Genomic DNA, 288,358 nt, shown 5'->3' with positions numbered 1-288,358 from the left:
TAGCCCACACGTACATACACTTTCACTAGCTTTACGCAGGACAGCACCAGCGGAACAGCTATAGCTCAGTGGACCTTTGTATCTGAAGTTTTTGCCAACATTCCTGAAGCCCACAAGGCTGGGCTATCACGGCAGTAATCTGCAACACCAGCAGAATCCAAGAAAAGCAATTTTAAGCTAGCTGAGGTTTCTCTAAGCATGCCCCAGTGTAGTTGCCACCTCAGCCTTCATTAAGACGGGAGAATTCAAGTCTCCATCATCATAATATACTTGGAATGTCTGGGGATATGTTCGACTTGTTTGCTTTCAGCAGTTTCTTTAAGACAGAAAGTGTTTCTGGACTAAGGCAGAACTTGTGAAAGAAGACAAAAGACTGCATATTTTCTCAGAGAGTTTTTGTGCATAGTCACGAAGAAAAGGCTCAAGACACGGTATCCTATGAGTCATGAAAGAATCACAGCACTGAGAGACCTCATAGGCAATGGAATTTCCTAAAACCAAAGGTGATTCATTAGTTTTGTATAAACTAGCATTACAGTGTTAACTGCAGTAAAGCTTGGAAAGGAGAACTCATTGACTAGGATACAGTGGGCAGGGTAAGAGCTGTATGTAAAACTATTATTTTTCTTGTTTTAAACTTCCAGTCTGTATCCTTATTTGCTTAGAGCTTTATTTTTTAAAGTGAAGTTCCATTCAAATAAAACAAAATGTTATTGATATTGAAAACTTCCTGGTCTCTTTGGAGAGCTGACTTGGAGCCAGTCTGAGTATACTGACCTCACAGCTGTGGCCTCTTTGGTACCATCGCATCTGTCCAAGTTAAAATGAACAAGTGAAGACTAATGGCCTACCTAGGCAAAAAACACTTCTCTCTAGAGTGTCCAGGAATAGTTATTTCACTAGAGGTTAAAATATTTCTTTCCATCTTTTATTTCTCTTTAGTACTGCACAGTATTTTAAAGCTATGAAAAAAATTGAATATTACAAAACTTTGCAATTTTTATATGCCCTTCACTGTAGTAGAGAGAAATGTACACTTGTTCCTTAAATGCTATTCAAATTGTATATGAGTGGAAGATCTCTTTTATAAATCCACTATTTTGAACAGAAGGACAAATTAATGTTGCCTTATGTCAGGAGGGTCCATGTGGTATATATGTTATACTGTGTCTAGGAGATCTCCTAAAATAGTCCCAAAATAAATTTTCTAGTCGGTTGTCCAAGCACTGTCATATCACACTAGACCTCTGTGAAGCAACAAAATAAGCATGGAAAATAAAGATTTCTCTATTTTTCCACTGTCATAAAAGCAACACAACAATGAGAAACTCTGTTCTTTCTTTGCTTAAATTAAAATTCCTAAAGTGGCTTGGAAACACAAAATAAAGAATCCATTAAGTAGGCTTTTTTTTTTTGTTCTTCACACACACACACACACAAAATCATCAGATATGCTGGCAAGGTAGCTAAGAATAAAATTAAAAAAAAAAAAAAAAGAAAAAAGGAGAAACAAAATGCTAAGCAGGATTCTTCTTTCCCTGTTTAAAATGCACTAATACTCAGATGTTGTGTAAATGGTTCCACACCATCTGGCAGCTATAAGGATAAAAACAAAACATCATTTGCAGGTACTGTACTTCTCACATTTTAAATAATGTACCACAGTGTACTAATTGTCATAACACGCAGCATAATATACAAAGAATTTGAAGTGCAGTATGTTCTCTCTCATTCATATTTATGCTACACAGTTCAGGAATGCACTTACATTGTGTGCAATTACTATTCTGCATATTGCCAGGCTGCATAGATTACATGTGATATAAAAGAGAGAGAGCGAGTAGATCATATAGAAATGACATACTTTCCACAATGCAGCCTTTAATGGCTGGAAGACTACCGTGGATGATAATCACAGCACCTCTTTCTTCCTCCATGCTCATACAGGGAGCCCGTCACCACCTCCTAGCGTGCTCCAGCACTCTCACAGACTGCAGCCTATCCTACAACTGTTTCCACTTAATCTCTGCAGATCTGCACAGACATCAGCAAGAGCAAACTCCCTCAGCACTTGGCCAAAATACAGGTCTGATAAGAATCAACAGATTTAGGATGTCCCATTCTCTTCCCAAGACAATCCTGCACCTATTCACCCACTTTAGTGATGTTGAACATGGCCCCAGGATACCTACACCTATATTTTGCTGCATTCAGACATGGGGTGGTATGTTTCTCTAATTGTTTTCCATTATTATGGTGGTCAGTGGAAGCACTGGTGTCTGTGGGAATCAGCCAGGGAGGAAGACATGACAGTCTTCATAATAGCTCATGCAAGGTCTCATGCTGCACCTCCCTAGGTTGTTATTTTTTAAGCCTGCCAGAATTGTAGCTTAGCCCTCCAGTTCTTTGGAGATACATGCCTGTTCTTATACAGTTCAGCTGACAACAATTTAGAGATGGCACGTAAAGGGCATTGCCCATGATCTAGAAATGGTGACAAGCAGGATCTTTCCAAACCTTAGAATGTAGATGATAGTGAATTATTCCTCACAACCTCTTTAAGAAGCTTTCAGGTTTGTGTAAATTGCAGTCCAGTCTCTGTCAGATGTAGCTAATGTGGGGAGATACTCATGAGGAATTCTGTCTTCCTGGTTGAGTTCCAGTAGACCTCCTTTTCTGTAAGGACGGCATCATTAAAACTTACACAGCCAGACAACTTAGCATGTGTCAGCCAGTCTGGGATAGCTTTCCATACATATCTTCTCAGCCCACACCAAGGCAATTAGTTATTTCAACCTTCTTTATCTGAAAGTTTACATTATGGAAATGTCTTGCTCTATCAGTTGGAGAGATGCATATGGGAGCATCTTCCCTAGCAGACTCTTAATGCCTTCTGTCATCACAGTTTTTCTCTCATCTTTCCACCACATCCAAACTTCATGCCTTCTCCCACCCTTTCCTCATCTGCTATCCATCCCACGCAGCTATGCCTCCTCCTTCAGTTCAGTAGGGTTTTTCCTTCATCAAATGTACATGCTACCAGCCCAACTCAGCCTCAGAGTAAAGCTGGCATCTTACAAGGTCCTGCCTCTGCCTTCTGTATGTCTTCATCATACGGAGAAATAAATTTTCTTGTTAGTTACATTATTACATTTTAAGTTGACAAGTAAATCTTATTATAAAAATGTAATGATACAATAAGATATTTTATTCATGCAATTAGCCCTCTCTCTCTGACAGTTAATTATATCTACTGCTGCATGGTGATCTGAAACATTAATTTGGCAAATCAACTAAAATCCTCCATAACAGACTGATTTCCTGCCCTGCTCTTCAGGTTCTAGTTTACTATCTACTGAAATTACTTTAAACATGTGTCCAGTGAACCTTTGAAGAGCTTGATGGGAAAAAAAAAATACTGTAAAGGGAGTATTTCATTAAGAAATGCAGAGAGAATAGAATCTGAACTTGTGTATAGGATGAGAAAATAAGTTTTGCGAAGACAGAAGTGGGCTCTTCCTTATCACGAGCAACATAGTACCCACCTATCTGCTCAGCCACAGTACAACAACCACATAACCAAAAAGTGCTATGCTACAGCACAGGGCAACCAAGCCTGTTTCTCGGCATTTTATGAAGCTTAGGTCCAGAAGACCTTTCGTCACATGCGGACGTGTGCACTACCATGCACATGCACATTGACCAGGGAAGTTGTGGTGCGAGCTAGATGCTCCACACCATGGAGCCCTGAGAGCTCTCAGTATCTAGTGCGTGACATCCAGATTTTTCCTTTCAGGTAGACAGCATTCAGCCTATTCTCAGGCTCCCTACAACTCCCCATCATCTTAGTGTGCCTAGCACCAGAGCTGTCCTGGGCCTTGAAAGGAAAAGCCATAGGCTATTCTCACTGTTATCTAACTGTACGCCCCTTGTCTCATTGTAGGAGCTGATGGGGGAGCCAGTGACTGCACAGAGAGCCAGGGCCACACATCTTGCAGGCACATCAGGCCTCAGGTCCACCCGGGTAGCAGAAAACCCATATGATGCTCCCCAAGCACTCTACCAGGTTGACTCCATCACAGCCCTGAAGGTATTCCAGCATACACAAATTGACATTTTTATTGAACTACTACCTTAGGGGCCATTCGTCAGACAGCAATGCCAAGGCTTTACATCTTCCAGTAGCAGCCCATAAAATATGGAAAACCTTATTGCACAGCTCCTCTCCCACCTGTGCCCCCGCACAGCTGAACCATCCCAGTCTGCATCCTGAAAGAGCCCAGAAGTACTCGCGGATGTAGGAGTGCTACAGAGATTAGCTTGCATGGAGTTAGAACTTGAAGGGGGAGATAAGTCAATTTGATCTGCAAATCTTAATTTAAAAACCCCTTTGAAATTAGGCAAAAAGAATTATAGTTCCCAAACTACCTATAAATTGTGTTGATGACACTGAGACAATCCCCAAGCAAATAATCTTCTCCCACATAGAAAACAAGCCTGACCCTGGTAATGCACGCTTTCAGTAAGGAGCCCATAGACAATATAACAGGGACATTTTCATTTCTGTAATGTGAAGAAAACAAAGGACACACTTGCATCTCATAAACATTAAAGACATCTGGCCTCTTTAACTAATAAAGCTGACAAATTTTCCAATCTAGTGTAAAGGAAAATGGAAGAAAAAAGGCTGAGCCTTTCCCCGTGGTGATAAATAAGACTAAGAATGTTCCAGTAGAGTTACTGCACAAAATGTATAAGAGACCTTTGGAACTTTGGCACCCAGCTTTTGCTGAACAGCAGCTGGAGGTGGATGACTAACTCCTGCACTCCTTTAAAAATCCTTCATCACCTCAGTAAAATTTTGTCTTCTGCTTTCACATCACATATCCCATCAAACTTGGGCACTGCCACTTTAAACAGAAGACTTACTACTAGCAAATATGTCCTTCCTAGCCTGACTCCAGCATGACTCTATTCATCAGTAATAAACTCTGAGTACAAATCTTTTTTATTGCAGTACTTCTCCATGTGTTAGAAATTCACGTACAGATTTGGTATAAGCAAGTCCAACTTCCTCTGGATGTTTAGGAGGCAAACTCTGAAATGACATAACATTGTAAGTTATACGTGACTATAAAAACATTCAAGTGACAAAATACACCTATTTGTTATTCAGGAAGAGTACCAAGACAGCAGTTCATGCTTTGCTTTTCAGAACGACTAAACCTCCATAGCTAGGACAAAACAGTAAAAAAAATTCAGATCTCACTAAGACACTGAAAGAAGTGACCAGGTTTTAATAGGAAGCCAGTCCATAAGTTGTCTACCAAGAGCTCAACTTTTTCTTGAAGTCCAATTCCGAGTGTGATCAACTCTAATGAAAATTTTAAAATTAGCTCATTAACTCTTTTAAAGGTCTGTTCCTTAAGGACAGTATGATAGGAGGACATAAAGACTTTGAATTATACCTCTATTAGCTGTACTTCACGTCTTCTTTTTTTCCTACTATCACTTCTATCCTTGCAAATTTAAGTCATTTCCTGTCCTCCACAATCACAAGCCTGTAAGCCACAATTCCAGTTTAGTTTCTGTCCAAACTCATTACTTGACCCCTATGTGCATACTGCTTAACCACAAGCTTAAGTGGAAGTTTACCATATGGTACTTAGGTCATCTTCAGAAGATGTGCTTGAAGTCACAACTGTTTCCTTCAGTACCCAATACTTGGTCAAAATGCTCAAAAGTGGTGCTGCAGTGCTATGGATGGCTTAGGTTCCTTTTAAGGATCTAGCTCAGAGGCTCTCTGAAAAATCAGTCACCCAATGGCTGGGAATAAATGTAAAACAGTCTTATCATATGGGAATAAATAAGTGCTTCTTAATACGATCTGCTTCCACTGACCATCCAGTACACAGTGATTCTTTCTTCTTTAATGCTGCTTTAAGAAGTGTCTTCAATTAAGGAGTAAAGGATCCCTTCTGAACTTGATAGTTCAACTTGAGGAAAATATCTAATTCAGTTTCTGATAGTCAGACAATTATTAAGGACCAAGCAGTTCTGAAAGAAGTCCTTAAAAACACATGTATGAATAGAACTTATATTCTACCAGTAATAAGCAGAAAGAATTGTGTACAGTAACCGTTATTCTATTTTTAGAGAATTAGATAAAACAAGCTTGCTCTTGAATCTAACAGGCTTGAACAACATATGTATGAAAAACATGTTTTTGTTTAGTAACCAAGAAACATAATTCAAGAATAATGCAACAACTCAGAAATATACACCGTTATCCTCAGTAATTGGCAAAATCAATACCTTACTGCATGAGCTACAGTATCTGTTCCTGAGGATAAAACAAATTGAATCTACTTGTGAACAGTGGTGAATAGCACCCTAAACTTTCCTAGAACTCCATTTGTCATGTGCGATTTACCACTACTTTTTCATTTCATGATGCAAGTGTCACCTGTTGGCCTCATCTTCCTATAGAAAGCAAATTGTTTTGATGAAGGCCAAGTATATGAGTTGGGAAAAGAAAAGCAGACTGGTCATGATATTTCAATTAAATGGAAAACCATCCCACATGAATGTCATGAACAGTAGCCTCCCTGATTGCACAGCATCTTAATGCAGTGATGCCAGAAGGGAAACACTCTCATGTCTGAGATTTACCTTAGGGATATAGAATGTAAGTCAGAGCGAAGACTGAATACGAAGCATGCTTCAGCCCTCCTCACACAGAGAAATAGACTTTAAAGAAGACAGCTTTTTATTTGTATTGCCAACTATATTATTATGATAACATCTAGAATTTTCCCTTACCCTAAATCCTATCTATACGCCATTAGTGTTAAATATTGGAGAAATCAACAGATAGAAGCCCCTGTGAATTACTGTTCAATTGAAACAAAATGCAAACACTGAGAAAGAGTGGAGTAAGAAGGCTGGAAAAAAAATCCCCTAGTTATTATCTTAGACTACAAACATTACAGAATTTGTTGTTCATAAGCAAGAGATGATGAAAGGGCAATGGATAAATGACATGGAATAAAGAGCACCATTGTCTGCAGAAAGTGCTTACACAAGCAGGAGAAAACTATGCTGTTGTCAACAATGAGAGGCATTCATAAGAGAAAGTATGAAGGAGAAGCTGTGATACTCCTTGAGGACAAGAACCTGTGATGTAACTTCACTGGGGTTTAAGGTTCAGTTTTAAGGATATTGAAATTACAAGCTTCTTTAAAAGAGAACAAGCATACAACCTCCCCCCCAAACCTATAGTTTTTGTAGGTAGGGAAAGAAATGAAATTTTTTCCTAAGAAATTAATGCTGTGGAATCTGCTTGCTTTTGCCTGCAGCTCAAAGAGATTTTAATTCAACCACAAGTATCATACAGTACCTCCAAATCCCATTGGGTAACACCAGCTTTAGTAAATACGGTGTTCTGGGTGAAGCTAGCACAGACCTGTATTATTCACATATGTCTGCTATGGAGAGCTACCACATGTGATGTAAATCATCACATTTAATAAGAAGTCTAACAACCCCTGCTTCCTCTCGGTCTCAAAATTCTCTTGAATGGAAAAATTAGATCTTCTCCAAAATGTCACGCTGTTGTGTTAGTATGGTATTAAATCAATATCTTTCTCTAATGTCTTGTGCTACTCAATTTGGTTTGGGTTTGGGTTTTTTTTTTCCTATTTTCCTATGTAAGTAATTGTTTTATTAAACAGATTTGATCACCACATAGCAATCTCTGGCTGAGGTTGAACCACTGCTAATTCAATCACAGATCTTTAGACCTTTCATGTCCTTTAAAAGTGAACTAAGATGTCTCATCAGAGCAAACAGAATTTGCAAGATGAATTTGAGTGTCCATGTCAAAAAGAGGTAGCAGTAAAATGGAAGACTGATGCATATAAAAAAGACTGAAGCAGCTACTGGTTTATATTTTAGTTCAATACATAAATTTCTTCACTACTGAAAGCTGTTAAATCTTTTCCCTTGATCATGATTTGTGAACATTTCACTTATCAGTTGCACAGATATTCTTCATAATTCCAGAGAAAACAGAATTATCCGTATGCTATGGTCATGCTACAGTCTTCTGAGGTGCAATTTATTATTTTCTTTAATTCAAGATTTCCTTCTGGGTAACTGTCAGGAAGCAGTGAGGGCTGGGGACTCAGTCCTGAGCTGAAATGGGGCTCTGGGCAGGGAGTGCAGGTGGGGTCCCAGGTGAGGTCAGGGGTATGTGGAGCCTTGATACTAATAATTTAAAAGGTTTTTCTTCCATCAGGAGTCGCATGTTATCTGCTACAAGAAAGCCTGTGAAACTTGCTCTGTGTACTTGAGTCATCTTTCATCCTAAAGGACATTGTTTCCTGGTCACTCACTGGGAAAATTAAAATTCATTAAGGCATTCTGTTAATGGATTTGGTCCTTTTTCTTTCTCATTTCTTTCCTCTTGCTTTCCTCCCTACCCCTGCCTCCCAGACATGGAGTATTCTGATGAGCTTGGTAGAAGCTAAAATACTAATTTCACTTTGAACTATTCAAAGAAACAGGAAAGATTAAAGCCACTTCCAGGTCAATTACTCAAATGCTTAACCTGAAATTGTAAAGTGCAGAGACAGTGCTGCGAAAGCCAAAATGGAGCCACGGTGACCCATTTTGGCTCCCAGGCAACCCCTTGGGCCCCAGTTTCAGTGGTGGCTGCAGTGGGAAAGAGAGGAGACTACAAGCACAGCATAAATTGCCAAAGCGATGTGACAAGCCTGTTTGGAAACAAACAGTTAGTGAGCAGCTGGCAGAATTAGCAAGAATCAATCATACAGTAAGTTCATTGGAAAAAGAAAATGAGAGTAACAAGGTGAATTAAACAGTAGCTAAATAAAGTGGAGAGGCAGAGTCTCAACAGTCTGGTGAGAAGCAGTTGATGGAGGGTATTATAGCCACTGAGGCAGAATTTTAGCAAGTGTTTAAGCATAGGCACATCATCAGAAGGTGGGTCTGAGCTAGGAAATCACTGCACCTCAAGTGTGGGAATGGCTTTGGTTAGTGCTTATTCCAGCAGAGCACAGCAAGGCGCTGATCATAGCTCTCTGAATGCAAGAAGAAATCTGATTAACCCACTAGAAGGATAAACTTATATTTTTTAATACTGTGTCATGTATACTCCCACTGCCTTGCAACAGAACATAGGTCAATAGAGCTTATGACCTTAAGGGGCAGAAGGACTTTCATATCTATATTTCTGCACCTTGACACAAAAACATTTTTTTACCTGCCCAATACAACATAATTACATGATCTTATGTCAATGTTTAACACAGTTATTTCATTCACAATAGTCTCACCTGTTCAAGACACAGTAACATAAAACTCTTAAAAGTATATATCCAAATGATAACTTAGCACCTTTATTAATAAGAAAACAAAATGAAAATAGTACATATACCAATGGCAAAAATACAGACTGCAACTTCTGTTTACTTGCATTAAAATGTTTAATTGTTTTAATAACAGGCTCACTGGAAAACTTCTAATTTGGATCTATTATCTTCCTCATTAGAATTCCAGAGACAGGGTGAGTGCACGGGCTGTTTTTTATACAGGAGTTCATTATCAAAATCTGCCATAGATTGATTATCAATAAAGTGTTTTTCATTTCCTTAGAACCCTCTCCACAACACTCTTTTATTTATTATCCTTCCACTCTCTTCTCTTTATCTAATCAGCCTGTGTTGAATCAGCTGCTAAGCATTCAAGAGCAAATGGCTTCTTCAGCCTCGTAACCATTAAAAGTCCATAGGAGCTATCATTCAGACCAAATGTGTTATTGTTCCTCTAAAGATCCAGCGCTCCCTCCATTTTTAAATACCTATGCATCAAGAGTATAATAATACCAAATGATGACCAAATGCCTTTTCAGATAGGTATAGGAAACATGCTCCAAATACAGAGAAGGGTTTACCCTTCTGATCAAGGAAATCAGAACACGTGCATACACATTGGCACCCATCGCCTCCTCCCTAACCCTGGAGAGCAAGTATTGCTCATGCCAAATTGCTGCTGGGAGAGAGCAGGGCCCAAGGAGCAGTCCAGGCAAGCTGCAACACACTAACTAGGTGGCCAAGGTTCAGCTGCATGCAGCTGGTCTCTCTGGGTGCGTCTCTGATTAACAAGGTTGTGATAAAAAAACAACACATGGCATCTGAAGTCCCTGCTCATTTGCAATCAGTGAGACTGAATTACTCACACCTCCTCCGGGGCTGTGATTGGTAGGACACAAGAGAAAAACACGGGTAATGTTTAAGCACCATCTTTTGTACGCAAAAGTTGTCAAAGTTTGTATAAATAAATTGTAGGAAGAGGCAGCTCTGGGCACTCTTTTCAGTGGAAAAGAGGGAAAATAATTCTGGAAGCTTAAAGAAAGACCACAGAGCATTCTGTGCTACCGAACAGAGCAAGCACTACCCTGTTTCCTTGAAAATAAGACCTCTTCCGAAAATAAGCCCTAGCATGGTTTTTCAGGATTTTTGAGGATGCTCAAAATATACGCCCTACTCCAAAAATAAGCCCTAGTTATAGTTCATAAAACAGTCAATTTAAATAGTGTCCAGGCAGCTATAAATGCAAGGAAAGTAACAAGTTTTGGAGCAAAAATTAATATAAGACCCTTTCTTATTTTCAGGGAAACAGGGTACATGCATCACCTATTTAGGCTGAACATACCAGAGGGAACTGAGATGAGTAAAAAATTCGACTAGTTCTAACAAAATTCATTTATCTAACAAGCTAGTTGCATCCTTTGAGTCTTAATACTAGTAGGTGGAGACAAAATATCAGAAAATACCTACGTCCTCTCACAAGCTAAAGGGGAGAAAATCTAATTTCTGAACTATGACTTCCAACCCAGCTATTTTTTTTATCTAAAATGTAACACAATATGCAGCCCAGCATTATTCAGAGCTTTGGTATATTGATCTTACAACTGATCAACTGAGTTTAATGGCTCAAGTGATTTGACTGGTAATGGTCCATAAACTGCACAAAGCACACTGTGGTAAGAGTCATAAACTGGCTGGGGGTCACAGTATCACAGTATCACAGTATGTTTGGGATTGGAAGGGACCTCAAAAGATCATCTAGTCCAATCCCCCTGCTGGAGCAGGAACGCCTAGGTGAGGTTGCACAGGAACATGTCCAGGTGGGTCTTGAATGTCTCCAGAGAAGGAGAAGGGTCCTTGGTCATTTTAAGAAGACTTCAAGGGGCTCTGAGATGAACTCCCTGAAGTTTCCCAGCTGGCCTGTGGGAAGCTGTGATGTCTGGTTTGCTGAGACCCTGCTGTGCTGAGCAGGCTGTCCTTGGCTGGTGGAAACTGATGGCTCTGCTGGCTGGAGACCATGGCACAGGGCACCCATCTCTCAGCAGCTGGTGCAGATGTCACTCATTTTTGACTGGTGAGTGAAGTTTCAAAGTGGCTGAGATGGTGATATCAGAGTACTGGGTCCAAACGGGACAGTCATCTCATAACTGGAACAGCACAGCAGTATGTCTGATGCCTTGCTGGAGTTTTACTGCTCTGTTTGAAAACAACAGTTCATGTGTTTTACCCAAATGAAGGCACCTACATGTCTTCAGCATTTTTTTATGGCTATGTGAAAGAAAAACCTGTAACAACAGGTTATTTCAACATTAATTACCTAAAAAATGTGAGAGAAACATGTTTGGCAGTGGTACTGTATCTATTCAAGGTATTTATTTAAGAAATGCTCCTTGGCAAGTGGCTTCTTGGTGATTTTCTGATCCCAAAGGCAAGAATTTTGAAGCGACAAAACTATTGTCTAACTAAAAGTGATTTAAAGCTTTCTATCTAAAGCTGTATTCTTAACGTTATCTTTCTAAAGAGACCATCTCAATCCCTGCCTCACCATCGAGCTTTACCAGAACTGACCATGTAATACTGTCCTGTGTGTTTTCCTGCTGTAGATCTACAGAAGTAAATTTCCGATCCATCTGTGAAGCTGTTTTTGTTCCTGCTTTGTCTTGGAACACAGAGTGGGTGAGAACCTCAAATTATTTAATATTCTTAAGGAAAAAAAAAGACAAGAGTCATATATAAATATTAAAAAAGAGAGAGGAAGGATCCTGTGTCAGAGAAGGTACATACAAGAAATACTTTTGTTTTTTAGTTGTTTTGTTTATATTTAGGTAAAATGAGGAAGCATTTTGTAAGCAGATGTTTTCTCAGCATTTAAAAAAGCTTCTCACATAATATGCAAATAAGCTACACATTATTTCTTAGCCAAAATGTTGGTAAAATTTAACCGACACTAAATACACCTGCATAAAAAGAGCACAGGTAGTTTATACTAGGTGAAATAAGAACTGTAAACTATAATGTAAAGCCTAAGGGCTCAAAATGATCAATGCTGGAAGCTGAGGAGGATTTATATCCCTCTATATAATATTACATTCCTGTCTAGGTATTCTGTGAGATTTTTCTGCCCTCTTTCACAAGCTAGTTGGCTTGATGAATCATTGTTTATTTTCTGATTTGGCAATTCCTATGTTTTTATAAAAGAAATAGCACATGACAAGTTGAAGAATATGAATGTAAAAGAAGCTTGACAGATCAGATAAAAATTTCTGGGGTATAAAGCAAAAAAAGTAAATACCGAGTTTGAGAATGGACATTAGTGTGGATAGTAGGAATGCAACCAGAAACAGACAGCTCCAGTCCTGGAAAGACACAGAAGTCAGTTATTTGTCAACAACAGAAAAAAAGGGAGGAGGAGTAGGCATTGTTACATGATAGAATCTAAGCCATGAACAGTGAGGCATAAGATCTGGGGGTTTTTTAAAGAAGTCCACATTTAAATGAAAGAAAAAAAAAGAAGAACCAAATTTTGAGCTGGTGTAAATGAAAATAAATTAACATTGATGTTAACCCACCTACATGCTCCCTGGAGGGATCTGGTCTGGATATACCCCAGTGTTTAAAACTAGGTTAAACCAAGGATGCAGGGGTCATCAGGAAGCAAAAGTAGATTCAAAATAGAGAAAAATAACCAGAAACAGCATGTCAAGTTTCTTCTTGAATGAAAAGCAATTTACAAATGAGCAGAAGAAAAAAATAAGATGATCTGAGGAACATTGAGTTTTTGGAACTAGAGAGGAAAAGTTCAGTAAAAATCAAATTCTTTTTTACAGAGAAATGTAAAAGGACTGACGGTGAGAGATGGACATACAGGGACAAGACATAGAAGAAAGAGAAGAGCTGAGGTGGAAAGAGGTGGTATTGCAGTCCAGGTGCTGGGGTGGGACTGTGATGAATAGCATCTGTTTAATTTTCTGGTTTGCAGTTAGTGTGTTTTATGTTTCTTTGAAAAATCAGTGGCTGGGCAGCAGGTAGGATGACTGCTTTGTTTGCCTTGCCTTGAACATGGAACTTTGGCAGAAGAGGCATATTTTACAGATGGGGCAGTTGCAACTGAACTTGCTCAGCAGGAAAAAGGTGCAGGAGAGCAGAGCCAGGCAGCTGGGAAAGGACACACTTGGCAGGCAGGGAGCTGCTAAGGCACAGAAACAGGTGAAGGGGAGCAGAAAACAAACATGTAGTCAGCCCAGAGCTAAAGAAAAGTGAATTTTCCCAGGTGCCTGGTGGGATGGTAGAAGTTGATCCAGACCAGAAAGCTACTGAAATTTGCTACACTGAGAAGAGGACTGGAGAGAAAATCCTGCCTAGTCCAGCACAGAAGGTAGAAAGGTTACAGTCCTTTATTTTCAGCTCCTTTTGAGTTTCTCATTAAAAATTAAATAAATAAAAGGAAATAAAAACAAACAAACGACAACAAAAAAACTTCCTAATGTTTAATCTGTTCTAGTATAAATACTGCTGGAAGTTCAGTACAATCTGGTCTTTTTTGCAGTAACTACTTAAAAAAATAATAATTAAATACGAAAAGGGGGCAGACAATGGCTTCTCTTCTTTCTGGAAGATTCTGGCTGCTACTATCACAGAGTGAAGACTTCTTTCATTCAATTTCTAGTCCCAGCACAGACTTTTTAGGTCATCTTGTGGAATGGCCTTTTCATTTGTGCTTCAGTCCCAATTTTCTGATACTTAGATGATATGTAGTCACTGTGTGACAATAAACCCTCTCCTAATTCTGGAAGTTGTGCATATCTAGGTAAATAATAAGAAACTACACTTGTGATTCCCTTAAGTATTTGTCCAGTTTGTCTCATTTGACACTGCTACAAAAGCTTTTCCTTTAACAAACTACAAAGATGTCCTAGGTTTTAAGTGCAGTATAGTACAATATTAGTACTAGTGTAGGTATGTAAAATAGAAAAGATTACACAAATTTTTAAAAGGAAAGTAGGATACCAATGGTTTAGTAAACCTAACAGTTTAGGCAGTTGTAATTATTTGGTATGTTTGTACCCCACAGTAACACTGTGAGATACAGCAAGTGGCTGTGACTCTTTGGTTGGAGTCACAATTCTGAATTCACTCCAAAACACTGCAATAAGCTTTTGTAACACAACAACACTAGAAACCTGGAAACCTCCAGGAAGGTTTTTAGATCAAACAGAAGACTTAATCCTTGAACAGAACTGGGATCTAACCCTGAACTAGATAATCTACACTAACTCAGTCTTAGCTGCTACAGAGCTGGTTTGCAACATTGCCTTTATCTATGTTTTCTCTAAAGAATAACAGCCTAATTTTCCACAATTTATTCAGATGAGTGCTCCCACTGATTTCAGCAGGAATGCATGGGGAAATGAAGTGTCTGAGAGACCAGGATTAAATTTTAAGAAGGGGAAGAGAGCACTGGAGATGGAGTGGCTTTAGCTATGTTATTTCTGCCAGCTGGAAGTGATGATTCCTGCAGGTACATGATCTTGGCAGCTGTGAAAGTGGGGGGGGCAACAGTATCTGTCATGAGCTAACTGAGGCCTTGTGCCTTTTATGTTCTGAAAATCCAAAGAAAGACCTGCTGCTTTCTTCAGGTCCCTGTATAAGAAGACCACTGAACTTTGCTCTGGGCTGTAAGTTGCCTAGAGATTCCATTCCCGTTAGCAGAAAGAGAGGAAAGAAAAAAAATATATAAATAAATAAAGGTTAATTCCTAATCCCTCTAAAAGAGAGCTACCATCAGTGTGTACGTCCTGGCTTACAGACCTGTTTGCATTGGAAGACACCTGACCCTGAGGATGGAGGTTTGTCTGTAAGAGTGCCTCTCCAGTCAAACACAAAGGGGACATAACTGAGTCATGATGTGGTTTTATTGTTATAGACTGAATTACGAAATCTAAACTTCCTGCATGGGAGCACTAAAAAGTAATGCACTTTCTCAAAAGCCAACATACATGCTCATGAACTAGTAATCACAAGAGCGATACCCACGGTTAAGCTGATAACTGGTACTGAGGAGAGCAAAAAACACAGGATGCTGATACATAATGGTTCGATTCAGACAACCATGGAGGTGAAACAACCAGAGGTTATTCTGTGTGTTGAAACACAGTGTGGACACTTCTTAATCTATATTGTCATAATGGAGTTCAACCTGCTCCGGAACAAAACAATGTAGGAAGGAAAGCTGCTATTTATTTCATGAAATACTCATGTAATGCCATTGCTTGGATGTGTCCAGCTCTGTTTGTTGTGGATGTTCTTTAGGAAAAAATTCTGATAAGTAAGGAAATGCAGCAGATTAGTATGTTAAGAAAAGTGGCATATTAAATTATGTGTACATTGTATTAGTAGCCACTGTCTTCATAGTACCAGGCAGTGCCATGTGTGCTTTGTGATTTTTTTGAGTTGAGCAGTTATAAACACAGGGAGTAAAATTTTTAAAAGGTGCACCTGTATTGCTCCAATAAAACAGGCAATTTTGTGCCTAACAGGCCATACAAATGCACTCTCATGCTCTTGAGGATTTTCTGAGCACAAACATTATTATGGACCTAACTGAGATTGAAGTAACAAATGGTGCAGCCTGAAGCCATGGTTATCTATTTATAATAAAAATAATCTTTCTCCCTTGAAAGCTGTATTCAACCTGTACCATGATTTCAAGGTAAAATTAAAGAAATGTGTTTCTTAAAATGGGGTTTGGGTCGATGCAGTTAGAGTTGGCTGGCTGAAGGCTAGTTTAAATCTTTTACAGCAGTCTGAATTTCAAGGGAAACACCGTACTTTGAACCCAAGACCTGTGCAGCTGGAGAATGGAATAAAGAGGCTATAATTAATTGTGTTACTCTATTAAGAGCTAAAAATCTGTCAAGAAGCTGCAGCGAGTGCCTTACTTTTTAATTATGTAAGATATCATCTTTAAAAATAGAGAAAAACTTTGTTCATTACTTGTACTTCTGCCATAAAAATGTGCCATATTGCTGGAATTCCAAGATACATTATTCTTAATGATCAATTTCAGGCCACAAGTTCACAAGTGCTTTAAGCTGGCATTTGCCAGCGTTGCCACCAAGCAATACTTCCTGCCGGCTCCCCCCACTTCTCCTGCCTTCTGTTGCACTTCTCGACCCCGGCACAAAGCTGGACACAGCTGAGCAGCAGACTGCGACCGGGAGCTGGTACAGCTGAATCTGAACTGGGAGTGCAAGAGGGGGCAAAAGGCTCACTGCACTATTGCAGGAGACATTTTAAGGAGCAGGCTGAAGGCAATGAACTAGCAAGGTGAGTTAGGAGCTGCAGGGGAAGGGTGTACTGCAAGGCTGCTGCTCTGGGCAACAGCACCAGCTCATGGCAATAGCGCATGTAGTTATACTGTTCTTGCCAAGAAACACTGCGGAACCTCCGCCTTTCCTTCAGTCCCAAGAACTCTTCAAAAGCTGAGAGGAGCAGTCTGGACATAGCCCTAACCATGTAAATGTGTGTCTCAAGCATTTCTTAAATCATTTGTGAGTACTCCCAAAACTACAGAGAAATTGTAATATAAATCCTCCAGAGTTATCTTTTGCACACTGAAAATAAGAGTATTTGCTTTAGAGCTGCCCAAGGAAAATATCAGTTGTTTGGTGTTAGAGTCATGTTAACTCTGTTCCAGGAACTTCTTTACTGCTCTCCTGCAGGAGGAATTTGGAAATTATAATACAATTTTGGTCCAGTCTAAGAGTTGTGTGCAGTGTGGGCATGACCTATGTTGCATCCTATGCTTCCATAGTGAAAGCAGTTCTACATCCTGAATTACAATCTGTTCAGAAAAGGTATCACGTGAATGCTCTGTGGGCAATATTCATCACTTTGGCTCCCATCCCAGCACATCAGAGCAACAGCTCTGCTAAGGAATTGTATATCTAAGGAGGCAAAGCAGGATTTCTGATTACTGCTTTGATAAATGTTCTATTTTAAATGATTTTTTAATGGAGTTCAGAAAAGAGCATCTCATTCCTCTATGAGATGAAATAGGAGTGGGAGGAAATATTCATCAAAAAGTGACAGGTAATGACATGCCTGTTTTGGAGTCAGCATTACCTAAGGAGAAAGGCCTTTGTTTCTCTAGGAGAGACAGGAAAAAATGTTCAGTGAAATAGAAAACCCGCATGATGATTTCATTATGTCAGGTCAGTGATCCAGTTAGATGGACTAGGACAGTTAGTGCCAGCAAATCTTCTGGCTAAACATGTAAAGGAGGAGGTTACTCACCCTTCCAGGCCTTTTAAAAATCCCTGCAGGCATCGTGGATCCTTTTAAACACAGTTAAAGAGGGCAGATGTCCTTGCTGGTCACATATAGACAACTTGTTGCCTGGAAACACATCCCGGTGGCTTAAGCACTATAAAGAGTCAATCAAAAAGCTGTCTTTTTTCCAGATTTTAAGTATTTTCTTGTTTTCATCTCTCGCATTTTTTAAAGTAACCATTCTACATTTCACAAATTAGCCATAAATAGACATCAAACTGATGAAACCCCTTAGTGCTTCCCTTAGTAAAAGTAAACAATGGTAAGAATGGGTACCTGAAACAGCACAGCTAACTCAGCAGAGAAGTAAAGGAGTAAGTATCATTTTGTCCATCCCATCTTGATCAAATGAGTAGCACAGAGATGTGGAATAAGGGAAAGATCACTTTAAAGTGCCCAAGAGGTAAAAGTGAGAAAAATAAAATAGTGGTGGAAAGCTATTAAGGGATCTGGATGTGGGCAGCACACTCGTGTTTGCATAAGAGCTGTCCTTCAGACAGCATCATCAGTGTGTTTGGTACTTTATAGAACATCAGAGACTCCAAGGCTCAATTTAAAATAAAACCTGATCAAACACTATATGTAATCTGCCTACCCTGAAGTGAAGGGAAGTACTCCTGAGATATGAGCTATATGCTGCTTCTGAATTACAAACACCTCAGCCCACATCACAAAGAGACAAGGTGCTCAGTCTCACAGCCCTGTTTTTAGGAACCTGGCTCCCTATCTGAAGAGATGCCTCAGGAAAGGATCATAAAATAAACCTGCCGAAGGGGAAGCCGCTTATCTAGCCAAGAGGAGACAGAACAGGTTTTTCCTTTGCTCTCCCTGTTCTCCCTCCTTTCCATCTCCTCCCATCTGGAGGAGCCTGCCTGAGCTACTCACTGCCCAGGGGTAAATCTTTCTTCCCTGAAAGCAGCAGTCTTCATCCAGTCCTTTTGTGGCATTGCTGGCGGTTCAACTTGCCTAGGATGCAAGCCATTTCATTTCCTTCATCTCTGCATATTTTCAAACACTGCAGTTTTAGAACTACCTCCCCGGAGGATGTTACACTGCTGTCCAGGCTGAGGACAGTGTGTCCCACATGTTGTAGATGGGTCACATTGCAGCCATGGTTACAAACCTAACCAAAGCACAAAAAAAGCTCACATCAGTGACCCTGAACTGGAACCTTCACCACAGGGGAACATGTCGGGGAGGAGATGTCCTGCATTTCACATCCCACTGCAAGCGTTTTACAACCCAGTCAGCATTTCACTCAGATACTGCATAATATATCAACAGTCCTCAGAAAAGGACTGAAACTCCGGATTTTCCTTTCCCTTCTTTCAAGTGAGGATCCCGATTTCTGATCCAGGCACTAGGCTGAGAGCATGTCTAATGCACCAAACATCCGTGCTGAGACAGATGGCACAGCAGCCACTTTGTGAAACCTGAAGGCACTCAGGTGTAACACAGATGCCAAAATGCTTGATATTGTCAAATATAAGGCATCTGTGAGCATCCGCAGAGGTTAAGTTTCATGTTCTTACAGCATATAGGGTTATGCAGCAGCTGAGCAAAATGCTTTGGGATTTAGGCATCAAATTGTACTTGCATCCTTTGGAGGGATATAGGATTTGATCTTCAAACCTATGAGTGGGATTATTGTTTGATACTTTGTCTCTGCTCCATCTGGAGCCTGCCATTATGACTCCCTCTGGGAACTCCTGTTTTTAACATGTGGAATCTGCCACTATAAAAGAACTAAGCTCATTTAATTTGCTGGATTAGAAGAGGACAGCAGTTTGTGGAGAATGGGTAGGTGTAGTGCAGGTCTCAAAGTAACACAAAAGCCTGCAAACTTGTTGCAATATAGGGAAATTAATTAGTAGCTATTATCTTTTTATCTGGGTTAGTACACCCTCCAGACTGGAGTCCTGAATGGATTTGGATATTCTCCCACTCAGTGCTGCCACATTTTATGCCCCAGACACAGAATCCCTCTTCTACACAAATGGAGAAATGTGTGACTCGGACTGGGGTTGCTGCAGCAGCACAGGGAGTGGTGGGGACAGCTCAGCTAGTAGGTAAAAAAGAGATGTTAAAGTGAAACCTGTAACTGCAATCTTTCATGCATGGAGGTACAGCTGCCAAAGCGGGGTTTCAGTGCCTGAAAATTTTTCTTAAGGTTAGCTACTTACAGCACTCTTGATACACAGATAATTGTTTTACCTGTGGGTTTTCTGTTTGTGTGTTTGTTTGTATTTAATAGGATAAATTCAGGTGGGAACAGACCTCAGGAGGTCTCTAGACCAACCTCCTGCTCAAAGCATGGTCAGCTCTTAGATCAGACCCGGTTACTCAGGGCTTTATCTAGTTGTATCTTGAAAACCTAGAAGGATGAAGGCTGCACAAAGTCTCTGAGCAACCTACCCCTCTGCTTCATTGTCCTCATGGGGCAAAAGATTTTCCTTATATTCCATCTGAACCTGTCTTGTTTCAGCTTATGCCTGTTGTTTCTCATCATCTTTCCATGCTTCACTGTGCAGGGCCTAGATCCACCTCCTTGATGCCATCCTATAGGCACCCGGGGTGGCTGTTCAGTCTGTCAAAAGCTGTCCCTATCCCATGCTGCACGTCCCCATTCTCCTTTGCTTCTCCTCACAGAGCAAGTACTCCAGTTCCCAAAGTTGTGGTGGCCCTGAACTCACCCCTGATTATGGGTCTTTGCCTGGGAATGAGTACCCAAGACTGCTTCCCCTCTTTTCTGCAATAACCCCCACTGGAAGATGCAAATATCTGGGAAATGGAAAACTCCTCTTCAATGCTGTCTTCCCTTCGGGGACCCAGCTCCTAAGCCACATCTCAGTGCTCCAACAAGGACTTATAGGAAACCAGTGCAGTACAATGGAAAGATGAGAGCTCCACAGTTAAACCTGGCCCATTTATCTAGGGATAGAAGGTTAATTAAGCCTTTGTGTCTGATTTTTATCTCCCAGACAATGGGAAAAGGAGGAAGAAGAGTGAGTTTTTTCCTGCTGCATTTCTTTGTTTTAGCTTGAACAGCTGCTTCATTCAGTTGAGCTTTATCGTTTCTCATTCAGTATGATTTTGAAAGTCACAGCTTCTCCAGCTGTTTTGCATGGCTCTAAGCCTTAAGTTTCCTTGTTAAGATGAATTTCATTTTCCAGCTATTGATCTTACCTTCTAAATTTTTCATTCTCTCTTTGAAGTTGCAGCCAAATAGAAATGTTCCTGCCACTGACTGTGATTTTCTCACATGAAAATTAAGCTCAATGTATACGGCTATGTAAAGGTAATGAAATCAGATCATCATCTGAGAAAAATCAAAGCCTTTACCAGTAACTTTTACAAAAATATTCTCTGTTTTCCTGTACAATGGAGGTCCAAAATCTCTATTTGTGGCCTAGGTGTGGCACTACTCAGATGATAAAGATACTCTGATTCCATATAACTTCTTAATGATTTTGTTTACTCTCATAGATTCACTTTCAGCAGATTAATGATTGTTTTCTTTCTAGAGAAGATGATTCAGTAATAATCCTTTCGGGCCAGAAAGAAAAACTTACTGGATAGAATTGCTAATGTTTAGGTGAAATATTGCACAAGGCAGAATTATAAATTAATGCCACATACACATATCTGAAATGCCTAAAATTCAGCTGAGAGAATTGTTGTATGTTTACTCTGCTGTGAATGAAGGGAGAGTATTTAGAATCAGGTGATGATCATTAGTCAACTATTAGATTAAGAGGTAGGAAATGCTGACTTCACAGGCCCACAGGACTTTGTAATTAAATTTTATTCTATTTTTAATCAGTGTAACCCTAAATAGGCTTACCGACCACTTTACTCCATGCAAATTGTTTCTCTACACAATGCCTCAGTTGTAGGGAAGGTGTTTGTCATAGAACTAAAGGGATTAACAAGAGTAAAAGAATGTTTCTAGAAGTATTTTTTTCAGAGTTCTGTTTTATTGTAGTTCACACAACTCCTGCTTCTTTCAGAAGAGCCATAGTCAGCCAGACTTTCTTGGTATCTAGTTTAAGCTCTGCAACCTGATCCAGTACCCCTGGATCCATCCTGAGGTGGATACTTCAGTGTACCATAGTCAGTGGGAAACTCCAGAGATCCCTGGTCACCCCTGCCACTGGAGAGCAGCTCAGGCCAACAGCAGCCCGATGGTGGCAAAGGCTCTAGGCACAATAAATGGGATGCCACCTGGAGCCTGACAATATCAGAGCATGGGCATTGGTGGTGTCTGAGGAGTCTCTGGCTGCAGGATACAGCCAGCACTTGTAGAGCCTGGTCCACAGTTGTGGATGGATGTGTAGTCACCTCATGTTTCTGGAGCCTGGAAAGAAGGAGCGGTGGCTGCCAGTTCAGTACAATGTCAGAGGGGTGACACTTCTGATCCTGTTTACCTTCTGGGTGTCCCCTCCTGGCCCAGCCACGGGGCAGGGAATGGGCAGGCTCTGCCCTGCAGCAGTGACAGCCTGCAGCTGGGGAGGAGCACCTCAGGGGCCAGAGGTGGAATAAATCACTCTGGTCCCCAAAGTTGGATGGGTGTGGGAGCCATAGGGATGGCACCAGTTAAATATTCTCTGTGTACTCTCAAATAGCAGGACCCTGCAGCAGAAATGCTGGCTACCCTCTAGCACCCGCCAGATTTCAGTTTTCAGCTATCAGTTTTACATAGTAGGCACTCAGATTCCCCAGGGATGGGAAACAGTATAAAACAAGCAAACAAACAATTACACACCATCTTCATCCTCTCCTAGGCATGTTAATCTCTGTCAATGTTAATATAGCTGTTAATCCTCCATTTAATAATGAAAATTCCTGTCTCAAAACCTGACTTTTATCTGCAAGCTATAATACTACAATGCTCTGGCCATCGTTTGATCTTAGACATAATGGGTCTTTGAAAAGCAGTACACTGTCCATTCAAGCCTCAGAAATCACCTCTCTTATCACAGTGTTTCTGTTTGAACAACACTACTTTTATGTTACACTTGCAAACAAAGGTCCTGCCTTCTTCCCTCACCTCTTCACATCTTTTGTGACCTATTTCCCGCCAAAACTTTGTTCTTTTCAGAATGGAAATCAAGAAAAATTTGCAATTTTCCCTCATTTCTTTTTTTTTCCTTTTCCTTTTGATGCCATTGTGGTGATACACTGAACTCAGGACTCTGCTCTCAGCACTCCCTTCCTCCCTCCGGCTCAGTTCGTGCCACCCCTCCCCACCTTTCTGCGTTCCCTCCTTTTTTTGCTATTTGGTTTATGCTGTCAGTGAATGTAACTGTTCTGTTTAGGAAAAAAAAGACCACTTTTTCTTTTGATCCACTTCCAGTGCTCATTGTGCTACATCTTATTTCATTCCTTCTACAAAAGTCATTGTTAAGCCCCTTTTTTCCAAAGTATATACCTTTGTTTGAGTTAAAAATCACTACTTCCATGCCTTTTCTTGAGAAGCCTTTTTATCAGTGCTGGTATCTTTTGTCAACTCCTACTGCATTTTCAACCTCCCTTTCCCTCAGTATGATCCCTGAAGAAGTAGGTTTTATTTTTCTTACCTCTCTTCTTCTCAGTGCTCATTTCAACCAGGTTCTGATGTTATAAACAGTACAGTTACTGTGCTGTTTGTGTATTTTGGACAAACTACATATTTTGCCTTCTGAACATGACTACATTGACATTTGTTTCATGTCTGTCCTTTCAATTCATAAATATCATGATTTTTCACTTTACAGAAACAAGTGGTCCTGCAAGTAGCTACATTCGCCCTCCACTAATCTTTGGACAGAGTTTATGGTTTTCTCCCTTTCAAAAAATGCCCATGTTGTGATTTTCCTCATATTTGCAAAGTGTTTATTCTCCAGACTGAAGATTCAGCATCTTTCTGACCCATAACTTATTTTTGTACCATTATTTCAAGCCGTTTAGAGCTCAGCTTTGCAGGATACTAAACATAATGCTGCACTGGAGCACTTAAGCATCGACTTACTGTTCAGCAGATGTGCAGTCTGTTCCAGCTGTAAGCATCTGTTCACATATTTAGATTGAAGTACAAAATTAAGTTCTCAGGTGGACCAGGGTTCATGGGCTCAGTGGCAGAGCTGAGCCTTATGTTTTCCTCCGGCATCCAGAGGTGCTACTCGACACAGAACCGCGTCCATGCAGAATCAAGCTCTCCAAAGCCAGATCTGAAGCACATTTTTTGTAACACCGGTGTACAGAGAATCTGTGTCCTGAAGTGCTGACATTTACTTTCAGTAAAACCAAAGATAATACTGGCAGAAATACACATCCACCGATCAGCATGTTAAAAAGTAGTTTTCTATAAGTGTATCAAGCTGCCTTACCTGTCTTCTGTTGAATAATTCCCCCATGCTATTCAACCCCCAACCCAAATACTCCCCGAATTAAACCAGATTTCCTACACCACTGTTGCAATAATTTTCACATACATCCTAGATTATTATACTTTTCAGGACAATGGTCTGTTCCTTGTAACACAGGAGGAAATACAGCCTGAAATATAACTTTGGAAATGAATGGAGTCCAAGTAATTATAAAACCTGATATTGGAATATATTATAGTTATGAAAAGCATACCAGAGAAATTGGAATAAATTGAAAACTGGAAGGAGAGGATATTAAAAGGACATAGAAAAGTACAGTGCAGGGATCAAATTTACTAATGTGAATATCTGAACAAACTCAAAAGTCATATTGCGACACATACTGAACAGTTAAGAGAATTTTAACAAGAAATAAAAATAATTGTGTATCTCCCACAACGCTGTCTCATTTTCTGTTTACAAAAGCAGATGATTAGTGTCCCTTGAATACCAACTTTTTGACATGCAAACTTGACAGGGAGTGATTGAGTTTCAGTAAGATATCCCTAAACCAGGTTTTTTCCCATTTATCATCTAATTGCATTTGCTATCTAGACTGTAGCTGCAAATTTCATAAGGACTTTATATTTTTACTCTGGGTCAAGATATTAATTGATGTTTTCTAAAGTATGTTCCCTTACTGAAATTTAAAAATAAAAAAGAGACCCACACCAAGTCTAAAACCAGTTATTCTCTCTACCTTTTAAATAATCCACTATCTTGGAAAGAATAAGTACCAAAAGGTAAATCTAATCTTCAGAAATATGTCCCCAGTTTCACAGCACTTCCAAAACACCAAAGCAACTGAAGATTGAATAATACATTTAAATATAAGCTAATATTCTGGAAAACAATTGCTTAAGAGAAAATTTTTGGCTAGCATTATTTTTAATCCTTTATGTATTTCTAGAAGGAATGGAAGATGAAGCAGATACTGGAGATTTAAATCATTAAGAGACAGATAGACTAAGTGACTGGATTACTAACTAATAGTGGTTGAAACACCCAAGTTAAAGTAACCCCTACAACCACACACAGTTACCCCTGACCCCGGACTTACTAAAGTTTCCACAAGTAAAACGTCCCAAGCATCTGATTGTTTTGTACATCAGGAAGTTAGGAGCCTGACTTCAGAAGAATAAGGAAAAACGTCAGTATTGTGGGAGTCCACGTTGGCTCCCTCTGGGATCAGGTCTCAGGCGGCAGCAGGAGGGGTGGTGGCTGTGAGCTTCTTTAAAGGTTTCTAATAATTCAATTGAGAGCTTGGGCACAGAGCTTGCAGCTGAGTTAGGAGAGATAAGGGTCTGAAACTCTCTTTTGTGGACTTTTAGGACATGCTCCAAATGCACGTGGCTCACAAGTTTAAAGATAAGCAGACGTAGAGAAATCCGTGGGTCCAGGACCTGCAACAATCTTTTGGAAAAAGCTGTGGATGTTCAATCAAATAGCAGCAGTGGCCCTGCCCGCCTGCCCTGCTGCCAAGATTGCAAGGCAAGCTGAAGAATCTTGTTAAGAAACGCTTCAGGCAAAACTAAACAGAGAAAATCATTGTAAGGAGAAAAGGGGAACACTTCAAACACAACCTAAAATGATTATTCTGCAAATAAGTGCTGCCTTCTATCTCAGTAAAAATACCTGTTCGCATAAAGCCAGATGCCAAAAAAAGAGCAGAGTATACTTTAACGTGTATGGCAAGGGGAGAGACCTTTGGAGTCACACATAGGAGAAGCGCAGCACGGCCTGGGAGGACGTTGCTTTCCTGCTCCCTTTACCTTGCACTGTCCTCACAAAAGCCTTTTTCTGCAGCTTCAGGCTGCAGCTCAGCCTCATCAGGACTAGTTGTGGAGAAAAGGGTGTTCAGTCTGTCTCTGGGGGCTTTTCCTTGCCCTCATGTCCAGGAGGTTGCCAGGGTTTGTAGCAGACCTGCCAACCTGGTGAGGCAGCCACTGTCACAGCCACAGTGATGCAAGTGGCACAGGCAGAGGAGCCTGACATCCATCCCTGGCCACGGGCACCTTCCTCAGCATCAAACTTCAGAAATAGAAATGGGGACCAAGTTGTTCACATTTGAAAGTACTTAGGCAATATTTTGCCAAGTTTCTTTGAAAACAGAACTTGGCTGAAATTATGTAAATGGAGACCAGCCAGCCTGGATGACTAATTCCTTCATTGCTTACAGCCACTTTCATTCACAGTTCAGGGTGCATCAGGAATTGAAAACAGACAGGGGTCCTGTGGAGGGAGCAAGGCAATGGGTTTTACAGTCTTGGAACACCATGTTATCTCCAGTTCCTCTCTGCTATCCCCTTTGGAGACCCAGGAGTGGAGGAGGCAACAATGCTTCTCTGGCATGGAGGCGGTGCCAGAGTTGACACACCAAGGGCTGCTGCACAGCTGGAACCCCCCAGGCCTGGGCTCCGTCATCCCAGCCAGTTCTGTCCAAAGGAAGGGGGTTCAGGCTTGGCAGCTGTCTCAGGGGGGCTCTGGTGCTCCACTCCCACCACCATCTGCTCGCTCTTCTCCTGAGCACTGCCGGCCACGGGAAGAGCTTTAGCACATACTTACCACTCTTTCATGAGACTGTGATTGATTGATGTGATTCTTCTCCTTGGATGGTTTAGTTTCTGAAACTGCCAGAAACAGAGGGAGTTCATTAGGAATTGCCAAATCCTGTAGCATGGTAGGGGTGAGGTTGCCACCACTACCTGTTCCTGGGGCCATCTCACCAGGACCTGGAGGTCCATGCTGCCTAGTAGAGACCCATGGGGCTCCAAGGATGAGGTCACCCAGTCCCTCCAGTAGCCACCTCTCAGACCCTCTGGCCTCTCCATTGCCCATCCCAGACTGGGGGCACTGTTTCCCTCACTTGGTTACTGGAGCTTCTGCCTTCTGCCCTCCCTTGTGTCCCCATGTTCTTTCATGAGTGCGTGGAGACAATATTTTATTCCCATAATTTAAAAATTTGAGTTAGTATCTGTACTTCACACTGAAATCAGAATTTTGAGTATGGAAACTATAATATTGGTGGGCATTTAAATTTTACTGGTATTCACGTAATCAAGAAAAATCTGTACCTCTTAGAAATGTCATCACATTTCTGCACTGTAGTTATAATGTGCTCCATATGTGTTGAGATTTATCAGAAAGGATCAAGGAAAAGATCATGCTGTTTCTACAGCTGTTGCCTTATGTCTCTGTTTTCTCAAATACCTGGCCATGTATCCCTAGACTAGAAAGATCTTCTCTTGTAAGCAATTGAAAATCTTGGGAGTGAGATATATAGTCATCGTGCACCTAGTTTCGTATCTGAGGCATTTCCAGCTGATTCTTCTATTTCCATTTAGTAGATCACTTTCAATTAAAAGAATATAAATTATTAATGGAAGACAATAGGGGTTTTGTTGTTTGTTTTGGGTTTTTTTTATCATTCCCATTGGGCTCCAATCAGTGGGGTGACACTGGAGATGAACTGTACCACAAGCAGGTTGGGGTTTTTTTTACAGACTACTGTGTACTAATCTAAATGCATAAGCAAATTGTTAATAAAATTATTTCAGAAGTTGCATCCTAGTGTTCAGTGGTTGTTCTAGCTCATTGCTACAAATTCAGAATCAACTTTCAGACTCTTGTCTTCCTTACCAGTCTGAATGTGTGTGTACTTCTACAACACGGAGAAAAAAAGCAACGTTCGTGTATTCACAGTAAAGATTGTGTGTCATTGAATGTTCATGCTGGTATATGTTATTGTTCTTAAGTAATCATACCTTCAACTTGTAAAAGCATTGCCATAATTATTGGGAAACACTTTCTGGACCTAAAAACCCACTCCAAAATACAAACCTGCCTACTGTAGCTCTCAACTTACTGAACTCAACAGAACTTAACATAGCTCCAGTAAAGCCAGCAACAAAATTCCTGGCAAATTCAGGGGAAGAAGGATCTGTCCCTTTGATCTTACACACCTTCTTTTCCTTCTTATCTATATAGTTGAAAGTACTGATTTCATTTCCAATTATCTTCTATTAAGCTTATATAATAAATTGTTGTTTTGGTTTTTTTTAATTACAGAAATAGAAATATGAAAAGCAATTTGAAACACAGAATGATTCCTTCTGCTAACAGAAGTGGAAGATTAATATTACCAGAGTAAAGTATTATTTGTAAAAGACACCAGGAGAGACAGAGCTTTTCAGAGTCACAAGTGGCAATTACATACTAACCTCTCCAGGAATCTCCATGGCCACTGAATACTATCAAAGCTTGCATGAAAAAAGTACTTCAGCATCTCCTGTTAGCACTAAGGTAGGTTAGAACCTATTTTGCAAAATAAAACACTAGAACACTGGCAAATCTACAGCTGACATCCATGAGTTTGTGAAAGGCTGATGACTAAAACAACCCACTAAGGCTGTTGCCAGGTGAAGAGTGAAGGAAGCATGTCTGCAGACAAGTTTCAGTTGACTGTTATGTGGCCTCTTCTATGGACTTCGCTGCATGCAGAAGCAGATAAAAAACTCTGTGCTTGGAGTTGTGTCTTACAGCACTGCCTTTGGTGGAAGATAATACTGGCAATGGGAAGTGGCAGTAAAAAACACTGGTTTAGACACAGACTTGAGATGTTACTCAGTGGGAAGCCACGTGTGGTTCAGAAGTGCAGCGATATATTAGGCGACAAGAGTTAGTGCAGGCTAAGTAATGAAAAACATGCAGAAGCACATTCTGCAGTTATGAATCATTTTTCTATCACAACTATAATTTTTATTAGCTACAATACTAATTGAGTTTCTTTGCAGTTACTTCAGTTCATCTCATTATTACCAGAAAATATATTAAATTGTGAATCAGAGCCTGTGGTGATCTCATGGAGGTAGGTTCATAATGAAGGACTGAAAGTGCCCATTTCTGCAGCTATCTTTCATGGAGCTGCAGAAAGAATTTACTGGGCTCTCACTAGAGATCTTCAGCTTCTGAAGCTGACAGGTGAATGTTTACATGCTGCAGAGAAATTGGGAAGGGTGGGAAGAAATATGATGTATAAGAAAAAGCGATGATCCCCATACTGCCGTGAGCTTTTTAGAACCTTCTTAGGTGTGAGGCAGTGGACCCCAGGCAGGAACAGTGCCACTCAGCTGCCTGTCCTGATTTAAAGATGGGGTAGCTGGTTGCATCCTCCACCTGCAGGGCTTATGAGCAGAACTCGCTGCAAACCAGACATCACCCCACAAAGATGGCTCAGATACTGAGCTAGTGGGAATAACGGGTCAGCATCAGTTTTCCACGTAGCACAGGGGAATAGTTGGGCATGAATTCTGAGCAAAACTGTCTCCAAATGATTTTTTTCACGTGAAAGACAGTCTGCAAATATGCCTTGTGCCATGTCACACAGTGATTTGATCGTTTTGCAAATAACAACAAATCAGTTGCATCAGTTCAGTGGTAATGATCTGGACAGTTGTTTTTTTTTCTTTTTAGTGTAAAATATTTTGTATGCATTTATGTATATTTGGGACTCTGCTACTTTAAAAACTTAGTCAGGAAGTGCTGTTAGTAATTGATTTTTGGGCCTAGAAAGTGTTTGGAGACATGAAGTGTTAGTACTAGAACGTCCCCTGCTATCTGGAAGGACTTCATGTGCAGCAAACTGTAACATTGGTATGTCTGATCTCCAGCCTCACAGTTACCTGTTTGCAGGTCTGTTCATTGTGGGCACAGTCTGAGTGTTCATAAGCTTGGGTGAGGAGGAAAAGAGACTATAATCTCCAGTAGCGCAAAGTGGTGAAGGGACAAGAGGAGGTGCCTTAGAGCTGGAAAATGTGGCACCAGGTGGGCTGAACTGCAGGGCTGCCACGGAGAGGCTGGGTACCAGCAATTCTGAAAGCAGCAGGGGAGTAAGAGACTGGCAATTAGCTAGTTCAGGGATGGGGCAGTATCTATAGGTGAAGCAAACAGCCAGAATGAATGAATCAAGTGTATTCAGAAGAGGAGGAGAAAGATCATGTGCTTGCCTATAAGCCTTTGGTTTTTTTACCTGCACTTTTCTTCCTGTAGAGCCATGTGTTCTGTGTTCTGTCATATGTTCTTAGACCCCAAAGTCAAAACAGACCTTCTCTCTTTCAGTCTGTGAAATTTCCCTTCACATTCTTTTGCATGGAGCAATAACTGCTTTGGGCTAAAACTATGTCTTCTATATAAGTATTATGAGCTGAACCATTCAGCACTCCAGTTGGTTGTTTACTGTAAGAAACAACCCCACTGTTGAAGATCTGAACTCTGTTTCCTATCTGAAGGCACTGGTTTCTCTGGTCTTCCTGTGTCACGAGAGAGAACTCTTATGTACAAAATGTATTTTTCCTGGGAGGTACTTACACACTGTGAGCAAGCCATCTCTCTGTCCTTTTTGATAAAACTAACCATAGCAATCTCTTTAAACTTGATATTGTTAGGCTTGTTCTCCAGCCCCTAATCATATCTGAAATTCTTTTTGGCAGCCATTTCAATTTTTCAGTGTTTGTTCAGTGCCTGCCCTAGGACTATTCATATGTATTTGATGAATTCAGAGAGAGAAAACCCTTTCTCAGCTTCCCTTCTGCTATATTAAAGAAGCTGAGGTCCTGTCTTCTAAAGAAGACTTTTGGTCTTCCATCTTAGTAGCCTTTTCCTGCATCCAGCCCACACAGAAATCCTCTTTCTTGAACAGGAGTGACCAGAAATACACAGACACATTTTATTCATCATCCTTCCACCGTGACAATGATTTTTCTTACGGCTGCCTCAGAAGTTTCTGGTTGGTTTGGGGTTTTTTTGTTTATTTTTTGTTGTTGTTTGCTTGTTTTCAGATATTAAATACTAACATCTGTGCCTCTGAGACACATAATTTTTTCCCAGTCTGAACTTTATAGTGTTATAGTGTTTGGCAGTAAGTAAGTTCTGGAATATTCAAGGAATGTCTTTTTCAGCCATTCCCTTGTTGTCCATATCTGCTACCTGGTATCCAGTGATAACCAGCAATCCGAGCGTGCTGCCTGTGCCAGCAAGCCCCGCTGGCACTTCAGACAGATGCGCTCAAGAATGAATGGGACAGAACAGCGTCCTGCAGGGACTTCAGAAACCCCACTTCTGTTGTCATTTGTAGCTGAACAGAAACATATCCCTACCTCCAAAAGAATACCTAATAGTCATGTTTATTCTCTCTCTCTTTGAAACAATGAACTAATTCTTGCCATTTAACTCCGGTTATTCACTGAAAGAAGAATCATTTGCTCAAGGACTGAAAACCTTGAGTAACCTCAGAAGTCCGGAGTTCTGAGCCTCGTGCTCTTCACAGATACAAACCTCTCCTAGGGATCAGCAATGGCACCTAATAGCCAAAGAGTCTGGAAAATGCACAGGAGATTTATTTATTGCAGTAGCCTTTTTCCAGCCCTCTGCATTTCAAGGCAGTCAACTTGTTAATCAGGAAGTTAGTAGCATGGGATGTGGCTGTTGGATAGTCAAGGTCATTTTGAAGTGTGTGTGTTTGTCACCAACAGTGGCACACTCAGGTATTTGTGGTACAAAGTTGAGACCATTTAGTGTGGTTTCCCAGAGAGAGCACATTAAGGAATCAATTTAGCTTTTGGCCTCCCTGCATTTAACTGACTGGTAGCTGCTTAAGCAAACAATAAGACCATCAGCCATCAAGACAATAGCTGAGCTCAACTGTATTTCATTGGAGTGAAATTAAAAATTCTGCCAAAGAAAGGGGAGAGACAAGAAGATCTTGTTTTACCATTTCTGTTTACTATCCTCTTCTAAAAAAAGAGAATAAAGTTTAATTAATATAATAAATAATTTTTCAAGTGAACGCCTAAGAATTAACAGTAAACTAATATGTTCTAAAGAACTTCCAGAAGAAAATAATCTTATTAAACAAATAGGAAGATTACAGCTTATATGACTCAAAGTCTCAGACTCCTGTTGCAAATTAAGGTCTAAAGAGTCATGCTCAGCAAGTAAAAGGGCACACTCCTGCAGGTGTATTTTCAAATATCCTATGGTATGACTTTGAAAGAAGCCCTGCTGCGTAAACATTTAGACTCAGTGCAAGACCAGTCACTGAGATCAATACAGACACTCAGAACCCTGCAATACTGATAGGCCATTACAGCAATTCTAAAATCAATGGAGTATTTAACAAGGTGCTAATGTAATTCCATTGAGACCAAGATAGTGAGCTTGTCCTAACATGATTGTGACAGATTTTTGCAGAAGTATTTTCAATTTCTGTGTATTTTTGAGAAAAGCAAGGATACTCTTGATAACTGATAAATAGTAGTTTTCTTCGTGTATGGCATCCTAAACAAAAACCCTCTCCCACCCACAGCGTGTCTTCACTATGCAGCTGATATGGTGTTGGACTAATGCTGTTCTGCTAGTATCAGCCCAATTGCTAAGCTAGTCCTGTCTAGCAGTGGTTCAGCAAGGCAGCTCACTACTTAATAATACATCCAGTATCCAAAGTTGTTCTCATCCTCTGACATGAGATGTACCAGAGCAAAAGAAAGCAATGCTCAGAGTAAACTCTTCAGCTGCAGCCAATTATTTAAACTCGCATAGAGTGAGCTAGATAGGGTATTCCTCAAAGGTCACTTTTAGCCTGATGTAGGCCAGTAAACCACCCCCTCTTAACAGCTAGTACACAGAGCAGATGCCACAGCAGCAATACTGGTGCAAAATTCTTTCTCCACGTGGAAATATGTGACCTGCAACGTTTTGATTCCAAAGGCAGAAAGGGGATGAGGGAACTAGAATGACATTGCTGTAATGATTCACATCAGTCATACAGTCTCAGGCAGTGACTAGATGCCAGTGCTTTACAACAAAGGCAGTATAAGTTCCCATCCTCCCATCACTGCAATTTCTTGCACCTGACAGTTGTGCAAATATCTGATGGTAAAAGTTCTAAACTGGACCAGTAAAATGTCTGGTTTTAAAAACAAGAACAACAACAAACAACTCCCCCACAATTACTAGTATTCGAAAATAATTAAGCTTGATGCGACTGCACGGGTAGTTTAGATCATGGTCATCAGGTAACTGCATTAGTGACACTGAGGGTGACCTAAACTGCAGGCTGGGTGTGAGAAATCTTGCACCCTAAAATAAAATCTACATGGAAATATACCCTGAAAACACATATGATGACCATCCTCTTAGCCTACAGAGCCCTCTCTTCCAGAGGGCTCAGCAATCTGTCCTCTCTTCCACCCTGGTCAGGTCCTATAAGAAGCTGTTGGAGGATGTCAATGCAGTACAAATTAAGATGCCAACAGTATATCAAAGGACGGGGGAGAGGCAGGATCTTCAGTAAGCTGTCTAGCCTATGGAAATTGTTGTTCCAAAGTTTTTCCATGGTGCAGCATTTGCACACAGGAATTACGGACTACAGAGAGAAGAGAGACGAATACAAAAAAAATTAAAAATTAGGAAGTCACTGAAAAAGGTAGACGTAGCTTGCATTGGCTACCTCAGACTTTTTATCTCAAGAAACTGTCAGTAAAGCAGCCAGGTAAAAGGAAAAAGTGCTTAGGCTCCATATCCCCCTTCCAATCAATATTTGAAGTTGTGGAATTGCACACCGCTTGCCAAGAGGGAAATTATTTCCTTCTTTCTCGTCATTCATCTTGCTTTGCTCCTTTCCTTTCACCCTGATCTTAGTCACTTCTACCTGTTCTGTGCATTCTGCTAATTTTCATTTGAGATGTTTTAAATGCCCTAATCCAGTACATTTTTAACATTTTTAAGGTTTAGAGTTCTTCCAGGAACATTTAATTGGATCACAAGGTGGTTTGGTGAATGCTAGATCCAGCACAAAGTAAGCAATGCATAACTAGGAACCACAGAAGAAGTTCTGGTGGATACCATCACATTTAAGTTCTCATATTTTTGGCTCATGATGCTACTAGAAGCCATACACTGGGTACTCAAGTTTTTTTCAGCTGATGTCCTCAAGTTGTTTTCAATAAGATATGATTCTGCAGTCAGTAGTCCTTCAAGGTAATACTCAATTGTGGTCAAATTCTTTGGGTCTTGATTTCAAGAATCTGGACTTACCTACTGCCTAGCAATAACTAGAGACACTTCTGAAAAACAAGCTTCTCTTTCCTGGCTGCTCGTATGAAATATTAGCATATTCTTAAAGCTTGGCATAAAGTATTTCTTTAAGACTGTTTTTAATAAAACATGTCCATCTGCAATTATAAATCAAATAGCTTTATAATTAAAAGACATACTTGGCCTTTTTTTTTATCCTGTGAAGGTTTGTGTGAAATTGGAGCCTTGCTGTGGTGGGTTTTTTTTACATAATTGAACCTTTTCACAAATGACTTCTTCATGCTTCTTAATTAAAATGTATAACAGCTTTTTATGTAAAGAGCACAAATTCATCAAAACAAATAACAGCCCAAATTGTCACTGAATTGTTGCATCTGTGTTTCCTTGTCACCCAGATAGAGATCTGGGAAACAATGCAGAGATATATATGACATTTCACTCTTCTTCACTGGTGTCACTACAGACCCCACTGATTCTCCTTCAGGACAGCAGGAACAGCACTGGTGCCGTTTGCAACTTAATGAATACACTTTCCTACAAAACTATTGTTTTACCTGCTCTTCACCATTAAAAGTGTTCATGCCTACATTAACACACCCCCCCTTCTCTTCTCCAGAGCCCTGAGAATCACCTTTCAAAAGCATTTCTACTCAAATGGAAGAATACCTAATCCTCTCCCTTGGACAACATGCTAGTTTCAGTTATCTTTGTCTCTCCTACCATATTTTAGAGCAGATTCATTTTTATTCTGTCATAGTCTCCAGCTTTCTCATATTATGTCTGCATCATAGTACAGTGCAGTGAGCCTATAACAAAATGTGAATTAATGTTTTATGGCTGCAGGAAAAATCATGTGTTTTGTAGGCTGCAGTAATTGGGTGATCCTACTGGGACACCCTCATTGTCACTGCAGGATTTGAAGTGGCAGGTGTTTAGGTGTGATGCAGATTCATCCTCTCATGCCTGCACTGCCTCACAGCATGAGAGCAAATCCAAAGCTTCCAAAAGCCTGTAAAACTCTGATAATCCTACTAAGATTTACTGCAACTGTTCAAGAAAGAGATTCGAGCGAGTCCTGAGATTAGATAAAAAATAAACTTTTTTTTCTTTTAAAGATAAGCAAGTCCACTCTGAGGAAGAAAGTCTGTCATTCACCTTAAGTACTATCCAAGGAGAAACTAATTCCGTTCAGATGCAGGGTCAGGTTGTATGTGGAGCCATCTTGACCTGTAATCAGTTTGGTTTTGAATAAACATATGTGCTCTGAGAAGCCATGGAGTGGAGATAAAATATGATCACAAACACATCCGGTCCACCTCTCTTGGAGGTCTGTGGAAAGGCTGCCATTGATTTTGATGAGATTTGGATGTAATTCTGTCATTCACCACAGGTGCTTTTATTCAGGACATTTTGGTTCTCTCAGTGTCTGAATAAAAGCAGACCAAATTATCATAAGAAGAAACCAGAAAAGCACGGTACTTATGAAAAATAAACTAGCCTATTTTTTAGAAAGATGTGTTGCCTCCAAATGAGTCCTTCTCTACTGGTGATGAACACCAACTCGAGTGCTAGCTTAAATGGCAAAAGGGTTTTCAGCACAGATGGAACAAGCTGGCAGGGATTTTGCAAAGCTGGAGGTTGCTACTTTTGTCCATTCATGGCAGTATGTGGCACCTTGTTTCACACAGAAATTCTGGGGCACTCATTGATGACACACATCACTAACCAGTAGACCTCTCACTTCCTAAAGTGGAGGGGATAAAATTACAAAATTCTGGTTTCCAATGGTCAGCGCATTAACAAAAGAGTTCGCTATTTCAGTGATTTCTATAACCACCAACATAATGTCACAAATAGCTGTTTCTCAGACACATCAGCTATAAAACTGAATTCATTTCACAGTGCTGAGATCCACGGGCTAAGTTTTTCCTGGTGCATAACAAACAGGGTCATAAAAATTTTTAAATCATGCTTCTGATTGCTAGAGCAATTGAAAGGAAATAAGAAAATATAATGTTTCATTTCTTGAAATATTTGAATTTCAAATTCTGACTGGACCAGAAGTTACAGGGAAGTTGTTGGGTCTTTGAGGTGAGGCTAGAAGCATTTATTTAAAGCAGATCAAATAAGACACTCATGACAATAACACTCTGACAATAGCATAATTGAACAGTAGATCAACGGTTGAGCATAAGTTTGGCACACTATATAGCCTGTTGATAATTTTCTGTTATAAAAAAATTGTTTCAGAAAACATTCAGAAAATGAAAGCATAATTCCTTGTGGAAACACGTCAATATCAATGATTCTTTCCACTGAGCAGAAGTAAGGACCCCATAGGATACTTGCCAGGTAGACTGACTGGAATATTTGTGGTTTTCAGCCAGCTTATCCTCAGCCTCCAGCAGGACAGACTCCCCAGAGGTGATGCACCACAGCCACTGGTCTCTACACACTGTTTGAAGCACATGATCTGGTGAGGCAGGAGTGATGGAAATCCCCTGGCTGAGCAGCCCATGTGCCAGGTCCCACCTGGGCGACCGAGAGCAGTCTGCCAGCTCAGTGCAATGACAGTTCCTAGTGGCACGGACACTCCTTGTTACTTCATCCTTCCTGCTTTCCTGATGCATATCAGATGCTTTTCCTGGCCCGTGTTGTCCACTGAAGGATCATTCTTTCTCTGGGACCTCTGCACTTCACTGCTGGGAAGCATGAGGGTTTAGGTCAGCTGAGACTGCTCTCCTGTCCTTGGGATCACCACACAAAAATGATGGAGCCCTGCAGTTTTGCAGGTTACTCTGAAACTAGTCTTAGCAAACGGCAGAAAAAGCCAAAAGCAAATTCACATATCAAATTCAAGCAGAGTAAGTCCACTGTCTATAGGAACAGTTGGACAGAAATGAAGGGAAACGAAGCATGCCTCACACGTGGCTGCTCTGTCGGCATGCTCCAGCTGAGAAGTTTCCAGCCACTCCCAGCCCTTCTGTTGAGGACACTTTCATCCAGCCTCATGTCCTCTGTTTGTACTTTTGGAGGAGGATGGGAATTTAGAGAGTTCTGGTTTCTTTTACAACCCAGCTCCACCTTTGGGTGTAGCTTAAATTCAGAACTCTCCCTGATTTGCTGTTTATTACCTCAAGCAGAAATGTCTCTTACTCCCTTACACAAAATCATTGTCTGTTAACAACCACTTTGCAAAGGAAAAACCTGGTGTGGCTCTCAGGTGGCCTTTTCTGCCCAGAAGCAACCATGGCTGGCTAAACCGTAATAAAGTGTTCATGTATAATAAGGTCTTTTCCAGGGATATTATGCAAAGGCAGAGATAAACTTTTTCACAAGTAAACTTCAAGCCCTACACATATATCCAGCTTGTTGATTGTATTTAATAGGATGTCACAACGAGACTGATTCATGCAGTTGATTGTCAACGGTCAGTTTGGTCAATTTAGACAGGATGGTAACGATCTCTGAGATGACTATGAATTTTCATATCTTCATATCAACCTCTCTCCTACAAAATAGATTTTAAAGGATGACTTTGAAGACAATCAAGTGGAGCTTTTGTAGATAACCATGGATACTTTGCTTTGAAAACCACATGTTTTCACACTGCTGCAATGAAACATTGCAATATTTCAGCGGCACATTTTTAATATTTTCACTTGAGGCATTTGTCACCATTCTAAAAATAGTTTTTCAAAATATCAAAAGGTGGTAGCAGGATGGCAGTTAAATCTCCCAGACTCTGGAAGAAGACACTCAAAGGCTGGGTTTTCTAGAAAGCACCTCTCAAACCATGCACAGGTATAAGTGATGCAGCTAACTCAAAGGCATGGAAGAAAACAAATCTGTAGCTAAGCTGTCTAAAGTAGCTGAGAGATGAAAAATTTTCAGTCAGACACAGTGGGAAATTATAGTGTTTGGTTTTCACAAGGTACAGAGACATCTGCATTGTTTCCTACTGAAAAACAATTTTTATAGTCTATTTAGGTGAAATAATGTACTTTAATTCATGAAATTTAGACGAGCTGAAGGGTTACTTTTTAAATAGCATTCTCTATTGTCTGAAAGTTTTTACTGCAGAGCATAAGATGCAGAGGTAAATGTAGTCTGTCTCCAGAGCCTGAGAGCTAAAGTGGCAGTGCTGACATATGAAATAGTGAATAATACAATGAAAGTAGTCTGCTCTTCTTCTAATATGAGCTTTGAGATGTCAGTGCTGGTACTCTTCAGAGTAATAACATTGTGCATTATTAAAGACAAGATCTCAACAGCTGCTTAATGTTAATATAAGACCCCTGAACATATTCCGGGAATCTCCATGTCAGTCCAATATAGGTTCTGAAATTTAAACTTACACTATAATTACTACCCTTTCTCATGCTTTGAGAGTTTATTTGCTGTTTTGTTAGGCAATCATTAATCTCTTCTCTTAAAAAAAAATAATAAATAAATAAAAATGGAATGTTCAGAAATAACTTCTAAAAGCTATTCACAGTTCCCCATATCCTTATTTGAAGAAAAATGGAGTTATTTTAGAGTCAGATGAATCTCTGCTCCTTTCCTAGAGTCTCAGCCTGCATGCTCCATCTTCACTTTTCCTTCGGTAGAATTCCACCGTTCCTCTTTTCCAAGACTGAGCACTACTGGCAGCAGCTGGGAGTAAAGAGCCTCATGCAGGATTTGAGTTTAAATTCTAGCTGTTCACACATTATGTGTCAGCATATGTTATAAGCAACTATAAATTGTATACAGATGTGTGCTGGAATTCCAGTGTAGCCAAGCTAACCACACTGAATAACATCTCATGTGCTTTGTAATTATACATAATGAATGTGCTGTCATATAAGAGAGTCCACATTTGTGGCAGGATTTATCCACCGGCTTTGGAAGCAAGGAGTAAGAATTATGGTGTGAATTTTTAAACAAGATTTTTAATACAAGATGTGCAAACCGAAGAGAGGAGACTGATTGCTAGGGAATATTTTATGTAAGAGGCTCAACTTAAATGAGCACACAAGCCAAGTCTTGAAAAAGATTCCTTTAGAGCAGGTTTTGAAAGTCTAAAGACAAGAACATTTACATATAAGTAAAAAGAGGAAGCATGCAAACATTGTCCGAGTTGGAAAAGCAAAGTGCCAACAAATAGCAAATAAAGCACAGAAAAGATATCAGGGGGAGCAGGCAGAGAAAGGCCCCTCTAGAGACACAAAGAGGAGGGTGAGGGGAGATGAGCATCCTCAAAGTACCTTGTACGTAATCTCTGCTACCCACTTGGGCAAAGCTGATGATTTTCATCAAGCGAACATTAGTGTGTTGCTATCTGTAAATTAGAGTTTGAAGAATAAATTCTGGGAATATCAACCATCTTTGCTGTCTGCTGCATGGAGAGGGCAGATCCACCTTGCCCACATACCGGCTGTGCCCTTTCCATGGGTCCAACAGCACAGTAGCACTGCTTTTCTTCTCTTCTGACCAGTGGCAAACACCGAGCAGATAAAGACAGCCTGCCTAGAAGAAATAACACTTTTCTTTAAGCTGTGTGAACAAAGCAGCAGAGGAAGAAGCAAAGAAAAGGCCTGAACACACTCTCAAGATGTGAGTACAGGTTAGCTTGCGGCTGGCAGATCAGACGTTTGTGGCCTCTCCCACTCATAACCCTCAGGAGAGGGCTCTCAGCATTTGTTTATGCTAATCTAAATCAAGGTTGCTCTGGCCCCACTATCCTACCCGTTTCCAGCTTTTTACAGCCTTCTCCTCCGTGACTTTAGCACAGGCACTCATTTGATTGCATAATGAAATGGTTCAGGGAGCTGGAAAAACTGAAAACTTACCATGAAATAAAATAATTAGCTTTCAGGCAGGTCAGTTCCCTGAACGGGATCTGTGTGAAGTCAGAGAGACACCAGGGCTAATGCAAGAGAGGGGATGGAGGTGCGCAGCCTCGGTCCACAGGGAAAGCTCAGGTTACAGCTACCTGGTCCTAGATTACCTTTAGCAGCCACAGGAGCACACCATGGTGCCTCTCAGCAGGTACCACAAGCTGCTTCACAACCCCACAGATACACATTTGTCCCTCTTGGGTAATAGAGAGAGAGATATCTTTTTTTATAAACTAAGATGTTTTTTGTTTCCTCTTCCGCAGGTTGTCACCCTGATCGAAAGAGGACTTGTAGGCTTAATGAGAGTACTCTCCCATAGACAGCAGAAGCAAATCATTAGCAAACAGCATTAGCTCTGGCAGAGCCACAGCTTTCAAGATTCAGCTTGCATTTGAAAGTGATTTGCTACATCAAAGCTGAGAAAATATATTAATAAGAGAAAGGGAAAAAAATCCATTACGGTTTGATTATATCTCGTATTTTTGTTATTCAGCTTACCTTTTGCTATAGATCTTCTTTCTGCTTGTATTACACATTCCAGTGCATTTCTCCATACACATAGTATTTGCATGATTTGGCAGAGAACATGAAAACCTAAATGATGATAAAACTTCCCAGATTGTGCTGGAAAGGGTCTGTTATCAAAAACACATGTAGTTAAATCACATCATATTAAATCAGCAACATTCTTAACTCTGAAGTGTGGCATCTTATTATTTATTGACTGTTTACTCTTGACTCTTTGGACTCCTCATATCTCATGATTAGCTATATATCTGATGGTTATGTTTTCTCTTAACAGCCTTGGCTTAATTTGTGCAGGTCATTTTGCTTGACCCACTTCGTCCAAACTTTTGATACTGCTCGGTACCCTCAGAGTCTACCTTGTAGTGTTCATATAGCTTAACACTGGCTGGTCTCCAGCTTTTCCCTGGTGCAAACAAAAAGCTGAATACTCCCATCCCTTATCTTGGAGGGACAGCTGCAGCTGTACTTCTTAGCTCAATTTTAACTGTATATTTCTGAAAGATTAAGTACTATATACAAATTCATAATGAGTCTTTTGAAAAAATATCTACGGAAAATATGTAAAAGCACAGAAGAACTAACACTAGAAAGGGCTTTGCATCTAAAGTAACATTAGCTTGTCTTCCTACAGATTGTACAGGTCAATGGGCAACATAGTTTTCTGCCTTTTTATTGTCCTGTTGCCTTTTTTTTTGCATTGGATGATATACCGGATGATATATTAGATTATATATATTGGATGATATTTGAGACTTCTCATACACAAGCAATAATTGACCAAGTTATGTAGCATTGTTCCCTGACTTTCTGCAAGCACTGGTCTGTGTTACTTGACATTACACCATGTAATGATGGCAAGAGGTAGTAAACTGCTACCACTTAAGCAGTTTCTAGGCCAGGATAAACTGCATCAGAGGATGATGACTTAGTTACAAGCTATAACTGAAGGAATTTTCGTAAGGGATGGTCTTTCATCTGAGTGCCTTAAATTTCACCTTAATAGAGTGTCATTGTGCTGGGCAATTAAGGACTTCAGCAGCAACATACAGGAATTCACAATGAGTCTATTACCTTTCAGGACAGTCACTATGGTAGACCTGGTATCAAGTGCAGAGTATATAGGGTAACTTGGCAACAAAATAAAATATGAAAGTACAGTATCATACATACAGAATAATCCTGGCCTCAGCAATAACAACAGATCAGCTATTATTACTGGTTTTGGTCATTTTAATATTTTTTTTCAGAGAAAAACAACATAAGAGGAGGTGCTCCATCCCAAAGACTATGTGTTGCTACACCAAAGCACAACTAACTACGTTGTTAGGACTTGAGCTGTAAGACTTACTGTGCTCCACTGCCTTTCCAACTGGCATTCCCTACTTAACAGATAAGGAATTAGTTTGGTGATTAAATTATTTCCATCAAATGCTCTCTTTCAGCTATGCTGGTTGTCCTTTTGTTGTTTTATTGACCTCCATTTTCCAGGCCATTGCATTTCCAAACAGCAGTCTTTAGAAGCATTATCCCATTAAGGAAACAATTAGTTTGCAGATTTTAACATATCTGGGGCCTTACTAGTATCTGGTTGTATTTCTTCACCTGTCAGTTTGTTTCTGGAGGTTTTGCATGCCATTGCTGCCATTTTAATTGTTTGCTCTAGTTTATTAGAAGTTGTGCCATGGTTGCTAGGAGCAATGCCCAAGCAGTAGATCACACTGTGCTGATAGTTGATAATTCAGCTCCAGAGCTCCCCGGAATTCAGAGGCTGAGAGAGAACCACTGGAAAGTTGTGCTATGGGAGCTGATTGTCTTCCAAAGAAAAAGTGAGTTCAAAAGGTGCCGTAAGCCCCATGGTTGAACTTTTAGGGGTTGGTGTGTCTCTGTAAGGATGTTTGCATAATCTCCCCACTGCAGCAGGACACAGTGTTGTCTTCTGCAAAAACAGAGGCAGGAGCATGACTTTGCCCTTCTCCTTCATGACACCATTGGCCAATATCTGTCTTTGTAAGCAAGAAACCAGAGAAACGTTAATTGTGATTCATCCCTATGCTACGCATGTGTTCTTTTTGTCTCCTTCCATTTCAGTATTGAACCAAGTTGCGGAGACGAAATCTGGCCCTGTGGTATTATTCAAGGTGAACAGCTGAAGGATTCAGATAGTCACTTTCTGAATGAGCTTGCAGAGGCTAAGCAGCTAGATTAGGAGAGTACAGGTGGGAAAGCGATAAATCCCATGATCAGAGGCATTTACAACAAGCGATGAGACTCTGCTTTGTGCTGTTTGTTGCTTTAGGCTGGGATTTTTAAATCCCAGTCTTTGTTGTTTTCCCAGCTTTGTTTGCTTAAGGTAAAGTGATTGTCAAATACCTCACACAGAGGCCCCTAATTCTGACAGGGATATCCAGTAATATACAGCTTAAATGAGATACATAACTAGTATGCAGAATTATGTCATTCTGGTTTTACTGCTGCTGTTATTTCACTAATTTTACCATATGGTGGATGTTTTCAGCATGCTATTTTCCCATGCAGAGTTGCAGCCCATATGCAAAAGCAAAGCACGATGCACACTAAAGGTCACATTTTGCCAGCCCTGCTCCCCTGCAATTGTGTCTTGTAAAATCTGATCAGTCCCCAAACAGCAACAGAAACGATGCTAGATTTTCGTGGTTCTGAAAACAGCATCATGGCAGGTTAAGCAAATTTCTTTTGACTGACCCTGATTCTGAAGGAAAGTGAGTAATTTCTGAAGGCTGGCTTGTAATTTAACTCTCCCTGCATGGCACAAGGGTTTGGACTGCGGTTATTTTTACCATCCTCTTGTTATAGCTGGAGACTTATTTGTTAAAGTCTTCTTTTGTATGCTCAGAAATAAAGGGTTACTGCTCAGGAGCTGATTGCTGAGAGTGCGGCTCCCAGCTCTTCGCAATTGTAGGATAGATGCGCCCTCCCGTGTACCAGCTCCGAAGTGTTTTTACAGCCCTGGCATTTGGAGCCCGGAAACATGTCTCCAGAGATTTGGAGATCATTATTTTTAACAAAATTTTGTCAAATAGCAACTCTGCCAAAACTCTGTTTCAATCAGCCAGAATGTATTGATAACATTTTTAATTAGGAAGAAATAGAGAAGCTTAGACTTGCAAAACAGATAGCAATAAAAATAGCGGGGCTGGCTCCTCCTAACTGGCTTTTCTGCTTATGCAGTGAACACAAGTCAGAAGAAACAAAGAAGTACAATCCCCAGGAGGTTTTGCTACTCCCAAGGCTGGTCTGGTAAGATTTTGTACCTCCACCTTTCATAAAATCAGTAAAATTCCTTTCAAGCAGAGCAAGGTAAAGAAAGAAATGTTTCAAGGTAACAGTCATTTCTCATAAAATTATTTGAAGGAGTGTAGCACCAGACGTACATTTTAATTTCAGGGAATCATTAGGGTTTAGCTAGAACCATGGAAAAATCTCTTATTTTTTACATACTTTGATTTTGACACCGTCATACCAGCATGCATTCGCCTCAAAACACTGAATCAAAATAGTGGCCACCACTATCTGTGTCCAACAATGTAAATTACTGCATTTTTCAAAAGTATGTGTTTTTTCCTGAAATATTAGAGCATATTAGTGAATTGTAAGAGCCATAATACAGGAATCCCTAACTGAACAAGAGAGTGGCTTTCTTGATAAGGAAAAGATCCTGTAGACAATACTAATTCAAAAGGCAGAAGAGTTATGCCAGCTGTTCCTTTAAATTTTCCCACAGAAATGGCAGGGAGTGGGAGAGGGGGAGGTGTTCCTGTTGCCCATTTTCATGTAGCTGACGGGTCCATCTCAACTCTTAGCACGTTTCTTCCCCAGGGTGACTGGGAGCAGGACGTAGGTTAGAGGCTGTCAGCTCCCTCTGTATCTTTGCCTCTTCGTGGTCTGTGGAAGCAACCTAAAGAGATCAGCTGAGTAATGTAGGCGGCAAGCTAGCTGCTTAAAATTGGGTAGTGTGAATAATACCCCTTTGAGTGACAACACAGCTGCCTCAAAATATGCTTTGCTTTCTCTCTTCCTTTGTACTGCTATCCAAGGTGGTACAAATGATGCCAGTATCTTTATTTGAGTTAGAGATGTATTGGTCTGCTTTCCTTTCAATGGATTATCCAGTCAGATTAATTTTGTCTTTTCTTAATTTTCTTTTTTCTTCTTCAAAATAGAGTAGTATTTTTGTCTTTGGATGGTTTTCAGGCTATTTCTCTTCATCTCCTGTTGTAGGTTGGGAAATTCCAGATGTATTTTGTTTCCATTGATCTATTTTGCCTAGTCACCATAAATTTCAGTCTTCTTCCTCTGCTGCATTTATTCCATCAGTTGTCTTAACTGGCAGTTTCATTAATAGTCCTTGTTCATGTATGAGATTTTCATAGCTTTGAGCTACTTCATTTCTCTAGAGAGGAATTTAATTTGCACTTTAAACATAAGCAACACTTAGTCTCCACGCAGATACTGGCAGCTCTTACGCCGTGGACTGCTTCAGATGTATCAGCATTGGGGGTTTTTTTTACCTTTTCTTTTTTCTCCTTTTTACCACAGTTTGTTTCTTTTCTTCAATAAAAAGGAATCTCAGTACTGGAACCTGATTTCAGACCCTAAAATTACACTTCCTTTCACTGAGGCAAACCAAGAAAGTAACCTAGCAGTTACTGCTGAAGTTAAAATCACTTGCTTTCAATAAGCCAGCAGCTGAGGCTCCATCACTTCCCCGTTCTGCAGCTCCTGTTCGAATGCCTTAAAAGCCAAAAGGAAAAAAAAAAGCTGCTCTAAAAGTGGAGATTGAAGCTTGTGCTATTACTAAATGCTCAAATATATTTACTGCATACAATATAAAGTGACCACATAATATGACAGACTAGGAAGATGCTTTAACAGTTCTAACACTTAAGGTGCAAAACTGGATTCAACTAAAAAATCCAAAAGTACACACAAATGTTTCCCAGAGGTTTTTCTTTGAATTGAGTTTAAAACATAGCTGGTAGCATTTACTAATCACTGATTGTCCAAGATACATATTCTTAGATATGCTGGGCCTCAGGACCCCAAAATTATATTGCGTGAAACCAAACTTCTATTTATTGTAGCTATATTAATGCATCCTGTATAGATACCAGCTAAGTACCCTAGGTGAGTTCCACAGTATGTTACCAATTATGATGCCTATTCCCTCTAACCATTGTTTTCGTCCAACCATTTCTGGTATCTCCTAGATCAGATGCAAGTTGGGGTTGTCCTGATTGTCAGAAAGGAGTCTAACAGGACCTACATGAAGAGCTCAGAGCAGTCTAATGAACTGAAAGCAATTCAGAATGAAAAGATGCACCTTCACAATATTCTTGCTCAATAAAACTTGATGTATAATAGTTTTCTCTTGATCTACTGGATAATTTGAAGTTAAGAGAGTACCGTTGCTGCCTTAGAGAAACTTTCTACATCAATACTCCACAAGAAAGTTGTATACGATACCATCAGTTTATGCAAGTGGCAAGACAAAAGATTAATGTTATTAATTTACTTGAGGAACAGTGACTTAAAGTGGCTTAGTTGGGCTCTTTGATACAGAGATGGGTCTAGCTAACTAAAGAGAGGATGGCATGGAGACTTGGCATTTCCAAAGCCGCCTGTTCTAAAGCCTTTTCTCCTGACATGGAAAACCAACACAACTGCATTCATAGAGATTAATGTAAAGTTTAAAAAAGCTTTGAGAACTAGTCCAACCTCTGATATGCAAACACTGCATGTCACCCTCTGTCATATGCAAGAACATTTCAAATAGCTGTTGGACTCATGGTAAACTTAAACAAGAGTCTCCGATTTTTAAATTGCTAATACTGTCGCTTGATTCTTCAACACTTTAGTTTCACAACAATGAAGTTATTCTGTTTCTCCTGTGGGTTGATAATACGTTACTGGTGGGTTACTATTTGTTTTTTTTTTTTTTTAAGAACACAGGGCACAATTTTGTTACTGACACACTTTTTCTGTCTTCCAGAGAAATATGCAGGTATATGAAGTGAACACGGTTTCACACTAATTTGTGGTTTGGGAATCTGGTCAGCCAAGCAGGACCTCCTCTGGACTTTTCTCGAGTTCCCACTCCTGTCAGATATTACTGTCCCAGCTGACATTTCCCTGTAGCGTTCAGCACTTTCACCAGGACACCAACAAATACAGGGTCCATTCTGTGAGGCAGGATCTTCATCTTCCTTACTGTCTGGGAAACAGATGATATAGTTTGGATGCTATTTAAGTAGGAAGTGTAAATCCTACCATTACCATTACTTTCGGTGAGACAGAATGGGAAATTGTGTCCCATACATTTTACTTAGCAGCCTATAATATTTATTTACCTAGCAAGCGGTGGGAAGAAGATCCCATTGCAAAGATCCCATTTTAAAATGAAGTAATTTGTCAACATTTCTTTTTCCACTCATTTCAATTTGTATGCAAGGATATTAAGTTTTATCTCTGGCTGTGCTACAGGGCTATAGTTTATTCACAGCAGGAAAGATAGCAAATATAAACAGCAAGCTAATGGGCTGAACCGCTATCTAGCTGGAGCTAAAGCATAGCTAAGTAAGGTTGATGTTACAGTACAGTAGCTGCAACAAACAAGTCAATGTGTCCTTCAGATTACAGCTTATTTGGGCCATGAGTAACATAAAATATGAACCTCAAGTGTGCATTTTAAAATTGCGTCTGAGAGAATTTATGATTCTTTCTAATGTATGTCCAGTAATGCTATTCCAAATTAAAATTGGTAACAGCCACTTCAAAATTTGTAAACGACAACGCTTATATCTAAACTGGGAAGATAATAACTTGCATAAATAAAACAAAGTGACTACTTAACCAATGCTTACTCTCCTGTTGTCCACAGACATCCCCGTCGGATCAGTTATTTTGTACTTACCAATCTTCCTGTGGAACGCTTGTTGGATTTGGGTATCCTTTGCTGGCTACAATTGTTTTTAACTTGAACTGATTTAACAGTGTTTATTAGATGTTATTTTCAGAGCATTTTCGCAATGAATACAAGCTTCCATAAACAAACAGGTGTCCTTGGATAGGTAAAGATGAACTTTTTTCTTCGTATTCTTTTGTGCATAACAGAAATAGTATCAGCCAGCATGATCTGAATTATCACAACTTTTACATCACAGAGAGTGATTGTAAATTCAACAACCGGCTGGTCCTTACCATCAAAACATTCACATAAAGTTTCTCGAGTACCCTCTGTACCGAGAATGTAATAGCTGCTTCACCTGAACAAGAAGATGCCTGCTGCCCAGAATTTTGATGACAGCAATGGAGAGAAATATACTCCTTTTTCAAACTTACATAACATTTCTCACTGATGCAATAATGGTAAAATATCTGGGAAAAAATATTACAACAAAACCTTTTCTTTACTGATGTGTCAACTTTATTCACTCCTGCATGCAAAAGCTGAATTATTTATTTGCATGAGATAATATATTCTGTAAGGTTGCAGCAAATACTCGTTGATGTCCTAGGATAAATTTTAACTTGATCAGGTAGCTATAGTACTAAATTTTTTTCTCCAGATATATAGCCTGCTGTTAACAACAGTCTAAAAGTGCTTCTACAAGCACCACTTTGAGCTGGAGTTACTGACTTATTTTTAGATCAAAAGTGATGAAAAATTGCCAAGACTGTTGAGTTGCCTTAGTTGTCAAAATGACATTTCATGAGTGAGATAGTTATCTAACTATTGATAAGCCTGGGAATCTTGTTACCTCATGTGAGCTCTCATGACAGCTACGTATTCTACATTTCTGCTGCTGCTAAAAGAACGAACAGCACTTATCAAATGGGCTGGTAGCTGGAACTATTCACTGGAAATCTCAGTTATTTCTGTAGGAAGATGGAAATATATTAAAATAATAACCTGAATTTCAAAAGCTCAATGTCAGACTCTGCATCCCGAGCTTGAGGATGAAGTTGACCAAACACTCCGATAAGTGCACTGTCTTCATCCTTTCTGGAAATCAGAAATTAATGGGAGTAATGCTCTCCAATTTCCCCGCTTTGTTTTCATTATTTTTTTCCATAGCTCTGAAATTCAGAATTGTTCTTCTTCCCATGAGAAGGATCTCTGAGTAGGTAGAGGTGAGTGATGGTTGGATAAGAAATTTCCAGACTAAAGTGGATTTGGCCCCAAAATCCAGGTCTCACAGAAATGAAATCTCAGTTGTGAAGGATACATAATAGCAAAATCAAAGCAAATATGTACACTAAATCTTGATTAATCTGACAATGAAGGCAGACCAACACACATTGCAGTAGACTTCTGTTAGAAATCTGGGCTTTTTCTGACTTATCTTTCTAGACAATTCTGTATTAGGAACAAAATGAATACCTGTACTGTAGTTCAGAATTAAGCTTGTGCCGATGTTGAGGAAGCTTGATCATAAGCATAAATATGGAAGTCTAGTTCAAAGAACTGTGCTTTACTGACTGTGCACATTAACTCTGATTTGGATGCTCGTAGGAAATTATTTTGGCCAAAAAAAGTCTAAGTTTCAGAGCACCTGTCTCCGAGAGCCTTCCTGCAGTAACACATCCCAGTCTCATTTCTGGCACAGGTCTTGACACAAATGTGGATGCGTACAGAAGACTTTTAATGTTACAAGGTTCTTCGATATGGTGCCATAGCAATTTAATTATTTACTCCAGTGCTGCCTCAGCTACACTAAGCTTAAGGAATTAGATGGGACGCAAGATTTTAGCTTTAACTTACAAAAATGCAAATGATTTGGAATTGCTCAGAAACTTCCATGCAGTGGTTAGAAGAACTCAATCTGGAGTCCTTGCCCATGGCACAACATCCAGCCTGAGTGACTGTTGGATTTGGGATCTTTTCCAACGCACATCCTTTTCTCAACTCCCAAGAATTTAAAGCACTGCAGAACACTGACCTTTCTATTCACAGTTTTCAAGGAGGATGTGACCTGAAATGCAGATCAGATTTCTGGAAAGTCCTTTCTGTTGCATTTCACATTTTTAAGTGTGGGATAATCTGCCCAGGACATAAGACAAATATCTAGGACTGCTTTTGTCCAAGAAAATCAACAAATGAAGAGCTTACAGCTGTGTCTCCTAGCATATCCCTTGTGAGAGCTCAGGACTCTTACTCCACCTTTTTCATCTCTTCTGCTTTTGACAAAGTCATGTGAAAAATCAGCCCTTGCTGATTTTCTGCAGGATCTATAGCAGATGAAGAAACAGAAATTTCATTAAAGGTGAGAAACCAGCACGATTACAATTCATCATCTCTCAAGCATGTAAGAGAAATATTGCCCACTGCATCACTGTGTCTCTCTTTTCCCTGAATTCTGTGTGCAGTTTTAAACAGAGAAGTTATTAATTTTGCCTTCCACATAACCAGACTTGCACATTTTCTCACCAGACTCACCTGGATTACTGGAAGTCTCCCACTAGCCTTCTTGAACATAAGGGACTTGAACTCTCCATACATACAGAACATCTCTCCTTGCTTGTTAATCCACTTAAATAATCCTTAAGAAGCCAGATCTCATTGATGCTATCACTACCTTGTACTGTTTCCCCCCCCAGAGCTGAATGTTCCTCTCCTTCCTCACCTCCAGAGACACACAGAATTCTGTACCTCCTTTGTTTGCTTTGCCCTGATCTGCTCCACCTGCCCCCCGGGGTTAATTCTCCTGTGGTGCCCAATTTAGCTTCACCTGTTTTTTGCAGAAAACGCTCAGTAATCCTGTACGTATATGAAATATGCAGATACAGTCCTTTGGAAGTTGTCTGTCTTATTAACTTGCAAAATCTATAAGATACAAGGGCAGAGAGTTTCAGAAACGTAACAGAGCGCAGAGGTTTTGCTACTGCATTTGCTCTTGTGATATAGGGGTCTGAGACCAAAAAACATAAACACCAAAACCACACTACGATGTAGTATGCAATGTGCTTGATGAAAAGACAAAATAACACTTTCCACTCTATATAGCACTTCAGAAATATGCATTTATTTCCTCATTTTTCATCACTTTTACAGTTTTAACCAGTGTCTCAGTGTTAATATTTGTCAGAAGCATACAATGGAACTTCAGATACTTCTGTAGTTCTGAAGGAACAAACAAATTATTGGGCCTTCCCATAAGGAACCAAGCCAAAAAATAATGAAACTAATTTCTTATAACATATTACAGAGTCACGTAAGATTTCAAATACATTCCTATCCTATTGCATGTTCTGTATTTACATAGTTAACTATTTGTTTATTATTTACATTTTCCAAATACTGCAGTCATAAATCTTTATTTTATATTGTACATTGTTTAATTTTTTATTACAGAAATTCTTTAACATGTATTTTAGACACTTAATTTTCAATATTTGACATGAGTTCTAGGAAATCACTGCCTAGTTTCACTAGTGATGTGTCAAGATGCCTCCTTCATAAGAAAATACATATTACAAAGGAATTTAATAATATTCAGAACCCTGAATTTAAAAAAACCCAAAAAGTACATGGGATGTAATAATAATGTTATTTCCTTTTCTATGCAATATTTTGTTTGGAATGACATTTCACCTGAGATGTAGAATCGTTAAATGTAAGGTGTTTTTTTAAAAAATAAAATGAAATATTTAATGTCAATTTAAAGTATTGAACATTTGAAATATTACATAAATGTTTTCCTTCTATTTACTGAAAACTATTCCTATCTGTATAGATATATGTTTTTTATATATCTATATCATATTTTCCAGAAAAGTCTACATCTACATAAATAAGCATTGCTATTATATCAGGAAACTTCCCACTATGCTTAAAAAGCAATGTGCTCAAGTACAATATTCAACTTCTGACGCAGACACAATAGTAAATGTGACCTCTCATGGTAATACTTTCTTCCAAAGGAAGTAAGAGGTACCTGTTGAATTTGGAAGACATGGCAGACAACTTCTGTGGACCCGATGGAGGAAACCTTGTATATAATCAGTCCCATAAATGCTATGCAGGAGCATCTGACACAGTAGACAACTTTGGGTCAACCTTCCGTGTTACATGTAACTACCTAAATAACATCTTAATAGAAAAGAGTTAATTATAGAAAACCCTTACAACATTGTGCACTTAATGCTGTGTGTCTTCTCTAGTTACAATAATATGCATTTCTATTAACAAATGATTGTAGATACTAAGTTTAAAGCAAATGGTAATAAATTTCAGGTTTCTTATATTCTGTTATTGGTAGATATTCTGTTAGGCACAATATGACATTCTTTGTAAACATAAAACATAAATTGTGATACATTAGAACATGAACTGAAGTTACAAAACACAGTATAGGGACGTTTAAGAAACACAGACCCACTACACACCCTGGGCACAAACACAGCGATCCAGGAGGCCTGAACTTGTCTCCACCGTCACTGAAAACCCTGGCTGATGCCAGCAGAGCAGAAATGCATCCTAGTCACCAAACACACCTGCTTCCGAATCCAGTCATTTTTTTCTCTTCTACCAAAGATTTCATATAATTTTAAAATACAGATCTCATAATCACATGTTGGCTAAAATGTACTTATTTCTATCAACCCTGAAACACCTAATTATTATAAAGTCGGTGTCAAGAACTAAGGCCCCCGAAACAAGGAATGTAACTAACACAGCTAGAAAAGCTTTCTTCAAAATTCCTATCTGCATATTTTTAAAAACTTGAAAATAATCTTCCAATAACAAGTCATAAGAGAAAACCCCTTGAAGATCTTTTATTTCCCCAACTTAAAAGCGCACTACACTTTTTGTACAATGTGCAACTTGAGAACTGAACTGAGGAATAACAATTTTGAGCTTCCAGTATATTGCTTATTGCAACTCTCACTCTTAATAACCTGTATGTGTAGGGTAGGCACAAATTAGTGTGAGTTATTTACATCCAACAGAGCAACATCAGAATTCTTATCTGAAAAGATTTCTTGAAAATAAATAGTGCACTTAAATTATGTAAGTTTTAAGGAATCATTCAGTATGCCATAATTATATGAAGAAACATTAATTTCATTCTATAAAGTCATAGAGAATTTGTATCCTGTTAATGACATGAGTGATCTGAGTATATAGTTACTGTTATTGTTATTGGGAACTATCTTCTCACTTCCTCTGAATACTCAAAAAAAAAAGTATTAAATTATTTAACAAGCTTCGGAAAGCTTTTTCTTTTTCTAACCTGCTAGACATGGAGAATAAGGCAACAACTGAGATAAAAATATATCTTGCTTTGTAAACCAAGCTTCTTAATACATTTCTTAAAAGTGAACTTTCATGATGACAAATTGAAAGTCCTTGAAAGAAAAGCTTTAATTACTTTGACAGGACCATGCCTTCTATTTCATTTGATATTTTAAAAATGCTTCAAAATACACAGGGAGGGATTTATTTTAGTGTTACAGATGAGTCTTCGGCTTTAAGCAACTCCTTTGTCGGGCTAAAAAGCTTCTGCAGCACTCTGCAAGACTGAGTAACGTTTAGAAAATGTCACAAATTCCATTGCAACTTTCTATATTCTTACGTTACTGAAGTATTCTAACTGAATTCCACCAAAAAACAACAGATGGTGTGCGAACACCAGTGCCTCTGAGTTATAACCAGTCCTCGAAAAGCAGGCCTTGCTGGCTCATATGGTCTTTACAACTATGAGAAGTTCTTTTTCCCACTCGAAGTAAATAACTTTTACTGACCAAAACTGGCTGATACACACATAGCAGGTGACACCGACGTAACAACAAAATCATTCCATAAATAGTTTTAAGTCTTAGGTACATAGAAAAATTGCTCAACCTAAATTAGACAGACTACAGTTCTCCTAATTAGACAAAGGGAAAAAAAAGAAGAAAATTAAGTGATAGACTGCTGAACTCATTTTTCATGCTGAGCAAAAAAGTTCACTTTTAAGTTTATTCAATGCTCGATATCCTGCTTTGTCCATTTCTTTGGTATTCTGTTCTCATTTTGCAAATTCTAACAGAATTTTAACGGTCATCTTAATTCAAATGAAAGATCAATGAGCTGAAAGCAGAATGAGAACAACAGATGCCATAATACTGCAGAACACGTTGGTCTTAATGATTTCTGGCTCTCTGTATTCATTTCTTGTAATGATTGGGAGCATCTGCAAATGCAAACTTCAGTCTGTAGGCCTCTGCTAGGAGTACACTAATTTCTTCATCTCCCCAGTGTACCGTGGGCAAATTTTGTAAAAATATCAGCAATTCCTAGATGAGAGAAAAAGAAAAAAGACTTTCAAATACCAGTGTAATAGCAATAAATTACACAATTAGTATTTATAAGCAATCACTCATGTAGTACGTCAGCATCCCAAACAAACCCGAGATCCCATTAAGTTTAGGGATTTTCCTGTAGCTTTTACAGAAATACTTGCTAGCCAGTCTTCCAGTTCAGAAACGAGCTAGGAATTGTAGTTAACCATGGTTATTTTCTAATGTTGACAAAAATAACATTAAAACAAAAAAAGGGTGTGAATTCACTTGCTCTGTAAATAGTAGGAGTGAAAGCAAGCCATGCTGCCCAAGTGTGTAAATTCTATGTACCCTTACTTGCTCTTGTACGATTGTATCACTACTGGTGCCCCCAATCACGGATAGAGACTCCTTGTCGTACTCAGAAAAACAAGAGCTCACACATAACGTATCAGAACCATCCCATTAGACTTCTAAGAGGTAAACACTGTTAGCATATTCATTTTATAACTGGCAATTGAGATAAAATGCTCATGGGTATTGGAGTCACTAGAGACTACCAGAAATCTAATTCTGAGCTCTGCAAATCCAAAATGGTTTATCACAGGAACCAGACTTCTTTTAGATTGTCCATATTTTCTACATTATTTTAGCACTGGGATACATCTTCCACACTTGTCAATTCCAACCAAGCTCTAGAAGTTTTCACATATAGTTTTGCATACAGTGCTTTAAAAATTCCACAAGTATCCTCCACATTTAAGATCTACAATCTACTTTCAGTTTGTACCTTCTGCTGACCAGATCATTTCAACATCCCTATGTCAGGTGTGAACAAAAGGAATACCTACACTTCCTCTTTAAGGAACTACAAAACATTAACTTCATTTTAATACCTTAAATGTTTTATATAACCTCATTATCAGGTAGGCAAGAGGTAGACAGCTACAGATAAAGCAAAGTTGCTCATTGTATTGCAGAAGTGCTAAAATTCTCTTCCCTAATTAGTCTTTTCACATATAAACATGAAGAATATCTAACTACTTCTGGTCGTGCTGCTTTCTAGGTATGCCTTGTATATAGTATAGCAAGCAATGGTTCAATTTCTTTCAACTTTAATTATATAGCAATACAGATAAAGTTAATCAATAAAAGTAATTTCAAATTATAATTTGAATTTGAAAAGGTCCTAAAATGTGGATTCCTGCTTTTGTAAGGCCTGTGTTTTATTGTAGCAACATGGTATCAGCAAATACACCCAATCTACTGTTGACTAAAACTCAGGATTGTAGCTCTATGCTGAACTGGGATGCACAGGATCAAATCCCACAGATTGCTCTTGGAAGGATCCTTCAAAAGGGTTACTTGAAAAATATTTGCTTCCTAACCCATCACTGAATGGTCAAAATGGTCTGTATGTGGAGTTACCTATCCAAAGCAGTGTTGTGCTGCAGGGTATGGAGCTACACAATTGGATAAATTTTCAAAATCATGGTTGATTGCTAAGTCTGGGACTTTAGACGAAAACTTCCCAGTCACTGATAAATAATAAATTTTGACCCAAAAGGTCACAAACTCTGAACCACGATGCAAAAGTCACCCTAGGCCAAATATGATGCTTTAAACTTTCCAAAGAAAAGATCACCTGGAGATCCTTTGTCTCATGCTTTCAATTGCTTTGACAAAAACACTACTTTAAATTTAAGCTGGTTTTGGATCACAAACTGAATGCAGAATTTCACTATAGGAGTTATGAGGCAATCTTAGAAATGAGTGTTGTTAAGCCTGCTTGTATCTTCTAGGTGCTCTATTTTTGCAGAAAACATGCAAATAGTTTGTGCACATTTATATATGTGCATATACTTGTGAGCATGTATATATGTATATTTTTGCATGAATGTTTGTTAACATTCATTCTAAAGAGCAGAAATTAGTAAGCAGGAGTGCAATTAAAACCACAGTAATTATCCTACTATTTCATAAATGAGAATCCTGCAATATTCGCGTAAGTATACAGCAAAATTCTTCTTCATAGGGGTCTTATCCCCCCCTTTTCCCTCCTCTGCACTCGCTTTGATGGAAGATGGCTGAAGGAGCCCTTAGCAAGGGTTCTGTGATTTCATGAAGCAGCGAGGAGGAAAAATTAACATGAAATATTTTACTTTTTCCATGAGAGAATTATTTTGGCTTCATCTATTTCATGGTCTTGCTATAGTGGCTCTTGTAATATGGAACAAGAAAGGATAGAAGTTGAACAGTACTATATATTTAATTATGCATAAAAAGTAGTAATACAATAGAGTTAGCATGAGAATGTCTCTATTACACTTGAGAGAGCACATTTTTAATAAAGTGTTATACAACTGCCAAAATATCACTTTTAAAAAATTTCTATCAACTTACTTGACAGTTCTGCTGATAACTGTAATTAATAAATCAGCAGTGCACAGTAGGAAGATTATGTGGAGGGATGATAAATGCCTGCTTCCATTCAAGTTTCTTCTTTCCTTTTACAAAATAACTTTCAACCAGCTTTAAGACACAGCAGTTAATGAGTTTTGTGAAATTAGTTCTTTTACTGTTTGCACAGCCAAGACTTTGCTGGGTCAGACTTCAGGTGCAAACTAGTAAAAGTGATTCATATTATTTGAGTAGTGTTTTGGTTTTTCATTTGGCTACTGTTCAAACAAAGTTGGCCTAACCAGTCTTCCAGCCACTGGAGAACCGTGGGCTTTCTGGCAGACCTCAGCACTCGAACAATGGAGAACATCACCTGTGGCAACCAACACCTGCTCATATAGAAGGTACAAGTATGAGTAGCTATTCAACAGCTAGTGAACTACAGCTCAGTTGTTTCAGTGTGAGGTTAGAAAGCAAGAGTCGACACTGGTCACACTGGTCTACTGTTTATGTGGCAACTGTGTGTATTTTTCAAGCTAGAAAATGTTGCTACAGGTTCATGAAACATAGATAATTCTTGCAGATATATGAATTCTGTTTATACATTCAGCTTTAAAAGTAAGGTGATCATACTAGATATGCTTCTCAGAAAATGACTACCAAAAATCACTGAATTTCTTCAAAAGTTCTACACAGCAGTCACTTCTCCAAACATCTGTCTGCTCAGTTATTAAAAAAAGGCAGTAAAATAACAGTCACCCATATCAATTTTGTTACCTTTAAATTTCCAAAGCACTGAAGGTACATTAGCTACATGCTGGAGGGTAGGAAGGTCCTATAGAGGGATCTGGATGAGCTGGATCGCTGGGCTGAGCCCAACTGTATGAGGTTCAACAAGGCCAAGTGCCGGGTCCTGCACTTGGGTCACAACAACCCCAGGCAGCACTACAGACTCGGGGAACAGTGGCTGGAAAGTCCCTTGGGGAAAAAGAGCTGGGGGTGTTGACTGACAGCAGCTGAACATGAGCCAGCAGTGTGCCCAGGTGGCCAAGAAGGCCAACAGCATCCTGGCTTCTATCAGGAATAGTGTGGCCAGCAGGACTATTGCAGTGATCATCCCCCTGCACTTGGCACTGGTGAGGCCGCACCTCGACTCCTGTGTTCTGTTGTGGCCCCTCACAACAAGAAAGACATTGAGGTGCTGGAGAGAGTTGAGAGCAGGGTGACCAAGCTGGTGAGGGGCCTGGAGCTCAAGTGTGATGAGGAGCGGCTGAGGGAACTGGGGCTGTTCAGCCTGGAGAACAGGAGGCTGAGGGGAGACCTTATCGCTGTCTACAACTACCTGAAAGGAGGTTGTAGCATGGAGGGGGTTGGTCTCTTCTCCCAAGTAGCAAGTGATAGGATGAGAGGAAATGGCCTCAAGTTGTGCCAGGGGCGGTTTAGGTTGAATTTTAGGAAAAAATTCTTCATGGAAAGGGCTGTCAGGCATTGGAACAGGCTGCCCAGGGTAGTGGTGGAGTCACCATCCCTGGAGGTGTTTGAAAGATGTGCAGATGTGGTATTTTGGGACATGGTTTAGTGGTGGACTTGGCAGTGTTAGGTTAACAGTTAGACTCGATGATCTTAAAGGTCTTTTCCAACCTAAATAATGCTATGATCTTACAGAACAAACCACAATTTTAAAAATAAACTTACAGTTTTAGAGGTTTGTTTTCAAATAAAGAGAGTGTAGAACCAGACAAAATATATAGCTTTTTCTCCCAGGAGACAAAGCAGAACAGCAGGAGAAATCAAGTGTTCCAAGCTTAAGGCTGGAAAACTCAGATAATTCAACTTCACGACCTTTGTTGAACACAGACTACATCTTCAATACCCATACTTATAAAACTTAACACGCAGCTCAAATCTGATTATAGGACTATTGGTGAAAAACTACTTGAAAACTTGCAGGATTAATTGCAACCTTATCCATAATTTTATTCAGAATCAAATACATAAACAAATGGCAGAGTAATCTCTTGACTGTTCAAGTTCATTTCTGTTTAAGTGGGCATTTTGTCACTGTTACCAAGGGAAAAGCTTCATTCTGTACCTGCTCACACTGACTACTGAGTATGTGTGAGAAATTTAACTGGGCAAATACACACTGCTGGAGTGAGTTTCTTAAGATATGACTTATCTTAAACATAAGACTTATGTTCCTGAGATCTGTTTAAGAGCTTCAAAACTGACTCTGATAGAAATAAATCTTATAACTTGTTAAAAATAAGTAGAACTTGGCACAAAGCCTGATAAAGAAAATTTTATTTTCTTGAACTGCTAAAGAAAACCATGCCACATTCATCGCTGTCTGAATATGGACCATTATTTGGAAACAAACAAACAACCATTCCACTCCCCTCCAAAAAACTCACTGAAAAAAAAAAAGAAACAAGAAAACCTCCAGTATTTGAAGAAATGTACAAACATGTGGTAATTAGTATTTACAAGACCACGTAAGAAGTTTATCTAAAACTGCTCAATTTAGTATCTACATTTAAAAAAGGGGAAAGATGATCAGAACAATAGTGATCCAAGAGCATTCCCTTATTCCGAATCATAACTACTATTTTTTCTCCAACAGATAAAGCAGGAACCACTAGAATCCATGCATAAATAAGGCATTCATGCTAACTGCTTAAATTCATTTTCCTGTCCACATTCAGAACTAAAATATGAGATGCTCTTTGAAATATGACGAATCATGAACTTGAATTTACCATAAAAAAAATCACTGCTGATAAACTGCTTGGTATATTTCAGAAAAACGAGTTCAAAAAGCAATATTTATAAAACATTCTTGCAATAACTGTATTTTCTGCTTAATCTTCTGGCTGAAGAATCAGGGCAGTCAGGAGACCATCAGCAGAGCTGAGGCTTCCAAAATCCAGTCCAATGTGTGTTTATATTTTGGTTGCATCTACAACAAATATACTCAAAACTACACCATTTGCATATGGCGAAGAGAGCGCCCCAGTTTCTTTGGACTCTTCCTGCGCTGAACAGCCTTATCCATCTCCTGAACAGGGCCCAGCTGCACGGCCCAGGCTGCCAGCACAGCTTCAGTTCCATCTATCTGTGGTGTTCACCCCCTCACACCACACTGTGCAAAGGCATTTCCAGCCTCCCTTCCCCTTCGCCATCCAAGCAGTGGATGGGGAAGAGTCACAGGAACTTGAAATATGTACAACCAGCAATTAATTCCTCATCTATGGAATAACTTTGTTAAATTAACCAACCAACCACCTGCCCCCTCCAAAAATAAAAGAAAACAAACCCAAACCACCACAACAACTCCCCACCCACCCAAATTAATCCCTGTTTACTTTCACCTCTGTTTAAAATATAAGAAAAATAAGAGTATTTTGAAAGTGGTAAAAACATTAACACTGTAGGAATGAAATGACAGTGATACTTTTCCTGCCTCAGTCTTGACTGACTAAATCTGCTCCGAAATGACAAGTCTCTGTGCCCAGGAGCAACAGCTGGGGAAAGAGGTACTACCAACAGCAGAGGAAGATCAAGGTACTACTTAGATTTGCTCAATTCTCCCACCATGCACAAAAAAAAAGTGCAGAGATTTTAGCAGGGCACCTCTGACACAGGGAGGGGGCTGTGGCAGATGAGAGTGTGAGAAAACTGTGGGTCTTTTTAGCTGGGAGAAGACGAAGGCAGAGTCTAAGAGCAGTTTGATATTACATACAGTGAGGGTTACAAATAAGAAAGAGGAGCCAAGAGGCAATAGTAACAAGTGGAAGCTAAGTTGTTATCAGAAGAAAGCCCTTTGCAATGAGGGTGCTTGAGCAGCTTGCCAGGGACACTTAGTGCAGCTGTATAGATGTACTGTTAAAGTACCTGTACTTTCAAAATGTCATTTTATTCAGCTACATTAACATGTATTCAAGAACTACCCTATTCACCGTGTAGTCAAGACAAAACAAGTGCTGTGGTACAGAAGTACCTTTAGAAATACAAAAAGCAAAACTATGAGGTCTATGTTTTAAACACCATGTTGACAAGATCTGAGAGTAACACTGCCAGGTAAGCAATGGCTGTTGTCAGAAATAAAATTATTCTTGAGAAACAAAAAGAATCTTACCCTGCAAGATCCAATACTTGTATCTAAGAGAAAATACCAGTCTACAAGACAGATATCTCAAAAAGAAAATTATTTACAAAGCCCTTATTCCTCATTTTCCTCTAAAATCAAAATGGTCAAGCTCTGTTCCTTATAAACTAAATCAAAACTTAATACTGCTAAAACTTCACAAAACACATTTTTAATAATTATTACAAAGCCATCCATATAATTTTCTTCACTGAGATTGTAGCCAATGAAATCTCAGGCCATTAAAACAATCTTAAAAAATGAAAACAAAACAAAACCCAAACAAGCAACACTGAACACAGAAGCAAAAGAAAGCAAATTTTATGATGTTTTAAAATCTGGCAATAATATTGGTTATTTGGTAATTGTTATCTACAGCTTTTATGCTATTTATTGTCATCCCCACTCTGCCTGACTCCATATGTGGATCTTGAAGGAAGGAACATCAAACCCAACTATAGAAGAAACAACATGGTGATAGTTAATAAAACATAAAAATGTTATTCTACTGAGTAGAGCACAAAGGTTTCTTCTGTGATAATCAAAGTAATTTATTTGTTTGAAAACTCTGTTCAGACTTTTTTGTCTGTGTGAATTATAGACCAAGTTCAACTGCAGGTTTTTTTAACAGAATAAACTTAACAGAGCATAAACTCCAGTAACAGAACCGTGTTTTTATTTCTAGCGAATATAAAAATGGCAATAACTAAAGTTAAAATCAGACTTGAACATACTGAGGAAATTAATAGAGTTAGTTTTTAATGTCAAAACTGAGAACCGGTCTATTAATTTAACAAATAAAGGCTGTCCTAAAATACAGTATTTTTCTACTAGAGTTGTTAATCCTTCCTGCTGCTAACTGCAGTGTAATTATGGTCTGAGTACTCCTGGTCTGCCACAGCTCTATTTCGTACCGATAAGCAGAACCTTACAATATTTTATGATCATGAACTTTTCAATACTAATTTAGGACTGCATATAACTAACTGAAAGGTAAATTAACTTTATATATAATCTTCCATTATTTACAAAGGAATTGCTAACAGCTGTATTTTGAGCTGTATCTGTTATATGTTATGTTATGCACAAATATAAAACACCGCAAAATTTATGCTGCCATTTTGATCAAATGGCTTCTTTATGAGAGTTATTTGTACTTTCAAAAGTTGTGCTTGAAATTTTAGAACATAGCACCTACTTTTAAAGAACTAATGAAGTGCAATACCACTAAAATTTATTTAGAGGAATTATTGAGACAAGCTAAGGAGGAAAGCAGTTATTGCCTGAAAAAATGTCCATGTATCTTTTCAGATAATACAAAAGAGAAACAAGCTATATGCACACATTCAAAGAACTATAAATGTTTTTAGGAGAAACTGTATAACGCGGTGTCAGAGACAGCCAGAACTGGACAATGATTCAAAAATTTTTTTCCAACCAGATGTAACTACTATACTGGCAAAAGAAACACTTAACAGAGGAATTATTTAATTCCTATTTCCTTTACAACATCATTTTTCAGTTGCTCACATTTGAGGTTATTGGGTGTGAAGGAAAGGGCAGTATCGCCATTACCAAGCGAGCACCCTGTCCATGTTCTCAGTCCCTCCCCTGCATTGCACAGCAAAGCAGACAGACAGACAGACATGCTGGCGTCTCAGCGACAGCCACAGTGGCCAGGCTGGTGATGTGCTGTGCAGAGCCAACCTCTAATCCTCTTCCCAGACACTCAGGATGAAGGATACCTGCTGCTCTGGGGCTCAGCCAAGCTCAGTCCAAATCCTCCTCCCTCAGCCTGCTATCAAAGCCACAACAAATGCCCTGGCTGGAAGGATGAAAGCCCAGGTCCAGCGCAGACCACAGAGCACAGCTGACCTTGTTCAGATGCCTCAGAGCTTCCTTTCCCTTCTCTCTGCCCCTCACTGTTGATACGTAATGCACCAAATAAGTAGGGCTCTAACTCTGACACAAGTTCTCTTTTCTTTCTTGAGTGCTGTTTTTCCTCTTTCAGTGCACTCAGCAATATTCCCTATGCTGCTGCCACTTCTTATTTCTCCAGCTGTCCTAACCTGCTACACAGAGCTGGAAATAATGAGCTGTGTTTCTGGAGCACTGCGCAACTTATTGACTACCTACGTCTCAGAGCCAGAGAAGACATTTCTTTCCTATTGGGCACAGCTGGAACTGAGATAACTAAGATTTCAAAATATAATATTAAAGAGATAGTAGGAATAGGTCATCCACTGCAGTTCAATAAATATTTGCTGCAGATACAGGTTAAGAGGGGTAAGCGGAGCGGGATCCTCCAGTGGGGGAGATGAGCTCCCTGGCACAGGGCAGGCGGCGCTGGCTGAGGGAGCCCCAGCCAGGCCGGTGCAACACTGGCTGCAATAACGCCCTCCTTGTTCTCATCATTTCAGAGATTATGGGTGAACTTAAGACTTTGATAAGCAGAAGATGGGGAAACACTGGCTTATCTGTGCTAAGTGGCAGGGGCATTTAAGCCTGCACTGGACACAGTCTGAGGGACTTAGGAGAGGTTTGTTCTTGGAAAGTTGTGGATCAGTGTCACTCAAGAACTCCCACCTCGAATGTGAAAGTTCACATCCTGCCCTGTGACAGTTTAGCAGAAGAAAATAACCAACCAACAACAATATTTGCTCAAATAGTGAACACTGAACTTTGTAAATTCAATGCTAATTTTAATTTTTTCTTGTACATTTCATTACACATTACCTAAATTATGTATCTATAATGTCTTGAAAGGGTTATTATTTCAAAGAAATTGCCTAATTTATCTGAATTTTGACCTTTTTTCATATACCATGACATCTTAGACAACAGACCACAGCTCACAGAACTCAGAATAGTATGAAATAACCACAGAAACAAAAAGTCATTCAGAGTTCTAACTAGATTTGCTGCACCTTAAAGTGGCCACTTAAAAAAATCTGAAGAGCTTAAAGGTTAATTTCTCCTGCTGTCAGCTTACTTTCAGCAACTCAGGAGCATAGTGATTTTCAACAAGCATATATTTTTTTATTATTTGATTTAAATACATAATATATACATATTTCTTGATTCAAATATAATTTTTCTTTTTACTCTTCATTTCAATGGAACAATCTCTCATTAATCCTCTGAAAACACACAGAAGTATGCTATTCTTAGAATTAATTTCATATTCTTAATAAGAACTTCATAGAAACACATGTTAACTTTCTGAAAACGAAAGTTTATGACAAGTTGATGGTCTTATCATTTCCCTTTCATGTTTTTCTTTGCATGCCTACTGAAAAAGATTCCTGGACTCAGCATATTAAAACCACTAAACCAGCAATTAAAGTCCTGTTTCATCCAGTATGGATCTCTTACACAAGTCATTAGCAACCTTAATTGCTAATCATAAAATATATGGTTCTAAAGAATAATGTCAGAGAAGTTGTAGTCAGCTGACGAGAAGATTTGCAACTTCACTGACAACGGTATGAAAATATATATATTAATATGGCAAAAAAGTACATTAAAGGATCACAGCTGATATTGTAGGTCCTTGTTCTCAAATGAAAACAAAAAACCCCACAGATAATTACCATCCTTAAATCTTGAAACAGGAAACAAATATGCACGTTAGATCTTTTTATTAAAGCATCTTTCCATCTACATGTTATTATCTACAAGTTTATAAGACAAGGTTAAGGACATAGACATTAAAACAAAGCAAGCATTGCAACTGACCCTAAAAGATGTTCAGCTCCATAAACAAACATTGTATTTCTGTAATACCTTTTTAATTTGAAGTGCCTCAAAATTAAATGCGTACGAAATAGAAGTAGTTCAGGTACTAATACAGAATATTCAGAAGAGGAAGTTATCTTAATCATGTAAAGTCATCTTACTCATCTTACTGATGTAAATTTGTACTTAAATCATACAAACAAATACAGTCTCGGGTTCTTCCTTTTAAGCAAGAGAAGACAGAACTTTCATTTTAAAAATTTCATATGAAAACTGAACATCCCAGGAAACACCCAGGAAGATTTCTCAGTGTTCCAATTGCTAATGCACAGAGCAGAATGGCTCTGAACCACTCTGATTATACTTTTTGACATACTGTTTTACAAAATATTGCTATATTGCTGATATTTCAAGATAAATGTACTTCTTGTGTACCAAAATATAAATCAAGTAAATAAAGTGCCCAAGCATATAATTTGTCACTAGCTCCATGCAAAAGCAGCAAATAAAGAGGTGCAAATATCTGTGGTATAAGGAGTAAAACAAAAACAAAAGGAGTAAAACAAAAACAAAAAGGAGTTAAAAACAAAACAAACCCCAAACTTCAAGCAAACGTAGGACCTGCTGTATCAATCAAGACTGCAGCAATTACTGCAGAATTTCATTTCTGAAACAAACTGCCAATGAGTAAGTTATGACTTTTTTTAGTTTTTTTCTGAGTCAAGGAAGATCAAAATATTTGTTCACCATATTCCAACAGAAGATTTACAATTCTGCCTCTCCATGCTACCCACTCTTCTTGGTTTGGTTTTCCTGACCATAACTTGGCAATGCATTTTAAGTGGAACAGTTTGCATGCACAGTTCCAAATTCACACGTATTCCCCTCTCTGCAAAGTCTTCTAAGTTTTAACACTGTAGTATAAATAGCTAAAAGCTCAAAGAAAATGAAAGAAAATAATAAAATACCAATTAAATACAATGAACTGACTTAAAGCACCTAGTAAATTTTGACAAAAAGGTATTTCACACTAAGTTTCTCTGAGTAAAATCTCATCTTATTCTAAGAGAAAATATGTATTAAGGATTACTGATGCAAAATTGCTTGCATATATAACTTAAGTAGTACTGTCTGTGATATACAATTTTCATATCCAATAAATATGTTGTAATGAGGTTACTTAAACAAGTATCTTTTTAGAACTAAAAAACACCTCCTAAACATAGTTCAAATGGAATATTGTCAGTATTGTAGGGATATAGGACTGACAGAGGCCATTTCCATTATGTTGTTCAATCACCCACACCACCTGAAGTCATATACAGGTGTTTTGTTCTGAATAATAAATAATAGTTTCACACTTGCCATGTCAAAATTCGTGAAACATCTGGGAGTCTCCACCTTAAGGACATTAATACAGATACAGATACAGATAATACAACTTTCATGAAGATATCACAGTTAAAGGAAAGGACAGATAAAGAACCTGCCCAAAGTTCTGTCTCTACATTGGTGAGGAATCTGATAACTGAAGATTTCCAAATTAACTGAGGAAGCCTCACAAACCCAATAACAACTAATGCAAAACCCCCTCAGCTCGGAGGAGAATACCACTGCTCACATCAGGAAATCATTTAAGCTCCCTTGGTGAGTAAAGCACGCAGGCATAAGAGCACAAGCCAGGGATCATCCAAGCTACACATGCTCTCTCAGTGTACAAAAACAAAAACATTCCCCATAGATGTCCTGGATGTCTTAGGAGAGAAATATATGAAAATGCATTTCCTTCGTACCTCTCAGAGGAAAGGATGCATCAGTTGGCGATGCCAGAAGTGCTTTCACAGAAAGACTGAAGCATTAATTCAAATTAACACAATATCATTCAATTGCATATTATAAGCTAAAGAATAAAAATATTCTAAACCAGTATAAATACTATACAAGAATCACGATTAACAACTGTCCTCAAGACATCTTTCAACCTCTGTTTGGGGACAACAAGAATCCCAAGCCAGGATTCATCTTCCTATATCACACAATAACTCACATAAATTTATCAAGCTTTGTCAAAAAATATATACTGCCCTAATATTTTACATAGAAGGTGCTTCACTTTATCTAATGATTTATAAATCAAAATGGAACAATTTATATCCTTTTGGTCTTTTGCCAAAATTACACTATGATTTAAATCTCTACCCTTATTACAAAGTGATCCAAATGCATTCCCTAAGATGATCGTACTCTCTCTCAAGCTTTGTTTTATGAGGTTAAATAAGCCACATTTTTTATATACTCCCTGCTAGGGCAAGTTCTTAATTTCTCAGTCTACTGATGTTGTTATTATACATAATTCTGAAGAGATTACATAAAAAACAAACACATAATTCTCATGCAAATCCCAGAGATATGCAATTTTTCAAAAGAATATAGACAAAGTTTATTACCAGGATCATGGAAAAACATTAATTCTAAATGGAGCACACAAAAGCCCTAAGCTACCTATAAATATCCCAAGGCCTCGGATTCTGAGACAATTAAAATACTAACACATTTTACTTATATAATTTTTCCATGTTATTCTTACATATCACTACACTCATTAAAATAGAAATCTATAACTTCGGCTTTGGCCAACCAGAATTTGAGATCGAATTTCTATATAAGAAAATTAATTCCTCAGCTTTTGTGGAAAATACGAGTTTGCAAACCAGCAGCTAACTGCAGGATTTATTCTTTGCTTATCTACAAAAGAACAGCCTCCAGACACAAACGTGAGAGAAAAACAGAATGGTTTTCCCAGCACAGCGGGTGACGATGGGCTGGGTTAATCTTATCCAACTGCTGATTTTTAAGATTTCCAAGATTAAAGTCCTGAAAATGCTTAGGCCATGAGTCCCCCTTCTTGGTAATTCTAGTCCATACATGTAAGGAAATGATTAATCAAGTTTACACTCCAAAACCTCACAAAAATCTGCCTGTTGAAAGCAGCGCCCCCTCAACAGAAGGGTTTGGCAGAGGCGCACTCTGAAAGCAGCTCCAGGCTGGTCATCAAAGATCAAGTAAGTCGAAATCCTCAATTTTCCATTATGTAAAGACAAATCTTAAAAAAACATGGACAATCAATATGGAGAAATACTGTTTCCCATCATACTAATTTAGCATGTGACAGACACTAGTATTATGTAAACTAAATATTAATAACAGCTTGCAGTATTTCTTCCAGGTGTAGGGTTCTTATACCCTTGTGGTTTCATAAAAACAAAAATTACATTAAGAAATGGTCTGTAGCCTTGTAGCCTTCCCAGATTCAGAGAAAAGCCTAAAAAAAAATCTGAAGCGTTTATCTAAAGACTCAAAGCCACACATAAACCAAATAGGTTTTGAGGAACATTATAACCAAATTGATTTTCTTCGGAGAACTGGGCTTTTGACAACATTCTTTTATAAAACCATACCTTATGAATAAAAATCCACTTTGTTTAAATAAATGAACATGATCAAAAGGTGTTTAAGGGTTGGACCAAGACTGTAATAACATTTCTAATGGAAAAATACTTTAGAGGCGCATTATGTGGTATAGTACAAGCATTTGATGAGCTGGTTTGCCCACAGTAACTACATCTCTCATCTGTTCCTTAGCAGGAGGATGAGAGGAGGAACTCCTGTGTTAATCACACCGATCTCCAAGAGAGCAAATGATAGCACAGCCTGGAAGATGTGCTGCTTTTTTCACAAAGAGAGTAAAGATATCAGCTACATGAAATATAACTTTCAGGGGTAAATTACTGGTGGCAATTTCAGTGCTCTAGAATGGGTTTCCCTGCGAGCTGGCAATTCAGAGGCAGCTCCATGCAACACTCTGTCACTTCTTCTTGGAGTGGCAATCTTTAAGAGAGGATGTGGTAGAGAACAACCGCTATTAAGGATTTCAGATGTCTCTGTTTAACCTGTTGCCCTATGCATATCAGCACCTGAAACTAAGCACATGTATAAGAATTGTGATTAAATAAAAATTAACACCAAGCTTTGGTGAATCCTGAGGACTGGATGCAACCATGGCTATTCACACAGCTCACAGCAAGCAAATGCTACTGTGCAGAAAACAAATTAGGATGGGATAAATGGGAGCTTGTACTATATTTTCAAAGGGATGTCTAATGCAAAAAACACTAGAGAAAGAAAATGAGTTATCATGTGTAAAGATCTTGCTCTTTATGGCATCTGAAAGAGCCAGCTTGGAGGCTATGAGGCAATAGTAAATCTGCTATAATGGCATTTCTGGAAGAACTTTAAATCCGATTTGTTTACAAGTAGATGACAAAACAATGGGCATTTAAACTCTTGTTATTTTTACTGTCTCGCGGTTTCAATGAGACAATTTCATTGGAAGACAGTTAAATCTACATGCACCAGCATTTAGGAAATCATAGGAGAGAACAGAAGACTGAAAGAAAATTAATCCTCCTCCATCTTCTCGTCTCAAAGAAAGGGACATGTCACTTCATTCTATTATTCAGCTCATACTTCAAAAGCTTTTAGTTTCTCTTTGTTATCTCATCAGTAGTTTTGATTGAGTTTGGTAGTCAAGTGTACAGGCTCCTGTGATTTTAGTCTTCTCTAGGGTTACACACTGATAAGGCAAGTAATTGACATTGTTATGCAGCAGTTTCTGCTGAAGAAATAAACATGGAAAGAAAACAGTTTTCTTTGTAGAGAGATGTCTCCAGTGACAGCTGTGAATTACTAACTAAATGGAAGCCCTGCCAGTGCATTTAGTTTAGCAGGTCACTTAAATTGCTCAGGAAGAACAAGAGCTTTTTCTCAGTTCAAGAATATCTTTCATACATTGAAATGGAGAAAACACAGAGATCCCTTTGTGGTATTTACTGAAAATAAATAAAAACATTGGTTGATGTGAGAAAAACACCTTATAGTAATCAGAAAGCGCTTTTTCTGGAACCTTAAGGGACAACAAAATCAGATTTTCAGTGTGTGGAAGATCTGATTTAAAACTTGGATAGTAACACCATCTCTGTAAAATACAAGCGATAAAGCAAGGCTTATATGAAATCTCTCCAGATTACAGACAGCCCGCATCACATCCTGCCCTTACTTTAGCAGGAGCCTGATCGAATTCAACTCTTGCCAACATGTTCAGATGAGAGGGGACCTGGATTTTGCAGAGTGTTCCTCCCAGCTTACAAAACGCCTTGCTGGACCTGTATGGAGTTTGGTCTCAGCATCTCTAGAGCTATACAGCTCTGAACAAAAAACATACATATATTTTCTCTTACTTCATATAGGCTTCCAAGATAAGGAGATAACAAAGGACACAATTTACTGCCAGAACAATACGAACTTGTTTCTAGAGTTCAATTATGCTACTTGACACAATGACAGAAACCAAAAAGAACCAAACAAAAAAAAGCAAAGCAGTGATTACTCAACAACTGCTGAAGTCTTTACAAACAAAATAGTGCTTTACAGTGATGCACAATTACAGACATATTTTACAATGGCAATGTGGTTCTAACACTCTGTGCTTCTTAGTAAGGATAACTAAAAATTACGAAATATCTAAACATCTTAGAGGTGATTGTGTGAAGACAAAATCATTATACTTCTTTTAGAACTGAGGACTGCCATTTCAAAATTGTATTTTAAGGCAAATCCATTCTCCAATTGTTTCAACAACTGTGAGAACGTCAGATGTTTTCTGTTTCTATACATGATAGAGCAACCATATATGGCAGTGGGAGTATGAATTATCAGATCCACAACAGATCTTTTGAGCTCATTCCTGGAGTCATGGATGTGAAAGTCAGGAAAGATCATTACTTATCGTGGTCTGACCTCTTGTGTAGATAACAGGAACTAAACCTAAACCTTTTTTTTTTTCTTTCAGGAAAAAACCATCTATTTGAAATCCGTAAGAGCTGTGGGAATTCATTATGTATTTTATTAGTGACTTAGGATTTTTTCCTATCAAATTTCTCATGCATTAATCAAATTCACCCGTTGGTTTCGTTTTTGACAAATTAGATATTTGGAGCACTTCAATCATCCTCTCTGAGCCCTCTCTATGTCTTTGACTTCAGACATCAGAATTGGATGCAATATTACTAAGAACACCAACAAAAGGTAAAGCAAGCTCTTACGTTCATTAATTTTAGGATCCAATTATCCCCATGTGCCACAGCGTTATTCTGGGAGCTCATTTTGAGGTATCTGTCAGCGATGCCCCCAGGAACTCTTCAGAAGTCACACATCCCAGGATACAGACTCTCACTCCAAAGATGTCACCTATTCTGCTTGCCCTGTATTTGCAAAAATTTTTCATTTGACTATATCACAACACAGCTTGCCTGAAGAGGCCAACTGAACAAGAGATTCAAGACTGGTTTATGTAACTGCTCTGTTCTCCTCATTCTGTCAGAATGGTGAATCTGTGTCATCCACTGAGCTTTATTATCTGCTGTTTTCCTAGTGGAAATGCTGAAAAGCATCATGCCAATTACTGATTCCCACAGCAGCTCACTAGAAAAAACTTCTCTTGAACATAATAACTATTTTTAGTCCCCCTGGTCAGATGTCATATTACATTGTCGTTGATACTGTTAAATACTATCTAAAAGTGGAAAAAAACCCCAACCAACCAAACAATCCCAGTATGAAATCATTATCTTATGTATATACATCTATCAACCAAATACACAATATCACCAAAGAATAAAATCTAGTTTCGCTGTCTGGGCTCTAATGTAGATTCAGTTTTCAGGAATAAAGGTAGAAATGAAGCTCTTAGGAATGACACCACAAAAAAGAAAGAGTTCCATATGTTCTTAACAGATAGTAAGAAAACTAGATATGTAACTAGATAAATAATAATTATTAGAAAAATACTGGCTAAGTAAAGCTGATAAAAATATTTAATATTTATAATTAAAACTATCTCTTTATTATCTTCATTATCATAACAGTAACATTTTCTTCCACCAGAGTCTTCTGAGAGAGATAAGTAAAAATGTCACAGAGACAGGAAGAATTTACATGTTACAAGCTTTCCACTAAAAAATCTGTAAAGGAGACTAAAGATAAAGCTATATTTGCAGACAATATTAATACCTAGTATTATTATTATTGTTAGCTGGACACATTGCGGTCACTAAAAAACTGCAGTCTCTTGACAGTATTATCCTCTCATACCTTGTAGTTTCCCTATTTATAGTCTTCCTGAAAATGAGGAAAAGCCTTTGGATAATACTCTCAAGTGTACATTGATGCCAACCCATGAAGAGAACAAATACGTCACTAAGAAGATTTGTGCTAAGCTGTAAGTGGTAGATACATTAGCAAAAAGTATTCTGGTATTCAAAATCTTCATGGAAGCAAAACCAAATATCTAATACAATCCAAACAGCTAAAAATGTCCAAAATAATTTTAACTGGAGTGAATTTCATTCTGAAAAGTAATAAAAATACAAAAAAGGTGAGAAAATGTCAAATTATTTCATTAGAGTTTCACAATCATGACTTACACAGTATCACTTATAGGTAAGTGATCACGCTGCCACAAGGGAATGACAGGATGCTGAGCCAGACTGAAATCAGAGGAGACAGGAACCTCGCAGCCCCAGCTTACACTGACTGGAACCACTCCAACCATAATGCCGCCTCGTGTACTTTCTAACATTCTGTTGAGATAGCAAAGTCGCAGTACAGATTTGGAAAGCCACAACAGTCCACTGCTGACTGTGCTGCAATCACACCACTTTAGACAGGAGACTTCATTACGGTCAAAGGCAGAGCAGATGATGAACTACATGTCAAGAAGAAACAACACTTGCTTGCCTGCATTAAAATATATAAAGTCTATACATCAGGTGAAATTAATTCTAGTGATAAAGAAGAACTACAAGTTTCAGATACAGTCACATAGAATAGGTATGTTTTGCCAAATGAAAGATTTAGCTGTTAATGACCTGAGGACAACAGTTAAGCTGAGGCTATAACAGAGCTCTTATTTTTCTTTGAACCAAAGAGTCTGTCTTCAGCTGTGTTCTTTATAGCTTCAGGAATTCTTTGGTTTGGACTTTTCTAGTGCTTCTTACAGTGCTTCTTCAGCAACTGTATTTAGCAACTATAATTAAATGATTTGAAAAAGATAGCTAGGAACCCGAACAGCAGGAAAAGATAATTAACTTTTCCCTTCTATAATGTCAGCCTCTGGACTACTGACAAGATTTTACCTGAAAAGGTAAAACTTTGAAGCCTCTAGATTTTAATACCTGATTGGACAGTCAGAGATGCCATCTACATAAGACATTGATGATATATCAAATAACTTGAAAGACAAAAAGAATTGTTAAAAGTGTAAAACATTTTTAAAAGGGTGTGTTTTAATATAGTACGCAAATTTGACTTCCAGCAAAGCATCAAAATCCTTGAGTATGACTATGCTTTTAATTCACAGTGAATGGGCCAAGAAAGATGATGCATTAAAGCTCATCAGAGCATCAGTTACAAACGTGACCCATCCACAGTCTGGACCTAGTGACTGCTAGTCTTAGCTTCTCTTCTAACTGCAGCTGCTCTTTCAATTATTTTAACAATTACACTCCCCCATCTTCCATGTCCCTGCCCTCCATCTGGGGTAAAAATGCTCTTACCACACCCTATGAAAAATTAGTATAAAATTTAGTATTAGCTTCCAGAAATATTACCAATATACAGTAGCAGTAATCTGGAATACTTTATCATAGTTCCACTGCTTTTATACAAAACAGACTGAGACATCATCTTTTAGGTAGATATGTGTGAAAATCATGCAAGTAATGTAAATCTTATTTTTGCTCTAAGCTTTATCATTTCAGTTAAAGGACCGGGCAGTTAGCTGGCAGGAAGCTCTTTGAAACTCACAGCATGAGCAAATTAGTAACAAACAGCAGATTAAAAAATAGCCAAAGAAAGGAAGCCCCAACGCTACAGGTGTGATTTTTAAACCTGTTCTTGCAATTCAGATATCACAGATACAAGCTAATTAAGAGATGGAAGACACGTGTTCCGTGTACAATCCTACTAATGTCTTTGGAATCCCTCATCCTTTATAACAGGTTTTTAATGGATTAAGTGACATCAGTAATAAGAAAGCACAGAACTGAGTTCCTACGTATTTTGAGTTAGAGAGATGAACTTTTAATCTTCTTCCATTAAAATAATGATTGAATATAAATAATCATCTGAATAAAAAGATGTCATTAGTATGTGGTCACCTCTCAAAACAGAATTAAAACTTAGAGGTTGCAAACAAAAATTTCCCGAATTAGAATAAGAATTAAGAGCTCAGATTGCACTTTCAGGTTGATCTTTTTTCCAACCACTAAATAATAGTGTGCATTGATCACTTTCAGAATTCTCCCATCAAAAACTCTGTATTTGAATTTCTAATTTTGATCAAATCTTCAAATAAGTTCAGTCATTTCATTAGAGAGTATAATTTTAGTTACTGAATATCTAGACTTTAGTTGCTGTAGAATAAACTGGGATATTTTCCAATCTGTTTATATTTGTGATATCCATTAAATTAGTTAGCATATTTTTAGATCATGACATTTTTCTTTAAGTTACATCTATATTTATTCTGTGTCTAAGTCTCTCCGCATTAAGTCTGTAGAAATGGTCATTACAAAATAAACGTTAAAACACCTTCCGATTTCATGTTTCCAGCATTAGTCATTTACTCTTGGTCAACTTTCTCAATTCCATTGGTATTCATCACATCACTTTTAGCTGAATTAGTTTCAGTATAATTTGTTGACGCACTGATAGTCTGGCATTGCTTTTCTACAGTAACTGTCCTCTATTATGTAGATATTTTTTTCCTAAGGCTCAAATTGTTAAGACAGGCAACTTTACTGAAGACAAAATAGGATAATTCTGCAATTTAGACAAACTCAATGTTTACTCCGAGAAAATACATAATTTGATGAAACCACTTAAGATACAGCATGATTGTAATGTAGCCAAAATGAAATCTGGACTGCTAAGAACATCCAATGTAATTTGCAAGAATCAAAAATCCCCTCCAGTTCCAAGAAGTGTACTGTTCTGTTAAAAAGTGATAATTCAAATGTCATGGAAATTTCCATATTATGTGCTGTTTCAATGCACAAATTGTATTTGGAAGGTATACAGATGAATACATTAAAAAGCACAGTTTGTTAGTTTGATTTTACGTAACATAGCATAGGTGGCCTTTTCTGCTTTGAAGGTTTTTGGTTGGGTTTTGGTTGTGCCAGTCCTAAAACTTCTGGTTGCAATTTAATTTTCTGTTCCTCCTTAAGATCAGTTAACAGCAGCACACCCAGAATGAAACACCCCTTTTTAAAAGCAGGGATGGTACCAGAATATGGATGTAAGAACCTCAGCTCAGCTTTTTATCCCATTTTCTGCCAGGATCTTATTATGTGATATTAACAATGATATGTATTAGTTTCAACTATAAAACAGAGAGAGTAAAACCTTCACATTTTGGTAAAAATGCTCTGCAAATTATACTTGAATTGCTCTACATATTTGAAAACATTTTTGGTTTTGAAGTCTATTTATTGAACTTATATTGGTTCTTAATGTGCCCAAGTGAATATAGTTTGAAAAGAAGTATGACTGTATTTATGTAACAGCAGCATGGCTCCGGGTCCCTGAGGCTCTACTCAAAGTACTCAAAAGACTATGCATTTTTCTCTCTGTGTGCAATTTAACTCTTCAACAGTTGCATTTACAAAAAAATGGTGAGCTGAATTTGTCAAATAGCTCAACTGAAGTCAAAACTGAATTACGACTCTGGTTCACTTAAAGCCATCCAAAGACCTAAACAGCTATCAAGGAACTACTTTATGGATAAGTGAAGAAAAATCAGTCCTTATCCTTACATCTTTCTCAAAGGCTTATTAGACAAATTATATTATTCATGCCCATTGTATTTTATGTATATCCCTTTAATCTCATTCTTTTTTTCTAGAATAATGAAATAGAATTCTATTTCAATTCTGACATCCAATGTCATTTTCAGATGCTATCAGAACTACTTAACCATTCCAGCTTCTCACTTATATGTAATTACAAAACTGCATGAAGCAATTTTTAAAGTTCAGCAAAAGTGATTTAAACAAACTTATTGACACAATGATCAGTTTTGTTAGAGACTGTCAAGACCCCTCTGACATTGAACAGGTTTTTCCCGCCCTGTCTTTGATTATTTCTTAAAGAGTTGGGGGGTGGGGGGGAAGTTTCTTACCAACTTGATTTTGATTAAGCTACTGATTTACAAATTCTAGGACAATATAATATTTTCATGAATTTGGATTCATTGTGCTGTTCGCACACTTAGAAGCATTTATTATATGTGTTTCTCTGAACACTACAGATTTGCTAAGGCATTTCACCCTGTATGTTCTGTAGATAAACATAACAAAACTGCAGATCCCCTGTATCTTGGAAAGAACTTTTAGTTTGTTGTTGTCTTTAAAAAAAAGAAAACTATCATCACCCTGTGTAATATCTCAATGATGTGGAGTAACATAAAATACATAGGGATGTTATCAGCTGCAACATCTACAGTTCTGTATAAAAAAAGCCAACACACACACACAGACTAAAATAATAAAACATGTAACCTATAATAGAAACAGCACTGTGAAATTATTTTCTGATCTCAGTTAGATGGATGACAATAAGTTACTTGCAACGTCTGCTACACTGTTGTAAAATAACCATTATAGAATTTCATCTTACTTGTTGTAATATCTTCTGAGTCTTTTATTGAGAAGCATAGATTAAAATTAGATATAGTGACCAAGAGAGAAACTTAGAGAGTTTCTATTAAATACTGGTAAAGCGATTGAAGAAGTCGCTTTATTCGGTTGCCATAAGTCCAGTAAGTGACACTTGGATCATTTCTGGTTTGTAGTTTACACCAAGAGCAGCACAATATGCTACAAAATCCAGCATCAGTTAACCACTACCATTTTGACCCTTCTAGACTTTCGGAACATATAGACTTGGAAAAAAAAAAATCCAAGCACTGCTCTTCATTTCAGGAAAATGTTGTTATTTATCATTAAATATCTTATGCGTGAATGCTTTAGGAACTCATCAGAATATATGGACCCAATAACTAGTTTTCTATAACACTGTTCATAAAGATACCTCCTTTAAAACAACAATTACACCACATTCAGTCCAGGTCAGTCTCATTCACTCCAAAAGTTGCATTTTTTATTCATTTTTTTTTGCTACATCTGGGCCTGTTTATTGGGTGTCAGTTCATTCTGCAAGGACAACCTTCAACAAAAACAATCAAGTAAGGGACATAAAGCCACATTAAACATTTTCCTGCAATTAAAATAACATTAATGAAAACAATAGAGAAAAAAAGTACTTCACTTAGCATGAATTTCACTAAGCAATTTCCATTAAAAAATTGAGAATTAATTCCTGGGGCAAATAGGAAAAGCTGACCAATGGCACTGTAAGGTTAATGAGATCAATCTAATCACATTCAAAATACGCAATTTTCAGGGAGCATAATGAATTAAAGATTTTTGGTAGAAACTCTGCAGATATGCAATACTATGTAGTCAGCTTTACAAGATTAAAGTGTTAGGATCCTACAGTTTTTGTGGTACACAGAGTGCGAGAAAGAAATTATACTATGCCATTGTTACTGGAATGATCTCTAAAGTTCTATATTCAGGTAACTCTCCATGCTGTCTGTTTTTTTCTTCAAGAAACTCTGATTCTGAACAGACTATTATGGTGGATAGTCAGGGACCAAGTGATTTGTTGGTAATATTCTTTTTAGGTTGCTCTCTTAATTAGTCACTATACAAAACTGGTAGTAATGGTAAGGTTTAAAACAATTCAATAAAATACATTAAATCAGTTATTGGCAAGAGTATGCAGAACGCATAGTAAGATTTAACAGAATAACTATAAATAGAACAAAAATGCACTCTAGGTTCCCTCAGTTACAGTAAAGGGAAAAATTTCATTACTAAACAAGAGTTAAAATTTAACATGTTCAGAAGTAGAAACTAGGTATCTTATTGTTTGTACATTTGAAAATCATCTTCCTATTACTACCACATGGATGTGTCTTCCATCGAAACCATATTGTATTCAAAGCTATAATACTAAATTCCTTAAACTTAAACAATAATAATGAAAAAACAGAGCTGCACACAAAGCTGGAGAGCTCGGGACTCTCCCATAGCCAAGTAACTCAGCCTTCAAGAAGGGACGTATGCTACAGAAACACACGCCTTCTCCTTCCCATGAAAACATTCGGAATTTAAAGGTATTTTTCAAGCAATACGAGCTGTATAAACACTGTGCTCCACAGTTCTTCTCCATACAACAGCATTTTTACAAGTGGAATTCTGTTCAATGTCCCTCTCCCTCCATTCAGCAGTCCCCACTGGCTTTGCTCCTGGATGTTCAGAGCTTCCCTGCCTCCTCCTGGCTGACCAGGTCTCTGGTAACAGTACAGGGAATGGTATTTGGGTTTGTGAAGAGATATTCAAATCTTCAAGGAAGCCTTCATGGAATCTTCAATATTCAGACCACTAAATGTAGGTATTTAATAGATTAATTCTAATATCTGCCAGTGCCATGATCCTTTGTAATTAATAGAGGTGAAATAAATATTTGCAGTGGGTAGGGTGACATCAGAAGTGACTGATTCACACTCAAGTCGTTCCACTGACTACAAACGTAATTTAAAGTGACTTAATTTCTAATTTAGACCTGGCTTACAGGATTGGCTTTATTTCATTAAACCTTAAGCCTAACTACATAACATAACCCATTTTCAATCTAACTGATCTCCGTAACATGAATCACATCTACATATAATATTTGTACTGAACTATGGATCTAGTTAACATCTTTCTTTTGTTACTTAACAGATTAATATTTGAAAAATAGGGAAAATAAATATTAGCTAATATCGCATATTGATTTAGCAAATACAAATGCCTGCTAATTGTGTCATAGTTGCCTTGTTCTTCTGAAGAACACAGAAAAACAGTAGTTACAACTCAGTCCTACCAATACGTGGTGTTACAACATCAGCTGTTACTTCCACTACATCTGTTATCAAAGATTTTGCTCTGCATGAAAAGAGTAGAAGTTAATGAGTTACAGTATATTGCACATGAAATCCTAGTACGAAACTGCACATTCAGTGCTCACATTCAAACTTTTTAATTTGATGCCTCTACAATTGCAACATATTCCCTGGCTATCACAAAAGCAAACTATTCTAGAAGTAACTTAATTTGGAACTAACTGGAGAAAAACACTGTCTAAATGAAATTTTTCAAAAGGCATGAACATTTACATGGAGAAAAAACAGAGTATTCAGGATTATAAATTACTGTATCTCTTCTTAAGATTTATTTTAATAGTAAGCAAATGTAGAAGTGTTCTACACTCAAGTACAAATTATTTACTTCCCTGTATATTCACATATTAGTTACACTGAAATCTTTACAAATTATTGCATCATCTCAGAGAGGCATTAGCATGTTATACACAGTTTTAAACTTAGCTATTAGTAATAAAAATGTAACAGTCTAATATAGCAAATGAAGAAAAACAGTGGAATCAAAATATGTCTCTACACTGCTCTGATGAGTAACATAAGATTTCTTAAGACCCTTGCTCTTCAGGCACACTTCCTACCTACTTGCAAGAAAAGGCGGCTGTCAGTCACCAAAAACCAATCCTTTGCATCCTCCTACCTCTTACACATTTCCTCTAGAAGTGCCCACTACAGCTTTTACAGTGATGCGCCTTGTTCCCTTCTAGACGTTCTCAACTAACGTGCTGGGGAAAGAGGCACTTGTTATGTCACAGTACCTTGATTTTCAGATTTGCCAAACTGCTGAGTACTAAATGACTTGGTAACAGTCATATGACTTGCAATTACACTTTAAATAGATTAAGGTAAAAAATGAAGAGAAAGTTTCTAAATATCTATGCTCATAATAAACAATGCAGATACAAATACTATAAAAAAAAATTTAAAAATATAAGAAAACATTTATTCTACTTCATATAAAAACCTGAAGAACCCTGTCCTGTTTCTTATCATCAAGGTTTCACCTTTTTACTTCTCATGCTGCATTCTCAAGAGAAGTCCTACTGATATAACTAGCATCCTTGCCCTGTAGACCTAATCTCCTTCAGCAGGGATTTTGAAAGTTTCTGTTTTGTCAATCCTATTTCAGTATAAATGCATGTTTTTAAAAACAATATTCTCTAGAGTAGAAGATGGGTCTATTAAAAACTAGACAGATATCACAAGGTAAGTCATGGTTGCAGTCACTATGTATTTACCTGTTTCCATAAACAGTTATATCTACCACCCAAGGACTCCTATTTTTGCTAAATCACTTTGGAGAGAGCAAAGCTTCGTTTTCACTGGCTCCTACATGACGTGTGCAAAGCATTTGACACTTTTCCATAAATCATCCTTGTCTCCAGATTGGAGAGACATGTATCTGATGGATGGACCACTTGGTGCATAAGGAATTGGCTAGACGGTTGCACTCAAAGAGCTGTAGTCAACAACTCAACGTCCAAGCGGAGACCCGTAACGAGTGGTATTCCTTGGGTTGTTTAACATCTTTGTCAGAGACATGGACAGTGGCACTGAGCGCACCCTCAGCGAGTCTGCCGATGACACCAAGTCGTGTGGTGTGATCGAAACACTGGAGGGAAGGGACGTCATCTGGAGGGACCTTGACAGGCTTGAGAAGTGGGCCTGTGCAAATCTCATGGAGTTCAACAAGGCCAAGTGCAAGGTCCTGCACATTCAATATCAAAGTACTGTAACTTACAATTTGACTATGGACAAGTGTTTCAAATATTTTTGAGAAATAACTGTGACTTCTGGGAGAGGGAGCAAGATGAACAAAGAGCAAAAAAACCAGGTGTGTAGATTTCAAACTCAGATACAAAATCCAAAGCTTGTGCGTACTACTGAAGTTAAATATTATTTTTAAAATGTCAGGCATGAGTAATGTATTATTACTATGAACTTTTCGTCTATAAACTCAAGCAAAAGAAAGAAAAAGAGGTGAATTTAGGTCTAAAAATATGCACATTGCTAGGCGAATAGAGTGTTAATCAAAAGTGCTCTTGTTCTGATTTGTTATGATTTCTCAGCTTTGCACACTTACAGACAAAGTTTTAAGGAAAAACCAAAGTACTGTCCCATCAGTAGTAATATGATCACAAACAGTCACAGTAAAGTTCCAGAGATAAGAAAGGTTTGTATCAAAAGTTTTATTACTTTTTTCATGCTTCTCAACGCATTTTGATTGTACTATAGAAACTGGTCAGAATCTTCCACTAACTTTCTAGACAGAGGGCAACAACTCCTCCTGGTACAAGGAAAGCACCACTGGTTTCTCAAAGTTAATAAAATGATAACATACAGAATCACACAGAATCAGAGAATGTCAGGGATTGGAAGGGACCTTGAAAGATCATCTAGTCCAGTCCCCCTGCTGGAGCAGGAACACCCAGATGAGGTTACACAGGAATGTGTCCAGGCGGGTTTTGAATGTCTCCAGAGTAGAAGACCCCACAAGCCCCCTGGGCAGCCTGTTCCAGTGCTCTGTTACCCTTACTGAGAAGAAGTTTCTTCTCAAATTTAAGTGGAACCTCTTGTGTTCCAGTTTGAACCCATCACCCCTTGTCATATCATTGGTTGTCACCGAGAAGAGCCTGGCACCATTCTTGCAACACTCACCTTTTACATATTCACAGACCTTAATGAGGTCATCCCTCAGTCTCCTCCAAGCTAAAGAGACCCAGCTCTGTCAGCCTTTCCTCATATGGGAGATGTTTCACTCCCTTAATCATCTTTGTTGCCTTGTCCTGGACTCTCTCCAGCAGTTCCCTGTCCTTCTTGAACTGAGGGGCCCAGATCTGGACACGATATTACAGGTGTATACAATTCCATCCATTATATTTTAGTTTAGTATTAAAAATTTGGGATAATAATTCATATGGGACAGAACTTTCATTTCTAAGACTGTATTATAAAATGTCTCTCTGTTTAATTTGCAATATACTTAAATGTGGAGACCAAGTCAATATATTAATTATAATCAAAAGACGCAGATGCTGTTGACTGAGTAGGCTTGTTAGCAGCACAGTTAAATTTGAGACTGTAATAGCTGAAGTCAGGATCAATGGACACCTGATGTTTTTCCTCTATAAAACTGTATTTAGATACAGCTTTCACCAGTCACCTCATTCTTTGTTGATTAAGGTCTTTGCATGCAAAAATGATGTCAGTAACGTTATTATTGTAAGTTGGCTCTTCTGAACAGAAATGACTTAACGGTCCTAACTTCCAGTCATTCACTACCAGTACTCAGAAATTAAGGAACAACCTCTTTAGATTGCTGGCTATGATGTTCAAAGTCTAAAGGAGCAGAGCTTCCAGTTTTTTGCAACACAAGACGATATATTGAATGCCTTCCAAAAGTGCTCACAGCAGGGAATAAAACGACAGCAGTGCTAGTAGTCAGGCTCTTTAGGGTTAGAAAGATTTCCACATTCAGAGTCCTTAACTCTTTACAGGTTCTGGTACGATCACAGAAAAGACATTCTTAGTTTCCATACATGGAAGAGCGATGGTGCAGGATCCAGAACCACAAAACCATCTAATCACAGATCTCACAGAGAAGAGGGGTAGGTAAACCCTCCTCTGTTCAGAAGAATGATCTGTTCAGAATCACTACTTTTCTTTTTCTTTTTTTTTGAGAAACATTTATTTTACTTCAGTAGCAATAGGAACTAAATTTCTACCACAGTATGCACCAAAAAGCTAAATTTAAAACATATTTACTAGTTATGTCTTGTATCATACAAAGTAAGAAGTCCTGTACTTTAATGGAGAATCATGGAATCATAGAATGGTTTGGGTTGGAAGGGACCTTCAAAGTCATCTAGTCCAACCCCCTGCAATGAGCAGGGAAAAAGGAACTATTTAAAAACTCACATCATAAACTAGGAACAAGATCACAAAATATTAAAGGGGACCCATATTACTCTAGTTGAGCATAAACAGGTGGTATATTAATAAAATAATATTTCTGATATATTACATCTTTCTGTAGTAATCACTAGGAAGGTTACTGATATTAAACTTTTTAAACTAAACCCTCTTAGTGCAGACAGCACTCCGAATTAAATTTGTCTTCAAAGCATCTTGTTATTCCATTGCCTCTGTAACATCCTACTAATCTCATTTTTAGGGTGCAAAGTTGCACGATTTAACTTGCGTAGCTGTTGCAAATACACACTATGACAGGTGTATAGAATCAGATTTGTCTTTCTTTGAAACCTACTCTTTCAAGTGATTTTAGCTCAAATACAAGAATCTACTCTAATAGAAATATTACTACATGTGGAAAGTTAAATAAAAAAGTACACCCATAATAAATGCTGACAAAACAAGCTAAAGACCCCTTTGTGAATGTATACAAAGTCTATAATACTGTAATGAAGAAAACTGGCAGACATGTCCAAGAATTAAATAAGGAGACAATACACTCACCACTTACATGTTGTAGAAAGACACTTCTAGGGAAGAAAAACAAGCATTTTCAATAGCTCTATTTTTAAACTGCTCTGATTATTTCATATTTCTTGTTTAATATTAGTATGATTTCATTTAGGTATGAAATTCTCTGCAAGAAAGAGAATCTGGTCTTGGTTTGGGGGGATTTTTTTGTTTCTTTTTTTTGTTGTTGTATGTGTGTGTGGTGGGTTTTTTGTGTTTTGTTGTTTGTGGTTTTATTTGTTTGTTTTGGGGTTTTGTTCCTTTTTGTGTGTGTTTGTATTTTTGTGGGTTTGTTTGTTGTTTGTTTTTATTTTTTTTTGGGGGGGGGGGGGCGGTGGGTGGGTGCATTTGTTTTTAAGTAATACAAGCCAGTAATTTTTAGATGCTAACAGTTCGCTCATAAAAATAGAGCATTATTCCTCTGTTTCAGGGAATAACATAAAGCTTCAGGAACTTTGGAATCTAATAGGCTAGAAGAAAGGACCACAGGATGTAACAACTGCTTTCACACACCAAAAATGCTGATAAATGTGAGGAAAATTACTGTAAGGGCAAGGTCATGTGCTAAATGAGACTTGAAAATATCAGCAGTGTATGCTTACCATAAATCAGAAGATATTAACCTGGGCCTTCTCTACTCTTACGTGAGAGGACGAGACAAAGTATTCAAGTGAGCCGAGATTTAGGAAGAGTGGTAGGTAGCAGGGAACCTTTAAACCCTGCACCGATTCTAATTATGTAATTATTATAGAGGAAAGGAAAGGTAAAACAAACAAAAGCTGTTGACAACGCTCATTCCATCACTAAGCTAAAGGTGCACTTCAAAGTCACCCTGTATCTGACTTTCATTCAAATGTAGGTAATGTGAAATGTTTCACTACGCTCTGAAACAGGCATTCTTCTTAAAATATATATGAAACCTAAGATTTAATCTAAGAGTAAACCTCACAACAACTTCAAAAGGCATGAACATTTACATAAGTAATAACAACCTTGATTCCCTTAGAATTTTATTAATCATATGACGTAAGAAGATGGTGGTTCACTGTATGATTTGAACTAGCATTACCTCATAATACTTCACCATAATGAAACATTTGAAAAAATTAAGCGCTTTTACCTGAATTTTAATAGGACAGACAATTGTGCACACATTTATTTTGGTCATAAGATCAATATGGTTCTCTCACTAGTATTTATATAAAATAATCATTGAAGAATCATTATTTTAAAGATTATATATATCAGAATAAAGGACAGTCATGACTCTGAAGATTTTATAGCTATAAATTCTTGTTTTATAAGTACAAACCAAGATCCAACGAATTCACAGGAAAGTAAAAAGAAGCAACGCAAAATCAGTCAATGTGAATTTTAGTGCTATTAACAGACTCAAACCTACCTGTCAAATCTATTCTGGGTATTGCAGAAAAACAGAACTTACATAAAGATTCAGAGAGAAAGCAACTGAGTATCTGCATGAGGTGCTCCATTTAAATAAGACAGTCAACCTGGGAGCTGGCACAGACACTTCGATGCAAGCACAAGTGCGAGATGAGGCTGTCACCACTGGCTGATAAACTGGCATCTCAACACTGAGTATGAGATGACATGAAAGGTGTCGGGATTAGTCCATTAAAGGCCTCAAAAGAGGAAGCATCTAAGTTTTGCTTGCTGCTATAAAAGAAAGGGAACTAAAGAAGATGCAAAGCAAGAAGAAATGATGGACTGAAAAATGATCTTTACAGCTTCACTGCAGTCTGGGTGAATATAAATGAACCAAAAATGCATTTGTCAAAGCCAAAGAAAAGGATATTGCAGTAATAAAGATGTGGGTTGATGACACATGGGTGAAAATGTCTGTTAGACAGACAGAAAAGCCTGTATCTTAAAATCATGAAAAAGAAAAAAAATTTGCAAGACAGCTTCCTTACCACAACATATTGAATATATTTTTATAGCTCAGCTACGTCAAAGTGGTAACTAACTTAAACTGAAAATTTACACTAAATCTCTAATATCTAGCAGTCAAACCAGTATCAGGCCAACATTAATATTAACTTATATTCTGTTTCACAGCTGAATCTAGTCCCTGAAGTCCTGTTTCTTTGCAAATCTTTCAGATATCCGGTACGCAACACCATTAACTCACACATTTTCCGTTGGTATTTTAATTCTAAAACATGTTTGAATATTTTACTACTGAACAACATCAACCATTCACATCTCCCAAGAATTCAGGAGAAATTTAGAATTATGGCTATAGTTAGGAAAATTAATAACAATAAGTCAAAGTTTAAGACATGCTGATGAATAGAAAGCTCTTCATCACTTGCATCTTTAATTACTTAAGCTTAGACAGAAATTAAATGAATTTCACATTTTGCATTAATATCACAAGTCATACTTTATCATATTAAAAAACCCCACAACATTTTATTTTTACCTATATTAAACTTACTACCTTTTTTTTCAATCTGACAGTAGTATGGAACCCATGAATTAACACAGAACCATCAACAGAAATATAAGCCAAGAAAAATCCATTTGATCCTATAAAACATCACTTTGATTAAAAAGGGAAAACTGAGCCAGGATTAAAAGGTCTTCTATTTACTGTCTACTCATTGAGTTCTCTGTCCCCCAGCGTGTGAAGCAAAAACTGATGATCTGAAGCATGAATAGAGCTACAGAGCTGCCCAAACTAGCTTTCTGTACTTGGATTTGTGCAGCATCCTATGTGGGTAAAGTGGACTCTCTCTCAAGGTGAAAACCATGAGAGAATAACAACCTCTACCTAAAACACTATCATTCTTCTCAGCAAAATTAACCTTCATGTTATACATAGGCATAAAATATTTAAAATGTCTATCTGAAACGATATCAGTAGAGTTTCACTGCTATCAAGAAGTGACCCCGGGAAATTCTAAAATTGCATTTAATAATTTTTGCCCTCATTACATAGCATTGCAAGGCATAGCTCATTGCATTACATAGCAAATTTCAAAAAGGGATCAAAGCTCACTAGAAAGGTTACTCTGCCTTACGAGAAAGGTTATTCTGCCTTAAAAATCCTGTGAGATTTTTAATTCTGTTCAAAGAGGCACGTAAGAGAAAAGCCTGAGTTTTCACAGCTAGTACTAAAGAACCAGACCCTCCAACTGCCAGTTAGGAGCGACTTGCCTCATCTATGTCATATGCAGAAAAACAAAGCACAATATGTGCAAGAGAAGCGACTGAATGCACGTTTTGATGATTCTTGATGTAGTCTACAGAACACAAAATTTCAGTACAAAATGTACTATTACTATGACTTCAAAATAATGTGTATTCAGTGCAATCAGAGCACTTCAACAGCACACACTGAGTCTCCCAATTTTCCAAGGTAGTTTAAATGCCTATTACTTGAGCTACTACTTTGAAGACTAGGCAACTGTCTACAGCTATTATTAACAAAGCGGAAGAATAATGGATTTTATTCTTGCCTGTGGGAGAGAAGTATAATTTGGAAAATTGATAACACTTTATTACAGTCATTTTAAAAGGTCATGTTACACAATAAAGAAGGCCAAGCCTTTTAGTGATAACACATGGTAGTGGTAAAACTACCACTAGTCTACAGAACCTCAAAATTGCTAAATGCATTTCTATATGCTAAGCAATCTAAAGCAGTCTGATAAATGTGTTCCAGCATGTTCCTGATTTATATGTTTTATATAGTCCAGTTTGAATAGCCTATGAAGAAATTAAACCATAAATAAATAATTATTAAATAAGTAAACAAATCTGAACATATGTAAGTGAATCAAATCTTCATAGTACTATACCCTGAGATAATGACTTAAACGTTGTAGTAGTTTCGGTAGAGAGGGGAAAACTGTTATGAACATTGTTGCAGGAAATCAACGGGAAAATTTTAATAGGGAGGATTAACAGTGAACAATCGTAGTTGAGAGGCATGGCTGCCAACATTAAGGTTGTTTTTGACAAAATACTATAAATTGAGAAAATCTGACAGTGTTAGAAGGCAGTATAAATTAGTTATGTTGTGCCCTTAGGCATTTATTTATTGCAAAAATAGGCAACGACAGTTAAAGCGCTCTGGATAAATTGCTTTATGAAGAAAGATAAAACAGATTGAAGTGACACCCAAATTTACACAATGGTTCATTTGTACAGGGCAACAGAGTTCAGTCAGCTGCAGAGAAAACAAGCTGGTAAGGGGCCATTTCCCCCGGGCGAGCACTGGTGCGGCGCTGCAGCGCGGTTTGCTCACAGACAGCCTGTAAACAGGACTTTAAAGCCTCTCAGGCATTGCATGTGCATCACAGGGTAAAATTCAATATAAAATGTTTCTATGAAAGCGAACTGCCACCAATTCACAAATAAAACTGAATTTCTATAGGGGTATGCAATGATTCTCCAATTTACCATATACAAATCCAATTACAAACAATTTCCTGATAAGCTCTTTGCTGGAAAAAGGTTTTGAAATGTAGGGACACCCGAAATAATTACTCTTACAGTCCTTTTATTTCCCACTGAAAACCAGCCTCCTTATTTTAAAAGACTGCTCGCTTAGCTTTTTTTGGAAGAATGAAAAGCCCCTTGTTAGAATGTACTGTTCTATATACAGATGAGAAATTATAAATAAATAATGCCAGTGACGCATTTAAGATTTAAAAAAAACACAGCTACCTTCTCAGAAAATCGTTTTGTGAAATACCAAGGCTTTACTTGTAACAACATCTCCTGAAATCATCTTCTCAAAGTCTGTTTCTGTGAAAACAGCATTTTTTTTTCCCCAGAGTGGACAAAGAAAATACATCTCCTACTGCTTATAGTCCATCACTTCAGATCTAACAGTTCTGGAGCAACTCTAACAGTCAGTCAGACACCATCAGTCTTGCTGCAGCTGCTACTGTTTTGTCATAAACTCATTCCCAAGTAACACTAGGAAGCGTTATTTAATAAATACCACCCTGTGCTTGAAACATATCCCCTTCACTTACTTGAAAATCTTTCTCTTCCAGGATCTCTTTCCTCCACCTGACAAGGAAGGCAGCACAGACGTACAAGTGGAAGTGAGAAAAACCCTCTGGTTCAGACTAGAAAAATAAAAATAAATCATCATTTCAATAGACAAATAATACTTTTGATCACCATACACCCCAAGTGCAATTTTGTGGCATTTGCTACTAACTACAAGTGTCAGCTAAATGTCTGTCCCTTCGTTATCACAAACATGTATGCATTTAAACTATGGCAAACCTATTCATACCCAGTATCCGTAAGAGGAATTAAGGTGTGGTATGCATTTCTCATATTTGAATTCATTCTTTACAGATGCGTTTCCTGCATTTCTGATGTTATCCATTAGCTTATATCTGCAATAAAATACTGTATTGTCTTGCTCAGTACTGTGGCGTGAACACATGCTTCATCTCCAATATTAATAATGGAGATGAAGCATATGTAGTTTTATTTGATACTAGTAGCTTTTTCACTATAAATTCTGCTATAGGAAATGATTAAGAATTTTTAAAATATACAATTTGGTCTATATTTGACTGAATTAATGTTTTTTACTAAAGGAAAAATATTTACTTGTAACACAAACATTTATAACTCAGATTTGTATTCAGATCTGCAGCTTTCTGTTCAAGTCAGCAGATTCAGTCACTTTATAAAAATCCCTCTAGAAATTAAGATTTCACATGCACACCTAAGAGTTCAGAAAAATTCGTGTTCCTACTTTTAAAAGACTTCACTGAGTTTTCCTCTATTACCAAATTAATTTAGATTCTATTTTCTATACCACTGAGAACTGAAAAAATAATTGATATTTAATTATCAATGTGATGGCTGTGAACTAGTTCTATGTAAAATCTCATTAAAATAACATTTAAAAATAATAATAATAATAATAAAATTAAGCTACATAATCTGACAAATGTAGGGATACTCAAAAGCTGATATCTAAATAATTTGTAAGACCTAATTGAACTACTTTAAAAGTATAGGAATTTCTTTTTCATATTCTCTACTGGTCACTTCAAAACTGCAGTTTACTCTTCAAAAAATATAGCGTTTTGCTCAAGGAAAGTGAAATGAAAGAATATCTTATGTAAAACAGAATATAATAAAATGTCTACATCATTGCCATTTAACCCAGAAGAGCACAGTATTTAAAATATTCCACATAACATTTTTAACAGTGCAATCAAGTAACCTCACTGCTTTCACAATTGGAGAAGGAAAACTATTCTGCTTGTCCTACTTTTTCTTCTCTGCTACCTTTGAGTGACAGAAATGCACAGTGTACCAACTACGGCGGTACAAACACCATGTTGGCAACTACCTACTTTACAGATCATCCTGTCCACCAAAACGGGAAGAATCAAGAAAAGAGATAATGCCAGTTATTTGCAGGGTAGTTTTAAGTTTAAAAGTGCAGTTGGAATTGAAAGCAGGAATTAGTTAACTTTGGAATGCGAAAAGGAAGATTCTGCTTCTAAGATCCTGTGATATTTTTCCTTCTGTAGGAAAACACTGCTCTTGAACAACATCACTTGCATAACACTGTAAAATCCCAGGACAGACAAAGCATATGGTAACTTTAACAAGACTTCTCTCTAGAATTCATCTTAATCAGAAAAATTAAAGTCAAGTCCAATTTACAGCATCATGTACTCACTACCATCCTCCTGAAAAATCCAAGCCTTTTACTTTAGTGTTGGCATGTCTCTTGGGATGGCAAGTTAAAATATATAAAAGCATCAAATGGTATCTCAGGAAGACATACTTGTAAGCAAAGTGCTGCTACCACTTATCAGATACGATTGTGGCAGCATTTAAATAATCAAACATAACTCTAGAAAATGCAGAAAGCCAATGCTAAGAAAACAACCCTCTTCCTACTTTATCGTGTAAATAAATTTACAGAACATACAGTATTTTATAAATTCAGCCTTTGATAATCTTCTATAACATTTTCATCCCTAAAATGAGAAAGAAAATATTTAAAATATTTTAAAATTAAGTATAGAAACAGTACTTGTGGTCTACCTTTTCTCAGCACTCATCTGCAAACAATTTCTCACTTTTAACATTAATTTTCAAAATGTCCTTTCAAGTAGCAGCCTTTAACCATACATTAAAAGTTTTTATTGTTTTTGAATACACAACACTATCTCAGAGAAGTGACAACCTTTCTCTAAATCTGAAAGACAAGCAGGGTGGTAAAGCCCAATGAAAACAGATTGTGTCTGAGACTAAGTCAACAGTCCCTACAAGAAAACACCAGCACATTTTCCAGAAGCCCATTCTGAAGTATGTGCTGTCACTGGTGAAGACTTTGTGGCAGAGGATGAACCAGCTCAGGTCACCTTGTGACCTGGTGACCTGCGATCTGGGTTTACATCTACTTCAAAGAACAGGCACCTGAAGAGTATTGGGCCAGCCTGAGCATTTGCAATCAAACATGAAAGGGGAAGAAGGAAAATGATGGTTATAAGATGGAGGCAAATAAAGCTGGATTGAGATGGCTGAACAGATAAAGAAAAGTATAGAAATGCTGCTAAAAGTCGATAAAGAAAGAGGAAGACTATTTTTGCAGAAGTAAGAAGACTGAACAGTCTGTAGACAGGAGAATTTCACTTAAAACAATAGTTTTTAATCAGGATATTTTATGTACTGGATTATTTGGTATCTTACCTGAATATAATAATGTTTACCTTTCTTTAATGACATGACATGAGCAAGAAAGAAGTAACTGAAAGGAACTTGCCATAGTGTTAACATATACTAATCCTCCTTGCATAATATTGAAGGAGTGAGGAGATGAAAGTTCTTGAAAAGCATAGGGGAGAAGGGGGGGGGGGGTTAAAGAAATATGTCTGAAAGCAGCATTTTCAGTTTCAAAGTCAACTTGTAGTAGCTGTTGGCAAAATTGTTCATTTTGCTCTCTCTTACATTGACTCACAAAACAATATTACCTAGGTAGTCAAATTACATCAGAGTACTCTTTTTTTTTCTGATAATAACCGAAGATTCTGATTTTAAGCCCAATAATTCATTCTATTATGCCATAACATAGAAAATCCTTCTGTAACCAGAAAGATAAGTGGCTTAAAAACACAAACAAAAAAACAGAAAAAAAACCCCACAAAAAATACCTCAAACCAAAACAGAACTGCAATATTGAAAATGAAAATGTTTTCAGGAATTGCAGAAAAAAATAAGAACCTGTACTTTTTCTTGAGATTTTTTTGTTAAACCTTTTTTTTCCCCAATACATTTTTTTTCAGCTCTTTTAAATGAAACCAAATAGGTTTAAATATGCAATTCATTAGAGAAAAAATGCATATCCCCCTATAGATTTAAAAATTCATCATGCTTGAGAGATAAGTCTGGGCTACAAAGTATTTCCAATGGATAGTTTTAGACAGTTTTGGAAATTGAGTAAAACAGCTAATGCATAATTCCCTTTTCTAACACCTGCTACCTATTATACTTTTCCATTTGTAGCTTTTGAAGTTACAAACAGTTTGATCTCTAAATGTACAGAAATGCAGGCTACCAGCTAAAAGCTACTTAAAATCAAATATAAACAATGACCTTGATTTAAATATTTTAGCAAAAGATCTCAAGACAGATGTACAACCTTCCAGAAGACTTATTCTGAACATATTACAGACGACTCAGAGCACATTATCTAAGAACCATCTGTCATTATCAATAAAAATCATTTAGATGGTTAACATCGCAAATATCTCATTGCCCTGCAAATGCTGGATCTCGTCTGCAGCTGAAATTAAAGGTGGTTTTGATGCTGCACTCCCCGAACTTCTTGAATTGGACAATCACTGAGAGAATGCAAATTTTGTTGTATGACTACACTGGTTATTGTCTAGTCAATGATTAGTTTAACCTGCCTCCTATACCCCGGATATGTCAACATTTAGGGAGGGTAATATCTCATGGTAATATATTAGTTGATAAAGAGTAAATATAATAAGCTATTATTTTTTTTAAGTACTGAGAATTATTAAAGCTATGAAATGGTGCCAGGCTTAGGTATTAAAACTAGTATTGAAAGAGAGTAAACAATCACCTCCTATTCACTTTCTGCAGTCCCTTCATCTTTCCTTCTCTTTTGCAGACTAAAAATTCTTGATGCCTTCCACCACTCCTCATATACTGATCCCACCATCTTTGCTCAGCCTCCTTAAGCATCCTTGCCTGTACTTTTCTGGTTTTGAAATGGAGTTCAAACCATACACAGCATGCAAGATACTGAGAGAACATAACTCATATAGCTGTATAATGATATTTTGTTCTCCTTTCCTTTCTCAGTAATTCCTAGTCTCTGTTTGTTTTTTTTTCTTTGTCTTTCTCAACTGTTACAGAGCTGATATTCTCCTCTGGTGCTCGAGTGTAGAAAGCTAACTTGAAGCCCACAGTTGCACAGGTAAAGTCAGGATTATTCCAAGCACATGCACAATATCACTTTATATTTGTCCACACGGAATTTCACCTGTTATTTACTGCCTGGTTGTTTACAGCAACATGAAGTTCTGCAACTCCTTGTTGTCAGCTTCTCAGCTTTACTACTCAGAATAACACTGTGCTGGAAGCAAAACTTGTTGTCTCACTACTGTATCCCTTTTCCAATCATATTCTAAGCCCTCATCAACAACAGTGGATAATTTACACTGTTTAGGTTTTAGAAAGTGGTTGATTACTTACAGCTATATTTTCTTTCATTCACCATCATTAATGTAGTAAAGAATAAAGTATTTTGGTTAGAGCCATTAATATGGTACGTAATTATCCTACCAAACCATGTCACAGTGTAATGACTTAGAGCATCTCTATGTACTTAACACTGAGCAACACTGTGTCCTTCACCTCCTCTAACAGCACAAAACACAAGCATACAGTATATTTTGTTTCTTGTATGAGTATCACGCTGACGCATACACTTCCCTACACCCCCAGTCCTGAGTAGTTTCCTCAAGAAAAGGTTTAGGGAGCCTGATCACACAAGCTGTAAGAAGATATGAGAAGATGGCAGTACCAACGCTTTTCAAAAATGTACACACGCTTGAAAAGTCTAAGCCTCTCGCTATTTCCAAGAAAATTCACTTAACATCTTTAATTTACTCAATGTGTCCCCCACCGTAACATGAAATCCCTCTTGCATGAGAGATGTTATGGAAGCAGTGGCTGAGTTGTTATGGAAAGGCTGAAGAGCAGCAAGATAAGAGTAAAACCAGAAGTGAACAACTAGTTGTCCCCAGCACAAGTAAAGTTGATGAAAACATTTTCTATAAACTGTAGGCTGTTTCTTTTTTAACACGTTATATGGCAGTGTTGAGTGAAAAGCTCCAGACAAAATATTTTCAAAGGCATGTACATCTTAGATACCGAAGTTTAAATCCCATCCCATTTCACCTACAATCAATGACAGAAAGACATTATTGCAAAGACTTTTTTTTATTTAAAGCTACTCTTAAAAAGTTGGACTTCAATTATTCAGACATGATTGTCCAGCTGGAAAGAAATTTGTTTTGAAGTTTCCTTCTAATTAAGACTCTATTTATTCTATTTCAAATCGCCAATTTAATTTGAGCTTAAACATTTAAATTCCTCCCCAAGTAGTGACTTGACACCAATTAGTTGGTCAAAAATGCCATGGAAAAAAGCAAAGCTGCGTCACATCAAAACCAAAACTGTTTTTATTCATGGAATTCTACTTAAACGTATGACTTACCTTACAAAGCACACACTAAATCCAAATCATTAGTAAAAATACGCTACAACTGATTTAATTTTGAAGAACTTTGCCTTAAGGCAAAATTTTTAAGCAGACTACTTTAAGTAGACTACTGATTTGAAACACGGACAGGCACCATTGATTAAAGAAGAATATGGAAAATTTTCCACCTGTGAGCAGAACTTCAGAAGATCATGTGAATCAAAACCAAATCATACATCCTCAACCTGCTTTTAAAAGGCACATGAGCACAAATAAGTAGTATGACTAATATTTATCAAACTAATTCCCTATTTCACCTCTTTAATTTCTAAACTATTTACCTCATGCATCCTTTTAATTATTTTTGCAGTTCATTCCCAGAGATCCTTGACGCTGGGAAATTAATTAATGGCCACAATAGAAGAACTGTCAGCATTGTTTAAATACAATTTCAGTACTGGCCTCATTTACATGTATCCCTTTATTCTAAACAATAGGGCTGCTGAATTTTTTGTATGAAATCATTAGTTCATTAAAAAGAGCATAATGATATCCTCTTCTACTGATATTCATCAGTTATCACATTTTGCTGAAATACATAATCCATGCTCAAGATAACCATGAGAGCTTTTAGGACCCAGACTTCAAAGACAGTGAAATAGTTGTATAATAGTTGTATAATCATTTGATTAATTTGCTTTAGCTTTATCATATTATTAGCTTTAATAAAAGTTACCAAATTAATTATTAAAAGTAGACCTACAAAAAGTAAAATGTGTTAACACTTCACAACTGAAAAAAAAAATCATTTGAATGACTGTACAAATACATATCATATGCTTATACTGAAAGACAAAACCAACATCTAAATAACACCGTTAAAACACAATAATTACCTATTCCAAATTCTGAGCAAGTAACAAGAATATGCTTACTGACACACCACCAGCATGTAATTCAAAGACATCCTCTCATCGGGTATGTTTTAGGCCTCACATCAGTTCCAGATAGGGAGACTTACATATGTATCTTTTTGTACAAAAGCTGGTATTCTGATTGGAATAAACACTTAAATGAAATATTACTGGTCATTTGAGTAAACTGTACTAAGTAACCCAGCAAAGATATTACTAAATTCTTTTCCAGTCAACAGAAACTCTACAATCCTCAAATTGCCACATCTGTAAAAAGAAGGGATGATTAAATCAATTTACTACGTAAATATTTTGTGAAGATTTCTTATTAAGACTCTGAACATGACATTTATACCGAAACCTTGTGTAGTCTAAGAAAGACCTATTTTCTTCTTAATAATGATAACAATTTGGCTGCATGTTCAATCTTGCCACATGATGATGATCTACCTGCACCAAGCTTAACAACATTCCTTGGCCTGCATGTTTTAGACTTCATTCAGCTCCTTTTACGACTAACATACTAATAACGCCATAGAAACTAAAGTAGGCAGCTGCTGGATGCAGCAGCATCTTCACTGATTAAAGAGAAAAAGCACAACATCTGAAAACATCATGCAGCTGCTCGTCAGCTACATCCAGCAGACAGGCTCTACAGTAGTGATTCTGCAGGTTTATAAGCTGCAGGTTTATAAAATGGCTGATGTCAAAAGCAACAGAAAAGCTAACACCATTATTCATTCCAAGTATCTGAAAATTGCTAGTTAATATCACAGCTGGAAATGCTAATAATGCATGTATTTTAATTAAATTCATTAGATACTTGATAGCTATCACTAGGTGCCAGATCTTATCTGGATAAATAAGATAAGCTCCTTCTTACCTAAACAGTTAATACAAAAGACTCATCAAGCTGATTAAAAAAACCCACACTCTTCAGACCACTTTTATTCCCATCCACCAGCTGGTTAGTATAGAAACTGAATAATAGTGAAGAGGGGGTGCAGCTTTGCTGATCTCTGATCAGAGTGAGAAACTACTGCTAAATATAATTGACTTTGTTAGCTTCGACAAAAATATTTCTGTGAATAACAATATTGTTCTGAAGATGCAACATGTCTCAATGGATGCCACAACCTGCCCAGTACTCAAGTGTCCCCCAGGACATTGAAACAAGGCAAGCTCTTTGATTCTAAGCTTCTCACAATACTGAAAAACAAAACCTGGTAGGCAGCAAAACAATCAAGTCAAAGTCTGCACTAATAATTAGTCTTCACATCACTGAAGAGAGCAGTATAAAACACAAGACTTACGTGGGAATGGCAATGGCAACACCGGTAGAGTTGTCATGCTGCTTTATCAAGGTTCCCTGGACATTAACTCTGATGCTACTACTCTTATCTCTGAGAACTGAAAGATCTGTCTTGACCCTGAAGAGCCCTGAGCAATTATGAGACAGTAATGCTTTCATACTTTTCTCCAGATCAGGTGTATCATACACTGATCACCAATGTTTTGCCAAGTGTATAGACTGCAACCACTTTGTTGAGAAAAGCTTCTACAAGAATATCCTATATCAGTATAAATAAAGAAAAAAGTGTGAGAAAGTGAGGCAAACTTCACAATATTACCACCTGCATCCAACTTTATTAATTCTAACATTACCAATAACACAGGGGCTTCTTTTCTGGACAACCTTACTCCACCACAGATACAGCACAGTTGAGTAGCTTGAAAAGCCGTGTGCCGTAACAGCTTCTTCCACCCTGACAGCTCAAGGTGACAAGTAGAGCTTCATGTTTTTCACATGCGATGTGACTTCACCAGAGTTTGCAGTTTCAGTTATTCAAATCTCTTATTGCTGTCAATAAACACAGCTTGTTTTCTTCTTTCCACCAGCTTTAGTGAGAGCCTCTCCACTAATCCACATTGACATCTAAAGGGCTGAGTCCTCAGCATCAGTATCTCGAGATGCTTCCAAAAGACGACAAAGCGAGCAAGAGTGTCTTGATCACTGACCTCCATGGCCTTAAGCAGCACAAAATGGGACGTCAGTTTTGATCCAAATAAAAGCTTATTGGCTGATCTTTTTGGCTGATTCTTCAGTTGAAATTTACTGTTAACATCTAGTATAGTACTTCTGCAATTTCTTTAATCAAGAAATACTGACAAAATAATTTAAAAGCACAATACTAGTCTTACTGAAACAATCTGGGCACTGCATACTGCATTAGACTCCTAAATATTGCTCCCAATTTTCAGAAGCTTTTTACAATTTATTTTATTCAAGCTTTTAAAAGAGTACCTACTGAGGCTATAAATTACTCTTACTGGATTTGTTTTTTACTAGTATAAAATAAAATATTCTACCTCAATATAATTATTTTTCAAATCACTTTTTTTTAGTTGCAACAAGCAACAATATGACAAAAATGACAAAAAAAAAAGTCACACCACCAGGCTTAAGGCCAAATTTTATCAACAAAATGAATGTGAAAGGAACAACTATTTAGCAAAATAACAATTCAGACTCCAGAAAATTACAACAGAATCCAAACAAAATATTATCTACCCCTGTTGTGGGCTAAAATAATAGGTTTATCTAGTAATAATTGTATCATCAAAATGTAATTTTTTACTGCATCTGTCTTGCAGCTTTACAATATTTTTAAAATGCATCACACAGATTTTTCCCACATGATTTTGCTTATAGTGATGAAGACTGAAGACTTTGAACTTCTAGGCTTTAAAATCTGACTAGAACATGCCGTAAAATGTTGCAAAGAAGGATGTCAAGCTGTCTGTTCAAACATAAATTTAAGTCAAAGTCAATGTTTTAACATCTCAGATATTGTTTAAGCTGCAATACAGCTTCAATTGGTACATAGCTGCAAGATTTTTGCACAGCCTACTAATCCACCCTTACTTCATGTATATTGGTAATCTGTGACTCTCAAAAATCCTAAATTAATATCAAAATGGCAAAGGTTGTGTAAAATTAAAAAACAACAACAAAACAAACAAAAAAACCCACAAAACCCCCAAAGAAAACAAACAAAACAAACAAAACACAAACAAAACAAAAACCCACAAACAAAAAAAAACCAAACAAACCAACCCCAAACACACTTATTGTAATTAATTTACTGCAACAAAAGAGGCATGGACAGATTTTATGATGGTCAATACTGATCATCTAATACCCTTCTGGAAAACTGTTTTCTGCAGATGTTATTTTTCGGCGTAGCACTAAAAACCAGTACAAAATCTCTGCTGCTATGAAACAGCTCTGTGGAAAGACACAGTTCATCACATACTGACCACATAGCTCATTCCAGTCAAAACGGAGGCAGTACAGTGCCATTAGTTAGAAGAAATGTGCTCTAACTAACCATGGTGCATTGCAAAATGAGCTGCAAAACAAAGAACTCAGTTCACATGAAGTTCTACTGGAGATAGACACACAGAGGAGACCCCCAGCGTCATGCAGAAACTGCTTGTCCATGGGCAGGGATAGAAATACCACTTTCAAACAACTACATTATTCCAGAAGTTTTACAATTCTCAGGACTAGCGATGAGCTACCAAAGATGGATCTTGGACACCTTTCAAGCATCTGCATTTGCCATGTAACTTTCAGACAACAAGGACTCAATGGTGAACATTTCTAGGGTTGTTTATCTTTCGTGTTACTGCAGTCAAGTGTGGCTAGTGAAGTGAAGGCTGTGAAAAGCCTCTACAGCCCTAGGGTCTTAAACTATAAGCCAAATTAATACTCACTTCTGAAAAACTACAAGGTGCCGCTACTATGGAAATAGGTGGGAAGCAAAGGTTGTCACGCACTGGTCAATCAGAGCCTACAGGGAGCCGACCTGCGGAGTTCTGCTTCCATAGAGCGTACAGGATCAGAGACAAAGAGAATTTAAATAAAATGAAAAACAAAACTAATAGCCAAGTTAGAATAGAAGAAATGAAGAATGCCTGTGTAATTAAGTGGGACTCAATACCACAACAAAAGGGAAGCTACAAGTCAGAGAACTGAAAAACTCTTTAACACACCCTTTATTTACCTAGCTGGTATTCAGAGATGATATTAATAATCACACTTAAAAATATACTGCAATCACACAAACATGTAGTCTGCACTTCAATAATTAACTTTAAAAAGTGATCTGAAAACGTGTTACCAATTGTATCTTATCAAAATCTTAACAAAATCAAAGTTTTTAATTATGAAAATGTTTTAATAAAAGCAGGTGTTGGATTATTTAAAACTAAAACAGCAGCGCATAACCCACGTAAAAGCAATTTTACCTGAAATACTAAAGTGAAGTTAAAAAAATACCTAAGAGACAGCTTTCCTCTATCTGCAATCTAAGCTTTGAAAAGTATCATTAAGGAAAGCTGTTTATACCTTTCAGAAAGGACAGATTGATTTGTTTTCCACTAACACACTGCTTTTCCAAACGTTTGATAAATTACTACAAAGAAAGAAAGAATCTAGTTAGAAAGAAGAAAAACCTGTTTATTAACAAACAGGGAGACCATTAGAACTTAAAGACTCAATCATGAAAATGCTACTGTTAATTTTGTGAAAAGTGTTTGAGCAGAATGAAAAAGAACTTTTTTTCAGCTACATGAGAATTCATTAAAGGATAATCAGAAGATATAGTTTTTGTTGAGCTGAGTTGTATTTAATAACTTATACAAAACTTTCAAAAAATCTGTTCTCCATTTATGGAAAGAAAACAGACGGTGGATGTTACCAGGGAATTTTCATCCATATTGACAGTATTTAAATGAAAAGGCAAGAAAGCACAGGCATTTCAAGTGTTCTCTCTATCACCCTCTCTAATAGACTATGTTTTCCCTCCAAAATAAACTATTTATTCCTGCCTAGAATGCAAATAAACCCTGCTGTATAGCTTTTTATATCTATTTAGGTTATTCGAGCTATTATTATTATTTCCTAAGTCACTACATAAAACTTGCATTTTCAATACTATTTATTATGTTTCATAATAGTTTCATTAGAAACAAATTCAGAGCAATGTAAGTTGAAGGCATCATTTCCACTTATTACTTTTCATAATACCTTTTTCATTTATAGGTATCAACACAATCTATGGAAATACTGCCACCGTTCTCAAAGACAGATGAAGGACAAAAAAACTAAATCACAGTATAGTGTCTAATTATTGTCATCTATCAAAAACAATGACATATATATTAAAGTTATATAATACAATGATCATATGGATATTTATGATGATTCAGTTTAAGACTATAGTGAAAGACTGTCAGTTCAACATATAAGATTTCAGTTTATGTGGGTTATATTTGTTCTCAAAAACACACCAGCATGTCAGGACGATGCCTCTGAGGGAAGTGAGATCCCTGAAGAGTTTCCCATCAGAGCAACTGAGGACATCTAGGAAGAAAAGTTCCAGCGACCACAGTAAAGACCAGAAAAAAATCATGGCAAAGAACTGGGGGTATGCAGCAACCAAAGCCAAAGACTGTTCAGAGGCTCAGGAAGCAGAGTTTGACTTAAAGAAACCTTGCAGAGGTCAGAGAGGGCTCCAAGGAGCTTGCTCGGATTCCGAAAGTCATTAAGGGCAGAGCTAATGCAGTGCTTCGGCTTGGATTGCAAACATTCTTTTGAAAAGGACAAGACAGGGCTCTAAGGAGACCTTATAGCAGCCTCCAGGTGGAAGCAACCTGGTCTAGTGAAAGGTGTCCCTGCCCATTTACATTCTCATATACATCCACGTACTGAATCATGGTTTGCATTGTAGAGTTTCTCTCCACAGATCCACTCCTATTGCACCGCACTATTTGCCAATGTAGACACCCAAAGCTAGAAATCAAACCTGGAAGCTAACTTGCCCTACAAAGATGCACCAAATAGACACAGAGGTGCCTACAAGCTCCTTTTACTTTTGTTACTAACAAGGAAACTAATTATTCTAACTTCTACTTAATAAAAACCAGCCTTTAAACAATTCAAAAAGCCTTTCTGGAATGCTTTCAAGTGAAAGAGGAGCTGTGCTAACCCACCTCCAAACTCTGGCCATCCTGGAGTATCGAGGGTCTTGTCAGAGGTAGTGCGGGTAGTTAAGAACTATTAAGACTTTCTGCAAAGTTTTGTATCTTCTATTTCCATCATCACTTAGAAGCACAACAGAAAATATATGAGAATCAGACTGGGAATCTGATGTAATGTTTCCCCATATACTCTCTCTCCTCAAAAAAGACAATCAGACACAAACCATTTTAGTTTCAAAAATGTTCAGTCAACCTAAACTACAGAAGAGTCTGTGATTTTATCTCAGCCATCTGCTTCGTTTATAAGAAAAGAATGTTCACTATCCTGCAATAAATTCAAAGCCTTCAATCTGTCTCCTGTCACAAGAAAAAGGAGAATGTTGCAGTGCAAAAGATGGGAAAAACTGTGAATTTTCATTAATTCCTGAATTGGTCAAACACCTTTTGACTCTAGACTAAAACAGAATATCATGCCCAATTTTCTTTATTCTGATATTCAGAACTAGAGAAATAATGCAGCCACGGTTCCATTTATCATTTAAAAATAAAGATTTCTCAGAACTTGGTAAATATTTATCACATAATTCTTAGCACTCTGACGTCAAATGGACAACACGATCTTCCCTCTAGAAAGGAAAGCGTAGTTAATTCATAATTATTAACACACACTCCTTTCATTATTCACTATAAGAAAGCATGGACATGCACAATTGCTAGCCCAACCTCCAGCAGTAATGGTATTCATCAGTAATCTTCTTGTGAGCCTTTACAATGGCCCTACTACTTGACTTCAATCAGCTGTAAAGCTCCTTTATTCTGTTATCACATCAGTGTGAGGGAATGAATGCCAAGGATTGAATGCCCTCCTCAAGGCGCAGTCACGCTGCTGGAATAGCAATGAGCTTCAACACTGCTCAACACGTTCTTTCACACTCCCTCGCTCTTGCACAGGAATGCATGCATCACAAAAATAAATACCTGTTGAGCACAAACACTAAGAAACATATCTACAGAATAATATACTAAATAGAGCATATAACAGTTTAATAGAACGAGCTGGAAGTTGATAAAAAGGATGCAATTAATAGATTTAACTGGCAGCAGTTGTGTTCCATTTGTCAGAAGAAAGGGATGGGCAGAATAATTATTCAACTATTCAGAAACATATTCAGAATTTCAGTACAGAATATCTCATCTATTAATACTCAGTTCTCCTTAAACTCTTTTTATTTTTGCTGATGCAAGGACCGAAGGACTTTTTCTTGCCCATTATAACAATGAGAAGAAATCAAGAGATCCAGGTCCAAAAATGGATGATTGTAAATATTTTAAGTAGAATCTTTTGGTAGCTCAGCTGTCCCCTCCCTGTACCATTGACTGTTGTGCACAATTGCTTTAGGCGAAATAAGGGGTTTAGCCTGATGTGAAATCTCTACTAGGATGTCCCCAGAATCAAGGCTATCATATCAACAAAGTTCTCAGGGCAGGAAACTGAACTCTCATTCACAATTTAATACAGCTTTTTAGAGCTGACTCCGTTTTTTTGCTTTTATTTTTGTAATTTCAAATCCATCAACACCCCACCATGACAGTAAGCTTCACTTTGGCAGGAAGAATAAACAAAAGCCTGTCTTTCTAGCTCAACTACACTGGTGGATTTTCCATAGTAAATAGATTATAAAATGTTTTACAAAAATTAATATTTCAACAGTCATGATAAACTCTGCTTTCTGACTAGCTATAAAACAGTGTTTTTCCTCTATAAAGGTTATTTCTACTAAATATTTTTAAAATATTTCAGTCAAAACTTATTTTCATAATAGCACTAAAAAATGAGCACAATCTTGCACATACAGGACAGAGTGGCTGAAAAAAAGAAAGCAGAAAGCCTAGCTAATAAAATGCAATAAGTATCCTATGAAAAATGATTCTTTTTTAGGACATTCTCTTTTATACCAATAGGCTGCAAGTCCATTAATTCTGTAAATCTTATACTTTATAATATCAAATACAATGTGTTTGAGCTTTTATTTCCTTACATTCACTAAGGTATCCTGATTTTTTCCTGCTTAGTTACCATTTTTGTATTAAAAAAAAAATCTTCCTTGCATGTGAGCTGATTTGAATTCCTGTGCTGTTCCGTTAAGGATGAAGAGAAAGGGTGGTGCTGTAGACTGTGAAATGCCTTTGTGTTACTCGACCAGAAGCAGATTATTTCAACAGCGCACTACACTCTACAGTCCATTTTAGAGCAAACAGGAATACAGTAAAATCTCTCTGCTGTGAAGTATTTGTTAGCATCTGCTCCTACTTGGAGAAGCAAAGAACAACCCTTGTGCCCCTTCTCAGGAATCAGGCATCGATGAGGGAAGTGAATGGGGCTTCTGAACACTGTTTTGAGAACATGAACTGACATCTCGGCGTACTGAAGATACGTTAAAACTTAATGAGTGACTCAACTGATGACGTTTTCTTGAGGAGCTACAATGGTCCAGTGATATAAACAAAACATTCCTGCTGGGAAAGCTGCTAAGTATTGTCTCCTGCACCTCTCAATCATGCTTGAGAAATCAGGATGGGGCTCTACAAAACACCTTCACCAGTGGAAGTCCATAGCTAAAATTGCACCTTCACTGCTGTAGACTTCAGTGTATAGTGTTTTGGTGACAGCCTTTTCCAGTAACATAAGGAAGAGAAGGAACCCATTCAAGTCACTAAAGAGGCTTTTTTTTTAAAATGTAGGTGAGCAACTACAGCTTATCATAACTGTTATTCTAATTATATCCTAACAAATACTTATTAGCCCATGCAGGCAGCAAAACTGAACCACACCAGATCTGGGAGGGGGCCAGAAATGATTGCTTCAAATGAGGCCAGAGAGCCATCCCGTCTCCTCTCACAACAGCACGATACAGAACTGTCCAGCTCCCTGTGCCTTACTTAAGCTTAATTATGTCTAATAAACAATAAAGCTAATTTAGAACACAATCCTCCTCACAGTCGTGGGCAGAAGGAAGGAAAGGAATGGCAACTGAGATGCCACAAGCCCAAACCCCCCACTGACAGGAGAACAAGAAAGCACTCACATCTCACACTTGGTTTCAGTAAATAAACAGAACTTGGCTGTGCCAAAGGTAGACTGCAAGAAGACACATGTCTGATGAGCTAAAGTCCTGTCAAGGTTGTTAACATGCTGTTTTTACACAGTATTAATGACCTCCCGGGCATCAGTTTCATGATTAAGCATGAGATTACACTCATAGTTAACGCCATGTGCTTTAGTAAAGACTTCTGCAGGAAGCATTCTTCCACAGGTGCTCAACTCCAAACTACTGCAATGGGGATTAAAACATTCAATGAAGATTTAACTCCACAAAGTCTACTTTTCTACTGATAACAAGCAGAATTTTTGGAAATGACACTAGGGAAAAATGTTTATAGCAACAAATTGATCCATCTGGAAAAAGCTAAAGTCATAAAATACATAGAGTAGCTTAAATCATACAAATATAATATCAAACACATCTAAAAGAAAACAGATACCTATTACATTTCAATACTGTAATGAGTAATTGTTAAATTCCTCATTAAAAGGTTCCTTGCAGAGACTAAAACTGTCTACAATAAAAGCACCTGCAACATTACTCTGACTTGGCGTAATTTTCTGTTAATGACCTAGACTTTGCAATATGATGGAACACCCAATAATGCAGTATTTAGTTCTAACATAAAGGAAGAAACTGGAAGAAAACCAAATTCAGAATGGTTTTAAATGACTCAAAAAGATGAAAGAATTTCCTTAGTCTTCCTTGATTTTACAGTCAGTTCTTTACTGTGTTATATTGCCAAGTGCAGAAAAATATTTGGAAAACAAAGGATGGCATATTTCAGAGTATTGTTTTTAAAGCAAAACAAGGTTTATGTGAAAATGTGGGTATCAAGATCTAGCAAATCAACATTTTGCATTTTTCTATTTAAATATGTAAATTAGCAGAAAGCCTTCCTTATCAATATTTGAAGTTAATAAATAATGTGAATGAAAAAGTACTCCTGAACTTTGCATGTCCACTCTGCATTTCTTTGCATAGTTTTAGATGCTAAATGTAACCAGAAACATTCCAAACATGTGGGTATGAAAAAATACAGTGCCTTGCAGAAGAAAGATATCCTATTACACGGAGTTTGTAAAAAAAATGTTAAAAATAATGTATTTTTCAAACTTTTTAACCTTTTATAGAGTTATCTTTCTGCTCTTTAGGAAAACCTATGGAACTCCCATATGATATATCTGAGAAACTTTAAAAGTGTCCAGTTTATTGCAGCTGCAGTGCCCTAGTATGGCCACTCTAAAAGAATCTCTAGGTTGAAAGCCTCGTCTTTGACAGTTGTCATCAGTAAGGGAACATTTAAGAAAGTGCAAACTTTAGCTTTTTTCCCATCCTCCAGCAACTTGGCAAAGAGATTTCTTAAGACGGATGCTGGAATCTGTTTCAATAACGACAGATTTTTATCTCACAAGTTTGCTCTGTCACTTTTTAAATTCCTGTAAAATTCAGGAGCCATAAGAGTCTTGTGGTGAAGTGTTTGACAACTAAACTGTGTGCAGTGTAAAGAAGCATCTTTTCAGGTTTGAACCTGATACCTATTGTAAATGTGACTAAACTTCTCCACATGTCATGCATATTTTGTGTAATACACCTGTACTACATTCCCCCCTCAACCTTTTTTTTTCCCCCCAGGCTAAGGAGTCTTCAGAAGCAACAATTTTTCTTTTTTACTCATTCTTAACTTCTCCTGACCTCAACCCCATTCCATAGGAACACCATGGACTTATAGAACGACAAAATTAGGCTCTCTGTTACTCTCCATTCTAACATTTTCACGGAAGTATTATGACCTCAAGTTCTTGTTCCTAAGTGGCAACATACAGTTAATGGATAATGATTATACAAAAACATAATTTCCTTTTCCTCTCTAAATCTTTACGTGTCACTCTAACTATACATGAATGGGAATTTCAAGTGCCTTTTTATTGCTGTTACTTTGTCTCAGAAGGTCTTTCTGCTTTACTGAATGAGCTGCTATCAACTGCAGGCTTTCTTATCCTGTTATTCACTTTATTTTCCTGATTACTTGTGAAGATACTTAATAATTACATGTTCAAAGCTAAATATGTAACATTTACATAATGTAAACACAGCATATAAAGGAAAAATACACAGATGTCTGCAGTGCTTTCTGTTCATCAACTTAAAAATTACATTTTAATCTAAGAACTTTCTACTTGTGTTACCAGGTAACTCTTTTGCTGAGATATGAAATAAAGGAAAATCTGTTTTTATTTCAGCTTCATCTACTCTGCATTTGAAATAACAAAATGAGGTGGTGTTCTTTTTTTGTTGTTTATTTTTTACATTTATAATCAACAGAGTAAGTTCCTTCACAGTGAAAAAAGGAGAAATACTGCTATGTCAAAATATTTTCCCACAAATATTTCCCATGGGCTTGCATTGTCTCTCTGAATTGATAACTAGTCAACAACTGTACTATATCAACATTAATAATAAGTTCAAAGATACTTTACATGCACACTATCCTGAAATGTTCCGTGGGTTTTTAAAAAAAGCCTCTAGTCTTCTCTCCAACAGTAATATTTCTAAGCAACTTTTCTTCAATTTCATATTTGAATAAATCACCACAATACTAATGTTTCCTCTGCATTCACTGTCGCTGAAGTAACGTAATTGACAAGAAAGGAATGACAAATAGAGTTAAAGTAACCAAGTATATCTAAAGCACACTAGGATAAAATGACACTTAAACACGCCTTTTACCTTTACCTATTTTTTCCTCACCATTAATATTGTCAGTACAGCTGAGGAAATACTTTTAAGAAAAATTTAAATAGATTTTCCAATAAAAATAACGCTACTTACAGTAGACTAAATTTTAATAAAACAAACAATCAACCACCAACAAAAAACTATTGAAAGATGACACCAGACCCGAAGATTATCAAACAAGCAAGACTAAAAAAGGCATTTTCAGGTATTCAGAGATAGTTCCTTTGTAGTTCATCTTTAAACAGAATTAACTCAAATGATGCTACAGGTGTTGTAATTATTTTCTAGTTATTTCTAGTGGGTAAGAAAGTTTTCTGGAATTCTTACTAAACTCCCTCAAAAAAAAAAAATCTGTTATTGTGAGAAGGAAAAACAAACCCAACTCATAGTAAAATTAGAAATCAACCTGTTATAATGAACCTCAGCTTTTAAAATATAATTTGAACTGCAAACTGAAAGATTATCACACAGGGAGAGAATGTGGATGATAACTTTGTATGAATCACTGTTAATCACCTACCCTCAAAAATAAAAGTAGCTTTGATAGAAACGTCTAGAATTGAAAAAGTCCACAAAACACATACCTTAGTTCTTTCTGAAGTATCGGCTATAAGTTTATGAACTGTAATTTACCTATTGTTGATGAGTAACTGGTATGATACAGGGTTTCCTGTTCATTTCTCAGAGCTGCATATCAGCTTGACAGTTAAATCTTTCTGAATGTTCTCATTTCTAAATCCTTTTCACTTCGACTGTGATCCGCACTTACTTTCTGCTGAGGAAAAGGCATAAAAGGCTTACGAGTTCAAATGCTTAATGAGTTTATGAAGAAGAACGTTGTAAGAAGGATTGCTTTGACAGTTTGATAAGATGAACACAATCAGTTTCAACATCATATGCCAACCTTAGAAATACAGGTACTGCAACTTCCCTGAGTGGATGTTACTGCATTTAAACTGAAAACCACCAATATCACATCTTTCCAATGCAAATTTCCATGGAAAATTAACTGAAGCATACTGAACAAGGATGATGGAATTTATAAACACACTCCTCCCACCAAAATAATGAATTAGCAAACATGAAGCGTAACTACCTGCATGCCTGCTTGTGAAGATGCATTTACATTTTAAAAATGTACATGGAATTTGTAACTGGTTTACATATATGGACATGTTAAGTCTTGGATTTTACTTCAGACTAGATTTAGCCTTGAGCCCTCAAATACAACCTTCCCACCATTTACATGGTTCAAAGCTGTCCAACTTATTGCCTTGAGACATGTACGCGCCCTTTAGGGGACATGACATGTTGGAGCTTCTTTGGTGCAGAGCTGAAAAGGAGGTTACTCTTAAATTTCCTCAGAAAGGAATTAACACCAAAATATTAAATTAATCAAACGAATAGAAGGCAGCTGAGGACGAAAGGGGAGTTTGCTTCAGAACTGCACTACTATTCCAAACCCAACTGCAGACTGCATTTGCTGCATGTATACACAGACTTGCATCTAAAACTTGCTTCTAAAGAGAAGAACTTGGAAAAAAGTTCCAAATAAACACAGAATTCAAACAACCTAGATGATGTCGGCATATCAAAATGGGAACTGAAGAATTCATGAGCTGGACATGATAATTTATATAAACAAGGTCACCTCACATAAGTGCAGAGATACTGCCTACAGGAGCAGTGTACCTATTAACACAAGATTGTTCAAAAGAGTTGGAAGTGCTGCAAAAACATGTCTTTTAAACGACATCTTAATCATTCTAGAAAGATAAAACAACTTGAATTTCAAGGGGGGAGGGGAAGGAAGAAAGAAAAATATGAAGGCTACAATTAGAGGACTTGGAAACAAAGTCTGCTGAATCCCCAGTGCTGATTGAGACAGTGGAGAAATAAAAGCTAGCCAGGGCAAAATTAAAGCATTGTGAACCCCTGCAACCAGAATGAAAAGAAATCTCTGTAATGAGTGAATACAAGTATACTTTATGACTCTGCTAAAGTGGGCTGAGGTATCCTTAGCGTAATAATATTCAACCATTCAAAATAATAGTAGCTAAATTCAGCATATAACACACTGTAAATGTTGGAGAAAGCTGCGGGGGGGGGGGGGGGGGGGGGGGGGGGGGGGGGGGGGGAGAGGGAGAAGAAAAAAACCCCCAAAAATATTTTCTTAACTCATTTTGTAAGCTACCTTGAGATGAAGTTCCCAAAGGCATTTTTGGCGACCTGTGTCAGCATACATGAATGACAAACTTATGCCACTGGCAACACAAAATTCAACTTCTGTCTGACTGCATGAAGTCTAAACTCAGTATTTCTCAAACATCATGTTTAACACGAACTGAGAAAGAATTCTGAGAACCAAAGAACACTATTCCTTCTTACAATAAACTCTTTAAATGAATAAAGTCCTATTTTGCCCTCTCTACTGTGGAAAAATAGAGTTTGAGCATTTAACCCAAGCACCTCCAGCTTGAATTGAAATTTATTAAAAAACTGCAACGGCAGAGGTGGAGTCACTGGCTCTGAAAGATGTTTCTCACAAGTGCTGTTTTCATTTTATTTGTAAACTTTCTCATTGTTTACAGAGTCATGACAGTATCACAGCACAGTAATGATGCTCATGTTGTGATTCAGACATTATACTTAGTCTTGAACAAGTGCTTCAGAGAGATTTCTTTTAATTTTTAGCTTCATTGGAAGATATTACTACCCTATGGAACACTATTGATTCAACTGAGTTCCCTGAAATGAATCTTACCCGCTGATTCCCATGTACAAGTTTGTTAGCTGCTTTATTAAACACACACTGAAAATGTATTAGGGTATAGCCAGAAGTATTTAATATAGAAATGAATGTTCTTTCATACATGTATCTTTTCAAATAGGTTAACAGACTAGGCAAAATTAAAAATAAATAAATAAATAAATAGATAGATAAATAGATATCTAGTACTATCAAATGAATACATTAATTTAAAACATGCAGCTATTGTTGGTAATAACTGGTGTGTATTCTTATTCAGAATAAGAGTAATTCTTATTCTTATTCAGAATAGCCACTAAAATAACGTACTATTTCACAAACTGTAGTGCGTGTTCTATGCTCGGTTCAGAGATTTGCATAACCAGAAGGACAACTTACTTTTTAAACCAGCATCAAACCGAAGATTCCTACAATGAAATTCTTTGTTGTTTTGAAACGAATCCTAGCAGCTAAAAGTGGCAAAGATCTAGTGGAATAATGCTTACTAATGACAACCCAGAGGACAGTTTTCATTTGAAAACCACTGTCCGTAACTGACACCATATTAGGCATAATTTTAGAACCTCTTCATATTCAACTCCATCCTGCAGCATATGTAGCATTACTTCATACGCACATTACAAAAATATTAATTCCAGCTAAGAACCGAACAGCCAAAATTTAGCACAAGTTTATATACACTTTGAAATAGTTGGAGTTTTTTTGATCAGTAATTCCTGAACTACTGCTGGGAGAAAAAGCCCTAAATTGGGATAACCAGAAGAATACTTACAGAGAAAAATGGCAAGAAAATGAAGGAATTGAATGACAGAAGAGCCGAGTAATGACAGAAAAAGCAAATTACATATTCTATCTGATTTAAAGAGATTCATATTATTCAAATTAGACAAAAAGTTCAAAACAAGAATAAGAATTGGGCTTTTTGAAATTCTGTGAAGGGAAAGTAGAGTACAGACAGTCTTGAAAATGTAAGAGAAAAATATGTTGAACAAAAAAAATCCTATACAGGATCTGCTACAAAAAGTTACTAAATAAGAGAACCAAGAGCTTTCAGGAGCAAAAAGAAGAATTCTTGGTATCAGTAATTGTCATCAGCTATCTAGGGAGAACTGTCATCCGGATGGTCTGAAATGAAATGCACATCTTAACTAAGGGAGTCAGGTCAGGAAAAAAAAGAAGTAGATATGCAAATCATCAGCATAAGCTGACAGCGAAGTTCCAGGAAAGTCTCAGATCACCCATGAATAGGATGGAGACAGAAAAGTAAAAAAGGACCAAGAACCCCTGTGAGACTGGAAGAAAGGGCAGAATAGCTCTCAAAATAGACAGTCAAGGGCAATGCAAGTGGCAGAGCAAAGCACAAGACTGTCATGTATCAGGAAAACAAGAAAGGCTAGAATATTAAGGAAGAAGTCATCATTACTGGGAGCTAAAGCACTGGAGAAACAAAAGAAGATAAGGTTCTTAATATTTCATGTAGTTCTAATGCTGTTGTGCATTCCAGAAACAAACGGTAATTATATTGATTTCATCATCCCTGTACAAGTATCTATGCTACTATAAATAAGCTATTTTTACTGGACTTTAACTGGATTTGTTGCATACTAGTTTATGCTGCCCCAATAAGTTTGTGTTTGAATTTGGTTACTGTGTCTTACACAGTGGAAAAGAGTTAGAAATTATTTTGAAAGCTCCATAAATTTCCTGTGCAGGCTGTTTAAAAGCTTTGTCACTAAAATAGTCTCCTTTTAAGCCAATCAGGTTCATTTACACACTTCACCCTACTAATCTTCAGCACAGTAGAATGTTTTGCAGTACACAGATGAATTTTGTCATGAATATGTACTAATTATTTTACATAGGCAGTGAATGTTTTGTAAAGTCGTATCAACTGTAAATCTCTGAATGTCAAGACTATTTTATAGTAACTTTATTTTGTTCACATAAACCAGGAATAACTAAACTAAAGCAGGGTACAACATTTAAAATACTGTATGTAGAGAACGACCTACTTTTTGAAACAATTGATATTACTTAAGAACCAGGTTTATCAGAATCCATGTGACTCAGGCTATGAAAATAACAGAAATAAGTTCTGATAGTGTCATATCTGGTAGTGATACTTAGAGAGGTGATCATATAGAGGACTTAAGTTAGGTCTAAGTAAACTGAGTGAACAACTGTTGTATCAAGAGAAACTCTGGAGTTCCACTTCCAGGTAACAGCCATACACTCAACAGCAGCTGAAAGAACATTCAAAGGAGACTAAAATCCGACACACTTAACTAACCTAGCCTACTTTAATGAATATGTGGAATAACAATAAAACATATTAGGGAAAGCAAAAGCGCGCAAGGCTTTTTGAACAAGATTTTAAGTATTTCTTTCTTAAGCCAAGTGTATTTCTTCCTTTATCGATGCCATTTTATTAAAAAAATACCCAGAAGATTAAATCAGTCTATCTAGAAACTGTTGCCCTATTCAAATAAGTAGCACTAGCAAAGGAGCTTCCTCATGGAAGAACCATTAACTCTTCATTTAGAGGAACAGGAAAATAAATTCGTAAGTAGAACCGACTGATGAGTTTAAGGAACACCTACAATAACTTATTTGCTATGCTACGGGAAGTCACTTAATGCCACGCTGAACTCAATAAAATGTCTTGTATGTGAGTGGTGCTTGATAATACTTCACCTCTACACAGGTGTTCCTGTTCTGACAGAGTTGACACAGCAATAGCGTGAGGCAGATGAGCTAAATGGTTTTGCTGACATCTTCACATGAAGAGGAGATACGACTATGAAAATAATCCCCACATATGCAGAGTTCCTACAGAGGTGGGATGGAAAAAAATAATCCATGTGCAAAAACTTTACAGGATAGAGTTCCAGAGCTGCTTTATGACAATACGAGCACCGGTTGCTGCTGAAAAGGTAGTTTTCCCTTGCTCACTGCCTTGCCTGTACTTACGCAATTTTGTTTATGCCAAAATAAAGGGTCATGTAGTCAAATACTTAAAATAATCTAGGTGAAAATTTTCCAAAAAGAGAAGAGTTATATAATCTCAAAGCAACCTTGAAATCCAGGAAAGATGGACAGTTTAGCATCATGGAAACCTCTGACAGCTCAGTTATCAGAAATTCACCTTTCCCACACTAGATGATTCGGCTCATTCTGGGACAGGAAAGCATGGGATCAGTGTAAGAAAAGTTGCAATAATGGATAATGGCATATGTGGAAGCAAAGGCAGAAGTACATGCTAGTGGTTGCTTCATTTAGACATCTCAAGTAGCAAATGTGGACACAGACCTTCCAATCACTTGCAAGAAAACTCCTTTTTGAAAAGCATGTGATAAATTGTCAGTTCCTGACTTCCCAATCTGCATAGACATAATAGATGTGAAGCAGCCACTCTTAATACATACTCACTTAAATTACACCTAATATAAACTACAGAATCATTTAAGTTGGAAAGGACCTCCTGAGATGCAAGACCATTCAATCTAATCACCCTGCCAAAGCAGGATCACCTAAACCAGGTTGCCTAACACCATGTCCAGGTGGCTTCTGAATATCAGCAAGCATGGAAAGCCCATAAATTAGGTAACCTATGCCAATGTTTGATCACCTTCACAGGACAAAACCTTTTCTTGTGTTCAGACAGAATTCCATGTGTTTCAGTTTGTGTCCATTACTTCTTGTCCTGTTACTGGACACTGCTTAGAACTTTTACAAATATAAATATAATCCAGACAATAAGGGAATACATCAGGACTAGAGGTACTAATTTTAAAACTACCTTTGAAATTATGGAAAAGTGTTACGAAAGTCTGATGTATACAGAATCTAAAAGATACATAAAATTAAAGAGCATATAGATGAGAGAAAGACAATTTTCCCTTCTTTCTTTTTGTATAGCAACGGGATTGTCTTTCAGATTTTGGTCTTGCGAACAATATTAGTTTTAATAAAGCCTTCATCTAGAAACACTGACTACCTCAAAGTAGCTAAGAAGTAAAACAAACTATTTTCTAGACTGTATCTAACATTCTATTATCATCCTATAGAGTTATGCATCAAGATCCTGATCAATAAAGCACATTAAAGTACAAGCTTAATTAACTAAATTCATGAGTTGTTCTATTGAAGTCAATGGGATTACTCACATTCTTTAAGTTAGGCATAAGCAAAAGTATTTTATCTCATCCTCTCTGCATTTGCAATCAACTTGATTTAGTGAAAGAAAAAATACCATCTATTTCAATAGTACTGGAAGCTACCTTAAGATCTCGAACCAAGAAAAACCTACAGGCTACGCTATGAATATCAGAGTCTTGATTTTGTAGTTTTTTGCATGTCTAAATACCTTCCTCATAAAATAGCACGGCTACACATCTTTTTCCTTCTTTTATTTTGTACACCAAATCCTTCCCTGATGTAAATAAAAACTATCAAAGAAAAATGGACAAAATTTGGGCAATAGGCAAACAGATTTGCAATCCACACTTATTTACATTGAAAACAGTTGATTTAGTGGCCCAGAATTTCAGGATGAAAAGGGTCCTTTTGAATATTATAAAAGGAATTTTAACTCACTTTTTGCAGAAATTCAGAGAGATTCTATTTTGAGATTAAGATCTCTAAATTTAAGTGTCTACAAGCACGCTGTAGTACTAAAGCTACACAGGTGATGAAGATGTAGTTTTTTTTCTTGGTTCAAGTTCTTGACATTAACCACCAAGACAGACAAGCTGGACTAACTACGAATAGTTACCTGAAAGCACCTATATTCAATAGCAGAAAAGGCATGAGAAATTATAAATAAAGAAACAGAAAACAACATCATGAATCTATGATGCCTCCATCTCTTGAAGATGTTTCCATTTAGTATATGATAGTAATAAATTTTACAGTAAAGCTATAAAGACTACAGAGAAGAAAGAAAAGCACAAAAAGTGCATGGAATGTACACATATTTCCAGTTTGAAAAAGGAGTGATTGCATACAGAAATAGAAAACACTTTTAAAAGATGATAGGGAAAAAGTGAATAAAGAATGATTTGACACAATTTCTCACAATCAAAGAAAGAGGTGGAAGTAAATTCGAAAGAATCGTTCGTTAAATCAAGAGAGCAGAATTTCTTTTCACACGGAATATAGAAATTGCAGAAAATCATTGCCATAGGATGTTTTGAACAGTATATTTTAAAATAATTAGATAAATATTTAATACTACTCAATGGGCATTTTTTAAAAAAGTATAACAGACAAGAGATATAAAGCTTCTGAGTAGTAGAAGACAGGAGGGTATATACCTTCCCCACTCTTGCTCTTACTCTAAATGTTTGTTGTTGTCCACTTCACCTACCCTGGTTCAAGGATCTTTATGGTCCAAACTATGCTTTGTATAAAAAACAGACCAGAGCAGTAGGACAGTGAGCAGTCTTATGTTGCTGCTGAAGAAAAGGATAAGAACAATTGCCCAGTTAGTATCATGGACTCAATATGGAAGAGAGACATTCAAACTCTCACAAAACAAAAAATATTCCTGGCCGTGAAAAATGATATCTGCTGTCAGTAGATGTATTTTTGAGTCTCTGTCTCAGGTGGCTTAAGGCTTTGACCGTGACTAGAGTAGTAACAATATCCTTCTTGTGTAGATTCTCTGCTATCTGTTGAGAAATGAACTCCTGTTTCAACTTAATTGATTTTATTCTTATTTTTAAATAAACACTAATCACAGGAGACAACTCTACCGAAAACCAGACTTCAGTCATTTTCATGGTCAGGGAATTAAAATCTCTGATTCAGTGTATGTAAGAAATGGAAACACAGGAAACAAATCCACCTGCATTTTTGAACATTTCTTAACTTTCAATGACTAATGGCCAGACAAGTAACATTATTACACATAACCCTTGTCCTCTGGTGGAATAATTACTGAGAGGGCAAATATCATCTACCAACTGTCTCAGCACTGGTGAGTGCATCCCATTGGAGCCCATGGATTTGTAGATATGCAGTTTGTCTAAACGATCTCAAACCTGATCCTCCTCAACCAAGGGAAAGTCTTCCTTCTGCCAGACTTTCTCTCCTGTCTTCCATCATGCTCCTATGCTCCCATGAGCAAGCACTGCAAAGTTTTTACCTTAAAAATCGAAGTAAGAATTTTTACACCAATCAATAACAAAGGTATGTATGACTAGAGTCACTCAAGCTCCACCTAAACTTAGAAAATACTATAAAATATGCTAACAATAGAGGAAGGGTAGGGGGAAGACACCATCACTGACAAGTCAAGAAAACAGCATAACATATCTGGGATCAGTTGACTGGTTGGGTAAGATTTGCACAGCTGGTTATACCAAGTGTTCTTCCAGGACACCTAGACTTCAAGCTCATATTTGTAATCACATTAGTAGCACTATTTAGTCATCTTAGAACTTATATATATTTGGTACCAATACGTATTTCTTGCAACAAAAGTGTTGTTTTTGCAGACAGTGTATTTTATCAACAGCAATCTAAAAGAACTTGTACCTGTTGCTTTAATAAACGTCATTATTTCTGGATCTAGTAATGAGAATTTCTCACTGGATCTGCTCAAACTTACAGTATACTTTATACTACTTCTGAATCCGTGTGAGTGCGTAAATTCAATGACCATGACCCGAATCCGCACTATTAGTGAATCCGTAATCGCATGAATTCAACATAACACCAGACTGGTTATCGAGCATGATCTGACTTATAGTGCCGACTTGAGGTTATCTGGCATAATTGGGTATCACTCAGGAGTTCAGCTCAGCCGCCCACAGCCCTCAGTGCAAATACTGAGGACAAGCTGGAATGCAAGGAAGCTTAACTTCTGCTAAATTAACCTCTTAAAAAAAATAACTCCCTCTTTTCTCTCCCCCCCTTTTTTTTTTCTTGTGACCAAACTTTGATTTTAACACACCTCTAGAGTTATTCCATTTGGATAAAAAGAAAAAGAATACTTCTGCAGTATTTCATGAGCTTCAGTAAGATTTTGGGATCTTCAGCACTTCTGGAAAATCATACCAATGTTGTTTATTAAAATATAACATTAGATTTTTTTGTTGTTGTTTTAAACAAAATCCCCTTGATCAAAAGCTAGTGATAAGCTAAATAAATTATACCAACAAATTAATGGGAAACAAAGATGTCTGCTACCACAGCAGTTAATAGGGTATATAAGGTCCAACATGAGATACATGACAGCTAAAATGAACACTAAGTCAAAGAGAAGGAAAATAAGCTTCACCATTCCTTGAAGAAAGGATATAAATGGCTGGTCAAGTATATGTGATAATACTTTGTCTAATGAAGACATGCATTTTCCAGAAAAATGAAATAATGTTTATTTTGAGCAAAGGAAGCATCAGTCTCTCGGATGAAGAAGAAAGATTCTGTTTCAAGGAGGACAAAAACCATATTTCTGGACCCACCTGCAGGACTTTAGGAAGAGAAGCATAAGCCAGGAGTTTCCACCAACAATGGGTGCTCTGTTGAGGTTTGTCTAACAGACGCAACCTGAGAAATGTACTTTCTACTGAGAAAGAAAATCTTCTTAGGAAAAGATGGCAAATAAGCTGGAAAAGGGCATGCAATTGTTCTGATTTAAAACTAGGTTCAAATCACAGCTCTGCACTCTCATCCTCTCTCCCTCGCACCGGCTGTGGTGCTCATCAGCCTCCCCACTGGGCTAATCTGAAGAAAACTAACAGATACTGCCAAGGAGCAGGGGGTAACAGGAACTAGGAGAAAAATCTATTTCAGCAGTGAGACAGTAAATCAACTCATCAGTACTGTCAAATTCTATCAGTGTTGTTATTTGGTTTTTCGTATGCTTTTTGTATAATTTTGTAACTGTTTTGAATTTTACATGGTAGGATTATATGTTTGAATTTGCATTTATTTTCCATGGTTAGCCTCAAGATACCTTGGTAACGCTAAAGTTTTCCTCACAAAAGAAAAGGGTAAAGCTGTAAAGTAGGATGCCAGGGCACTGTAAACAGTACCTGTCTCACCCGCCTGGTCTGCGGTGTATCCAATGAGTCTGAGTGTGTGACTCACTTCAACTACATCAGCCAACTGGTGAGCTGACAAAACAGCAGCCAGTTAAGTGGTAACTAAACAAAAAGGTTTCCTGGCAGGAGAAAATATTAAGCTGTACACTTGAACTGTTAACACCCACATGGCACTTGCCACCACATATTTAAAATCAAAATAATGTACATAGCTGCTACCATGGGCTTTTTTTTGTTTGTTTTGTTTTTTGGTTTTTTTTTCCCTAAACAAGATTTTAGCTATGGAATTTACACCAGTATCTCTTCTGCAAATTATGTACCTCTATAGAGTTACTTACACATAGAAATCACTGCACAAAAGACAGCACAAAAAGGTAATTTATGTAAGATCATCAGCAGGAAAGCACTGTAATGAAAAATGCATGTATTCCATTCTACATGAAAAGTAAATAAAATGAAGTACTTACATGCCAATGAAAATTCTCATCCTGTTTAAAACAACAGTCAATATAACACCATGTTATCTTGTATTAGAATTATTTGATGGCATTGTTAGAAATTCCCTTCCAGCTCCAAACTGCGCAGAAATCAAGTGTCATTTTGAACTCAATATTTAAGCAGTTAAAAAATACAGATAGTTGAAACTAAACTCTGTTTAAGTATTGGTGTACAACAACTGATGTTCAAGACCTGTATTGTCATTTCTAGTCACGGATGAAGAGTACAGACTGGCTACCACCCCTGCACTGGCACTGCTTCTGCCCTCACAACAGAGAAATATGCAGCTGCATTAACAGAGATCTTAAAAGTGCGTCAAGGGCAACACACATTTTAAGAAACAAAATAAACCAAAAGAAAAACTTGATGCAAGCTTCAATAAAATGTCTTAAACTGAAGCAAGGATACTTTCTGAGGTTTTTGATGGTAAACACTTAAAATATTTATCTACAGTAGAACAGTACAGACACGGAGCATGGAGATACCCTCATCATTTCTAACACAATATGTTGAATCTTTTAAGTGAGAGTTCAAAGCCAACAAAAGTCAATTTCAAGCACACAATGGAATCTTTAAATTAGTGTCAAAACGCCTACCTGGCAAGGAATAAATATAAAACTAACTTGAATTTCACAAGTCAATAGAAAAATATTAAACACTTGTATATACTGTATAATTCAGCCATCATGCTATCTCATTTTAACAATCCTTTATGCTAAAAAAAGATCACAAAATGTAAGATAAAAATGCAAGAGATAATAAAAAGATAAAACCGAGGTCTTATGTTCGACTATTTTGGTTTGTGGAATCTTTCATACTGGAAAAAGTCTATGAACATTCATATCAATCAGTTTTACAGTTTTAAAATTCGAGTGTTTGGGGCATAACTTAACAAGCTATTTCTATTTTGAAAGAGTTTGGGGTATTTACAGCATTTATCTTAGGAAAAAAAATAGCAAAGCCCAAACAATGTGAAAAAGAGGGACAACCCACTCTCATTAAAATGCAATTCAGTTTAAAGAATAAACCAAACTAAATATTTATGAATAAGAAGCTTTCATAACATATCCTTCACAAGCAAGAAGCATAATGTCTTCCATTTTTCTACTTTTCAAAGTTCTGCTACAGAAGACAGTGATATATATTTTAGTGGATTTCACTTACAAAATACCAGAGTATCTGCCGAAGTGAGTGTTTGGGAACCTTGCCAAATTTCTCTTCCCCTCAACTCTAACCAGCTCAAGTACAGGTATTTTAGATTCACATATTTACTTCACAGAGCCTAACAAAACAACTGATGAATCCTAAATTAAACCAGATAGAAAATATGACACCAGGCAGAGTACCTCTGCTACCACACAGACCAAGACGGAGGTGGAGAGAGGTGTCCAATCCTATTCTCACTGAAGTCAACGGAAGAACTGCAACAAATTTTGAGAGACAGAATGCGGTTCTAACAGCTCCTGACAACAACAGTTATCTATCATGCTAGGAAATATATAACAGTGGACTATTTAAGTGTGCTGTCATTCACCTGAAAAACCCCTGCTGCAATTCATGAGAAAATGGGGCCTGCTCTAAGAATGACCAATCTGGAATTTAAGATAGCAGCAGCACAATATTTATCTTTCCACTGCAAACAGAGGAAAACACGCAGCTCAGTGAGACAAGCCATTATTTCAGCTTTGATAGGGAGAGGGAAGGAGAAAGGAGATAAAATGCTTTTTTCTGTGAAGACATCATCAGTAGGATCCTCTTGCTCAAGAGAGACCACTTATCTCTAATCCTTGGGAGTGGGGGGAAGCCATCCACCATCACCTTGGATTTCTGCAGGAAAAAGGGGATACAGAAGGCACTGCCGGTGCAGACATGAGGAAATTCAACAGTCCCACCTGCCGAAACTTACCCTCCGCCTCAGCCATTGCTGAGCCCTGCTGTGTCCTGGGACTAGAGCTGCCTGTACCCAGCGGCTTGGAAAATGCCCCATCTCTTCCCAGGAACGCAAGGTAGGTAAAGTCTGAGCAAAACCCTCATGTCAGCAGTGCAGAGGGGGCTGCAGTCCCTGCTCATCTTACATTGCAACAGGGTTAGTTCACCTTCTCTCTGAACTTGTACTGCAGTTAAAGGCATTTCTGTTTACAGTAATTCAAGTTTTCTCAATTTCCTGCATTAGGACACATGAGGTAGCATAACCAAACCAAACAACAGCATCATTGGCCTTCGGCTACAGTGAGGAAAAGCAGTTAAACATCTCCCCAGGTACTTTCTATTATTAGTAGAACTGGTCCTTCCATCTAAAGTTAAATTTCTTTCAAAAGTAAAATTTTCTATTGTATTCCTACCTCTACTAATTTGAAATCTCGCTTTCAAATCCAACATTGCAGGGGCATGCATAGCTAGCCCTTCCAAAAAACTTCTTCACCAATGCATCTCTAAATGACATTTTGGCCTATAGCAGACTTCAGTTAAAAACATGAATCGAAAGATAAAATTAACTGAACAAATTCAAGCTCTGAGTTGCTTTGCATTTGGAAAGCAGCACTGCTGATACGGTTGTAAATGATTGAACTAGAAATTATATGCCATAGAATGGCTTAGTGACAATTTATTCATGTAGGAATCTGTAACATTGCTTAACACTTCAGCAAAAACTTCGCACAAACTTTACCGGCTCTTGTAGGTTCACTGCACTTACTATCCATACTATCAGGCTGCTAAGATCCATATTATAGATTGATATTAAACTGGCTGTAAGTACAAGTGAAATCTGATAAGCAACTCGTGGAATTCCTTGAGGTTGTTTCAAAAAAGGGCTGGCAATATAGGTGACTGTCTACATTAAGATATCCCTACTGGTTTTAAACACACTATTCACCAAGAAGCGCATGTGAAACAGTCTGCTAAACAACACTACCTAGAAAACAGTACAGATCTGCTGCACTTGCTGAGTCAAAACACAGAATTACTCCTTCAGCATGTTTAATACACAAAAATAATCCCACTTACGTATAAGAATCCCATTTAGGTATAAGAATCCTTCACTTAAAACATACACTTGGAAATCCCATGTAAATAGATAAGTATTAAGCTTTTAAATAATATAAAGAAATACTGTAATACAGCAGAATTTGCTCAGAATTGGAATTCGATAATCAGAACCACTTATGGATAAAGATCCCACTGAAGTGTAACCTGACAGGTGCCTATGGACTAACGATAAGAAATGATGTCCTTCCAGCACAGCAACAGGTAATTTGAGAATGTAACCACACATCTGGGCTTCAAAAGAAATTTCTCAACATTATTGTAGGATCAAAGCTCACAGATGAGCCCAAAATATCTATTCCTTGGACACATATGGGTGGTTAACTGCATTAAGGAAGAGCTTTCACATAATTTTAGCACATTGATGAGACTAATCATCAATCACCAAACACAGTGCTAGAGTTTGCATGGTGAAGAAAAAAAAACAAACCTTGAGGAGTTAGAAATGCTGCAGCAATAGCAACAAAAGTTATTCAAATTGAGAGAAATTCATTACAGCGAAACAAGTAAATAGCTCAGTCTTTCAGTTTATCAGAAAGGTCTTATAAAGAATAAATATTTTCCACTGGAAGAAAATACCAGGCAGCAACAGATATTAAAATGAATAACAGATGTTATAATGAGACAAAGGAGGTAAAAGGACCCCACATGGAAACAACAGCTAATTCAAATCAGAAATTTGTTGAAGATTAACAACCAAATAAAACTTGCAAGGATACCCCTCTTAGGGCAGATTAATAGTGGAAGTGATAGATTCCTCATTTCTTAACATTTTCTTATTAGATTTGGATACCATACTACAAAATAAACTTCATTGAAAAAACTTACTGAATTAATTAAACATATAACCAGCAATTATTAACCCTCTAGTAGAGGTCGGGACAGATGGTCCAAGTGGACATTCTGGCATTAAAATGTATGAAACTAACTAAACATTCCTACATAAGCAGATGTAAAGAGACTAACGTTCAAAGATGTTATGTCTCTTTATGATATATAAATTAAGAGTTATTATCATATTTACAAAAGTAATTTAGTTCAAAATTGTTATGGAATTTAGTTTTTTATTTTATTTTTTGTTAACTTCAACAGCAAAGATAGTTATTGGGTATATTGTTTAAATACATAGTTAAAAATTGCAACAAGAAGCTACTGGAATGTCAAGTAACAGAACTAAGACTGGGTAAACAGTTTTTCTCTGATACCAATTCCTTCACTTGACAGTCTGGCAAGGAATTACTGAGGAAAAATTATTACCTCAACTAGAGGTCAGTAACATAAGGAGTGTTGTCTGGACAAACAATAAGACAGAAGGCATGGCAGAAGGATGAATGCTGAGAACAGAAGACTAGAAGCTGATATTGGACTAAGCAGTTAAGCAGACGGGCAGTAAGAAGCCTGGAACTCAGAATCGATGGAGGGTATTGATTAAGCACAATTCAATGTTTTTCTTCTCTGAAGAGACAGAAGGGAGCATTGGCATTAACCCATGCTTTGAGTGACTGTTCATTTTAGTACTAGAAATTATCATGATATCAAGTGCTTGGTTTGGAAGGGCAAGAAGACTGAAGTATTTCTAAGTGTTAATGATGACTGATGGCTTTTTCCCGTATCACAATGATTCTCAGATGATGCTAAAACAACAGGTTCAAGAACAGCCACATGCAGGCAAACAAACTGACATGTCCAAAACACATCAGAGTTATGGAGATTAAAAAACAGTACTTACTTGGTATGTGTCCCATAACCTGATGGTACAATGTAACGGGACTTCTCTCATCAGCAAGTTATTCATCCAACGGAAAGCAAATTGCAGGTATTTCACCTCATGCTGATCCAAGTGCCTATGAACTTGTTCTGCAGACAGAACAAACAGACATTTTACTGCAACTTTTCTGAAGTCCTTAAAAATCAAATGCACTGTCTGAAAAAATAAAATCCTTCTTCGATCCCAAGCCAATAAAATGTGGTGGTACAGGCAAACTCTTACAACTGAATGAAAATCCCCAAAATAGAAATGACTACCTAAACATTACACAGGATTTATTTTTCTGCCTCTAGATGGCTTAAACAACTGGTCTCAGTTATTCTATCTTAAGAAAATATTAAGGTCAGAGCTTTATAATATGCCACAAAAAATATACGAAGTTATAAAGTGAAATGATTAGGTACATATATCCTCACTCATTTCTCAGTCTATACATTATTTGGGGCAATACTACAAGAAGCAAGGTTTGCAAATAACATAATGGCTTCAAAAAATAAAGTGTTGGTAATAAACAGAAGACAACATTAAAAATATGAGGAAAATACATATAAAGGTTGCATTCACTTGCGACAAAAAAGTGAGATTAAAGTCTGGTAAAAAATGAGAACAAATTTCAATAATTTGCAACTTAAATAATTTCATAGTATAACAAAGAAAAAAACAGTAAAAATCAATGGTTTCTACATCAGTACTCGCTTGCACTATGCTTACTGTAGCACATTTCCTATTTGAAAGCTGTGATCATCACTTGCATGGGTTATTGCTAGAGCCAATAGAACTAACCTACTACATTGCTTTTGTATACTATAGCAGAATTTCCTCCAAAAAGGATCAGAGACATTCAGTTAACAGGTTTTAGCTCACAGGCTCAAGTATGACAATGGTATGGTGTAAATGACAGCTACTGCAGAAATGCTAATGTCTTATTTTGGATATTATGTATGACAATAAGTCTTCGTTAAAACCTAAATAAGACACTCTCATTGTCTTTCTTTATACAAATTCATTTCTGAGAAATTTTGCTATCCACTTCATCCTTCATCCACATTCACAGAGGTTTATTATTAGCAAAGACAACGAGTATATGGTGATCTTCCAAACTATCAATAGTGAGCTTTTTTAAAAATTAGACAAGTCACAACACATTACATCAAAGGTCCAAAGGTTATCTCCAATGGTGTCTAAAAAGAAATACCCATGGAAATGCATAAAGCACTGGTATTTCTGCACAGCACTTCTCAGCCTCTGTATATCTGTGGATAAAGCACTTTTCAGCAGACCTGGAATCCATGTTCCTAAAGTCATATACTTCTGTAATATAAATATAGAAAAATATACAAAACTGTTTATGCACATCTTAAAACTATCTGTTACTTTTCCTGGGAACTTTAAAAAGTTGTAGCTATACATAAAGATGTGTGAGTTTTTAAATTATTGATTTCATTTCTATGTATAGGACTAACCAGGTAATTAGACACTTCTGCTATACAATCTATCGAACTGCTACTGTGGGATGTAAAAAGGTAGAGAATGAGGGCGGAGAGGTAATGATCTTGTGCTCTTTTAAGTCACCTCATCATGTCCTGGATAATCCCTCTCCTTCTCTGTCATTAAGTGTAACGGAGAAGTATGACAGCATTACTAATGTATGCCATGCCTACATATTGTCGATATTTCTAACAACACATGAGAACTTTATAATGGATCTTCTACTGCCCATAATAGTTTCAGCCTTCCAGTCCCAAGAGCCTGGGACTAAAACTCTACAAACCCAATATCCTCCCATCACCTTCACCACCTTCTCTCCCAGGCTTTCAGCAAGGCTCATCAGCTGCCTCAGCTGGGGGAGAGATGACGGTCAATCTCCAGGCTTGGGCTGAGATCTGCATAAAGTGAGCAACCTGTACAAGTGTCCAGTCAGCACTCCAAACACAGCAGCTATCTGTTGGGCTTACTCTGCAGCCCTTCCTCAGGGCAAATAATTGAGAAATGTGCTTTATAAAAGTGACGGAATTCTGCACAGTGAAGACCTTTCTCCCTCTCTAAAACGTTGATTAAGCAAGTGCTCACCTTGAAAAGTTTTTGGAAGGAGAAGACAAATATGGTAATCACCTATGTTCTGCAACCTTAGAGAAATAGGCTTAAAAAAGGAAGAGGGCAGCTTATATGTAGAAGTCCACATTTTTAACATAGTGCAAGCTTCAGAAGCCTTTGTATTTTCATTTTCTACACAGAGGCCTTGCAGGCCTCTAAATTCTAAACAGCTGGAATGGAATGGAATAGCATAGAAATTTCAGTTGGAAGCGACCTACAATGATCATCTAGTCCAACTGCCTGACCAATTCAGGACTGTCCAAAAATTAAAGCATTGTCTAAATACCTCCTAGACACTGACAGGCTTGAGGCACTGACCACCTCTCTAGGAAGCCTGTTCTGGTGTTTGATCACCCTCTTGGTAAACAAATGCTTCCTAAATGTCCAGTCTAAACCTCTCATGGAGCAAATTGGAATCATTTCCATATGTCCTATCACTGGATACTAGAGAGAGGAGCTCAGCACCTCCCTCCCCACTTTCCTTACTCAGGATGCTGTAGAGAGCAATGGGGTCACCCCTCAGCCTCCTTTTCTGCAAACTAGGCAAACTTTGCCACTCCTCATAGGACACTTCTTCCAGTCCTTTCACTAGATTTGTTGCCCTCCTCTGGATACCTTTAGGGACCTTCATACCCTTCTTAAATTGTGGGGCCCAACACTGCACACAGTGTTCAAGGTGAGGCTGCACCAATGCCAAATACAGTGAGAAGAACACCTCTTTTGAGCAGCTGGTTGTGCTGTGTTTGATGCACGTCAGGGTGCAGTTTGCCCTCTTGGCTGCCAGGGCACACACCGCTGACTCCTACTGAGCTGCTGCCAACCAGTACCCCCCCCAGACCCTTTTCCGCAGGGCTGCTCTCCAGCCACTCCTCTCCCAAATTATACTTGCACCTGGAGTTACAGATGCAGAATCCAGCACTTGGACTTGTTACATTTTCAAATGTTCAATAAATCACTGATGATTGCCCATGCTCCAATCTATGCAGATCCCTTTGCAAGGCCTCTCATCCCCTAAGAGAGTCAACAGCACCTCCCACTTTGGTATCATCAGCAAACCTGCTAATGCTGCATTTACCTCCTGCACTCAAAACATTGATAAAAGTATTGAACAGAACCAGCTGTAGAACTGTACCCTGAGGAACACTACCGGTGACCAGTCACCAGCCAGATGTGACCAGTGCAGCCAGATGTAGCCTCATTTGCTGCAACGCTCTGAGCCCTGCCCTTCAGCTGGGTCTTCACCTGGCGTTCCATTGTTGGGTAAGTTTTTCAAGACAAGTACAGAATTATTACCATGTATCTGCCTTTGCTCTCAAAAAATTTAGCTGTAAGTTAAATATACTGCAGTGAGATACTACGTTAAATTTATTTTTTAAATATCACATTTAGATACCTATATTGCAGACTATGATAATTAGATAACCCACTACATCAAGCAGGATGGAAAAAAGTCAGTTTTATATCTAACTGAAGTTAGTAACTCACAAACGTTTTTGTTCTTCACACTGCAGAAACAAATTTCATTCGGTTGCTTGCAGCAATTGAAACTATGTAATGAAGAACAATAAATTGTGCTAGTTGTGAAATTTCAACTACAGTTGTTAATAGGCATAATGAATTTTTTGAAACTTGCTTTCCAGTCTAAACCAGGTGAAAAATAGACTAACCTCTGTGCATTATATACAATTGATGCAAGACTAGAATGGAAGATGCATCGACTAAAAAAAGCTAATTCTTCCTACTTTGTAAGTAATCGTGAGTAGAGGCTATTTTGCTGATAAAGGTAATTTGGACAGTCATAATCTAAATTTAAATTTTCCATTTCAGTGAAAATAAGTACATGTGTGCAATGAACAAGCAAGATATATAATTACTGTCAGCTTTCAGAAAGTATTTTCTAAAAAAATAGTTCTACTGAAGTTTCTGATAGTAAAATTATTTTACAGTTTTTAAAAAGGTTCTATTATCAAAATTCAAACGAAAGATGAACTACATTTAATAAGTTTCCCACTACTTTCAATAGATCTATATATAAAGTTTGGGGGAAGCAAGTCTTCTGATTAGAAAATACATTATATAGATGCATTCCAAAGTAGCATACTGCCAATAATATGTACTCTGTATATAAAAAGTATTAATAACTATTTATATTTTTAATAAATACACTTCTTGGATATATTAGTGTGAATGACTGCATTTAGCCACTGTAAACAGATGCTTCTTAGGGCAGAATGACCTAAACATATAAAATATTTACTGGCAATGTTTAACGTCAGCTCCTCATGCTGTGTTATTGATTTCACAATTCAAGTTGTATGTGACTATAGTATCACAAACTAAAGCCACGGCTGAGGACAGAAGTAACTTGTCCTAAAGCACAACTGCACTGCTGTCCTGTCTGGGGATACTGACAAAATGAGTGTTTAGGAAAGTGTACATACAAGTTAAGAGGAACAGCAAAATAATAGTAAAATTATGTGTGAATTGCCAAATTACAGTGGCAGAGCGTGGTTCCATGGTATCCATCTGCATAACTTTTTACTTCAGAATATTAGCCTTTCGGTGTTGACTTAAAGATTCCCACCAAGCCTAGCAATTTTTTCTGACGTTGGACTTTAAATGATTTTCAAAAGTGTCAAAACTGTCTAAAGTTCGGTTTTTACTTGTGTTTCATACCCTGGGCATGTCATTTTTAACTTCATTTTATCAAAACTTTATACATATTCCATTGTAAATATAAAAAGCACTAATTGTAGCTTAACTGCATTTCAGATAATTTTTAACAAATCTCTAATAAACAGGCCTTGTAGTTCAACAAAAGGAAGAAAAGTGTGTATTCTCAAGAAGAGCTGCACAATTCTTCTTGAAATGAGTACAATAGCTACAAGAGTAACTCACTCATCTGGTACCCATCCAAAATGAACAGTAAAATAATGGAGCCAACCTTTGCCACAGAGGCCTATTGGCACTGCCATTTACATGTGGAGTGACGTTTGTACATTGCTGCTTAATGTACAAAAATGTGCTAAAGAAATAAGCTTGCGCTCCTATTTTCCAGTGGCACTACAGCAGGATTTTATTCTTTCTCAACCATGCCTACAAAGGCAAGCATTCCAGACTAATTCAGAGACTAACATAACAGAAGACAAGCTGAAGAAAGCAAACGGGGTGAATCACTGATACACTTCAGAAAACAATTTCCATGTCTACTAGAGGTGAGAATTTCCAATGTCTAATTATCTCAGTTTTTAATTAGTCACCTTGGTATTTTCAAAAACAGCTGACATTGCAAATCAATAAACAAACATTGTAATCGATAAACTTTCTATAAACTTCACAATAATAACACGGGTACACATAATAAGAAGGCAATCTTGCTGTTAAATTCAGGTTAACATCTTTCCAGACACCTTTTAAAAAACTGATTAATAGACCAGTATGATTCAAGTTTCTCCTCCTGTTTTCTCTCCATCAGTAAAAAAGATACAAATCCAGCAAGTTTTCAGATGCAGATTTTTTTTTTCCTTAGGAAGCAGTTTTGAAAATAATTTAACTAGTTGAATTTAGAATCCAGATACCTTTCTTCCCATATTACGTCAAATGTAGTAAGAAATTATTTATTACTTAACTCTCTCAATTTGTCAGTCAATGGTGATAATGAAGCTTCATAATATAGGTTATAGCAAATCCATATTTAAACTTTTAAAATGTCCTCTGACAGTCAAAATGTTACAAAGTTCATTACCTCATGGTTGATCAGATTTCTCCAATACACTACCATGCAATGGTTTAATCTCCATTCACAAGGGATGTGCTTGCAAGCCTGGAATTTGTTGGATCATTCGATTAAAACCAGTAAACTGCACTGTCACAATTTGTGTGATGTTGAGTAGGCAACAACGATGTTTCCCTCCTTGTGCAATCTTACAAATTCTTCACTACAGAAAAGTTTTCATGGCCCAGTCCATTACAAGTATGAGATGTTATGTACAATCTAAGTGAACAGTGTAAAGTAACATATCTTTTCCAGTTTTTTCATAACGCTGTGACCTGATATTTGACTGACAGCTTCCAAGTACCAGTTTCATCTACAAAATTTTAGTACTGTTTCCTTTATTGTGCAAAGCAACCAACCACTAGATTTTCTTCTCTGTAATGCAGTACTACAGTAGGCATTTATTTCGACTTAGCTGAATTTCCTAAAAGTGTGGGTAGCTATTAAAAAAGACAGTACTGTAACACAAAAAAACCCTACATAACCTAGAGGAACACTGCTTACTAGAAACAGTGTTACCCACAAGGGTTGTCCCTGCATCCTGCACTCATGAGACCAGAACCTCCTGAAAAGCTGTGACTGCTAAAGGTTCACAAACATTTGACAGAACTGGGTTTCATAACTATTGCCTGCAAGCTCCCAGATCTCTGTAGAGAACAAGCATCCCTTCGATCGCGTCAGCCCTCGTATGGCTATGGTCACCCATGCTCGTCTTCCATCATCTTGCAGCACTCTTTGCTCCAGTCCAGATTCACAGACTGTTGATTAACATGCAGCAGTTCACGCAGCTGCATTCATTCAGTTAGGGACTCCATAACCAACACATCCACCACCAGTTCATCTGTACTGTCAATTCAGTCAAGACAGTAAAAAAAGTTGAAATCTTTTCTGCTACACCTAGATCCTTTAAACATTGCCATTTCCTTCAAATTATAGCTCTCTCCTACTGAAACTTGCTGTCTAAAAGAAGGAACTTTGTTATCAGTAAATGACTGCTTTCTTTTAAAATACCCTACTTATCAAAAGCAAATCTCTTCCTAGATCATTTCTACATTCTTCAAATCCAGTATGTTTAAGAGAGATAAAGGTAAGAGTTTGGAGTAAAATCTCAACACCACATGGTGCCAGACATAGAGTAAGGTTTACAACCTCCCAATCTGAACTAATGAAAGTCTGAACAAAAGTAACTCTGTCAAGACTACACCTTAGCAATGAGGTATTATTAATTATTTATATTAATTTCTATTAATATACATTAATAACAGAAGTTCCTGATGACTGAAAAAGACATTCAAAAGATCATAAATGTGCACTTGAAGACAAGATGTCATTATGACACACAATTCTGCTTCAAGTAATAGCAAGGATCCGAATAAAAGATTTACATGCTGATTATACCTTGTTCCAGAATTAGTTTGCTTTTTGTACCTGGCTAACATCATCCATTGTGAGAAATATAATAAAAGCATTTTAAAAATATGAAAAAGTATGACTGGCACAAACACAGAAGTATTACCAAATTATACTCTCTTCATGGCGTACAATTTAGAGACAATGATCTATTTGAATTTAGCTCACTAAATGCACAGCTAGTAGCTATAACTGAGAAATAACTTCTTTACACACAAAAGATACAGCTGATACTCCAATACTAAAAAGTCCAAGACATTGATCCCAAAGCAAAATAAGAAAATACTGATGAAGGGAGGGAAGGGGGGAAGACCTGGTTGCCCCAGAGAATCAAACGCACGTAACAACTCTGTGGTACTCAGTGCAAAATGGAGGAAACTATTAGGAATAACAGTCAGCAGCAATCAAGGAAGATCTACCATTCTAGCTAAAAGTTAAAAATATGGCCTGTGTTTCCAGGTGGAATTCTAACTTAATATTCAAAGTACAATAAATGGTGAGAAATACGTTCGATGGGACACTTGTACTGCCAGATAGTATTCACTGGACTTCCACAGCCTCTTTTTCTAAATCATAACTGTGTGCATTCATAACAGGGTTTATGCCTAATATTTTTTTAAATTCACCATCACATGAAACTTCCTTTTTTTTGTTTTTACTTTGCCACAAAAACAGTAAATCTTGGCTATTTAAAAGTTAAAGTGTTTACAGAGGTCAGGAATTTACAAATGATTTTACAGTCAGTCTCAACTCTCACTAAAATTTCTGAACTCTGTAATGGAACACAAATACAACCTCCATGGTAAAACACAAAAACATGATTTAAAAGACATATTAAATAATTATAATGTCCAGTGAACAGCACTTAAGAGTGGATTAAAGTACAATACAGTAATTGCAACCATAAAACCAGATAAAAAATAACTACTGGTGAGCTAATAAAATGGCTTGGTTAAAATGAAAAATAGTTTTATGGCACAAATTAAAACAATTATGAAATGTTTGCGAGATTTTTAATCACTTCAGCATTAAGCTGACATATAAAGATGGACCAACACAGGTGGTCCTTATTAATCACTAATTTTCAACAGCAGCAGTACCATCTAAATAAATTCTATTTCCATTTCCAATTCAAAATGCTTCTGCATGGTTAAATAATACCTTGAACTATTACAATTAGAGTTCTTTTTTCCAGATAATTCAATGCAATCCTAGTTCAAAATTATAGGTGTCAGTAAAATGCTTTACAATATAATTAAACAGGAACATAATTTTGCACATACAATTAAGCATTCTTTAACCATATTTAAAAAAAAAATCATTAGCATGACTGAATACGTAACAAAGATTGATCAAATGTCACCTATTACCACAGTTTCATCTTCAGTCCATTGTACGAATACCCAAGATTCAGATTAAAAACCAAATTACTTAATATTTATCTATTATGTTATATTGAACAAATCACCTTTTCTGTGAGTTCTTATTAAACAACAGTTAGTTGCTTAATAAGAAAACATATCAGCCTTGGTTGATATTTTGCCTTTTTGAGATTCAGATTTTCCTAAGCATAAAAGCAAACCAATTTTTCTCTGCAGGTTAAAAAGTTCAATCAGGACAGAAACTGAATGTCCTTGAGCAACTATGGAAGTATCAAAGCTACTTAACAGTTATCTCTAAGTACTTTTTGGGTTTAACTCATCAAATGAAACTCTGTTCTGAGCATAACCATGAAATATTTGTGTTTGAAGCATTGCACAGTTTTATGGGAATAGGCTTTTTTAACTCTTGGGACAAGAACCTGCTGAATATCACACACCAACTCAACACTCAGAGGAGTAACTGTAGGAATCCCAAGTGGAGTGGGGACATTGAAAAATTCAGCAGCCCAGAAATAAAACAGTCAGGCATTAAAAAGAATCATTCCAGCAGCACTAATCTGATTCTAATGAAGGATGTTTTATAAACATCTCCAATTAAATAAGAAACCACAAGATACATAAATACTAAGAATTATATCAACGAACCTCTTAGACACATCCACAGCAAATATTTCAAAGCATGACAAGTACACAAAATGATTCAATTAAATAAGCTCTTTCACTGTGGATAAACAAAAATACATATAAAACAAAAACAACTTTAAAACTTGATTTCCACATGTATACCCACAACACATAAATACATACAACCAATTAATATTTCAAATTTCTATGTGCATAAATAGCTAAAATACATGCAAACTACAAATTTAAGGCCATAACATGGAAGTACTTTAATGTAAGTCCTTACTTGTGGCATTATTTAAAGAACTGCAGACATTACATTTGTAATCCAAGACAGAAATAAGTAAAGTGTGATTAGTGTAGCCAAGATTAATTTGTTCAGAATACTAAACCAAAACACATTATCTAGTTTGTGTTTTATTTGAAGTGAATGAAACAAACACATTTACAATATGGCAGCAATAAAAAGAAATAGGACTTGCAAAATCCTTAACATAACAGTTTTTTAAAAGGTGAAAGAACATTTTAACCGCACCTAAGCAGAAGTACAAACATCTTCCAAACAATACTATGTAGTATTTAATAAAGCAAACATTCTTTTAAATAATTCAAATATAACAACTTTAATTTTGCACTCAAAATACTTTCCTTTCCTCTTGAAAAATGTAGATTTTTTTTTACCATATTAAACTGGAAATAAACCAGAACTTGTCCTAATTAAAAATATGATGTGTAAGAATATATGTAGTAACCCTCCAAAACAGATGACCAGAAGATGCATTCACAGTGGACACAGCAGAAATACTGAAACATTGTTGTGCCTTTGGAAAATATAGCTGAATTCTAAATAAACTTTCTCATGGAAGTGTCAAAATGCAGCACTCCATGTTCTTCCACATATTTCCACTACTTCAATTTTCAAAAGAAAAGGGGTAAAATATATTTTAGTAATTCTCTGCATTTTTATTTTTCTACTTCTTGTTACTAAAATCCAAAGGCCAATTCTACAATAAGACGGGTGATCACTGGTGCGAGAGTCTGAAACACTAATAACACACAATTTACTTAACTACAAGAAAATATAAGCACAGATCAGGGTGTGCAGAACACTGATGCAAACTTGAGGAGTTTTTCTATAAAAGACATAGAAAAAACCCTCACAGAAGATGCAGAATATTTATATTCAGTTACCAATCTGCTTTTGTAGTTTATTGTAATGCTAATGAGAAGCTCACATTTAAACAAATAAACTTATAATAGGCTTCTAAAACTGCCTTCTTGCTGATTTAGGGAAAATGCCACACATTTTGACATTTTTATCAATGTTTATGGAAACCCAAAACCACTTTTGGCTACAAATGCTCAGCCTTCTCCAAACAGCTAACTCAAACTCTAATGTAACTACCAGATGCCTTACAAAAAACTGAAGAACTTGAGACTCTCTCAAGCATGGAAACCAACCAAGGTAGACATTTGTACATTCTCGAAACACAAATCCTGAATTAATTTTGGTATTCCTACACCATATTGCTTTGCTTTCAAGCCTAAATGAAGCAAAAGTGGAAGACTGTATGCCACATGGACATGACCTTTTACAAACCATGAGAGATGGTTCATAATTTTAGAGCAGAAAAGCTCTACTGACATTACAGGAAACAGCAAAGGTGATTAGTTGTAACAAATTCCTTATATTATTGAGATATCTATTGATCCTCCCTTTCAATATTTTTGTATAATTCCTAGAACAATCTGAATGATGATGATGACAAGGAGATAAATGAGATTGAATAATGCTTTATCTTCAAATTCCATCTGGTCTATAACAACGTTCAATTAACAAACTCAAAAATTCTATTAAATTCATGATTCATCAAAATTATTTTCTGGAGTTCAAGCAGACTGAGATTATGATTAAATTAACAGAGTAACTGCGCTGCTTGAAGTCTACTGCAATGTTCTGCAGCGTAGACACAAGGACAGTTACTTTGAGAAGAGCTGTGATCCATGAGGCTGAGTTACTGAAGGTTGCTTGAATCACTAACACCATCCATTAATGCTTTCCAAAGGGCGAGCATCACTTTTCATACACTGGTAATCCATTACTATTAGCAAACAAGCTGTACAAGCTTCATCTATTCACGCAGCTACTTACGATGTTAAGATTCTCTTCAACATGCAGTTAAGCAGCATCAAGAAAATAATGTGACATAGTAGCAACAGGAATATTATTTCCTTCCACAGTAACCTTAATTAGCACTTAGGATATTTACAGTAAATATAGATTGTGATATTTCCTTTTTATAAACAAAGTTACTGAATTCATATCAACTATACATTTCCCTTTAGCTACAGTATAGCAGACCCAGTATATAGATAAAAACACAAACACAAAAAGAAATGGAGAAGAGTAAGGCACAATAACATAGTTTAATCGGATTATATTGTAATTCCACCAAAAAGCCAATGAGGTCAGGAACCATTAACTGAGACATCCAGAAGTTTATGAAATCATAGGAGTACCCATTCACTATTGCCTATCTAACAACTAAAACTTTATTTTATTCTTATGTGTACTTGGATATATTTTTCTGGCAAAAGAAAGTAATTGAGAGGACAGTCTTCTAGACAAAAAGAGCAGCCTTAAGAATGTTGAAAAATCCAAAACTTTAACTAGACCACTGAATTACAAGGGTTGTGATCAGCAGTATGAAGTCCAATTGACAGCTAATTATTAATGGCATTCCTCAGAGGTCAATACCAGGGCCAGTACTATGCAAGACGTTCATTAACAGTTAATGATGGCATAAAGTGGAATCTGTGTGTGTGGATGATGCCAGATTGGAAGGAGTGATTGACATCCTGAAAGTCCAGGCTACTATTTGGAAGGATCTTGGCAGGCTGAAGTAATGGCTGACAGCAACCTCCTGAAGTTCAGGAGAAGCCAATGTCCTGTATCTGGGATGGATCAGCCTCATTCAACAGCACTGACCAGGCACCAACTGGCTGGAAAGCAGCTCTGCCAAGGAGGACTCGAGGTTCCTGGTGGGCACCAGGCTGTGCCCAAGTCAGCAGCGTGTCTTTGCAGAAAGGCAAGTCAACATTATACTGGGCTTTATAAGCAAGTGAGAAGTCAACAGGCCAGGAGAAGTGATTCTTACTCTGTATTCACAACTTGTGAGACCATGTCTACAGCATTATGTCTGGTTCTGGGACACGGACATAGAAGAGCAAGCCCAGTGGAGGGCACCCAAGGTAGTTAGGCAGCTGGAGCACTTTACACATGAAAGGAGGCTGACAAATGGATTTGTTCAGCCTTGAAAAGTCTATTAACAACTGCAGCTATCTAATGGAAGGGTTTACAGAAGATGGAGTCAGTTTCTTTTTATATGTACAGAGAGATTAAAAAAAAAAAAAAAAAAGGGCAGAGGACATCAGTCCAAGGAAAAATTCTAACTATTTATATAAAAATTTCACAATGACAGTAGTCAAAGCCTTAAACAGCCATACCCAAGGAGGCTGCCGAATCCCCATCCCTGCAGTTACTCAAAGCTCAACAGGGCAAGACTGTGCACAGGCTGATCTAAGTTGGTTCTGTCCCCTTAGACAGAGAGAGGAGAGCAGAGGTTTGGAACGCTGCCTTCCAGCAGCCCCATTCAACATACAAAGTTCTAGTTTTCCACAACGTCAATTACATCAAAATCCTACTGGCTTCCTTTTCAAACAGCAATGACAGCTTTTTAAAACATGTCATACTTTCCACAATGAAACACATGTAATGAGATTTCTCTCACTCTGAAGCATTATAATCCCCATTATTTTTATCACCTTTTCTACATACAGTACAGGTATGTCATATGGACACCACACACTGTAAAATACACCTGCTATAAGATGATCAATTCCTTAACATCAGGATTTTCCTTTGCTTTCTCCAACCACACCGCTCAAAACAAGGAAACCAATTTCTCCTACTCAGCCATGTAAACAATCCAGAGTTAAGATTAATCCAAGATGTTACTTTGGAAGTATTTAGGACAGTCCAAAAAATCAACATTAACCAGCAAACACTCATGATGTCTACTAAAAACCACCAGAAAAAAATTCTAGTGTAGAAAGGTGTTGTGCAGTAACCATCTCAACTTCTTCAAAAACTTGGCAGTTATCTGCAGTCACAGACACTGATACACAATCTGCCACGAAGTAGAGTTCAAAGTAAAATATATATTGTATTGGTTGCCTCCTTTATCAAATACTATACAATTTTGACCAAAAAACATTGAAGGAAAAATTTTATCCACATACAGAAAAACAAATAAACAAATACAGTTTTTGATGCAGGACTACTTCAACAACATCTTATTACATACAGTCCTGTAAAGACCTCACAAAATTATTTTAAATCAGATAAAAATAGGGAACACACACTTTCAGTTACAATGTCTTATAAAGGATAGTTTAAGAAAAGACATTTATTTGCTACAACTGGTTTTTTTTTTTTTTTCAATTTAAGTGTAAATCCTTAAAAATAATGCTTCCCAAACCTAACCACTGAGAAAAGTTATTTAACAATATCCCTAACAAACTGAAGGTACAAATAAGACTTCAGCATTTCTTTCTTAGAATCTAAACAATAATACATTGTATTACAATTAATACTTTAATTAAACAAAACAATAAGGTTGATTATCAATATGGGATTTTTCATTTTTAAAACTTGGTTAAAGAATCTGTTTATACAAATGTTAATTGATCAACTTCAATAAGTCTATTTATAGGCATTACAATTATGCACTTCATTTAGTATACTATCAATTGCTTCTATAAATTATTGAACCACTAATATTGATATAGGCATAAAACGACATAAAAAGTCACACTGCAAGCAGTTAAGATTATTTTCAAAGTAACAATACACTGCTTTAAAATATTTTAATATATATTTTTACTACTATATATACCGAAGTATCCCCTTCTATTTTACATATTCATTTACATTTTAAGCAAAAAAATACATCTACAACAAAAAGTTTTACACACATTCACACCGATAATCTTCCATAAACATTCTTCTCCTGCCCTTAGTTTTTGATCAATAAAAATACTGTAATATTCTAAAAGGGCACAAAGAGCGTTATCTAATACTCCAGATGTAAACGCATGCAGGCCAAACAAAAATCTGCTATAGTAAGCACTGGCACAAGAAAAACTCACAGTACGTGTAATGAAAAGATGGAATTAATCTTTCCAAGAAGATTATCAAATATTAAGCTACTCGAGAAATATTTTTCTGTCTCATCATTGACAGGCTAGTGTCACAAATATATGCCTGGTTCTGCTTGGCAAGATTTTTTTAATGCTCAGTTCATTAATTTAACAAACTATCAGGAGAGTATGTTTAGAATGGGCAAGCATTATCTCTTGCATTTCATTTAATTAAACTCTGCTCTAGCAATCTGACAGTCAGCATTTCATGAAGGGAATTATTTTAAGGATGAAGGTAGAGAATATTTCAAAGTGTCCTGCTAAAACATGAAAGCATAATCTAAAATTACCCCTGCACACACTGTAATTTATCTATAATATTAAAGATGTTATTTCCAGAGTTCATAATTAATTGGATTCCACAGAGAAATTATTCAGGCATTCCAGATAGCAAAATGATGCACAAAGGCACAAAACACAGTGCCGAAGGACAACCATAAACAACCATTGTGACTTGCCCGAATTACAACAATCATCGAGTTTAATGTGAAATGAATACTGGCTGCCTTTTGTACGTGGTCATTACTCTGCTGCAAAGAAATTGCCATTGAATTTTGATTATATTGCCTTAATAAAAAGTAATGAAAGTGGTTCATGCTCTAGTGGCTTTCTTTTAAATGCTACAGGACAGTGATCTAGCAAAGGCCAGTGTGTCACAAGCTGATTGAGTGTGACACCTCATCTGAGGCAGGCGATGTCACCCACCACTGTAGGTAACTACAGCGATGCTGGCTTGACTTCTTCCAAACATTTTAAGTAAACGCTTTCAGTAAAACACTAGTTAGAAATCACGTTAACTTTTAAGACTTACCATCAATCCGACTAACAAGTTCTTCTAACATTTTCACTTTCTTCTGAATTCCTGGCTGTGCAAATGTGTAGTTATCCTGAAGAAGAGACCATATAGAAGTATAAGTTCGTGGGGGAATAAAAAAAAAGTTTATTTTCCGTCAATTACTTATCTCAACCCATGTATTTTTCTGTGTTTTCTTAAGGTGTTTGCATTTTGGTTTTATATTGTCTAGGTCTGCTTCTACAGTTAAGTAGTATATCATCACATTGTGTAGTTCTACTTTGAGTCCGTCTCTCAGTATATATACCCTATTGCTACTACTGCACCGATTGCTCTCTACTTGCTAATCTAATACCCCGAAGTTACATCTTTATTGCAGAAGTCCAAGTAGCTTTAAAAGGCTGTCATCTTAAATGCCAAAATGTGCCACGCTAGAGATTTTTTTAGGATGATTTTTCATTCCTCATAAATTTATAATTTCATCAAAAATGATGTAAGAAATATGACAATTTAGACCCTAATCAGTGACAGGACAAGAATCTGATCTTTAGAAGTTCATAATGATACCTTCCAGCAGCATAAGAAATCAAAAGTCTATTTCAACCGTGTCACGACTGTTCTGAACCCAAGGTTATAGTTAATATCATGAATCAAAATCTAACACACAAATTATATAGATAAAATGCCACGGTATTTGCATGTATTTGTTTGAATGTATTAACTGCATTTTTTATTTTTGGATTGCAGCTCTATATTACAGACTATAGTTTGAAATAATGAGTAAGGTATCTCCACTGTAACCCCAAAGTGATAAACCATTTTAAATAGAGATATTATTTAAATACACAGCAATGTTTCTGATATTTAGTTGACAATCCCTCTACACAGCCTATTTTGTTACCGTTTTCTATATAGACAGATTCAAGAAAAGAAAATTACCAATATATATTTTAAAAGAAAGTTGCTGTGTAAAATTGTTTTCATGTAACCACCACACACACAGAAAATCAGGGTAAAAGATTTTTTGTATCAACTGCTATTGTTTGGATAATTCCTTTATGAGAATCAACTGGAGAGCTGAACAACTGTTCAAAAAAATCATCCTAAAATTTTTCACTGATGTTGGACTATAGTTTTTCTTGATTTTTTATTTTAACACGGCACTAAGGGGATTAATATCAATGCATTTTTATGTATCTTGAGAGATATTTCTTTTTGTAAAAAGGCTATTTTTACTTTCTTGACTATATCTACATTTCTGAAAATTTTTATTTGTTTTATGAAATTTATTCTTCAAGTTGTATAAAACTGCCATAAGGTGTAAAATCTAAAAGTTCACAAGGGAAAATTATGCTCTGATAATTCTTTTTATTATAGTACATAAGCCAACAACACGGATTTACTGTATCAAAAAGTCTATTATGTGGTCTGATCACTTGTAACTGACCACAGTAGTAACTATTTCAAAAATTATTGCAAAGTTCTCTACTGACCTAGCAGTAGCACTTTTACAGTATTCAACATTAGAAATCAATGCATAAACCAAAACAGTGTTGATTAGGAAGCAACAACAATTCTCTGAATTTTGGAGTTTTCCACAGGAATCATCAACTAAAATAGGCAACCATTTCATCTTGCTGGCGTTGTCTCTCAAATAGAACATGAGTATCCTCAGCAGTGCAACAAAGCATCAAAATTAAAAGAATGGAAAGTCTTACATAGAATTCAAATCTACTATAAACTTATTCTGGGGACAGGGGAACTATTCCATGCACTGGGACACTACCTTTTATACCAGTCTGACACACTCTTGTATTAGTCATGAACCATATCCAGGATAAAGCTTCTATAGGAAATAGTATATTCATTTCCTTTACAGAACTTACTCTAACAATGAAAACTGTATTCAATTTTTTCTCAAATCTTTAAATAAATAAATAAAATAGTATATAAAGAAAGTTAACTGGTATTTCTAGAAGTAGTACTGTACTCAAAGTACAGCAATATGGTACACAATTATTTAATCTATAACGGATCCAGTGTAAAAGTATCTTCACGTATTTAACACTGAAAGCCAAGACAGAGCTAAAACACCACTACTTTGATCATTAGTGGTCATTCAGTCCCCAACAGTTATCTATGAATCTGACACTGTCTTCTCTCTCACACCATCATTTACTCCGTACACACCGGGAAATGCAACCCAAAACTGCCATCTTGGATTTGAAAACAGGTAAGTTTGCTCTTCATTATATTTGATCTTTTGCCTATCCATTTATTTTGCTGTTCATTATTTCATCTGCAATGAACACAGCTGGGAGTCACTCTTGTGCTGACTCATCTAACCGGGAAGATCTTTCTTTGTTGGCTCCCCCAGTCCTCTCATTAAACCATGCTGTCCGTGTTCCCTCTTATGACACTTGTAATTGACTTTCCGCAGTTTGTGAAACTGTGAGAAAGACTTTGTAAACATAAAAAGTATTCTGTTATCTACTATTCTTGCTGCTTTTGTGCTTATAGGTGGAGGAAAAAGCTAGTAACACTGTTAAAGAAAAAAACATGCCAATTCATAAATTATTTCTCAATGAAATGTAGAAGTACAGTGGTTAAGATTTTGATTCCTCTATCATGCAATTTATTTGGCAACAGCAGCTTTAAAATCTGACTCAACTTTACTTGCAAGCTCTTCCAGCTCCCCTTCCAAAGTAGATCTGCAAATTTTTGTTGTATTTCCTCATCTACTCCTTGTGTAACTTTGACCACTGAAATTCAGCAAAAGACAAATTCTGAAAAATCTTAAGTAATTGAGAAGAGGACTGTCTTGCCTCAACAGCAAACACTTAACATAAAACACCTTGTACTTCTAACCACTGTTCTTGACACTTTCTAGTAAGTATTCTAGTAAGTAAAGTATGCCTGAATACACTACAGAATCTATGATAAACATAAAAAATTCACGCATTGGCTGCAATATCTAAATTCCTTGACATTCTGCTCAGCTTCCAACATACTTTCAGTGAACTACGCTAACCTACTTCACAGCTGAATGGTTATAATATCTAGTTCAGACTCCAACACGTAATTAGTTTCACCTTACAGAACAGAAGGTTAAGACTTTATAATGTCACAAGGGCTCAAAACTTGCTTCAGTCTTTGTGTTAGTAGTCTGTACTTATTCTGTGGGGGCTAGTAAAACTACCTCACTGCACTGCAACTACAACTACGTCTGGCAAGACTTCTCAAAAAATAATCATTGCAATTGGAAATAAAATATTTCCATTATAGCCCTCACTAAACATGAAAAAAAAAAAAACCCAACACATTAGGTAATTCCTTGCAGTTTTTAAGGGTTAGAGAAATTCTAAGTGGAAGAAACTTGAATAGAAAGTGAAAATAAAGAAAAAAATGCACTGAACAATTAACTGGGACTATCCTCTGATAATGACAAAAAGAAAGGAGGGAAAGGGAAAGGGAAAGGGATTACAGTTTCTAAAAGCATGTTTAGCCACTGGGTATCAACTCCCATCCATTTTGCTAGCTCCATTCTGAATGCTGTCAGTAAAATAAAATTTGGAAATGTATTTACCTTGAAAAGTAAGTCATAAAGTAACATTTTCTGTTATTGAGTGAACTAAAGATGGTTCTACTTGCATTCTTTATATCCTACAAATGTTGGAGTTTCAACACCATACATTGATAGCACTTTTTATTTGTCTATCAGCAACAAAATATCAAAGCAGATTCAAGTATTTTTAACCATATATCACAGAATCACAGAACGGTTTGGGTTGGAAGGGACCTCTGGAGATCATCTACTCCAACCCACCTGCTAAAGCAGGTTCACCCCGAGCAGCTCACATAGGAATGTGTCCAAGTGGGATTTGAATGTCTCCAGAGGAGACTCCACAGCCTCTCTGGGCAGCCTGTTCCAGGGCTCTGGCACCCTCAAAATAAAGACATTTCTCCTCATACTGGGATGGAACCTCCTGTGCTTCAGTCTGCGTCCACTGCCCCTCATCCTATCATTGGGAACCACTGAAAGGAGTCTGGTCCCATCCTCTAGACACCCACTCTTGAGATATACACATTGATGAGATCCCCTCTCAGCCTTCTCTTCTCCACACCGAACAGACCCAGCTCTCTCAGTCTCTCCTCATAAAAAAGATGCTCCAGACCCCTCAGCATCTTCATTGCCCACCACTGTACTCCCTCCAGTAATTCCTTGTCCTTCTTAACCTGCGGAGCCCAGAATGGGACACAGTACTCCAGATGTGGTCTCACCAGGGCAGAGTAGAGGGTGAAGAGAACCTCCCTCGACCTGCTGGCCACACTTTTCCTAATGCACCCCAGGACACCACTGGCCTTCTTGGAGACAAGAGCATATTGTTGACTCATGGTCAACCTGTTGTCAACCAGAACTTTCAAGTCCTTTTCGGCAGCACTGCTTTCCAGCAGGTCCGCCCCTCACCTGAACTAGTGCCTGGTGTTATCCCTCTCCAGGTGCAGGACCCTACACTTGTCCTTGTTGAATTTCATCAGGTTCAAATCCTGACTGAGCACGGCCTTAAGTAGCTTGGCCCAGGTCGCCCTGCTTTGGGCAGGGGTTGGGTTTAGATGGTCTCCAGGTTGAAAAGGACTGGACCTGATACTGAGGAACCCCACTAACTACAGGCCTCCAACCAGACTCTGCACCATTGATCACAACTCTCTGAGCTCTGCCATCCATCCAGTTCATGATCCATCTCACCGTGCATTCATCCAGCCCACACTTTCTGAGCTTCCCTATCAGGATGTTGCGAGAGAAAGTGTCAAAAGCCTTGCTGAAGTCAAGGTAGACAACATCCACTTCTTATATATAATATACATCAATGAGATTGTTATTAGTCACAAATATACTGCATTACTAAACACCATACACACCCACAGTACTGACAGCTATCTATTCAAAATATTACTAACTCACAATGGAGTGCTAAAGAGAACCCAGATGCTTTTTAAGTGCATATTAAATGTACTTGGAAAGCAACTCTTCAGTAAGCTCAACATATCTTCACGTTATTTTAATTTTAAATTTCTTCCAAAAGACTACGGGTACTTTGTAATGATGAGTCCGTAATAAATCTGAAAACCTTACTTTCTGGCTTCTTCAATTATTTCAATTACACATGGGAAAAAAGAACATAAACAGCATTTGTGAATGCCATCTGGTGTATAAGTACAAAGACAGCTTTAAGTACATACAGAAGGAATCAAATACGTACTGAGTATTATATATAAACATAATAACACATGTATTATTAATTACATATACGATAAATTTGTAAGTATAAGCAATATATATACATATATATCCAACTGTGTGTATAAATAAATAAATAAATAAATATATATACACACACACATATATATACACACTTTACATATTTACACACAAATGAAAACATACTATATTACTTTGTCTACTCACTCCTTAGGAAATATTTTCAAGTTTCAAAACACAACGTTACTTATCTACACACGAGGTACTTAAACATTTTAGATGTTTTGCCCTTCCACACTGATTTATATTATTTAAAAATAAACAGAAGGAATTTCAGAATATTAAAAATTGTCTCCCAGGGCCAGAAAATGAAACAAATTTGCAGCACTCTAAGCTAAGAACCTTGGGGAAACAATGCCTTATGAATGATAAAGAACTCTACTGCACTACTTAATACACAATATATATATAATATTAATTGTATCAGGAATATATTTTATTTTGAAAATTCAGACTTGGCAGGACTTAGCTAAACAAAGCCCCGCAACTTTTTTTTTCAATAGGTGATGATGAGGTAACTTCAAGAGAAGAAGAAAATTGAAAAGGGAAATCACCTTTTATACTATGAAGCAGAAACAGAGCCCGCCAAACTTAAAAATAACCCAGTCAATAATTTGACAAGAATGACCGCAGCCAAGCACAAGTATAGGCACAGTGACTCTCATCTTTTCAAGTCACTCAGGCTGTTCACCAACAATGTACCGCTGAAAATATCAGAACCATTTACAGAAACAAACAGAAAGTTTTCACAAGTCGTGTTGCTTGCTTGTTTGTAATAAGGTTTTATCAATCAGATCAGACTTTTTATGTGTAAAGAATTAATAAGTAATCGGTATATAGCCTACCCAGATGATGATTTTCTCTATTGATGTATATTTAAGAATTCCTATACATCAGTTTAGGTCTGTGAAAATACATTATCATATTAACAATAAACAACTGAAAAAAAAAGTTCCCTTAAGTTGTATATTTTTCTCATTATGTCAGAAAGGGACCTTCTCAACTTTATTTTTTTAAACTCATTTAATTACTTCATTCACATGTTTGTGAATACTCTAAGCAAACCCCTATTAAAGATCTTGGTTCACCTTGCTCTCAAAGTTATCAGAACAGGCGAGGGCAGGTGGGAGGAAAGCACAGCACCTAAATGATGAGAGCCAACATGTATATTAATACTAGCAATAATAGGCACAGTTTACCCAAAATGTTTCTTGAAGCCGGAAACCACAATGTAAATTCAGTCTTAAATGCAGTTCTGGAGAGAAAGAGAGCATTCATGCAGCAGAACAAACACATAAGTGTGCCAGAGCATGCTGTTTGCATGTATTCTATAGCATGTTCAAGACATTTCCTTTAAAATAAAAGATCTTTCAACCTTTGTAATTTTTAAGCCTGACTTTTGAAAACTTAAAGTTTCCTAAGCAGTAGGAAAGAGATTTACAGATCATTGCACTCCAAAATTTTCTACATGAAAAGCAGTATCTTACTTTTTTCTATGTAAGATTTTGCTTTTTCCATCCTGTTATCAAAAAGTAGGTAGTCATTCTCCTGTTATAATAGTATCCGTAGTCTCAGAACCAAAGACCAAATCTTCTACTGGGCTATGTAATCAAACCTCAGTTTTACACAATTGGATGTCTCATAAATTACTGATACTGTTAAAGTAGCAATAAAATTGCTAAGAGTATATTTTTGGATTATGGTGTAGGTCAAACAACAGTTCAAACCTGGATAAGAGCTTGAAATCATAAATATAGATACTTAAAAGCCCAAAAGCTGATGCTGTAAATTTTAGGTAGAAGATGAAATACTTTTATTCCGAAACATATACCAATAGCACAGTATATTCCATCTGAAACACAGAATACTATTTTTTAATAAGTATTCAGAAAATTTTTGCTAATTGGGCTGCCAGGTTTTGCCTCATCCATCATATTCACCTGACCTCTTGCCAACCAACTACCATCTCTTCAGGCATCTTGACTACTTATTGCAAGGCAAACACTTCCACAACCAGCAGGATGCAGAAAATGCTTTCCAAGAGTTCATCAAATCCTGAAGCACCAATTTTTATGCTACAGGAATAAACAAACATTTCTTGTTGGCAAAGATGTGTTGATTGTAATGGCTCCTCTTTTGATTGATAAAGACGTGTTTGATCCTAGTTATAATGATTTAAAACTCACCATCCAAAAGTGGAATTACTTTTGCAACAACCTATACCTCAGTGTATTCACAACCTTGAAAATTAACTATCTCCCTTTTCATCTAAAAATTCCCAGGCCCTGATAAATAATGGTTTTAATATTTTATTGCTATTTTTAATACATCTGGTTAGATCATTATGAAGTGCATATATTTCCCCTTTGGTTATTTTATTACCATTATACTTGAAGTTAAAATGAAGAGTTATACTCTATATAGAAACATTACAGTTTCAGGTGGCATAGATCAGCATGAACTTTTTACTTGAATGTTAACAGGACACAGCTGAAGAAAATGTTGTAAAGAATGATTTAATAACAAAAAAAGCTAATTACGACAGATATATGGGAATGTCTACTTAATTAAGTGGAAAAAATACTGTGGGATAAGTTGTAGTTTACCCATGTGCACGGTCATTATTCCTACACGTGAAAATGCAAAAATACTCATCTGTCATCAACAGTTTAGGAGTGTTCTAATGACAACCAGCTTTATCACAAGCACAGTAGACTGACATTGAAACATTTTATCTTTTGATTGTTCTACTTGTAACACAATACAAAATCATTTTGGAAATTAACTAGCAATAAAAAAAAAAACCAAAACCCTAGGAATACGTGATTCTTATTCACAATAGGAATCCACCAAAATACTGTTATATAGATTACAAACGCGAAATTATCCACTAATGTGCTGAAAAGAATCAAAAATGGTGGTCTTATTGAGACGTATTTTGCACGTGGCCACATAAACCCTCAGAAATAGGTTTTTATAAATCAGCAAGAATCCAGGCTGGAGATGCACTGGCTGGGGAGGAGCCATGTGGAAAAGGGCAGGAAAGTCTCCACAACAGTGAGCTCAGCCTGCGCCGGCGGTCTGGCCTGGCCGCAAGGGTGACCAGCCGCCTCTGGGGCCAGGAGGGAAGGGAAGTGATTCTCGCACTCAGCGGGGAATCGCTGAGGTTGGCAGGGACCTCTGGAGACCATCTAAACCCAACCCCTGCCCAAAGCAGGGCGACCTGGGCCAAGCTGCTTCAGGCCATGCTCAGTCGGGATTCCAACTCCAAAGATAAAGACTCTACAACCTCTCTATAATTAGAACCGAAGACATACTTGCATGGAAACCCCCAGATCACCAAAAACCAGCATGAGTGAATCTGTTAAAGCAACAGATAATTTGACCAAGTTTTTTATTTCTTCTCTAGGCTAAAAACTGTAAGCGTGTCAAGAAGCGATAGCCATGCTGCTCAATGCCAACACAGACTTTTTATTCCATAGGTTCCTTTGGTTCAAAGATGTGCTATTATAAAACACACAGAGTAACATTAGACAAAGAAGGGATGGAAGTAACATGAGTGAGGAAGGAAGAAATAATAGATACGATGTGTATCAAAATTCAACCAATAAATAGATATTTCTTAATAACACCTTTGACAATTCTGGAGTCAAGAAAATGAGACAGTCTAGAAAATAAATGAGTTTTCTGTTAAGAATAATAAAGGGATACAAAACCAATCATTTTTCCATTACACTCTCATGTGTTGGAAAATGAAAAACACACACACAAAATGTATCTAGCTCATATTAGTCAAAAAATTCATAACGGGACCATAATTGTTGTACTCGGTCTTCTTGAACTTCATGAGATTTGCATGGGCCCACTCCTTGAGGCTGTCCAGGTTCTTCTGGATGGCATCTCTTCAGTAAAATAATCGTTATTTCTCTAATGTTTGGTCGGTTTTGGTTATTTATTCTCTTATCTTCAATGAGCTAATTTCTTGCTGGGTTAGTTCTCCCAATCAACTCAACCTGCAACTACATCACTCCTCTATCTGACAAGACCGGGGCATCAACACAGAAGTAAACCAAAAAATCAGAAGAGAAGAAAAAAAGCAAGCAAACCCTTTCATTTCAGTAGTGCCCTGCAGTTGCACTGAATTAACTGTAACATCATTAGTCACACCACCAACATAATCTTTCAAGCCTGCTTTTGATAGATGAGTGCATCCTTGAATACATCGAATTGATAACCATTCCATTTATATAAGAGCTTAAATTTTCATTGATGCAGTTTAATTCCACTAGAATTAGTTTGAATATTTTGTTTATCAGTACTTCATGGTTTTGTATGAAAACAGAATTTTAAGGCGAAATGATGTGATCTCTGAAATTCCTTTTCTAGGGAAAAAAAAAAGCAGCAAAACTGAGACAGAAGGTATTCCAGAAAGAGGTTTCTTTACCTGGATTTCTTCCTTTCAAATAGATTTCAAGTTCTCACTTTTTTTTTCCTTTATACGTTCTCACATATTTTTGATATGTGGTCAAACATTTTAAAATATATTAGTTCTGAGAAACTGAAACAAGCAAAGCAGTATTTTTTTATGGGAATCAGCATGACTATGCTTTTCAGCAGTGCTGCACAAAACATAGAGCTTCTAATTTGACTTTTAACCAGTACACTTAAAATACCTTCAAAGAAGTTAAAGACTTATGTCGACATGATTTTATCACAATTTTGTTAAAATTAATTCCATTACAAGATTAAGTTCACAATATGTTTTAGCCAGCATGCCGTAGCCAATGAAACATTCATAGTAAAACATAGATCACAGGCAAGAATATCTCAAGGCACTTTTAATAAGGCCAAGTACCGTAAGGAAAGTAGTATCTATCAAAAAATGCAATCAAAATAAAGAATCTGGAAAACACTGATTTAGTTTCACTGACAATTACAGCTTCAATTCATAGGAATTTTTATGGTTATTCACATTTTATGATGATTTACTAATTAATGGAGAATAGCCCTTTTCCACACACACACAGACATTCAACCTCCAGGGTCTTTGCTACTTTAAAACCACTTAGAGAAACAAAACATCTAATTTTCAAACATTTGTTCAAAGCATTTCAAAACAAATACAGTTACATGGGACTTATCAAACGGCTGAATCTAATAAGTACAGTAGAAGCACTTGTCTATCACCTCATCTTCTCAGAGAATGTTAGAAATAAATCAACCAAAGTCCTGCTGTCCCTGTAACTATTTCTATTGTCACCAAAATAATACTGAAACAATTTCACAGCAAAGATCCTCTAGTGTACACAAGTAGCTCACTTGAAAGCAGGGAATGATCAGAAAGAGGAGGTACAAACATAAAAAAAGCGAAGCAGCAGCAGCAATGTCCTAAATATTTGTAACCGTAATTTATTTTCTAATCAGCTCACTGAAAGCAGCCAATGCACCCTGACCTGACTGCAAACATTTGCATACCAAACATCATTAAAAACAATTCTTTGTTGCCAGTGCAAAATAGAAATCATCACCTTTCTCATGAAGATCAGTTTTGGTCCTATCATAACCCAGGAATTCACAATTACTTTAATGCATATATTCTGAGATTACAAAATCAGATTATTTTTACTTTTTAGCAAGATTCACACTGTTTATCTCAAATTACACAGATGTGAAAAACAGGTATTAAATAGATAGTAATTGATGCCTACTGCAACAGAAAGCCTATAAAATTTAATTCAGGTAACTTTTTCGTAAACTGGGAAATCCAAGGTTTCTACTTCACCATGCGTCAGCATTGCAGCATAAAGTGCTTTAATATGCTAACTATCAAATACAGATGTTTAGACTCCCATTTAATCTATAGCAGATCATATGGATTCCTCTCTCACCCAAATGCAAGATGTTCAGCTACATATTTAATATTTCTTGTAGATCCTTCTAATCTTCATAAGCTTATATACCAACGAATGCAAACATGTACACACAAATGCACCAATCTTAGCCTGTAACTTGCTGCATTTAACAGAAAACGTTCCCGCATCTACAGCTTCTCTACATAGAAAAGGTTTAGACACTCAGTGAAGTAGCGTAAGCATCAAGTGTTAAATGGATGTTTTAAAAATATGAAGATAATTTCAGGAACTATAAAGACAGCAATTGCTTACAGGTTGCTATATTAATGACTTAAAAATGAATAAATATGTCAGCTTTTCATCACTTTGGTGAGAGTATTTTAGTTGGAGACTTGAGCAAACATTCTCCATGCTTGGTGACTCATGCACAACATGCTCTAGAACTGGAGATTTCAACTCTCCTCTAGAATATCATACTACAATGAACCATGCAGCCATCCTGATTAAATGAAGTTGCACATTCTTTTTTCCCTTTCCTTTCTTGATACTGTGCCAAACTTGCAGCAGCTTTCTCCAATGGGAAAATCTACTTCGCCCTCGTTTTTCATAGATGTACTCTTTCTCTTAAAGCAGTTCAAAGCCATGACATTAATCGGTTAACTCCACTACTTCCAGACAAGAAAAATCAATTTACCTGAATGCCATCAAGCAACTTGCTCATGCACCAGTAACTGTCAGCTTCTATGTTCTGCAGCACTTCTTCAGGCAAACTGGAAACATCAAAATTTTCCACTTCTTCTTCTTCTGTTTCAGGAAAAGAGAGAAAAAGACAAGTCAATGAAGTGTACAGAATAAATAAAGCAAGGATGAGGCAAATAATTGAAAACAAAGACTACCACCACTTATCTTCTAGTCAGAAACTTCAACGCACATTTACTTTAACGGGGAGTAAATGAATCATTTATTGCTCAATTGCGTCATCTAATGGCTTCAAATGTTAATGAATACTTAATTTCTTGCAGACTGTGAAACCTCAAATCACGCCTGGTTAACCAGAATTAATATATAATAAATTACTTCGTTCTAAACATTTCACACCTGAAAGAGGATCATCAGAAGCATTTTGAGCCCCCTCAAGTCATATATGAACAATCTCTGCAGAACATGCCTATGCTTGGATTATGCACAGCAAAGCATTTTTCCAGTCTTGGCAGAAGAAAAAGCTCTGAAAAATACTTCTTAGAAAACCAGAGAAATTTACTTAGAAAGATAACTACAGCTTTTCAAGGAGGATTTGTTTTATGTGCAAGCATTTGGAATCAGAAGGAAATCACACAAAAGGAAACAGATTATTCCCACCCCAAAACACCCCATGATCCTCAATACTGGAAAAGCACTGAACCCAAATGATGTCTAATCCAAGGAAACAGAGTCTTCCACACAAGTGTGTTAAAAGATATTCACATTTTGCTATGAGCTGAAATTTTAGCACCTAACCCATGTTGTTTTATTTTTTAAAGCATGGCATCTGAATGAATCCATTTTGAAAAGAACACAGAATGTGCTGCCTTGCCAGACAACTCCCAAAGCTCCCACACAGCCCCACATAGAGTTCAGCGCAAGCTGGGAATGTTCTGAGTAAATGCTGCAGTCTCCCTGTCGCAGCGGCTCACAGTGTCTTACTGTACCAAGATGAGAATCAAAGCAGCATCTTTCCCAGCCCTGGCTCCTGCTCCGTCCCTTCTTGAGAAGAAGAGAGAGGTGTTTGATTCTACTTAAACAAGAGTATGATATACGAAAAGAAGGAATCTCCTCCATTACACAACTGCAACGTGGCATCAAAGGAAAAAAAATCAAGAATATGTAATATCTTAAAACTCTTATTATCTGTCTCATAGCTTTGCAGTATGCCATTACAGAAGCCTAAGTACATCTTTAGGTTGTCACATTTGATTTTGCAACCTTGAAGGGCTCAGTTGGTAATAACCGTGAATACTACACGTTATGAAATAATTTTAACATATGAGTGATTTTACCACTACTAGAACAGTCCGGCAGCAAGGTGTTATCAAAGCATTCTTTTTTGCACTACTGTCTACATATGTGGATGTGCATTTTCTAAGGGATCATTGGTTTTGGATTGTGAAATATTAATAGCTGTAGGACAAGGAGCTTTGGTCATGATAATAAAATATTAGTTAAGATATTGAAAAATCTGGTAAGTAAAACGGGGGATTGCAGCAGAGATGGCATAGAATAAAAGCACTTGCTGATCTCAGAGGTGGCAGGACTGTAAACAATGCACCAGTAGTCACTTACTGGGTATTAAAGGAATGCCACCTTTGCACTGGTTTACAGCTTTAAAAACCCAGTTTCTACAAGAAGATCAACAAACAAGTATCTAATATATTTTAAATACCCCATGTAATAGATATAGCATATGGGTTGGACTAGATGATCTCCAGAGGTCCCTTCCAACCCCAACCATTCTGTGATTCTGTAATACTGCCTTAGAAAACAACGAAGAAAGCACGAGCAGCAGACTGCAACAACAAAACTGTGAATAGCAGATCCTTTTGTGAGGAGGAAAAAACTCCGTACCCAATGTCAGCATCATTTTCTTCCCAGCAAAAAGCAGGATAGAACCCCTCAGAAACCAGTACCATGCTCCTCTCCCAGCAATGGACAGCAAATCCTCTCAATGCTCAGTGGAAAACGGGGGTAGTATCGGCAGTAACTGGGAGGCAACACTCCAACATCTTGATCAGCTCCCATCACTTTCTCTATTAGACTCCCTTCATTAAAGACAGCTTCTAGAACAAACTTGGATTCATTTCAATTATTAAATATAAGCCCTTCAGAGTTAAGAGAAAAGCCAAGAATAACACAAAAGAGAAAAGTTTTTTCATGGTTAAGATGGTTGAATAGAATGGAGATAAGAAGAAAGGATTGAAGGCAAACAGATCAACACCAAGAAAAACCCAAAATATCTTGCAACGAAGAAACCTAAACTCAGATTCAACAAGCAGCTAAAGTGATGTATATTTAGCAAAACGAATCCTAATTGAAATGCCAGGACCACAGCTCAAAAATAAGACAACAGCAAGGTACAAAGTCCAGAAAACATAGCAAATTTTTATTAATGTCAACTTTTCTTTGACTAACTCCACTAACAGAAAAACTACTAAAAGTGCTCACAAGACTTACTCACAGAAAGACTGAAAACCATTAGACTTAACATGGAAAAAAAAGTCAATTTAAGGAGACAAATTTCATATTAACCTGTGAAAACATTATTAAATATTTGCCGATCTACCTCCAACCCGACGGACCTTGAGATTTTAAAGCAAACATGAAAACCCCACAATTTTCAGTAGAGAAGCCCTTCTTAACAGATCAGAAATGAAACTTAAGGCTGAATATTCCTATTAATTTAGAAGAAAAAGACTTTTCCAAACATAAAGATGATGTATCCTCTACAAAAGGAACAAATTCTTTACTATATCCTATACATGTTAACTCATTAAAACGTCTTACAGTTATACAGTTTATGTTTATTATATACTCATAAAGCAGTGCCCCAGTGGGGAAAAAAGTCTAGTTAGTATTTTTAATTTTCATTTTAATATTTAACAGTGAAAACAGGAGTAACCTGTTTCTCTCTGCAGAAAAGAAAAAACAAAGAACCAGAGTTCCTCATATTTATATAAAACACAAACATCTATTATACTTCACTCTCCTTGAAACAAACAGTCTTCAAGCCCTCTTTTGCCAAATACTTGCTGAAAGAACAAGATTGCAACTACTTAGCTACTGTGTTGCTTTGCAAATTTCCTGCCTTTGAGCACCTTTTCTTTCCATGACACCACTATCACATTTCAGAACAAAAAGGAAGTTATAAACTGTAGCACAACACAATAACTCTTCTACAGGTGGGCATGAAAAGATAACAAATGAAATAGACTTTATCTTCTCTTTCCCATCTTTTTTATCTTACCTCTTTTTTCTCCTTCTCTTTCATAATCTACTATTTCGCACTCATACCAGGATTTAAACTAATAAAAAGCTGAAGATACACCCAACTATTGGAGGTGGGTGTCTTCACCTCCCTTCACAGTCAACACAGAAAAACAAGCAGTGACAGAGCATTAGCTATCTTGTTCTAAAGCGTAAACCTAAAATGTATCACATGAGCCACATCCAAAGAAATTCCTGTTTCTCAATATTAGGTTTAACTTGATTTAAAAAGATTAACTCAGAATGCAGACCTCTAAACTGTGCGAGTCTAAACGTAGCTGAAATTAAACGTCCATCAGAAGACTCCCCAGCCTGTGACTGAACAACCAGAGTGAAGCCGCAAGAAAACAGCAGTTCGAGAAAAAAGCCTAAAGTATCTTGGACAGCAAAGACGCTCCAGAATTAAGATTTTGGAAAATCTAGATTCTAATTGTTCTAGTAAGGAAGGACTATTAAATTAGAAAGACAATTTTCTACTTATTTTTTTTTCACAGAAAGTAGAATACAGCTTTTAAAAAACACCTTCCTTCCAATGGTTCCAAATACTTTTCACTACAGGTATGTTCATCAAGCACAAAAATGATGTAAGGACAGGCAAATTCACTGTTCTAAGTAGAATCCTCATTATTCCAAAGGGGAAAAATAGTGTGTATTAGAAATGGAAATGCAACTATTATCAAGTACTTTCTGCTCTAGTTTGGGTTATCCTTTAAATCAAAAGATATAGACAGCATTTAAGAACTACGCAATTCTTCCACTAAAACAATCCATAGTCCCAAATATAATGTCACAGAGGTGCAAGCTCAACCATTACAGAAATAAAAATAGCTCTATTAGGAAGCACTCATACAGCTTTCTTGTTATGTCTTTCCCTTTGGAAGAGACATCCAAGAAAATCATGCTTTTCTGTGGCTTATACTGACTAATCTCTAGCATTTTCATCAGCTTCTTAAACATAGAGGTGTTTTTTAATATATTCTTTAAATATATAAGCTACTTCTAGTTCAATTTTCATTACCATTGTGCTTCTCATGCATCACTAAGTCATCTCTTCTAATGTCCGATAATAAAGTTTTGAAATACAAGAAAAGAAAACCTAATTAAATGCCTAAAGCAACTCAACTGTATTTCAATTATACACTAGTAGTATTTACCCTGTATAAAACAACTCAAACTTCAGCTTAAAACTCTGCAAGCAAATATTTAAAAGAGTACATCTAATTACTTCAAGATATATTAAAATAGATTTTTCATTAGATTAGCTAGGAAGTACTTTTTTGTATATGTTATATTAAATAGTACTTTTTGATTTAAATGAGGTATACATTGAAGGAACTACACTGTGCAAGTCACCCAGACAGTAAATCTAATAAAGAAAGCAAAGCAGTACAAACGCCACCAAACAAGCAAGTGCTCAGCGATGTGCAATGGTTTCCGCTGCATCAATCCACCTAAACTTGCTGCACTTTATTGAAAGCTCCAAATTGACTCTGAATATCCAAATGACCCTTTTCCACACTACAGCTGAAATAACAAAAAGGCCATCCCTTTTCATGACAAGCTCCAATTAAGGAACATTTGATTGGTAGAATAATGTGGCAAATAATAGTTTACTTTTTTACTGTTTATTCATTTATTTGTGTAGGCACATAGTGCAAAGTGCTGCTTATTCCATGCAGAGAAAAAAGAAAAATCAATCAAGTTCTGCGTTACTCTTTTTTGTCTTTTTTTCTTACTTAGATGAAGAAATAAACACACTGGAGATATTTTGAACAGAAAGAGCAGAAGGGAATTCAGGACAAACAACAGAAGAAGCAAAAATAACTGTCTCAAAAGTACATTAGATCTCATTTCAATTTAAGACTTGTGCTTGAAAACAGAATTGCAAATTCTGGTTTTAGATAACTTTAGATTTATTTTCAATGAATGGAATCTGAATGGACAGTGATATAAAGATTAAACAGCACGAATATGGGGGAAAGCAGCAGGCCAGTGTGTACATCTTTCAATATCTGGGGGAAAAAGATCACTGCATAAAATTTCCTGATTACAGAGTCTCACAGCAACGTTTCTCATTTTCTTCAGTTTCCTGCGGAGATCTTTATCGTGTTATCTATGTAATTGTAGAAGACAGCAAAATAGTTGCCTAGAGGAAAACTGCTGTAGCATGGAGTCAATGATTTGATGATCTGAATATGTGCATTGCTGTAAGCAAGGTATGAGCTGCTCTTCGCTCATTCCCAGTGTAGCTGCTGCAGCTTCCCACAGTGCGAAAAGAATGAGCGACTTTAAACAGCTTTAACTGGCTCAACTCCCAAAGGCAAAGACATAAGGATAAAATGAAAAAAAAAAAAAAATATTACTTACAACTACTTACAGATTTATTTTTCAAATGACAGTAGAAAATAAACACGATAAACAGAAGATAACAGCTTGCCTCCATTAAAAACAGCTTTTAATATGAGATTAAGCCTAGTTGATGATATTGGTGGAAGTTGTTCAAAATGTCAAAATTAAGCTTGTATCTGCTCTCTGTCTTTTAGATACATTTGATTTCTTCTAAAAATGCTTGAATTTCACCTTTTCTGTACAGAACATGGGTAAAAACATCTGCCGTTACAGAAAGATGGAATCATTCAATACCATTATTTCATTAAAGAACTGCAAATTTTTTATTTCAGAGACAATTTTCTTTATGAAGAAATCATGTCCTAAAATAAAACTAAAATACTGAAAACATATTACATTATTAAAACAGGTTAATGGTATTGCTACAGTAACTAGCAGCCCTCTCAACGCATCCAAATACCAACCTGCGTGCAACTATGTTTTCAAATGCAAAGAAAAAGGCAAGCTGCCTTCAGAATTTTGCTAAACCTGTTTATTACAACACCACCAATTCTCAGTCTTTATAAAGTGGGAACTAAACTAATAAAAACTCTGATAGTTCTATTACATCACTACACTAAGCAAGCTCATACAAAAATACCTGTTAAATACAGGTTACATTCTTTCAAATAAAACTAATTTTTAAAGAAATAGACATTTAATTGGCTTATTAATGTTTTAATTTTAGCTTTTTTTATCTTGAAATGGTTTCTCAGCACTCAGAATCAGACAAAACTCATACGAATTCACAGGAGTGGGAGGTAGGGGATGAAAGGAATGGTGGTCTAAACAAGATCCAGTGCTGAAGCCCGAAACAGACTGAAAGATCACCTACAAAATATGATTGTTCTTACATACATTCAATATACAAAATAGTACATATAAACATTAGAAAGGTTAATTCTCTGAACATCTTAAAATTGTTCTTATTAGCACTAATTTGTGTAAATGTATTTCTCATCTAAAATATAAAAAGTATTACCACATATTTCAAGTCCAAATTATACTTAGTTCTTGCAGAGGAGCAAGGAAACCATTCTGACTGTATATGCACAGGTACTTGTCTGTATAAAGTTGACTTTGTTATAATCTACTTTAGAAGTTGTATCTTCAGACAGATCTAACCTAAAAGTTACCAGCTGAGTATAGAAACTATGAAACTATAAGCATATGATTGCACACAGAGATGCACAGCAATATCTCCACATCTAGAAGATCTTACATATTTCACTTCAAACTCAGTTTTCAAAGAGCCCTATGAAACAGGTATTCAGTCACTGCTGCACTAAGGCAATGTTTTTCTAGGGGGAATCAGGACATAATAGAGCATTTGAATGTAAATTCTTTCAATAACAAATACCTAATTAAATATGTATATAAACACATCAATATTTCTCAATGAAAGACTCTTAATTAGATATTTATCTGATAGAAATAGCTTTTGAGCTAAGGATTAATCACTGAATTAAAACTACCCTTTCATTGTGATGCTGCAGTCACAAGGGTAAAATTAAAAAACAAAACCAGAACACCCTCTATCATCTCATTAGCCCAGGTTTAGGTAAACATGACCTTATTGCAATTCAAATATTCCCCTATTACCAGTCCTGTTCTCACACACACAATGTATTGTTGACTTGTCTGTTTTAACACTGTTAATAATCTTACACTTGTTTTCAGTTGATCTGCCACAATTTCCTTAAGATGCAATAGGAAGCAAGAAATTTCTTTATACATCAGTATAAGAATGATGTTTTAAACATTATTCATTTTACTTTATTAATACTGATTCTCTACATAATTTTACTGCCTCCTTTGACCTGGAGAACAAGGTAAATGACCATCAACAAAAACAGTGTAAACTTGATTACTTTGACCTAATTTTTATGCTCATCACAATTAATCTATGACCCTGCAAGTACTCTCAATTTGTTCTATCACAAAAGAGTAAAACGTCATATATTTATTCTCTAATTGCAGATTCTGCATAGCTGTAATGAGTAAATCATTGAGAGACTTCCTTTATAAGGCCTACATGCTTGCCAGTAACATTTTCTACTCAGGCTTTTTCTAGACTAGATTTTAATGGCTTTTTTTCTCCCCACACACTAAGTAGTCCAGAACTTGCCCTTAATTCCTAGTAATAACCCACTGCACATATCTACACAGAAACAGGACTGGTTTTAAGAGTGATACATTTACTTGAAAAATAGGCAAATTCTCAGCTCATGTTGTAAATTGAAACAAAAGACATCAGTTCCCCCTGGGCAACAGACAAGTGAGATTTCAGTTCAACAATTCAGATATGATAAAGATGAAAAATATCTTTAATACTTCAACAATTCTACCACCAAAATATGGTAGGAAAGAGAACTAAGTAAACCAGGTGGCACCAACAGGTCTTTGAACCACAGAACTTGCATGATGTCAAACACAAGTCTGGTAAACTCTTACACAGGTGAGAAATCTGGCCAATAAATTCAGCTTATATTTAGAAAAAAAAAAAAAGGGACAAGCCACATATTTGAGTATGACACTACTGTGAAACAGGAGTCTTCAAAGCACATGACAGCTCTTCTTAAAAATGTATTTTAGGAACAATGAAGAACACAACACTCAGCACAAATTCTTCTCACGGTAATCACTTCAATAGGTTTGCTGCTCTCATCCAAAACAGATTGCCAGTGAGGCAGTGCACATGATACCAAATTACAGGACTAGTAATTAGCATCAAATGTGCACGATGAGCACAGGATGCTGATGAGCATTTTCTTAGAATGCCTGATAAGAGAGTTTCCTGAGAAATCCAAAAGGTGCTCAGAGAATAGGAAATGGAAGATTAAAGCTTGAACATGTCTCCCAAACCACATTTTTTAATTATCTAGTTTGTGCTTATCATTTAATTTTTTTAAAGCATCAAGCATGTGCATATACACAAACAAGCAGTGCACGAAGAGCAAGTACGAGGTAAGAACAAGCCACGGGGTGGTCCAACAAGCCTAAAGCAAGTCTCAGGAACACAGGCCTGGCCTGGGTTAAGGTCTGGGATTGAAAACAGGGCTATTATACAGATAGTCGATCTAGCACCGTATGTTTTTTTTAAATGGAAGAGCCTTTAAAATGAATCTATAAATGAATGGAGATTTTGAAAGGAATTATTTATTGGACAGGGAAAAAAATCAGCTGCATTAAAGGCAAAAATGAATTTAAAGAGTTAAAAAAAAGTCTGTGTATCTACAATGGTGAATTTTAAAAGCACTGAAAAGTAATACTACTTACCTGAAACTACAAATAAAAAAAAATGGTCTTGCATGTAATTACTTACTATTAAAAAGCAGGCAAAGAGAACTCATTTGAACAATCCCATAAACAGTAATATGTTTAATATACGTTACATGGCTAAGTTAACCTGGCAAAAGTTTTAATTTTAACTTTGATAAATATAAAAGAAAAAATATCCAGGAAATTGTAGGTAAATAAATGAATTGCAAAAATAAACAAACAAATAAATAAATTCAGAAATTTAACTTTTTCAGTGATGAAAAACTGAAAAATTCACCAGTGTCAAGTGAGCTCAGCAAACATTTACATATGGCAGTAACTGTATAAGCATAACATCATCCACTCATGAAGAAATTTTTATTTGAACCTATTACTGTCATTGAACTGAATAACTAAATACATTCTCAAAGAAAAATGGATGGCGGGGGAAAGAACTGTTCTTCAGGGACATCATACATACAAGCCTGTGATCATGGCAGTTTGATGCAAATCCAAACTATGCAATATTGGTCAAATTTCTTAATCAAAATGACATGCTTCCTTATTTTGTAACCTCCCATGTCATTCACAGCTAATAAGGAAGAAATGCACCTTACAAACTTCTTGCCTTATTTACAACAGAACAAAAGTATCATCCATTCTTTGCACTTTTTGGCTTGAATTGCATATATTGAATTAAAAGAAGCATTTTTGAGGAGAAGGGGCTGTGACTACACAGGTAAGACTACTTATATTGCTCAGCTGCTGAGAGGAATCTTTAACTATCTTAATCTGCTGTGATTTACAATTTCTCAATGAAACAGCTATACATGCATCCATGGCAAATAAAGCTACAAAGCTTGCTTTATTCATAAAATTGTCATATTTTCACATAGTGTATTTATCATTAGGATAAAGAAATAATCATATCACATAGCAGAACAGGAAAAAAAACCTGCTCCATCTGCTCAAAAATGAGAGTATGGTTTCTTTATTTTTCTTCCCTTATGTTACTGTAAGAAAGGTAGTATGTTTAAATTGCAGTTGTACTGTAACAAAGTAAACTCTTGTCTCATAGTAACTAAAGACAGAGCTTGCAAATCAGTTGAGAAATGTCTTTGATGAGAATACAACTCATAAGTCAATACATTTTTTGAAAGTATTGGTTTTTATTAAAACTAATGTGTTATAAAAGCATTAAATATTTTCAATCTCTATGAAATAAGGTAATTAAAATATACCGAAGAAAAACGGTTTGCAAAAAACCTACACATTTTCTTCCTTTTTTTGGTTATCATGCTTAATTTTTTACTTCTGCTTTATAATTAGTTTCCCACAGCTTAACGTTGAAATTTAAAAATTCAGATTTCCAAATAAAATACAAGCAAAATAAATCCCATATTGATGAAAAGGCCCAAATTCTTTATAACTACTATGATTAAAAAAAGGTTTGCATTTACACTACAAGCAAAGCCTATACAAATTTGAGTTTCAGCATTCAAGCTTCTGACAACTGTATCTGAATTGGTTTGAAATCTGTAACTAACCACACATCTCACTGAAAATAAGACAAGAAAAGCTGTTTACAACTATGTTTAGAGTGCTGATACACCTATGTTGAAAACCTCCTCTTAGAGCTTGAGATGCTACTGATCTATACAACAGTATTTGAATGTTACGTCCCTGACATTTGTACAGCATGTTATCATTACTAAAGTAATTTTTTCTCTTTTAGCTTTTCTTCCTGTGAGTTACTTCCTAATAAACACATATAGTCGGGATATTTAGATGCCAAAAGCCATTAAAGTAATTTCCCAGTCTGCTGGAAAGCATGCTCGAGAAGATTTAGATCTAAAAGTACAACCACCTCTGTGCTGCTTCACTATAGAAAGATGAACATTCATTATAACTGTATGGAAACCATGGGGAGAGTAAAACAAACGCACAAGCCAGAACTAAAATATGCAGCTCCCTTTGGAATACTTGTCTCTCCCCTAGTTACATTAATTGTAATTAAGTTTTGCGTTCTTCACAGTTCTTTCATTTTTACACCTGCAGAAATCTTTTGGTTTCTCTTCAATTTAATTTATTGTTCCTACCATAATTCAAGATCTTGTTTTCCAATTATTGCCATGACCCAAGATTTCCAGCTTGTAGTTTCAAATAAAACACCTTTCACTAATCTCTCAAGACTTCCTCACAATGCAAGTCTATTAGTTTAATTGCCTTCAAAACTGAGACAATATAAACCACAAAAGGTATATCAAACTTCACAGAAATATATTATTAAGGTAACATTCATATTATCAAATTCATTTAATTTTTTAAATTATGAGAGTGTGCTTTAAGCATCATGTCTTCTTTAGATAGATGAATTTAAAAAAAATACAAATACACATACAAATGCAAAAACTTTTAAAATAATTAAAATCCACATCAGTAATCATATTTATACACTTAAACACATTGGTCTGTGTATTACAATATGACTTTTGGTAGCAGATTTTTTTTTTGCATACGTGGGGAATAAAAACCCTTTTTCCTGAAGAGCTCTTTAGCACAGCTCAGAGAGAAGAACACAAAACAAAAACACAAACAAAACCACCAAACAAAAACAACAAAAAAAAACACAAACAAAACACCACCAAAAAGAAGAGCTAGATGTAAATACTTGAATAATACAAACATACAGTGATTTAGCAGACAAATCTGAAAGCCTGAAATACTTAGAAATCAACAGGAAGACTAGTTCTGACATATATTCTGACTACAACCAGCAAATTTTTGAGCTTGTTTTTTCTTATGAAAATGTAAAATAATATTTAAGATAGGAGTACAGTTAGACCCATAACTGTAGGCCAGAAAACAAAAAAAATCCATATTAAGCCTCTAAACTACCCAAGGTATTTAAAGCAGAACACAAGCAGAATCACGGATCTCCACCTGAACAACAGTATAGAATCAGAGGATGGTTTGGGTTGAAAGGGATTTTAAATATCATCTAGTTCCAACCCTCTGCAATGACCAGGGACGCCTTCCACTAGACCAGGCTGCTCACAGCCTTATCCAACCTGACCTTGAACACTGTCAGGGATGGGGCATCCACAGCTTCTCTGGGCAGCCTGTTGTAGAGTATCACCAGCTTCACAGAAAACACTGCTTTAAAATAAAAATTGCATGGAAAATAGAGTGATTGTTATGGCCTCACAGACTTTCTTGGAGAGAACAGAAATGCCTGGTAGCAGTAAAATGATGTGGAATAAACTTTCAGGAAGAAGAGAGACAGCAGAAACAACTTGCAGTCTAAGAAGCAATTCTGCTCACCAGTCAGCAGAAATAGAGGTCATAGTAGTATAATTAAGTTAACTCAGCATATTTATAACTCATGTGTTTAAACATGATATAAAATTAAATTAAAGAAAGTTAAGTCTTGAAGACTTCCTCTAGTAAAACACAGAAGGCTGCACACTGAGTAACTCAACCTGGATAAATCTCTCAGTGTGTTTAAAGCAGCAAAGCAGGGTTTGCAGGATGAACAGATATCTTGTCACACAAGCTCTTTTATTAGGGAGAAGAATACAAGACAAGTTTGCAGACACAAAAGCTGCTTTCATGGTCTACAAAGAGATATTACCATATTACAGAAAGATTAATTTTGTTATAAATTTTTTTATTAGTCCCATTTACCTCAGAAATTTCTTATTAATTTAGGGATTTGTTCCATACATCTCTTACAGCAAAACTTAAAAGAATTCCTGTGATTCTGTCCATAAGAGAGGGTCTGGAACATTTCTTCATAGGAAACATCCAAGGAAGAACCCATACAGCTCCCTTGTGCTTCAGGGTGACACATCAGAGCATCCCTTCACACCCCTGTCAGACTTTCTGACTCTGATCGGCTTCCTTGCACCAATATCATTTAAAGTTAGTAATAAACATTTCTTCAAGTCCCTACCTTGCTGTTCCTCTAAAGAGAAAAGCCACAATAGTCATCTGAAACTTCCTGGGCTCATAAATTCCTTTCCATTTTCATATTTTGATTCTGCTTTTCAAAAAAGCCTTTACACTACAGCTTTATTATGAACAATAAATGGAGGTGGGGCCATACATTGTAACGTAACTACACACCACACAACCCAAAACCTCAAACCCCACCTGCAGATACCTCCAGCCACAATAATGCACAGAACAGAAGAACAGATAACAGGAAGATGTTAAAATTAAGGAAACGGAATCTGGTTATTTTTGCGCTAAGAGAAATAAGACTTTTTGTACTACAACAAGATATTATGTTAGGAAGAGTAAGAAAATGAAGGTAATTCTATGCCTGCGGACATAAACGATTCAAAAAAATGAAATGGTAATTGTCATTTTTTCAGTTACTATCTTATGCCAACTAAGATCAAATATTTTCATTTAATTCTCTATTTAACAAGAAAACCAGTTACATACAGCAGCATTTTTAAGATAAAAACAATGAATTCAAGCAGTGGTACCTGGAAGTAATTACTTCCAGCCAACAGAAATTGTTAAGTCTGATAAATCCTCCATCTGACACTTATTTTAATCTTTGAGGTAGTGTTTGTTTCTTCAACAGTTGCTCTTACAGCTTTTATCCATAGTCAATCTTTCTTAATCCCTTCAGATACTTCTTTTTTTTTAAAGCTTGTCACCAGAACACATATCAAAAATACAGAAACTGTCCCTTACTCCACTTTCAATGAAGATACTGTAGTATGATAATTAGATATATCACTGCTTTGAAATACTTATTTAGGTAGGTTAAAGTGACAGCTTTGGGACTCAGAGCACACCAACTTTGTACATTGATGCTACTCCAGAAATAGAAGAGCATTTTCTAATATGACAAGTCTGAACCACTCAGATATTTTCTCTTTAATTACATGAAAGTCCCTTCCTTTTAGGGAAAGGGAAAGGGTGTGGGGATCACAGATTTTTATTCTCTCTTCTCCCAAAGAAAGAAAGAAAAAGCTACATATTAGTGTAAAATTGTTTTCCTGTGAAGGTGTATTTGCAAGAAACCATTTACCTTTTTAAATCTGAAGTACCCAAGTAACCTCAAGCATACTCTTCGTACAAATCTACTACTTACCATTTTGTCTAACTTTTCTCTTGCTCGTATAACCATATTTAATTTGACTCTGAACAACAAAAGTTACTAATAGCTTTCAAAACAGCTGAAAGTATCTTTCTTTTTACTCGTCTATATTTATAAAAATTGGCTCAAATTGCATCAGATAAATCAGGGAGATTATAATGAAGAATGGGTTTTAGACAAATATATTATTTTAGTTTGTTTCAGGACATTGTGAAACTAGTATAATACCAAGGAACAGAGCAAATACTTTCCAAAGTAAAAGGAAAAACAACTTCAGTAAATACATACCTCTCTTATTTATCAAAAGCTCATGAGAAAAAATTTAAACCAAACTCTCATCTTGAATTATATTTTGATAATTTGCCCACAAAAGTATCTTGAATATATAACAGTTCAGAAATATAAAACTCAGAGAAAGCATTACCTGAAAAATTTTTCAATTAGTCAAAAAGTACCATGAATATCTAGATTGCAAATAGTAATGTTCTAAAATGATGCAACAATTGTTTTAAGATTTAGTAGAGTTTACTTTACACTTTGAAAACAGAAAGCAAACTGTTTCAAATTAGATGCAGTGATAGTTAGAGATAAATACAACAGAGAAGTTCATATACTAGTAAAAGTGAAGTATTATTACTTTATTTTCCAACAGGCTCTGGGTTTTGAGCTTTTCCTCCCCTATGTCATAGGACTTAAAACACACCTGGTGCTTTGGCTTTGTGAGCTGAATCCTGACATCTCTAACTCTACTAACATATAAAATTGCAAATATTTTAAGCTTCATATCAACACAAAACAGACTCCCTGTTAATGATTTTCTTCCCCCACAGGCATATAATTCACGTACTGTTTTGGTTTTGCTCTTCCATTTAGCATTAACACGCAAGAATCTATGCTTTAGTTATGTATTGTCCTTTCATTGAGGACTATTTAAAAATTTAAAAACATTTGAAAGTCTAATAGACCTAAAGTTTCAGGGTTTGGGGTTTTTTTAATTTCCTTTTCTTTAAAAAAAACACAAACACATAAGACCCTATGAGCAATTAATACCGTTACTCAAAATACTAATTTTCTCTCAGAGAACTAAAAATAACAGGCAATTAAGCTGTTAGATATACTAACTAGGATAATCTTAATATCTCTTTTTCACTTCTGACAGCAATTGCTAGCGGCAGCCAGAGAAATCTAACTTTAATTAGACATCTTCCACTTCAAATAGATAGAAACCTTTTTAAAAGTATCCACAGAAATATTTTAGTTAAAATAAGTTATCTTTTCCCTAGCAGATAGTAAAGCTGAGGATACATCCTACTTTCTCTACTAACACACATTTATAAGCTAAATGCTCAGGACTATCACTACTCCTGTAATGAAACTAAAGACAACATTTTATCACAGCCCACACTTTATTCAAACATGCAATACATGCCAGTTCATGAGAATAAGAATTTCCATTTTGCAATTTGTGTGGTTACGCTAATGGATTTTCAACAACTTAATTTTGTTTCAATGGGAGTCATGAAGATGTTATTTTCTCCAACCCATCAATATGATACAAATTTGGTTATAAAGGTCTATGAAACTACTTTAAAAAACATTCAGAGTACAGAAAACATGACAGAAGTAACGTTAAAAACAATTACACATATGATAAGCAGAGAAAGGCAACACAGCCTAAAAAAGTTTTTTTTTAATAAGCTAGCATTAAAGTTGAGACTGGTAACTTGATGAAAACTTGTTCAGTCAGTCTCGAATCTTTCTCCAAGAAGTCTATTGGCTGCAACCATGCATCCAACATTTCAGATAATTAGCTTGGAAATTGGATGGTATATTGAAAAGAGTGAAATCAAAACTCAAACACAGAGGTAGCGAAGGACTGATTTTGTAAAATTGTACTATTATAAGAAATCATGGCGATTCAAGACAATATTAGAAAGTAAAAACACTAGAAAAGCAAGTTACCATACCCTACTTCCGTCTGTTGAGATACTTTCATAAGTGTTCCCTAACTTCCAAAGTGAAAAAAAGGTAGAATTCACAAAGACTTATCTCAAGGGTGCAGTTTAATAATACAGCTAAAGCAGTTTAAGAGCTACCTGGTATTAGACTTAAATCTTACTACTCCCTCCCTCCCTCCCACACTCCTATCCCCACACCAGAACTGACATTCATCTCTGATCCCCGAGGTCAGAGCTGAAAATTAAACTTTTTATTTTATTAGGGCACTAATTTCCTGCCAGTTTAGCTGAACTGATCCACTGTGCCAGAGAAAAGCCAATGCTGGCCAAAAAGAGAGGACAAGAACGTGTATTTGGGGTTGGGAATGACAAAGCAAAGCCACCCATGTTTACAGCAGCAAGCCCTGGTTCAGCTGTGCAGTCTAAGCACATGGCAAGCAAACCCTTTTCCGTCCAACTAAAACCAATTTGGAAATACTCAGTTATGCAGCCCCACTGTTAAAGAGCAGTGAAATGAAGCCAGGCCAGGCAGAGTGCATTGACCTCTACAAACAGCAAATAGGATCTGAAAGAAGATGAATTCTACAGCACAGTGTAATCCAGCTCCCACAGTTCCAAGCCCTTGCTGGGAATCAAATACATTAACGACTCAAATATATGCAGCAATATACCATCACCCAATTACACCAAATAGTTACTTGTAGATGTGTGCTCAGCTGCTCATTATTAACACCTTCTGAAGGTTACTTTACTCCAAGAAATGCCAGCAGCACTAATTGGGTTGGTACAATTAGCTAAAAATCCGCTAATTAAATAAGTAAATCACCTCATTTTGACCAAAGCAGGCTAAGAGAGCTTATGCAGACAAATTCACTCATATGTTTGATACCAAATGCTACTACTGACTTCCAGCAGGTTAAGCAACTAGAGAAAAACAGCAGGAAATAAAACTCTACTGCTGGCAAACCACACACAAAGTGCATACCTGGGTAAAGCTCGGCTATAGTCATTAGGGCTTTGACTACTATAACTACATTTCATTAATTGAAATAGTTCTATAACTCTAAGCCAGAACAAAGTATTCACTACAGAATTAACCAAAGTGAAACTAAAAAAAATGATATTTCAACAAGTAATTCTGAAAGATAAGGATGAAATTTGTCCAGGTTAATAATTAAAATGAATATGCAAACACACGCACAAAAATAAAAATATTAAAGGTAATTTATAGTTCACTGGCCCCCATTAATCAATTCTCCCCCATTCCACAAGTCCTGCAGGCATTTGCCCTCCTTCATGCTCTCTCATTGCCTAACCCTTCATAAATGAAGCATGAGATGTCCTCTTAATACTCTCCATGTTTTCCTTATAATTCTGTTTGCAATGCCTCCAAATATACTGCTTTATTAATCAGCCCTAGACACAGGAGTACACTATGGCATGCACTGCTAGCTGACGAACAATTCAAACAATTCACTGCTAGTTATTCTCACATGGATTCTCAGTCTTGATTAAAGTGGATAGAAGGATATAAAATACTAAGATTTCTTTGCCCAATTAGGCCTGAAAAACTACATTATACATTAATAAAGGAAAGTACTCAGACATTGTGAATGGTTCATTTTTCTTAAGTGCGACATATATAAAAGCAAATGAACAATTCAAAAATACAATCTAGTAAAATGCTTCAAAAGAGTGCCAAGAGTTTTTTAAAGCACCAAAATTTAGATCTGTATTTTTATCTCCTTTGATGCAATGTAATTTACCTGGAGCTTTGTCGTTTTAATCAATACAACAATCAAAAAATATTTAAATTAGAAAAAGAAAAAACACTTTCTGAATTACAGAGGGATATGCATGTATTTTAAAGTCATTACAAATTCTCAGAATACACCACTTCTTCACAAATATCACTTATACCAGGGCTATAAACAGAGTCAAAAAATTGCAGTGACTTAAAAATAGGGCAATTAGTACTTTCCGCATGAAATGAATGTTGGAATTCCAACTGAGGAATCTCATAGGTGGTATAAAACAACAGTGTAAGGAGGAAATTAGACCTGTAAGAGGGTCTCAGGGAGCTCCTAAATAACGTACAACAAGGTAAATCATAAGAAACAAACAGCATAAAATTATTTAGTTCAACAGAGTCTATTTACTGATGAGTTCGGAAACACCTTGACAGACCCTCTTTAAGCATCTATCATTTCCAGCTGCTTTCCCACTGCAATTAGAACCAGCACTGTCACCCAGCACACAAGGCTGGTACAGAAGTACCGAGTCCTCAGCACTGCGGATGGGCACAAGACAGCTCCACTTAGTTGTGGACCTTCTTCACCTTTTCCATGGTCTAAAGCAGGAATCCGTGTGTAAAAGTAAATTAAAACACTCTTACTCAGAGTCCTCCCTCTCCTCAGCTACTCTGCACAACTGTCAAAATACTTTCACTAGACAATAGATTGGCGCATCAAAAGGGCGAGAGCAGGGGAACATATTTCTAGAAAATGGAAAAGTGAACAGTGGTTATTTCACAGCAAGGTGAGATCATTCTGAAAAACAGCCGCATCATGATATAGTTTTACATATATGTACATATATACCGTTTCATAGTATGACAAAGCTAGGAGTTCTTTAAAGGCAATTGACAGGTAAGTCAAAAGTTTCAGATCACTGAGCGGCTCATCTCTGTTGCAGAACTTTCACAGAGGAATCCATTTAATGTCTTCTGGACTTATGTAGAAGATGGAATTGGGTCTTCAGTATTTTTAAGACTTTAATTCAAAAGACTTTTGTTTAAGCTTTCTTCATTTCTTGCCCACCCAAATCACATTGATAATAATATTCCAGTTCTCCAAAGAATATTTCATGGACTATTGTTCATGTTTATGAGAATTTTGGTCAACTGCACTGATGGCATGAGTATTACTGTAAAACATCATGGAAATACTGATATACACTTCTGTATGTTAAAACTACATTACTGGTGATTTGCATTGAGGAGAGAAAATTTATTGTGATCAAATGAAACTTGTGACATTGAATTTTCATGTGATAGAAGACTGATTTTAATTATTTTGAATATTTTTTCCATGCAATTTTTACAGTGGTTTTAAAACTGAGAAAATCTTTTCTTCATACTTTTACAACTTGCAAGAAAACGTTAGAATGTCAGTTATGCTTTATGTTGGTGCTTTTATGTGGATTTGATTTGTAGAAGTTTCATAAATCATTTCAAACAAATGTGTAAGTAAAAACATTAATACAATATTGTTCAAAAACATGTATTCATTTGAACAAAAAAGCATTAAAATAAAGTTTTTTACAAAATATAATGCTAAAATTATCAGAGAAGTTCAAAAGCATAAAATCGCAAATAAAATCTTTGTATCTCCCTAACTGAAGAAATCCCTCACATTTCTGGGTATGCTACCCTAGGAGATTTTTCAGTGTTTCTTTCCTGTTAAACCAGAAGACAACAGGGATGATTTTATCAGTCTCCAAACACATAAGGGGCCTGGGAAGCAGAGAAGCATCCAGTTAATCTAGTTATAGCTCCTTGTTCAACTTCCATTTTATCAAAACAATTTGTCACTCCCTCAGTTTCACTCAGTATCTTCTAAGTAGAAGAACTACAGATATATTAAATCTTTTCCACTTTATCTCCTCAAAACCCCAATGCATGACCCCTACTCATAATTTTCCAAATACTCCAACTGAACTGGTGGAACTGAATAAGAAAGGCCTGGGTATTTGACAGCAGGACTAATCTCAAGACTTCACCTTGGTCTTGTAAAGGAAATAATACATGCTAAACAAAATTTTAGCTTCTAACCCTGGAAGTATTGGAAAAGTCTTCAAGCAGCCCTCTGGAGTCAGTGGGTTACTACTCAGTGCTCTCTGGCTTATGCTTCATCATTCTGAAATTCAACTTTAATGAATTTCACAAATTCAGAAAACAAATCTACTTATTGTATATAAACTACAACTCTTTCTGAAAAAGAAACCTCTACTAAATTGATAACTTTTTCATCTTTTATAAACAGTGACGAATTACCTCAGATACAGCCATGACACAATGCTCTGAAACATTACTCCAGCTATACTACGGAAATAATTTTAGATATAGCATTCAACAAACTACAGAGGAAAACAAAAACAAACCAAAAAATAACCTCAAATAGTTTTAAATCGAATTTGCAGAAGATATGCTGAAAAGGAAGAAAAGAAGGCAATAACCAGTATGAAATTTCATTTTAAGGACAGGGAGACTTCCTGTGACATGTGAGGGAATGGAAAGAAAGGGAAGCGAGGGAGCTAGAGACAGACTGGCTTTTCCAGGACCAAAAAAACTTAGTTGTCACAGAAACACTGGCCTGGGACTTAATCTCACCCCAATCCCATTAAGATTTGAGCATGGAATATAACTATTCCTTAAAGTCATGCCAGTATCAGTTTATGAAAACAACAGGTAACAGAAGTTGCCTTCTACAAAAAAGATTTAAGATCACAAGAAAAACACTTACAAGGGTAAGACCCCTCTTCCCAAAGTTTATAGTTCATGGGTTCTTGTAAGTATCCTCAAATTGTCTCAAGCTCCTCTACTGCAAGAAGGTTGCAGCCAATATCTCAATCACCATTCCCATCTTCAGCAGCTTAATTTTTCTTGACATTCTTTATCCAACATAAGATGACAAAGTGCAACAGTGTTAGTTTTCTGCCCTTGACTTCCTATTAACTATTAATTTCCTCTTGATCCAACACTGCCAGGGCTGATCCCACTTGGCAATGGGCTGACATGCAGCTTTATCATGATGGTGCTTCTCTTGAGCTTTCATCTCTCTGGATGGTGAATGAATCCAAGTCCACTCTGCAGTTCTAAATATACACATAAGGCCTGGTGAATTACTGAAATGCAGATGCAGAGAAGTGTAGCCGACTCCATTAACAAGAAACCACAGGAAAGCGTGCAGCACAACTTAATATTTGGAAATTATGTAGATCAACAGGAACTCAGAGCAACAGGAAGGTGTATAAAGAGAGTAATGTGTGCGGCAACTTGACACAGGACTAGCAATCCAGTGCAAAATGTTCCTGTCCCTATAAAATCAGCAAACAGTAAGCACTGACATTATGTACCTTAACACCAAAAATGCTTCTGGAATTTCATCTATATGGACAAGATTAATTTCTACATAAATACCCTACAAGGACACAGAGTTTGCAAGAAAACTGTCCCACAAGGAACTAGGCATTTGTTTTAAAAACACGTTATAACAGTGCTATGTCATGTGGGAGGTTACATGTAAGCACAAAATAGTTCTCTTGTACACTAGCATTTGAAATTCCAAAGAAGCTGTTACATTCTGGCAGAGTAAGACTGACATCTAGCATTTTTCATGGGGAAAAAAAGAGTTGATATTGACCTGCACAATCACCTTGTATGAGAAACCCAAGGCTTAAATTCCTCCTCTTCCTAATTTAGACCAGAAATCCTAATCTGAGTCCACTGTATTTGAGCAGGGGCCAGTACCTACAAAATTTACCTCCAAAATTTTCTTTAATTGCAGTTGTGCCTCTCCTGGCTTAGTTTGACAACCAAGTTTTATCTTGCTGAAAATGTTACAGTGTTCTGGTTTTATTTCAGAGTAGAGAACTAATGAGACATTACCAAATTACACTTTCATCATACCTACACTGCTGGAAAGGTTGAAAGAATGCTCTCAACATTTAACATATTCAATTCCTACATTTAGTCACTCAACCTCTTCTAATTATGTGAATCTATGCGCTAAAATGAGGTACCTTGATCCATACTAAACCATAAAAACATCTATGACTTTGGAACTTAGAAAAGACCCACAAACCTACTTTTTGGCATTCAGATTTGAATGAAACAAAATGTTACAGCGCAAGTAAATTATCACTTCTTCAGATGTCACTTGTATCTTCAAAAGTTCTTTAACGCCACTACTCCAAAAGGTTTTTGATGTCTTTAGCAAAGCACAAACACTCCCATCACTAGAATAAACATGTCACACACTTGCAACGCAAAATCAAGGATTAAGGGCTCTCTCAGTTGTCACAAAACTAAAATAAACACGGCTTTCTGTGGCAGATGTACTCAATCCCCCATCAGAATATTTGACAAAACTGCAACTGTGTGTAATCACTATCAGGATTTACTGACAGATGATCAAATCAGCACAGATTATTAATGGCACTGCTAATGATAATGATTTATTATTACTCTTTAATAAACCTTTCAGACCTCTTTTATTATAGAACCTAAAATAAAAGGCATTATCACATTCAACGGCATGAATCAGGACGTGACTCAGAAAGGCAACACAAAGGTTTCAAAAAAACTGAGAAAAATATAAAAATCAATAGTTAAAGAAAACAATAGATAAAATAACTTAAGGTATAAACCAATTTTCACTTAAAATCAGAGAAAGAAGTAAGATCTGGAGTAAAAAAACAAGGTAAATACAGACTACTAGTAGAGTAAACATTATTAGTGTATTCACTATTATTAGTGTATTCACTATTATTAGTGTATTCACTATTATTAGTGTATTCACTATTACCTTAATTATTTTTGCTCAGAAACTTCTGCAATTCTGCATTTATTTCTACCTAAATTGCTTCAGCACAATTCATAGACCGAGTTTTGAATCTGTCCGTAATTTTATTATAGATCTCAGGATTTCTAGGGTACTTCACAAATTTAATACCACTATTTCAAGTTTAAGTAAAATGGACACTCTTGTTCATTCTAACTTGAATGCATCACCCAGTGTAACTTCAATTTATTGGACAGACTCAAATAAAAAAAAAAAAAAATCTATTTAAAGAGAAATCTTTAGGTTTTTATATGTCACTGGGAGAAATAATTGCTGTTAGCACTTAGCCAGGACCATTACTACATATTGAAGACAATATCTTCATTTCAGTATTTATTATTTAGACACTGGCTTAAAAATGAGTTTTTAAAATACAGGTTTTTGAGATTCATAGATTTTCAGTTGCAAAATATCTTTTATGGTTGTTAGTTTTTGAGTTTTGTCTTTCTTCACTGGACACCTACTGGAACACTTAAGCTCTCCAATACAAAAAATACTGACAAACACATTAATGATCACCAGGGTCCCTAAATGTAAGTTGGTGGTAAAGACAAACTTATTTACCATATTAATTAAATGGTCTATTTAACGTGGAATATCAATTCTCTAATCACATCTCATTTGAACTTCTTATTTCAATTAACAACCCTAAAGTCTACTAGAGACCCTACTGTTGTAGGATCATTAAGAAGATTTTCATTATCTGTCAAATGAGGGAGTAAAAGGCAGAAAGTGCAAGTACTCTCAGGAGTAGGCCTCTACCCTATTTAAGAGATGATTAGGGAGAACACAGCAGTTCTCATTAGTTGCTTAGCAATGAAATGTCCCCCTCTGAAACAAAAAATGAACAAAGCAACAGAGGTGTTGCCATGCAAATGAGTAAACGGGTAGTCTATCATCTGCTCAAGGATAATCTGTCCTTCACTACATCTAGTCAGGCTGGATTAAGACACCAACACATGTCTTGCATAGAGAAGGGAGGAAGAATCCACTATATACAACAGCCGCACTGAAGTAGGCAGACAACACAATGTTCAAGTTCACACATAATCATTGTCCATTTCCATTGTATGTGTGCTTGACAAACAGAAATACAAGGAAAATAATTTTCATTCAAGGCAGATTAACACTGCCACTTTTACTATTTAACCTTGCCTTTTATATCCATAGTTATACTCAAATTATTAACAAATTATTGTTAATGTTAAGCCATACTCTTAATGTTTAAGACTCAAATACTAATATATAAATTAAAGATATGAAATATATTGTAGTAAAAGACAAGCATTTAACTAATAGAGTTTGCCAAACAAAAGTTTTCAAAAAGTACATTCACATATAAGGCCATAAACACAACAAAAATACAGCTGTTCATGCTACTATTGTTAGTAGTGCTGTGAGCCCTAGGAAAGCAAAGCTCTTAATCAGAGAAACTTGATTACTGCTGACTTAATTTTCGGATCCTAATTCAAGGTTGCCATTTTTTCAGCCACAGATCCAATTCAATAGGTTCCCTGTAATTTTCCCACAACTCATGTAAAAGTTTTCCTTGTTGGATGCATTTTGGTTTTTTCTCTTTAGTGTGGTGGTTTTTTTGTTGTTGCTGGTTGGGTTAAGTTGGGTTTGTTTGTTTTTAAACAGCTGCTCATTTTATATGTACAATTTAAAGTTTCCATAAAAAAAGGAAAATTAGAAGAGCAAAAGAGAGAAAGGGAGACTACAACCACCTATGAGCACAAGAGCATCAGGAGTGGCAAACACTTATCTAGAAATCAAGATGAATAGTCTAGATTGTACTTATTTCCTCCGCTTTCAGCTCGGACAAACAGGAATGCTGTCTGCAACTTCTACAGAGGGTTTTGTTTGGTTGCTTTTTGTTGGTGAGGGAGTTGTTTAGAATAAGAACCTGAAAGATTCCTTAACTCCATTGACTACTTACAGTCTGAACGCTTCTCAGCATATACTTAAATAGAACTACACAGACTTATAATTATAAAATTCATGTATTAAATCATGCTTTGATTAGCTAATCCAAATTGTTACTCAGATTAAAATCATGACGCTGTTCCAAAATCAGTACCAACCCATAATTTAGTATTAAGATAAATCTTACCTATATATTCACAAACGAAGACTACAAAAAAAGGAGTAACAAGATCATTGATGCCCTGAACATATCCACTGGCTGGATGACGTATTGCCCAGATAAACAAAATTCTTTCAAAGATCTGAAAAAGAGTTAAAGAAACTATCAGATTATTTATCAAATGAGGAACACATTTTAAACAAGACACTTGAAAATTACACAAGGATAAATTAAATATCAGAGTTACTACAATAAAAATAAGCATATGAAAGCATAAATGAACACTGGTATTCATAATTAAGTTCCAGTGCTAAGTAAGCTTCTCGCTTCTTCAAAAAGAAGCATTTTCAGGGTATTAACAATGTTAAAACCAATCTAATATATAATTCAGTTACAGTCTTTACAGCAAAGTATCACATATTCACTGGATCTTTTCCAACAACATAAAATTCCTTTCCTGAAGAGACCAAAATATTAAATCACCTTCCTATGATTTTCCACCTCTTCTTAAGAAGTGTTTTATCAATACAGTATTCTATTTATTCCTAAATAACAGAAAGTAGTACTTGAAATAGCTTAGATTTTTTAATAAGGTGCCCATAAAAAGACATTCCATAATAGTTAAGCTTGCCTAATGCTGCAGTGTGGGGGTTTAGACTTCAGAAGCATGTATACTGGTTAAAAACAAACTGAAAACATAAATCAGGAAATGTAGAAACAAGGCAACTGTCTGCTGTACCACATAACCTCACCCCTCAACTCTGTAAGCTGTACCTTGCTTAGGATCTGCAAAAGCTCCTAGGGCCAAAAAATATCTGATCATCAAGAGGACAGGAAAATCATCGAATTTATCTCTGACACAATTTAGGTCTGTTAAAAGTTGTATTTCCTCTTAATTATCTGCTTCTGAACATACTACATGTCTTTAAAATGCTGTAAATAAGCAGCAGAGTGAAAGCTGCTGTGTACTTTGCCCAAATGACAGGTACTTGATCAGGTATAATTTTCTGAAGCAAAGAACATGTGTTCTTTCCCTGGAAGGTCTGCCCAAGAAACCAGAATGCAAAGGCAGGTAATTGGAACAGAGGTAGAACAACTCAAACCAAAGGACTACGTTGCTCTTAGGAGCAACAATAATGTTGCTCTTAAGACCTCAATAATGTAATAATACAAAAGGAGAGACATTGTAAGGACCCAAGGAGATGGCAGAGCTTGCTGCAACCCCAGAAGTCAATGAATGCTCAGGCTTCAAGAAAGCCCTGAAAGGACGCAATGGGAAGAGGAAGTTTAGTTTATGAAGCCTGTATTATTTTTATTCAATCTGACTTCAGGTTTTTGCTAGATTAAGAAATTCACTATTCTTATTCCAGTTTTAATAAAATCTTCAGATCAAAAACCCTCTTACAGTCACTTTCAAGTAAGGAAAGGTCTAAGCATATATAACTCGCATCTGAGTGCTTGAGAGTCCCATCACAGGCTTCCACACGAGCTGCCTAAAACTGAGATACATTTGTACATTCTGCTTTGAAAATGAGTCCCAAACATCAACACCCACCCCTCTCCCATGGGCTTCTTTTGTGAATCAGCTTTCCTTAATCTCCAGGATTTATGTTTCCCTGACATGCTGGAAACCCACACCACAAGAGAGACTGTCAACAACAATAAATATGAAAAGCTTTGGTGGGCACTGAAACACAAGCCTTAATTTGGCTCATTTCTGATCCATTACAGCCACAATTAAGATTCAGGTTTTGCTCAGTATTATTTCAGTTTAGGGGCAAAGATTAGGCAGGAAGGAAGGTATCCAATTTAGCAAATTCTCTCTAAAACCCTCTTGATTTCATTAGCCAAGATGCTTATTCTTCTTGGGGCTAGTCCTGTCACCACGTGTTATAATATGCAACGCATATTGAACTGAAAAAACACCAACCTCTGCCCATTCAGCAATAGTCAGTGGGGTTTCATCATCCACAACTGGATAAAAACCTTAAGTTCTGCCATTTACAGCTTGCTTTTAGATTTTACAAAATTATACCTTTATGAAATTACAGTTTGTCATATTTTTCCTATTATTGGAAAACTGCAAAGCTATCTAGGTTAGGTAATACATAGCCATCCTTCCTGCTTCTGTCCATCGCCATTTCTAGTTTCAGGAACATTAGATTTTCAGTATCATCAGTTACCATTTCTGTGTTTAGCTTCAAATAAAGGACATGTTTTAACACACTACAAATATAAACAACTTTCTTGAAAACACATATAAGATGACCAGAAAAACCTATTTAAATAGTAATTGCCAAAGGTAGAATACTGTTATGCACTAGGCTAAACAAAAACCTCCTAGTGCGATGGGGTTACAAAATATGCACAGTGAGAAAACAAAATAGTCACTAATTCAGTACATAACGGCTATCAAAATACCCACTGTAAAAACTACAAAAATAGCTCTATCAAGGAACGTCTCAAGCCAAATAACCCCAAAAATTGTACCACCCACCTTCCCTTTCCTCAGAAACTTGATAATATCCCTAGTTTGCATTGCAAAATGAGATGCCTATGGATTTTAGAGCATTTTAAAAATCCAGGTACATAAACTAATATGCAGAGGTGGATTGTGGTTGGGTTTTTTGTTTGGGTATAGGTAGTTTTTTTAATATTATTGAGCCGGAAGTATTACTCAGTGATTGGCACATCAGATTGAATATTCCCAAAAGCATCTAATCAAAAGTTCAACAAATACACACTGAAATAGTGTTTTCAATTTCCTATCCATTTTCATAAAATTTCGTTTACTGTTCTGAATTGAAAAAAAGGAGCACTGCATACCTGCAAGGCAGACTGATTTAAGTTTCTATAGAGCATTCATTGTTGTGTTCAAATAGGACTCATTAAAAAGGTCACTTTCCCAAAAGGTTTCCTTCTTGATTTCCAAACCGGCAACAGAAATTGGAATTACTTTTCTACTTTGAACCACTAAATTTCATGAGATGTCATTACCAATCAATTATTCTTCTTTGAATTCAACTTTCATTCATGCTAACCGTAAGAACTATATTCATATAAAGAGAAGAATCCATTAGCTTCAATGTAGATTCTCAATTTCTTGCAATTTAGCCACCTCAGAGGAACTTCAAAAACCCCCAAAGCTTTAATCATGAAAGCTTTTGAAAATTTGTTTTTTGTTTCTCTAAGCAGCAAGGAAAAAAAAAATTAAAAAGTTGGGAAAAACTTATAAACTATTTTTAAATTGTGTTGTTCCCTTGAAATTACTTCTCCCACATAATGCAAGCTTAGATGGGAAATACACAGCCATGTGCTATCCATTTCAACAAAACTCAGTTAAAAATGAAGTAGAAATTGTTAATAAGTTACAGACCACTCCACATCAACTAATCAAATGTATTAAACCTACATTTACAGTTATTAGTCTTTAAAATGAACTTGACTCCAACTCCTCTCTCCTCTTCTTTGAGGGCCACTATTAATTTCCAGTTCTTTAAGTCTCCACTCCAACTTTTCTTCCTCCCTCCTCAAATCTATAACAGTCCCGTAAATAAACAAACTCTTTAAACTGATTTTCAAAAGGAACATATAATGAGCTTTGTCCACACATCAGGTTCAAAACACCTTTATCTAAAATGAAGCATTTTATTACAAAAATCAAATTCCAAGTTCAGATAAGAAATTGAAACAGCTTTATCAACTCTAATGAAAAACCCTTTGGGAACAGACTCAGATACCACCAAGAAGAACAAACAGCCTGGAACACCAACATGTGGAAATCAAAATCAGAAGACTTTAAGAGATGTATCCATGTATTATGTTGCTGATTTTTTGACAGGCAATTTTTTCAACTCCGTCACCTACAATCTCTTCACCTCATTCTAAGTAATATTCTTCTAGTAGCTGTACTATCATTCTAAATCTCTGCAGTATCAAAAATAAATATGTACAAAAAAGACATCTTAATACCCACCATAACAATCTTGCACACTATGCCACCTTTTGAAACCTGTCTGTGACCCATACGCTGATTCCCTTTTTCCTTCATAGCTCTTAGAGCCATCTCACCTCAAGAAAGGGAAGGTGACCTTTGTTCATCTGGACCCAGTGACATCTTCACACTGTCTAAAATGGGTCAGCTCTACGAACAAAGCAAGGGCCCATCTGCATTGAGCCCTGAGAGGAGAAGGGATCCTTCCCCTGTGAGGACAAGGGATGAGGCCATGCTAGGGTAGAGCTTCAAATATTCAGAAAGCAAGAGGAAAAAACAAGGGAGAAGTTGGATGTTATGACCCTCCCATGCCATTTGCACTCGTCTTTCTAAGATGACATCGAGCAAGTTGGGTTTGGCGCTCTTAGATCAACAGAGAGCAAAGGCAAAGACATGGCAGCCCATCCTCCCAGGAGCCCACCCAGCTCATCAGGAGAGCAGTGGGGCTCTACAAACACCTAACACATGAAGATCCTGCAACTCTGTAAAGTTCAGGGTACTGGTGGATCTTCCCAGATTTCCCCTTATCCCACTTACTGCTGCTACCCACTCACATTCTTATTCTTCTGTACCTCAAGACAACCCACTCTCAATAGAATATCATTAAAATATACATTTGTTTTACTCTTTTGTGTGTGTGTGTTTTAAATCAGCTGTCACATGTCATTCCTCCAACCTTTATATCATTTTTCCATCCATTTCCTTACTACTCACTAGGGAAGAAAAAAAGGGGTTGAAGTAGGAAAGATGGGTAGGACAGAGTATAGATATTCGGGGGAAGGGGTAGAAGAGGCTGGGTTTTGTCATGTTGGGGCTTGGGGGGGTTCTTTGGTTGTTTTGGGGTTTTGTAGGTTTTTTTGTTGTTGTTTTTAAAACAAGAAACAGCAGCAATCAAGCTGTACAATGGCTTGAACACCCTGATGAGAAACGTGTCCATCTGTTTCATGTGGTTCAATTGCGATTGTTACGTGCCCCAATTTACTAAACATTCAAACCAAAGAGACATAAGTATGACTGGTAAGCAGGAATATTGGACTGTATGCAACAGGCTAAATTAATTTCAGAAATAATTCTCTGTTACTTGCAAGAGCAAGGTTCTAAAAACAGGGGATTTAAAGGATATTTTAAGGCAATGTTTAAATGCACTTCTCTAATGAAGCATTACAAAAACATTCCTTTGGACAAGTTTAACAAATAACTAGAAAAGAAAACAATCCTGACATAATAAAAAAAATATTTCCAAATGAGATCTCAGTAAGTCACATTAAATGAGTATGGTACCTGAGCAATGTCGTTACCTGCCAAAAGATAACCAAAAGGGCAAAAGACGTAAATAATTTCACATGTTTAATGATCCCACAAAACTCACTGAAACTGCATGCCAGAATCAAACTTCATTGAATAATAGTTGCTACTGGAGTTCTACTGGCATACCAGATTTTACCAAGCAACAAGTTACCTAGACGCAGTATTTCCTTTTTATTTTAATTATTCCCAAGCAATAATAAGGGAAGTGTTTTATTCTGGGAGCACTGATTGTCAGCATTCTCAGTAAACCAGCCAATTTTCAGATTAATTATAATTCAGCTATTAAAAAAAAAAAATCTCCTTTCAACTGTGAATGCTTGTTAAAAATACTGCATTAATATCTTTTTCATATTAATATACTCTCCAAATTCCCAAATAAACTCTTTAGCTCTAAGTTAATCATTCAACCAAAAGGGCCTGTAACTACCCTGTAACTTGAATACTTTTCAATGTCTTATTATAGGACTGTTTCCCCAATACAATAAGTATTTAACAAAAACAACACATTTCAAATGTTGGAAAACCTTGACCATATCATCTTTACCAAAACAATTTTACTATAGCATTTCTAACTGTATTATCTGTGGTAAATACAAAGTTGTGTTCCTACAAACTATTATCAAGTTTGCATCTAGCCTAAAGAAACATATTAACCATCTCTTAAAAGCAGTCATATAAATGTATCTTGTCTCATGCATAAGCCAATAAAAGACAAAACCAGTCCAAGATCCTACTATTTCTATTTCTATCTGACAATCCCATTATTTTACTAAATAACACTTCAAAATATTCTCCAAACATTGTCTGTCTTGATATCACTTGTATTAAGCTACTTGACATCTCATCCAAATGATGTGGTTAAAAGAAAGCATACGCAGTGTGTTCTGCAGAAGATGTTTACCTGGAATTTCTATTTTAAAGTTGTTTTTACAATTGTTCAGCTAATTTCAAAATAAATACACCACCTAGCAGTCAATTTTAAGTGCTTTGTCCTTTTCAATCTCCCTTTAAAAACAAGAATATACATAAACTCTTAAACCATTAGAAGTTAAACAGCTGCTAATTTCTCCTTCATTAAAACATGGGAGGAAAAAACATTATTTGGGGGTATATTCACCCAAACGAAGAACCACAAAAAACACAATCATTGCACAGCACTACACCAACTAGTAGGAAGAAAATTAACAATATACCAGCTGAAACCAGGACAACACCTGAACCACAGCCATATTCATCTGTGAGAACAGATGATCATCACTGAAATCTTAAGAACAGTTTAATCATGCAATGCAAGTAAAAAAAAAAAATCCCAAAAAACCACCACTTCATGTTGAATGCAAATACATCTTCAAATTATTTAAGAGACTATTGCTGATACAGTTCAAGTATTTCTTGCCTCTTACAGGTATTTGAGTGTTCTTCTTTCTGTAGCCGTTTTTTCATTAAATAATACTCATCTCTAATTTCATTTACTGGCTCATTTCTAGCTACAATGCGGACACCAATCTTATTAATTTCTTTAATAGTTTATTTCTTGCTGCTATTGCTTCCCTTCTTGTCCCTTTACATTTCTTACTTTACTCTTCAATTCATCCCTAGAAAAGCCCAAGTAAACTACCACTGTGCAGAACGCAGATGGAAAGCAGTATTCTTATACCATTTTCTTTCAAAAAAAATGTACTAAGCTATTTCTCCAAACTGACTCCTCCAGCACATGTGGAGAAACATTTACATTAAACAAATAATTGCAAAAGTAGAAAAACAAATGAAAGATTTTTAACTGAATTTAACTTCTCATACCATCTAACCAACTATCAGATGTTTTGTGTGGCTTTAACACAATACCAATGGAACTTACACAGAAGTATATTTGAAGATCTAACTAGAACCGTTAGAAACAAGAATAAGTTGAAGGATTAAGAGACATGATTGAAAGAAGATGGTTCACACCATCTGTCCTATTTACAACCTATATACTTTACAAAGAAAAGTCCCCTTGGGATTAAATTCTTTCGGTTTGGATTTATTTTAAGAAGAATGAAAGAGCACCCGGGGAGATAGTTAATGTTTTCTTCCAGTAGCTTTCCAGTGCTTGGGATTTAGCATTAAAAGAATGCAAGAACTCATTGATGTCTTGGCTGCTGCCAAGAGGACAAAGGGCTTCCTCAACTGTCCTGCTACAGGTGTGAGGTAACAGGATAGCACCTAGACTGACATCCAGGTTGATCAACAACATATTCCATACCATGAATGTTATGCTCCATATATAAGTGGGACATTGCTGCGGATGGCCCTTGTTCAACAGCCACTGTCTGTGAGGGGTCCAGCTCCCGTGACTTTCCTATGCCCGCTGGGATCTTAGTGTTTTACTGGACTCGCTGTGCTCACAGGATCCACCTTCTAGTGCTGGGAGCGCACGTTCCAGCAATCAAGTATTGCTCCGAACCTTTACATACCTTTGCGTATTTTCTTACAGTTGCATTATTATTCACTCCTCTATTATTGTTCTATTAAAACTGTTTCCATTTCAACCCATGAGTCTTTCCTCCTTTTTCCTTCCTTCTCCCCAGGGCAGGAAAGGCAAAAGAAAGTGGTTGTTTCCTGTTTAGCTGCATGCCCTGAGCTGAATGGTAACACATTCTTAGTCTATACTTAAATATCCTTGGCTTTTGACTTTTAAAAGCTAGTTCTGAAGTCAAAATAGCAAGCGTTGTCAAATTAATTAATAACCAATGCCATTATATCAGATTCATTAAAAAAAATATTTCAAAAAAAAATTCTTTAGATGTTCTTACCTCTGTTACTTTGGGCTGCAGCCTTAAAACTTCAGGACTCATGCGTGGGATATCTATGTGGATCTAATTAGACAAAAAATACTGTAAGAGGAACCAACAGTACACTTTTTAAACAACACAACAGTTAAAACTACACTATGGTTTTACAGTATTAGTTACAATCCCATTGTAATGCTATTTTTAGAATAACATGGATTCACTGTATTTCAAAACATACAGCCAAATCTTTAAGACTATGTTAATCTATCAGTAAGGCAAAATAAAAAACATAAACTTTGTTTTCACATTTTAGGATCCTTATATAACATTTTGATTGACTGCAAATTATAGTCATATTGGCAATACTCATTACCTCAGGGTAATTATGAGTAAATATATAATACTGCTTCTGTAAAGTCATATTCAGTTGACACTATCATGTATACTTCCTGCTACTAAAGACCATGCTTGAAGCTGAAAGAAAGATCTCAGCAGCTTCTACCCTAAGAAAGGCTAAAGTAGGATTGCTTAATCTATACATGGTGATACGAACTATTCATTTTAATACAAAACTTGAAGAAAAGTTATGTGCTTATCTGGGCGGGCAAGAAAGTTTGACATGCCTATGTTTATTGCACATCAGACACAGTTTTGACTTCTTCAGCAGAAGTACGGAGCCTGTAAGAAACAGTAACTGCTATACTTTCCCTTTACTGTTCTCACTCCTTTGAAGGAGGGTCTGAGCAGGAGATGAAAGGCTTGAAAACCCTACTATTCCTAAACAGAAAACCATGGCAACACCAAATGCCAGCACCACATGGCATGACTAAAGCCAATATTAAAAGAAATCCACTAATTTTGGATTTCAGACCAAAATATTTCATATTTTCACTTCTGGAATGTGGGAAAACAAGTAACTGGAGAGCTATCTACCAAAGAAGATTAAGGAAATAGAGAAAAAAACGTATATATTGTTTTTGAAGTTTGCTACAAGTTCTTTAGCAGATGTCCTGTTGTGGAAACAGCAGTTCCAGCTAACAGGCCTTGGACAGATTATACAGAAGTATGTTTTCTATGAGTGTAAGGAGTGATAGCCCAGGCCAGTGAGAATGGTATCTCAGGTGAGAAAACCGCCGCCATATGTACGATGTGTGAATGTTGGGCCTGGGCATGTGAATGAGTGGGTCAGAACGCCGCCCACAAGATATGTATGGGAACGTGACTGAAAACAGTCACAACATGAGTGTGGCAAGTTTCGAATAACATTTTTTGAAAAAGCTGTCTAATCTCTTGATCCAGCCCTGTACCTGTAAACATATAAATTGAGAACTGTTAATAAAAGAGGGCTCAGCTCTGCCTGGCTCTGCCCTCACTGCTAATAAGAACCCTGTGCATCTCTGTCTGCGTCACAGCATGCAGTCATTTCTAATAGCTGCACCCGTAGGCAGAAGTCACTTCAAAAGGTGTTCTACCTGTCTATAGGTGTCTTGGTGATGTTCATCATTTCTGGAGTCATAGTATTGTTCAACAAATGCAAAATACTCTTTGCGTTTTCTTTTTAAAGTGCTTTCTCTTCGGTCCACATTTGCAGGAAGATAGCCCTGAAAAAAAACCACAATGAAATAAAAAGGATATTACTCTCTGCTTTACAAAAAGCACCACTGGCATTTGATTATATGTGACAGAAAACCTAATAAACTGATGTAGTGCCATGCAGTCCTACGTGGATCTGAATAATTTTTTAGTAAATCAGTTTTCTAATCATTGCAATTGATACAAAAGTTCAGATACAAACGCCTTACTAAAATCAGCTGGGTTTTTTTTGTTAAGAAAGTTTGAGGTTTTTCCACCTTTAAAAAGCAATTTCTCACAAGGAATTCTAAGATGATGTATTTCTTCTGAGAGAAAACCTCAAATAAGTTCAGATAAATGTAATTCTACACAAGTTCATTAATTACTGCATTCCCCTGTGGCCATTATTGAAGCCATTTTATTAGGTTTTCAAACAAAATGCATATTATCTCAGTTGCCTTCAAGTAGGAATCATATACATTAGCAAATACGTTTAAATTATGGTTAAACTTGTAATACAATGGTGTGTTAATTCAAAAGCCTTAAAAATATTCTAGCTACTCTATTTCACTGTTTCTGATGAGAAAAAAATAATTTCAAGCTTTCATTTCACCTCAACAGGTTATTAAAAGTTTCATTACAGAAAAAGACTCAACAACAGCAGTGACTGCAATCTTAGATATAAGAACACTAACGATACATCTCTTTATTTGTTTCCCAAAAGCTATTTATGAATATTATCTTATTTTCCATATGGTATGGACACACTAAGGAAGTCCTGTGTCAGATATGCAGGACTGTACACTGTTGTATTAAGTACAATGGGTATCTGAATGATTCCTCATTGAACTCATTCATATATCTGAAAATCCCCATCCCCCCTGGCATCTCAGTCTACTTTCCATTTAAAAAAAAAAAAAGCAGCTCAGGTTATACTATTTCAGCATTTTATGGAAAGAAATAAAGATTTTTATGAAATGGTCAGTTTATATATAAGGTACACTTACTAGAAACAGCATTATTCAATCGTCTGGCTACTGAAAAGGTTCCTGAACATTCAGAAATAGTGCATTTTTGTAAGCAGCTTGATTTCAAATCATTTACACCAATATCTCATAACACCACAAAAAAGAAAACTAGTTCATATTTTACATACATGGCAGTCCTGAAAAAATACTTTGTATAAGAATTATTCCAAAGGACACCCAAGATAGTATAAGAAAAATCTACTTATTGTATCATTCACTAGTCAAGTCACATTTAAATATTTCTTAGCCATATTACAAAAGCTCTCCTTCGCAATGACAGCTATCACAATACTAATTGTAATTAGTAAAACAGAGAAATGAAATTTACGTCAGATTTAAGTTTCCTTAAAAAAAATCCTTATAACATCAAAAAATCCTGTACTAGAAGTGCAGCATATTTTTGCACTTACACAATGCATCACAGCCACCCCAAGTAACTAACCCAAATTCTGTGCATTTCAACTACAAAAACAGCTTCCTTATTCACACCTAAGCACTACAAGCAAAAAATGTAAGGGGTAAACCTAATACGTTAAAATTGCTAATTACACAATGAAAGTAAATACTAAGTACATAGGTTTCACTGCTCTCCTGCAACAGTCCAACATCATCACCCATTTCTATAACTTGTTTTATTTAATTTTTAGAGAAAAATAAGAAATACCATGCTAAAACATCAAGAGATTTTTGAAAATATCTCTATATAAGAATAATTTAAATTGTTATTCCCATATATTTTAATTTCTTAGTGTAAGATGACAACAGAATAAGTACAAACCATATTACATTCCAAATACACATACTTGCTTTGGCAAAACCATCGCTTTTAAGATGTACTGACTTGCATCTGGTTCCAGCTACTTTGAATTGCACCAGCTTAACTTTTGCCTCAAGACTCAGTGTGACATTTAATATCCTGTCCTATAGTTTTGCATTCAGTTAAATATTGAATTCTGCCTCACGTTTATTCTCAACAGTTGTGAGGTTTTTGTCCTTTTTTTTCCTGTAGGATATCTTAGTTCCATTAGAAAAGAATTCATTTGTGAGATCAAATGTGATTGTTCAAAGGATACCAATATTTTCTCAGCAAGTCTTTTTGCCATTATTCAGTTTCAACAACTGAAGTAATCTTTCAGTTGGACATGTCTTGTTTCCTGTTCACTTTATAAATTAGGTTCTTTTTGAAAGTTGGAAAGGTTTGAACATATCATCAGGAAATAAATTGGTGGAGCCTTTAATCCATTTACTCATTAATTTCCTCCAAAGGCTTTTGCAATCATATCTTTAGTTCTGTTATTCAAAAGAGAAGTGAACTAGAACAGTTCTGCTTGCTGTTTAGGTAAAGTATACCTATGGTTTTTGCTATATTTTAAAAATAAATCATGTAATTTTTTAATGTACTGTTACCAGCAGATATACTGTTGTGGCTTTGGCTGGGATGAAGTTAATTTTCTTCACTGTAGCTGGTATAGTCCTGTGGTTCGGATTTAGTATGAGACCCATGTTGATAACAGGGATGTTTTAGTTAGGGCTGAGCAGCACTAACACAGGGTCAAGGCCTTTTCTGCTCCTCACACCACCCACCGCAAATGGACTGTGGGTGCACAAGAAGCTGGAAGGGGACACAGCTGGGACAGGTGACCTCAGTGACCAAAGAGATATTCCACACCATATGATGTAATGATCAGCATGTAAAGCTGAGGGGAGATGGAGGACGTGGGGGGACATCCTTAGTGGTAGTGTTTGTCTTCCCAAGTATCTATTACATGTGATGGAGCCCTGCTGTCCTAGGGATGCTGAGCACCTGCCTGCCTGTGGGAGGGAGTGAATTAATTCCTTATTTTGCTTTGCTTACGCACACAGTGTTTGCTTTACTTATTAAACTGTCTTTACCTCAACCCACAAGTTCTCATTTTTACCCTTCTGATTCTCTTCCCCATCTCACTGGGGGAATGAGCGAGCAGCTGCATGGGGCTCAGTTGCCAGCTGTATGCACCAAACACATGTGAAAATTAACCTTCTGATCATGTAATAAGTCTCACCTATTCAATTTTTTAAATAATATTTTAGAAATTCCAGCTTCACTGCTGATTTTAAAACAAGACAATCACTTTCCACCTCAGATACCACTAATTGTACTCAGTTCCCCAAATAAGTCAGTTTAGGCTTTTTAAGTAAGACTGCTGAACAATTCCAAAATATCCAGTGCCAGCTTAGCTCCAAACTGTGCTTTGGTTTCTTCGGGTTTCTCGTCTTTTTGGTTTTGCAACTGGTCTTTAACAAAAATAGTTTTGCTTTTAGACACTTATTTCCCCAATAGCTCCCAGTAGACCCTAAAGCACAAAAGATTAACACATTACCCCCTCTTGCCTGGGACATACATTAGCAGTAGGTAACATGTTTAAACAACTGGTGTGCCTTAACAATTACCATTAGAAAAAAGCCTCAGTTTGTGACCACAAATACTCAAAGCACTTTTTCTTCCCCACTTCAGAAAGAAGATGAAACAAGCTGCTGCCTTACAGCATACAAAAGTATTGATTGCTAAATGACCCATCTTTGGGTTTCCAAAACACACTGAGGACCACTTGTGGATAAAAAATCATGGTAAGAATTACATAAGAAAAGCTAGAAACTTTCAAATTATTGCTATTTGGTAACAGAAGAAAAGAAGAAAGCCACACACTCTTTCGAAAGTCTCTCACCAAAATAAAAGAAAAAAAATCCACTTAATTCTTAAAGTAAAAGCAAAATAACCTGAAGATGGTTTCTTTGCAGAGGAATGGCAAGATTGGGAAAGATAAGAATTAAACTGGAATGGATCCCAATCTGGAGTGGTTAAAATAACAGAGTAAGGGAACTCTACACTTAAGAATGTCTCTAGACTGGGAACCTCCGAAAAACTAAACTAATGTCAACATAGGGAATGAAGCTGAAGCTCATGTAAAGTGCACCCTCTTACTTGAAAGTAGGGAAGTGAACTGCAGTTAACTTGTGCATAATTCCAATTCTCTTAACCTTAGTTTTAGTCCTCTGATTCAGAACTTAACCTATCCTTATGCTATCGCTTACTGTGTTTCAAAGTCAATTTTGAGTTTGCCATACTTTTTTTTACTTTAAGTGTTTTAAAACAGGCATTCTAAACTTCAAGAGGAAAAAAAAAAAAAAAAAAGAAGAAATGTTCTTTTCATTACCAAAATTTGAGATAACTTTGGAAACAAAACTAAAATAAATTGTACACTGCATGTGTAATTTCAGTTACAGTAAGATATTTAGAAGCTGCATCTGCATTTACCATTAGAAGTAACTAAGCTGCAAATTTAGTAGAACTCATCAGCAAGAGAGACTCTTTCAGTCACTGGAAATCAGTCTCAATCTGAAGTAAATACTTCACATTCCCTGCTGAATTATTCTATAAAAAGCAAAGCTATTTAAGTCTACTCTCTGAAAAATTCAATAGTGTTAAACTGTTGTGTGTATAACTCAGAATTTTAAACAGTTCTTAAATGCATGAAGATTTGCTGATAAAGTGTCTTTCACAGCCTCTGGAGAGTAGACAGCATGAGATTTTTGCTTCTTTTTAATACAAACATCTTCACAAGTTCTTCTCCGAACCACAAGCAGACAAACAACAGCTAAAATGCGCAACCATTTGCATCACAAGTATTATAGTTGAAAAGATTGACACAAAAAAAATATTCCTATGAGGAATACATTTTATTTTTGCAGACATACCTTTTTAAATTTAGTGTAAACACCAAGATTTTAAAAATCCAGTTCTGTAACATCAAACCCAGTGAAACCCATATTCCTGCAAGCCTGCCTCTGCTGCCCGACTGAAACATGTCCATGTGCTGTTCCATATTTCAGTCAACCTACTCCCATGCTACTGCTGCTGCAAAATCCTCTGACCACCAGGCAAAGTTCAGAAAGCTCAGGCAGCCAAAAACTCACACTACAAAAAAAAAGTGATTAGCTTTGTAATGAGCTTGTCTCCCTGAAGTCACTCACTGGTCTGACATCAGCAGAGCCAATGCCACAATGTTCACATTTGTTCGTCTTTAACCATTACAGAAAAAAAATGGTCAAAAAACCCCGAGATACTATCACAGCTTTTCCTCAGTACAGTCTTAATCCCTTCTTGTAGTTGCTGTAATGTGAAGTCAGAATGAAGCCTTTCATAGGACACCAAGAGGCTGCATTTCCTCTACTGTGTGCCTATTTTCCAGAAAACTGTAAGAACGTACTTGTCTTTGAACTCTCCACCATTCCATCAAAATTGGTTGAAAGAGGGCACTGTTATCACATAAGCCTTTCTTTCATAGAAAGCCAGGCTGAAAAATAAAGATATACAGCTGACATGATTTACTACTACTTCTTATTCTCCTCCTTTCAGTTTGACAAATCAATCTTGAAATTGAAGGAAAAAAAAAAAAACCACAACACTAAACTTTCATTACAATTCAGCAACAAGACACAATGTTTTCAAGTATAACTGATGAATTAGAACTCAAGCAAAATTATCTGCAATGCTTGAAAAAACTTACTACTAAATACAAAGGAAGAAGAAAAAAAGTACAACTTACTGAAAGAAGCTTCCATGCAATTGGACGAACCTGCTTGGGAATGCCAGACCAACTCAATTTCCGTAATTCTTCTATTAAAAGAGAAGTATTTTGTGAGAACTAAGGAAGCTACTATCAACCAGTATACACAGATATATTCAAATTAGCACACAGATGTTTACAATAATGATGTCTTCTTATAAACTCCACAGAATCAGAATTGCATGACAATCCTACCAAATTAATAAAATACTGGATAATCACTATTCATAGGTATACATATGATAATACCTACTGAGTGCAACAAGGTAACTACTTTTTAGTATACATGTCTTGTATTAACATGCAAGAGATGCTCAGACAGTGTAAAATACACTTATACAGCTCTTAATTAAAAATTAGTTACAAAAACAGAAGGATATTTTATGTTTAAATCCAGTTTAATCCCCTTTTTCTCTTCATTGCTACAGAATTTTTCTCTTGCTTCACAACTTACTACTGAAATATATGATTCTTCCAGGGCTTTTTGAGATACATATGAATGGTACACAATATAAAAAGTCTGGAAAAGCAGTTGTAATATACTAGAGTTTAAGCAAAATATCAGCAGCATAAGCACACGATTTCAAAAAAACATTCAGAAGCTCACAGTACTTGTGCACACTAAAGGAGCATGGGTGGGAGAAGCACAAAAGCATGCTTATACACAACTCCAAAGAATTTGGTGATATCCCAATAAATTCCTCCCTTATTCATCATCTTGAGGAGCTGATAACTACTGGAAGAATATAGGATCGCCAAAAGATCGGTAACCTTCGAAAAATACAATACTACTAGAGACCAGTGTGAAGTCTCAAAGCAGCAACAAAAACAGAACTTGTGCAGACTAAAAACACTGAATAAGAAAGGGGATGAAGTTTCAATTGAACTACACATCAGGCTGGCACAACAGATACGCTTCATCATGAGTGCATCGTCACTGCAAACATGAAGGATTCAACAGGAAAGAGATGTAATAAGCAACTGAAATTATCCAATATTAAATGACTCCTGAATTTCATTGACACTAAATAGAAAATGGCACCCAGGACTGTCCACTCATAATTAAAACCCAGGCTTGGACACAGAGATGCATTAAGTGCAACAGCAGAGAGACCGGCTACTGATACACCAAAGACAGAAAACAAAAAGTAGTTGTAAAGCCAAAGAGCTACAGGACGTCATGAACACTGGAAAAAAGGCACTAATGGATTCTAAAAAAGAAACAAGAATATCTGTGACAAAAACCACATGCAAACAGCTGTGCCATGACACAGTGCAAGGCTGAGGCACAGAACACAGCTGGACAGAAACAGGCTTCACTAAGGAGTTTCAAAGAAGAGCAGATGGTGAAGTGAAAACCAATAAATAAGAGTTTTACATATATATATATTTACATAAAGAAAATATTAATAACAGTCTGCTACTTCAAAAGAGAACAAAAGTCTGAGTACATTACTATTTATAATGGGTTTTTTGCCTCTTGAAAATTGGTTTTCTAGAGTAAGAGCTTTGAGGAACTAGTTTTTCGTGATGGAGAGAGAGATGGTGGGCAACAGAATGAAGGACACAAATTATGTTATACTGGCATTAAATGATCATCTATAAAAGATCTAGATATTTGGCCTTAGACATTTATCCAAGGACTCTGAGTTAAAACAAAATCATTACATTCCAAAGAACAGAAACAGCCAGCTTCATAATACATGTCTGAGATCAAGAACACTGTTGCAACTAAAAGGTAAATTTATAAATTCATATGTTACATTTTTAGGTCATAGAAACTTCAGCAATTTTCCCAAAGCAAGCAGAAGATGGATCCACTAATCTGATTTACAAGCAATTACAATTTTCCAGTATACAAAAGCAGACAAGATACAATTCTAATATTAGAACTAGATTCTAATATTACAACTATATCCAAATGTGGTATTTCCAAAATGTTTACCCAGGCACTGTTGTTCTTGTAACGCAGCACCTACCTAGGCAGCCCCCGTGCTCTACCCCATGCAAGGGCACTGCCCGGAATTTCTCACACAACTCTCCCCTCACTACTCATGAAATCCAAGCATCGCATCGGGCGCTGTCTATAGCGTCTGTCAGCTCCTCACGCTGTTGTTCGGTACATTGAGCGATTTCTCACGTCACCTCTAGTAGCTCTCCACACCCCAGGGAGTTCGCTCAGCTTCCCAGTAGGGCAGTTAGCAGCTTAGATTTTTGCCTGCAGCCCTGACACATCTGCAACAAGCTTCAATTCCACCCATGATTCGATGTCAAGTAAATCCCCAAGCTAGCAAGCACGCTATCAGAAGAATATCACTGGTTATATTCTTCTAAAAGCCAAAAAGGCAGGAATCTGTCAGAACAAGTAAAGGCAAAGTAAGCATATAATATGAACAACACCAGAAAAAAATGGTATTTTGTACTTTGTTAATATTTTTTTTAAGTAAGAGAGAACATCTGCCTTAACTAAACTCATCTACAAATTATATATGTATTTCTCCTCCACCCCAGCTCCAGTGTTGGATTAATAACACCAAAGGCCTCAAGTCTTCAAAGGCAAGTGTGCACCATACCACTAGTCCTTCTGTAGCATTTACAAACAAGTCTTGTTTACTGGGTCTGATCTGCACTGGTCATCCAGTTGAAAGGAAACATCTTGTGCATTAGTTTATTATTTCCCTACACAATCATTTTGCTAAAGCTTCACGTTTTGGCTACTGTTACACAAAAACACACCATTTAAATCTATGTAATAAGCATAGTTTATGCAGAAAACAGAAAATAAGTTACAACTCAAACTACTTTTTTACTTTCAAGTAACATCAACTGCTCATTCTCAACTCTGGAACCCAGCAAGCTCTACAACACAACTCATGTAAACAAAAAAGACACAAAAACACACACCCATGCAAAAAACAGGAAAAGATGCAAATTTATTGTCAGAATCAGAAATGAGAAGCATACAATTAAATCAGTGACAAATCATACAGGACAAGATTTCCACTTACTCTGAAGTAACTCATTCAAGGCCAAAGACAGGAACCATCAAATTGGAATATACCTTATTCTAGTAAAGCTTTCTATCCTGTGATAAGCTGAGCTTTCCTTCTACATTCAGGACCAGGCAGTTTTGACAAATAAAACTTCAATTATGACACTATTTCAAATGAAAACTCTATTTGTAGGACTTACTGAACTAAGGAATCATTATTTGAAAATTAAAGAAATAGAAGGAATAATGTTTTACTTCAGCAAGTTTCAAGAGAAATCAGTTTTCATTTCTGACACTATTCTCCAACTAACATAAATTTCCTTTAATTAGGGATAGCTTCAGCTGTCCTGTAATTCCAAACAATAACATAACACCTTACAAGACTGGGTTTCAAAGAACTGCTCTTTTTGGGGAAAAAAAAATCTCAGCACTGGACATGGAAATGTACACCAAGGACAAAACATCTTTGTTTTACAACATAATACTTACTTGAAACAGATCCATTGACTAATTCTCTGTAATGCAGGATTTGGGCATGAATACCTCCCTACATTATTGAATAGTGAACACAAACTAAATAATGAATTATGTTCCTCTGCCAGAGTCTTATCTCTGTGTGTTCTTTTTACACGTGGATTGTCTGCTGGATTGGCCTACAGAACCTTTGGCAATGGTCCTTCTCCCAGGACATTTGATAATAAAAACTTAACACTAGTTCTTATACTTCTGCAAGTTGTTTCTCAAACTGTCTTTTAGACATTAGCCCAAAAGGATTTATATTCTGTTCTACTCTCCTTATTTGACACAGAACTTGACCTTTTAGATTGTATTTAATAACCTCCTATTGTATTTAATAACCTCCTCTGTCATGTCATAAAGGATCCTTCTGAAATTTCTCAACGCTTTTGTTTCTGTTTATGCTTTCAGAAGTGCTACATATGTTCGTATTCTACAGTACCTTGTAAGAGAAAACCCATTTAAAGCTGAATTTTGTCCACGTAACACATGATAAAAAGACTTTTTTTAAAAAAAGGTTCATATTGGGCCAATATGAAAGACACAGCATGCTCAAGGGAGCAAGCAGGTAGACATGAATTTGTTGAGAACACAGAAGAGCTGCAAAAACATATGAAATGCCTGTCAGAGGTCAGAAACTTGACTTAAGAGCAAATAAATCCACAAAGATGTCACAAAGAAAAAACCTGTTAAGATTACACCTCTGAAAACAACATCTTTCCAAGAAACAGAAGCAAATGAGACACTTGACAAAACATTGTTAGAAAACAGGTACGGCATGCTGCTATTATAAACAGCCTTGCCATGATTAAAAAAAAAAAAAAAATCAGGACAATGTCAGCTCACACAGATACAGAACCCTTTCTGGCATCCAAGAAAGAATTCCTCATGTTTATCTGTACATATCCAAGTATCTGGCCTTAAAAGTCGTCACCAGCCTCACATGTTTCCTGAAACCCACATAAGCTCCAAAGCTGGAACCCATCTCACAGCTTCAAAGAGACTGGGTAGTTCTCATCTACATCCACAGATGCTGCATTTTCAAAAAGAGGCAGCAGAGAGGGGCTGGAAAAAGCAATGCTACTTTTCCAACTTCTGTCAGCTTATATAGGCGTAACCTGTCATGTCTTCAACCTGTCCACCAGCAGAAGTTTTCATTTCCTTCCTTTCCTGAAAGTTTTTTGTCTTCCCCCATGATGTACGACTATTTCAACACATTCACAAAACAAAAGGTGAATGCCAACTAATGGCAAGAGATGCCAAAAGCAACTTGCTAAGAAGAACCAAGTAGACTGAAAGGCAGCTGATACAGCTGAAGCTGTATGCATGCCAAAATACCCCAGCTGTTTGACTCTTATTGCTTGCCCTTGCAGTTTGAGTGCTTTATTCTATTTTGGTATAAAGTTTCACATAATATCCAAAAGAAGGGAAACCATATACTACATATTATAGTATTTAGTATAAACCTAATGTCTATTACTTGCTGTTAACACACAATGTACACACAACAAGTGAAAGTATTACAAGTACCTTTCTCTCATCAGCAACACCAGAGCACTTTACTCTTACTCTAGGTCATCTTTAGTAAAGAATACCAATAGAATAAAAAAGAACCATTAAAAATTTGTATATACAACATCACAGTATCACAGTATGTTTGGGACTGGAAGGGACCTCAAAAGATCATCTAGTCCAATCCCCTTGCTGGAGCAGGAACGCCTAGGTGAGGGCACACAGGAACATGTTCAGGCGGGTTTTGAATGTCTCCAGAGAAGGAGACTCCACAACCCACCTGGGCAGCCTCTTCCAGTGCTCTGTCACCCTCACCATGAAGAAGTTTCTTCTCAAATTTAAGTGGAACCTCTTGTGTTCCAGCTTGATCCCATTATCCCTTGTCCTATCATTGTTTGCCACAGAGAAGAGCCTGGCTCCATCCTCATGGCACTCACCCTTTATATATTTATAAATATAAATAAGGTCACTCCTCAGCCTCCTCTTCTCCAAACTAAAGAGACCCACCTCCCTCAGCCTTTCCTCATAAGGGAGGTGCTCCACTCCCTTAATCATCTTCGTTGCCCTACGCTGGACTCTCTCCAGCAGTTCTCTGTCCTTCTGGAACTGAGGGGCCCAGAACTGGACACAATATTCCAGATGTGGTCTCACCAGGGCAGAGTAGAGGGGAAGGAGGACCTCTCTCGATCTACTAACTACTCCTCTCCTAATACACCCCATGATGCCATTGGCTTTCCTGGTCACAAGGGCACAGTGCTGGCTCATGGTCATCCTGTTGTCTACTAGGTCCACATCAACTGAAGAAAAGTTATCCAATGGTCTAGGTGCAGGTTATAGTTTTTTGACTCATCTATTTTTAATAATAATTAAGGCAAAGGATGAATATAAAATCCAATTTACTTGATATTACTTCTTTGAGGGGAACATTCCTAGAGCACCTATCTAAATGCAACTATCATTGGGAAAATAGAAGAATTTTTGTTAACTACTGATTTCCTCTACATTGATTATTACAAATGCTTACACAGCAATAGGAATGGCTAATATTTTATATTCAAAAAACGCTGAATTTTAGTTTTTATTCCAAATAAATGCTGACCTGAAGTTCACAGCTTTGCTCTCCCTTGTTGTCATTCACAACACTGTCTTGGCCAATACCCCTTGATAACAATTCTGAAGAAAAGATTTTTATTATTGAAGTGCTGGGGTCTTTTTTGGAGGGGAAGGTGTGGGATTTTTGTTTTTATTTTGGAACTTGTTTGCTTTATGTTTTGTTTTTTGCTGTTGTTTGGTTTTGTTTGTTTTGGGAGGGGGGCTTGGGAGGGGATGTTTGTTTTGGTTTTGTTTCTTTTAATATTCACCTGTAATGCTGTGGATATGTCTTGTTTCCCCCCAATTAGTCCTTGGCTACCACAGTGTTCTGATTTTGTTTTTAATAAAGCCAAAGAGGAAAGAAATAAATTAAGGGTAACTAAAGATCTAAGGCTAGCAGATTTCTGCTGTGCAGGGTACAAATAGGCTCTACCCACACAGTAAGTTTATTAATTTTTACTGCATAGAATGTAATAGTACATAAGTACAGGTGTGAAGATTTCAAACTTAGAAACCTGTTTGACTACATGTGTCTACCCCATAGTTTGCAACACTTTAAATCAAGACATCAGAAGAAACCCATCCTCAAAGATTTTGAGAATACCAAGGAAATGTATTGCACTTATGTTTGAAACTTGTCCTCTATTTAATACCTAATTAACCATTAAACCATTTGTCATTGGTTGAAATGTTACATTTTCCCTAGTCAAAGCATAATTTCAATTTATTGCCATTATACTAACTCTTTCCCCTTGTGGATTTCCCAAGGAATTAATGTCCTAGTTATGAGCTGGAAAACATGATCCTCAGCACAGGATTTCTACAAAGGAGCTTTAATGACACCTACAAATCAGATGCACATTTTCAATCCAGACAGTACTTCAAAAATATCCTTGCTTCAACATAATTAACTTTTTCTTAAGATTCCAGAACAATTATTTTGAATATGAGCAGTTGTAAAACATTCTTATCACAGATATGATCACTTGCTGAAATGCAAACACAGAATTAAATTTAACCTACTGATTCAGAACTCAAATTAGCCAGATCCAAGAACAGCATTTGTAAAAACTTGCCTATAAACCCTGTCCCAGATTGAAAGGATACTTTCTAAAGTAACACTTTGAAACCCAATTGCTACTCTGTCTTTCAGTTGTCTCACTATTTTACATAATTCTGTGATCAAAAAGTATCAAAATATTTATAAATTCTCATAGATTTTAGATCACAAATTTCTCCATTTGATAGCACTAGCCACCTGTCACTTCTCCTTGGCAGACAGTGTTTATTTTTGCATTTACTGTTGGGTTAGGATAATATTATGAAGGGATAATGTGGTACGCAAATGCTTCAAAATAATATATTTAATTTTGGAAAAATCTGTTTTATCTGGTTTACTACAATACATTGTTATACATTTCTTCTCTCTGAAGAAGTTTAAAGCTATTTCTAAAAGAAATCTTAGTATAGTATCCTTTTACTGCAGTAGATTTAAAGATTCTTCATATTCCATTAATATTTCATGGGGCTTTCTACAAAGAAAACATGTCATTAACTTACCAGCTTTCTAACCCCATGAGCTATTACCCATTACACCTAAAACACATGAGGGGAAACAACCAAGTCTACAAGTATTTTTCTTGCAACTACAAGCTCATCATTCTATCAGTTACAAATAAATAAAAAATAAGTCAAGAAATATTAAAGGAGTTCCAAACTTCTCTGTATGCATTATTCATTTTTAATACAGCTGTTATTTCATTGAGATTACTATAAACGGCTACACGAAGTGATGGGCCGCATGAACAACTCCACGATAGATATGATAAACTAGATTTACGTGGTTTATGTTCCTATAACAAATTCCTTGGATAATTTAACTATATAAAGCTGGAAAACTCTTTCAAGAGCATAGATTCATGGAACTGCAGCTCCCCCAACAGCACATTACAATGCAGGCAGTACATATAGAAAATCACTTTAATACAGAGCTTGATATTACTATGGCAACCACAGCAACTGGTTTCCAAAATGAATAATAGCTCTGTTAGGCACTTCATCAAAATTTTTTTTCAAGCAAACACTGCCCTTAATCTTCTCAATGGAACAAAGAGTTATTTGGAATGCATGCAGAAAACAGAAAAAGTCTAATCCAATGTTGTAAACACAGGGTAAGACCCTTTTGAGGACCTTTGCTAGAAAAGAGCAGGAAGTTCACCTTGTCCACTACTCACACAGAAAGCTGGAGAAGCACAAGTAGATGAGGTGGGTGTTGGAAGGTGTAAGAAAGCAAGTGAACAGAAGATTAGGAAAACTAAGGCAAAAAGGAAGATTAATAAAACCACTAAGAAAGAATTGCAATAAGTGAAGTTACCGATGTAAATTAGGAAAGTAAGTAATGGAGAACATGTATGCCAGCAGATGATTTTAAATGGTATTATAGTTTTTCACAGTTCTCCTGCAACATTCACTTCTGTGCACCATCAACTGTTTTTATTTTCACCTTAAAGCTATTGAAACAGCCTCTAACAAACTTTCCAAGAAGAACCAAGGTATCTCTCTATACAGAAATAAATAGGAAGTAACATAGTACCAATTAAAGGACACAATTTTCCCCACCTATTTAGAAATAACAGACAGTATTTATTTCTACTGTTCAGGGAGAGGATGGAATTTTGCAGTCTGTTGACCAATTTTTAAGCCAACAGTCAAATAATTATTTACTTTTGGACAATATCAGCTGTGTTGCATCTTGTCATACCTTTTTAAAGAAAAAAAACCCATATGCATTTGAAACAAAGAAGCACGGCAAAAATTTACTTAAAGCTCAATATTATTAAGAAAAGACTCCTACAAAACATACTAAATAAACAGACTTCAAAAAACACTATTGCAATATCTATATTCAAAAATGCAATATGACATTGGTCCTTAAATGTGTAACCATAGTACAAGAAACGCACAACTAAAATTATGAGGATTAATAAATACATGCCTAGATTACCCAGAAACAAAATTCATGCAGTTATTCACAAGAGCTATGACTAGAGAGCTTGCCCTATTAAAAAGAAAAAATTAAAAGAAACACACACACACAAACAACACTACAAAACCAAACCAAACACACAGCACCACCACACAGTAAATCTACCTACAATGCATGTTAATTTAGCACATAAGTAAAGCAAATATTTCCTTTCTTTTTATAGTTTCCCTCAATATCTTTGGCTTAGGAGGAAAGCTGCTGATAAACTCCATGATAAGATACAGAATAAAGAGGATCCTGATCTGGCAAAGAATTTCACATGGAATGCATGTAAAGAGCTATAGTTCTGCTCTTGGATCATTTCCTCCATATGCAAAGTTGAGCTTGGGAAAAATAAAATTTAAAAAAGTCAAAAATCAGTCAGTCTTGCAAAGTGAGTGAATTGAATTGGTCATCCAAAATAGTTTACAGATTGTCATTCAATTACTGAATTTGGATCTTTCTGTTCATATTAACACAGATAATTCTTTGCCACTTTTAAGCATCTGACACTTCAGTGTTTCCTGCCTCCAAGGAGAGTTAATGTCTGCCAAGCAACTCAAAGTGAAAAGGCTACTGGGACTGGAGCACATTCCTCCTAAATGTTTTAAGGATTTGAAAAAGACAGAACAAAGCTGAATTTCAGTTTGTCATCAAGCACTTAAGGAGGTGGAGAAGCTGAACATAGCTCACAGTTCACAAAAAATGAAAAACTGCAGGTTGTACAATACAAATCCCTTTTGCTTTCATTTTAATTGTCAGAATTAAGCAGGAACAAACACGTTTGTGAAAGAACCTCATCTATGTCTGACCAGAATATTTCCACCACAATCATCAGAGTAAAGACTCACAATTATAACAGTAAGGGCTACACATTTTTAAACATTCAAAATAAGGTTTAAAAAGTTTTCCCTAATTTCCCACCATTACATCAAAATCCCATGAAAGGCTAGCCCATAACTTCTAACCCAAGGTTTTCTTGGTTAACTGTGAACATGCATTACATCTCTAAATGTCCACTGTTGCTAAAATACACACAAGTGCCTATCTAACCAATAATCAGTATCAGGAAGGCAGCACAGCACAAGCAGACACAGCAAAATATAGAATCATAGAATCATTTCGGTTGGAAGAGACCCTCAGTATCATGGAGTCCAACCATAACCTAACTCCAGCACTAAACCATATCCCTAAGAACCTCATCTAAATGCCTTTTAAACACCTCCAGGGATGGTGACTCCACCACTTCCCTGGGCAGCCTGTTCCAATGCCTGACAACCCTTTCTGTGAAGAATTTTTTTCCTAATATTCAATCTAAATCTCCCCAGTGCAACTTGAGGCCATTTCATCTTGTCCTATCACTTGCTAAAAGTGCTCCACTATGATTATCTTCCCAGGCAATAACTACTTTATGTATATTTTTACATACACCTTCCAGTTCTGGACTTCCTTCTAAATACAAAAGCAAGACTTTGGAAGTACATTTTCACAGAAAACACTTCTCATATATAAGCTCTCTTCCATGGACTTCTCAAACTTAAACAACTACAGTGGTTCTACAGCAGCATAACATAACTATCTTAACAGGCATTAGGCTTTCATATTGAAAAAGCAGTGCACATAATAAAAAAAATGTATATGCAAGACTTGATTGCAATAAAAGTATTTTAAAGGAATTCTTCAGTTATATCTTGCAATCAGGAAAATTAATAACAATTCTGTCTTCTAGGCATTTTCTAAATCTGAACTTTCAAGTTACAATTTCAAAGGATGCTTCTTTAGAGCTATGTTTGAAGTTGACACACTTCATGGCAAAACAGTTTCCAGTTTAACAGTGGAAGAGATGGTGCAGTAAGACATCCAGGATGACTTATACTTCCTAGAGTCTTGATAAACTGCCTTCCAAGCAGGACGTGCCACTCATTACAACATGTAATCTGCTAATCTTGATGTTCCAAAGCTTCAGGGTCCCTACAAAGTTCAAAGTTTCTCAACAGTCTTGTTGGTGACATTACCAGCAAGTTCCTCCCTGCTGCATCACCTGCACAACGGTGCGGGGAAGCAGGTGAGGCTGCGCCCTCAGAGTCTGTGGCAACCACAATGAACACAAAACTTCTCATCCAAATCTCTTTTACTATAATACTGCAGCTTGCATATAGTGCCTGTATAAATTCAGCTTCCATGACGCTATGAGGAAAGAACAGGAGACAGCACACTGAATTAAAAAAAAAACTACACCACAGACACCCCCCCCCTCCCACTACAACCACAAAATGGAAAAACTGCAAGAATACTTCATCATATAGTACCTTCCTTTCTCCCAGCTCACCCAGAGCAAATATCCCTCATCTGAAGTGTATTGTTCATTATGTGGCTAAGGCTTAAAGACTATTTTGGAACAGCTGATCACAAATCAATATAATAAGCGGTATGTGATCACCAAAAAACTCTGCTAAAACTTTATCCAACATTAAAAATAAATCCATTAATTTTATAGTTTGTAGTAGAATGGTGCCTAATCCTCAGTTTTTTCAATGATCGGTTAGTGGTAGCTACCAAGGTAATTTCGTGTGTACATGGGAATTTATGATAATTTTAGGTCTGGGTTTATTTTTGTTTTTGTTTTTTAAACAGTGATCTCTCAACCATCTGAAGTTACAGTCCCAGTGTAATGCTCTACATCCAGACCTGGTTGGAAACAGAATTAGTTTAGAACTTCACATCTTGCTGAAAGGAACCTACTGTCATGACTATAGCATGGGAGTTTTAAAGACTGTAATAACAGCACATTTCTTTTTGAGTGGTGTTCAGATCAACAGTTTTAACCCAGAATGCTCTCTGTGGACTTCAGTACAAAAAGAAACAGTTTTACTCCCTATGCTATGCTGCTGCAATTTATATTAATCTATATTTTTCTCTAGCCATGGATGTAAAAATTAAAGTCACTGAAAAAGCATAAGATGTAAATGACTAAAATTAAGCTACGAGTATCATAATACAAAAGGGGTTTTACTCTAGTTTGTTTGCATGGATAATCTTGAAGATACAGTTGAAGGAAAGAAAAAAGTTACAATTACTGTCATATTTAGTACCTTTAATATGACCCTGTACCATAACCAGTCTCCAATCATGGAATTCTTCTAACTTTCTGTGATTCATTTTTGACAGATACATTTTAATAAAAGTTTGCCATCTATATACCCAGCATCAACAGTATAACAAATAACTACAACTTTTTTTTATAACTTTTGCAACTTAAGTTTTCTTTCTAATCTTAATTCAGAAAATAAAACTAATTTCATTTCTAAAAAAACACCTAGAATTCTATCGTAATGCACAGAGGCAACCAGCTACGCTTATGAGATAATATGATATTACACGCTCTGTAATTTCTATAATTTCTGTGATAATGCTTCCTACTTTTTTTTCTTTGAAAATGTAAATTTAGCAAAAAAAATATTTTCCACTAATACCTATGCTAACAACAAGGGCGCCTTTCAGGAGCTACAGTCCCAAATTACTAAATCAATTATTTCAACTGGTATTTTAAATACTAGGAAATAAGGGCATAGAAGGGGAACTGAAAAAAAGCTTGAAATCAAAGAAGGTACAGAAAACAGAGAGGAAAAAAAAAAAAAACAATAGAACACAAAAAGTTTACTAAAAAGAAAATTTAAAGACTAGTCCACTACAGAGCAAACTAGTTAAAACTCTCAACACTTATTATGTAATGCAACAACTGCTATGTCAATCAAATATCTTTACAAAATAAAAGAAATACATGCTCTCAAAATTGTTTCAAGAACCTGTTAGCACCAAGTTACAATGATAAATAATACATTAATACCTCTAAATTGAAAAATCCTACTAAAGCCAGAAAAATACCGATTGTTACCTGAAACCACATGTTATGAGAAGACCAAGCCATAGAAAAGAGGAAGACAAAATACTAATGCAGCAAAAAGCAATTAATATAAGGAACAATTTATGGATATTTAGCACTGAGTTCTTCCAGAAGATGTTTAATTTTAACAAGTGTTCCAAAGCCTACTGGTAGAGTATTCACCTTTTTTTGTTAGTCTTGTTTATTAGCTGAAACGGCAAGCATGTTTTGCAGATAACAAGCTAACCAGAGCAGAACGGGAATCAGAGAGGACACCTTTCAGTGATAATAGTTGAAAAGATAGATATGACTAATGGCATGTCACATGAAGCAGCAGTAGAACACGTTCACTGTATACTATATATCAGCAAATTGGAAGAATAAGCATCAACATGATCAACTACAGACAGTTCAAAACTGTAGGGGACAGTAAAATTCTAAATGACACGGAAGGACTAGGACCATAGAGATAAATCACTATGCTGTTCAGTGCTGACAAATTAATGAGGCTTGGAACAAAATTAATCAAGTTGATTTCATTAGTACATTTTGTAAAGTTACTGAAACTTGTCAATAACATCATTTTGACTAACAGTTTTAAAAGATGTAACAGATTGCTGTTACAGACTACTGTTTTTATGAGCCATAAATAAAATATAATTACTATGTTTAATACACATCTAGAATGTATAAACTCATCACAAACAGGAAAATCCTGCTTTTCAGGTTGCTGCAACGATAGGGGTCACCACTGTGGTGGAAAAAAGGGACACATCTAATAAGTTTTTTTTCTAAGTTTCATTTCAAGAAAACCACCCTAGAATTCTTTTATATTGCACACAGAGTCAACCAGCTACTGTTATAAAATAATCAATTACATTGTTTGTAATTCCTATAAAATTACAGAAATATTTTTTGCCATCAGATTACTGGTCTTCTTAAACAAGTAAATAGCAATCTGTCAAGAGACACTCTCACTACACTGCTTTAAGTCCCGTCCCCTCCTCCTCAAGCAACCACTTGTTTGCAAAACGCTCTGCAAGCACAGACCCCATCTTCATCCAGTAACCCAAGGTCCATTACAAGGAAAGACAAGGTCTGAAACAAAGTAAATCTATGCCACATTGACTGCAAGGCAAGCGTAAGCACAGGTTGATTGCACAAGACTACTGGTATAAATTGTTCTCTCCAAAAAACCTGGCATGCAGTACCAGGAGCGGGAGGCTACGCAGACACAAGGGTCACACAGTCTACTCTGGAGTTATCCACCAAAGGCAGCTCCAGTCCTGTCCCACTTCCTGAATTGGCACCCTGTATTCCACAATATCATCTAATTGACAGGGGTCTGTCCTCAATCCCTCTCCAATCAAAACTGCTTCTTATAATAGGTTCCTTCTACCTTCCCACATTTCTTGCCATGACATGGTTTAGCTTGTTTAGCAGCCTTCATTATGCAATTTTAACTCTATGAGATTATCTCCCCATTCTTTGCATTATATTACTACTTGAACATATATTGAAAATATGACTACTCTTGAATACCTGTCTCCTGCAGCACAAATCATGTACCTAGAAGTAACATTTCTATAGCAACTGGGGTTTTTTTCATATAGCTAACTACTCTTGACATCCAATTCACATTATACTTTCTGCATTTATATTAGAGGTAATAACAGCATAGCAATAGTCAAATAAAAAGTGCCAAATGGAAATAAGGCATATTATTTGCATCTGTTTATCATGCAAACAACAAAAATGCCTGCAGGATGGAGAAGTGTGTTAGGAGAGCTTAAGGGAAGACTCAGAACAACTACAAGGGCAATTATAAATTACAAGAGTGGGTTTATTAGTTCAACTCTACAAAGCATTAAAAAAATCAGTTAAGGGCACTTTTGAGCAATGGAAATAACTCTTATTTATGAATAAAGAGCCTAAGTAACCTAAAATAATTAATTCTTTCATATTCTGAGAATTGTGGGGTTTCGGTTTTTTTAATCTTTTCTAGATTGTGCCTTGCTCTAACAACTATTTGTGTATATAAACATCTGCTGGATAAAACTGCTCGCAGAAACATCAAGAATGGTTCTGTCATTATATATTTATGTAATATTTACCAGTGGATTCATATACCAGTTGCAGACAATAGCGAGTATATTATTTTGCTCAGTGTATAATTTGATGGGGTTGACAGAAGCTACCGATTTCCACAACATCCAACCTATCGCCCAAACCCAACTCCAAAATCTATTAGTGGATTTCAATGGCTAAAATAACCTTCCCTTCCAAATTTGTATACATAAACTTTCAAGGAGTTCTCTTTCGAAAGAACACACTCTTTCAACTCTAGTTGAAAGACAAGACTAACATTGCGTTTTACACTGTCTTAATAGGATAATCATTATCCAAGTGTGACCGAAAGGATTTCAAGGTTATTTGTATTACTTTGTGGTTTCAGTCTATGTTGATTTCTCATGTTATGATAATAGAAAAGCCTCGAGTTGAAAATGTGCATGACATTGTTTCAGTTCCACAGATTAACTTATTTTTATATTGCTTGAAAGGACTTGTTACATAATCCCTTTCAACGATACGCAAAACTATATCAAGAAAACAAAGTCAACAGCAATATTCCTGCTACTATTACTTCTGAGCAAAACCAAAACTACTACATGCAGAAATGAACAGAAATAGTTGCTAAAATGTCTCCAAGACTACTACCCACTACATCAATTCATCATGACAAACAAGATCCAACTATCTGTGGATCTAACACAGAACAAAGATCCACACACTCCACATCACACACAATGAGCCAGCTGCAACAGAACAGCTACCTATCCCTTCTTTACTCACTATCAATCACTACTACTTGGATACTTTACCTACTTCCACATTAGTCAATTTTCAGTATTACTCTAAATGATAACAACACCACCACACACACACACCAACAACAAACACCACACAGAAAACACACCGGTTTCTCAAGATACTGCTGTCATTAAATCAATATTCCTTTTTAAACAGTCTCCACTGTAACATGGAGCTATACCAAAGCACTCACAAAAATGTATACACACATGCACACACCAGATTCTGATGATCTGTAAATATGGTCATCTGCATAAATAAGTTTGTCTACATATATATGCATATACACACACATTCCTTAAATATACATATAATGTAGTCTGAGACCTACCATCACATATGATCTACTACTAATAGCTTCATGCTCAGCAAGAATTTGCATGTGACCAATTTGTTTCTTTCACTAAGAAAAAATCATGAATTAATATTTAATTAATATTACTTAATTACTTAAATATTTACTTAATATTACTTAATTACTTAAATATTACTTAAATATTAGGAAATGCTACTGGATATATCTCAGATACAAAAGCCAAAATATTCATATTAAAAAAAAAGGAACTGAAAATTCTAATTCACATAACTCCCAAATCCATACTCATTACAGTTTATAATGCAAGATAAAAACAAGCTTCCTGTAGAGAGGTATTATTTAGTGACATCTACAAGAAATAATATTGAAAGCTTGTTAGATATGAGCAGCATACTCAAATTTTGTATTCCTATGTATATTTCAATGTGAGATTTAGAAAATTCAACTGGGAAAAAAAACGCAGCTTGGTTAAATAATACTGAGTAAACTCTCAGAACAGTCAGGGTGACTGCACTTCTAGTAAGAGTGGAAATTTTCTTTCACTCCCTTCCAAAATATTTTATGTGAATTCCTACATTTGATTTACTGGAAAATTATTCCCATCTAATTAGACAGCAAAAACGAAAAGGACAGGTTTAAACTAAACTTTGTCTTTCCTCTGACTTTGCAATCTTATGTAACAGAGATTCTGCCATTACAACAACCTTAAGTGCAATGTTAGCTTTCAAGTCAGTCATAATCACAAAGCTCATAACATCTGTTGGATCAAAGGGAAAAAAGTGATATTTGATTGCCATTTTCAAGCTTCTATAAAACATCTGATTTGTTTTAGCACCTCAGAGTTTATTCACAGGTGTATTTTATAAGAAAGTCCTATAAGACACTGAAGTATTAAGTATTATCCAGCTAGTATTGTTTCCATGGTTCTACTTTATTAACAATCTCACAGCAAGACAGCACAGAAGGAAAAAAAAGCCAGAACTTGGACCATATTATACTGAAGAAGTCTCATGACCACTGCAGGACAGGAAAGCATCAATTCAAGAACTGAAAACATGCAGTTTCTACTTCCTTCCATGCTTTTCCTGTAGATATCTTCCAGAACAGTCTAACTCAAAGTTGATTTTGTTTAATAATTATTTTGACATAAACTCCTTCTTGTAAGTGACCAGCCAAGTTCTCCAAGCACAGTGTACTATTTCTACTTGCTCCAGATTTTCACTTGAGATACAAAGCCATTTGATTCTGCGATACCCTCTCAGCACTTGTATTTACTATTCAGCAATTACAATCCAGTGCACAAAGGGAACAGTCAAGTTATCTGACAATACATTTGTTTTCACATTAACATGTTGTCAGCTTTCACGGATGAGACACAGAACTACTGTATCAGCCTGTGAACATGAAGAATGTTCACTTAGAAGCAGTAATATTTCCACGCCTCATCTTTTTTCACATTCACATTTTCAAGCATGAGAGTAATTTTTACACTGCATGCTGTTACATTTATGAGGCATTAATACTAAACACAGATAATTATACTTTGGTTTTTTCTCTAGAGATTAGTCCAGTAGGAAGAATTAATGTGAGAAAAGAACAAGAAGCCATCTAACACTCTATTTATTAGTAGGATGTATGCAGATTGCAATTACAAGCACGAATACTACACGTATTCAACTATATTTTGTCTTTCTTTTGCAAGATAAATTCTAAATGTTGAACCCTAGCCAAACTATCAGGCAGAAGAATACACCAAACAGGGCAATTTTCCAGTTAAAGAATAATTTAGATGTAATTCATAGCTCCTATAAGAAATACTCACCAAGATCTGTATTGGGGCCAGCAAGTAGCTGCTTAAATTTGTCTAATCGAGATGCTTCTCTTTCAGTTAATGCAGGAGTAACTGAGGCATTGCAGTCTGCCATTCCACTCACCAAGGGAGGCGTGCAAGTTTGTGGAAGGGACTGTGATCTCTGCATGGAAGAACTTTCACTGGCATTATCTGAAAAGAAAAAGCCACAGAACAGTTAGGCTCAACTAGCAAGAAGGCTGCTAATACCCTGAATTTCATTTGTAAATTTAAAATAGAATCATGTTTTGGAGAAACCTAAGCTCAAGCATAGCACAAGATTGGACTTCAAATGACTTGGATTTAGCAGGAGGAACATCTCTCTTCCAAGCACCATTCCACAATGTGCTGGTTTGACTGAAAATGGGTTAATTTTCTTCATGCAGTTTGAAACCTTTCTTTTTCATAGCTAGCAGGCTCATTATTTGGACTTAGTTTGAGAACAACCAGATAGCACCCCAGCACAGAGTTAACATTTTTAATTGCTCTGGTCCAAGAGCCAAGGACATTCTGAGCGCCCTGCCTACAGGTGTGAGGCATCGAGGAAGCAGGGCATGGACAGGGCAGAGCTTGACTGACATCCAGCCTGATCAATGAGAGTATTCCATCCCATTAACATCATATTTCAGATATAAGAGTAAGGTCTTCTGGTTTGCTCTTGCTATCAAGCCAGAAGAGTTCGGTCAGGATGTTTAGCCTGGCCTTTTGCCATCCTGCAGAGGCCTCAGGGCTTTTCTGTCTTTTTTCCTCACTTTTTCTCTATCTGGGATTGGCTTTAGGAGCAGGTGTGGCTTGCTAGGACTGGCTGCTCAGTTGTGGATAGAGTTCGTGAGGAATTGCCTTGAGTATCTTTTATTTCTATTTTTTATATATATTTACTAGTAGTGTATTAGTATTTTGCTACTTTATTAAACTCTGTTTATCTCAATCAATCTGTTTATCTCTGTTTATCTCAATTTCTCCCTTCCCTTTTGATTCTCTTCCCTTTTGCGGGGGCGGCAGGGACAAGAGAGCAGCTATCGTGGTTGTATTGCTAGCCCAGGTTAAACCACGACACACAATTAAAACACATCAAGTACAGATCATATTAACAAAGCAAATTGATTTCTAAAATCTCTGTGCTACTGCAGGCTGTTTCAATCCCTCTCGTCTTTCATAGAAAAAAAATGGACTGGAAAAATCACTGCAATTGGTTTCTTGGTTAAAGTTTACAGATCAGCCACAAACCAGATGACATGAGGATGAATTTCCCTGTCAACACTCATGGTTTTATTTAGTTTTTCAATATACTTTATATAGTAGCATTTTAATAACAATTTTTCGCAATAGTAGAAATACTATTAATTGCATACATCTTGGTGCACTTAACCATTAAAACACATTCAATAATGCAATGTTCTTCCAAAACTATGGATATACTCAGGTTGAAAACAAAATGTTTAATTATTCTTCCCTCACACACCTGTGATGGTTTAACCTAGCATGCAGTCTCTGTCTCAAATAAATCAGTATCAATAGTATTTTCCTGTGGTATTAAGAAAAGGTTGAGAAGGGGTTAGTGTCTTAAAGGGCAAATATTATGGCTCTCCTCATTTGACTTTCAACATCTTTTTCAGTTTCTAACATACCTGATGAACTCGAGGTATGACCTTCACTGACGGATTTAACAAGCCTATTATCAACATACGTAATCGAAGTCAGCTCTGCAGATTCTACTTGTTTTTCTTCCTGTAGATGCTCTTCCTGAAATTTATGCTGTTCCTGTAACTTGCTGTGATTTTGAATTACTTTGTGAGCCGTTTCCATGACCACTTCCGTATTTAAGTTTTCAGCAGCTATTGCTAAGAGTTCATCATCATCATCCCCAAGATCCCAAGCATCACTTGTGTTACTTTCAAATTCTTGGAAGGTGCTGACTTTCTTTAGTTTCACTGGAGTTGTAGGTGGCTTTGAACCTGGTTTTATCAAGCTGTTAAAAAAAAAAAAAACCACACACACACAAATGATATTAAAAGAACTAATAATAGAGTAAGTAAAATGCTATGGATAGAGCCAAAAACACAACAGTCCATGCTTGACATTATATAGGTAGCAAATATTTTCTCCCTCCACTTATTTTACTGCCACATTCACTGTGGCAACATACAGCTGAATGTCTGAGAAAAAGGGCAGGCAAACACTGACTCTTCTTGGCTTTGAATAGAAGCTGAACAAATCCGTCCTCCCCTTGTCTTCATGTTTAAAAAAAAAAAATCCAAATTCAAAAAATTAATACTACTGGAATACTTTATAAGATAGACAGGACACATTGCACTTCTCTTGCTGCAATGTACTTCTGTAGAGATTTCAGGCCTTTCAATGTAATTGCTGCATAACAACACAGGAACAGTAATCAAGTCATTAGGTCTACTCCCAAGTCATCATAAACAATCACATAACAAAATCACTGTCATAAACAAATCAAGTCTCACCTTAAAAGTCATTAGATCTATAATCTCTCCCCATTCAGGCACTCCAGCACATATCAGCTTCAGAACTTTACCCTTCTCATAGGCAAGATATTTTCTGTAGTTACTGGTCTACTTGTACCCTGATCAACTCCTAACCTTTTGTCCCCTGCCAACATGCAGTATGAGAGATGAAGCAAATATCTGCAGAGCAATCACATCTCCCTTCAGATTTCAGTTAAACTGAGTTTCCCAGTCTGCTCCCAAAACAAAAAAAAAAAAAAGTTAATGCCATTAATTTAATTGCCCTTTCTGACCATCCCTGTCTTTCCACCTGTACTAGTTTAACTTTGTTCTGTTAAGGCTATCAGAATTAGAAATCAGAAAACATTCCCATACAGTCTTCATACAATGTCATTAATGTTTCTGTCATGCATTACAGGGAGCATCTTCCCTAACAGATGCTACAACATTCACATTTGACCAACTTATCATTGTCTAAAACATGAAGGTCTTTCTCCTTTTTTGTCATCATTTCAAGCAATAAGCTTCTAGCTTTTGTTACTGGGTCTCTCTTTTTAACTCCTCATTTTGAACCAATTCATCCCATCCCTTTTTCTTCAGTCCTTCAGGTCACACATTTCAACTGCCCTCAACTCGCTATCATCTGAAAATTAACTAGCACATGTTTACTTTTGGTGCCATTTCAAAACGGCCCTTGGAAAAAAAATCCACCCGAAGTATGACCTCCTTTCAAGCCAGTACTTTTCCTTCCAACATTATTTTCTGTCCCTATCACTTTGGGCCATTGATTTCACTGGTCATACAATATTCTCAAAATTCCCACATACCCCAACATTTTAACAGCAAAGCTGGTTTCAAAGCAGCTTTGAAATCTACCAGCAAACCAGAAACAACTTTTCCTTGACAATGCTTAAAACAAACTGCCAAAAAAAAAAAAAGTAAAATACAAAAAGCACTATTCATAAGAATGCAGCATTTTTCTAAACATCCCAGCTGGAAGGAGATTAAAATCATTCATTTGCATTAGTTGTGGGTTCTCAGCATTAAATTTATTTGTTTACTAATGACACTTAACAATGTTGCCAGTTTCATGTACATTGTTTTCTGATAGCCAGTAACCATTATCTAACTCTTAAATCACTGTAAAATCTACCGTATTTATTGTCTTCTCACTCATAAACAAAGTGCCCACCCTTCCCTCAAAATGATCTATACCACAACCTGACCCACTTCTCTTTTAGACAGACAAATAAAGGCAGCCCATCAATAGAATGATGCATGCAGGAAAGCCACTTAGACCTGAGTGGTAAGCTTCATCTGCTAAATTAAGATTAGTATTTATCACACAATTTCCAATTTATAAGGCACTGCAAATGGACTAAAAAGGTTGGCAATCTACATTAGTTAGGAACTGAACAGCAGATCCATTTCTCCCAATATGGTAAGCACCAGGAAGTCACAAAAGAGACATTAGAACAGAGAAGTCAAGATTATGACAAAAAATTGTAAAAGGAAGACTAACAATAAGCTGTATAGCCAACAGGAAAGAAAGAAGTAAGAGAAGGCAGAAGAGATCCAAATTCTCTGGAATATTCAACTATTAGGTTAACTTACGTTCCATGTAATAATGGATCAAAAGGCGGATGCTGAGCTCCATAGACATGTTGAATACTAAAGGAAAAGAAAGAGTTATTACAACAATAATATATTTTGGGGTTTTCTGTGTTTTAAATATATAGTCAGTAATAAACAGAGCTGAAATGTTTCAGCAGTTTTTCATTTCAAAGAATTCTACATACCACTAAAAATAATGAAGCTGAAGTGTATACTAAAATGTAACAATAAAAATTACAGATTTGCTGAACAGGAGCTTATTTTGAGGACCAGGCTAACTTACTTTTCTGACCAGGAATTAAAACAAGAAAAAAAGCTGACTCCACAAGAAGAATCTATACTGCTTTTAAATTCTCTTTTATGATTTATCATTTTTTCATTTATCTCTTGCAAAAATAATAATTCTCAAAGAAACATCGGCAAAGATTTAATGTACCCTTGTCACCCAAAATCCAACCAGTCAATTCTTAACCATTTCTAAAGTACAAGGGCAAAAAATTTGAAGAAAAATGCAAAAGATAGCAGGTTAGAGAATAAAAACCACAGGAGCACTAAAAACAAATGCTTAGAAATAAATAAGCTTCCAAACACAGATTTATTCACTACAACCTAACAGTACAAATCAGCATATTATTGTGTGAATAATAAAATTCTCTACAAACTAAAAGTTCATTTCCTTACAGTTTTCAGCTATAAAGTTATTTTATAAGTAAAAACACACTCCATAGAAAACAAATCAAGATTTACATGTGGTGTCATAATGGAAATTATTACTACAAACTCTCTGATTGCAAGAGTAGCAAATCATAAGGAACACTAACATCTACCTAAACACGTACTAAAAACCACATAAAAGGAGACAAACAGGGCCTCCTGACAAATCAAAACCAACTTCCAGAACATAAACACAAACAATTCTGACCTTAGTAAACCTGAGACAGAATCACGGTAAAACAAATGCAATCACAACAGATTTTATGAGGCTTATACTACTAGGACGGTACTAACAGCAGTTAAATTAGCCCTAGAGATGAGAGCGATGATTTATAAACTCTATCAATATTTATACAATTCCAAGCAAATCAAGAAGTCAGTCCACCACCAGTCTTCCTACATGCCTGTACACCATACGCTCCACGGTCAAGTCTCTGCACTGTCCTGCTCCACGCTCACGTCAGGGTCAGGTGTCACTTTCTATTTCGGCATACAGGCAGAATCTGCCTTTTCCTTCCAACACTCTACAAATTATCATGATGGGAATCTACGCAAACATAAAGCAACAACAATCCTCTCCATGACATTAAAAGAAAAAAAAAAAATCCAAAGCACATTCTCCACAGTGTCCTTGTTTTTCCACAGGCCCGCAGTTGCCTCCAAGTTAATTAACCACAACTATTCATAGACCCAGTGTAATCCAGGAAGTTCAAAAGCATTTTACCCCCAAAGGACTCAGCAAAGTTACAAAAAGAGAAGTTCAGAAAGACAAGAACAGGTGGACTGACAGAGTTTATAACTAGAGCCACAAAAGCATCACTAGTTAGTGCTTATGCTTAACTGAGAATGGAAGAACTTAAATGATGAGCAAAATTATTTTGCCAGATTACAGTAAATGGATTAAGTACAGAGTTACTGTTCTCCAAGAACTAGGATATGCATTCTTCTTACAAAAAAAAAAAGCACATAAGGAATGGAACTACTGTATTGTGAGAACAGTATAGGGATGGGAGCAAAGAATTTTATTGTTAAATAATCATCTGACGTAATGATCAAGAACGTTAATGTAACCTGGAGGATATATTCTATAGAATATTTTGGTTGGAGAACATGTTTGTAGCTCTAAACAATGACCCAATGACCAGGTTTGCTGTTCACACTTCAGGAAGACAGTTGAGAAATTAATAATACTTTGAAATATCAAGCAGAAATTAAAATATGTTACATACCTATAAAGTGCAGCTTCCTGCGTAGTATTTGAAAAATATCATAAGTTCCATCAAGTCACAAAACTTCATAACCAGTAGCATTGCTAAGAGCTACAAACACGTTCTCCCATGCCAAATATTCCAGGGAACACAACTCCAAAATCACATTAACTCTTTTGACGATGACATTACACTGCTAACGCACGTTCAGATCATTATTTAACAACTTTTCTGATACAAGTTATAACTAACGCTTACTGAGACCACCAGACACCTTCGGCTGGCGGCACCGAAGTGCTCCGGGCACCGAGTTAACGAGGCACAACCGAGGGCAGGACTGGGAGGCCCCGCACCGACCTCCTGGCTGCGAGCACTGACCGACCGGATACGCTCCCTGGCCGGGACACGGGCCGGACCGACGAGGATCCGCTGAACTCAGCGGCAGGAACACGGTGTTGGGGAGACACCGAAGTGAGACGGGCCCCACGGCGCCGGCAGACCCGGGCAGGGCCGCTCCCTGCGGAGCGGCACCAGCAACTGGACGCTCACCCATCCCATCCCACCGCCCTGCGCCCCGGCCGGCGGCGGGACAGGCCCGCGGACCGTCCTCCTCCCCCGGGCCTCGGCTCCTCTCACCTGCCCGGCACTTTCGCGCCGCTCCGCTTCCAGAACTGCTTCCTGGCCCCGTCGCTCGCCATGGCGGCCGTCACCTCATCCCCCTACCCGTGGCACGGCCCGCGGCCCCGGCCCGCTCCCTCAGGCCTCACTCCCCCCATTCCCTTCCCCAGGAATAGGACTGAGCGCCGCCATCTTGGCACCAGGAAACAACGCCGCTCCTTATTCACCCCTCAGGTGGCCCGGAGATTTCAGCCAACCAGAAGTGAGAGTCCTGCCGGCTGGGTCAGGCTGGGCCAATCGCGGCGCGGGAGTGTTGGGCGGGGCGGGAGTGTTGGACGAGGCGGGGTGTGGTGGCGGCTCCTTGCGCCCGTCCCGCTGTGGCCAGGGAAACGTGGGGTGAGTAGAGGGGCGGCGAGAAGGCAGCGGCGGTGCCCGGAGCCTCAGTCGGGACCTGTGGGCGCTATGTGAGCCCCGGCTGAGGCTGCCAGAGCCTCGGCCTTCCCCGGCCGGGCTGTGACGTGTGAGCTGCCAGCCGGGAGTGGTGCGGAGACCCACTCTTGGTTCCTGTGTGTGCTTAACTAAAGTATTCCTGTAAAGCCAGTTTTTACTTTATGGTGCTCTGGGTGTGGTGTTTTCAGGCTTTAATCCGTTTTTGGTTGACCATAAAGGGTAATTTGGAGTACTCTTCAGGAAGAAATGCAGAACTTGCCATGTCAGTGGAAGGTGACAACTGAAGAGGACAGATTTCACTCAAATCAGAACTAAAATCGTTTTATAACAAAATACATTGGATTTTTTCACTTTATTGTTTTACAATTATTTACCCGGTTACTTGGTGGGGGGGGAGGAGGGGAAGCTGTAATCTCTCTCAACTTCAAGTTTCTCCTGAAGATTGGGGTCATCTTATCATTGTATCCACTTTGTTCATTTGCTTTGAAATTAAACAAGATTGAGAGTCTTCGTATGTGTCTGTAGCGTTCTCAGCAATTCTGCTCCAAGGATACACCACTTCTACAAACAAAATAGTTATGGTTTTGCCTTACTCTTTGGAGTATGGCTCCTGAGAAAACAATGCTGGCTTACAGTGGTTTTGCTGCATCCTAATGCAAGACTAAATATGTAAAAAGATTGTTCAGTGAGTATTCTGCTACAATTAACTCAAAAAATAGCATGTGGTACAATATCTGACCTGCAATTCAACGTTTGTTCTTTAGTATATATTTCATGTGTAAGTTATTTATTAACAATAAAAAAGAATGAAGTTTTCTACCTGCTTTATGATTTCCTTTAGCAGTTACCTTCTGAGAAGTGACAAAAATAAACTATTTCACAGATCGCGCTCCAGGAGCGCAAGCTGCATGTCCCAGTAGTGTCAATGCTACCTTTAGATAAATATGCTATGGACAGTATAATCTTCTTTACTTATGTCCTTTTAAAGAGGATCCCTCTTACAGATTCTAGGCCTGTGAGCTTGTTGTAAGGCATTGTGACCTTTAATATCGGCAACTTTAATAGAATACACAAGAAACATAAAGTAATATGAGCTAAAACTATTAGCTAAAGTGAAAATGAAACCTGCAAGATCATGAGTGGAACTGATTGGTCTTAGCTGGGTAAATTTAAATTACACCTGATGCTGTTAGAATACGAAAAGGAGGTACTTGCTTTTGTGAGAGTCAAAAAAGTGATTAAATGGAAATGTAAATATACATTCTATCATTAGCATTAATGTGGATGTTGAAACTATATTTATGTTCTTTTTATTTGTTCATTGTTGATAATTGTCAAAAGGAAGCAATTAGCTTCAGCCTGGATAGCCTAAGCCATCTGTCATCCTTGTAAAAGTTGGCTCAGTCCTGAACTAACACCATTTAACTTTTGTGTGAGCCTCGTGCAGCTGTGTGGAACTTCTGGCTTATTTTAGAAGTAGAGGGTTCATTGAATTATGTAATAAAGTCAGTACAAACTTAACTGTTTTATTTCGTTTTCATTATATTCAGCATATGTTCTATTGTGCTTAAGCCTTATTGTTGTGCAGAATTTTCTTCCAGAAGCAAATAACTCTTGCATTGATTTGTTCACGTCAATAAGGCTGACCGGCAAATGGGGCTGCGTTTGTATGAAGAAGAACTGGAAGTGCACAGTCACCCAATCTCTGTCAGTGCTGCTGCCAGTGGAGACTCTTGGTGAAGTCACTGGAGCTGGACTGGGCCCACTCTGTTGTCAGCATTCAAGAAGGCAAGGACACTATCTTAATTCCCTTTCCATTCTATTTTATATTTTTTACTACTTCTGTATTTTATTTTATCCCTGACACAAACCTTTGTTGATAAGGTTCTGGAGGTGGAAGGATTTGGTAGGAGGAACCTTTCAAGACCTCATCAGGTAATTTGCATACAATTCTTTATGCCTATTGCTTAAGAGGATCCAAACATAAAGAGTGTGTCCTTGAAAAGGTCTTATAAAATGATATTAATAGCATTTCGTAAGAAGGTACGTTCACAGCTGTACAGTACTTGGAACACAAAGGTGGTCTGAATATGTGTTTTTGCAGTGTTTCTGGTGAACTTTTCTGGTTACAGACATGTAACATGGGCAGCTGAGAACACGCACAGATCCCACTGTCAGCCTCTCTGTTGTGCTTGAGGAGCCCTGTGAGTGTTCAGGTGCGAGCATAAGGACCTGCAGTCACCACTGGGACTTGCCTCCTGCAGCTGATTAGTACAGGCTTCAGACACTCCCAGTAATCTAAATAAGTGCTTGGGAAATTGGTTAATGGTCTTGAGTTGTGCTTGACTGTGGTTTCACTGCTTCAAATATCCAAACCAGCTATTTCAGAGCCCACGCAGCAGTATTAACAAAGCCCTGCCCTACTGGGATTGCAGTATAAACTTGCAATAATATTTCAGTTACAAATTGCATGTGAATTTTTGTTAGTTTGGAGCATTAAGAAATATTGAAAGGCCTGCTGTAGTATTTGTTTTGTTCCATGCAAAGTTGTATGCAAGAATTTATAGTTAGGAAGAGGTCTGTTGCCAGCCTGGACAAATAATGTATTGAGTTGATGAGAAGTTTGTGAGCTGTGAGATTTTCTTTTTTCTTTTCTATTTGCTTTTATTTTTGGGGGGCATTTTTCAGAATAGAGACAGTGTGTACAGTTGGTAAAAGCTACTGAGCATGCCCAGGAAGTTTCTGTAGAAATGTAGCCATATTCTTGGCTGATCAAAATTAGGAGTGTTATAGCTTGCACGGGCAATAGACAGTAGACACTGTCTCAGTAGCAGACACTGAGATGCTTATATAGTGTGATAGCTGGCGAGCTCTACATGCCATATATTTCACTGGACATTCAGTTATACCAAGTTGGTTTTTAGCTCGTCTGCTCTACAGAGCTTCTTCTAATAGAGCTGTGCTGGTATGGTTACACAGGTAGTCTTTTCTGTGAAGGTGCAGTGTATTATGGGAAAAGGTTTCCTGATGCATAGGGAAGTATAGACCGATATTAAACATAATTAACTAAGCTGACAACATCACTCCCCTGCTAACAGCTACACTCACACCAGGAGGATGTGCTGGTATAGTTGTGTAAGCTGGGGAGGGAGTGTGCTTTTTCATGCTTATCCTTACATCGCAGTGTCAGCAACACTCTGTAATGTAGATGCAACTGTGAGATGTGGTTTAAACTGACTTATTCTACAAGCTGACAAGACAACATTTCGCTATATGCATTTTTTTTGTTTGCTTTAATTAATAGGGAAAAAACTTTAAACTGAATTCCAATGAGCCACTTCCATGTTAAAGTATTAGTTTCTGCACATTTTTACTGCTTTAACAAACTGGTAGAAATGCTTCTCAGTGTAGCATACAGGGCTTTCTCAGGTGGCTGATCACTGTTTCTGTTTGGACCATGCACGTGCTTTTCTACTGAGCTATTCTACCGAGTTATTCCGTCCATCTACTTTATTGTAAATATCATAGAAGAAACAATAAAATAAAATTGAGCAAAGCGAGCGAAGTTACAAAGCAAGCTAGTCCAAAACCAGCTTTCTATACAAAAAGAAAAGGGTAGTAGAAACAGAGAGCCACTTCTACTAGGGAAGACAAGAATCCTGGAAGGTACTGTACTTAGTGACAAAAAGATACAAGGCAAGGTAAGATAAATGGGAGAAGCAGTCATGTAGAAAAATGGAAAAAAAAGAACAAAGGGATGTTAAAGAAGAGAGACAGCCAATAGCTGGATTGAAAGAGGTTAGACATGGTTCAGCAAATCACATAGTCACAACAGCTCTTGCAGTGCAGGGCATTTTTTTCCAGAAAATTGGAGAGAAAAAAGTGGGGAAGGAATCAACATGAGAGAGTAATGGCCAGGGGGAGTCATCATTGCAGATGAACAGTCATCATAGCATTTTGTAACTTTTTCTCTGTAAGTGGCCTTCTCTATTGCACATGAATCGAACAAGATTTTGAAAATAACAGCAGACTTGCCAAACTGCACTTATACTGGTAGTGCATATGTGCGGAATTGTGCGCACTCACGCTCTGTATTCAGTAACATGAAGGAAAACTGTGAAACAGAAAAGAGCATAAATAAATATACGTTGTCTCTGAGTAAATGTATTTGTCTCTTGTTTCTCTTTTTAGAAGAGCGATCAATGTGGGTAGTTTTCAAAAGCTGTCATTCACTAAAATATTAGTAACAGCGCTAATGTTTGTATTTCATGCATTTTTAGGTGAAATTTTTTAGTTTTATTTTTATCTGTGTCACAGTCTCAACTGACAATCTGATGCTGTCTATTGGGTGTAGCCTGCAGCAAGCACTCTGTGCCTGAGGAGCACAGCTCACCAGCCATCCAGTGGAGGGAACCGCTCTTTCCTGAAGTCTGATACAATATGCAGTTGAGACTTCAATGACTCAGAGGAGGAAGGACGTTTTCCAAGTGTAACTCTTGGGTAGAAGACAGGGAACTTGGCAAAAGCAACAGGTCCTCTTTTCAACACACTTCTAGTTTCTTGAAATTCCACGTTATTTAGGCCTTCAGCACACACAGGGAAGATTTAAACGTAGCATTGCAGCATGACAGCACTTCAAACATGGAGAAATAAATCAATGCATATTTGGCTCTGAGCAATGGTAATTGTCTTCTGTTCATTGCTGATAGATATTTTCTTTATACAATTCATATAAGTTTCTAAACTTCACTTGCCATCAGAACAAGGTGCAGACAAAAGTCATTGTAGCATTAGTTGATTTTTCCTGAGGCTAAAAGTTCTTCTTGAGTTATTGGGAAAGCTTTAGAGGTGCCAGAAAACCTACATCAAACTGTAGCATGATGAGGAAGTAAGTAATACCATTTCTCTGAAGTCAGCAAGGTTAGGCAGTTTCTTGGAACAGATGCAGAACCACTTGTTTTTCCATCATAACAAATAGTAAAAGTGTCTGCTATTGCTTTTATCTCAAAACTGGTCATGAAATTCGACAGAATTAAAAAGGTGGGTGTCTGGACCTTCTGAATCTACAACTTGGCATTAAAAAAATCATCTGTAATTAACTGGAGTGCAAAACCAGATTTGGGCACGTAATACGAGAGTGAGTAGGGCTCTCAGATCCCCCAGGTTTCTTTTTAGAACAGGCATACACATCTTGCTAAGTGACTTCACTTTTTTCCTTCTTTTCAAAGAAGGAAATTTTCTCCGAATTTTTCAGAGAAAATACCGGAAAAAAAAAGCAACTTGTAACTCCGAAACAGAACTGAACAGCAGATTTAAGTGGTTTGGTCCAACCTCTCTGTTCTGGCCATTTTGTTTCTAATGGACAAGTTGATCTCAGATTTCAGGAAATGCACCAGACATGGTGAGTTGTATTTCTCAGCATTATCTGCTTTTGGGTTATCCTGCTTCTGCTGTGACTGTGATTCTGACCTGCTCTGACCTTGGGTTTGTAACAACCTCTGGTGAATTTGTATGTAGATCTTCGAGCCTTCTTCAGTGTTAGAAACTCCAGACCTATAAAAGTCTATAAAATATACATTCCCTTTACTTCATTCCCTGGCCGCTCTGTGTTTCTCCTCCAGTTTGATCCATTGTTCTAAATAAAGTTTCTCAGAAGATATATTCAGCACAAAGGCACTCCATTTGGCGTGCCACTAGTATCAATCATGTTCTTGGCACCTTCCATTTTTTGGTCAAAAAAAGCTATTTAGAAGTCAGTCTTTAATTCTTCCCACCTGTGTAAGAAGATTGGGGACATGACACTACACAGAAATTTTGATAGATTATCTTCAGCAAATATTTTCAGGTGCTACAACACATCAAGAGGTGCGTTAATTGGCATCTACAGTTTATCCTGAGAGCGTACATTTGTTTTCTGACAGTCTTCATGACTGACTCCTGCAGGTTTGGTTGATTTGTTTGTTTGTTTTTTGGTTTGGTTTGATTTTGCTCTACTCATGTCTTTGACCATCCAGCTCCATCTCAAATGCTTTTTGAAATTCCACTAGTGGTTTCTCATTGTATCTCTGTATCTAGTCTAAGTCTATCAGTGACTTCCCTTTTCATGCCTTAACAGCACCATTAGTGTCTTTTTCATGTCATTTGTGTCTGTGTGAGGGATTAGTTTTTGTTGGTGTTTCTTGAGGATAGCAAAGCCTTTACCATGCTATTCCACCCCTTTTCTCTCCCAATTAATTTCTCTTTGATCCAAATGTATATTAGAAGGTAATTAAGTTTCACTATTTGATTTTTAATCTGTTTCTGAGTTTCTCTGCCTGGCAGTTGAAATGTATCCTTGAAATGAAAACAGCCTTCTTCCCTTCCCTTTTAGTGTTCCACATATTTTCGATTTTGAAATCTTATTAATACAGTTTCTGTAGAAAGGGATTAGTGGCAGACTGAGTTCAGGTAGTGTAAGGTGAATGACAGATACAGGATAGAATATAAATTCATATTTGGCCTTGCAGACTCTTGCATAGATATCATTTCCAAAAATATCTTCAGTATAATACATTATAATTATTATTCAAGTGAGTTGTATCAAAATCATGTTTTCTTTTTCTTTAAGAGGAAAGTAATTTGGCTGCTTTAGAGGTATGTCTGTATCAGATGTCATTAACTGTTCTTTAGTACTTGAATTTTCACATTGCGCTTTCTGTGGTTTGTGTGTGCTCTCATTTGAATAAGAGCAAATGTAAACGAGTGAAGAGTATAATGAAGATACTGCAGTTGGAGTTCTAGTAACAGGATCTTTTTAGCACGACTTTCAGCCAAAAAGAGTGAATGTTCCTGTGGCAATGCTGTTGGCTGAGCTACCCATTTTGCTGGTGAGAGTGTAGGGAAGGCTTATGATTTAACAACAGAGGGGCTGGGATCTTGGTCAAAGAGACATAAGCAAAATTATATTGCGAAGGAAATGAGAGCCACTCCAAATATTTGGGTGAAAAGATACTATAAATATAACAAAGTATTTTAATATACATTTGATTTAAACTGCTTCTGCTCCTTATCCAAGAGTCATAGTCTGTTGGTGATTTGGATTTATGAAGTACTCATTTGGTGAAGACGATAAATGTTTTCCCAAATTTAAGAATTTTGGTGCAATTAGAAAAAAAAAACAAAACCTGCATAGTTTTGTTCTTTTTAGACCTTGTTACTTTTGGGAAAGGGGTAGAAATAGTACAAGTTTTTCAGCTAAGGGGAAAAAAAGAAAACTCGGGCTAAAAAGTGAGAATGAAGTATTTCGCTATTCAGATCACTTTCTTTTATAACACAGCATGGAGCATCATGTTGTAAAGTAATAAAAAAAAAAAACCAGCTTAGCTTCTAAACCTTGAAATGAAAATTTGCAATTTCACTTGAATAGTCCTGACAGTTGTTTCAGAACTGGCAATCTTAGTGCCAGAAATGAACTAAGAATACTGATGTCAAACCACTAGAGTCCCTGAGTTTTGAAGAGAAAATGATAAGGCAATCACAGGCAGGTCCTTGGCAGTGGAAGCCATTTTAAATAGAAAGAGCTCAAAGGATTAATCTCTTCTACTGAAGTCTAGTGGTAATAATTCTAGTATGCATCGTCATTAAAATAAGATTTCACAAGTAGCCAGAGGAAATAAATACGTTATGCATCATTTTTCAAAAATGCCTCTAACTCAAAATCAACCATGGGCTGCAGAACAGGAACAATATTGAAATACTGAAGAAGCTCAAAAACTTCTGTGTTTTCTCCTTTATGGCTGTGTTTTATGAGAGGAAACGTTTGTACAAGGAGATAGCGTTTTATATTAGACCAGCTAATACAGCCGAGAGACGAATGGACCGGTTTCTACCGGACAAACCTGTCTTTTTTTAAAAAAGAAAAAACAACAACAACAAAACAAAGCAAATTATACTGGAAAAAAAAAAAAAAACACAAGTATTTTTAATACTGCATGACAACTACTTTAAATTTGTGGTTCATGTCATACTGTATTCTTGTTCTAACATTTATAATAATACTAGAATTATTACTATTATTAATATCAAGCTGATACCATACCATGTTTATTGTCTGTGATTTAAATCAATTTATATGTGGTACTCTTCTCTTTGTACTAGTTCCCAGTTAATGATTTAATGATTGGAAATTAATGCTAGAAGAAGTTAGGGGGAAATACTATCTGAAGAGTGAAGATAAGCAATTCCATCATTGGGTAGAGGATATAGGAGTTTCCCCATAAATGTATTTCTTTAAATCAAGACAGAATGTCTTGCTGAAAAATATGCTGTACTTCAGCTGCAATTCTTTTGGGTTGATTGAGGTTTTTACTGTGTGAAAAATCTGTGTTCTTTGTGCACAAAATCAGAGGAGATGATCATAACAGTACTTTGGGCTGTGCAACACATGAATTGTTCTCAAGCTACTCCCTTCCAAATTGATTCTTATTATTCATATCGGTTTTGGCTTGTATTACTTAAACTCTCTACAATAGAGATACAGTTACATTACATTGTTTTACACATACCATGTGTCTATATATATGTATATATATGGATGCACATTAGATACAAATGCTTAGTCTTATATAAAAATCCAATTAAAATGTGGTTTTGTTGAAGTATCATGAAGAACAGTGATTTAATGGAACAAATTTATTAAATTGCTCTGCCTAAAAATGAACTTTTCTATGTTTGTGTATGTGAACAAAAAGAGCAAACTCCGCATAGTTTTCAGTCTGGCTGAGATCTAAACTGGAAATGTGTCTCTATTCATTAAGAAGTCAGGAGGGTTGGCTCCCGTAACATGCCTTGCGAGAGGGGGTCTGAATTAGGGTCTTTTCCTTAGGAAAAAGTAACTCAGGCAGTTTCTTCATAGCTCTTGAATAATTAGCCAGTTGAAGTATGAACATCTGGGAGCAGTGAAGGAATAAATCACCACGGCAGCACCTATATGAGTTCTTTATAGTATTCCAGTTTTCTGTCTTTATGCACTATGCAGTAGAAGAAAAAGTGCACTTTATTTCAGTGCTAATAGTTGGCAGTATGTTCAAAACCAGTAAAATTAATGAGAAAATTGTCATGGTAGAGAAACAGCAGTCAGTTTTCATCTAGTGCTTAGAAATTATGGATCTAGGATAAAACTGCTTTCAGTAGGCTCTGAGTTTGGCCATGATGTTGCCACAGCGCCCTTATTGTTCAGTAACCTTTCAGTATCTAACTTACCTTAGGAAATCTGTTATGTTTTATAAGCTGGGTTGAAGCTTGAAGCTTATGTGCTTTTGTTTTCACTCTTCTCAAAATGTGAAAGAAAAAAGAATTTATGTTAATAAATCCTTGTTTGTATTCAGGTTCTCCTTTCTTGACAGCAAAGCACTATTCATCAGCACTCAGCATCTTGTTGCTCTTTTTAATGTGCTCCAGCGTGTCTGGAGAGGGGCTGAGATGCCCTTGGCTCCACTGGAAACCTTGTGTCATCAGCTCAACAAGTTGTTGCGATGCCAGGAAAGGATCAATACTTTGATGAGGAGCTGCTGGCTCAAAACCACGGTGTTATTTGATAAAGGACTACTTGGAACACTTTATAAAGCATTTCCCATGGTATGAAGCTCTAGGGACTTGATTTGTCTCTCTGCCTAGGAAACTGAGTTGATTCATCTGTGAATACGTGTCTGCCAACCTCAGATAACAAGAAAAATTGCACCTTCTGCCCACATTAGGCTTCAGCCTTTCAGCCATTTCAATAGTACACTCTCGTTGAGAGAGAGCTTCTCCACGTACCAACAATTGATTCAGTAGGGAAGGAAAGGATTTTCGCTTTTTTCCAGCTGCTGACACCAGAGATCTCTAGCGTGTAGTCCGTATGACAGCACAGCCTTGGGAGCACTGCATTGTGTTGGGACATGAGGGCTGGCAGCCCCACGGGGGCTTGACTGCCGATGGACGTGGTGCTGCTGTCCTTCCATCCGCACCCGGCCAGTGTCCCTGCCAGGCGGCAGCACCAGCGCCACCAGCCCGGCTGCCCCAGCATCTCCAGAGAGACAAACCAGGACAGGCCCGTGCCTTGGGGTCAACTCGTGTGACAGGCAGGACAGTCAGAGCTAAAGGAGTCTCTGCTGAAACAAGTTCAGCTCTCCGCTGAGAAACAAGTCTCAGGAGAGATTAGGGTTGTTCAGCGTGCTAAACCAACATTGCTTTGGATAATATCACAACCAGCATAAAGCAGTCAAGGATTATGCAACCGGTGAATAAAATGGGTTTTTTTAAAAGGGCTGGCCAAATCACACTCCTTCTATCCTCTTCATGCAGCCAGAGATGGCTTTAGCAGAAAGTCTGTATGGAAGTCCTGTAGCTCCATATGAACAGCCTGGCATTGAAGGGGAAAACACCACCTTAGCAGAAACTGCAGCTTCATTTAACCTTCCTGATGCTCAAGTCCTAAGTAAATCACTTTGAGGATTTAGATGCCCAAAGACAAATCATTATTTTTGTGAAGATTTTTTCTTTTTACATTGAAAGGGAAAATAATTAATCCAATGATCTTAAGAAATAAGAAAGAGGAAAAAGGGAGGGCTCAGCATCTTTTCATGGTATATGGATGTGCATATCACTTTTGATATTAGCTTTCTGTTTGTATGCTGGTCGGTAAAAACACAGTACCTAGTATATTTTTTAATGACTTCAAATTGTTTTAATAGAGAGAAGTTGCTCATTGGTGTCAGCATATAAATAGACATTTACTTTAACAGAGGGCAATCTTAGCAATGTCAAATCATTTCTATCATACTTGTTTCATTCTAATTTGTCAAAAATGCTCCCTGATTCTTCCTTGTGTTCTGGGGTGCTGAAAATCTTGAAGAATTCATGTCCATTCTTGTTTATTTTAACTATTGTATACCACTACTGAAACATTGATTATAACATTTGGATTGTAAAGCTTTGGATTTATTAGCAAAAATGTTGCTTCATCTTATTTTCTTCAAACCTAAACAATGCAGAACTTGTTTTTCATATGGAAACGATGGAGTTCTCTGTGTCTGTAAGGCAAGAGCAGCTGAATACTTATTTCACCTTAAAAGAATTGCTCAGTGTTTGTTTGCTGTTTCTTTCAACAGTGAAGCCATATGATCTTTTCCTCTCGTGGAAGGAACAGGCAAACAACTTTGTCAGTGCTGTTGTGAAAACCCTTTCATAGCATCCGTCAGCTCCCGTGAACTTCAGTGGGATTGTTCAGCTCTTTCATACCAAGCAAAAAGGATCAATATCTGAGAGATCTTTTGTAGGCCTAGAAGTCCTGGAGAAATCAGCCAGCAAGAGGCATCTGTGGTTCTCTGAATGTTTATTCTTCCATGCAGCTTTTTTTTCTGTTGCCACCTGCTCATCTAAACTGCATTGCTATAGATTTTTCCCTGGCAGGTAGGCCTCAGTATATACATATAAAACGTCTGAGAGGCACTGAACCTAGGTGGTAAGGTTTCACACTGCTCTGAGAAATACTTATTTTTATAAACAGTCCAGATGCAGATATTATGGTTTCTAAGTCTTGAACAAAGACTCTTTTTTTTCTTTGAAATACTCTTAAGAAATTTTATAGCAGCTACAAGAGAGAACAGCCTTGTGTGCTTTTGCGAGAGGAGTGGACTCTGTGACTTGGTCCTTTTCTGGTACAATTAGTCTATTTCATTTGTCCTCTGTGGAGGGGTTTTGATAGATGATAAAGATTTGTTGCTGAATTAGTCAGGCTCAAAGGAATCTCAAGGCCACTTCGAGAAGCTGAGAACAGAATCTGCTGTGAGAAAGAGGGGCGTACAGGGCCTCAACATGGCGTGAATCATCGGACGTATCATCAGTGAGACTCCAGCGCATGGACAGCCCATGATACTCATTTAGCGAATCCATGCTTGGAGCGTGGACGCGTGATTAGAATATAGTTGCATATATAAGGAGGCTTGTTTCTGTAATAAATGGCTTTGCGTGATTCACATTGAATTGGAATGCTGAGTCCTTTATCGTTCCAAAAGTCCTCTATTATTCAATTAAAATAAATGATTGTAGCATCACCATGTAAGTGGCTCTCACTATCATTTTGTACAGGATCAATGCTTTTTCTCACCTAAGCAGGCAAAAGTACAATTTCTTCTTACTATCCCTCATATGAAAGTATCATCAAAGCCCACTGTCTTGGTTTCACTTTTCTGTTGGCAAAGTATTGGACTTTCAACATACGACTTTTCCTGTCAAAGGAAGCACATAGCTTCCCACCTGCAGAGGAGGATCCAGGGAATGTTCTCCTTGTCACCAGCATTTCCATCCTGTACACTACAATAAATGCGGTTTTGCAGTTATTGATAATTTCTCTTCAAGAAAGAACAAGCAGTTTCCTCTGAGGTTGCTATTAATACCTCATTATGAGATTATGATAAGAGGTCTCCCTGGACTCTGCCAGCCAAACAGCTGTTGGAGCAGGTGAGTTGTACTACTCAGTGCTGTAATGTTCTGGCAATCTCATTCTTGAAGATCAAGTCAATTATCATTTGCAGCATGTCCAGGTGTCAGTCAGCTGAAAACCAAAGAGTTCTGGCATGATGTTTGAACCTGATGATTTTCATGTCAGCACGACCACTGGGATGTTGATGTGAATCTGTGTTTTTGGAACCTACTTACCCTGACAGTAGCAGTGTATTAGGAGGCAAAGTCTGTGTATTACAGTAACTGCCACACTGGCAACATTAAGATTATTGTTTAAAAATTATAATCTGGAAAAGGAGAAAAATAGTCCTCAAAGTTTGAAAAGCACATCCTACTCTAACCCACACTCAGAAGTATTGCCCTTATGAATAGGTGGACAATTGGAGGGCTGATTTCTGCTTAAGCAAAAAATTCTGCCTGTTTTTTGTCAATTCATATCTTCCCTGTACACACCTTCTGGAGTTTTAGCAAAAGAATATTGGCTTAAAAAAGGATTCTTCCTAATTCCAGTGCTATGATACTGCTCCCATACAAACCCCTATGAAAGCTACTTGAGCAGCAGTTGTAAAAACTGTGCCAAATATATTCAGCTGTTTACTTTTGAGCTAAGCAGTGCTACAGGGATCTTGGCATATGGCCCCACTATTTGAAATCTGAGGAAATTCCCACTGGGCCTGAGACCAAACACTTTCTTGCAGCCATTTGGTGGGATTTCACGACTGCGGTGTTTTTAAAGGCTGATGGTTAGCAGCCTCTCGCTGCTCGGGAATCCAGCTGAGCTGCTTCACAGAGTGCTGTTCAGCTTGCCTTGGTTGCAAACACAATTCAGCCACTCCCAGCTGTGTTCTGCCCACTTACAGCAATGATTAATTTCTTCCCAAGGCTTTAATATAAAAGTCATCTGCACTGAGTGACGTGCAGTGCTTCTGTTCCTCTTTGCTACATTTTTAATATCAAGGCAGCGAATGATTGGTTTTTCACAGTAGAATTTTCAGAAATATCATCTCTTACATTCCTGTTTTTATTCCAGTGGCCCTACAGAAGCAGGCTGAAAAATCTGTAGCTGAAAACTGTATTTTAATGTAAGAGGCAGCTTTTAATCTCTTTAAACAGCACATACTACATGTAGATTAATACATAATTAATACGTATTAATAAAAAAGTGTTAATTGAGTAAAACCAACTTTCTTTCCTGATTATTCATTTTTCACGAGTTTAGTGCTTCTAATATGTTTCTTCTAAGCAGAGCTCAGGGCATTATAGGCGTTAACGCATGACAAAGCCAGTAAAGGGTGGAAAAGTTGATTGTAAACTGTAAAGTTGTTAGTCCCAGCAATTTCTACATTTGTTCAAAATAATTATGGCTGCCAAAGGTAGCATCCCCCCCAACTTCTCATGGCAACTGCAGTGCTGTCATTCAAACTAGTGCCCAACCATATAGAGAGGTCAACTGCACTGCAGCCTGAGGAATGAAGAAGTATAATGATCAAAAAACATTCACATTCAATGTCCTGGAATATTGTAGTAAAAAAGCTTCTGTAATCGAAACATGTTCCAACAAGCCATGAAACTGTTCTTAAAGTTGCATCATTTTGCACCCAAGAGAAAAATCTTATCATCTGTTGAACATCCATCGATTTGATGAAAGCTTTTGAACACTCAAAAGTGAGCTGGATTTTGAAGCATGATGGAAGGACCTGGCTGTCGGAGAGAGCTTCCCTCAGGTGCTGTAAAGGTCAATGGAATTCTGAGCCAACCATTTCCCCACAACAAATAGTAGCAAATAAGATTATATCTTAGGGACTGCATTGTTCGTGCTGTTTTGTGCATTTGTGCTAGGCGGTGCCCTAAAACAATCAACAGCATTTACTTCTGAACTATTCCAGGCTACAAAAACTCATGTAGGATTTGATCATTCACTAGTAGCCTGCTCTAAACAAGATATTTAGTTTGCAGGCTGATTTTCTGCTGTCAGCTTTCAAATATTGATGACTGCAAGAAAAACAAAAGATTATGTGCTGAAGAGGAAAATACATTATGCCTTCCAAATTCATGGGTAGAAATAAACTTGAAATTTGATGTGCTGACGCAGTTTGGCTATTGCATCAGCATGAAAGTAGCTCCTTCACCAAATTAAAGTGACACAGTACTTCTCTGCTTACCATGCTCCTGAATGAGTCAGACATTTTCCACAGAAGATGCATCCACCCATGGATTTCTGCTTGTGGAAAACTGCCTGCTCGTAATGAAATAATACTCTACCTTCTTGTTTTTAGTCAAATTGATTGAGTGCTTATTGAGACATTAATAACAATGTCCTGGCAGCACTGGGTGATAGATGTGGTTTGGATAGGCTATGCTTAAGTGACCAAGCAATTCCCATACAGTGAGCTGGAACACATAAAAGGGAGGATGAATGGTAAGATCATACTTCAGAGATGTTTTAGAAGCACATTTGACTGAACACACCCAGCCAGCTAATGCTCCCGGATTCCTAAACCAAAAAGAGTCTTGTACACAGGGTTAAAAGTAGTTACAGGTGTTGGTGTGTTAACACCTCCCTCCTCATGGCAATAGCATCTTTGACCTCGAATCATGATAGTGATGAACATGATTCTGATTTCACAGAACTGCCATTTCACTAGCTGGCCATTATGTTTTTCAATAAAAAATAGTTATGAAGGGAATCAGTGATTCTATGCTATCTAAATACAGTGCTGTTAGAGAGCATTTGTAGAAGTGAACAAATAAGTAGTATGTGTTATATTACTGGTGGATTGGAGGAGAACAAATAATAAGTTACCCAGCCAAATACTGAAGCTGTAGGGACTGTCTCTGTAGATTCAATCCCAGATAGGTTAATACAAGATCTACTGAGGCATGGTAATAGCTGCATCCTCGCAAAACTATTGAAACACAGGGTATTTTAATTTGGTGGTTATCAAGAGGTTTGATCATATTTGTGGCTCTTCTCTAGACCCTCTCCAATCTGTCCACATCTTTTTCGCATAGTGGGGACCAAAACTGAACAGTGTTTCAGGTGTGGCCTGACAAGTGCTGAGTAGAGTGGGATAATGACTTTGTCTCTGCTGGTGCTACCTTTCCTAATGTAGCCCAGCATCCTGTTGGTTTTCCTTGCTGCAGCAGCACACTGTTCACTCATGTCAAGCTTGCTGACCACCAAAACCCCCAGGTAGTTTTCCAGAGATGGGCTCCCCAGCCGGGTAGATGCCAGCCTGTATTGCACTTCTGGATTATGTTTTCACAGGTCCAATGCCTTACACTTGTCCTTGTTGAATTTCATAAGGTTCTTGCTATCCCACTCTTCCAGCCTATCCAGGTTTCCCTGCAAGGTGGCTCTCCCTTCTGAAGTGTCTGCTTCCTCACTCAGTGTGGTGTCATCTACAAACTTAATCAGGGTACATTTGATCCCATCATCCAGATCACTTATGTAGACATTAAACAGTGTTGGGCCCAATATTGATCCCTGGGAGACCCCATTCATGACAGGTTGCCGGTTCAAAAAGGAGACATTTACCAGCCAGTTCCCCACACATGGCACAGACCACATGTTTAGATCATAACACAACAGTTTCTCTAGGAGAAGGTCATGGGAAACCATACCAAAAGCCTTGGAAAAGTCCAGGTAGACAATGTCCACCACTCACCCCACATCAACCAAGAAGGTAACTCTGTTGTAGAAGATGATCGGGTTTGCCAAGCATGATTTGTCCCTGGTGAATCTGTGTTGGCTTTTCCCAGTGGTATGCATCATGTAACTTGTGATAGTCCCCAGGAAGATTTGTTCCATAACTTTCCCAGAAACTGAAGTAAAATTGATGGGCCTATAATTTCTTGGATCCTCCTTTAAGCCCTTCTTGTAGATGGAGGTGGCATTAGCCTTTTTCCAGCCTTCTGGGATATCCCCCAATCTCCATGACTTCTTAAAGATAGACAGACTAGTTGACATCTAAATCAGGGTGAACCTCCTGAGCCTCATATAATGGAGAGATAAAGACCCTCAGCACCACTCACTTCGGTCTACTGATTGCACTTCTAGTAGGGGAGAAAATGTGTCTAAATTATTAGAAGTTCCCTTGGCTAAGACATTAATCCCTGGATTTAGGTGACAAAATGCTGAGGTCTCCATGCCAGAGAGTGTTATTAGACATGGGGAGTGACATTCAGTTGCCTAAACCTAGGCATTTAGTGATATTTTAGATGTAGATTAGCTGTAGGGTATCCACCCTAGCTACCAGCTGCTGCTTCAGAGGATGTGGTTCTTTTCTGAAGCCCTGTGTCATATGTGTCTGTCCCAGACAAACATTTTGGCTACCCAAAGGCCTCTCGATTGGCTCTTGGCACTTCATTTTCAGCAACTGGATAACAATGAGCTACACCACCCAGCTGTCTGCTAAACAAAAAAAATATTAAAAAATAGAGCTTTGAACGATGAACTCCACAGATCAGACCAGGACAGAAATCTAATGGCTTCCATGGCTTGGGTGCTAACATGCCAGTTTTTTTGTCCAGAACGTGGGACAGGGATAGGGAGTGATGGTGATGACTTTAAGTCTGTTTTACCCACAGATATCTGTGCCTTCCCAAAGCAGAAGCTACTTAATCATACGTCTGAAATTAATGTTAGAAGCCAATACTCTACAAGCCTCTTTAGGCTGTATCCCACTTTCTGTGGAGCAAGTGTTATTTATACTCATGTATCATACCCTCTACACAGCTAAATGGGTTACCAGAGAGAAGAACATAGGAAAAAAAAATTTAAGAGTTTTAGGAGCAGTAAGTTAAGTTTCAAAGATGAAGAAGACTAGATGCACTATACTTTAATTACTCTGAGGTGTGTAGCAGTGGAAAAGGTATTAGCATCATTACTACCCAGTGATTTGGAGATTCAGGTAAATGTATCTCACCTGGCTATACATGCATAGCTGCACGCATACCTGTACACTTTGTAGCCATGGTGTCTTCAGAGAGTGAAAGGAACTAATGTTCTTCTTCAGTTTTATTTTGCCATCACTCCTGTTGCTTTTTATCTGATAGTTTTCAGAGCACCACATTAGCATCGATTCAGCTATGTAGGAACAGTTTCTGTGTTTTAACCCAACTTCAAGCTGTGTTGCTGTTGAGCCTGCTATGTGTGTTTCTCTAAACCACTGCACCCAACGTTGCTTGTCTTATGAAAGAGGGCATTGTGAGTAGGGGGTTTTGTGCAGATATAAAAGGGAAAATGTAGGTTTTTATCTCCTCCCGTGCTTGTCCTGTTTGTACTTGGGTGCTGGTAGCTTCTGTTAAGCCTTAGTTGTGCTTCTGTTTTTTACTGAGACAATCCATAGCACACTTCTCTATTTCTCTCTCCCCACTTCATGTTCTATCCCACAGTGTTTCAAACTGCTTCCTTCCAAAACCAGAACGATTTGTGATGTTGAGATTACCAGCCATATGGTATAGTGAGTAAGTCACACATGTTTTCTCAGTAGCCAGTGGTTGCTAACTGTGAAAGATACACAAACCATTACATTAGCTTCTGTCCTAAGAATTTTAGTTACAATCTCCAAATTTACTTAAAAAAGCAAGAGGAATGAAATGTCATACATGTCCATTTTAGACTGAATATTTATTTCAACTCAATACTACTTCTCTGGTTTCCTTTACAGTAGCTGTTCCAGCCCTTCATAGGTTTATTGTATACCCATCCCATGGTGACAGAGGAGGAAGTTTCTCACAGCTAAATCTAGCAGGGATGTGTTATTAGTTCAAGTCTTATTATTGCATTTTCTTTTCTAATCAAGGCAAAGAATCTGCCACTAACAATGTAATCCTTTTCCTGTTGACTTGCTCTTATAGACACAACCATAAAAGCAATGAGTTTGAATGGTTCCTTTGCACTCAGGTTCTTTTACAAAACATTGATTACTCCTTATTGTCATTTTGTAGCCACAGTGATGTAGAATTATGTCTTTCAGAGTCATGATTTTCACAAAACTATCTGCATTAAACTGTCTGGAGATAGTTTGGAGGTGATTGATTTTTCAAAGCACTGCAGTGAAGTTTGATTCATAGTTCTGACTAAATGAGCTGTTTGACTGAAACCCTATGCAATCTTTTGAAAATGTATCACTTTCATCAAAATCTACAAATTCTACAAGTTGTATTTAGAATGACATGTCGACTAGTCAGCTCTGAGTGTGCATCCCATAAAATGGTGTGCTCCAAATTAGTCAGTCATTGCCACCTGGCAAGACAAATAGTTTACAAGTGTTTATCAGGCTACTCCTCAGTCTTTGAATTTTCTTTTCAGCATATTCAGAACTATCCCCAGGATGACTGGCATCCCTTTGAACAGCTATGAAGCCATTCACAGCAAAGTTCCTTAAATATATTTGTATGCTAGACTTAAACATTTAAATTCAGTTATGAAAAGATCCGCTTTGTTCACCATTGCGCTCTTTTTTTGGGTAGATCTGTCTGACTTTACATTCTGTTCTTAGTGTTCCATTTAATTTTGATACCAGAAAATCAAAAAGGAAAGATACCAATTCAAGTCAACATGCGTGCTGAGATGTCAAAAGGCATAGTGCAGAAATAGCTCTGCGTTGTGGATTTTATGCAAAGTATTGGCATGTATTTGCATTCTAGTATCACTGATTCAGACAGCTTCATACCAGCTGTCATCATCTCTACTACAGTAGGCAGCTGCAAAACAATCAAAGCGAAAATTACTCTATTCAGACAAACTGCTTCAATCCATCTTTGATCTGATCATTCAGAGTCTCGGTTTTTGAAAGAGAACTTCACCTGCATTTGTAAGCATTTACTTTAGTTTTATATTGTACTTTTAAAATATTGTACTAACCACGGAAAGCAGCATTGTTAATTAAATCACGAGCTAATTAAAACAGTTTCAAGGAAACAATTAACTGACATTTAAAGACCAAAAAAACCTTCCTTCTTCTACCTTAAATTGACAAATCCAACTTTAAAATAATCTACAACCAGGATCTTTGTCTTTGTAAAGGCAGAAATTATTAAAATATAAATTTACGCTCCTGTGAACTTTCCAATTATATAGTGAATGAATAACAAGACTGATGAGACTGTGTCCAAAGATTGATAAGACTGAGAAAATCTATACTTTTTTTTAATTTAATATATTTTTATCTTTTCTGAATTATTTTTGTGCTGATAAAGTTGTTGTGTAGGACGTTGTTTTTTGGTTTTTTTTTTCCTACTGAAACTGAATTGGTGGAATAGTTTGAATGAAAATAAGAAACCATAACTCTCAAGTATAAATCATGAATTTTTCAACATGGACTTTCAGGGAAGTCAGATCTGTGATCTAATACTACTTGACTTCAAAAAGACAGTATTCACAAGAAAGAGAGAGTTTAATGCTTCAATTTATTTTAGTTTAGTCAAATGTCTTTGCCCTTCTGAGCATCCTTCTTCCTCATATAATAACTCTGCTATCTTGTAAAAAGTGGCTGTGTCTTAGAACATCTCTTGCTATTCTAAAAGGATGAACCTCAAGATCCATCTTTAACTGCAATAATTCATAGTTTTGTAGAGGTACTAAAAAAACCCATGAGCTTATGAATATCAGGTCAAAAGTAGATGTCTTCCAAGAAGACTGGTGTGAATGTTTCTGTTTGAGGGTACATTTGATAGGTGAAAATTTCCCAAAGACAAAAATTGATTAAAAAATTGAAGAACCTTTCAAATGTAATGAAAGGAGCAGGAGGACTTTTTGGTAAGTGTCAATTAGATATTTCACTAGCTTCTATGTGAGCTCAATCTACCTGTGATTACAGGCATGATTATCTTTTTAGTTAGAAGTCACACATCAGTGTCATTTCCTCAGTGATAAGAAAAAAAATAAACAAAATATATTAAAAATAATAATATAAATTATGTTTCTGTTTCATCTGATTCAACGTATATCAGCTAGAGATTTAATCCTGGCAGCTATACAGAGTCAAAAACTTTTTTAAAGAACATAAATTCTTCACAGATACCTTCTGATTTTTATGTTGTTGATTTTTTTTCAAGTTATTAACATTGGGAGACTACAGATATGTTCACTGATTCTGGGAAACAAAGAAGTGATTTTAGTTTCTGGGATGATATTGCTGCTCAGGTAATTTCTAATTATTTTATTTTATTTTATTTTATTTTATTTTATGTAAGAAGATAATGACCGTAGTTGGTACTTACAGAGATGCTTCTATGATTGTCTAAGCAGGTACTTTATCTGTTTTTATGTGCTAGCTTAATTAGTCTAACTAAGCATATCTTAAGTGTCAGGATAAATAACTGGGCTGTGCATCTCATATGTCCTTATTTGTTTATGTTAATAATCTGGTTATCTGTATTTTTATTTAGTTCCTCTGTCATTAATAAGGATATCTAGAACTGAAGGAAGTAAATTGTATTTTCCAGTGTAATGGTTTCTGTGTTGAGATACTGTGGGTGAGCAATTGGCTTGCAGGCTAGTAAATGAGGTTATGTCAGGCTGGCGACCAGTGACTAGTGGGTTACGCAGGGATCTATCTTAGGACCAGCACTCTTCAATGTCTTTATAAATGACTTAGACTCAGGATGTGAGGGATTGCTTAGGAAGTTCACTGATGACACGAAACTGGGGGGAGCTGTTGACACTCTCGAAGGCAGAGAGGCCCTGCAGAGGGATCTGGACAAATTGGAGAACTGGGCAATCACCAACCACATGAAGTTCAACAAGGCAAGTGCCAGATTTTGCACCTGGGACACAGCAGCCCTGGCTGTACGTACAGACTAGGGATGAGATGCTGGAAAGCAGCTCTGCAGAGAGGGATCTGGGAGTTCTGGTCAATAGCAAGTTGAACATCAGCCAACAGTGGCCCTGGCAGCCAAGAGGGTCACCCATGTCCTGGGTGCATCCAGCACAGCATGGCCAGCCGGGCAGGGAGGGGATTGTCCCGCTCTGCTCTGTGGGAGCGGGTGTGGTTCTGGGTGCGGTTCTGGGCACCACAGGATAAAAAGGATATAAAGCTGTTGGAAAGTGTCCATAACAGGGCTACGAAGTTGGTGAAAGGTTTGGAGGGGAAGCCATATGAGGAGTGGTTTAAGTCACTTGGTTTGTTCAGCCTAGAGAAGAGAAGACTAAGAGAAGACCTGATCATGGTCTACAGCTTCCTCACAAGGGGAGGAGGAAGGGTAAGCACTGATCTCTTCTCTATGGTGACCACAGATAGGACCCGAGGGAATGGCAGGAAGATGTGCCAGGGGAGGTTTAGGTTGGACATTAGGAAAAGGTTCTTCCCCCAGAGGGTGCTGGAGCACTGGAACAGGCTCCCCAGGGAGGTGTCACGGCCCCAAGCCTGAGAGTGTTCAAGAAGAGACTGGACAACACCCTCAGACACGTGGTATGAACTGTGGAGTTGTCATATGCAGGGACAGGATTTGGACTCGATGATCTTTGTGGGTCCCTTCCAACTCAGGACATTCTACGATTCTATGAGATTGTTTTATTTTCAAATTATTTCAGTAGTTGATTAAGTCTGATAAATATACTCTCCAGATTTCCCTCTTCTGTTTCAGAGAATCTCACTTCTGATTTGGTTTACATTCTCTTTGGAAAGGGACTGTTTCTACAGCCTCCATAGTCTATGTGATTTTTTTTTCTATGCCTTCCTATTCTTTTACCTTGAGCATTGATTAGTAGTTTTACAGTGCACTCTGCTAAAAGTAGCATTAAAATATGTCTCTCCGTCTTAAATAGAAGAATAATCTTAGTTTATTCTTTGGGTGATGAAGGCGACACTGTCTGGAATAAGTTAGAAGAGCCCTGGTATAGATTGGAGCTCTGCCTGGTGAAGCAGAGCATCAGTGAACCACTCTGGGAATAAACAGTCCAGTTAAAATGGCTCAACTTTAGGAATATAAAAATGAGTTAGGAAAAAAGTGTTGTTTTGTTGATGGTAAGAATTTCTATGTTAACAATTCTTTCATCCTGAAGCTCTTTTATTGCATACCTTGGAATTTGTCAATAGGGTCATGCTGGTGGCTAGCACCAGCCATGAAATTGTGTAAAAAACCCTCCAGGCAGAGTTATAAACCTTCAGAAAAATCTAACTGTTCTTACACTCAGTAAGTATAAGAGTTAGTATAGATGATGGAGATCACTATTGAACATTATACATAATTTCAACTGAAAAAAAAACTGTCTGCGTACCCAGTGTTACTGTCTCTTAGAACTCTTCTTCAGAACTGGTCCATATGCATCCTTTTGCAAAAAAAGAAGAAAAACAAAACAAAAACAAAGCCCCACAAAAACAAATAAACAAACAAACAAAAACCCCAAACAAACAAAAACCCCAAACAAAAAACCAACCAACCAAACAACAACAACAACAACAAAACAAACAAAAAAACCCCAAACATGTGGGCATGCTCCAGACAAGGTCTGCATGGGCCTGGTAAAGCACAATTTTTCAACAGCTTTGAGCTGAAAATATCAGGAAAGCATAGCTTGCAGATGAAAATATATTGTTTTATTAGAACAAATGATGTAGTTAAGCGGTGGACAGAAGAGAGAGACTTCTGGGTGTTTCCAGCATTTCTGCCTATAAGTACTGCATGGAAATACCTATTCAAGAATCCTTACCAGAGTTGAGTCAACATTTCTTATACACCCCCCTACACACCCTGTTCCACTCAAGGCCATCAAGAAGACAACAAATCTCAGATTCCTGAATTGATCTCTTAAAGTAGAAGAAAGAACAGTGGTTCCTGGCGTTTTCAACTAATTACAACAACTTATCAATTTAAGACCAAAGTTGCACACTGCCAGAGAACATTATCATTCTGTTGGACAGGAAACTTTTAATTTTGTTGTTTCTCAAAAGGATGAAGTTGCATGAGAGGGGAGTCTCACAGCTCCTCAGGGACTCCAGTTGACGCTAAAAATTAAAATAGGAATAAGAATCTAAACAAAGAAATACAAATCAATACTTCTGTGTATATCTGTAGGTGGGAGCCACAGCTATGACAGCTTGAAACAAATAATATTTAGTATTTTTCCAAGTGATAAGGAGTTTATACAGAGAATAGGGAGGTAGGTTGGAACTCTGGAAGAAAGGAAGGATTCTGTAAACTTCAGTGGTTCAGGAACAGTACAAAACATTTATCCTCACAAGAAAACGAAGTATCTTCTGCATCCATTCCTACATCCTCCAGTATATCAACAACTTTCTCTCAATTACCGTTTGGCTCAAATGAATAAAGAAAGGTCTGCAATCATCCTTTCTGACAGGTCTTTAAACTGTTTTGTTTTGGGTTTTTTCCAGATCATTTCCAACAATAACTGTAATATAAACTTTTATGATAAAAGAAATGTTTTAAAATAGCTCAGGTATTTTTCTAGAGAAGGTGATGTAATTCTTTCCATCAGCAGCAAGAATATTCCACTCATACTTTAGTCTTTGTTTGCTGATAAGTAGAAAAGGAATTAAAACATAAGTCAGTATTTTGATATTTAAAATGAATTATTTTCCTCTGTTCTATTGTCAGTTAATTTCCATTTTCCAAAAGTATTTCTGTTGCCAAATTTGGCCTCAGAGCATATTTACACTGTTCTAATGGGACTTGTGTGTGTGTACTTAAGAAAAGAATTTGATTCATGTGTAAGTACTTCAATTTGCCTGAGATGCACTGAGATATTCTTTTTTCAGAATTCCTGAGCAGCTGTCTATAAATTTTCTTGTGGCATTTTTTCTGTAGAAGAACATAAATACTTTGTAGTTATCAAAGGGTAGTAAAAAAAGATGGGGAGAGGCAGGGAAGTAAAACTCTTTTCTTGACTTTAGTTCCAGTTTTAAATTCCTAAGCAATGAGATTAAAGTTTCAGTTCTGCACTAGCTGTCATGTGGACAAGACCACAGCTGGTTCTCACATACATGTTCAAGGGACAATACTAGGAACATCTTCACTGATCTTGAACTTCCTTCTCTTCCCTTGGTGGGACTGAGCACCATTGCAGATGTTCCTTGGGACATGGAAGAGCCCTTCAGCCTGGAGCCATCTCCCTGGGAGCACAGGGCATAGGAGCTGAAGGACTCCATCACATCTCCATGACTACCTGTGTTTTCCAGAGTTCTTGGTAAAAAACTGTGATTCACTCTAAACTTCCAACACAGCACTGAATAGGGTGGCAAAAATATGGTGGAATATCATTCTTCTTTGCTCTTCAGAGCACTTATGTGGATATTATCCTGCTTTCACTTTGGCTAAGATATTTTAATTTTTTCACTTTAGATTCACTCTCTTAGACAAGTTGGGATACACAGTACTTTCTACTTCTGCTAAGGTACTACAAGTGCATGCTTGATTTTTACTGTGGAAAAAGTTAGTTGTAGGGTCCTGATGAAGAAGTACACCTGCAAAAGATTTGGAAGAGAGATGGCTCAAGTTTGTAATGATTTAAAACAATATTTTGGTAATGCAGGTGATGCTGTTGGTTAAAAAGATGTACCTGTTTAGATGTCTTCCTTAATTGATTGCCTACATTATCATGTAATGATCCTGTTCACTACAACATAAAGTTGCTGGAAGTACTTTTTCATAGAATCATAGAATAGTTTGGGTTGGAAGGGATCTTCAAATGTAATCTAGTCCAACCCCTCTGCAATGAGCAGGGACATCTTCAACTAGATCGGGTTGCTCAGAGCCTCATCCGGCCTGGCCTTGAATGTCTCTAGGGATGGTTGCCCTCTCTGGGCAACGTGGGCCAGTGTTTCACAACCCTCATTGTAAATAATTTCTTCCTCATGTCTAGACTGAATCTCCTCTCTTCCAGTTTAAAAGCATTACCCCTTGTCCTATCATAACACATCCTTCTAAAACTTCTGTTCCCATCCTTCTTATAGGCCCCTTTGAAGTTTTGAAAGGCCACAATAAGGTCTCCCTGTAGCCTTCTCTTCTTCAGGCTGAACAACCCCAACTCTCAGCCCTGTCCTCACAGCAGAGCTGTTCCAGCCCTCTGGTCATTTTTGTGGCCTCCTCTGGATCCTCTCCAACAGGCCCATGTCTTTGCTGTGCTGAGGGCTCCAGAGCTGGACACAGCATTCCAAGTGGGGTCTCACCAGAGCGGAGCAGAGGGGCAGAATCACTTTCCTTAACCTTCTGACTATGCTCCTTTTGATGCAGTCCAAGACACAATTGGCCTTCTGGGCTGCAAAGTGCCGTAATGTCAAATCTTTTGTCCACCAGCACCCCCAAGTCCTTTTCATCAGGGCTGCTCTCAATCCCTTCATCCCCCAGCCTGTATTGATACTGGCGGTGGCCCCAACCCAGGTGCAGGACCTTGCACTTGGCCTTGTTGAACCTCATGAGGTTCACATGAGCCCACTTCTTGAGCTTGTCCAAATCCCTTTGGATGGCATCCCGTCTCTCAAGAGTATCAGCTGCATCACTTGGCTTGATGGCATTTGAGATGAATGACCTATTATAAAATCAGACAGTGGAGAGAGAAAGTTGCCTTTAAAAGTTATATTGTTTGCTAGATAGGTAGTAAATGAGTCATAGAGATAAACATTGTAAGTTGTGTTACCTTTCTGCAGTCTTCCCATTTGACATTGTGGATTGTACTTGTTACACAATGAATTATTGTTCCCAAGTTAACTACAATTACAACCCTTCCTGTGGCCTCTGTGGACCTGTGAACAAAGTGAAATGCTTTTACAACCATGCCATTTCTGAGGGCGGAGCCCTGTCATCAGCCATCTTTAGCACCAGGATTTTAGGCTATAAATCCTGCAGTTTACTGGCATTGCTACATCTACAGTTTTGTCCCGTCAGTGGTAATTAAAGGTTTATGTAATATACAGTAAAACAGTAATTGACATGTGTGTGCTTTAGCCTACTAAGTCAGTCATCTTTTAGAAATTCTTTCTCTGTCAGAGTCAGGGAAGAAAATAATATAGTACTGATACTGACTGGAAAAAAACACTGTGTTGGCTCAAATTTGATCTCAACTTTCTAGGGACAGAATTACATGTTGATATTCAGGGCATTACCAGTAACTGCTAGAGCAGATCAAACACAGCACTGGTAAGAACTCCTGCAAGGCATTCCTGTAGTAGCATGAAGGATCCCAAACCATGGACCAAAACACTGTTATGCTAAAATGTTGTGCAAGGAAGAAATAAGTGGCTTCTCCTATTTAAACAAATAGGAAATGTGGATGGGGAAATGCCATTGCTGCTAGTGGTGCTAGAACACCTTTGTAGGCTTCTAACAGACCAGAGAATATTTTATCAGTTCTGTGTTTTACAGTTGAAAGCCTTAGCCTTAGCTAAGCCAAAGACTTGTCATATTAATAAGAATAAAAGGAAATAATGGTAAGCAAGATTGGTAAAAAGAATGAACATTTTATTTCTTCAGCTAGCAGGAATGACAGCATAAGATTATTGATTCAGGTGACTGTAGGCTGTAAAAGATCAGACCTTATTTTCCCAGTGGAGGAATGATAAATAACTACCCTTGTGTAATATTTTTGAGAATACAGCTTTATATCAGTGATCCATTAGCTCCTGGAGCATGTCTGAGGGGGTCAACACCAAAAGTCTCTGTTGCACTGTCAGTACCAGCACTGGGCTGCGGCTTCCATGGAGCTCTTTTGGCTTGCAGAAGTGGTTACAAATAGTGGAAATGAAAAGTGCTAGATATGGTACAACCCAAAAACAACGAGATGTTCATGGCCCAGGGATCTTACCATCAAAGTGTAAGAGGGATGATAACAGATGATGTAGCTGGCAAAATGCAAAGAACTGCAAACACTAATCACTGCTCAGCAGTGGATTTGGCAGACTAATGCTCACAATCAGACTTTTGCAACAAACTTTAAGTCTCAATATAAAGAGCTTTACAGGTGTTTGTGGAGAGAATGATTCAGCAATGTAAAGGGCGACACAAGTGACAGAAGCAAAGTGTTCTTTGAATTGTGGAAGTGTGGCATACCTAGATACTTTCATCAATAAAGGTGGCCACATTGTGTTTTCCAAGGCCAGAGGAAAGGATGTTTCATAATCGAGACAATGACAAGTATTCACAGTGCAAGAAGACTGTTTTGAACACATAACCTGGACAGTGCCCAGCTCATTTGTTTTCAGAAAATGAAACGTGAGAACATGACAAGGTTCAGAACAGGGCTCAAGTGCAGAAGGTTTTTAGACCTGCACTGGCTCTGAGCAAAGCCAGCTGGAGTGTCTCTGTATCACCTTTGTGAAGCAGGGAACTGGCTCCAGGCTGGACCCAGGTAAGAACAGACCACTGACAATTTTCTCTAAACTCCATTGGAAATATGCAAAACCGGTAAGTTTGGACCAAGGTCAGAAGCAGAGCGACTGCCGCTCACTCTGGCCTGTATTTTGGGTAGGATTCTGATGGTTATATAGTCATGAGGTTCAGGGACACCATGGAATAAAGACAATAAAGAATTAAGTGTTTAACTATAGTGAATTATTGCCAGTATCTTCAAGGCAAACCCAAAATGTTTTTATGGAAAATAAGGCAAGGTTAGAGCGAGAGGCTTGTAGTACACGACGCTTGTGGTAGATGTATTTATTACATATTCACTGTCTTGATAAGGGAAGAGTTCATCACCACTGTGATGGGTGCTTGATCCTCCCGGAAAAACAAACAAACCAACAACCCGCGCCAACAACCCGCGGCCGTCGCGGTGTGAACCGCAGTTTCCCTGCACTGGACCATGCCCGTGTCGCCGGGTCTCCCCGCGCTGGCCGAGCACGTGTCTGCCGCAGCGGAGTGAGGGGACAAAGCGGCCCGGGCCGGGGGACCCTCCTCCCCCTCTGCGCCCCGGGGAGCCCGCCCGCGGGGGCCGCCAAGGGCGCCCGCTGCCCGGCCTCGCTGTCCCGGGCTGCCCCGGTCCCGTCCCCGCCCCCGGCGCCGCGCCCGGAGCCGCGGCCCCCGCAGGCCCCGCCCCGGCGGCGCTGGCGTAGGCGGTGACGCTGCGCCCCGCGCGGGGCACAGGCCGGGTAGCGGCGGGCGCCGTTCGCTGCCGGGCTCGTCCCGCGGCGGCCGCCCGCTCAGCTGGGCCATGCGGTAGCGGGCTGCGGCGGGTCCGGGCTCTCGGCGGCCATGGAGCAGCTCCCAGGCGGCCGGCGGCCCCGGCTGGCTTCCTCGCTGGGGCTGGGGCAGCGCTCCTGCGAGGTCACCTTAGACGAGGAGCGGGGGGGAATCGCCTGGCGCGACCCCCGCCCGCCGCGCCGCGGCAGCGGTGAGTGGAGCGGCGGCCGGGCTGGGCGGAGCGGGCGGGCGGTAACGCACCTGCCGCGGCCTCGCGGTGGGCCGGGGCCGCCTGAGGGGCCGTCTCTCCTCGGCGGCGGAGGAGGGGCGCTCGCAGCGTCCCCTGCGGCGTGGGGCAGGGCGGCCTCGGGCGGGGATGCTGGCGGGGCGGCCTGCAGCCGGCCCTGCGCCCGCCGGGCGCTGCCGGAGCCGGGTCTCACGGCGGCGGGCGGCTCTCGGCTCAGAGCGCGCTGGGCGGCCAGAGCCGGCTGTCGGCGCTGAGTATTTCCCGTACTCGGGCCCCTTTTCACCTTGCGAAGGGAGCGCAGCAGCCTCTGGGGTTCAGAGTCCGAGGGTGGAAGGCGGAGGGCGGTTCAGTCATACGCAGGTACGGGCGGTGCGGGAGCGCCGGGTCCCCGGGAGCGGGGCAGATGGAGCCGGGGCCGAAGCTGTGCCGGGACGGGCACGGGCAGCCAGCGGCTGTGCTGAACCATCAGCCGGTTAATCGGCTTGTGCGTTTGGAAACAAAGCTGAAAGCTGTTCACAGAGAGCTGCACACACTGCGGGTGAGGGCAGCAAGTTGTCTGTTCCACGGAGCAGGCAACTCGAGCATCTGTTGTGAGAGTACCCCTGATAACAAAGGGAGGAAAAGCATCCCTGCAGCTTGATTTGTTTAGCTGAACCCCATTGTTTCTTGGCACTGTGAGTAGGTATCAGCATGTAATTTGAAGCGTTGTATTTAAATTAATCGTAGCAAGACATAATAGACTTGCAGAACATTAAAAGCAACTTCTCTTTTTTTTTGGTTACATGACTTGTGGTTAAAAACCACTGTCGTACTGAGGCAGTGTTCCAGGCATTTTATTTATTTATTTATTTACAAAAAAGTTTTTTTTTAAATCCCTTTGCTTTCTAAAGGGCTTCATGGATATTTCCAAAGAAAGTTTAACTTTTGTGAGTTAGCTTGTAATGGGGTAACAAAGCTGTTTATAGTTCACCTTTTGTGCAATTAGAATAGTGATGAGTTACAAAACTGCAAGTGGGAGAGGTTACTGCTGAAAATACCTGACAGAATTTCAGAATAACTTCTAAAAATGTCTGTACATGAATTATATCAAGCTTTCTACTACACTTCAGGTGGTATTTTATCAGCGTCTTTGCCCTTGGGGTTTTTATATAGTAATTATTCCTGTTTTTAAGATAGCCTTATTAGCATGGTATGTGAACATCTGAAAATGTGTAATGTCCTTCTTTTCACAGCAGCTGCTGTTAGAGTGGAAAACTGCTGTCATCCTCACTTTAGAGCTTGGAGGAACTGAGACAGAATAAAACTGATAATAGAAAGGTTGACTAGAAGTTTATCTGAGAAAGGTTTGAGTATAGATGTCTCCAGTCCCAGGCAAGTTCCCAAACATAAATAGTTCTTCTCTTCTTACCATCTACCTTTCTTTAAATATTTTCCTGATTTTTATCGTAGTATCTTATTGGCCTGAGGCTTTCTGAAAAAAAAAAAAAAAGGTGAGGGAGGAGAACTCAAAAAGAATGGTAAGAATTTGATGTAGTTTGCATAACTGAGAATTGGTCATATTTAAAGTACACCTCTTCTTACTCATGATAGCATAAACCCAGAGTTTGTTATCCTTCCCCTGTTATTGTGTGAATACAATTTGACATAATATAGTTTTTATCAGCACTACTGCTGAAAAAAAGTATTGGAAAATTCCTGCCCTTACTTCAGATGCGCAGATGAATGTACCTAAGAAATTGAAGACAAATTAGTTCTTTAATTCAGCCAAGATTAAGATATTGGTGTGACAAATAAGCTGCATACTTTTCAAAATGAAATAAAATTAATCTAGATAAAGGTATCTGGATCTTAAATTTAAAATATAAAGTTTCAAAGCCCTTTGGGACAATTGCTCGTACTAGGTAAAGTAGCCCTTGCTTTGGAGAGGTTGTTTTTTTTGAATTATGTAAAATCCTTCTAAAAATGCCTTTGGGTGGTTACTAGTTGACTGCTCTGTAGGCTGGAACAAGTTCAATGGGAGCTCAATTGTCTGTATGATGACTTCTTTTAGACCATGCAAGAGTGCCACAAAATTACACTAGCTCTTTTACTAGCACTCTAAAGTTTACAACTTCTTACAGTTGTTTTTACAACTTCTAAGTTGTAAGTTTTCTTGACTTACTCCTGGTGGGCCAAACCAAGTAGGAACATGTCCTGAAGCATGTTCCAAAGTGGATGTCAGAATGCTGGGAATCATGGAAGGAGAGCGGGACACAGTAAACCAGACTCTTCTTGAGGCAGTTTCTGAAGCAATACCCAGTTGGAGATTCCTGAAGAGGCAGGTCTGGTTACCGAGTGTGGCTGCCATGCTGTAGCATGGCTATTTACAAGATTTTGGAGAATATGATATGGAATCAGAAGAGAAAAGGGAGGGTGGGAGGAAAAAAAAATACATGCCTAAGCATTCTGGAGGCACAGGTATAATTGATGTAGAGAGCAATTCAGTAGAAGATTTACCTCGCCTTAACACACTGGTTATTTTGTGTGTTTCCTGCACTTGTGCTTCAGTACCATGACAGTTTTGTATTATTGCTGTCCTGTTGTCTTTAAGTTCTTTTAAGACCTTGGATGGCTCATGGTGTTCTCTACAATTATTTTGGAAATATGACAGCATACATGACAGGATATGAATAAACTTCATAGTATGGAAGATGGTTAGTTAGAAGCATATAATTTCAGAGGAGTTGCTTGACCAAGATTGGTATCTTTCTACCATTTAGCCTTTGACTACGTGACTGCTCTGCATTATGCCTAAATACAGACTTAATTATGCAGTATAAAAGTGCTATGTTTTTTGTTTTGTGGATAGTTATTCCAGTGAATGATTGTCTTTAAACTGAAAAAACTCAGTGAGGGCTGCTTATTTTCTGAGTATTTGTTACTGTCTTGGATTTAGTTATGTAAGTAAAAATTGTTTGGTATATACTTTGTCACGGTTTTCAGATTTTGACAGGTAAGGAACTAGGTGTATTGTAGAAGTGTTGAAATATCTCCCTCTCCCTGTTGTATCCAAATTCAGGAAGAGATAGGAAACAGTAGAGATTGTCCTATTGTCCAGGCAAATATAGTTGTCCAGAGTATGGTGAGATTTTTGTGTTTTATCATCTTTGTACAATGATATTAAAATACATACACATTTTTAAACCCCATTCTGCCAAAATACATTTTGTGAATAAAGTAGTATTGATTCAGGATAATTGTTTTTAATGCTATCATTAAAAAGATGCCAACAACAACAACGTGTTTGTTCAAGTTGTGGCATGTTTTTAAAACGGTAAATCCGAAGTTCTGTTGACTTTCCTTCCTACTGTTAGACCTTGTTTAACAGCACCATATTTTCAAGCTCTGTCTTTATTGTAATGAGGTTCCCATTTCACATTCTTTGGTTCATTAGACTTGTTTGAATTTAGAGGGAAAAGTTTTATCTGAAATTTTTCATGTATTTCTTGGTTACTTTTAGCTATGTCCCTTTTTTCCTAGGCATGTCTTCATCTACAAATGTTCTCAGGAACATTATTTTTCAGCATTGTAACATTTCTTCATGAGATCTAGTTGTTAGTCATAAATAGCGTATGCAGAGCTGGGCAGGTCAATTTTTTTAATCATTTCCTCATATTGATGGCGTAATCAGTTTTTTCTCTAGTAACAGAGGATAAAACTTTGTGTACCAAATTTCTTACCAGATTATATATTGTATATATGTATTTACAGGTATTTTAGAAGTATAGGCTAAGATTGTATTGTGCCTGGTACTGAGGCATTACAAACACAGAATGAGATTCTCTTGGTGTTGTGCTTGGGGTTTTTTTTGGTGGTGGTGGTGGGTTTTTTTGTTTATTTTTTGTTTGTTTATTTTGGTGAGTTTTTAAAGTAGAAGTATAAGGAGCATGATCAAACTAGACAGCAAACTGTGTGCCTTCACATATTGTGTGCACTTTTTTAACCCTTCTATTTCTCCCTTCAGAATTCTCTTCCCTCAGTGTGTCTTTTTCAGCTTTCTCCCCAAAACAACCACCTGAGGAAGCCTCAGTACTAGTGTTCGAATAACTGACACCATTCTGATGTTGTGGATTCTAAAGAATGCTCAGTTTGGAAACAAAGCCTGTCCAGCACCTTCAGTGTGTTGGCGTATCCTTAGTCAAGGTCATTTTTCATCAGTCATTCCCGATTGGCAGTGGGCGTATATGGAAAACTGTACCATGTTTTTCTCTAGACATTTCCACTGACTGCATTGAGTCAGTAGGATGTGGGAGATAACAGCTGTAGAAAGCATTGTGTCATTGGAATGTGTCTTCTGGAAGATGCATAAATACAAATACAGATGCATACTACATTAAATGATGCATGTTTTTCAGAATACACCTCTTTGGTGGTGTTGTGGTGTTTTGGTTTTTTTTTCCCCTTAAAACGAAGAAGTGCATCTTATTTCTTACTTTAGCATTGAAATATTCATAGTTGAGTTGAAAAGCTTTAATTTAGAAATTAAAAAAAAAGGAAAACAATAGTATGACTTAAATATGCAAATTGATCCAAGGTGATATGTAATGTGAAGTAACAGCTGTGTGTCTGATCATATGAGGAACTGATCTATTTTCTGTTGATTTACAAAGTACTTGAAGATTTCCTTTTTTTTAATGAAAAGCCAGTTTTCCTATACATGGGTGTATATTGTGAGATCATGGCCTTCAGATGTTTCTGTGACTCTTGCACTAGTTTTGAATTAAGTAATTTATTCATTATGCCTTTTTTCATCCCCTTCCCTCAGGATATGAATTCTCTGCAATTCTACTCTATATCCTTATCCACCATCTTCTCTTATTCTGGTCTTTATTGGACAGAGCTTTCTGTAGTCCATGATCAGTATAATGCAGTGTACTTTCTGATAGAAAACATGCTTATTTTCTTGATTTTAGATGAAGGCAAAGTTTAAACTTAGGACAAGATAACTTACTGTTCATGTGGCCTGTAACAGTAGTCTAGTTTTCAAAGTGCTGGAAAAAATACTTTAAATCCGAACCGCAGCTTTTTAGTTGTTAATATTTTTCAGTCACAAGAGTATGCTAACAATTTAAATTAATTCTGAATGACACTGCATCCATGGGCCTGAGGTTAATTTTAAGTATAAACCAGATTATGTGATCAGCAATGTTCTTGTGCTTTTGCACGTGTCTCTGTTGGTTTGAGCTAACGCATTACTGAGAGGGGAATTTGACCTGTAGGATACGTAGCTGGCAGTGATAAATGAACGAATCTTGACTTGAATTCTGAGTGAGTTTGCTTGTAAAGTCAGGAAGTGTTCTGTGGGAGTGGCAGACAGTGATGACGCACCAAAAAGCCTTTCTTAACGCAGAAAAACATACTGCACAGCTGCTGGCTACGTTTTTCACAAAGCAAGCCTGCTGTTAGCATGCTTACCTTGTTGCTCTGTGGATTTTTGTATTTTGTGGTTTTGGATTTTTTTTTTCTTCCTCCCACTTGCTTAATGTAGGGAAAAGTAGTATGTGTCTAACACAGTATTTTGCTGATTTGTCAGTTTGCGCTTCAAGAAGAGCATCTGTTAAGGCTGTAAGAGTGCTGTGACCCAGGAGTGATGACTGGCACAACCAGTGGGCTGGGGAGACTGTCTCCTGTCCATTGTGTGTTTGGCTTGCCTTTTTTGTTGTTTGGGTGGGTGTTTGTTTTGTTTTTGTTGTTTGTTTTGGTTTTGTTTTTTCCTTTTTTGGTTTTTTTTTTTTTGCCATGGCCTTTTGTGCAGCTACTCTGGACTCATTGTCTTTAGTGTGTCATGTATGCTAGACATTGAACAAGGTGAGACATGAAAACATAAATATGTGATCTTTGAGATTAAGCTTAAGAAAATTGAAAAGTATTTCAGTATTTCTGAACTCAAAATTCAGTTTTATGAATCTAGATGTGTACATTCAAAAATTTTGCCGGGAATTTTGTCTACGAGCTGTTTTGTGCTACTTGGTTGAGCATATTGCACTGAGCAATTTGTTTGGTATGGTCTGAGCCCATAGTTAATTTTTTTTTTATTGATCTTGATCTAGTAATGGTCGTGTGAGTACCATTATTTTTTTCTTTATGTGGCAGTAAGATTTTCAGTAATTTGGGAGAACTCATAAAGGTCTTTATGAGGGAACACCTTTATGCTAAATCAATGGAAGAAATGGCTCATGCTACTTGATAATAGGGTGAATGGTACCAAAGTAGGTGTGTGAAAGGACTATAATTAGTACATATGTGAACTTTGTTGACCTCTTAAAAGAGGGTGAGATAGTCCTTCTGCTTATTTTTATGGAGTAAGTATTGGTGATTAAATGGCGGATGACAGCATTATATTTATAGTAGCAGGATTGTGCTGCTTGTATTGAAGATCTCTATTTGATTTCTTCACATTGGAAACTGCTTCCTTCTGGGAAAAAGGGGGAAGGGTGGAAGTAAGTAGTTGATTTGCTTTCTGATTAAATAGTACACTGTATAACACTAAATCAAATAGTGATAGTCATATTTAGATGGACAAATTCTGGAGTTCTATTCAAACACAAATGTCGCTGCATTTAGGTTTGTTTTTATAAGCTGTAGGGAATGTTCTGAATTACATGTTTGTATTTGAGACAGATTAGCATCTTTCTGGCCCTAAGCAATTCTGGTATTAGGTAGTGTAGTTTTTTGGCTGCTTTAAGATTGTAGTATATTATCAGGGGGTGGGGTTACTTGATACTTGTACAGTGCCAAGTAGTACTGAGGGCTGCAATCAGTATAGCTGGTATTCATAGTTCAGAAACTTCTCAGACTTTTACCAAACCCAAAGATTTACAGAGGGAAGGTGGGATCACCCTGGTTTTTGCCTTTTTTTTTTTTTTTTTTTTTTTTTTAAATACAGGAATATGGGTTTTTTCAGGTATTTAACTTTTGTGACTTAAGATTAGAAAATGCATATATTTAACTAAAATCCTCTTTGCTTTTTTGCTGCATCTGTGAAGAGATTTGCTGGAAAAGCAGAACTTCCAGTCTTGTGACTGTCAGAGGGAGAATACATCTGAAGAATTAGGAGAGGTTAATAGAATTGGTCTCAAGGTCTAAGGTTGTTAATATAAACTATTTAGTATGTGGGACTCCCACTATAAGAAAGACATTGATGTGCTGGAGTGTGTCCAGAGAAGGTCAACAAAGCTGGTGAGGGGCCTGGAGCACAAGTGTGATGAGGAGCAGCTGAGGGAACTGGGGCTGTTCAGCCTGGAGAACAGGAGGCTGAGGGGAGACCTTATCGCTGTCTACAACTACCTGAAAGGAGGGTGTAGCATGGAGGAGGTTGTTCTCTTCTCCCAAGTAGCAAGTGGTAGGATGAGAGGAAATGGCCTCAAGTTGTGCCAGGGGCGGTTTAGGTTGTATATTATGAAAAATTTCATCACAGAAAGGGTTGTCAGGCATTGGAACAGGCTGCCCAGGGTAGTGGTGGAATCACCGTCCCTGGAGGTGTTTAAAAGGTGTTTAGATGAGGTTCTTAGGGACATGGTTTAGTGGTTGACTTGGCAATCATAGAATCATTTTATTTGGAAGAGACCCTCAGGATCATTGAGTCCATCCATTAATGTAACTCTAGCACTAAACCATGTCCCTAAGAACCTCATCTACATGTGCGATTTGAAAGCTTAAGGATTCATGTGAATGCTCTTCATTCATAAGCCAGCTACTTACTTGAGAGTAACAAATAGCCTCTGTAGTCTCTCTGCACTAGATTTAGTTGCACATTCTTTGAAATAGCTTGTGCTATTCACTGTCAAATATCTGGACTAGGCATCATTGAAGGGGCAATTTCATTACTCGGAAATCAGTGTTGCTGAATTTTGGCTGATACAAAAATGTTTTCATACTTGTAATGCCTAATTTTCTGAGAAATCAAAGACATTCAAAATGTATTTGGGGTAGTTCATAGGTGGTTATGGATTATGTGCTTTGACTTAAGGGAAAAGGAAATGGAAAACTATTTCTACATGTGCTCTTGGTTGTGCTTATTGAGCCGCTACTCTGATTGTATGTCTACATAATTATTCTGGTGCTGTTTTAAGATGTTAATGTGTAAGATCTTGTATTCATACAGAAAACTGTTTTGTGCCAACCTCTGAGATCATTGCTGTAGAAGAAACTGAACTAAACAAGAAGCAACGTAATACTGGCAAGTGGCAAAAAATGGCAAAGCCACATGCTTTCACAGGTAAGCATGCTTGTGCTAATTAGTTTTTCCAGAGGTACTTTAGGGCAGACTCAATCTTCAGAATTTTTTTAACAGAAATGATGCATTAAAAAAACAAACAAAAACCCACCACCACCACAACAAACAAACAAAACCAAAAACCAACCAAAAAACCCACAAAACCAACCAAAAAACCTCCAGAGATCTGCCAGTTTACATTTAAATAGACTTATTTTGAAAAATAAACCTCTTCCTTTAAGAACATATGCTAGTTTTAGTTATTTAATGAAGGTCTAACTGATGTCTTAGATTTCTGCTGCTGAATGACTGCAGGAGGACACTTGCTTTCTCCTACTCAACTAGAAAATTGAGAGAGACTGGAAAAATTACTTCTAAATGTTTGTGGCATTTTTGTTTGTTTGTATTAAAATTATCCTTAACCATCAGTATGTGTGCATTTAGGTTGTGCAGTACTTTTCTCACTTAGTCCTTCAGTAACAATGATTGGTGATACTGTAGATCGAAAGGTAACGATGCTTCTTGTCTTACCGTCACCATTCTTAATGCACAAGAAGACTCTAAAATTTCAGCTCTGTGAAATTAAATTCACCCCACTGATTACAGGGGAGATGATGTGTTTGGCTTATTCTCCTAAGCTTATGGCTTTTTATATTATGTAGACGCTGCAGACTTCAATATGGATAAAATAATATATAAGCTTAGGGAACTTTTATATGTCTACAATCAGCTTGTGGAAAATGGATTGTATGTAGTTTAAAAAGAAGTTTGGGTATCTACTGTAAGGTAATGACCTAAAGCAAGTGTTTTCATTTGTTTTCATTTTGACTTTTTCCAAATGTCCTGCTCATGCTCCAAATGCTGCTGTCATTTGCAGAAATGTGTAGTGAGGGTTAACTACCAGTTTTTTCCAAAGGTAGATATTTTGGAGCTCTCTCTGAAATGCATTTGTCATTTCATAGAACTGTCTCATGTTTCCTTTATTTTTTTTTTTTTTTTTTTTTGAATTTGAATAGTGTACTATGTGAAGAAAGCCCGAAATCACCGCTGGCGCTGCAGTAACGTGACATTTTGGTGTGTTGATGAGCACTTGTGTAATCAGTGGATACAGGCGCTGAAAGAATTACTTGAAATGCAGAGTAAGTTTGACTAAACTGCTAACATTTGCAGCATCATTTTACAGGCACGTATGTCAATTAACAGTGTTTTGATAATCTGTTATTTTAATGTATCTGTTTTTCTGAACTGTTAATAGCGGCTTATGCTGAAAAGTTGAGGGAACTGAGAGATGAAGTGTCTCATTCTTATCAGTACTTTTGTATCTTGTGTATTCACTGAGTTGTACTGAGTGTTTAATCACTCAGGACTACAAGTGTCTTGAATTTACATCTGGGCAATTTTTTTTTTCACAAATTAGTGACACATTAGAAGCTTAGCAGAGGCTTTAAATGACTGTAGTTTCGGGGAAAGTAAAGGGCAGATGTAAGCTCAGAGATCTGAGGTACTCGAGAGGTCTGAGGACAAGGATTGTAGCAATTGTGAAATTTATGGGTGGCTTTTTGTGTGTCTGTTTAACCTTTCTAGTCTCTCTTATCAACAGCGTTCCTTACATAGTAGTAGTTCCCACTAATAATTTCTGTGACTCTAGACCTCTTCCTCTTAGAAGGCTAGCAGTAGTTTTGCAGGAATTATTCCTGAAAGAGACGCCTTGATGGATGTCAGGGAGCAGCAGGAGCAAAGCAGCTCCATGACACAAGGGAGGTCAGGGATGACCATAGCACTGCGGTGCCCTCACCCTGCAGAGTGCGGTCCCACTGTGTCTGAGCAGGGTTGGGGATAGCAGCAGGTCCTGTTTACAGCACAGGTGATATTTAACAAAAAATGTTCTGAACAGGCATTGGAAACAGGCATCTTACTAATGTTTTTGTTTTGTATATGTTACACAAGGTATGTAGCTTCCAATAACATATTTCAAAAACTGGGGTTTTTAGACCCATTCACTACACCTGTGAGAGATGTGGCCTGGGCAGTCATCTGGGTTTGAGTGCAGGTGTTAATTCTGTTGGTAACAAACCATTTCAGAAGAAGTAACAGCCTAGCTTGGATGCATTTATAATGCAGTTGTGCTGATCTAGTAACTCTTTAAATTCTTTCCTTTTAAAAGAATGCCATCCGAGGAAGTGCAAATGTTATAACAGGTCTTTGTGTTCTGTGTGGAAAAGGAAGGCTCTAGGTGCAGTAAGCATTACTGTTTGTGTATATGTTAGTACAGAGATGTAACAATTGTTTTCATTGCCATCACCAGTGTAAATCCATGACTATTTGAACAAAATTGATGGTGATATCAAAAGTGTTTTCTAGGGGGGGAGGGGTTACACTAAAAGGCAAGCACTTGCTGTGCAGCATGTAGTTTTGTGAGGTATTCTTATTGTGTATTTAACACAGGAAGGAAATGTATTTTAATTGTTACTAAAGCAGGTACATTGTTTAAATACATGAATGTAATAGTATTTCTATGTATGCTTCACTCACAAGTTCCTTTCCAACTGTTCCTGGCTTTAGTGTCTTTTGTTTTGTATGTCTGTGATACTAATGTAATTTAATGGGAAGGTAGTGTGAGAATAATATACATAAGAATGTGAGACATGGAGTCAGATAAAATTATTCTGAATTTCACCTACTGTCCTACTACCAGTTTGTTCAATGCTGTCAGTGTACTCAGTATAATAAAGAGGATGGATCAAGCAGGCTTTTATAGCTCTTTGATAAACAGTTATGGAGTTATAAAAGGCTTGTATGCTGTATGCACTTTGTTTATAGGTTTGTTTTTGTATAGCTTCTTGAATTTCTGTGTTGTGTACAAAAGCAGTGTACTCTAATATTTTTCCGTACTGCAGAGTCTAGACCAAAGCAGTTGCTTGTGTATATTAATCCGTATGGAGGAAAAAGACAAGGGAAACGGATTTATGAACAGAAAGTTGCTCCATTGTTCAGTCTGGCTTCTATCTCCACTGATGTTGTTAGTGAGTAATGAGTATTTTAATTTCTTAATAAACTCAATATGAACTCTTTAAAACATATCTGAGGAGCTTACGTTCTTTCTGTTACTTACCTTTTCTAACTAAGGAAATTAAACTAAGTGATAAAAAGAGAATGGCACAAGGTCAGTTATCTGGCTACCTGTATCATTTTTCTTCTTACTAAATTAAAATTTCAGCTACTTATGAGCTATTTGAGCTCTTCCTTTGTTAGATACTGTCTTCTCTTCTTTTTCAGTTTTACTGTTAAAACCAGTTGTTCATTTGTACAATTTTTTTTAGTGAAATTGTTTTCTATATATACTGTAGTGCATGGCTCTCTTAATTCTTTCCTTGGCATAAAGTCTTTTGAAATGAGTTTTGTGGGCAGACTGTTTTATGGTCATATTGGTAGTAGAATCAAGGTTATTAATTCATTAATAACCTACTTTCTAAATTGTGTATTATATACCATTTTATAATAGTATTGTCATAGTAGTAATTTTTAATGTGTTTATTTCTTTATAGTAACTGAACATGCTAATCATGCCAAGGACAATTTATTGGAAGTTAATATTAATAAATATGATGGGTAAGTAGCTTCACATATGGGATTTTTTTCCCCTTTCTAGCTGATATATTCTGTAATCTGTCTGTTCCTGTCTCTAATTTAAAATAGTAGCATTCGTTGCTGATACATTTGTTGTACCAGCTGTAAGTTCTGGAGCATGTTACTTCTCCTAGGCGATCCACATTTAGGACTATCAAAGGAAAACTAAACCGTTCCAGTAAACCTATTCAATACACAATATATTCAAGTGTAGCATAACAATGTCTAGATGAGATTTGTGTTCGTAAGATGACTGTAGGATTACTTCTGCTGCTCCAGTAGCTGAGCATTCTGTGATAGCTTGAAAGCAACCCTGAAATGTTTTGTGAAATAGGTGATCTTGATATATACATGAGTCCAGAACACTGCATTAGTAGCAGTCAGACTGTGTACAGAAACCATGAAGTGTTTGGAAATGTTTCAGATAGTTCCTTTTGCTATGTAGGAATGTACAAATAAGGGCTACATCATTTGGCTTTGTTGGTGTTTCTTCTGTTGTGGAATTACTGTTTTAAAGGATGACCTAACTGAATGGTAAAATTGCATTCCATTATTAAAATATTCTGCTTCTACAGCAGAATTAATAAATAAGCTAGTAATTCCAGTTTCCAATTCATGACATGAAACAAGTTACACAGCTGGAAAATGACGAAAATGTATGCAGAACCTCTTGAGGTAAATAATCACAACTATAGTATTTAGAAATAGTATCTTGTTGTGCTTGTTGACAGGTACATTTAAACTGAGTTACAAAAATAAAATGTTTTTATGTTTTCACAGTACTTTTGCTGGATAGCAGATCTATATGCATTATATACATAGAGTGAGGACAGGTTGAATTCCAAGACCTCATCTGCTTTAACATGTGCTGCCTTTAAATCAGCAGTTTTGTCTGTATTGGGATTTTTCTTAATTTTGCAGAAGTGTGAGGAAGGGAAACTGGGGTCCTAGAAAAACCTAGTTATTGAAGATTTTTTTACTTTTAATTTAGGTGATTGAAAGAGATAATACTGACAGTTGGTTAAATTCTGATACAGAGCAGAAAAGCGAAGCAAGCGTACAAGTCTGTTTCTTTGGTGAACAGTGATGCTAGAAGGGAGTTCTTGTATTAATAATGCTTTTTAAATAACAGATCCAATGGCTAGATGGAAGATTTTTTTAAATGATTGAGCTGCATAAAATTCATATGTTTCTTCAAGTTTGATTGACTGTCCTTAATATACAGGAAAAGCTTCTTTGGATTCCTACATCTAATTGTTGTTCACCTGTCCTCTTACATTGGTTCTACTAAGTGGCTTTCCCTCCATTCATTGATGAGTTTCTTCATTTAATCTTCAGATTCCCTATTCAGCAAAGCCATGCCTGTAATTTTGGAACTAGATACAGGCTTCATAGGGATAAGTGCTTCACTGCTTTCGAAGTGTATTTACTTGAGACAGCTTATCTTATCTTGTGCATGTTTCCTGCTTGTTCTTCCCTTTTTCCCTTATAAGAATTTCTTATGGCAAGAGTACCAAGGTACTAGCTTAGTGACAGAACAGCTGCTCTTTCAATACATTTACTTAAAATATTCATTCACTTACCATATTGCAGATTTTTGTACATTATTGTACAGAACAACTAGAGCATGCTTTAATATTGTACAGGTAATGACCACGTTTAGAATAAGTCTGACTTGTATGGATCGCTGTGGTTCCTTTTCCATATACTGGTTGCACAAGCCTTTGTAAAACTGTTTCAAGTTGTTTTTTTCCCCACATTCTTGAATTAGTTCATAGAATGGTTGAGATTAGAAGGGACCATAGTTCTTCTAAAATTCATTTGTCTTATGGACTTGCTTCTTCTGAAGTCCTTTAGCATATATAGTTTACTGTTATCATCTGTCAAAAAAGTTAAGTGCTGGTCCATTAGAAAAAATAAACCCAAAATAGAAGAATTGCTCTAAGAAGATCTCTCTTACAGTAATTCTTCACTGTGACTCAAATATTGGTCATCTGATATTTGCAATGAATTTATCATGCTGATATTGTGTATGTGAACTTGTTCATCTGTCCATATTTACCTATGATAGGTATAGACATTCATTGTCATTTCTGAGTAGTTGTTATAAATAGAACACTACTGAGACAACATTGATCTTGAACTGATGTGGAAATTTTGGTCCACTTCTTTCTTAGAGTCTGCGGAGAAAGATGAGATGGGCTGAAGTTGAATAATGTAGTTAAGCTATGAGAAATTCATGAAGAAAATGAAAACCAAACATCCCTTTCTCCCTTCTCTCCCAGTCTCTTAGGTCTTGACTTACAGTTGGACAATGTATGTTTTTTAGACTCTCTTCTCCATTCATAGAGAAATTAATGTTATTTTTCAAGCTTCCTTCTGATGAAAATATAATAAGTAAAATTAAATCATCAATACTTAAAAATTAAATAAACTAACTTGTCCTATGAAATACGTTCTTATTCTGCAATATCTGTTGCTGACTATATGGAAGAGTAAGTATTAGTTTATGTATTGGAAATGATTTATGTAGATTAACAGTAAACAGTCCTGAACATGTATGCTGGGGACCACATGCATAACTTTGGATTTGTCGTATGTTCCTTTAAAGTGTATTTGAAGCTTTCCAGTTAAAGAATATTTATATTTTTAGAGTTCAAGGTGTGCATTTGATTATTGTGCATTTGATTATTGTGCGTGGAATGTACGCTGCTGTAAAACAGTGTCTTCCTAGTATTTGCTTGGCTGTGGACTCTCTGCTGAGCTTTAACATGCTGAGGACCTGTGTAGCTGCTGCACCAGCTCTGACCTGAATTAAGTGTGCAAAATGAAGTTTTGCATCTGGCAACATTTAGAACTCTCTTTCATTATGAATGATTATGTAGATCTACATGACTTCTGTCTGTTAGATGGGGTCTCAGCATGTTCAGAAGAGCATGCTAGCATGTACTCTTCTGGTTTTTGACTTTCATATAATGTATATCCCTATTAAATTAATAATGTAAAGTATACTTCTGCCTGAAGCCACCAATATTAACTTTTCCCTTTTCAGTAAAGGTACCTTACTTCCATTTTGTTTACTGAGAAAGATGTATGTAAAGTCCTGTTTAGTGTTTTCCTTGTATAGTGGATTTCTGCTGCTATTTGTCTTGTCTGCATAGAGCAATAGAGGATAAAGAGGGTTTTTTTGGTTGCATTCCAACTTTTTTCTTTTCTAATGTTACAGACATGTATGTCTAGATGCAATTGCGGTTGTGTAACTTGATTTTATTTTTTTTTTTTCTTATTTCCATCTGTTTATCGTGAAGTTGACTGTAGACTACTATATTCTGTAAAAATGGAGGGGGGAAAATAGAACAACTATTTTTGATGTGCCCAGTGCATGCCCTAAGTAGAATACTTGCCATGTTGTTTATTGACCGTTAGTGTGCATTCTAATTTGTGTTTCCTGGCAGTGTTGTTTGTGTTGGTGGGGACGGCATGTTCAGTGAAGTGATGCATGGTCTCATTGGAAGAATGCAGAAGGACTCTGGCATAGACCAAAATAATCCCAAAGCACCATTAGTCCAATGCAATATAAGGATTGGCATAATTCCTGCTGGTAAGAAAGGGTTAACTTTTAGTTTACTTTATTAATTTATTCTTGCAGTTTCTTCTGAATCATAATTTCTTGAATTTAGGCTGAAGTGTAAGATACGAGCAAAAATATTCCATAAAGATACCTGGATAAAGCTGTTTATATCCCGGTATAGTTATTGATCACATGTGATATTATTTGGGAAGGGTACATTGCAAGGGAAATCAAATCTTAATGTGCAACTTCAGAATTTAATTACTTTTCTTTTGTGGCTTATTGTGTGTTACTACCAGGTAAGATGGTGACAGTAATAATCTTGCCCATCGGAATACATTAATGAGTGAAACTGGCTAAACAGACACCTGGTATATATTTTTCCAGTTCCAAATGCTCCACAATATAGTTAGAATTGTAATGTAACCTTCCACTGGTCTGGCAAACTCCAAATAAATGCTAGAATTTCTCCTTTTAAATTTTTTTTTCCTTCTGTCTCCAGTTGTCATCATAGGTACCTACAACTGAGGAACAGTCCTCAGGTTCCAGACCAAGTTGCACTTTCTGCCCCTTTTTAGAGCTGCTTTATCTTCATGGTTCTCAAAGTCAGCCACTTTTTCAGGCAATCCTCACTGTTGTCATTGAGAGACACTTGAGAGAAGTTTTTCTTGGAATTCAGGTCTTTGGTCATAAACTTACTTCTTTTATTGACCATAGTCACTCTTTGGATCAATCTTGCTGTTAAATCTAGTGTCCCAGGTGTTACCTGACCCAGTTGATCCCCAAGATTCCTTCAAAAGTGGACTTACAAGATGAATCTTTCTTCCAGGGCTAGATTCAGTGTTATGACTCTTCAATAGCATCTGCAATGTTGAGGACTGTATGAAAAGACAAATGAACAGTTCAGTGTCTTTTCTGTGCTCTTCTTTTTTCTTGTCAGATGCTTGAAATTTGAATTAAAGAACAGGAATATGAAGTAAACATTATGAGCTGCTGACTAGAACTAAAACACAGACTTTGAGAAAATTTAGCACAGGTTATAAAAATACATGAAGTGAAATCATATATTTTTACTCTCAGGCTTTTTATACTCATTATATCCTTTTGAAGAATGCATCCAAACCCAAACAACCTTGTTGCTTGGAAGAAGCTTAACCCTTTCTTCTTGCAGTACAATAAGGGTCAGATATCTAGAAGTTGCAGTGTGAATATCCCCTTACGGTTTTGCATTCTCTTCAACTATCACATTAAGGGTTCTGTGTAACAGACTTGCTATATTTAAGTAAATAGTGCCTTTATTTGTTAAAGTTTTGCATTAAAATCAGTTTGTATAATGAACTTCACAAGACGAGAAGTTGAAGTGCTTTACCATTTGTTTTTCTCATTTGGGCAAATTTCTCAGACTGAAGGTTTTTGCTTACCTGGTTGGTTTCAGAGGTTTTTCCCTTCTGGTGATGTTAGTGACCATAAGAAGATACAATTTAAAAAGACTGGATCTCAGTATTAAGAGCTATTTCTTTGTCCTTAGGCAATTAACTATAAGCATGTTAAAACTGGAACATTAACCTTGGTTTTTTTGACAATTTCTTAATGCATTTTTTCCAATTGCCACCAAAAAGTATGATCTTCACTGATATTTTAGTATTGCTAACATGTCAAGTCACTTTCTTCTCTTACATCCTTTAATGTTTTGGTTGTTGTTTTGTCTGCTGTAGTTGTTTACTGTTTGAATGTATACTGCATGCTCCATTCCTTGAACTACTGCGAGGTACACCCTTGTGATCAGTGCTTTGATTCAAATGTTTTCTCCAAGTCATTATTCAGATCCCCTAAGTTATTTGCAATGGTATATAAGGAAGCTGGTCTTGACGTTCTATTAATAAGGTTTGGGAAAGTACAGAGGATAATAAATATCTTTATCTGTTTGTGTTTTGTACAATATTTAAAATGATTTATTACTGAAAATATGGGGAAGTGATTACTTTCTGAAGAAGAGAGTCAAATCACTGAACAAATATTAACACTTTCTTAACACAGGTAGCCATCACAGGGACCCTAAGTTCTGTATGAAACAGCCAAACCCATGCATCTCAGGGTGGTCAGGAAGGCAGCAAGAGGGTTTTTTTCCAGCCTTAAGTAAAGCTGTTCTCTGTTCATTTTTGCTTGATGTAGTGGAGCTCTGACCGTATATTGACCCCAACAGATTACCTAGTTCCCAGACTAGTGCAAGAACTTTGTTCTAAAATAAGTGAGATCCTTAAAGATACTTTTTTTAAACTAAACTGACAGTCTTAAAATACAGCAAGTCAAAAGGAATAATGAAATATAAATCACGCATCTAGAAAGCTTCATCCGTTATGCTCTTTTTAGTTATTTATCACTAACCTTTTTCTTTAAATCCTAGGAACTCATTAATAGATACTGAAAACATACACTACCCATAGTTTAGAGATTAAGTTTTAAAGCTCGGTCTGTCCTCTTAAAGATGGAGACAGTTGTCTCAGTGAGGACAGGAGCATGGGGATAGGTGACACTGAATCAGTGGGATTTTGCCTTTTTTATCATTTAGTTCCAAATGTCAAGCTGTGTTAACAGAAACGTGGCAGATTGTGGTTTGTGGTTGTGATAAAACACTGTCTGTATTCAAACTAATACTCAATTCAGCAGACTTAGCTTAGAAACTCTCAATTTAATTGTACAAACCTTTGAAATTGCAAATGAAAGATTTAATGTTAAAACACTCATCTATATGATCATTTTTGAGTAATTAGTTTTGTTTTATAGGCAGAAGAATCCCATCGTACAGGCTCCTTTTTTTTTTTTTTAATGTTGGATGCTACTTGTAAATCATGATTGTAACTTTCTGGAGCAAGCCTTTACTTTACCCCCTGTTTTGGTTTTTGTTTTTGAGTAGATGTGTCTGTTTCCAGTATATTTCCAGTCACTTTCCTTAGTGTCTTCTGATTAAAAATATATTTTATGCTTTATGGTAGATCTTTATGAAAAAACTTGTGGTTTTATTGACATGAATACAGGTGATTCTACTCAAAAGGCAGTTTTAACCTCAGAATTTCTCTTAGTTGCAGCCATTCTTCATATCTGCCAGTGTAAACTGACTGATTGCCGTTTTAAACAGATTTGCTGTTAAGAATACTTAGAGGTTGTAGCAACCTGACAAAGTTTTGCACTGCAATGTGGTGACAAGTCAGTGTACCTACAAAAACTTATGATTAGTTATTATATTACTTCCTCCTAGTGCCATGTAGCCTTAAGTGTGTTCAGCTGTGGTTTCTCACTGTATTCAGAGTAGTAGTATGCCTCCACAGAAGTGAAAAAGAGAATGATTTTTCTCATGACGTGTGGCACTGAGTTTTCATCCAGATGTTTTAGAATTAAAATTATACCCTCTGGAGTAAGCCAAAGTAATTTTTTCTTCATACGAAACTTGGCATAGAACAGGAGTTCAAAGCTGTCAACTGCTGTCGGAGGAGTCTTTAGTGAAAGGGAATGGATTAGATTAAATACTCTTATGATCTCAGCAGGTAGAAAAAAAAAAAATCCTACTTCACTCTGCACTGTGGCATAAAATTAATGTATTTATTCTTCTAAAAACCAAGGCCACCGTCTTACCCTTGGGATAGGGGGAAATTATTCCAAGCACTAAGGAGGATGAAGTGTAGATACGAAGTGTTAATTGCTATAGTGATTTAGGCTTCTAATGTGTCTGGATTCCTCTCATTGTTGTGATCAAGGTATGAACTCTGTAATGTCTAGTCAGGAAGGATGCAGTATGGTTATAACCAGCATGTTGGTGTGTAGCTGTAGAAGTTAAGAATCCTAAAGACTGCACAGGCTGCTTATGTGAAGGTAATATAGAAAAACGGTGGAGGATTCATTCACAAACTTAAAAAACAGATGTAAGTAAAATGATGAAGCGTGACTGGACTTTTATGCTACTGTCATCTAGGCTGTAAAATTTCTCTTAGAAAATGTGTTAAAGCATCACATAAAAAGCTATGTAATTCTTTTTTTAATGATTCCAAGTGATATGTCCACAGCCTTCTCTGTTAAAATGTTTGTACTATATAATGATCTTTGTGGTTTAGTTAGTATCTTATTTCAAGGTTCAGTATGTCCGGTTTGAAATCTGATGTGCAACATTTTGTGTTCCTCCTTCAGCATTTTAAATCCGTTATACTTCTGGAAATGACAGTCTAGGAGCTAAATATTGCATTTAATTTGGTGGGTCTGCTATGAAGACAACTAAGTCAAGATTACTTTTTCCTGTGATGTTAATCTCATCTCTTAGATTTCCCATTATTGTATTAATCCATTTGTGTTGTACTGTAGTACTGAACTTAAGCTGAAGTGTTTATCTACCAAGAAAACCCAGACCAAATTATTTCTGAACTATTCATTTTTAAGCCAGTCTCTCATTCTGCAGATGTTAAACTTGATTCCAGTGACATAGACAGTGGGATCAAGTGCACCCTCAGCAAGGTTGCAGGTGACACCAAGCTGAATGGTGCAATTTACACAGCTGAGGGAGGGGATGCCATCCAGAGGGACCTGGACAAGCTTGAAGTGCACCCATGTGAAGTTCATAAGGTTCAACAAGGCCAAGCACAAGGTCCTCCACCTGGGTTGCAGCAACCCCTAGTATCCAATACAGGCTAGGGGATGAATGGATTGAGAGCAGCCCTGTGGAGAAGGACTTGGAGGTACTGGCCCAGAAGGCCAATCGTATCTTGGGCTGCATCAAAAGGAGCGTGACCAGCAGGTCAAGGGAGGTGATTCTGCCCCTGTACTCTGCTCTCGTGAAGCCCCACCTGGAGTGTTGTGTCCAAGTCTGGAGCTCTCAGTACAGGAAAGACATGGAGCTATTGGAGAGGGTCCAGAGGAGGGCCTCCAAAGATGATCAGAGGACTGGAACAGCTCTCCTGTGAAGACAAGCTGAGAGAGTTGGGGTTGTTCAGCCTGGAGAAAGCTCCAGGGAGAACTTATTGTGGCCTTTCAATACTTCAAAGGGGCCTATAAGAGAGATGGGGACAGACATTTTAGCAGAGTCTCTTGTGACAGGACAAGGGGTAATGGTCTTAAACTAAAAGAGAGGAGATTCAGGCTAGACATGAGGAAGAAATTTTTTACAATGGGAGTGGCAAAACACTGGCCCAGGTTGCCCAGATTGATGGTAGATGCCCCATCCCTAGAGACATTCAGGGCCAGGCTGGATGAGGCTCTGAGCAACCTGATCTAGTTGAAGATGTCCCTGCTCATTGCAGAGGAGCTGGACTAGGTGACATTTGAAGGTCCCTTCCAGCCCAAACTTTTATATGATTCTTGGTGACTGCATGGATTGTGACTTCACAAAAATACTACAAACTTATGGGATCCCCATTGAAGTTGTTATTCTGCCTGTTTGCAGTACAGAATCTTGTTGTCATACTAATTCTTTCTGAGGATTTTGTGTGCTGTGGCAGCATCTGCCCATCAAGGTTATCTCACATGGAACAGTGCTCTTGAGCACTAAAAGTTTATCTTTGTTAAATTCATTCTTTTCTATTGGATCAACATCTAGCTGACTGTTGCTTCTGTCATCTGCTTAGTTTAGTACTTCCGGTTCTTAGGAATTTAGTTTTTCAGCAGAAAAAGCACAAAAATGAATACTCATTGCCCAAGGCATATGTGTTTTGGTTTAAGAAAACTTAGTTGTAAGTTAGTAGTCTAAGCATTTTTTTAGCACTTCTTTTTGGTCCTTGGAATCAATGGCATGAACTCTTCCATACAACCAGAGAAACAGCTGTTTTTGCTTATTGCTTTGGTGATTCTGTGACCAATTTAAAACTTGTGAGGTGGTGTCTGAGCACTTCTCCACATGACTTGTCTACTCACAAATATCTAGCAATACTTGCCTGCGAAGGGGAAATCTGGTGATTTAGCTGTGTTGTGTTCTATCTAGTGCAGTCCATCACTTTGGTTTATTTAATCTTGCTTTAGCAAATATGTTTTATGGGGAGCACATACTCTTTAATATTTAAATACATATCTTGATCATTTCTCCTTGTGATTAATTAAAAGGAACAATTTCCTTGATAAATTTTAAATCATTACATTTATATATTTACAAAATTAGCGTGTAAATTTGGGTAGGGAAAGACCATAGAAGAACTTGCCTATGTAACAACTATACAGCTGTGAGGTACCTTCTAATAGCAAACAGACTTTTGGGAAAATGGGTAATGAAACAGAGCTCTAGTGTGCATAATGTATGGTAAAGATTCAAAGTAATTATTTTAACAAAGACTAGTTGATGTGCCCTCTACACACGTCATATTTTCAGTGGGCTCTCAGTATCAAAATACCTGGTGTTAGAGCTTTCTTTAGCTGGGAGATGTCAGACATTTAGTTTGGGATTGAGCTCTCTGCAGGTGTTGGTGTGGTGCCACCAGTGCGGAGGCGTGTGACCCCTGTGCAAGGCAGCTGTAGTGCTAGAGCAGCAGGTGGAAACCAAGCAGAGTGATCTGCAGCACTTGAACACTGGTGTTTGGTGCCAGTTTAGGTAATGAAGTTAGTCTCCTTCAGGTAAGTTTCAATTTGATATTTAAATGTTCATGCTTCTGTTGTGGTGTCTGCAGGTGAGATGAGCATGTAAACTCAAGTTATAGCCAGGATGCATCTGGTCAATACGGTCAGTCGAGCCTGTAGATCTTGTGTTGCATCTGCCTGTCTTCTTTCCTAAGGCCCTTCAAATGGGGCCTGTGTGTGAGTACCTTGAATCCAGCTTGGGCTGGTGTCAGCATTCCTGGCAAGATCTCCTGGAGTGGAAGCTTAAACGTAGTCTGCAGTGTTACATGTACATATGTAGCTATTTCTAAGTGTCTTAACCTGAAACTTAATTATTCCCTTACATGCTGATCTTCTCTTCCAGCACACCGATACAAAGATTAGTTTCTACACTGAAAATCTTTCTTTTTTAATGAATTTGGGCTCAGTTAAGAAGCAGTCTACTACTTTCATCATGTTTGCATGTAGTTCTGTGCAAGCCATATTTTCTTTCACTCAGACCATTGCCCTTAAAAATCCCCAAAGAAAATCTGGCAGAGTATGTGTATAACTTTTCTGTTGGTTTAACCAGAACAAACAGCATCCACCACCTAACGTTAGTTAAGAGTCATATTCTATCGAAGCTTCTTGCCTCCATAGAGTGCTCTGGCAGTTCTAAGCTGTTAATCAAGGGATATCAGTCAAGCTATATTTAAATTCTAATCCTGCTTTCCATATCAGATTTATACTGAGGAAATAAGCCAGATTTTGGTGGGGTTTGCATGTGTATCTACTTGGAGTGCTGTTTCATTAGTAGTAGATGTCAGGTCTATTCAAGGCCCACTTAATAGCCTAGAATTCTTGTTTGGTTATGAAGTATTCAAAGTAGTTCAAATCCTTAGGCATCATTAATGTTTTTGTGACCTTTAAACTAGTACCATTAGGTTCATGCTTGGTGTGGTGTTATGACCAGTTCTATTCCCTTGCAGTGTATGAAGGAATGATACTGGTTTTGTTGCTCCATACTACCATCTCTGAGAGAGAAAAAAACCCAACGCTATTATACTGTTTTAGTTAGTACTCCGCTGGCATGTATGAGAAAGGGATGATTTGACATTTGGTAAACACTGTTGGTGTCTTCCCCAGTCTCCTGTTTTCGAATCTCAGAATTAATTTCAGACTTCAGATCTAATTTTAGCCCTCCCTTGCTAGTAATGAATGGAAATGAAAATGAGTTATATAAAATTGCCCAACAGATAAATCAGCTTTTAATTGGCTACAGAAGAGTACCGGGAGATAAGCGTCTGGTGTTAAAATGTAGCTTGTGAATTCTCCACTTCTTCTCCCACCTATAGTCTAAGACTTCTCGGAAGCTCTCTTTACATCAGGGCAAATGGGACTCAGGTAATTCTAGCAGCAGAATGTAAACAGATCTTGAAGAAATGAGAAAGGTTGGATGGAATGTTGAGCTCATACATTCAGCAGTAAAAGTTAAGGTCAGATCTTTAGTGGCTATTTTTTGTTTGTTTGTTTTTCTTTTCAAAAGTAGTGAGAATTTTCTGCCTAACTGAAATTCATGAGTGTAGGGGGCAAAATTAAACTGAAAAAACTGGCAGTAGAGCATAGCTTAATATCTGAACTCAACTTAGTATTTTCTGCTATAAAACTCCAAATGTGGCTTGATAATATCATCTGCGTATCTTTGTTACGATACTGAGAGAAACTGGAGTCCCGTTGCCTGTGCAATGGCATGTGCTTGCAGTGGTACGCTTATACCATCTTGAACCTTGGCCTCGTAGAGATAGATCTCTCTAGTCACATTCTTCTGTTCTGCAGTTCTGTTATATTTATATTCTCTTTAATTGGCTTCCAGAGCTGCTGCTTGTTCACCGTGACAGGCTTCCGTGTAGTGTTTACTTGGTAGAAGCTTCTCTCATGCCCTTCACTGGTAAGGGAGGTGGTGTCCATTTCCTGAGAAGTGAGTTGGAGGGGGAAAGGATTTGTTTGGATCCTGTTGACATACCATCAATGCTTTCAAAGTGAGAAAGAACCAAAATGGAATTTTAAATAGTGATTGCTCATTCCTCCATTTTTAGTTGTCTTATTTCAATTTGATTAGGCCTGAGAAATGAAGTACTCTGTATCTGATACACTACATCTAGTGTATCAGTAGGAAAACTGAGAACATATGTGGACAAAGTTAAGTTTTTGTTTTCAGATATCCAGCCTTGACTTTAAAGGAATTCAATTTCAGGGAAAGGATGGAAGAAACTACAAGATAAATGTGGAGTTAGGTGCTGCAACAAAATGCTTTGGTATGTCTCGCTCTAACTTCCAAGTCCCTGCTGCAGAGTGGGATTCAGAACTATGCATTAGGCTCTTAGATTATTTATTTATTTATTTTTATATACACAGAATAAGTGTCAGGGAGAATTGCCTGTCTATAAACAGCACCTAAAATACTGAGTGGACATACTGAGTAAGGAATGGGCTGAAGGCAGTAACAAAGACAGAATATAGGTGAAACCTAAAGCTTCTCCTCTTTCTTCTTGTAGATATTTTGCTCAAAACTGTAAGGGCATGTTTCTGTTCACTTTGATCCCTGTCTATAAACTAATTCCTGAAAGCAAGTGTTTACTGATTTTCAAATAATAGAGCTAACCAGGAGTTTTTGGCTTATGATGCAGCTGGACGAGCAGGCGATATTGGTAGTCTGGAATTTAGATCAGTCCCCCAAAAAGCAAGAAACCAGTCAACTTCCTTTTGTTAGATGTTAATGAGTAAGAAATCTTGAGCAAAGGAGAATCAACATATGCCTTCCTTCACTTTCATTGTTAATTGGTATAAAAGCTGTAATGTAATCCTGAATTTTTTCATGTGAATTAACTTATTTCCCTTCACTAACTAATATATATTTATCGCTTATATAGTGAAAAATTTTGTACTTTGTATGGAGAGACATAAATTCTGCTTGTTGCAGCGCAGGAGGAAAGTTACAATTTAAATAACAATATTTGTATCCTTATATTTACTTTAGTCCATAAAATAGAAAGGGGTGGGCCAAAGGAACATAAGGCTTTTATTTGCAGGACCATGACAGTAATACTTGTTTAGAAAATATATAAATTAATGTCTGTTTCTTTTATTTTTCAGGATCAACAGATTGTATATGCTATTCAACAGTTGGCATTTCTGATCCAGTAACATCAGCTCTTCATATTATTGTAGGTGAGTGGTCATAGTTTACTGTTTTGTTATGAAAATGATTAAAATAGCCCAATATAGTAATTCCATTTAGTTCTTTCTACATGTTTGTGAAATATAATTTAAACATAATGATTGAGTTGAAATATGGAGTTTTTGTCTGGGATTTAAGTCTCTGGTTGAAATCCAGGAGGTTAAAATTGTTTATTGTAATTCATTGTTTTCAAGGGATCATAATGTTTTGAAATTTTATATCTGGTGCTTAAGTTTTCATGCATTCTGGCATGCTTTTGAAGATAGCAGTAAAATACAATAAGCAGTGTAAGTTGTTGGACCATATATCTCTCCCTCAGAGAGAGCTATGACAAGCACATGTACACCTGAATAGCAGTATTTTGTAGTACTTGCCCAATTGTTCTGTGCAATTCAATGCTTACATGCCCAATTAGAGGTAAGGCTTCTGTTTGACTGGAATTACCTTATAATTCCCCATTTTTACTATCTATAAGTCATATATTTGAGGAGAAACTAGGGAAGAAAATAACTACTCTTCAACAGATGCTTGTTGATATGTTGTCATCAGTAAGGATGCTGGCATTGCTGCTTCTCTGAAGTCTTCTGGTAATGGAGTCCCTGAACTCCATGAGGGCTGAAGGAGACAGCTGGGCATATTCAGTACATTGTGATTTGTGATGTCCATCCTATCTTGCCACACACTGAAGAATCTGTCACCCAGTTCTTAATACTGAATTTGGAAAATTCTGCAAGATCCTCCTCAATTATAATGATGTTGTCTAAGCATAAAGGATAGAATTTCCAAGAGACAATTATTGCACTATGACTTGTTACTGAGAGCTTAACATTTTCAGTTTTAGGAGCTGGTGTTGCAGAGGTTTACACATGTGCTTCTTGCTTGCTAACGTTTGGTTAGATCTGCTCATCATATGTAGAGTTTAGGTCATTGGACTAGGATTAGGGAGAGGGATGAGTTTAATACATCACAGTATTTTAGCTGGATTATTAAATGTGCATATATACACACTTTTAGATTTTTGAGTGTTTCTCACGTAAAGGGTTCTTCACAGTAGTCTGTGGGAGAAGGATGAGAGACAATGGGCAAAAGGTGAAAGGAAAAAAAAGGGCAAACCAAACGAAAAACCAAACAAGTGAAAAAGAAAACCACCACCCCAAACATCCCCAAACCTACAGCTGCTCCAAAGCTTACACTATGAGGATATCAGAGAGGTGGTGTACTCTCTGTTCTTCTGGATTTTTCAGGACTTGACTGAATAAGCTCTGAGTAACTTGATCTGATCTCATAGCTGAACTTACTTTGAGTGGGAAATTTGATGAGAAACATCCTAAGACTCCTTTCACCTTGAATTATCCTCTGGTCGTATGACATACACTCATATAGGATTAAGTAGTATCTGGCAGATGTACAAATACTACATTGATCTGTTCTATAACATCCCCTCCTATTGCTATACAGTAAATGAGTGTAAATTCTTCATTATGTATTTTTAGCATACCAACTTTTCTTCTCAGGTAGTGCTTAATGCTTTTTAAATATTAAATGAAATCAGTATTGAAGAAAAAATCCCCTTTCTGCATGTGTATGAAATATATATAGATATGACATATTATGACATAAATGCAACATACATTTTTTTAATTTTATTTTTAAAGATTCTGTAATGGTAAAGGCACTATCAAGTTTGCAGCTGCAAATAAAATACGCCTTAAAAGAACCTTACTCTTCTAATCTTCATAGGTGACTGTCAACCTCTGGATGTCTCTTCAGTACATCATAACAACACATTTTTGAAGTACTCTGTATCATTGCTGGGTTACGGTTTTTATGGTGATATATTAAAAGATAGTGAAAAGAAACGGTGGATGGGGCCCATGAGATATGACTACTCAGGTAATTATGTAATTATTAAATTCTCTTGTCAGCATGTAGATATATTGGAGCAGTTGATATACTTTTTCTAAACCAAGCTGCTCTGATGCTTCTGAACATAAGAGGCAAACTGAACCTGATTTTAAACTCCTTGTGGTACCAAGTACAGTGGATCACATTATGTAAAGCTCCATGACTTGGGGGATAACATAACAAGCCTATTAAAGTTATGTTGAATTTGACTATATAGCACAGTTAAAAAATTAACTGATAGTTAATATTTTAATTATTTTATAGGCTATATAAAGAGCTAAGAAGTTTATATTTAACTGTTATAAATTATGTTGAAAGCAACCCTAATTCAAATTTGTTTAACAAGTTTTTTTTATTACTAAAATTGCTAGTGCTGTTCTGTTAATAGAAATGTGTCGTGTTATGTCAACTAGTTTTAGCTGCCTAAAAAGTAATATTTTTTCTGTGATAGTAATTTTTACTTTATTTTCAGTCAGTTAGAGATAGGCACTTCTCTCTTCTGGACATTCAACTGATGGAATGAATTGTTAATTTTGTCCTTTTTCTAGCACTGATTGTAGAAAACACTGAGTGGTTTATTGTAGTGAGCTAATATTTGGACAAATGCTATGTTACTGGAAGGTATTTTTTGCCACCTTTGATTTGTTTTGTGTTAGGGAAAGAAGATAAAAAAGCAGGGTGCTGTAGACTAATATTAAGATTCAGCATTGACATACAGCTAAAATTTTTAGTTGTCTCTTAAAGATGTCAAGCAAACTAATGGCACTATTGCAAATGTTACAGTTGGGGGGGTTATTTCCTTGTATTTTACTGACTAAGACATCATAACACAAAGAGCTGTGAGCTTGAGGAGTGCAACTATGGTTTTGCAATCCTTAGAGAAGGAAGGAGTGGAACAATCAAGGGGTGTATGCAGAGCTGTTAAGCAATGTGGATTTATAGTGACTTAATGCTACTTATTCCTTTTTTTATGTAGGCTTCAAGACTTTTCTTTCTCATCATTACTATGAAGGAACAATTTATTTTCAACCAGCAAAACACGCACTGGGATCTCCACGAGACAAAGATAGCTGCAGAACAGGGTAGGCTAATGGTTATCTCCAGATATTTGACGTGTACTATTTGAAAAGGCCTGTACATAAACTGAAGTCACAGAAATGTTTAACATCAAAACACTTACTCTGAAGGAGATGAGCTTTTTAAAAAGTTTATTTACTCATTAAAAAGAACACCTCATTTTATCAGGTTAGTAAACAAAAACGTAATAAAATTTTGTGAGCTTATGTCTCTTCTCCCCCAATTTTAAATGAAACAAACTATAACAGCACAGTAGCCAGTTACAAGTTGCTGAGGGTACTGTGCTGTGTTACTGCTGATACATGAAAAGTCTGGATACCTCTAACTTCTACAAATGGGAATAATTATTGAAAAAAAATCTCAAATGTCCACATTGTAATTGGACTTAGCAATGTTGGCAATTATTTTAGTGCCATGACAACAGCTGGCATGTCTTGTCCTGAGGATAGGTCCTTCCAGGAACCAACCTATTTACTCCTTTTCTTTAGACTATAACTATGCTATATAAATTCTTCACTTATTTCTTCAATCAGAGGGCCTGCCTTAATCACCCAGTGTTCCTTCTTTTCTCTTTGCTTTCACCTGCTTGAAGTTATGCAGCATTATTTATTCTTCTTCTTTATATATGAAGCTGTCAGAGATATAGTAGTTGTCACAGCAGGATACAGAGAAGCCAGAAACTTTGGCCATGAACTACATGGAATTTATTAAGGCTCTGCTGTAATGCTGCTGTGACATGCTACAGATCAGTTTCCAGCACTAGCTGGAGCAACTATCCTGATCCATCAGGTGCCTTGATGCAGGCAAAGCTCCAGAGGGAGAAGGCTGTCATCCAGGTCTCACTCAGGGAGGAAAGAGTGCCTGGAGCCTCATGGGGGATTTTATACATCCTGATAATTGCTTGAAGGGCAATAGGGCTGGGCACAAGCAGTTCAGGAGAATCCTGGAGTGTGGTGATGACAGTGATCATGTAGTTGATTGACAAGTTGACGAGCAGAAATGCTCTGCTGGTCTTGTTACAGAAAAGGAAAATGAAGGATGTGACGGTAGAGAGCAGTCTTGGCAGCAGTGACTGTGAGCTTACAGAGTCTAAAATCCTGAGAGAAGTGAGCAAGACAAAAATTAGAATTGCAATGAACTTTAAGAGAGCAGATTTTGGTTTATTCTGGAATCTTGGCAAGATCCCCTGGGAGACTTCCCTGGAGGACAGAGGCCCAGGAGACTTGGTTGGTACCTCCTCAGAGCACAGGAACAGTCCATTCTGATATACAGAAGCTTTGAGTAAGCATGATAGAAAGCCAACATGGATGAGCAAGGATAAGTAGCAAAGGTGGAAGTGGAACAGGTTACTTTGGAGGAGTACGGAGACGTTGCCTAACTGTTCAGGGATGAAACTGAGAAAACCAAAGCTCAGATGAAGCTGAAATCAGTGAGGGATGTGAAAGGTGTTAAATAGGTATGCCAAACATGCCAAAGGAACTGTGGTCCTGCTGCTTAGTGGTATGGGGAACCCCGTGATAAAAGATATGGAAAAGGCTGGGACATGCCTCCTTTTCCCCAGTTTTCACTGACGCAGTCTGCTCCCAGGCCTTACAGGTACCCATGCCCATGTATAAGGGGGAAGCAGTGGATTGCTTCATACTTTAGCAAGGCCTCTGGTACTGTTTCTTGTAGTATTCTTAAAATCCAATTGATTAGGTATAAACAAGGTAAGTGGATAGTGGAAAACTGGCTAGATGCCCTAGAAAGGTTGTACTGAGTCCTACTGGCAACGAATTACTAATGGTGTACCTAAGGGATCAATACTGGGGCTAATACTGTGCTACATGTTTATTAGTGGCAGAGAGTGCCCACAGTGGTTTTATAGATAGTACCAGATTTTGAGGAGTGGGTTACATGTTGAAAGTGAGGGCTGCTATTCAGAGGGACGTTGGCTGGCTGAAGAAATGGCTGATAGGAACCTCCTGAAGTTTAGGATAGGCAAATGTCATGTACATGGGGTGGAGTAGACCCATGCAGCAGTACTGACTGGCTAGAAGGCAGCTCTGCCAAAAAGAACTTTGGGATCCTGATGGACAACAGCTGTACCTGAGTCAGCAGTGTGTTCTTGAGGAAAGAAGCCCAACTGTTTATTGGGCTTTCTATGCAAAAGAGAAGCTAACAGGTCAAGAGAAGCATTTTTCCCCCTGTACTCAGTGCTTTTGAGATGAAGGACTGGCACCAGTATGTCAATGTCTTTTGCTGTTTCAGCAGTCAAATATAGGAACAGGTTGCCCAGAGGTCTTGTGGACTCTACCCTTCCAGGTATTCAAAACTTGACTGAACAAGACTCCAGACATCCTGATCCTACAATACCTGCTTTGAGCAGATACTTGGACCACATTAGAGGTCCCTTCCAACCCATGCGAACTTACAGCTCTGTGATGCTATTATTTCTGACATCCAGTCATCGTCAGCACTGTACAGAAGTACCTGTGCTGCCTGCAGGGCTCTCATGATTCCTCCCTCATCAGGGCTGTTAGTGTCGTGCTGCATCTTGTGGTGGCAGAAGGTCCTATAATGATTGGGTAAAACAAAAATGTTAAAGTGAATAATGGTTTGGTTTTCAGGAACTGAGTGGTATTTTTGTTTTCAGGTGTTACATTTGCAAGAAAAGTGAGCAACAGCTGGCAGAACAGCAGAAGGAATGTGGATTAAAATATGAAGGTAATTTGTCATAAAAAGATGGTGTAGTATTATACAAAATATTAGTTTTCAGAATATATTAGTTTAAGTGTGTGGGGTTTTTTAAAAGTTACTAGATAATTTATTGTTTCTTTAAGGCAAATGCATGTAAATATGGGAAAAATATGTAAGATGTCTCCACCCAAACCTCAGAAAATTCTGATAAAATTATACTAATTACTTGTATATTTCACTGTGTTGGGTTTCTTTAAGAAATATGTATTCTGTGAGCTAGGACTCTGTGGGTTCTTTTGTGAGAAGGACTTAACTGATAAGCTGTGAGGTAGTATAGAAGGGAATAGTTTATTAAGATAACTTTCAGAATAGATCAGGATTAAAAATCTGTATGTGTTAGGACAAAAGTCACTGTAGGTAAAGCTGTTTATTAAATACTTATGAAGCAGCGAACTTGGACAACTGATAACCTGTCTAGTGGACTTCAGTATTTCTTTACAATACCCCACTAATACTCACTATAAATGATAGGAGATTTTTCTCTTCTTTCTCAAGTTAAGCTCTCCTTATACTCTTTTTTCCTCCCCATTTCAATCCCTGAGCACACTTCCATGGATTTTTTAATTTTAATAGGCATAACTTTTCCTTCCTTTAGTTAAAACAACTGTTAATATCCTGTGCGGATTCTGTGCGGTCTACCTCCTAGTTATATCTCTTCATGTCAAATGGCCACATGCCAATGGGAAGCACTGCTGTTGATTGGCTGGTGGCCTTGCTGGAGTAAGATACGCAGATTCAGTTGGCTGAGTTTTGCCTCTGGTCTCTATTCATGGTCTTGGAGAAAACCCTCTTAAACACCAGGCAGCCTTCAGCCTTCCTGGGCTGCCTGCTTCTGGGTGCTTCTGCTCTCTTTTTTTTTTTCTTCTTGTAGATCCCAGTGCATAAAACCATAATTTTCTTGACACAAGCACTGTTCCTTATGCCCCAGATTATTTTATAATTACAATTATTTTGCACAGTATCTCTGCCAGTTTCTAGACATTTGTTAGCAAAAGGAGTAGCATCATACTATAGAGGTTCATTGGTAGTATGAAGACTGTGTATAGGTTTCTGTGCCAACTTCAGTTTGTGTTACACATGCTTATACCTAGTGCTTTCATCCCAGATACTGCTCTCTGATCTTTGATACTATCAACGGATGGCCAGATTGGAGTATTTCTTGAGTTGTTTTAATTTATGCCCAGATTCAACTAAAGAAATTGCTTTACATAGTATTTTCTTAGGAGCTAAATCTGATAGTAAGTGGGGTTTTTTTAGTAAGAAAAAACTGTAGTTAGAAATTGCCAACTATTTTCTTTTGTGTTGTTTTTTTAGTTTTGTGTGTGTGTTTGGGTGGGGTTTTTGCTATTTGTTTGTTTTTAATCTGCCATTTTGTTAGCTTTAATCTAGAAAAGGAGCAAAAGCAGAAGAAAGCCACAGGTTAGTGAGCAATCAAGACTGCTTTAGCCAGCATTGCACAAGACATTAAGCAGCTGATTATATAGGATATTGTTTACTTCAGTTCATTTTACTTCTGGTAGGTGGCTTTCTTTATAGTCCAGTCTCTTCTCCATGCGCTACTGGTAAGCAAATGATGACAATCAGCTACTCCTGCTTTGCAAGAAAAAGGATTTTAAATCACCATCTCAGATACGCTTTTTACTCAGCAGGGTGTGTTGGCTGACTCTTTCTCTGTGCCTACTTAGTTTGTATACAGTTCAGATGAGTTTAGAAGGATGCTTGCACTGACTGTGGCTGAACATGTTTATTTGTATTGTGCAGTAGTCTGTGTGCATGTGCTCAGTAAACTTCGGGTATTGGTACTTTACGCTGATTTCAGCAACTTGCAGTGTGTATATATACAACAGACAGTTGAAATGAATGCTGTTTATGCTCTCCATGCTTCTAGTCGCTCTGTATGAAAGACATTTTGGGCAAATAATTTGTGCTATTACAGAGATACACCCTGCAGAATGGTCATTTAAAATGTGATGAGGACCCTGACTCTGTTCTTGCTTGAACAATGAAGCTTTTTTTGAGTAACGTGCTGAAGTTTATACTGGATAGTACTTCTCCACCAGGTGAAAACAGTCTATAATAGTAACATATATAAGCATTCTACCTTAAGTAATTCGAGTCCTATTACAGTGAGCATATGTCAAAAGTTAACACACATCTACACACACTATAGACAAAATTATTAATGCTTCTCAGATAAACAACGAAAAGATTTAGTGGTAAAGGGTGTTGGTTTTATTTTGTTGTTTATGTACTGGAAGATGCCTGGTTTTCTTGTAAATAAGCACTTGTGTAGTTCTGGACACAGATGTTTCCAGTTCCAGTAGTTTCTTATATTCTGTTCAGGTACCTTCATCTCAGAGCAGGGCCTCATAATTTCCCTCCAGCCTGAACAAAGTCATTCTGCAGTTTGACATTTAAGTCTTTCTCATATCTCTTAAGATACACATTTTGAACCTGATTTAAATTATTTCTTTCTGTAATGCCACGTTTGAAAGCAACATAAAAAGATCAGCTGTAAAGCAAGCAATACTAAAACCACTCTGGCAAATGATGTGAAAATGTTGAATTTAAGAACTGCGTTTTTTCTTATTATTACTGTTTTATTTATCAGGAGATAGAGAGGATAGTCTGGATGGAAAAAATTGTAATAATGATTCTCAGTTGTAATAATGATTCTCTAAAGTAAATGTGAAGTTCCTAGAACTAAGACAGTAAAGGATATCAGAATTTCAGACATATATGTCACCTATAGTCCCATCAAAGAAGCACCTTGAAAATAACTAAATTTAAGCCAAATATGGGGAACTGAATAATATTAATTTCTAAGTCTATACCAGTTAATATGCCTCAATCTCTATGTTACTGTGGTTTGATGTTCAAACTTTAACAAGCTTGTATAAACAAACTTTAAAAATTTTTGTTCATTCCTTAATTTTACCCCTTTTATCAATGTTGGCATTTCACTGCTGAACTCCAGTCTTACAACCATGTGTATCTCCGTAGACTGTTCTGCAATCCGAACTTCTGTGAAGTTGTTAATTTGAAATGTCTGAGTCCACTTATATTGGGAGGAGAAAAGGAGGATTATGGCTACTTTATGGCTTTTTCTTATTGTAGTCAGGAAGGTGATTATGTGTAATCTAAAAATGCAAAGGCATTTATCTGTTTTTGTCCATGTTCAAGGAAATACAGTTTAAATGAAAACTCTGCAGTGCCTGCCAGTGTTTCTGTTCCAGAAAACTCCTCTGCCTGTTGGTTGTATTTATACCATCACACATTTAAGCTCATTCTATGTCTAATCTCTAACAGACAGGTTTCACGTTGTTGAAAGCAGACTGTTGTACTATTTTCCAGAAATTTCTGAAAATTTACACACAGGAAAGTTCAACTCTGTTAATATTATTAATCTTCAGACATTTGGGGTTGCAGTGGAAACAGACTCCTGATCTGCTGCCTGCTGGTCTTTGCTGAACCCTGAGTTATCTCTTCCTTTTTTGTCTTTTTTTTTTTTTCCAAATATAAATTGCGGCATTAAGGCAGAAGAGGAATATTGGTTTGAAAACCAAATACTAACGTCTTTGCATCATTGTTTGAGATTAACATGTTGAAGAGCAAGAATGAAATTCGAAGTTTAAAATCCCCCTGAACTTTCACACTTCAAGAGTTGTAACTTGCCTCTGACTTTTCCCTACCTAAGGCTTTGTGGCTTTACCCAAATAGCATCAATCCTGAATTTTACATATGTATGTCAGAAATGGTGAGCACCTCTAGTAGATAATCGCAGTCTGTGAAGAGAGAAAACAACTTTCTCTGTTAGGATATGAAAAATAGATTTTTAATTTTTTTTTTTTAAATGCAGTTTATTTTAGATATTTATTGAAAGTGCCTGAATATGCCCAAGAAAAACTTTTAAGTTGCCAAGAATTATGGCTTTTTAGTGTTCTTGTGAGTGGATCAAATAATAATGTATCTCCACACCTTTATTGATCTGTTTCAGAAGATGAAGAAGGGTGGAAGGTTATTAAAGGGAAATTTCTGGCCATCAATGCAGTGAATATGAGCTGTGCCTGTCCACGAAGCCCAAAAGGTCTTTCACCAGCAGCTCATTTGGCAGATGGTTCAGCTGACCTCATTCTAGTTCGTAAATGCTCTAGATTTGATTTTCTACGGTATCTTGTCAGACATACAAACCAAGATGATCAGGTGTGTATTCCCTTTGACACTGAATTGTCCAGAGTCAGTCTGTTGTACATGTTGGTATTCTTATATGACGAAAAGAACATCTACAAAGCAGTTTTGGGTTTTTTTATTTGTGTGTGGGTTTTTTTGTTTGTGTTTTGGTTTGGTTCTGGGTTTGTTTGGTTTTGGTTTTTAAGTTTATACATTCTGGGTGATAAAATCCTAGCATGTGTGCCTTTAAAAAAAAAAAGACAGCTAAGTCATGTCTTTGGCCGTGACATTCTAACAAAATTCCACTTTTGCTAATTGAATTCTGTTTCATAACATTTTCTATATATTTACTGTTTGGACAGTATTCAAAGTGATTCAAACACAGCTGTGTTCCCATGTATTTGTCAGGAAAAACTGCTCATGGCAGTATAATGCAGCTGAGGTAGAAGATGTAGTGAAGAATAATAAATCACTTTTTGTCAACTCTATAAAAATGCGGCTTATAAGAAAGTTACCAGAACTGCAGGTTGATTGTAGACTGAAGGCTTTTATCAGAATGGTAATACATATATGTGACCAGGATATATGAGCTTTATACATTCAGCTTCAAAATCATTCCTTGCATATGTTGTAGCTGTCAGGATAAACTACGAGGGGAGATTGCTGTCTGCTTTGGATTGGAGTATCTGTTGAAACCAGAGCTATGGCTGTGAATACACACATTTAATATTTGTCACAACCTGATATTATTAAAATGTTCTAGAAATTATCTGAACAATGGGCTAATGTCATATCTAGTTATAGAAGCAATAATAAATCTCACTTGTTTATGATGCTATCCTTCCTCCTCTGTAGAAGAATTAGTATAGATTCTCTTTCCTGTATTTCTTCATGACCATTCCCTGGGACACTGTGTGTGTGTCTGTATTCCTCCTTCCTGCTATTCTCATCTCCTTCCCTTCACCCTTTCTCACTCATGCTCACTGTTCTCTTGATATTTTTGATTATTTGAAGCCTTCCCTAAGCTACCTTTCAAATTGGCTTCAACATTTATCAAGAAACTACATTCTGAGATTTGAGACATGAGAGCATTCATAGGTGGCTCTGTGCAGCCGTGGATACCCCTTGGCAATGAAGCTGTTTGGACTGACATGCTGCTTAGTGAGCCTCCTCGTACCTGTGAACCACTGCTTCCCAGTGTGGAGTTTGACACCTATATTTTTAATTTTGTTGGAATATAATGATATTGCCCTCTACTCTTATTTTTGTGTACACCCAGCTCTGTAGTGTGATCACACTGCCATGGAATTCGCACCTTCAGGGCATTGTTCCGAATGCAGAAGCAGAAAGCTTTCATAAAAGCCCATGTGTCTTAAGGACTGTAGTTGAACAGATCCTGAGGATGGTACCAAGATCCAATCCAAACCTTTTTGACTTTGATTCCATGTTATAATAGTTTTTAGAGGGTATTTGTAATCGTTTTTGTACTCATTTACTCATAATCTCAGAACATGTTACATGATTATCTGTAAAGTAGCAGTATTGCAGCTAGTTGAAGGGGACTATTGAAAAGTTAAGTTCTGTTTTTTCTTGTTTCTGACTTCTGCGGTTTTTTAAAACAAAGCTCACTCTATATCGCAAGTAAGCTTCTCTAGAAAATTGGAATAGAGAGATTTTCTTGAATACAAAATGCTGCATGCTGAGTTGCTTTACACATTAAATGTATTGAACTAGTTGTAATTACCTGTTTTGATTTATTTTTTCTTTGTAGTTTGACTTCTCATTTGTAGATGTTCATCGGGTGAAGAGTTTTCAATTTACATCTAAGCTTTCAGATGACAACGAGAGCAGTGTCACAGACATAGGAAAGAAACGTTTTGGCCAGTTCTGCAGAGATCATCCAGCCTGTTGCTGTAATATTGCTAATAGCACCTGGAATTGTGATGGAGAAACTCTGGACAGTTCAGCCATCGAAGTGAGGTAAGCATCGTTATTTCTCTCCATGTATCAGAAAATATATTAAGCTTTTTCACTGATTTTTGAAGATGCTCGTAAAGACCTCCCCAAAAGATGACTCCACATAGCAAATTTAAGTCTTCTGATAATATTTTTTGTTGTTGCTGTTGTTAATTTTGAGAATACTGCTACCATTTATATTGTAAATGATCACTCTGACTGAGACAGATGGATGCCCCCCCTTACTGGATGGATGGTCCTACTTACTTCTTACGTACTGATGCTATGTGCTTGAAGTATTGAAAGTGAAGGTGGTGTTGAGAGGATTCTTTAAGTGAGTGGAGTACCTCAGTACTCTGAGCAATAGCTTTTCCTCTTCAATTTAAGCTTAACTAAGCATCTTTGTCCTAAAGAAATACTGAGTATGTCCCATAGTTTGTGTTTTTGACACACAGAACAAAGTCTTATCTCCAGTCTAGGCATATGGAGAAAGAGGTTTGCAGTTGTGCGAATAATCAAATTAGAACTAAATAGAGGTTTGTGAAATTTGAAGGGCTTTTTGCCCCTTTGTGGTTTTTTTTTTTTTTGGTTGATTGTTTTTATTTCTTGTTTTTTAAAACAAAGGGAAGCAGAAACACAATACAAAATATTTACATGCACGTGCATTCTGTTAAGATGTAATCACTTAGCAGTCCAAGGCGATTTTTATAAATATCGTATATTGTGTATCATCAGCTGTATAACATCTCAGTGCCCCATAGAACTTCTGTGTTGAAAAGAGCAGGAGTGATGGATATGTGAAAGTATCTGGCATTCTTTGCAGGGGAAGTTTGTATCAAGATTGAGAACACAGTTTCTGCAGTCTGGAGCAAGGAACTTTGTTCAACTGATTGAAATTCATGGATTATTAGAATTAAACATATAGAAGTAATTTATTTCTTATTAATTGATTCCCATATTTTTCAGGGTTCACTGCCAGCTAATGAAACTATTTGCAAGGGGAATCGAGGAAAACTGTAAAGATGAAGCTGCCTGCAGCCAGAGTAGTGTTGAACAATTACTATAGACATTGTTCCTCCAATGGGGAGAAGAAAAAAAAAAAGCTCAAGGAAATTGAGTAAATATGCATTTTAGTCAAATTGACAAGTATTTTAAAATTTTAGATTTTTTTTTAATGGCTTCAGTATAATTTTAGACATCTTATTGCATTGTGTCTTTTAAAAAAAAAAATTGTAGTCATTAAAATATATCTTGGAGCGGTGTAATCTAAGTTATATTAGAAGAGAGTATTGCTGTATGTATATATGTATTCACAAATTCTCTGTGCTTTTCTAGAGAGCTAATTTAGCAGGTGTTACAGTAATATCTAAATGTTATAAAACATCGGACTTCACATTGTCATCAAACCAACATATTAAGACAAGGTATTTTCAGTGTCTGAGAAGATACTATCTCCTGGGAGTGTTACCTAGTTGCATGTGGCTTAAATGCTGGATCACAACAGTGTTGTCATTTGCATATATATTTTTTTTTTAAGTAAAATACCTTCATTTTGTAATTCTAACTATTCCTTGCAACTTATCAATGCAATTCAAACACACATTCCTGGCTTTAAGTAATAACAATAAGAGTTTAGAAATACTTTGAAAAATAAAAGCACATCTGTGTACAGATCATACTTTATCCTGTATATTCTCTTTATAAAGGCTTCCTTGCATGATGCTTTTTGGGATTATAAAGGGTTTTATGACTGTTGGGATGATACCAGATACCACACACAGAAACAGAAATGTCTTGCAAGCAACTTGCAGGGATGCTTATAATACCAGGAGGGCTCAGGCAAAGGAAAACATAAATATCTTCTGAAACACCAGCAACTTTTAAATTTTTCAAAATATCTAGAATTAACATATGAAAAGCTTCCCTCTTCAGTACACAAACCTTTGCAGATTACACTACATATGTTAAAATGTCTTTGCAAAATAAGTTGTCAGAATATTAAGTTTAAAAATATGATTTGATGATTGACAGTTTTTTTGAATAATGTTTGACTAAATATGAAACCATTTATTTTGTGAAGTCAAGGGAAGAAACTGGTATCTGATAAATCACAAATTCACTGTGCTGATTTGTTTTTACAGCAAAAAAAACTTCAAACTATCATGTGTAGCTGTGGGATGATTATTTGTGTATGGATTTGTGTGTTGTGACACAGACATTCTCTGTGTAGGCTTGGGGCTAAGTTTCGCTTTTCTCATACGTATTTATGCTTGTTTAAGGATGAGAATTTAGCCCCTGCTCTCTTCTGTCTTTTCTGAAGTGTGCAGTTCAGTTTAAAACTCATTGCATCAGAGGGGTTTCTGTATCTGAACAGCTAATGATTCTCTGTTCATGCATATGTATGGGCATTTCTGTCATTCAACTTGTATTAATTTCGTGTCTCATATTTGCTCTATGTAAGCTGTGGTGACTGGCCAGTTTATTACTGAAGCACTTGAAAATTGTTATATATGGCCAATTTTTTTTGTTTATTTACATTCCAGTTTTGTGTAATATCGAAGTGGTGTGCGGTATCTTTGCTACAAAGTGTTATTCATACTGCTCTATATGACAAAAAGCACTTGCAAATTATATTTGCTTAAAGTACAGTCATAAAAAGTTTAGGATCTGTTTTTGGTTCTATAGTATTTCAGGGAAATACTTGAATACTTTTCCAAAAGTACTGCTTTTACTTTCCATATTAATGCAATGAAGTGTTGATTGATCCAATGTTTTTTCAAACATTTGTAACGTAAGTGTTATATATACTGTATTTTTAAAGCCATGTTTAATAAGTGCAATAGTACCTTTGACCTAAGAACCTCATTGAAAACGAGATTATGCAGTTCTACAAAGGCAAATATTTTTTGAACGTGTCATTTGTTTAAGAAGTTCTACAGTTCTTTTGATCTGTCCATGAATACTGTGAGACAACCCAGGCTTCAAGGTGCTGTGAATCTTGTGCAGGATCGGATGGTGCAGCCTCAGCTCTCCAGCAGGTGAGGGCATTTCTGAGGCATTACAGCTGTCCAGATCTCATTCTCATAAATGAGAACAGGAGTAAATACTGACCAGCTCTTTCCATGAGCTTATTAGCAAGTCCCAAGAGCCTTACTTGAAAAATGGAGGCTTAATCTTGTTATGAGTGTATATTGAAATGCTTTGAATATTTTTAACATCTGAAACTGAGTGCTTGGTGTTTCCAAAGAAAGGCTCAGTGAATGCCCCTTTCCAAGAAACGAGCCACTGGAAAAGGAGAAAAGATTGTTCTGTAGTATGGTAATGAAGTGTGAAGAAAATAACAAAGGTGTTGCAACATAACACAATAGAAAAGCTGCATAGTTGCATTTGAATAATTCTATTTGTAGCATATTATACTAGCAAAACACCATATGTGAGTTGTATGATGTCCAGTTTATTTTTAAGGTGAGAACTGCATAAGTAATGTCTGCTTACATTTTAAATTTAGGTTTTTTTCTCTGAATGTAGTCTCAGTATGGAAATTATGTATAGGAAAACCAAGTTTGATTTTTCTTTTTTTCCCAATCTTGCTGGCTTCAAGATTAGAAAACGTGTTCTGTTTTATGACGCTAGGGCATTTCATTGAAAAAATAAAATTACATTGTACAACATTACGGTGGTTTTCTTCTTTTCACAAGTTGATTTGATAAATATCTATTGTCAGATTTCTACCAAACAAAGGTAATTGGCTCAGTGTAGTCAATGTGGACAGATTGAAATCGGGTGAAGTAGTCCGTGAGCTTCCATTTGCGTTGACCACAACTTTGTAGCAAGTGTGAGTGTGGGCAAACACTGAGATTTGAAGGAAAGCAACCAGTGAAGCTGGATTTCTACAAAAAACTGACTCTACCAAGATAAAAATTGAAGGGAGGAGAAGAAACTTGGTTATAATATAAGTATTTAGAGTTATTGATTATGGAAAAACCTAAACTGCAAAAAGTCAAAACTAGTGTTCTAAGAAGCATGAAATGTATAATATATTCTAGATAGTAGATATTAAATAGATGGGTCTTTAGAATTTCATTGCAATAATTACTATGGATGCAGTACATATGCCAGTAAGAAATAAAACATGTCAGTTGTAGATGAACCGTGTGTGCAGCAGGAGAAATGCTTTTCATCACTGAAGAGACTTTCCTTGGGTGTGTGTTGGGTTTGTGTGGCCAGTAGCTCGATAGCTGGGGAGCTGCAGGGGTGACTTCTGTGAGAAGATGCCAAAAGCTGCCCCATGTCAGACAGAGCCAGTTCCAGCTGGCTCTGAGACCAACCTGCTGCTGGCTGAGGCTGAGCCCATCAGTGATGTTGGTAGCACTTCTATGCTGTTCAAGAAAGGGGAAAAAATGCTGCACAGCAGCTCTGAGAGAGGAGTGAGGGAAGAGAGAAACAGCCCTGCAGACATCAAGGTCAGTGAAGAAGCAGGAGGAGATGCTCTAAGCACCATCACAGAGAAGCTTGTGGAGAGGACCATGGTGAAGCAGGTTGTCTCCTTGTAGCCCATGGACATCCATGGTGGAGGAGCTACCTGCCCTGTAGCCAATGGAGGACCCCATGGCAGAGCAGGTGGGGGTTCCCTGAAGGAAGCTGCAGCTCATGGAGAACCCATGCTGGAGCAAGTTTCCTGGCAGGAGCTGCAGATGAGAGGAGAGCGTGCAAAAGCAGATTTTCTGGCAGGAACTGTGGCCCATGGGGGACCAAAGGGAGTGAAGTTCATGAAGGAGAAGGTAGTAGGGGGAGACAAAGTGTTATGAACTGACCACAACCCCCATTTCCCATTTGCCTGCATGGATCGAAATGGAGAGAGGAGGCAGAAGAGTCAGGAGTGAAGTTGGACCTGGGCAGAAACCAGGGTTGAGCAGAAGAGGTGAGTTTAGTTTTGGTTTTATTTCTGTCTGTCCTTCTCTGTCATTAATTGGCAATAAATTAATCTTCACCAAGTTGAGTCTGTTTTGCCCCTGACTGCGATTGCTGAGTGATCTCCCTGTCCTTATTTGACCCATGGGGTTTTCACCATATTTTCTCCCCCATCTTACTGCTGCTGCTGCCGAGAGACAGATAAGCTGGGTAGGCACCTGGTGGCTTCTTATAAGAAAATGATGGTTCTTCATAAACAGGAATTTGGAATGCAGAATCAGAAATTTTCCTGGAAACCTCTGGCTTGCAATTCCACTGTTATTTCCCTGAACTCCTGCCTTAATCCCTATGAAGTAAATGAGTAATAGGGATTAATCATTTTTATTCTCATTAGTCACATTGCTCTTATTTCAAATTTTCAACAGGATAGTTAAGTAAATTTAATAGATTCTAACTGGTGTTTTAAGTTTCAGTAAATTAATCCTATCCATAATGAAGTGACAGTGTCCCCTGACTTCTGTCGTGTTCACTGACATGCACATGACATACATCTTGCAAAGGCTTATGCCTGCTCTTAATGAATGTGTGACTAGTCCTGTTAATTGGAAGGGAGTGAGGCACTCATTCTGCAATCAGTCATGCCTTCCAAATCCTCTGCAATGAGAGGATTAACAATTTTTTTTATTCCATTCCCTACTATTTAGCAACAATTCCTAACATGTACCTACTGAAATTACCAACAAGAGGTGGTTCTCAAAAGGTGTCTGCTCCTGTAAGACTCCTACATGTCTGGAAGGGTAACTTGCTCCTGTTGGCAGCTGTTCACCTGAACTGCAGCTTTGTGCTTTATTTCATAGGAATAAAATGAAAAGCAATAAAATGAAAAGGTTTGGGTTTTGGGGGGGTTTTTGGTGTGGGGTGTTTTTGTGTTTTGTCTGTTTGTTTTTGTTTTTTGTTTCTGTTTAAATTTTTGCGTTTAGTGTTGCTTCAATAGTGTAGAACAGGAAAAAATAGAAGAGGAAAAATAATTATACATATAGGAAAAATACAGAAATAACAGAAGTGATGCAAATTAAAAAAATCCATGGAGACCAAATCCTGAAAAAGATGAAAGAGAACAACAGCAAAACAAATTTTTAAAAGAAGAAAAATAAGAAATAGGAAAAGAAAATACAGATTTTTTAAAAAAATTATTATTATTTTGCTGGAAAGCATTACCCAGTTGTGTACTTTAACTGCACGGAAAAGCTGGCACTAAAGGTTTGAGTAGATTGCTAGATGTTTGACTTTCAACAACTGGCAGACAATAAAAGCTTTATTACTGCTGTGAAAACATATTTCTGAAAGAAATATTGGGTCCTGTTCTGTATCACTGCTTCCAAACTTTGCCGAAATAGCAGCATCACTAGAAGAGGTGTTAAAGAACAACTGTAAAAGCAACTTCTTGTAGCAACACGTGGTATTCTGGAATGGCTGTTCAATTTAATCTGCAGAATATTTGCTTTTCATGTTACTATTTAGCAGCTGTATTTTAGGAAAGGGGAGACAGGGCAGTAAGAAGAAATGCTGGGTTAGTACTTCAGTGCTGCTGAAGGTCGGGAGGTGGGACAGTCGTTCACACCAGTGAAGGGTCTGCCCTGCAGACGTGGGCACGGCAGGGAGCGTTCCGGAGAAACCGATAGCCTGCAGCAGTACCTGCTTGTGTGACCTGTTCCGAGCCCTCCGTGATGCATATTCTGCAAAGCAATTCAGCCACCAGAACAGATTGCTTAAAGGTTTTTAGAGTTAGAAAACTTTGATTACTTGTTTAGCTAAATCTCCCTTGCTGTGCTTAAGCTCGCTTGCTCTGTCCACAGTGGGCACAGAGAAGGGCTCATTCCCTTCAGAGAAATTCCCTACCTGTGTGTGCGTGTGTGGTCCCTCTCAGTTTTCTCTTCTTTGACTGAACATTATTAATATTCAGACAGAGAAGGAAAAAACCCACAATATTTGAGCACATATCGATTTCAAGAAAAACTGCTTGAAGCTGGTTTGTGTTTACACCGAAGAAGGGGCTCTATAGACTGGTGTTGACAGGGTTACTCTGAAAAAGGAATAGGTATCTGCATAAAGTCTTCAATCAAATCAGATACTGGTAGTTCCAAGATACCATGTTTTCACAGCATGTTCTCTGAAGCTCTGATGAATGCATTGGGAGGAAATATTTCCCCTTAGCGATACCTATCAGATAAATAATTTCTCTGAGGGTTCCACTGCTGCCCTGCCCCTAGCCCAAGAATCAACTCAGTAAGTAGCTCTCAGGTGGTTGGAGTCTGTCATTTCTGTTTTGTCTTGTAATGGTGGAATTTTATAGGGAAAGCAGGCAAAACCTGAGCACTCAGGCATTGCTTTAGTTGCAATTTCCTAGTAAAAGTCTTCAAAAAATCCTCAACACATTTGTAGCAGGATAAAGAAAGAGTAAACACAGGCGTATTCCCTCATCAGAAGGACAGATTGTGTTGTTTGTTCTTCTCTGTGTGTGGGCACAGAGCTAACAAAAGAATTTGTATTTTTTCCTACATGAAAGGGTTTACAGTCATGAAAGGGTTTACAGAATGGAGGAAGCTGAGGGC

The 288,358-nt window shown here is 37.2% G+C and overlaps 2 protein-coding genes across 4 annotated transcripts; one reads left to right on the top strand and one right to left on the bottom strand.

Annotated features, from left to right (window-relative positions):
* Nucleotides 1–50,671: 50,671 nt before the first annotated feature.
* TBC1D22A (TBC1 domain family member 22A) lies at nucleotides 50,672–214,682 on the bottom strand. 3 transcript variants are annotated; one of them, XM_080343458.1, is made up of 13 exons: nucleotides 214,514–214,682; nucleotides 211,956–212,012; nucleotides 209,499–209,839; nucleotides 207,844–208,023; nucleotides 189,794–189,864; nucleotides 184,080–184,208; nucleotides 182,629–182,691; nucleotides 174,559–174,673; nucleotides 149,774–149,883; nucleotides 137,926–138,001; nucleotides 122,529–122,656; nucleotides 87,881–87,976; nucleotides 50,672–53,949 (listed from the first exon to the last, which is right to left on the bottom strand). In XM_080343458.1, the coding sequence occupies exons 1-13, from the start codon at nucleotides 214,573–214,575 to the stop codon at nucleotides 53,821–53,823; spliced, it is 1,557 nt and encodes a 518-aa protein (XP_080199584.1). In that variant the 5' UTR covers nucleotides 214,576–214,682; the 3' UTR covers nucleotides 50,672–53,820. The 3 variants fall into 3 exon arrangements, 2 of the variants coding, with proteins under 2 accessions (XP_080199584.1, XP_080199585.1); XM_080343459.1 differs by lacking the exon at nucleotides 50,672–53,949 and adding an exon at nucleotides 77,710–77,847; XR_013922065.1 differs by lacking the exon at nucleotides 50,672–53,949 and adding an exon at nucleotides 119,101–119,175 and having other exon boundaries at nucleotides 87,947–87,976.
* A 28,898-nt stretch (nucleotides 214,683–243,580) lies between these two features.
* CERK (ceramide kinase) lies at nucleotides 243,581–282,090 on the top strand (the record flags this gene model as incomplete). The annotated part of the gene is made up of 13 exons (XM_080363242.1): nucleotides 243,581–243,719; nucleotides 251,899–252,012; nucleotides 253,026–253,148; nucleotides 254,907–255,032; nucleotides 255,555–255,618; nucleotides 259,092–259,237; nucleotides 268,904–268,978; nucleotides 270,729–270,881; nucleotides 271,870–271,975; nucleotides 274,606–274,676; nucleotides 278,707–278,912; nucleotides 280,651–280,859; nucleotides 281,802–282,090. 13 exons carry the CDS (start codon nucleotides 243,581–243,583, stop codon nucleotides 281,899–281,901), a joined length of 1,632 nt encoding a protein of 543 aa, XP_080219368.1. The 3' UTR covers nucleotides 281,902–282,090.
* Between the last annotated feature and the right edge of the window lie 6,268 nt (nucleotides 282,091–288,358).

This window comes from Nesoenas mayeri (genome assembly GCF_963082525.1).
Source record: "Nesoenas mayeri genome assembly, chromosome: 1".
In the NCBI taxonomy this organism is placed as follows: domain Eukaryota; kingdom Metazoa; phylum Chordata; class Aves; order Columbiformes; family Columbidae; genus Nesoenas; species Nesoenas mayeri.
Note: the sequence above shows the minus strand (reverse complement) of the source record. Positions and strands in the feature narration are given on the sequence as shown.

Excerpts from the sequence above, each read along its gene's own strand:
- TBC1D22A (XM_080343458.1), bottom strand. The coding sequence starts at position 214,575 with ATGGCGAGCGACGGGGCCAGGAAGCAGTTCTGGAAGCGGAGCGGCGCG. Across the intron at positions 209,840-211,955 it reads GATCCATTATTACATGGAAC|CTTGATAAAACCAGGTTCAA; the intron begins GTAAGTTAACCT and ends TTTTTTTAACAG. Across the intron at positions 182,692-184,079 it reads ACCAAGACACCTATAGACAG|ATCCACATAGATATCCCACG; the intron begins GTAGAACACCTT and ends TTGTCTAATTAG.